The sequence below is a fragment of the Nesoenas mayeri genome (assembly GCF_963082525.1).
Source record: "Nesoenas mayeri genome assembly, chromosome: 5".
Lineage (NCBI taxonomy): Eukaryota > Metazoa > Chordata > Aves > Columbiformes > Columbidae > Nesoenas > Nesoenas mayeri.
Window position 1 is genome coordinate 8189650 of NC_137548.1, and position 288358 is coordinate 8478007.

At 43.0% G+C, this 288358-nt stretch overlaps 3 protein-coding genes across 3 annotated transcripts; 2 read left to right on the plus strand and 1 right to left on the minus strand.

The window, feature by feature from the left end:
• Positions 1-394: 394 nt before the first annotated feature.
• Positions 395-16914, plus strand: PPP1R36 (protein phosphatase 1 regulatory subunit 36; the record flags this gene model as incomplete). Its single annotated transcript, XM_080344611.1, has 11 exons — positions 395-403; positions 1790-1854; positions 3076-3156; positions 3868-3989; positions 4108-4174; positions 4984-5082; positions 8893-9033; positions 13668-13707; positions 14989-15185; positions 15273-15461; positions 16668-16914. 11 exons carry the CDS (start codon positions 395-397, stop codon positions 16912-16914), a joined length of 1257 nt encoding a protein of 418 aa, XP_080200737.1.
• A 20866-nt stretch (positions 16915-37780) lies between these two features.
• On the plus strand, positions 37781-219608 carry BRF1 (BRF1 general transcription factor IIIB subunit). The gene is made up of 18 exons (XM_080346259.1): positions 37781-38465; positions 53269-53349; positions 84010-84183; positions 111069-111100; positions 121219-121291; positions 129518-129667; positions 131329-131422; positions 141991-142117; positions 144085-144124; positions 144209-144301; positions 145002-145280; positions 170901-170962; positions 173379-173460; positions 173552-173607; positions 175477-175733; positions 210650-210710; positions 213787-213955; positions 216016-219608. Exons 1-18 carry the CDS (start codon positions 38279-38281, stop codon positions 216051-216053), a joined length of 2055 nt encoding a protein of 684 aa, XP_080202385.1. The 5' UTR covers positions 37781-38278; the 3' UTR covers positions 216054-219608.
• Positions 123187-125828, minus strand: BTBD6 (BTB domain containing 6; the record flags this gene model as incomplete). Its single annotated transcript, XM_080346258.1, has 4 exons — positions 123187-124565; positions 124788-124906; positions 125183-125273; positions 125464-125828. 4 exons carry the CDS (start codon positions 125826-125828, stop codon positions 123533-123535), a joined length of 1608 nt encoding a protein of 535 aa, XP_080202384.1. The 3' UTR covers positions 123187-123532.
• Positions 219609-288358: the final 68750 nt, after the last annotated feature.

Here is a 288358-nt window from a genome sequence, read left to right on the forward strand (position 1 = left end):
TCAACATTCAGAGCCTGGTACACGCATCGGTAAGAGAGGGACTGGAGCAGCTGCCTTCACTGCTGCTGGTCCTGGGCCAGTAACCAGGAAAACTTCTGCAGCTCCTGACCGTCAGAGAACGCAGGAGGCTCAAATCAGTGTCTACGGAGATGTTATTGCACGGAAGGCACTTAATTTCCCCATTTGGACTCAAATGTTACTCAGGGAAGCTGCTTAGCAGAGCTGGGAAGGAGCAGAGCGCACAGACATTAGTCCCAGTCCACATGGCAGGCTGGAGGGGGTTTGTGTGCTGGGATCTTCGGTTCCCAGGGGACATCGGGCTGTCACCAGGATACGGCTATAAACAGAGCCTGCCTCAGCCCCAGGGCTCCTGGCCGTGTCCCAGGCAGGCGCCATGCTCACCGTGAGTCTCCTCACCTTTCCCAGCTCCATCTTGTTGCTGCTGGTCGCGTTTGCCTCTGCAGCAGCTCCCGGGGACCACGGGAGGGCACGTGGGGTGGGCAGGGGTGGGACCTGTCCCTGTGCCCCAGCCAGGGAGCAGGGTGCTGGGGACAGTCGTTCAGCCATTGTGTTATGAGGAATAGCTGAGATGTATTTTGAAGACGCAGGAGAGGTGTTTCTCCTTCCTGTGATGCGTTGGTAGGCCTTGCTCTGACACACTACCACCTTTTCTATTTTTTCTATTTTTTTTTTCACCTATTTTACTATTTTTCAATTTAATTTTTCTGGTTTTCTATTTTTCTTTCCTACTTCATAATCCCTTGTGTGTAACATAAAGGCATAGCATTTGCATGGCCTTTTTCTTCTGAGAGTTTTAAACCAGGATTAGAAAGCTGGAACTGAAGATTAGAACAGGCAAGTTGAAATAACCACTGTTTTGCCAAAGGATTAGAGCCATGGTTTCCTAATATTCCTCTCTTTGGTATAACCATCTCATGGGCTGCTGGCTGCTAACTGAAATTCTTCACGTGTTTTGTATCCAGCACTTTACTACCAGGTTTGATTGAGCAAGAATTTGTGAGAGCCTTGTGGCTGTCTGGCTGAGTGGTACGTGGCAAAAAGTCACAGAAAGCCTTGACATTTCACTTGATTTAAATTTGTAGGCAGAAGGATTTCAGCAGTAAGAGTCATTTTGCTTTAAAGGTGACCTGCAAATAATAGTTCACAGTTTGCAAGTCTCCCTTCTTAATTAAGGACTAATAGATCTTTTTTATTTCCAGGGGATTTTTTAAAAGGATTTAAAAAAAATATGTAGATACTGCAAAATGCTGTTACTAGAAGTTTTGTCCAGATTCCCCTGAAAGGTCTATCTGGTGTTTATTTAAAGTTGTCAGACTATCACGGAAGTGTATAACATACTCCATTTTTAAACAAAGGTTTCCTTTCTACTGATACTTAGTCTCTACAATTACGTAAATATTATTGAAAAAACAAAACAAATAAAAGCAATGTGTTGTTTAACGCTTGGCTTCATTTGATTTCTCAGTCTGTTTATTCACAGACAATGAAAGAACTGATGCTCCTTAGCAGACTTTAAATTATTTATTCATAACCTGAAATACATTTAAAAGGACAGATACATTTTTTTCTTTCTTATGCTGGCAACCTTGAATCTCAGAGAACTTCTATTCAAATAGCTCACACACAAACAACATCTGGGTGAAGAGCAGACTGAAGAAAGATATAGAAAGTGGCCCATATGCAGAGTGCTTGCATTATAAACACTTTGTTGGGCTTAGAACTTGAACGTAGATTTATGACATGTACTCTATATGCTATTTTTTTGCAGACGATAAAGCTAACTCCGGGTGTGTGGTACTGGAAAGATGATACTAACACACTTGAATTTGCAAGGTAAAATTTTGATATTTAGTTGCAAATTAGGCAGATTTAGGCCTTGATACAGCAGTTCCAAGTAAGGTAAAGTCAGAGTATAATGTTGTTTTGCCTGAACATGAAGAGCAGGACAATTTTTTAATTATTATTATTATTTATTTTTGATTGAGGCTGGAGCTCCGTAACGGTTGCTCTGTGGCATTTATCCCATCATGTTAATGGAGAAAATGAGAAATATGCATGGTTTCCACACTGCTCTCAAGCTGAACCCACTACAGAGGGACGGCTGGAAGAGCGTGTGGTTAGTCCTGCCCCGCGTCAGAAGTGTGTGCCACGCACTGGAGCAGCAGTGCTGGACATCAAGGCCAAATGCCACCCCAGGTGTCTCTTGGTGGCCATCCACTGAGTCCACAGACTGATGTTCCCTATTTCCAGTGTTACATATGACCCTGTACAATGGTGAGCGCTGGAGGACCGCAGACCTCTAGGGAAACTGCAGCTCTGCGGGAGAAAAAGTGCACGTAATCGTGCTTTGAATTTCTGCAGAAGCTGTGGATTAAGACTTTATCATTTAAACTATTGGGGCAAAAAAACCCGACACCCAAACTACATGTCCCCCACTGTCTTCTCAAGCGCAGGGCAGGGAGCGCGGTGGATCGCGGCAGCGGTGGGTCGGTCACACGCTGCCCGCTGCTGCCTGCCCGCCCTGCCGGGCATTTTCCACGCCTTTGTCACCGTGGAGTTGCTGCTCACCTCTCCCCTGGTGACACGGCTACTGCAGGTGCCTTTCATGGTCCGTGTCTCAGCAGCTCCAGCCAGCTTCTGCCTTGGGCTTGGGAACGCTGCTGACTCTGCCCAGTAGCTCTTCAGGGAATGGAACCAGTTTCCCAATGACCTCTGCCTGTCTCTGCCCTCAGCCATCTCAAAGAAAAGCTCTGGAATGGAGCACTTTACATGCAAAATCTTCCTAAAGCCACTTGAGACACTGATTGCTTGAAGGGGTTATATGGCTCAGTCTGTATCGTGGTAGGAGACGGAGCAGGAAGCCCCAGGGAAGCCCCTTTTTGCTTCTGCATTCTTGAAAGCAGTGTCTCATGTGGACATCAACCACAACCCCAAAGTTTTCTTAGTGTCAGAGGCCAGAATAGATATGCCTTTGGATCATGGGATGTTGACCTCTTTGCACTGGTTCTAATAACTTAAAGTCATGCTACTTCATGCTCATATTCTATATTTCAGCTCCAATACAGCAACTGAGGAAAACCTTAAGGACGGAAAAAATATTCACTTTCAGGAAATACATGTCAAGACATTAAAGAGGTATTGCAATTCGGCTAGCCTAGCTCAAAAAGAAACAAGATGATTTGGGTGGAAATATTTTCCTCCATTGTCTGAGGATCATGTCTGAACAAAACACATGAATGAGGAAGCCAGCTGCCATTTCAACGGGGTGGATGAGTGGTCTGAACATAAAAACAGAGCCAGACATGCCTGCTGTTGAATGCTAGCTCCGGCACTAGCCTGGTATGACATGGTAAAGTCATTCAGCATCTTTGTTGCTGTTTCCAGATCGCTCAGAATGAGGTAATCATTCTCATCTACCCTAAAGAGTATTGTGAGGTAATTAATTCATCTGTGTAAGGCACTTCAAAGATTAAAGTATTATTATTGTTATTATTATTATTATTATTAATTTTATAAATTCACAACACGGTATAGTTGACTTTCATCCATTACTGAAAACTTCTTTGATCTAAATAATATAGTCACAATTTATTATATTAGCAACTAAAAGAGCAACTTCAGACGCAACCTTACAGGTGAAATGTCCTGTTTCTCTCAACATCCCCAGCCTGTTTTGTGCTTCTAATAGTTGAATGTTAGTTCAGGACACCTGCCAAACACATTTCACTGCCTGTCCCTTTGAAACTAACTGCAATGAAGTGACTTCATACCAGGTAGATAATCTTAATATTCTCAGACTGAAATTAACACTGTGTCCTTAAATGTTATGTGTTGGTCAACCACTAGCATCTTCCAAGATGACTGCAGTGCAACACTCCCTGAAAAAAGGCTGGCTGACAGAGAAGAAAAACTGTATATGCTGTCCAAGTGGGAACCACATGAATATGTCACTTTGGATGATGTCAAATGTGAGTAATTGCTGGTGTTCCATATCAGCAAGGCGTCACCCATACGAGTGAGAAAGCTGTTCCTACTAACAGTAGCATTTTTGAGGAAACATTCTTTGTCTTCTTTGTATGTTTTCAGATGCTGCTTTGCTTTTGAATCAAGCAAATAAGTCACATCTCATGCTATCATTTGCAGTGGTTATGAGGTATGTCATTTAGAGTTTGTTTTGAGAATTATGTGTGTGTAGTTGGTAGTGGAGGGAATAGAGAAGAAGAATATGAAATATCAGAGGTTTAAAATCTCCTACGTGTGGGGTTTGGTGGGAAACAGTACCAAATGCATTTCATCTTTGATATGTGTAGAGAAAAAGTCCTATCACATATTTGAAACCCTTCCACTCTGTTACCTAAAAGAAGCCCAAAACTTGGGCCTAAATATAAAAAGGTTGTTATCTGTCTTAGCCTAAGTTAAATTCCATGTTAGCCAGTGCATCCACAACAACTGCGTGCACTGGGAGTGCTCACACACCTGGGAATCTGAGCTGCCTCCCTGTGCTGCCGCTGCTCCCCTCAGAGATACAGGGCTCATGATTTGCTGCTGTCACTCACCAGCATCACTTCTCTGTAGGCTAAAACCGAGGAGGCAGCAGGTGGAGCATTATATCTCAGAGGCGCAGCCCTGAGATCGCCAGGGCCATTTACTGGCTGCGTTGCCTTTGATTTAGCAATGTATCTGTAGATATTGTTGAGCCTTACCCATACTGGCCTTTCAGAAGAGGAGTGGTGTCCGAGTTATCCGCCTTTTCGTTTGAATGTGAATGACTCTGTTAGTAGCTCTCTAAAAGCCTTCCAAGTCTTGGTGTGGGGCAGAGTGCTTGCTATGAATAGGTCTCAGCCATAGAGCAAGTATTTGGTATAATGCAGGCCCTTGAGCAGAGACTTTGTTCTTTTTCATAGTGGTGTCCATATCTGCAAATCTGTAGACTTCATAGTGACCTTTCTACCTTCCATTTAGGAATGAGAAACTGGATGAGTTCCTCATGGCCCTACTCCTCTACCTATCTTTCTACCTGGGAAAAACTGCCATGGAAAAGAAATGCAGATCCTTGACTTCGTGAGTACAAGACTACAGGTGTCTAAATACCCAGAGCTTGCCCCAGCAAATCTGGAATTACAGGACAGTCTTTCGTGTTGGAATAATTGTGCATATGAGCAAGGACTGCTTGCTTAAGCAAAGATTGCATGTTGGCCCAATACCTGCATGGAAGGCTAAGGAGAAAAAACCCTCGATCTCACTGTTTTTGTACCCCATACTCTTGCCTTCTGTGCTCTCCGGGGTATAGGCTCCTTTGACTATGTAGAGACAGATTTTCTGGGAGGGTTTGAACCCTGCTTTGCCCCAGTCTTGCCCTGAAAGGCGTGTACTGCTGTTCATGTGGCATGGCATCACCACATCTCCCTTTCATGATGGTGGCTGGATCCAGTCCTGCTGCAATGGGGTCACCAAGTAATTTGGATCCTCAAGGTAATCCTGCAATTTGAATAAACCATTGCTACTACAACCAACGTTAAATCTATGTGAGCGCCGTGGATTGAATTACCATCCCTTAATGCCATTTCCCAGTAATAACATTAGCAACCAGTCATTTCTGCATGCAATACAGAGCACCAAATAGTCACAACTGAGTCTGCTGGGTGTGAATTTGTTCTGTGGGCCACATCGCTTTAAGACTGCATTTCTAAATACTTTGCCAAGCAGGTTCAGATGACTCTTAGGTGCTAGGAACATGTTACAACACGAGGAATATATGCTAGGAAAGCAGTTCCCAAGTAAGGGTGTGTGACCACACTTGCTGCCTTGCAGAGTTCAAGTGGATATGCCAGGGGAATAGTTTAGGAGCTGCTGTGTTAGAGGGTTATATGCCTTGAGAGAAAGCATTGCAAAGTTAAAAACCACGATTGTAAGAAACTTCAGTGATTTTCTGGAGTCTATAATAGTCTCTGAGCATTGATTCACCATGTTCTTAAAACACCTACTTAACAATTAAACACTTGCTTCACAATTCATGAATCCTCAATATAAAGAAGGGCTGATTTACCTGGATTGAAGAAAAGGCTGTTGGAGGATTGCTGGTCTTAAGGAATTGATTTGTCCTACATCCACAGATTGCCAAAAGTTTCTCTCATTGTGCAAGGAATAATTCGTAAATAAAGAAAACCATCAGTGTAGTTTCATACACCAAGGTCACAGAAGTAGTTGAGGTGCTCTGGGCTGCAAATTACAAAATGATCCCCTCGCTCTTGGCTGGTAAAGGAGAAGGAGGCCACTCCATGGGCCATGACGTATCAAAATGGCTCACATCATCTACTGGTGTGGCAAATACAGAAACAGACTAAAACAAAGAGGAGTTAGGACCTATTGCAATATAGGGTTATGTTCCCTGCATCAAAGGTGCTCTAATTAGTAGGCATCAGCTATAAGCACTGGATAAATGCTGCCAGGAGAGACTTTTCAGTGTGTTCTGGCATGCCATGCTCCCAAAGTGACTCCTGCCTTTTGGTGAGAAACGTGTACTCCACTTCTACAATACTGTTTTATTTAGATTCATTGCCTCCCCAGAAGGGAAGTGCCTTGCTTGTCAGGATTGCCTGCATGCAGTCTAACTTCAGAGAAGCTTAAAAAGGAGACACTTAACATGCAGAAGCAGGAATTCAGGATATTGATCTACTGAAGTATAAATATAAGGAAGGAAAATAAAATCACATTAGCTGACTTGGAGGAGCAGGGAGATATTAATCGTAGTGTGAAGATCTTTCTGACATTGTGACTTCTTTCCCTCTTGAAAATCTCCCATTTCCTTTGTTATCCACCTGTCCTAACTCCCAACCTGATATGTGCTATACTTCAAATCAAATGTAGCAAGGACTGTCTTTTCCCTCCTGTTGAGTAAAGTTCTGGAATTGTCTTCCACTACAAAGTAGTGGGGACAGGCAAGAAAACTACATTTTTCTGAAGGTGGTGCTCCGTGAGCTTGTGAAAGGGATTTTATAACTACATAATAGAGTCACAAAGACAAAATTACATTTGTGATAAGAACCCTTGTGATATGCTGATATGCTGATGTATTTGGGACAACGTGAAAGAAGACTGCATAGCCATTTGTTTTCCTATATCTATGCCACATAAATCCCATGCTCAGGGCTGTTGCTAGTGCCCTGCTCAAGAAGAAAACTCGCTCCCCCTTCCTCCAAGATATAATTTAGTGTCAGAGGGTTTTGGCTTTCCTGTGTAGCACTGGCTATGTGCCACAAGTAGAGACAGACTGGAGGCAAGACATGCCGGTACCACTTCATGTTTCTTGCTAGTGGCACCTATAATTTGCTCCCAGTTAAACGGGCAGACAGACTCCTTGGAGACAGGGCTTGGTGACCTGCCTAGTCCTTTATCAGCCTAATGTTCCTACATGACAGACACTTCCAATGGCTGTGCAGTCCTGAAGCTGCTCTTCTTGCAGACCCTGTGTGATAAACGCAGTAACACAGAAAACAGCGCTGGTGATTTCTGCTCTTAGTTGGCGTGTTTTGGGGTTCCTGCCATTTGGACTGTCTGTGAGCTCATCTGCTGGGAGTACTCTTGTTCAGAGGGAGACTGTCTTGAACCTAGACCATGTAGAATTATCAGTGTCCACAGTGCCTCAACAGAACATCTAAGACCATCCTGGCTTCAGCAGGCATTACTTCTGTGCATTTAACTTACTCTGAAAAATAAAGTATTGAAAGAGTTGCCATGCAAGAAAGTCAGGATGAATCTGGACATCTTTGACTTCTTGTGACTTTATATTTTGTTGATGCTTTGCTGATTCTTTGTAAATCCAAGCCTGAGGCTTTCCTGGCTGCTTCTAAGTTCAGGAAGGTTTTATAACTAACTTCACAAACAACTGACCAGTTCTCAAAAGCGGTGGCCATGAGGCATTCTGCAATATTCACCTCTGAAATATGTGATTCTAAGAACAAAAACTCAGCAGTGGTGGATGAGACATGACTGGAACAAGGGCTATTATTTCTGCCCTGCATTTTCTTTCCCCTTTAGTTTCTGTCTGTTTCTGCTTCGAACCCTTTCATGTCTTTTGACGAAAATCTGCTGAATTTTATTAGCCATTATCCTTGAGAAGCCTAGAGTAATTGTTCTAATTTATTAAAGTGGGTTGCGTAGGAAGCTTTAGAGCTGGAGGCCATCAGGGATAGGACAGATAAGAAAATACAACAGCTCTACTGAGCGTGGAAGGAGGCTGGTAACTTTCAGGCCGGCAGTGCTCCCAGGCACCGGCAGACAGTCGGGTGGATTACAGGGGAAGCAGAGGAAATAGAAAGCTCTTTGGTTCGGCATTTCCTTAGCGTTTGATCTGAAATGGTTTAAAATACAGGCTTGTGGTGTCAGCCGTTCCTGTTTAGTAGAGGCAGTCCCAACAGCACTTCGTGTGCCTTTTTGAAGAGAAGTTAAGTGCTGTCTGTGAACGAGCCAGACCCGCCGCTCCGGGCTGCTGGTGACAGAGCCTGCACATGGAGGTACCTAAATGCACCCCCAGGACTTTTATGTAGGCTGCAAAAAGGGTTCATAAGCTACGCAGGATCAAAGACAGCAACCTGACGGGTTGTGGGCATGCACCTTATAAGCTGTGTGGAGCAAGAGAGTCTGTCTGTGCCCAAGCCCCAGGCCCTGTGTTCCCAGCGGCATCCCCACACTGTGCTGGAAGCGTCGGAGCCCAGCCTTGCTGCAGAGGGGTCCCCTGGCAGTGGTGTCACACAGCCTTGGTTTATGTGTCTGAAAACCACGCTCACTTCTTGGGAACAGTCACTCTTTCTACCACCCCTTCTGTCCAGAGAACCTTCCCTGAAAACTTTTTTCCCTTTTTGTTTTAAACAGGACTATGGTGATAGGAGGGAGCAAAGAAATGAAGGATGTGTTGACGCAGTTGGCGGTGTCCAGGACTCACCTTGCTGAGGTGTACTGTAACTTTGTCCTCGGACGAGGCATGGCACAGCATCAGCACACACCTGGTGGAAAGTAAGCCAAGGAAAGCTTTCCCTTCTGGGAACCCTCACTATGCCAAGGACCACAGCAGCCCAGGGCCAAGGCCCCTGCCGAGTGACATAAGTGAATGTCCAGGGTAGCAAATGTCTTGTGAGCAAAGAGTCACAGAGGGCTAAGGGACCATGAGACACATAAGTGTCCTGATGTCCCTGCAGTGCCTGTTAACTAACTCCAAAAGAGTTTCTGGTGAGCCGTTGCCAACTGAACAGGCCACAACAAGTTGCAGCAGAGCGCTGGATACCAGACTGGAAAGATGCAGCCCTGGTATGCAGAAACCTTGCTAGATATACAGAGCAGGAAACTTTGATGGGTTCAACATGAAAGCCAACAGGGCACAAATCAGTGCCAGCCCTGAATCTTACCCCTGACACTTCCACTTACTAAATCTTGAAATCAAATGATTATGCACTTGCTGGTTGCCACTGATCCCTGCATAGATTTCCTCTTATGCCAAGTCTGAGATAGCATCCGACTAATTCAGCAAATGAAGGAGATCGTGTTCCTGAAGGGCAGCAAGTGAAGGGAGTAGAGACAAGAAGAGGTTGTGCTTGAGCATGGAAAGTGCAGGACTCCTACCTTTGAGTGGGGAAGACAACACATGGCTTTTTCAGGGCGGTGGAGATCAACTACTCTTCAGATGCAATGGTCCCAGCAATGAATGGAAAGGTATTTAGTTCCCATAGTGGGAATTGGAAAAGAAATTGAAAAAGGCAGGAGAGGATGGGAAGGTATTTGAAAAGGCAGATAAACTAGGGAATTATGAGGACAAGAAAAGAGGAGTTTTAACAGGAGATGAAGGTGTTGTGGTTTAACCTGGCCTGGCAACTGAGCACCACAAAAAATGGTTGGTGGGAGGAGAACGTAATGACAGAGACATCATACACTGCGCTAGTGTCAGGGACTCTTTCCTCAGCTATGTATGTTCCCGCACAATGTTTTCTTTCTGCAGTAGAAAGGAGCTGGCAGTCCCCACCCAGCACCCCAGTCCCATGGGATCCTCTCAGAGCAGTTTCAGGCAAATTTTTTGAGTCAGGTGATGTGAAACTGCTGCCAGTCTCCCAGAGGAGTCACAAACATTCACCTGCCTTCCTGCAACACAGCTCCAGGCAACTTTGCTCCTGGCTGGGGTGGTGGAACCTTGCTTTCCTTCTAATCAAGAGAAGGAAACCTGTGAAATGATGGAGTCAAACGGGAGCTGAAATTGCTGTCCCAACAGAGCTTTCATTTCAGTGTGCCCCATCCCACAAAGTGCTGGACCCTAAGAATTAAGAAGGTGTTCCCTCTGTGTCCTGGCACATCGGTGTTTCACTGGGAACTCCTGGGAGCAGCCGTCTGCACCAAATCCCTGTTCCCTCCCACGTTCCTGCCGAGTAAAGACATCCTCTTAACCTCCTCACTGTTTGGACAGGGAGGTTGGTGACAGCATTTCATTATTTCTGCTGCATGGCCCTAATGTCTGCATTTATGAGACTCATTTGGAGGAACTTGTCACAGAGAATGACTTGGATCCCAGAACTGGAAGCAACTGGATAAAACAGCCTGTCATATAGCTGAGTAGTGAGCTCTGCTGCCTCTTCACTCACTTGTATTTTCTGGTGGATGGAAATGTGCAGGATTAGAGACAAGCAAGAGGTCCAGTGGCAAAAAACCCAGCAACATGGGAGTGAGAGCAGAGAGCTGAAACAAGAAACTGTGTTTAATATTTCTGTCACAGTGTGGGTTAGAGGCTGGCAGTGGGTTGGGATGCTGGTGTCCAGGCTCTGAGAACACAAAGGCTGGAAAAGAGCTCTGTCTTAAAGCCTTTGTTGTGTAAGGTGCTGTATGGAGACCTCAGTGAGTTACTCATAGCAGAGTGGTGGTAGCTGACTACAGCTGACTTCAGAATTGGGCTAATGCTGAGCATGTTATAATATATGGCACTTCCCATACCATACTGCAATTATATAAATATCTTCTTTTTCAGGCTGACACAGTTTTGCCTTAAATGTTATCTGGATCCTCCCAGACCATTATATGAACTGCCAAAACCAAGAGCTTAGGGACAGAACTGATTAACACTCTCAATTATCAAAGATGGTTAGGAATTTTTTGAGCACGTGTGTTCTTGGATGGAAAAGATCCTTTGTCAAAATAGAAACTGTGGGGAGGTATACTTTTGATGAATTTTTTTAACTTGAAAAATGTTTAGATTAAAAAGATGGGAAACTATTGATAGTGTACCACCTCCAGTTTTACTATATTTTTTTAGAACCCAGCTATGGGTTACTGATGAAGTTTTTGCTTTTCACTCCAATTCACCATAGCAACATTTTAATGAAATGTTACACTATGTTGGTAAAGTGCTTTCTCTTCCAGATCTGCCAAATGTTTGTATGTGTTCATATGGAATTATTGATTCTTCATGTAAAGGTTTCCTCTGAAATCTTAAAAAGGGAGGCTTGGATAGAGAACATCTTCAACTTAACAATTTACATGATTTGTAAAATGCAGCATTAAAATCTAATCTTGATACTATCCCAGACTGGAATTTGAGAGAGTTCCTCCAGACCTGTTATTTGTGTATGTTAGCATTAGTCCTTTTGTGCCTCCAACGCTGAGGAAGGAATAGGTGTGTCTGGCTTTCTCCTTTTAAGTTGATGGAGGTTGTGCAACCTTTCTGTGGTGCCAGTTTCCTTATGGGCATTTGTCATAATGGGAAAAATACAGCATGTTCCCAAAGCTGCATGCATCAGTGGTGCAAATATAGTCGACCCAGCCGTACTGATCCTTGAAGCTGGCTTAATCCGTGGGCAACTAGAGTCATGGCTGCTGTGGAGGGAGCTGCTAAATGGCACAGGAGCCATTTCTCCCCCATGTACCCCTATGCACAACAGTAGTTCTTGTAGATGTTTGAAGCCACTCTCATTTTGCATCCAAGCCCCATACTTACTGCACTGTCTGCCCTTGGCTGTGCTCCCCTCTTTTATACGTGAACTCATCCCCCGCTTGCCCCCCAGCTCTGAAAATCAATATTACTGTATTACTAGAAGACACGATGCTTTTTGCTCACTCTTTCTTGTTTCTCACAAGTCCTGTCCTGAATCTTCTTGCAAGTTTGTTGTTTTCCTGGCCCTTTCCGTATTTTCCTAGGTAATTATCAGCTGTGCCCTAGACATGGGAGTTGCCTCCTAGTTTGACACTTATTTTAGGAAATCTTCTTTCAAGCAGGTCTCTAAGGTTAATATCTCACTAGAGGGAACAAAGCACTGGGAGAAAGAAGGGTGAAGACCCCTGGCCTTATTTCACTCTATTAGTGTTATTTTCCTTTTCTGGCCTCCACATATGTTTCTCTGCACAAGCTGTATAATGTTAAAAGGTGGGGTTTAAAAGCTAAAAGTTGGGTTTCATATTTAGGTTTAAGAAGCTGGCGTCACTTTAGACTTCTCTGCTCTAATATTCTCAAGACAGAATACTGCGCTTTACCAGAATTCATAAGGAATTAGAAAACATCAGAGTCGGTCTGGGAGTTCTACTTTGGAAAACACAGCCATGCCATGCTTGCAGAGTCAAGCTTCTTTTTCCTTGCACAATGAAGTGCCAGTTGGATTATGGCTGGTGGGAGCCAGGTAGGGAGATACATGGTCTTCTTGATAAAAAAGAAAGTCAGAAGATGGTAAACAGAGCTATAGGGCTGAAAGGTGTTATCTTCATGGCCTGCCCTGCATTGATGTTTCTGGTGTGATGGCAGCTAGGGATATCTTAGATGTGTGTAACGATATTATCAGGAAGACAAGGGACATTTCAGGAGTTGGTGAGCTGATGCAGAGACAGGCTTTCCTGTGCATTTGCGAGAACCAAGCCAGATCTGTGGAGTTCTGTAGGCTAGCAGGGAAAATTTGCTTTCATTTCCACGAGGGTGAGTTGTACTGTCTCCAGGAGAAGTGAGTGGCTGCTGAGATGTGTGCATCACCCTCTGCTTTAATGGCCATTTCCATAATGGACAGTCATTTGGCTTTGCGTGAGAATCCCTGGGCTTAAGTGGGTGGCCAGAGCATCTCTCAGGCTTCCACTGGGCAAATTGCTTCTCCTTTAACAAAGGCCCTTTGTTATTCTTGGGCATGTTTTACGTTTCTTCTTGGAGATACATCAGGCATCTCCTTCCTGGTTTTCAGATTTATTGTCTCAGCATTGGCCTGGCTTTGTGCCCTTGGTAACTCTGCTTGCTGCTCTTCCAGTGATGTCAGGAAGAGTTTTTTGTTGACTTCAGTGGGAACTGGGTTAGGTCAGTGCTGACCACTTTTGAGAGGCCCGTTCAGGGAGCTCAGTCTAGATAGCATAGCAGGGGAGCCTCGCCTGCTCATCACATCCAGCTTTGTTCTTTGTTAGATTTAATTAGCTCAGCCATACAATATTCTGCATTTTCTTCTTCTGAGGCAAAGCAGAAGTCCTGCTTTTCTCTTAGACAGTGGGTCTCCGCAAGCTAGTAATGAGGATCTACTAGCAACAACTTTATTGGGCTGGTGAAATGCCAGCTTGGCATAGCCCCATGAGTCATATTCAATGCTCTCTTCAGAGGACTGAAAGGGCAACTGCTGCTATTAATTTTGTGCTCTTGTTCACTGCCTTAGGAGAAAAACATCATGGAAGAAAGATCGGACCTTCTTTGAGGTAAGAAAGACACAAAGATAAATGGAGAGTGTGACTGAGTGTCAGCCCAGAGCATGTCCCTCCCTTGCACATCCAAATGCCCCTTTCTGTTTTGGTTCCTCCAGTAGTTTACTTGCAGGGAAGAGTACCTAGAATAAAATTTTACCTCTAGGGCCTAGATATCCCTGTAAAATACCGTCTCTTTGCCCTTCAGCCCAAGTCTTTTCCACTTAGAGCTGGGGAGTTTCAGTCCCTCTGTGGCTTTTGGACCCCAGGCAGTTCCCACCACAGCCTGAGGTCCCTCTGGGAAGTCTGGTCTATAGACTTCTTCTCATCATTGGGCTCACAGTTTCGCCTCTGTAGGTAAGAAATTTTACAGCCTTATTGTATTTCCATTGCCCTTGTTGATGTTTCTAGATGCCAAATAGCTCTTCTGGCCTGCAACACACTGCTCCACCAGCCATTTATGAAACTCACTATGTAGCAGGGCTTCAGCAAATGAATACAAACCACCTGGACCCAAATAATACTTTGTACTTCATAAACTGGGAAACCATTACTTGGAAAAGGGGAACTGTAGATTCAATTCCATGGATACACAGAAGTCCAAGAGATGCTATATTTTCAAGGACAGATTTAGAGACTTGATTTATTTGGAGTTGATCCAGCTTATGCTAAGGATCACAAATGTTAAATACGAGTGAAAAGCTAGATTATTATTTTTATAATCAGCAAGCAGACATGCGGAGGTGGGATGCGATGAGTTCATATTTGATGGTAATATTTTCTGTGATCATAATGCCATCATCAAGGGTGGAGATCATCTTGTCTACCTGCAGCTGCCCAGACAACAGCTGTCCAGTCAGACCATGCCCTTGGGCCATCTTGACAGCCATCTCAGAAAAGAGGAGCTCAGCCAGAGGGTGAATTGTTGCCTTTTGAGATAGACGTGTGTGATAGGAACCCCCACAGAATGACTCATCTCACCAGTCTATTTCCATTGATTATTGAGGGAAACTGGGTGGTGATCTGAGGTTGTCTCCTCAGTTTCCAGCAGTAAGACTAAGCCAAATTGGCCAGAGTTGAGCAAGATGAAAACCATCTGCGCTAACTCTGTTTCTAGCCTCATCTGTCTGCACACCTTTAAAAAAACAGTCCTTTCAAATCTTCACTGCTGCATGGTAAAGTTTGATACCAAATGGTTGCTGGCGTCTTAATGGAGTCACACCAGTCTGCACTCTGGGGCACAGTGGGCCTCTGGGCCTTTTCCTAGTGAAAAGGGGCTCTGTGTTTTCAATTTAGGGGTTCTACAACTTCTCCAGCTATGTGGCTTGGCTTGTGTTCAGACGGAAGCACTTCCAACTGATTCGGGAAGAAATTGGCAGGCTTCTTTTCTCTGACATGTTCAATCCCGCTTTAAAAGACCGGAACCATGTTGACTCGCAGAAGGCAGGAGATCGGACCACTGCTGAAAATACAGAGCAATTGCCATCTCCGAGGTACACATTCGACACACTGGTGAGTCCTTAGGGAACCTGCCCTGTTCTAATACACCGAGGTAACACCTTTATTTGTTTTCTTTCAAGAAAAGTCGGTGCCAAGCACCATTCCATAAGCACCATGATTAACGAGCACTCACCGATGCTCCGCACGGTGCTGCCCTTGCCGAAGGATGGTGCTCAACACCTCTTTCAGAAACACGACTCTTGGGACAAAGACCCTCAACCAGGCACCTATGATGGCCCATCAGACTTCTCTGAATTGTTCAATACCAAGTAAGAGGCTATTTCTCAGCAGAAATAGATTTGATAGTGCAATGAGGAAAGCTGTTGAACATCTAGCTCTTCCTCACTGGGAGAGGGAACACTGGACTGAGGATTTGGTCTACACGGGAGTTAGAGAGGAATAGGAGTGTAGGTCCTGGGAGACCTGAGGGACCCTGAAACTTGCAGAGGTAACACTCTTCGTTAACTGATGGCAAAGCAGCTATGGTCCATCGTAGCGCTTTGTTAAAACTCAGAAGTTTTCTGTGAAAAAATATGCTTTAACACAAATTTGAACAGAAGCAAAATAGGATTTTTCCTCTCATGATTCATTCAAATTTCTTATTTCTTCTTGACTTTTAGTTTGTAATAATGTTCTGGTCAGACATTACTGATGTACTTTATTCTGAAAAAGTAACTTTGTTGCTATATTGTACTTTAAAAATATATTTTCCATTGCAATATAAATAGAACCTTTTCTTCTGATTGATGGTAAAAATAAAATCTTTCAAGCCTGGGTATGCCATACAGAGGAATTCCATTTCCCCTCCAGTCATGATTAACAACAGTATCACTATAGTACTGCAATATCTCATAAAAAGGACCACTGTAAATCAGTTTCACTTTGTTGAAGTGCATGTAAGGTTCCCTGTATGATTTTCTCCCATTCGTCTTCTTTTTCAGCCTGGAAATTAGAATTTGATTATTGCCTTCATTTGTCTGGATCTTCCAGGGTTCTGAGAACCTAATGAATGCTACAGTACTGTACATCCAAAATGTTTGGACCTAGCTCCAACACGTGACCAGCGAGTCCAGTATTTCTTGAGAGTGCGAAATTTGCTACCAATGCACATGTAATTGTTTGGTGCATGCTGTGGAAGCTGGGCACATCCTGAGCATTTTGGCTTTGCAGCTTATGCAGAGAGTCACGTAATTCACATGTAACAGGGCCAACCTTTCCAGGGAGCGCTGAGGTTCACTTGGACATCTACAATTTATGTTGTGTGCGTGCACACTGCAGACAGAAACATGACATGATGTGCAAGGTGCTGAGGGTTTAAGCATGGTTATTTATTTTTCCCTAGGGGAGAGCCACTATTCTCTGCTAAAGGAGGCAAGGTTCCTTGCTGGTTTACCTAGAAAACATTACAAACCTCCTTTCTGCTGTTTTTCTTTTCTTCATGGTGTCAAGCAGATTAACATGATGTTTCCTAACAGGGTGGGCATCATTGGAACTCATGGTAGTGAGTTAAAATCATTAATGAGCAAGCCTGTTGGGATGACGGAGGAGGATGAGGAAGAGGAAGAGAAAGAACAAGAACAAGAAAGAAAAGACAGTGATCTCTCCAACCTGACAGGTGGCCTGAGTTTGCTGTCTCTGAGAAATCCCCGCAACAGGCTTCACAGCCGGAGCACTGTGGTGTCCAGACTGATGGAAGAAGCTGACTGTAATCAGAGCAACTAGGAGAAGTGGTATCTGTGTTGAGTGGCGTGGTTTCACATTGCTGAGTAAATCACTTTGAAATTGCAGCCTAAGAAGCCTAACTCATTTGTCCAAGTGGGGTATTTAGCACACAAGTGCCTCAACTGGGTGACCGGAGACCTGGGCTGTAATTCCTGGTTCTGTCCCTAACAATTCCCCCTTCATCTTGATACCTTCGTTGCACCATTTCTGATAAGATTATTTTACTGACTTATTTTGGGAAGTGCTTTGACACCTGAAGATGAATATGATAATAGATTTTAATGTCAACCCTCTTTTTCCAAAGGATTAGTAAAGCAACAAGGAGCCATGACTTACTCCAGTATGAAAGTTGCAGAAATTTTGCTTTTGAAGGAAGTTACTCTGGAATCTTTAATATATTGCGTTTACTTTTATGTTTGTTTTTTAATTTCCATCAGGTCTTATTTCATTCTTGGATATAGCTACTCTAAATTGTGACTCATTGTGAAATAAGTAGAGCAAAGAGAAATGCTGTTATTTAAAATATCTATCAGTTCTTAATTTCATTTTGTCTTTTTATATATATTCATTTTTATAATTGCTTTAATGTGATTGGGAAAGTAGTTCTTAGATGTGCAAACTTAAAATATACAGTTGGGATGTCAGTATCTTGAAACAAAATTAACTCATGGTAAAGAAGTGGTATCATTTTACCTATAGGACTATCTGTACATGCTAATCATTAGCATTGGGAGGAATATTTAGGATGAAATCCTGACCTTATCAGAGTCAGTAAGAATGAATGAAAAAATAATGGGTGATTAAAGAGTGGAAGAAAACCAAAACATTAATATTTTCATCCTTGCTAAGAGGAGAAATTCCACATATTAGTGCTAGTTTGGAAGGTTTTCAGCAAAATATCTTTATGCTGGATAAAAATAATACAATTTTTCCTTGAAATGCGTGGTTTAGTTTTTAAAAGAATGAAATTTTGCAGCACAATTATGAGAAATTTCCTTCTTCTGTGGTAACCAGTAGTTGAGGGACTAGATTATTTACATGTGATGGCCCTGCACCGCCTTATTGAGACAGACACTTGAACTGCAGTTTCATGGCTATTATTTAGTCTCTTCACTTAGACTGGCACGTGTTACATTAAAACCTTAGTAGCACTGTGGCCTAGGCTTGGTTTCCATGTGGATGAGTCTGTTGTGTCCTGCAGTTTGTCTCTCAAGTTTTTCATTAGGCGTTAGTACAGAACAAAAAAGATTTAAAAATAACCTCTCAGAAATGTTGTGGGTTGGAAAACACATATTTTCTCCCAAAGGAGAAGAAATAGAAAAGATTTCTATTTAGAACAGTGTGAGAGACTCTTATGTCTTTCTCATATACATGATTTGTACACTCTTTATTCAAAATGAACATATTTCTATGCTGTACATTTGCATTCATTTTGGGTGGGTGGTTTGAAAAATGATGATGGGTCCTTGAGACAGTGCATGAGCTGCAGGTTTCCTGAGAGCCTGGCTGGGCCAAAGCACATTCAACTGTCTTTCCTGGCTGCATGGGCAACATCTGGATGGTGCCGCCTAGCTGAAGATGCAATAGGCGGTGGTGGTATCACTGCCTTGCAGCAGCGTGGTCTCCCTACCCAATGATGCAGCAAGATGTTCATAAAATCATAGAATCATTTTGGTTGGAAGAGACCCTCAAAATCATCGAGCCCAACCATAACCTAACTCTAGCACTAAGCCATGTCCCTAAGAACCTCGTCTATGCACCTTTCAAACACCTCCAGGGATGGTGACTCCACCACTTCCTTGGGCAGCCTGGTCGAGTGCTTCACAACCCTTTCTGTGAAGAATTTTTTCCTAATATACAATCTGAACCTTCCCTGATGCTGCTTGAGTCCATTTCCTCTTGGTTGGCTAATACTTGGAGCTGAGGAAGGCTGCAGCCCAGCTTTGTCTCTTGGTCTTGGGAGAAGCTTTTCAGTTCCTGCACTAGGAGACCTCTATATGCCAAAGGTTGGGTCCAGCTTTGTCTCTCTAGCTGTGACACCAGCCCCCCTCTGATCTATAGATTGACATCCCACTACATTACTTCTTGCAAAAGCGTCTTTTTTTTTGTCATGGCAAGCAAACAGGCATTGTATGGGCCTTAGGAAGGGTATGAGGGAAAGGTGCAGGGCACCTGCAGGGCAATGTAGCCTGTGGCATTTGCTAATAACTGGGGTTTGGGATCAGTCCCTGCAGTGCCTGGGGCAGAGATTTCACGGAGTTGTACACTTGGCCTGTGGTGGGCCCAGGACAACAGGAGAAGACCAAAGGGTGGAGCACACACTCACATATGCAGCAAAGCTCATGGATGTGGGCAAGCCTTTTGTGCCCTGTCACTTACCTGCAAGGTCTATGTCACTGCAGAGGAAGCGCTGAGCAGCTACTGATGTTGCTAAAAAGCAGTCAACAAGCTCCTCAGACTGAGAGATGATGTTCAACATGTTATATTTGCCCCTCTCCAGATTCAAGGCAGGTTCCTCACAGTCTGCTTAAGTGGGGTGGCTCCATGGGGCTACTTTCTCACCATGAAACAGTGAGCAACAAGTGGCTGCTTTCAGCACACCATTTTCCTTGGACAAAAGGCAGCTACGGACCAGGCATGGCCTCAGCTACTTCTGTCTTCACAGAGAACATGCTGTCTGGCTCACTCTGCAGGAGTTACCTGGGTAAAATCTGACGATCCTAGTGAGCCCTGGTCTAAAACCCTGTGATCATCAGCCAAGCTCTCAGCCATGGCTTTGGGTCTAAGTTTTCTGGGGTGATTTCACAACAACCTTGAACTTTCCAGAAAGGATTGAGAAATACCTTGAAGTTCTGATCCTTTAGTCAGCATAGTCTTTTCCAGGGTTGCTTTCTCAGTGTTAAGTGTCTGCTTCTTCTGAGGTAAAGTACATCTAACACAGACAACTCATGCTTGTTTAAGCATGTAAGCAAGACCTGGCAGCCTTTCACACATGACAGTGAGTCATCCTTCCAGTGGGAAAGAGTGAGTCAGAAAGGGCAGTGGACAAGCTTTATTTATCAGTCTCCTGTTATTTGGCCCAGGAGAATTTACCCTGAAAAACCCACCCCTGTTAATGACAGGCAGAGCTCAGACTTGTATCATACAACTACTGTTTGCTCTTTGTTTTGTTTTGTTTTGTTTTCCCCATAGGTTTGCACATAGTTTTGTATCAGGAAATCACAGCAGGTTGGCCATTTCCATGAATTTTTATTTTTTAAAGGGGTTCTGAACGTGCCAGCTCTATTGGCATAAGTCGCCCGCCCTAGGGTTACCATAAAGAACACAAACTCAAATGCCTCTCAGCGATGCAAAGCGCTTGGGGGTTCTGTGCAACAGGGTTCATAGAGTTCCCATTTACTTTATTCTCTTAGGGCTGCTTTACTCAGAGCCTTAATTGAATGCTGCTAGCATGTCCTACCGTCTTGACTGGCTTTTGATTATGGTTCTGCCACTTGTAGGCTCCATATAGGGTGTGTCAGGCTTTCCAGTGTATCTATTTTCAGAAGTTATATTGCTCCGTTGTAGAAATTCACGCCAAGCAGAAAGTTGGCAAGAAACGTTGCAACTGGAAAAAGAGACAGTGAAAAAAAAATAAATCTGCCTGATAATTAATCAAGGAAGTTCTGCCCTTGGGGGTTTCAGGCATTGCAGCTGGGACAGACAGCAGTGTAGCAAGGGCAGCTGTCTAGAGGTGGGGTGACCATAATGAGTAGTTGAGTGTCTTGAGCTATGGAAAGAAGCAAAGTAAGCTCAAGCCCATTCTACTCACGTTGCAGGTGGCTTTGGAGCAGTAATCTATGAAGGCAGCAACCACGTCGTTCCAGGGGTATAGGGCTCAGCAAGTTCTCTGTGAGCTGGCATGGTAGGATCTGGAGGTCTTGCAGGTTCCTTGTCTCTGGTCTGTCTGGCTCAGTCCTGTTCTTCTTGTCCTCTTAAGGGCCAGTACCTGATATACAGAGAAAAACGAGGCAGTCTGAGCCCACCCAGTTTTCTGTGAGACAGCCCAAAAGCAGCATTTCAGCAACAAATGACAAGTTTTGTCCATTTTTGCTTGGACTTATACAGGCATTTTAGTAGTGTTAGGCTCCAGTGAGATCAGGGGACTAACATTCCAGTATTCATTCAGGAATGTGGCTGTTTTTTACCACTGGCCAAGTGGCTGGGTGCTGCAGTGGTGAAAGTTGCCACCGTGTTTCCAGATCCTGCCAGTGTCCCCTCTCTGCCTGGGGCATGGGGGAATATTTTTCAGTCCACCTTCTTTCCCCTCTCAGAGAGACTAAACACTCCATGAATCTCTGACAGATCTCTGAAGATGCTTCTTAATGCTGCTGTTTGTTCTGTGGCTCGTCTCCCTTACCCTCTCAAAGCCAAAACTGCACCTACTGACCAGCCATCCTTCCAGCCAAGGAGGACGAGCAGCAGCTCCTTGGTACAGACACATGGCACCACCACCTCACTTGCTTCTCTCCTGGGGACGGGTGTGTTGCCTGTGATGCCTTTTTACCTGCAGGTGTGCTGGGGGACAGAGCAGCAGCCAAACTGGAAATTGCACCAGGTGGTGATTTGCAGTAGGAGGAGAGGTTGTCAGCCTGAATTTCCTTAAGCAAAGGTTCCAAATATTGGTGGTCATGTGTTCCTGCTCTGATTGGGACTAAGAACTTCATCCTGCAAACAAACTGCATTGGAAGCACCATATACGAGTTACCATTCCTATGGCTTAGGCTAAATTGTAAATGTTTGCAGTGAGATTTTTACAACTTGCAGCAAAGAAACCAAACCGCAATTCACAGAATGTGAAGATGTTCTTACTCTAGTTGTTCTTCCATGTGAGAGAGAGCATTTAAAGGTTCAAAGAACAGGCTGTAAGTATACTGTCACCTGTTATAGCCTTTCCTTTTGTAATAGACTGATAACATAAATGTAGTGTATTTCTCCAGGTGTCCTTATTTATTTACAGAAGGATAAACAGTCTTTTTTCCCCTTTCCTTGAATACAGCAGAAACAAACACAAACAAGTAGTTCTGGACACACATTCTCAAGTCTGCTGATCCTGACAAGATCTGATCTTAAAAGTGTCCTCATCTATGTATATGTATTTATAAGCCAACACAAGCACATCAGCTGTGACCATGTCTGGGTAAGCAGGGAATTCTTTGACTTTTTAAAGTCCTGCCATGGCAACCAGATCCTTGGGAAGAGGGCTTTCACTGTTCATCAGTCTTTACTACATTAAAAAGGAATAGTTATTTTTTTCTGCTGAACCTGGAAGAGTGTCTGACGTATTTCTGACTCTAATGGGATGCGTGGGGATTGTGGATTAAAGACTTTGCCTAAGGCTGTTATTAGAATTTTTTTCTGCGTAATAATCATGAGATGAAGATGCAACATCTAATTTAGGTCTTCATAGAAAGTCACCTTCAGACAGTGCCCAGATCTTTTATTGGCTGGATTGGGAGACACAGTATTGCAGACCTGGATAGGCAGGGGACTGACCCACCCATTGCTCCTTTGAACTGAGAAGCTATAAGAGCTTTAAGAGCTCAAGTGATGTGATGGATGGATATGTGCTTTTCAGAAGGAGGGAGGTGAGATGTGCGAGAGCGTTATGTACAGAAAGAAGCAGCTCAGACTCACAGAATTCTGCTATGGACTGTGTGATGGGCTGGTCAGGAGCTTATGGGCTATGTGATGGGCTGATCAGGAGCTTATGGGCCAGGATCAAAGGGAAAGCCAACACAGGTAACATTGTGGTAGGCATCTGCTACAGATCACCTGGTCAAGAAGGTGAAACAGATGAAGCCTGCTCTGGACAGGTAGAAGATGCATCACTGTTTCAAGCCCCGGCTTTTGTAGGATATACTAACTGACCTGACATCCACTGGGCAGGAGACTCAGTGGGGCACAAGCAATCCAGATTTTTGGAGTGAGTCAGGGACAATTTATTGACACAGGTGCTGGACAGGCTGAATAGAGAGAAGTTTGGATTGACTTCCTGCTCACAAACAAGGAAAAAGTGATGGGGGTTGTGATGGTTAATTGCAGTCTTGGAGAGACCAAGAGGTGGTAGAATTTAAAATAATGAGAAAAGAGAAAGGTGAGTAGTAGGAGGAGAGGGTAATAGTGGTGGTACAGGGACTGCAGCTGCCAGGAAGGTCTCTAACCTCTGGTCGCAAAGATTAGCAGGGTTTAAACAGCACTCTCTTGCTGCTCCACTCTAGTCTGTCACCCTTTAGGTGTGCTGTAGGTACTTCAGGATTTCCTGTCCTGAACCTCCTAGTGCTCAAGGTGTTGGTGTCTCCAAAGACTTCATCAGACCCTAGAAGATCTTTCTCCAAGAGTCTTGAGTAGGCTGCTACCTCTCTGAGACTGTGTTACCACAAATGTGAGCAGCTGTGGCAGCTGACAGCAGATCTGTTCTTGTTCTACTGAGCTGGCAGATGTTACGACAGCAGTAGAGTACAGTGCAGGTCTTGCCAGGGGTTAGTCACCAGCAGACAAGCCCTCTGAGATCCCTGGGCATATATTCAGGTTGCTAGGGTGAGCTGGCACCTCTGCCACTGGATCCTCACAACTCCTGGTACCTATGCTGGGAGCTTGCACCATGCACGCCTCCAGTGCACAGTGCAAACATACCCCAGGAAGACCTTGGTTTTCTTGTTATGCTTTTACCTCATCCCCGAACAGCTGCCGCGTCAGATGATGTTGCACAGCTGCTGGTTCAGCATGTTCACACCCTCAGAAAGGCTACCATAAGTATTTCAGGTTTAATTTAGGTTTAATCAGTGTTTTGGACATGTTAACATTCTTTATTTCAACACTATTTCAGAAGGGCTGCCTTGGAGGTTACTTAATCCTCTGGAGACTTCTGGTTGGAAGCACGAGCAGATTTTCCAGGCCCATAGCATCAGAATGTGTATCTCTACAAATGAGACACTCTGTCCCTTGCTGACTGACCAGATGCAGCCATGAATGTCCTGGAGCACAAGTCAGAGATTTTCTGGAGCCCTTCTGTGGATGACGAAATCTTGAGGAGCAAAACCTTAAAATAACTGAGCTTAACTTTGCAGTAAGGATGTAACTTTAAACAGGACAAAGTAGCATGTACCTGTTTGCAATTAAGTAGACATTTCATATTATCTCTTTGAACAGTCTTTCCCTTTGATGTTGAGTCTGAACTATTGGCTGAAGAAAGTCCAAATGTCAGTCCCATGTATAATCTTCTAGCAGAAGTTGCGTGACTCCGGACATGAGAAACCTTGCTGAGAGCATATGTGCATTAAAATAGTAGGTTTCTGTGCAATTCTAAGTGTTCCTTTCCAAACAGGGCCTGACTGCTGTAGTAGTGTCCATTTGGCATGAGTAGAGTTATATTATTTATTTAGCTTTAGACCTTCTCTCCACAGTCAGAAACACCTTACTGTTGTGACTAGAATACCACTGAAGAGGGGACATTCTCTTCAAAGAAGCGAAAACTGATGTATGACATTGAGCAGAAGGTTGATAGCAAAGCAGGGAAGTTAGGTAAAAATCCAGAAATCTAGCTTTAATATCAAGAGTAATCTACTGCTTAGATGGGCTTACATGTAATACAATAAGCACTGCAGGATAAGAATTGTCTCTGGATTTTTTTTTAATCAAAAAGAATTGAAAGATTCCTTTCAAAATAAACATCACTGTACCCAGGAGAGTAAAAGAGTTATCAAGTGAGAACAAATGGACAAATTAGCTCTAAGTTTTGAATTTCTCCATAATGTTCTAATTTAAAACAGAATAGGCAAAGAAAAAAAGAAAGCAGTGGAATAGTAACTTAGTAGCATAAAAGAACAGATTTCAACTCTTAAGAGGACATTTACAAACACTGTTATTAATGCCAGAACATTGTTTTACCTTTCCAGTGAAGATTAGAAACTCATCTGTATACTGTATTTTGACAGAATACTTTTCCATGGTTTCACATTCTCATCTGAGGTATCATCCAAGACAAACTCGACCCTGATGAATTAATATAGAGTCACAAAGCAAGAGTGTGGCTCATTCGGTACCATTAGTCTAGGATCAAACTGGTATTTAATTGGTCTGGCCTGCAGAACTGACCTCTGGCTCTCACTCAAGACACCCAGTGCAACAAAACATGGGCATTTTGAACCTGCCACATCCTTCTCTCGCCTCCCTTTCCCAAGCATCCACCATTTTTCACCCAAATTGGTGAGATACATTCAGGCAAAACATGCAACTCAACTTAGCCCATGCTTCTGATTCTCATTGAGATCACCCATTTGTATGTTTTAGTTATTTTGTGTTGTCCATAAGCCTCTTCTGCTTCTACAGAGCACAGCACGTAGCATGGCTGAAACTCCCCAAAGTGGACCTGTGAGCTGCTAAAGAGACCTCACAGCTGCAAGGAAGGACTAGAGAGAGAGAGGAGTCCATGTGGCTGATCGTATTTTGCTCTTCCTAGCTCCGAGAGGGTCGACAGATTTTGGAGACCGAGCACTGTTACACACAGTGTACTTACAAGTGGGTCCCAGCTTCTTGGAGTCTTGGAGGGGCAGAGACGAGCCCCATGGCTTTTGAAGTCACAAAGGCATTTTGCCTTTCGGGGGAAGACAAGGACCCTGGCTGGTCACAGCAGGTACACGGCAGCCAGCGGAAGGTACTTTCAGTGCACAGCACAGGGTTATTTTGATCTCACAAAGTGCAGTACCTTTGCTATTTATCCTTGAGTGTCTTTTACTAGCACTGCGTTTATTTATACTCACACAACTATAGTACCCTCAGTAACAACATCAATAATTCTCAGTGCAATGGCATTTGTAGTGGTGAGCAAAACGCAGGAGCTGGCCAGGGCAGTGGCAGGCTGTCCAGTGACAATGGCAATTTGTGACAGAGAACTCGGGAATTCTTGGCTTGCTCTCACCTGGAAAAGGAACGGAAAGAAGGGGATGGAGTTCAGAAGGGCAAGTCGCAAAGGCATCCCCATAAAGGCTTAGTGGTTTTGCCAAGTCAATTAAAAATGTTTTATGAGGAACCCGGTAGGTTTATAGGAAACCTGGAGATCTATGAATGTCAAGAGCTTCTCATACCTACAAGGCAAAGCTGTTAGCACTGTGCTTCGTATAGTTAGTTCCTGAGGTACCCCATGCTCAGAAAATTCCTCAGCTCACTCAATTCATGCTTCAGTGATGATATTCTAGTTTGGCAAAAGGGAAATTAATTGTGTCCAATAACACGCCATCTTACTCTCTTCAGGAAAGGAGGAGTGATACAAGGGATAGAGAGCAGATCCAACATACTCATTAGTTACTATTTACATCAAAGAAATGAGCTGCTCTTTTGGCTGACCTCTGAAAAAGAAAGCTTAATTTGTTTGAGCAGGGCATTTTAAGTGTTTTTAAAAATCCTGTTTGATAACACTATGCGATAATCGAGGCACACGTATCTGGACCTGCATGCTCTGTTGGTAAGCGTGCCTGCCTGTTCAGAGGGACACAAATTTCCTGGCACTGACAACAGTGATACCTCAGGGCTTTTTGAGGATTACGCCTTGGTTCCCTGTGCTGACATTCTCCATAAAGGTCAGTTAGCCTTTCCTGTGTCCCCTGACAAACTCACTGACACTGAGCCCCTTTCCTTTGCTAAGGATGATTCAAGCCTTGGAATATGCCCTTGACTAATGAGCTATTTTGGTTTCCAAGCCAGCTGTTCCTCTGGTGCAAATCAGTGTAGCTCTGATTTGCAGTAAAAGGAGATAGCTTTGGCTTTGACAACCTTAGCTGCTTTGCCAGTATATCTGTTTTGGCAAACCCTCCAAGCAGAAACACAGCTGGTATCCACAAGAGAGTGCTTTGAGCAGTAGATTGGATTCCAGCCATCAGCATGAAGGGACGTGGAGCAGCAGAGGCTGCTTGGTTGAGGCAATGGCACTTGTATGAGGTTTAGCTCTCATCGCAATGAATGTTATTCTTTTGCAATTGTAATAGAAAAAGCTAGTGTGACAAATCCCTTGAGTGTGGGCCAAGGGTTGAGGACCTGGCTGTATATTTGGATGCCCCTTACTGTCATTTTCAGTTTCTTTGCTGGAAGCTCTGTGAGCTTCTTTGTTCATCAGTATCTTCTTGATGTGAGGTCTCTTAAAAACTTGTCCCTTATCTCCCAATGTGCCAGCCACAGTGTCACATCATTAGCCGTGGCTTTGCCTGGTACAAATTGTGCCTTCCTCCCAGGCAAGACTTTCCTCCCCACAGCGCTAATGCTCCTGACATCTCAACAATGATCCTTGTCCCACCATCCCACCAGCTCACCACTATGTCACCTGTGTGGATGAAGCCTCTCCTTTGGCTCCGAGCTTGCCAAACCTGTGCTTTGCTTGTTTCTTGGATCAGGTCCACATTAATCTTCGAGTGGATCCTTCCACCTCATCCTTCCCTTCTTTCATGGTCCAAGAAACCTCTCTCTTTGCCTGTGTCTGTATATAACACTCTAGAGGAGGCAAACAAAGAATAAAGGGCTTTAAGTATCCATAACTCCATTTCATAGCTACATAACTTGGAGCCAGCAATATCTGGTGGGTAGTCCAAGGTCAGAAAGTCTGTGTCAGAGTCTGCAATCGTGTCCAGTTTTTCTGAATCCAAGGCCCTTATCCTAGTCATTAGAGCACCCATAACAGCTCTCTTCTACACTTCTTCTTGCACATACTAATGAGTGTTTTTCCTTCCACATTTAACAATGTCTGTCATGAACTTGTTACCATGTACTCAGACACAGTCTGACAAAACCGTGCTTTCCCTTTACTACAGTGATAGAAGCATATACTTCTGATGAGATTTGGCTTCTTCAGCTAATAGACCAGCAAAGTTTTTTCTGATGCTGAATTTTCCTTAATTCTTGAACTCAGTGTTGAGACAAGTCCACTCGCATGACATTTTTCTGCTGATAAACTGTGAGATCCTGAATGTGAAATCCAGACTTCTTACATTAGTCCAAACATACCAGACATTCTCTAGGCCAGTGTTTGAAAAAAGCTATCATGGGCAGCTTATGGGGCAACAGTGGATTTTATACGTATGACCTATACTCTAGTTTTAGCATAGGAATATCTGAAGCATGTATCAGTGACTCATTTGTTAAAATATTGAATCTTGAAGCAAGGAAATCATCTTGGTGATTGTGTTTCTCTGCTTTCTAGTATGTGTCATGGAAAAAATTGGCTGTCATGCCAGACTTTGCCTCTAAGGCAGGTCATATTCCTTTAGCACCTGTTGATTAACACAATACCTGAAACTCCTTTCCCTACTTTTAATTATTAAGCGTGATTGAAACCTCTGTGGCTATTTCTAATAGTTGCTGGAATGCTGAGATAGTAGATATTTACCTGTTCTGGCCTGCTGGGCTGGAAGAACCCAGAGGTAGTCATTTGTTTATATTAAGATTCCTGTTCTGATGAAGTTTTCCCCAGAAGACTCCACAGCTGGAGGGTACTATATCTGCTAATGTCATGACACGTCCTGCGCTGCTCTTCCAAATGTCCTTCAGAGCTGGCTAGATTTCATCATTTGGGTCTCTCAGGCACCTTTTCTAGTACAGAGATAACACAAAGCCTCTTGCACCCTGGAGGAAATGTCACCTAGGTGGGATTACGTGACAGTGAAGGCGTAAAGTGGCAGCGTTGTGGACAATGGGAAGCTCTGATGGGTCATGGTCCTGTGGCAGACACTGAAAACAATGCATGAGCTACTCAGTAGAATTGCATGGAGTTAGATGGCACGTCCCTAGTCTTGCTTTCTCTCTGAGACCTGGTAGGGTCACAGTGCAGGAGAACAACCATGCAGAAGGAAAGTGGCCATGGTGTGGTATCATGGGTATGTGCACTGTGAGCTTGGCTGCAGAGGAGTTTGGTCTCACCTTCAAGTCATGGGATTTGATGGAATGGATTGGGCTGATGAAGACGTGAAAAGGTCCTTGGGTAAGGTGGACCACGGTATTGCAGCCTTGCCTTTTGACTCATCTTGTGTTTGCTGCATGTCAGCATCCCCCCATGTCAGCAATGGAAAGCAAGAGCTCTGTTGACGTGGCAAATACATATCTGAAGCTGGTTACATCAGCCCTGTCCCAGCTGCCAGGCGTGTTGTAGCAGAAACACTGGATTTCAGCAATGCTGTTCAAGGTTCACAGGCTTTTCAAAAGAACTGTCAACCCAGGCCAGTGCTGGCTGCATCCCAACTGAGTGAAAAATGGTGTGGAGGGAACCTAAATCGGCAGGTTAGGATTTTATTTCTCGGCTGGAAAAAGAACATTTTCTTGTGGTTTCCCAGCTCAAACTCTCAATGTGGACGTCTCTCATTTTTTTTTCATTATTCCTATAATTTAATTGCGGGATTTACTCTTTGGAGAATAAAAAACAAACAAAAAGACAAACAAACAAACCCAAACAAAACCAAAATACTGCAACAACCTTTCAGGTCTGTTATTCATACAAAAATTCATTAGCAGGATACAGGCACTGATTAAATTACGATGTTTATTGGTTGCTCATTTATTCCTTAAACTATGAGAGGAAGTTTTCTCTTTCTCATCTTTCCCAACCTGGTTCTGTCTGGGAAATCTGATAAAATCTGACTTTGTAACTGCCATTTCTCATCCTGTTTTTAGCAGACATAATGGTTGCAAATGAAGGTGACCGCAGAGGGAGTGACTAAATTGTCCTTGTTGTACATTGTTGTATAGGCTGGTGATTATTAGTCACGGTGTGTATTGGGAAAGGCTCTTTATAATTTTATATGCCACAAAAAATAGTTTGTTTTTGCTCTGAGCCTGCTAAATTGCTGTTTCAGCTGGATCTTTGTTGTAGCTTGTTTGATTACAAAATCTTTGGTCATCTGGATAGTATTTCTGTAGCACGGGTGAGAAGTCACGGTAGTAGCTCTAAAGCTTTATGAGGAAGAAAGTTCTACTCCTACTGTTTGGCATGGGATAGACTATGAAGGGAAGATAAGATACTTGTTAGAAATGCCAACACTATCATTTTATTATTTTCTGGCCATCCTTTCTATTCACATCATATATAAAGCCCCTTTCAGTAGGAGCTCTACATACATAACATATCACATACAAAAATGTATGGGAACATCCTCTTCTAGCTTTCCCTTCCAAAATAAATCATACAGTAGTTAAGCTTAACATTTTCTGAGATGCTGCATGCATATAGGTGTGGAATTGAATATGCTCAGAGCTCCCTGAAACGCTTCTCATGCTGCCATTAAGGTATATACTTCACTAACAATAATTATTGAGAACATTGTTAGCTACTGTACTCATTGCAGAAATAATGGTTTTGTGTAATTCTCAGCAATATGATACAAGCCTAATAAAAAATATAATAAAAATGGTTCAAAAAGGGACTGAAGACCTCATGGTTCAGTGAAACACATAATCTGCGGACCGCTCTGTTCAGTTTGGACTTCAGGCTGTAAACTCCTGGGTCAGGTTTTTTATAATGTTGGTGTGTGCTGACTGATGGAAGGGCAAGCCAAAGGCTCCAGATCTCACTGGCATATTACTATATCAGATTCCTTATTTGAATTTATTGAAAAAATATCTGTTTACCCCATGAGATGGGGAAGAAGAACTCAGAAGTGGTGCAAGTGGTAGTCTGAATATCCAGCACCTTGAAAGAGGGATCAAAGAGATGTGAACCAACTGCTCCTCCCAAGGTAGTGATAATTTCCAGACCTGTCCCTCCATCAGACCATCAGTCCCACAGCTCCTTGTTCCCATCTAAGAGGGTGCACTGTAAAATGCATAAAAGAGAGACGATCTCAGCCCTCTTTGAGTAAAGCAGAGATCATCACAGCCATGGTTACAGCATTCCTCCTTTGCACTACTGCCGTGGCCACCTTTTCTGAAGAAATTGCAAGATTTACTGCTTTGGGGATGGATCCTGTTTTGCTTCTGGAGGTGTAAAAGAGATTTGCTACTTTTGGGTAAGAATGGGGAAGGAAACATGTAGCTTGCACAGCACTAGAATTTTTCTCTTCAACTATTTTTAATTAAGAAAAATAGATGCCCTGAGACCTAAACTGGTTATAAATATCTCCTTTTGAAAATTGTGGCAGATTTTACCCTTTTGATAATTTCACATTGAAAGAAAATATTTAAATAATTCAAGTGATTTTTTTCCCTCAAATTATCAGTATGAAATAGTTTGATTTACTTCAAGTATTTTTATGGCTGCCCTCTGAAAAATGTTAGTCATCTGATTTATTCAACTAATTCAAGCGAGGAAACCTGCCAAATTCTCGAACATCCTCCAGAGACAGGAAAGGATTATACTGTGGCTTGTCTCAAGTCTAGTGTTGGTTTTGTTTAGTGTGGTCACAGCTTTAGATAGTGGACAACAACTTGTAGTATTGACTAATGGTTTCTTTAGCACTGGGCTAACTTTGGTATATTTCAGATAGTGGGACTCTCTCTACAGAAAAGCAGGCAATGACACAAAACGCATTGAAAGGGTAATTATTTGATGTCTCTTATGACCCGAACTGGAGAGAACTGGCCTTGCCCACAGGTCAACCAGTACTTATCCATGCTGCTTGCTCCTTTGTACCTTTTCATGGTGCTAACGGGCTGTGTGAAGGAGAACACTATGCTCCTTACCCTGTGTCCAGCCTTCCATCCACACTGGCAAAGGCAAAGGCTTGTATGCGACCACAGCAATGTTCTTTCTTCTCCCTGCAGGTTTCAGTCTTGAATGGGGTCTTTGATGGCCAAAGGAGTTGTGACATTATCATACGGAAATACACACTTTTAAGTCTGTGTTGACACACAGACGTTTCATGGCCTTAAATAACACTTGACTGGCATATCCTTATTTGATGCTAGCACAGGCATTCTGATTATGGCAGACTTCTGCCTATGAAATGCCAATAAAGAGAGTTTGGATTATTGATATCACCTGGTGGCAGCAGGACTTTTAATACCCTGCTCTAATGTAGATAGTGAACTCCTGTTTAAGAGGTTATCCTTTCTCCTAATCCTGTTTATGACTTGTTAGGTATAATTTGTAAATGCCCAACACTATCTTAGGTACTTCACAGACATAGTTTATAGCATTATTTTTTAACTGCACTGGATTTACCTTGATGTTAAGTGGATGATCCACTATGGTGCAACTACTTTTCCAAACTTATTCTTCAAAACTAAAGGACACTCATATTTACTTTTTGATGTACTTCTACAGCTTCCCACTCACTGGTCTGAATTTCTGGCTTGTATTTCCAAATTTGGAAATAAAATGGGAACTATCAGTAAGATATATGGTTTGTTTCTGCGTCTAAGTGTGCAGATCCATCTAGTCTAATGTCATTGGTTTTTTTCCCTTGTACACGGATATTAACATAGTAAAAGCCTCATTTTCTGTCTATATAGAAAATGTATTGGCATCAAAGTATCCACTTATCAAGTGCACACATAAAAATGGCACTTATAACAAGGCATCTCCTCATTTCAGTTCAGTTTCTAGGTACGTGGCCAGTTGCTTAAATAGGCAATTAGCTGACTCAAATGGTTCTCTGATGGTGAGTGATAAATTCATTAATGTTTGAATGAACAAGCCTCGGCACACAAGAGCTGCAGACGAGTGCAGTTGTGTTTTCACAGGAGTATGTGCTGTGCTTACATTCCCAAGTGATGGAGGCCTGTAGTTATTTAGTGCAGAATATAACAAATGCTTCCTTAAAAACGGTTTCCTCTTAAATGACTTCCCTAAACAGATTATTTTGTGTTCATGTTGTGGCTGATTAGCATTGCACTACTTATCTGGAGGAAGAGTTGCTCCTGTAGAGTGATCCTGACTGAGAGAAGCTGTAACAAATCCCAACTGATATCAAAGAGATGTGATGGGGACATCTATTCACCACACATTATAGCACTAGAACTCAGGATTACCATTTGAAATGTTTAGGCCATTTAAAAACTTTTTCACCCAATTAAACTGTGATACACACCAAACCACCGGATGTTGTGGATCTTGAAAGCACACACAGATCAAAAACTGATGAAAAGCCTGCTAGTGTGTTATGAGCCTTGAGGTGATAAAATCCTTAAGTTGCAGATGGCTAGAAACTAGGAGGGTATATCTATTTTTACCTTGCTTACGTCCTTCCTAAAAGCACTCGCTGATCAGCCGTGTATCTTCAAGTAGTGATTTGCTGATGAGAGGCTTCCTCAGCTGGTGGTTGCTTCTGCATCTTTGTACTCAATATCCTTGAACTCCCCCTCTGCTATTTTTATGGTGGATTTTCTAAGCCGTGGTATTTGTGCTTTCTGCTGTACTTACAAGTGTATAATGGCACCAGGCACAGATCCTGGGAAGGTAACTGGGAAAGCCATGGGATCTCTGCTGCTTGCTGAGGGATCAAGGCGCAGTGTCAAAGTGCTGCCTCTGCACAGCAGCGATGAGATTGCACAGAGATAAGTTCAAGGGTTTGCTAAGCTAATTTACTACTTGATTTAACAGATGCCAAAAACGTTTATCCTCAGAATTTTTTTTCCCCAAAAGCTTTAAAAATTGTCGTGTATTGATGAACGTCATGAAAACAATGTCAGGAAATAATTAGAAATAATAATAATAAATAATAAAAAAAAGAAATCAGATGGAAAACCAGTCTAACCTGGGGCAGCATTGCTGCTTCTCGCCCATTTCATTTTCCTCGGGTGCCCCCTCGTGTTCATCACTAGTGCAGCCAAATGCATTTAGACTGGCACGGACAAAAACCCAAAGAATCCACTTGCTATCACCTTATAAGGTCAATCCATTTCGAAATCCTTTGTTCCCCCCTCTAGCTAGTACCCGTACGACTTCATCGCCAAGGAATCCATGTGCAAATTTGCAGGTCGAATGCATAGTTTATGGCTTATCTTGGAGAGTCCAAAACCAAAGAAGGTATCTTCTTCTGCCTGTGTTTTGTCTCGAGTTACACGCATCATTCAAACTTCTTGAGAGACTTTGGCAACACTCTTAGGCCTGATTTTAAGAGGAGCGATTCCAGCTGAAATGCCAGGGAGCTGAGGATGCTCACAGCAGCTGATCAAATCAAGGGATTAAACTTTCTGCCTCTAGCTCAAAACATTTTGTACACAGGCTGGTGCCTTGGGAGGCTCAGTACCCAGAATGGTGAGCTACGACCAAAAAGCCAGAGAGTCTCAGGGTTTTCTATCACACGACACTTAAGCATCTGCTTCAAATAATTATATTCATAGAAGAGGATCCATCTATTGTGGAAGTACAGTAGTGTGTCGTAGGCTTGCTCTAGCATATTCCCTGCTGTGCTGCTCAGCATTTGCAGGAGCGAATGGGATTCCCTCGCACTCCAGTCTGGATTTGCACAGCCCATTCACATTCTCCCGACTATTGTATGAACAGTAGGAAAAAAATATTCAAATTTTCAAGCAAATGAGAACAGTTCCTCTCTTTGAAACCTCAACGACTGAACGTCAAACACGCACACCCACAGGTGGGTTATATTCAGGGTTCCTGCAGACACAGCAGGAAGGAAATTGGTTGGTCTGGGCTAACAGACATCCTGATCACCGCTTTTTGTCACACTTAGGAGAGAAAACAGGTGAGAAATACGAAGGTAGATGAAATGGAAAACATGTCCTTCCCTCCTCCTAACTAAAAGGGCAAAATATTGCAGGGAATGGAGTTTGGTCAATACATTTTTTTTTTAATTGATCAATTCTTGCTGTGGTTCAGGCTTCAGATAATTTACTGAATGGTTATTATTTTGTTAGCCTAAGTGAACTGAGCTATTGGTTATTCATTCGGCAGGGTGAACATTATTAGTCAAAAACATTTTGGTCACCCCTCTTGCAAGAAGAACTGACAAAGATCTTACAGAGGTGAAAAACTACTTGGGTAGAAAACGGTCCTAGAAAAATGCCTGAAATATTTAAGGAGTATTGTATAAGAAAGCTTTCATGAGGCAAAGGACTTCAGCCTTCAGGGCTGGGAACCATTTTCCTTCATCAGCATTAACCTCACCTTATAAGAAGATAAAAATTAAACCACACATTCTTCTTCACTATGGCATTAAATGGGGCTTTTTTTTTGCACAGCAGCTGTATATTACACTCTCACTAGGGCCCTCTGCTGCTCACGTTCAAAGTGAAAAACTCCAAACTTGTTTGGGACTCCCAGAAAAGGCTTAGAACACTTAAAACAATTGAAAGGGATGTAAACCCCAAGCCCTCATGGATCAGGACTACATTAGTCTCTATCTAAGTTAAGAAGAAACTGTTTAATGAAAAGGAATTTCATAACTGCTTTTTGCAGGATTTATTGTGTCCACGCTGGCCTCTCTCAGAGGCACAGTATACGACAAATAAACTGATCAATTTTGACAGCTGTTAATTAAAATATTCTGATATTCAAGGGGCTTTGCTGAGAGAAGAAAATAATTTATTTCATATTTTTTTCTCTTCCTATTATTGCTAAAAATACGTGTCTGTCAGGGATGTCATTTTCCCCTGGCATGATGTATACAGTGCATAATTTTGTGAGATTGCACTTGGCCGCTGTGGCACTTGCTACCTCACCAGCAGCAGGAGGAACTTTGGGAAGGAAACAAGCTCCAGAAGCAGAAAGAATCTGAAGAAATCAAAAGTTCTTATTTTCACAAATACATCTCCAAGTACAGATTAAGAGGACAATAAAAAAGAAGCCAAATTGTGTATACAGTGGCACAATCTCCACTAAGATATTGCTATTTTCCTTTTGCAAAAGCCCAGACCTGCACATTTTTAGGCATATAACACAATCTCATGCCTATGAGATGCTTAGCTTTTTGGATGGAACCATACAGCTTTAGTATGTGCCTCTGAATGTCCTGGAGCAGGTAATTTTGTACCATCTACCCAGTGAGTCCATAGAGATCGGTATCCGATATTTGGCTGTCTCTGTGTCATTTGGTGGAACAGAGATATTGACAGCAGTGAGTTGGTGAGAAAGTCAAAGTTTCTACTTCTGCACTAACTGTCTTGTGTATTTCAAAGCCAACAGATGAAAGTCAATACAAATATCCATCTGCAATGCCTATTCTGCTCAGTTTCTTTCCCATCTGTGTCACACCACAGCCTTTTCCTACATGTGAGTTGAGTGCTGAAGTGAGCAATAACTTCCTTGGATGCGAACTGAGTTCTTTGATTTGGGAACTAATAATCAAAGAGCACCAAATGTTAACATTATGGCACCTTTGTTACACGGAGTTCCAAGTGTTTGAGTGAAACGGATTCATTATGTCTCACAAAACTTTTATCTCTGTATGACAGAATGATCAAATCGGATTTTATTGATTAATTTATCAGTCTTTGAAGCATCATCAATACTTTTGAAATACAAACATTGTAGTCTCAGTTTTATTTTCAAGGAGCATGGGAACTGGCGTACGGAAGATAAGAACACAAGGCTCACATTTCTCACAGCGTGCAACACATTTTTGCACAACTTAATTATTTCAGGCTTTTTGGGGTGTCAAAAGAAAAAAAAAAGTACCATTCATCAGCTGCAGTGCAAATTTTGTTTGTTAGTGATACTGTTTTCCTGCAAATCAAACCACCTGAGCTGGGAGGAAGGAAAAAGACTGGCAAAAAGAAAGTGTTATCACCCTTGTTTTATTGTACAGAAACCACTGCACGAAGCTATTAACAATTTCTGTATAGTTAGGTAATAAGTCTATGGTGAAATGAGTGAATCCTGGGGAATTTTTAGGGGCCCTCATGTTCTGCCTGAAGCACAAGATGCATCACCTCATCTGAACCACCACGGGCCCTGTTCTGCAGAGCTGCAAATCACAGAATGTCAGGGATTAGAAGTGACCTCGAAAGATCATCCAGTCCAGTCCCCCCACCAGAGCAGGAACACCTAGATGAGGTTACACAGGTTTTGAATGTCTCCAGAGTAAGAGACTCCACAACGCCCCTGGGCAGCCTGTTACAGTGCTCTGTTACCCTCACTGAGAAGAAGTTTCTTCTCAAATTTAAGTGGAATCTATTGTGTTCCAGTTTGCATCTATTACCCCTTGTCCTATCATTGGTTGTCACCGAGAAGAGCCTGGCTCTGTCTTCCTGACACTCACCCTATATATATTTATAAACATGAATGAGGTCACCCCTCAGTCTCCTCTTCTCCAAGCTAAAGAGTCCCAGCTCCCTCAGCCTTTCCTCATAAGGAAGATGCTCCACTCCCTTCAGCATCTTTGTTGCTCTGTGCTGGACTCTCTCCAGCAGTTCCCTGTCCTGCTGGAACTGAGGGGCCCAGAACTGGACACAATATTCCAGATGTGGTCTTGTTCCCTGCTGCTGGCAGGTCCTCACTGCTGGCAGCAGAATATTTAAAAACTTACCTACCTGGAAGGCGGTTGTAGCATGGAAGGTGTTGGTCTCTTCTAAGTAGCAAGTGACAGGACAAGAGGAAATGGCCTCAAGTTGTGTCAAGGGAGGTTTACATTGGATATCAGCAACAAGTTCTTAATGGAAAGGATTGTCAAGCATTGGAACAGGCTGCCCAGGGCAGTCACCATGCCTGGAGGGGTTTAAAAGGCGTTTAGATGAGGTTCTTAGGGACGTGGTTTAGTGCTAGAGTTCGGTTATGGTTGGAGTCGATGTTCCTGAGGGTTTCTTCCAACTGAAATGATGTTATGAATCTAAAACCGGAGGAACACAAATACAACGCCCCTTTGGAGTGCAGGGCCCGCAGTTGCTCCTCAAGAAGCGCCTCCAGAGCCACCCCTGGTTTCCCCAGGATCGGCCTCGCAAAGCGCGTTCCCTCCACCCCAGCGAGACCGCGGGGATTCAGCGCTGCGCTGACGGGCTCCAAGAGGCCGCTCGGTAACGGGCTCCGGAGCTCCCGTGGGGCCTTCGGGCCCCGCTCCGGCGCCGGCTCTGGCCTGGTTAGCGGAGCGCTCGGGGCCAGGCGTGGCTCGGGGATGGAGAAGGGGAGGCCCGAAGTGCAGTGAGGGGACTCCGGAGCCGCGGCCGGGCGACCCACCGCAACGCACCGACACCCGCCGGTGCCGCGACCGCCGGCCGAGGCGCCGCCGCCGCCCGGCGCTGAGGGAGGGGCCGCAGCGGAGCGAGGGCAGCGGCACACGAAGCCTCGCGAGAGCGCTCGGGGGCGGCCGCCGCGCGCCTCCCCGTGCCGGTCCCGGCGAGCGAGGCCTGTGCCCAGGCCGGGTTGTGCCGGGCGGGCGGCGGTACCGGCGAGGAGGAGGAGGAGGCGGCGGTACCGGCGAGCCGGGGCCCGGCCCGGCCCAGGGCGCTGGGCAAGATGCCGGGCGGGCGAGTATGCGCTGCCTGCGGCTGCTCGGAGATCGAGGTGGACGCGGCGCGGGGGGACGCGGTGTGCACGGGCTGCGGCTCGGTGCTGGAGGACAACATCATCGTGTCCGAGGTGCAGTTCGTGGAGAACAGCGGCGGCGGCTCCTCCGCCGTGGGGCAGTTCGTGTCTCTGGACGGTGAGCGTCGCCGGGCCGGGGGTGTGCGGGGCTGGGGGGGCGCACAGGGACAGTGTGTGGGGAGAGGGTGCTGGGGGGACGGGCGACAGTGCTGGGGAGATGGTACGGGGGGAACAGGGCGTGGGGAGAGGGTCGTGGGGGACAGTGTGTGGGGAGAAGGTGCTGGGGAACAGGGACAGTGTGGGGGGAGAGGGTCCCGGGGGACAGGGGACTGTGTGGGATGAGGGCGCTGGGGGAATAAGGGGCAATGTGTGGAGAGAGGATGTTGGGGGAACAGGGGAGAGAGTGGCGGGGGGAACAGGGACATTGCACGGGGGTGAGGGTGCTGGGGGACGGGCAACAGTGCTGGGGAGGTGGTATGGGGGTGACAGGGCGTGGGGAGAAGGTCCTGGGGAACAGGGGACTGTGTGGGGTGAGGGTGCAGGGAGACAGAGGGTGCTGGGGGGAATAAGGGGCAACGTATGGAGAAAGGATGTTGGGGGAACAGGGGAGAGAGTGGCGGGGGGACCATGGACATTGTGTGTGGGTGAGGGTGTGGAGGACAAGAAGGGCAGGGGGGTGAGAGTGCTGTGCCAGGGATGGGGTTATGGGGATGGTGGATGGGGGACTGGGGGTACTGGGGGGTGAGTACAATGTATAGGGAAAAGGGTGCTGTATAAACGGGGGTACAGGATCTGTGCATGGGGGACAGCGTGCTGTGCAGAGGGGTGTGGGGGACAGAGAACATGTAAAAGAGTGTTTTGCAAAGGAGGGACAGGGATGGTGCGTGTGGGAACTTGTGCTGCCCAAAGGGGAAATTGGAGATGGTCAGTGATGTGCCAGGTGAGACAGAAATGGGGTGTGGGGAGGCTGGGATGAGTGGGAAAAACGAGCTGTGCGTGATGGGAGTAAGTGCTCGAGGGACTGGAGCTCTTTGTGGGGTGGTGTGGGTGCATGAGATAAGGTTTGGGGCTCTGTGTGGAAGGACTGGGTGCATGGGGAATGGTGAGGTATATGAAATTATTTAAGGCAGAGAACAGGAGAGTTGGGTGTTTGATGGGCAGAGGGAGTGCATGGAGGCACAGGAGCAGCGTGAAAGAGACTGGGAGTGAAGGGTCAAGAGTCTCCTTCTGTAAATAGATGGGTTGGGGTGTCTGTGTGAATGCACTGGAGGGTAAGGCCTGTGTGCCCAGAAAAGGGCAGTGTTAGGAGGACATAGTAATTGAAAAAGGAGAGAAGGAGTTATGTATAAGAGAAACAAACATAAGGAAGAAGCATGGGAAGGAGCTTAGCAATGAAACAAGTGGGGCTGCTGGATTTTATGGCTCCGAGGAAGAAAAAGGGAGTGGTGGTGGAGAGGGCAGTGCTGCATGCTGAAGTTTGGGAGTTTACTGCAGACTGGGATCTGATGCCATTACTGTCTTCCAACTCAGGGTGCTGGCATTACTTCTTTTTTTTTTTTTAATGGCTTATGAGCAGCTCTTGTATCCTTTACTTTTTCCTGTAGTGATGTGGAGACTACATTTTTAGGGGCTTGTACTGCTTTTTCACTCCCACCCAAAATGATGCAGGACAGATGGCATGCAAGCAAGAGCTCATTTTGGGATGCCTTTATCCTACAAAAAAAAAGATACACAAGGGAAAAAGAGAAGTGCACCATACTTAGGCTTTTTCTTTTGAATGAACAAACTGCACACTATTAAGTTTCCTAAGTTCCTTTAAGGACCTTTTTTCATTTTGTGCAAGTCCTGAGATGGTGTTGTTGGCCGATCTTTTTTGATGGCTGGTACATTAATTCCTCGATCTTGTTACTCTCAAAAATAATTCTAGCACCCATTGAAGACAGATAAGCACTGTGATGATCGGTGGGTGTGTAATAGTGAAAATGCAATTGGAGCACATTCTGTCTTGCTTATTGTGGCTTTATCTGGCTGACACGAGATATGGTTGCAGGGGCTTCACTGTGTGTTTATACTGTGATCTTGTAGCAGGTCCCCATGTATGTTAATGTATGTATTTTGGTGAAGTGTTGTTTGTGGAAACAATAGTACAGGACTTTCAAAACAATGCTGTTTGTAAATTTGCTAAGTTACTGCAAGCATGAGTGCAGGCCCTGTTTCACACACTAAATCTTTTAGTGAAATTTGGATGTGGATAGTTTATCTTAGTACAATTCTTTATGTTCCAAAACAGATGCACCTGTTGTGAATAATTTTCTTTTTGCTTGACTTAAACTGAGTGATGCAAACTAATCTAAAAAGATACATTGTGCAATAGTGTCTTCATGATGTGTGCTTGTCTATTATGCTTGTATGACACTGATACAAATAAATCCTTGGGAATAGGGAGAAAAAACCCTTTCCTGTGTGAGCAAGACAGAATTTGTATCTCTGAGTGTTGTGCTGACTGGAGAATTTCCAATGGAATGTGTATTTCTTTAAAGTCAGAAAACATGTACTAGCTAAAAGCAGCATATTCTAGTAAGCTATAGTTTTCGGTGACTTCTGGTTGCGTAAGCAGGTTTCCATCAAAGTTACCTGTTTTTAACACCTTTTCCTGTTGTCTTCGTAGGCTCTTTAAGTCTGTGGCTCAGAGGGATCCCCTATATATGAGGTGCATAGGGCTGATTCTCCTCAGGCTGCAGCCTGTTGTTCATGGCCAGCTCTAATGTGTTTGCAGTGTCAGAGGTGCCAGGTCTACTGTTTTTGAGACCCTTGGTGACTGGAGTCACCCTGGGCTGGGTGACTCGGAGACCCTTGCCTTGTTTTTGCAAAGTATGGGAGGTCTGTCACGTTCTCTGTTGCAGAGCTGGGAGTGGAATGGGGCTTTCAGTGTCTATGGAGTTCAGAGATCCTAGTTGTGCAACAAGATTCCTCAAACCCTTCCCAGATCCACAAGGGCTTCTGTTTGTATGCTAATATATGGCAAATAGTTGTAGATGCCTTTACTCATAATTTATTTTCATCTTCGTCACGAAGAAGCAAAAGGGAACAGAAAAGACTAAGGTACTGTTACTGACTTCTCTTTGGTACTTCCAGCAAAACATTTTATTTTGCCAAGCTGTGTGTTAAAAATTTAGAATCTTGCATTTTTGCTGGAGGAGGAAGACAGTCTTGCACTTCTCTATATTAATACAAAGTGTCCTGTCCAGATCATGCCACATACTTGCTAATATGCCCAGCAACCTCACTATAAAACCTAGGAAATCCCTTTTGTTCCCTTGGGGTTGAAAGAAGGTGTGAGATCACAGTTAAGTTTTCCCAGGCAGTATTTACATTCAGCTATTCGTGTGCTTCGTGTAGGAAGCCACAGCTTCAACACAGAAGTTTGCTATAGCCAGTGTTTTCCAAGGCAGGTGTGTGAGTCTGTTTCTTTAAATTGTTTTGAGTGTTTTAACAACTGAGCATTGCTGAGAAAGTGGGGGCTTTTGCTTTGATATGAGGGAGATTTTGCATTGCTACTGCATGAAGGTTTGGGGAAATGCAGACAAGTAAGTCTGGGCAAAAGGACAGAAGCAGTGAAGGACAGAATAGGTGGCTTTACAGGTAAATGTGAGGGAAGGATGTGTTTTTGGCCAAGTGGCATGCTTTGCACATCTTTAGGTAGGAACTTTCTAAAGAAGTCAGTAAGTGGACAAAGCAGATTGTTGGATTTGCAAAGGGAGGTCAGTGAGATCCTTCAGCAGAAGCTTTTAAAGAATCTGAGCTGTCTTGGGTACGGGAAAGTCCTTACAGAGCAGAGTAGCTGCTCAAATGATAAGAAACGTAGACTAGAAATAAATAACCCGAAGGAGGTGCCAGTGAAGTGCCACAGATTCCAGGCTGATGATCTGGAAAACAGGTGAATGGTGACTTAATGAGGCTTGCTGGCAGCATTGAATTATTTGGGGTAGTAAAGACTGTGGAAGGTTCCGTTGCTTTTAGTAGCTGGGTAGTAGGCTAGCAGGTGGGATCGAGAGTTGCAGTGAGAAGGAGGATTGTTCCTTTCTTCCACCTGTGGCATGGTAGCATTTGGACTGTCTAGTATAACTTAGGAAGGAGATCCCTAGGTCTTAGTGGGTAGCTTTGTAAAAATAGTTAGCTCAATGTCCATTTGCAGTACAAAAAAAAAAATAGATTGGAATGGGGATTGTTAGACGTTATCAGGAAAAGAATATGATCGCATATACATACACTGTTACATAACCACAGCTCTACATGCAACTTAAATACTGTGTGCAGTTCTGGTGTGTTTCTCTATTTTCTTCCACATACTGTGTGCAGTTCTGGTGTGTTTCTCTATTTTCTTCCACATCCTCAAGAAAACCTCTAAAAGAACTAGAAAAGATACAGAGAGGAGGATGGGGTGATCAAGAGGAGGGCTTCTTGAAGAGCTTCTCAGTTACAATGACTGAATAGACTCAGCCTCTTCAGACTGGAAAAGAGAAGATTGGGGACACAGCAGAGGTCTGTAAATACAGTAGCATAACACAGCAAGGATGAGCAATTGTTCAGTATCACAAATGCAAAAACCAGGGAGTGCTAAGAGATCTAGCAATGAGCTTATTTTAGAGGTGGCAAGTAGAAGGTTCAGAAGCACTAGGAGTTTGGTTTTTGTTTGTTTTCATTTTTTTTTTTTTTTCAGAAAAAAATAATTACGTCATGAATCTAAAGTTGTGGATTTTGAAAGTTTACATGAGTTAAAAAATTATTGGGCAAACAGATAAAAAAGTTTTGTAGCCATTAAAAAAGATACTGTTTCTGGCTCAGGAAATCATTGAGTCACAGATCTCTAGACTCTGCCAGTTTATATGAGAGAAGTATCTCAACAAGCTTTCCTCCCATGTTTTGATTCCACTTGCAGGCATTTGTATTAGTGGACTTTACCATTCAGAGGTGCGATACTGAATTAGTTAGTCCTTAAATCTGACTTGGCACAGCTCTTCTTTTGAGTCTTCAGTGAAAGATCATGTACTTTGAGCTCTGCAAAGATGGTTTTGAGGGTTTTGACCATTCTTTTAAAACTCGTCCTAGAACTGGTGGGTTTTGCAGCGTAAAATGTAGGTGTCCCTGGGGGTTACTGTTTTTTTTCAGCTTGTGTTTTGGGAAGTGGTGAGCACAAAGCTCCCCTGACTCTCACACTTTATGTAGATATGTTATCTCTTGAAACTCTTAGCTAATTCTTTTGATCTCCTTACAATAAGTCAATAGTAGAGATATTTACAATTGTGAGAGTCTGTGATAATGTTCAGAAATCCACACTGCAAGGCGGAGATTTATTTAAGGTTTATGAAGTTACATATGCAGGACTTTGTAACAAGGATCATGAAATCTTCCCTGGTGCATATAAAAGGAGATAGCCTGCTTATGTAAATACACAAAGGAAGAGCTAGGCCATCCCAGTCCTGATGCCCTTTGGAGATGAGCATGACCTTTCCGTCTCAGAATAATAACACCAATGCTCTTTATTGCCATGATATTGATGGAAATGGAGGATATGATTGCAGGTTAGCCTAATTCCACAATTATTAATGCTGTCTGTCTCGGGAATAGCAAGTCATCTCTTCTTGTGAGGGACTCCTCGCTTGCTGGGTCATGAGCTGGTAAATTCTTTCACTAGCAAGTGGATGCCTTCTTCATGCTCTACAGGAGGGCTACTTTGTATCTTTCTATTGATATTCTGAGAGGAATGTCCTCAGAAAGCGCAACTTAGTGAAAGTTTTGGCAGCTCCTGTACTGGTCTGATTAGTTACAATTCTTAATTCTGTTGCAGGTGGTCACAGTCAGATAAGAGTCCAGCCTCAACACTTAGCCCTGGCAATGTTGTTGTCTTGAAGCTGTGAAGGCCATGCGTTGAAATTGAGTTTCTGAGCTTGACTGGTTTGACCCTGGATAAGTCCGATACTAGTGGTAAAGGGTTGTCGTGCATGTTTGAGCTCCAGCAAACTCTGTTAATTGCACAGAAAATGTTTGCGGAATGTGCTTTTCCTATCTGAATCTAGTTTTGAAGAATAACCATCCACTTTATTGATGAGCAGTTCAGACTAGCCAAAAGAGGTTGTTCTCTGTGGCTTCTTGTCAAATTTGGGGAGCATTTGAATTAGAATTCCTCATTTGGCTAATCAGAATGAATGCTCCTCCTTGCCTCCTTTCCCTTTTTCTCTTCATACCTAAGTTCATAACAGACTCCTATTGGTCATAACAATTGCACACATCTCAGCATGAAGTACAGCAATACGGAGTCTAAGAGTGAGCTACGTTTTTCCTTCTCCATTATACTGTAATTGCACCCTGGAAAACAATGCTCCACCGAACTCTTTGCCAGTCTGCATCAATTTTATGGCAGCTGCTTTTGCAAAAAGGCAAGTTACGAGTTGTGTGCTGCGTTTGAAGGCAGCAAATTCTCTGATCACTCTCACTGTGTCTGGGTGGGAGTCCCTTGTCTTGTGGCAGTTGTTGGGAGAAACTGTTTTCACAAGTATTTTCCCTGAGGATGACAGGAGAAAAAAATCAGCTGTGAAGCTGAAGAGACTGAGAGGAGGAAAGCTCAATGTGGTGCAAAAACTGATAGTCCAGATCTCTCATCAGTTTTTTGTTTAAAGAAGCTGAGAAAGTGGAAGTCTAGGGCTTCAATCTGGCCCTAATCAAAGGAGAAGAAAACAGTCCCACCTGAGAAAGCTGATGTGCTGTCAGCGCAGCACCAAGCTGGGAGACACAACTGAGGAAATGCAGCATGAGAAAAGGGCAAGGCAAGGCGACTGTGCTTGTGATAATAAAACATACTATGTCTGGGGAAGCTCAGCTGTTTTTGTTCCAGAAATCACCTTTAAATGCTTGGTAGTGAGTTGAGAAAAATAGCATCGGATAAGCTTCTTGGACACAAACCATAAGGCAGTCTGGAAACTTGCCCTTTAGAAGTGTCGGGGATCTCTGTGTGTGTGTGGTCCGGTGGCAGGAGAGCCCGCTGCTTCACCTGGCACTGCTGGCTCTTGCTGTCCCCAACCATCTCCTCCCTCTAGCTCTGCCCATGGGCCCCATGTCAGACCCCTGGGAATATCAGGCTCTGCCCTGGCGATGCCACATCAGGGTCAGTCTCCAGCTCCCCACAGTCCCGCCCAGCCACGAGCCCCACTGAGGTGGCCCATGTCCCTATGTCCGCAGCCTGTCCCTGTGGCCATCCCGGGACTGTGCCTGACCTGGTTCCCCTCGCTGGGCCCCATCCTGACCCCACATGCAGAGTGAGGTCCCGCCTGGCTCAGCCCATCCCTGGATCTGCGGAAGTGTCCAATGCCCTGGGCTGTGACTGCCTCTGATCTGCTATAGAGTCTGGGGTCACATCTCTTGTAAAAATTTAAATCAGAATTATTTTACAGAAGCTTTTAGTTATCTCTTACTTAGCATGTGTCTTCAACCAGCTGCCTATTTTTACAAAACTGAGAGAAACCTTGTCATTTTGAGACCTCTGTCCCCATCTCAGATTTGTCTGAAGCTGAGCAGAGAGAGGAGGGGAATGGTCAGTGCTGCTGTGTGTGCTGTTTTCCCCAGGGAAACGAGGATGAAAAATGGAGGTTAACGTAATGAAATGCAGCCTTCATAGTCTGAGGTGACACAACTGTGGGATGGAGAAGGTGGTAGAGCTAGCGGCACTTACCAAGTCCAGATACAGGATACTACTTAAGAGGAGGGTTATGGAGTGGTTGTAGGCCAGCAATGTGGGTTCTTACCCCACAGGACTTATCCTGCTATTGGGGTCTGAGGTGAATGTACTTCATCCGTATGTCTGTGTGAGGCTGAACAGAGTGACTGTCTTCAGTCAGCTTTACTATTTGATGGTTGATTGCTTGGAATTTCTGTCTGTTTTAGTGACTTTTGATTAAAAATACATAACAAATGAACACATATATTGTCTTATTTAAATGATAGGTTGGAATTTGTTGTTTGATATTTACAATAATTGGTGTGAATGAAAGTCATTGAACTTACTCTAATGTAGTGACATGGACCTGTTTGGAGAGGGTCCAGAGGAGCTTGCCAAGATGATCAGAGGCTGGAACAGCTCTGCTGTGAGGACAGGCTGAGAGAGCTGGGGTTGTTCAGCCTGGAGAAGAGAAGGCTCCGGGAAGACCTTATTATGGCCTTTCCGTACTTAAAAGGGGCCTAAAAGAAAGATGGGGACAGACTTGTTAGAAGTGGGTGTTACGATAGGACAAGGGGTAATGGTTTTAAACTAAAGGAGGGGAGATTCAGGATGGACATGAGGAAGAAATTTTTTACACTGAGGCTGGTGAAACACTGTCCCAGGTTGGCCAGAGAGGTGGTGGATGCCCCATCCCTGGAGACATCCCAGGCCAGGCTGGACAAGGCTCTGAGCAACCTGATCTGGGTGAAGATGTCCCTGCTCATGGCAGGGGTTGGACTAGATGACCTTGAAAGTCCCTTCCAACCCAAACTATCATGATTCTATGACTAGGCCAGGAGGTTTTAGGATGGTGATAGCTACACTGACATAGTCATAGAAATGTGAGGCTGCAAGGGGCATTGGCAGCATTAGTCCAGTGTCAGCACCGAGGCAGGATCACGTCAGGCTCATGGCTCTCATAGAGCAAGTGTGCATTAGGACTCTTCATCATCAAATGTACATGAGTTTGCAGGATTCTAATTTGAGTCTGGTGGAAAGAATGTCGCTTGTGGAAAGGTATCTGCTCACTTTTGCTCATAGGGAGAAAGGAAATTTGTAAACCAGTAGCCTTTAACAAACCAACAAGTGTTTGTTAAAACTTCTATTGTAGGAGGCTCCACAACATTTGTAAGTGGGCTGTTTCAAATATTAGGATATCAAGTAAAAGTTTCTTCCTGATAATACTTTTTGTTGTTGTTGTTGCTGCAAGTAAATTATAAGCAACTTACTACAGTGACTCATTTGCACTGCCAGAGATGCTGAATGCGTACTCTTACTCTGCAGCGTCCCTTGACCAACTGAATGTATCTTTCTCTCTAGTAAAACTGTGGTATGCTCCATGTTTCAGCTATGCCTGTGGAAGCTTACTGGCATGTTTTGTAAATACTACTTTATCCTTAAAAACTTGTTTATGTTTTTTACATTGAGGTGTGTCAGCTACATTGACCTCAAGTGCAGAACTTTTCTGGGGTTTGCCTTGATCAAAGTATTTCAGTCTTTTGGGGTTTGTGGAAATGGAGAGTTGTCAATCTGTCAAGAAGAGAGGGACTAGATACAGGGAGGAAAAAGCTTTCATAAAATTTGAGTTAAGCTTACTAACCATTCATCTTCTATGCCTTTTTTTCCTCTAGAACTTTGTAAGATGGACGATTACTGTTGCAATAAGTGCTAGTGAGACAGTTGGTAAAGGGGATGAACTCTGTGTTTGTATCACATTCTGTGTTTTTGTCTGGCCAGTTGTTATGTACAATAAAGGAGTCTTCTGTATTTTTCAATCTTACAAAAGTAGAAGGAGCAAGGGTTTTGTTTTTAATTGCTAGTTGTTAATTGGTTTCCATGTAGGATATATTGATAGACTAAATCCTGGCATAAGATATTTTTGTACTGCAGCTTTGAACAGTCCCCAAGTAGGTCCACCAGTAATACACACACTAAACTTGAAATGAAACCCCTGGATACTGAAAAGTGAAAATAATATTAATATCAGCAAAATTCCTCTTACTTGTTGTCGAGATTTCTAGAGATTAGGCTAATTCACAGTTGATTTTAAATTATCTAAAGAGGTCATGATGTAATTTGCAACACAGAAGAAAGTGTGGGTATGCTGAGTTTGCAGACCTTTTTGGGAAATCCTGAAGAGTATTCAGGTGTTTTATTTTGTGTGAGGTTTTCTCATTACAAAACTAATTCGTGAGCCTGTTGGGAAGGAAGAGGGGAAACTTGCATCTACTTTGTATAAAAAATAATTATTTGCTATACATTTTAAGTGAGATGAACTGAATCAGTTTTTGCTTCTCTTCTGAAATCCTCTAGGTGGCAATCTTGCACCAGGGTTGAGTGTATAGTGTTTTTTCTGGCGTTAAGTCTTTTATATGCTGTCCTTGTGATGGCAACAAACACTTGTTTGAAGCGCTGCGGCATCGGTTGTGAAAATGCTGAATCTTGCACGTAACTTGGACACAGGCTGGTTTCATAGACTTGTGCAGCCCTAAACTCGGCTGTGGTGGATGCAACGGTATATTTATCTCTTTGCTTGGTAGTTGTGAAAATAAGCCCATAGATAGCTGGTTATGATGGACTAGATTAAAAGCTTTTCTATGTAGCTTTATTCGGCAGTAGCATTTTATCAGGCTATGGTGTGCACAGATCTGTTAACTTGCCTGTAAAAGTGAGAAAATAGTTATTTTTGCAACAGACTTTAGTAGTTTTTTTGTATGTTCAGAAAACTTTAAACTCATAATTTTGCTATTGTAGGCATGAATTGTAATGGGACACTGACTCTCCTTTTGACTTTTACGGTCTAACTTAAGTAGGAAGCTCATTGATTTTTATTAGATTATCGAGTCTACCCTGATTATGAAACTGTTGGTGTGATGCCATCTGTACTCTTTGCCAGACCCAGATTTTATGCTGGGTCTGTAAATACGTGGGTTGTAAACGGAAAGTTTTTCTCCAACCTTGTACTGCAGAAAGGGCTGGTGTTTTTCCAGTTTTAATTTCACAGGGAAGGATTTTGGTAGGATTCCTCCTATTGAATGTCAGATACACTTCAGTTCAAGTTGCAGGCAGCTTCATTCCCTGTCTTCACATGCTCATTTATGCAGAGGAAACACAATCTATAACACTGAGGCTGAAGCTGTTTCTTCTCTGGGTGTTGAATCTGAAACTCAGCATGTCGCAAGCTCTGAAAAATGCCCTTTAAGCTGCAGATGCTCGAGTGGCTGCTCTTGGCCTCCTCCATACAGAGGGATGTGATAAGTGCTGTTCCTGCTCTCTGTCGTCTTTCTGTTACTGTTACCACAGGTTCCAACCTTTGCTTGCTCTTTTTGCTGCTTGGGGAACATCTTTGTAGAGAAGCTGAGTGATATTCTCCTTCCTCTCTACTCCGCCCTGGTGAGACCTCATCTGGAATATTGTGTCCAGTTCTGGGCCCCTCAGTTCAAGAAGGACAGGGAACTGCTGGAGAGAGTCCAGCGCAGAGCAACAAAGATGATTAAGGGAGTGGAGCACCTCCCTTATGAAGAAAGGCTGAGGGAGCTGGGTCTCTTTAGTTTGGAGAAGAGGAGACTAAAGGGGGACCTTATTAATGTTTATAAATATATGAAGGGTGAGTGTCAGGAGGATGGAGCCAGGCTCTTCTCGGTGGCAAACAATGATAGGACAAGGGGTAATGGGATCAAGCTGGAACACAAGAGGTTCCACTTAAATTTGAGAAAAAACTTCTTCTCAGTAAGGGTGACAGACACTGGAACAGGCTGCCCAGGGGGGTTGTGGAGTCTCCTTCTCTGGAGACATTCAAGATCCGTGTGGACATGTTCCTGTGTGACCTCACCTAGGCGTTCCTGCTCCAGCAGGGGGATTGGACTAGATGATCTTTTGAGGTCCCTTCCAATCCCAAACATACTGTGATACTGTGATACTGTAATTTGAGAGTTGGTGGAGCAAAACCAGACATGGCCGGAGTGCCGGGGTCTGACCGTGCTGCCAGCAGCAGATGTGGGGACGCCTGCTCTTGGCTGCTTGTGGGACAGTCACTGTGGTCCAGCGCTTGAATAACGCGGGGACAAGGGTTGAGTTTGGACCTGTGTAAGCTTTGGCTGAGTATCATCAAGTTTCCAGGTAGATCTTCTCCTGCATCTTCAGTTCTCTTCTTCTGGTGTCTTGGTGCACTGTAGTCCACTGAGAGGACCACAAAAAAATTGAGTAGTTGTACTTTTGAGCTGTCTAACATATCTCTCTGCACCTTGTTGTCCAAAATTTCATTTAAGTGTCCAAAGCTAACTTGAAGAGGAGAGGAGGCTTCAGTTGAGCAAAGCCGAGAGTCTGAGTTAGTTTCTAAAAATGATCAGTAGATGACAACGTACCTTGGGAGGTGCTGCCTCACGAAGGAGGGTATTTGAGTTGGCTTGGGGAAACGCTAGTGTTAATGTTGAAGATTTGGCAGGCAGTACTTGCAGACACCAAATACTTCTCAGATATATTTTTGTACATCTTGAAAGCTGCATGTGAAAAGCCAAAAGCCTGTTTAATGCACTTTTGAAGTTGTAAAGGGAAAATGGAAAAGGTCAAGAAATGTAAAAGTTTCAGCTAAGCCGGGATGTTAATTTGGTTGTGCCTAGCAATTGCTGTTCCTTTTCTTTGTACTTTTTAAATTGCTAGCTTTGTAGGGATTTTTGTCTTTAAAAGAATTTGATGATTTCACAGTTCTCTTTTTTAAGAGTTTATCATTTTATTACCCAGCCGAACAGTTGCGGTAATGAGTTTGGTTTGCGTTCTGCTTGTAAAGATTAAAGCTGATGGTGAGACTTCATAGTCAATGACAACATTAGTTTGCAGTTCTGAGAGTCTAAGTGCTCAGCGGACTAGTTTTCTGTTAGTTTTCAAAGCCAAATGCTAATTAGAGCTTTACAGTGTTTCCAGTTAACTCACTGAGAAATGGGCACATAAATTCTGATAGCAGAATTTGTCTTTCAGATAGCTCTGCTAGTGTTTGCCACAGACTCTATAGCTTGGAAGGAAATGACTTTTATGTACAATGTTATATCTTGATGTCTGATGGAAAAGAATCTTAAAGAACAAAACCGCTGAAATTTCAGCTTAATCTTATTGTGTTTCTATTCTTTCTGGAATTTAGTTTCTGGGTAAGCTAATTTATTTTGTTAATAGCATTGTTTATCACCTCTCTAAGATTGTTTTTGCGTAAGCTTTTTGGTGGTAACAGGGAAACCTGTGAAAGAGTAATGAAGCTGTTTTGACAGTGACAGCCCAATAGAGTTCAGTATTTTTGTATGTTCAGAGATACAGGGGACTGAAAAGTGGAGCCTTTGTTCACAGGAGTGGGCAATGGTGCCTTTGCTGGATCCTGTCCCCCTTTGCTCCTGCTCTTGCCCTGCAGTTTGTTGTCCCCTCCACTCCACTGACGCAGAGGCAGAATTCCTCAAATTAGATTTGCTACTGAAGAAAAAGAACACAGACATATTGCTACTATTGATATATTTTTTTGCCAGGTAAACCAGACTTATTAAACGTACATCAAAAATGTGATGTGTGCTAGGGTAGTTTGGGAACCTCTCTATTTTGCCTCATTGGTTTGTTTTGGAGCACTTGTGGCAGTATGAGACTGTACCCATAAGAACTGCAAGGACACACTGCTGTCTCCAATAGTCTGGAGCAAATACAGAGTTGGGAGAGTTACTTCTATATCCAGTGAAGAGGTCACTATTGAATATTTTTCATTTCTAATGAGGATGTTGAACTGAAGTACTTAAGCTGTGGGGCGTTCACGCGAGAGCTTCTGATTGTTGTTTGTTGAAAGGATCTGTTAATGAAGTGAAAGTGAAGTTGGTTTCTGTTGTGGATAGCACTGGAAACCTAATTTAAAGGTTGTATGGAAAATTAATCTTTGAAGGCTTATAGACAATAATTCTGCAGGAATATTAGCTTTTCTGCGTGTGTGGTTATTTTCCCTCCCCCCAACATAGATGTATATTAAATGCAGCTGAGACTAGCTAGGAAGGTCTAGTAAGACTGAACAATTTAGGTCACAGTTTCTTGAATCACTTGTACCTGCTACAGAAGGAGCTTATTCAAGTGCGTAAGAGAAATGTCCTGAACTGCTTTCAAGTGACACTTCACTCCTGTGTGTGCTTCTATGCCAAAGCCATTCTAGTTTGTTCTAGAGAACTGCTGCAAGATGAGAAAACATAGCTACAATAACTTGAGGAAATACTGTAGGCAACACAGAGAACAAGGTGACTTTTTCCCTATTCTAAAGAGCGGACTACTGGAATTAAGTTGAAGACCAATTACTAACAAATTACTCATTTTCAATCCTGTGCAATTTAGCTTTTTGGTTTCACTTGCTGTTAAGCTGATAGATTCAAATATCCTGCTTGAAGTAGCCTGATTGTTTTTTTTTTTAAATCCTGCTTTAGCGGGAGACTATTTCTGTCCTTGGTAGTTTAATTCCCTGTTCTGCAAGATTGATTTGTGTGAGTAGTTCCACTGACTCCCAGAGGACTCTGCGTTCAAGCTCCTCAGCATTGGCACAGATGCATAAACCAGCCTCTAGTTTATGCTAATTTACAGCTCTGGCTTATTTTTGTCTCCAACCTTTCAGGATGTAAATGTAGCAGTTCCAGACTTGCAGTTTTTGTAGCCCAAACGTCACTGTGTGTGCCTAATGTTAAACTGAAGTTATTTTAAAGTAAGTGTTATGTCTGTAGTAGCCAACACAGTCATTACTGAATGCTAAAAGTGTTTTATAATCTGCAGTGCTGGTAATTACCTATTAAAATTCTGTATTGAATATTCTTTAGACAAAAAAATTAACTGAGCAATTGTTTAGTCATTTACTTTGAGAAATATTTTACAATATCGATTTTCATGTTCTGCCTAAAATAGGGGTTGCAGCATTTTTATACTTTCTTTGGAGCTGAGACTGGAGGGACTTTTGGAGCCGTGTATTCCTTATGATATCCCAAGGAAGAAATAAATTGCACTGGGTTTTTACTTGATGTCTTAAGCCCTTCAAGCACTTCTGTTGGCCTTCTTGATGTAATTTGGCATATTGTAAATTATACAGTCATTGGATATAATGGCAGAATAAGTTTTAAAACATTTTAATCCAGTTATTGCGTTTGACATGTCTGTTTGTTTTTCCTAATAGGTGCAGGCAAAACACCGACTTTAGGAGGAGGATTCCACGCCAATTTGGGAAAGGAGTCACGAGCACAGACTCTACAGAATGGTACTTGCAAGCTGTGATCTTGTTGATATGACCTTTTTTTTTAATTAATATGGTTGATTGCAATTAATTTTGAGTTTTGAATGTGACCTCAAAACCTTGGCAGGCCACTCATTAGTCAGTAGATAAGCGTACCTAGTGCTGATTCTACATTGTGCTCTCATTTGGTCGTTATACCTGATTTATGAGGTTGGGTAGCTGACCGAACAAAGGGTAATGGCACCTGACAATACTATCGTAGTTTAAAAGGGCTTTTTCAAGGTTGAAATGCCCATTGCACCTTTTTATTATCTGTTAACCTGTTGTGGCTTTTTATTTTATAATTTTTCAGAGTTTTTCAAAATGCTCTATGCATGTTGAAATATTAATTCTTCAAATGTTTTTACTTTTATGCATTGTGTAAGATAATGCATATATTTATGCATGCTCTGTACTGATCATGTGCTTAATATGTGACTGTGAACAGAGAGAGGAAAAATGAAAAAAAAATAACGTCCAGAGAATATTTAAATAAATGTTCTCATTACATGCTATACATTTTAATTGATATGTAGGTAATCTACGCTCTTAAAAGAGAATGGATAATAACAGTGTTAATTCCAGAAACAGAAAGGTCTTCCAGTTTCAATTGCTGTTACTCATATCGATGGACAGGAGTTGTCATTTTTTGGATAATTAATACTCTCGTCTCATGACTCTTGGAGATGACAGCTGATGGACTGTCATATCAAAGACTGAGAAGCTGACATGTCATTAACCAAGGGATGTTGATGAGTTTTACTCCTTTTGGGGGATGTTTTAAATAAAGATATTTTACTCAATTAAAGTCTTACACTTACGACTCAAGCACAGAAAATCTTGACTGATAATATTTCTGCATGGGTATACAAAGGATAAGATTGATCTGATATTATACCTGCATAGGTATAGAAAGGGTAAGATTGATCTGTTACTGAAATATAGCCAGATTGCTTTACTTGGTATTATTCAGCTGACTTGTATACGGATTGTTTTATATACAGAACGTTTCATTCAGCTGTTTGTACTGAACAGCATCGAGCCCTGCTTGTTTGGCAGAGTAAAGCTTGCACTTCATGTGGGCGAGTTACTATCTTACAAGTTTTTAAAAATGCCTATATAAAGTGTAACCTGTATGAGGAGTGTAATAAAACCATTAGAACACCTTTTATAGTTACTGAAGTTTGTCTTTAGATGAAGGCACTTTAATCAGAACTGTAATTTTGCACAGGTATTTTAAAAATAAATTGGCTTGTTGTGCATAAGGTCTTCCTGGTTCCTTGTCTTTTAGTTGTAGAGGAGTGACATGCTTTTTGGAGTGTTTTTATCCTTCAAAAGCCCTTTTGGTTATACTCAACAGTAATCACAATTAAAGACAGTGTAGGCGTTTTTCTGGAGTATAAATATGGTTTCTTTCTTGGATGAGTGTTTCCTGGGGAATATGCCTGAGCATCCTCCTTCCACACAGCTTTTGTGTGTACTGGACTCATGGGACCCCCTAATCATACACAACGGTTCTGACTTTGCTTATAGTCTATCAGCATCATATAAAATAAATTATATTTGCTTGAAATGAAATTATCCCCCCAAACAGTTCTGAAACAGGCAAATAATTTGTCTTTGTACCTATACCTGTCTGAGGCTCTTTATGGGTTTTCTTCTCCTTTTTGTGGCTATCCTTTATATGGAAAAGACTGTTTGGTCTTTGATTTCTGTAGCCAACCTGCATTTGTCATGCTGCCAATCTGTCTCTGGGAAAGTTCTTTTCAAGGAGCTAAGTGATGTTCTTGCTCAGTCCCAGGCATGACAACAGCAGCTGATATTTCAGGTAGAGCAATTGATGTTTGAAAGGCTTTTCTTTCTGCTGCTGTATAATGAACTAGTTGTCTGCTGCATTTAATCATGCTTTCAGCTTCACGTAGTTTTTAATTGCAAATTGAGATATGGCAGTGAACTTACGAGATCTCGCACTGTCACTGTGTGCCCATGATCGTGGCGCTTTTTTTTTGTGAAACTATGTTAATATCCATTGTGTTTGGACTTGAAAATGTAGACAAGTAAATGAAATTACTGTATGTATTTTAAAGAAAATTATGAGGTTGTTTATCGAGTGAAACTGAAGGGCACTGCTAGTTGACTGTATGAAAAATGAACAGTTATTCTTGGAGCGCTATGCTGTCTGATCAGAAAAAATCCTGGGCTACTTATTTATTTGCTTGGACTACTCAGTTTCCATTTCTGTAGCTCACGGAGCCACAGATGATGTGCTGGGATGAGCTCCCTCCAGGATGCTGGTGCAGTGCAGCTCCTGAGGCCTGTGCTGCGCCCCCCCCCGGCTCTTACGTCAAGGCTTCCCGCAGCCTTCGGTAGCGCCAACACGCGATTTTCTCCCGCGTGATGCTGTGAACGGGCTCTTGCCGAAAGGAACAACCAGACTGTGGGAAGCGGGGATGCGCGGCGGAGCCCGGATTGCTCTGGAGATGGTCCCCGGAGTGCGGGGGGAGCGGGTGTGTGTGTGGTCTGGGTGCGCTGGCCGCCTTCGCACAGCGCTTGCCAGCAACCTGCTGGCTTGATGTGATGCGGGGAAAAGTCCAGCCGTGGAGCAGGGACTTGCTGCTGTTTGAAAAACAACCACGTCCCCCTGCTTTCCCTTCCTTCCCCCTCGTAGTTTGGGCCAAATTCTTCCCCGCTGTAATGTCTGGCTGTTCAGGGAGGTGAGAGGGAGGTGATCTGGTCTCACTGGCTCTGGTTTAATCACTAGCAAAGCAGCCAGGGCTGGCTGAATGTAAGATGCTGCTGCTTTTTGAGGCTTGTAATGAAAGGATGTTTAGAGTTCGATGAAAAACAGTTTTTCATTAGAATACCTAAGATAATACTTTTACAATATTTTTTCCCCATCCATTCTAAAGTGAAGAAATACAGAAGTAAAATATTCCAGCTGCTCGGCAATCTGGACTCTTCTACAAAGTCATTATTTTATGCATTGGTGTTTATCTATCTCTCCGATCTAAACAAAGCTGTGAGCAAACCTTGAAGGTTTATGTAAGAATATCTAATACACAGAACTACTTTCTGTTATCTCACATGCTTTTTGCTGCACATTTCCTTGCTATTTATAATGGGGTGGTGCTTGGCAGACTCTGCCTTTCTGTGCTGAACTTGCTGATGTTTGTGGGTGTTTGTTTGGGAACTGGCTGCTTATAAAACCCGGGGTCTTGTTTACACTTCTTAAAATATTTATGCAGGAAAGACCTAATACTGTTGTATTTGTCCATAATCAGTTTGATTTTTGGTGTGCAGCGCTGTGCTAAGTGAGCATGCTAAGCTCTGCAAGTTCAGCAAGCTCAGGACCACAAAATGCTTTGTCTCTGTTTATATAGAGCTCATATTTGTAGTAAAAACCTGCACATCTGTGAGATGATGTGAAGAGCTGGTTCAACTTTGTTTTAAAGGATTTAACAAAATAGCCAAACAGTACTGTTTTTTTCAAGAAACAAGAATTATGGATAACCTACTAGTTCAAAGAGGGGACCCTTTGACAAGACTTCTGCTGTTGTCTGAGCCTCTTCAGATTGGTACAGTGTTGCCCAACTTTAATGGTTGCTTGCAGGGCTGAAATGCAGAGTTCTGTGTCTTTAAATCTCATTTTACAGCTCTGTGCTGCATTACACACTCTCTCTAAATAGCTGGTTTATTCTTGTTTCCTTGCAGGCAATCTGCTCTCACTGTATCCGTGTCATAGTTACAAGGGAGTTGTTCTTGACTTGGAGCTCTGATACTTTCAATAGTCTTCAGTGGCCAAAAAGAAAGGGGAGAGGGGAAGGAAGGTCAATGGCATGATTATAAATTTAAAGCTTCAGTTGCAGATATTCAAATGTGGTTTAAACTAAGTTTGAAGATTGCAGCTGCATCTAGCTTAATCCAATTTCTGAACGGTTGTACTGAGGTTTTAATAATTTCTTAAAATGAATGTGTGTTTTTCCCTCCGTCCTTTTAAATAACCAAACATAACTAACAGTATTTTAATTCTAAAAGGCCAGGCATTTCTGAAGATGTTCTCTAATGCATTTTTGACTGTTTACATTTAAACCATTTGCTTAATTCTTTGACCTTTGTTGTCATTACTAATTTCATAGCTGGTTTATTACAAGGGATTGTGGAGGATTCTACTTCCCGCCAGAATTGTACAGTGTGAATTAGACCAGGACAATATATGATACATGTGAACAATCGAAGTATCCAAAGAATAGGAACAGAAAACACACCTTTATTAACAAAACTAAAATGACAAGGGAGGAGAATATAGTAGAATCCTAGAATACTGAGATCGGAGGGGATCTCCGAAGGTCCACAGTCAAAGTGGTGGCTTTAAATTGCATTGAAGCTGCTCAGGGCCTAGTGCAGCTGAGCTTTGGGTATCCCTGAGGAAGGATCTGATACAGTCTCTTTGGACAGCCTGTTCCTAATGCTTGATCAACCTCACTGTGAAGATTTTTTTCCTTGTATCTAGTCAGAACTTATTTTGAAGAAATGTGACTCTTGCCTCTTGTTTTGATGCTGTATGTCTCTGTCCATTCTGCCTCCATCTTCTTTATAACCTCCCACTGAGTAGCTGAAGACACCAATGAGACCTCCCCCTCAGCTTCCAATTCTTAAAACTGAGCAGCCTCATGCCATGTGCTTGCTCCAATATGTCAATGCCTTTTCTTGTGCAGTGGAGTCCTGAACTGGACAAAATACTTTAAATAGAACCTTGCAACTGCTGATCAGGGGATAATAATCACTTCCCTTGGCACGCTGGCTGCAGTCTGAATCACGCAGCTCTAGGATGCAGTTAAGCCTTCATCACTGCAGATAGGTGCTGCTGAGTCATGTTCATCTTTTTGTCCATGAGGAATCTGGATCCTTTTCTGCAAAGCTCCTCCCAAGCCAGACAGTCCCCAGCCTGTATTGTGCTGCAGTTCTTCCGTCCCAGGCGCGAAAAAAAAAAGCATTTAGATTAGAATAGAATAAATTCAGTTGTAAGAGACCCTCAGGATCATAGAGTCCAACTGTAACCTAACCTAACTCTGGCACTAAACCATATCCCTAAGAACCTCATCTACATGTCTTTTAAACCCCTCCAGAGATGGTGACTCCACCACTTCCCTGGGCAGCCTGTTCCAAAGAAGTGGTGGATTTGCCTTGTTGAACTTCACGAGGTTTCTGTAAGCTCATTTCTACAGCATTGTAAGATTGCTCTGAATAGCAGCTCTGGCTGTCAGTGTATGGACCACTGTCCCAATGTGGTGATGTCTGCAGGCTGGCGAAGGGTCCCTCCTGTCTCATTGTACATGTCGATGAAGGTATTAAACCATATTGACCTCAGTATCAATTCCACTCATAACTCTGATGGTTGGAGTGCTGGCCACCTTTGAATCCGGCCCTGCAGTGCAGCTGTCTAATATATATCTCCTCAGTTTGGCTGCCAGGGTACTGAGGGAGAATGATGAATTGGGCTGAAGGAAGAGCGGTGGTTACTGTTTACCCTGACTGCAGTGTGGCTTTTACTGCATTCAGGCACCATTTGCCCTCATTAAATGTGTGCTGGCAGTTCCTGGTCACCGTCTTACCTTTTGTGTGTATGGAAATGATTTCCAGATAGATTTGTTCCATAGCCTTCCAAAGGGCTGAGGGGAGGCTGACTCACCTCTTGTGTCCTACTTCCTCCTCTGGAAGAAAAGTCTGACACTTTCTGACTTCTAATCATGGAGAACCAACCCTGATTCCTACAGCTTTTTAAAGATGGCAAAAATGCCTCTTTTCCCAGTTCCCTTAGCACCCGCAGATGCATCCATCCAGTCCAATTGAATTGTATATGTAGATTTTGCTAAGTAAGCCCTTGTTTAGTCTTTCTGTGCCACCGGTAATTCTTCATTTCTTCCAAACTCATGTAAAGAGACTCGTGAGACCTGAAAACCAACCTTACCATGGAATACCAAGGAGGCTCATGAGCTGCCACACACCCCACTTGCTCAATTTACGTGCACATCCATATGGAATGTCACTGTGCTTTGGGGAGATTGTACCTGAAGACTGACCAATCCCCCTGGCTCCTTTGCCCTTCATGGAAGTACCTCAAGGGGTCCTGCTTACCACTTCTCTGAACAAACTGACGCCTGCCCTCTGAAATCTGAGGTTGTCACTGCGCTACCCATCTTCCTCACACCCATCACGATTTTACACTTTATCATTTCAGGGCTGCTGTACTTCATGTTCTCCATGACTGCTTCCTTTCTAGATAATGGTGGGTGTATCACAGTGCTTCTCCTGCTCTGTTCCTGACATGCTCTAGAAGTCCACTGTATTGCTCGTGCCCCACGATGGTTCCCTTCCAGCAGATGTTGGAGTGGTTACAGTTCACCATGAGAACCAGGACATCTTCCTGTTGTCTAAAGAAGGCTTCATCTTCAAGATCAAGTGATCTGTAGCAGGTGCTCATGACAGTGTTTCTGTTGGCCTTGCCTCTCATCCAGACCCATTAACTCTTTATTGGCCTGTCACTTGTGTTTCAGCAGACCTTCACACATTCAGGCTGTTTCTTTGTGTAAATTGAGTCCCCTGTCACCTGCCCTGTCTGTCCTGTGGAGCTTGTAACCATCCATCTCATGACTCCAGTCGTGTGAGCTGCTCCACCATGAATCTGTCACCCCCTGGTGAATTTGTAGTTTTGCAGCTCTGCATAGACTTTTAATTCTTCCAGATTGTTTCCTTTGCTGGATAAAACCTTTTATTTGTCTCCTTCCCCTGTATCAACTCCTGTCTCTGTCTTCAATTTCCATAATGAAACTTCTAGTCTAGTCCCTCCGCTATTTTCTTTTCCTTGGTTCTGTTTCTGTTGGAATAGAAGCTAATCCTACCATGTCCACCTTCAGTTAGTACCCCATCATGTTTTCTCTTGTAGTCTTTTAAACTAACCATTGCTTGTAGTTCTCCTTTTCTGGGTTTGTCTTGTATCCTCCTAATTTTTTTTACTCACTAAAGATTTGAAAGACTTTCTCTAACCCCAGAGCATTGCTTCAGTTTTACCCTCCTTGATCTGTTTACTGCCTTGTCCTTTGTGAGTCCTTTGTATCATTAACAACTTTGTCTCATTCATTTCCTTCATCTTTGCATTTGAATTGATTTTCACCTTCTGTCCTTGAAGGAGAGCAAGGGGCATCTTCCCCTTTTCTTTTGGGATGATCTGATGATCTTACATGTTTTTTGTGAGTGGGTGGTTTGGTGGGTGTTTGGTGGGTTTTTTTTGTGTGTGTGTGGTTTCTTATTATTTTATTTTGTTATTGTCTCAAGTGTAGCCTTTTCCTTTGGTAAACTTCTTCATTCTCAACATACCTCTTCCATCTAGTCCCATGTTATGACTTGAGCTAGGGTGGGATTGAGCTGGCAAGGTTTAGATGTCTGTGAGCTCATCCTGAGCTCTTTTCAGGGTCTCAGCATAGAGGCAGACAGATTTAGCGTGTGATTAATTTAATCTGAGAGGAAGTCAAATGACTCATTCTCTTAAGTGTCTGTTTCTCTTCACTCACTGAAAGGAAGTCTAGATTGACTAAACTCAGATGCTCATCTGTGAAGATAAGGTTGATGAATCCTAGGAGTTTGTGTCTGCGTTTGTGTGTCTCCTTGTTGACACAGGCTTAACATGGCCAAAACTGAACCTACTGAATTGCATCCTACTGCTCTAGCCTTTTACATGTTAACAACTTCAAGCTTCCTCTCTTTGAGGCCACTCACAGCTTTGCCTCCCCCTCTCTTGTAGATCCATCCTCTCCAGTGTCTGCTAAAACAGTATCTGCTTGAGTCTCAGTATGTATAAGCTTTCCTGGTCCTCTGCTTTGATGCAGGCTCTGGTGAGTCACAGAAGCACAGGCTGCAGCTCAGATGCTGCAGTCCTTGGTGGCTGACCTTCAGGGCATCTCAATAACTTACACATCTTTCTTGGAAATTCAGTTTTCAGGGTTTGCAGGCAACTTCATTAATCGGAAAAGATGAGACAGAAAAACCACTTAAAGAAAAACAGACAAAAATACCTCAGAGGCAGAAAACCCACTCTTTAGCCAGCGTAAGTTATTCCAGGAATTTGGATAAAAACATCAGACAAAATGTATTTCTCTGCCTGTTTCTTTATTACTCTTGGGGACCCATGGAGTTTGATTCAGAGGCATCTAAGGAAGCTGAAATCCTTCTGGTGCTTTGGTTTCTCCTCCAGCACATGGAGAATCTCTTTTCTCAGATGGCTGATGAGACCCTCTGCTTCATGATCTCCAGTCACCTTTATAAAAAGACCAGTTAAGTTCATCAGCTGATCTGGGACAACCTCTTGATTATGCATTGATTCACTAGTTCCTACTTGAGTTCAGATTTGAAAATTTTTATTGTCTTAAGCCTTGGCCATCCTTGTGTTTTCATAGGGAATGATGAATAAAGGACCTGTCTGAGAGATACTTTTGATGCATTGCTTGTCCTTACAGTGATAGTATCAGGGGAGAAGCTGCTTTGTCTCCTTTAATGAGATCTGGTATGTTTCTAATGAAGAGGGTCTGGGATCCTGTAAGTAAAGAGCAGAGGATCTGCTGGAGGTAATATACCAGTAGGATTTTGCCAGGAGGCTTTTGGACAACTTAAAGCTTTGAGCACAGTGTCCCACTTGGTTCAAGTATGTAAGTCAAGCTTTGCTAGTCTTCCATATTCTGTTCCTGTGTTTTCTTAACCAAAAGAGGGGAAAAAAATAGAAAAGGGACTTCTGATATTCCTTGGAGGCGTTGGTTCAGTTGTGGACTCAGGACGATCTCTGTTATTACTTTTAATATTGAAGATTCTTCCTGAAGTTGAAAAAAATAAAGGAAAAAATTGAAGTCCTAATCAAATGAGTTAACAGATGACTTATGTTGTCTTAACTAACAACAAAAAATATTTACGTGTTCAGCTGCTTTGAATTGCCCTGTTTGTGACTCCGGAGTTAAAAGCGTCTTTTCATGATTCCTTTGCTCTGTCTCCTCTGCTGTCTGTGCTCTGTCTCTTAGTTTATTAGTTGGCTGTGGGCAGGAAAACTGTTGTGCCAGGGAAACACAAATCTCTGCTTCGTTCTGACAAACAGAAGAAGAAATGCCTTCTAAAATCCTGCATGCTTGTGAAATTTCTTGCTTAGATATGGAAGTTTTGGCCTCTCGTATCTTAAAATTTCTCACTGTTAACTGTGAGAATTTCTATGTGACATAGAGTAGGACAATATATATCACATTTGTGGAATTCACTGACAAAGATTTATCTCCCTACAGCCTTGTGTAGGTAATTGGAACCTGTCATTTCTCTTGAGAGCAATCCTTTACTTAAAGACAGTTTACCTAGCGGGCTAATGTTTTTTAAAGCATTAGCTTTTTATAGTACCATTCACAAGGAGATGAACTTGGATATTAATAGGTCTATCTTCCTTCTCGTACAGTGTGGCAGAAAATAGGCAACTGCCTCTCTCCTCCTTCCTCCCCCTCTAGTAGTGTCTAAAATTCTGTGCTAGTAGTCTGCCTCTTTGAACAAACTACTGAATTAAACTATTTTAGCTTTGGAAGGTTGTTTTACAAAGCTTAAAATATACTTCAGGTAACACAGCCTGAGTTTAAGTTTCATGTAACTGTTGCTCCTCTCTTTTTTGATAATGAAAAATAACTATGCCACTTCTGTGGTATAGGACTGTCTTTTAAACATTCAAATGTGAGTTTTGAAGGGCTTGTGTCATTTTACAGGCACTATGGTTCAAAACCTGAGAGGGAGAATGTTGTTACTTTTTAATGCTGTGTTCTCTGATAGCACCTTGTTTCTCTTTTCATGTGCTGAAGGTGCCTTTTTGTTTTGCTCTATGAAATAAATTGAAGAGCTGGTGATGCGACAGTGCAGGGAAGCATTTCCTAAGCCTGAGGGTCTGCAAGTGTGATTTACTGGTGGAGCTATTGCAGTTTTCTTGGAAGATGGCTTTTCTCCAGTAATGGCCACAGCATTAAACTTCTGGACCCTCTATAGCAGTGTTAATTGTTAATCCTATAGAGCAGGATTGTCAAACTCATTTTCACCAGGGGCCACATCAGCCTCGCAGTTGCTATAGCAAGTGCTGAATGTAATTTTAGGACTGTATAAATGTAGGAGTGGTTAAATTTATACAGTCCTAAAATTACATTTGGCCCTTTGAAGGCAACTGCGAGGCTGATGTGGCCCCTGGTGAAAATGAGTTTGACAACCCTGCTCTATAGGATTAACAATTAACAGAGAAAATTCAGTGCCTATGTACACTGTTTCTATAGGGAAGACTGTGATTTATTTCCTTGTGCTCTTGCAGAGATGTTTGTACTCGTTTCACCTGCACTTTGCAGCTGGATACAGGTGTGATCCCAGGCTGCTTCCATCTTTCTGTGGCTGTTGGTCTTGGAGGAACCAACGTCCCTCTGGTGCTGTGGGATGCAGGTGGCACCAGCTCAAGTGTCCCTGTGAAGGGATTTGCAGGCACGTTGTATTCCTGTTGTAGGGCTGTGACACACTGCGCAGGCACATCTGGCACGGTATCTTACAGGCATCAGCGGTGGCTGAGGGAGCCGTGTTAGCGCAGTGCATGCCGTGATGCTTCTCCACAATGTTATCACCTCGTTTCTTGTGCAGAAGCTCATGTGTGGCTTTGATCATCCTCGTTGCCTTCCCAGTTGTGCAATGTGTCCTCCTAGATGGACAAGCACTGCTGTTGTGTACACTATTGGAAAGTCACTCAGGCAAAGACTTTGGCTCCTGTTCAATGCCATTGCTATGTAAGCCTTCCTCAGGTAAATACCATACACCGGTGGAAGACCCAAATGTAACTGTAGGGCTTAGATACAAATGAATAGAAACTACAGGGCTCTGTACCAGCTACAAAATGAGTGTTTAAGTGGGGAGGTCCTATGTCCAAGACAGTCCCACTGGTACATGCATCAGCAGACTGACCTATGTCAACCTCCTGTTTAAAAAAAAAAAAAAAAAAAAGAAATTAACAAAACACTCAGAAAAGCAAACCATAGTTCCAGCTTCAACCAAAACAACTCTGCACACACATCCCAGTTATTTTTGACCTGGATGATTTGCCGTGCTCCCAGTAGGTACTTGTGTCAACCCAGCAAGCTGACGTGCTGTGCTGCACTGTGCTGTGTGCGGGTGGGAGCGGGCTGTTGTCTAAAGGGTGGGGAAATTCTCCGAGTTATGTTGCCATCAGAAGCCTTTATCTTGCAGAACAGCAGCTCTGGAGTCCGGTTCTATGATCAGCATCTCTAGCAGCCAACCCAGTTTGATCCCTGACTGTCCCATCCCTCAGCTGCCCTCCCCCACTCGCCTCTTCCAAACGTGCTGAGTCTTAGCTTGGGCAATGCATCTGTTTACTGGGGCAGCAAAAAGACTTGGGTTTCACAAGCAAAATTAAAAAAGAACCAACCCTGTTTTTTATTTTCGTATTTCCCTTTGATCATCTCACTCCTCCGCACGCCAGCACAGAGTAGAGGAGGCAACGGGCGCCGTAGAGATGAGCGGGAGCCTCCTAAACCCGCTTTGCAGCAGGAGGGGCTCACGTTGTGAGCTTCTCTCTCAAGTTGTATGGTTATTTTTTAAAAGATATATTTATAACCCACTGTCCTGTTATGTTCAGTCCTGCACAGTCAGAGTGAAGGAAGGTGTTTTCTGTTCTTTTGGCTTGACTTAATACGAGTGGGAAGCTTTTTAGCGATGTTGTGTTCATTGACTGCTGCCGGCAGATGGATGCTCTCTCTGCTTGAAGTGCCTCAGGCCTTTATATCTTCCGCTTGCTCCCCCTCCCTCCGCCCAGCACACACCCTGGAGTGCGCAGGCTGTGCTAATTTAGTCGCAACTTAAAAAGGAATGATGAAGAAGAAATGCTCAACTCTAATAGAATTCTTGTCGCCTGTGATGTCTTTAGGGAGTACTTTTTCATTTCAGGATCCCTGAGGATTTTTCCAGCCATGTGTATTAGATGTTCTGCGGTGCTTCACTGGAACAGCAGTAAAATTCTTAATTCATTAGGACCAAAAAGCTAATTGTGTTTATATATTAATCAATCCAGAATATACAGCATGCATGACATCTAGGTTGATTTTTCAAGTGATTTTAATAACCTAGGCTTGACTGTTTCTAATTCTGAGGTGGCCTTTCCATTTATATGAACTATAAACCAAACCTTTAAACAAACAGTTCATTAACTTAGTGTGTTAAAACATTTGAACCAATTCATGAATTTTACTGAGCTGGCTGTTGCTATGTCAAGAGGTTTCCCCACTCACTGGTAGGAGTTGACTGATGTTAGTGGTGAGGAGTTTGATTTATTTATTATTATTTTTTTTTTAACAGAATCAGAAAATGTTATTGTTTACTGCTACAAATTGCATGTATTTTTAACTGAAAAAATTAAAAACTGTACACAACCAGAATTAAAATATGTTCTGTGCTATGCCTTAGCTTAATGGATGTCTAAAATATATTGTACAGCTAAGATCACCAGGTGGTGCTGTTACACACCGCTTAAAACACTTTTTGAAAATAAGTTTAAAATCTGCCATTGTCATAGTTACTCAACTGTAATTTCATGGGAGGAGTGGTGAGAAAGAGAATTTCTTTCTTTAAAGTACAGCTTTTCCTGAAAATTTTGGGTTTGCTCTTCTGCTGTGATACCTGCTCGGAGTGGGATTTCCCACACGTATTTTATGACCATCTCTGCTGTAAAAATGGTATATGGGCTAATTCAGGAGGTTGGATGCTGTAGCCTGTGTGATTCCTTCTTGAGTGATGGGTTCATGGAATCTTGCAGTGAGTAATGAGGGAGGATAACATGTGGGTACTGCATGTTTTAATCAAAGGTAGAAAGATGAAGAGTGATGTCTCCTTGTAAGCTGAACATGACCTGTTTGCTGAATGACATTTGATTTAACCTTGTGAGTTTTGAAGGGCAAATAAATCCAGCCTGCTGTAGGAGGATGCTCCTTACAAAAACAATCTAGCCTCCTAATACATGGCTTTTTTAATGTCTTCATTAAATGGAATGCTCTTCTTCTCACTTAAAAAGAGTCTTTAGATCACACATATAAAATGAAGTCATTTTCCACCTCTATAGTTGTACAGTAATTAGAGTGGTAAGGAAAGTTGTTTTTTTCCTAAGGCTTTGCAGAGCTGGCTGTTTATGGATAAACCATTGAATGGAAAATTATGAATTTAAAGTTGCAGACTATTCCTTTGGATGAAGGGTTTTTTTACCTTTGTATGCAAATACTTGAGTAATTTTGGAGAATAAAGACAACTAAGTACTAGTCTTAGACTAAACTTAAGCACCATCAATGATGTAGATAAAAATGAAGGAAGTTTGATTGTGGGAGGGTGGAAGAGTTATCAAATGCACAGCTCTTCTGAAGGCAATACTATTGCCATCATTTTAGACTTCCAACATCGAGAATGTAACACTTGAAAAGTGAGTTGAATTGTTTCCTACATAGTAATTTTTTAACTTGTTTTTCTAATAGAAATTATAAGCAAATGATTGAGTAGAGGCAGAAGTACGGTGTGGTCTCCTCCAACCCAGGCTTCAGCTTGGATGAGGAGTTGGGTTCAGCATGTTTAAACCTGGTTTTGAGCTGTGCTGTTCAGATCTACTCTGCACATCAGCAGGAGCTGTGTTTGCTTGGCATTACCATTTGGGATCCCAAATGTGTACCTAGAAATCTAGCTTTAATCACCTAGATTTAAAGCCTTTATGCTCTTAGAACGAAACTGTCCCAAACAAACACAGCATAAAATAACTGAAAAGGTAATTGATTGCTTAGCTGGTTTAAGTCAGTTCAGAGGATTCCTGCGTTTTCAACCCGAAGAGGCTTATCTTAAGTATGAACAATAGAAAAAGCAAACATGGATCTTTCTTCAAAGAAAGGTCATTAGCACTGAATGCAGCCAAACAAATGGCTAATTATATTCAAATATGTGATTCCCTAAGAAATTGTATTATGCTAATGAGCATATAAATTATTTTTAATAAAATCAATTAGGAATGGGACTTTTATAAGAAAGCCATATATTCTTCCTTTATGTGCTCTAAAACCACACAGTTGATTAGTAGTGCTTTTTGCCAATATATTATGAAATGCATAATACGAAGAAAGCAGTTTAGGATCATAGTTCCAGTTTCTAGGGGTATACACAGAGTTGGACTCACGTACAAGAATTAGACACACGTTTTTTCTATATGATTGTCATTCATTGGAGGGAGTGTATATAATAGTATTTACATTGTACCTTAGATATGCTGTTCAATTGAGGGAAAGCATTCCATGTACTTTTTCAGTAGGGATCATGAACTTAGTATGACTACAGAGGGAGCTGTATGAAGTTCAGTAGTTTGCACTTTGCTTTGTAGTCCATTTAGGATGAATTTCTGCAAAGGGCTTGTTCTCCAGACACTGGTCGTTAGATGTGTTCTGAGGGGGTTTTTGGTAGCAGTATAGAACATACTGAACCTGAAGGTTGCTTGTTTCCTATCCTTGCAAGGTTAATGTATAAGATGCAGCCATGTTTGATTTTCTTCCTTTTTAGAAAGCATCACATTCTCGTGCCTTAAAGTGTGATATAAACACTTCGGAGTCTCCAGGCTCACTCTCATGGGTAGCTTGGGTGCTAAAACACAGGTGTTCATCCGTAGCAGTCATCCTGGGACTCATTTTCAGGGTTTTGCAGAACCACTTGCTGCAGAAAGCCATTTCTAGTCCCTTGGGACATGTGTGCATGTACATGCAAGTTTATACAGATGCACAGGAATCCTTTTACATGGGAAAAGACACTTTTGTGTATCAGGTTGGGAGCTTGGTGTCATTGCGCATGGAATATGTATACTGCATGTTGTGATGGAGTACATGGACAGATGTGAACTCCTCCTTCCCAGCTCTTTGTAGCATCTTCAACGAACCAGAGGAGTTGCATGCTACTGATGAATTGCTCTCAAGGCTGCTGCTGTATTTCTTGCCAATGCCAGTCTCCCGTCTCTCCCTTGCTCTGGCTGATGCCTGCAGAAAACTGGCTGCTTTTTGGGTTTTTTTCCCTTGGTTTGTGGCTCAGCACAAAATCTGAAGAGCCCTGGGAGCTGGTGCATGGGGTGGTGGTGGGATGGATGGGGGATGTCAGATTTCCCCTTTCAACTGTGTCTGGCAACTTCATCCTCTGATATTTTACCTAATTTGTTATAAAAGAAGAAAGCAGATTTCTTCTAATCACTAAAAGATTAGGAAAATGCTCTTACAAAATTAAAATGATGAGAAGTACAGCCCCTGCTGCTCCAGTTGTACCTAATCTTCAGGCTGAGGTTTTTGTGCATTCTCTCCTGTTCCTTACCCTAGGTTTGCTGTAGAGAAAGGAAAGCAGACTTTATATGAAAAAGCAGTAAATCAGTAATAGCTCTTAGTTTATCATTCACTCATTTCGAACTACCAACCTCCATTTTAAATGTGAGATGAATCTTCAGTATTTGCTAATCCAAATTCATCCCCATTTCCGAAGGTGAGCGCAGCTATCTTCCTATTGTCAGCAAATTGGCCTCTGTAAATGAGGGAGATTATAGAAGGCTTGCATTATTATTCTGAGCCTCATGCGGCTTGCCAAATCCAAGCAGGTGTATGTTTGGTTACTTCCCTGGCTGTGAAAGCTCCAGGAGCTCAGGGAAATAGCTAGAAATAAAATTATTGAATGTCAGCTGAAATCTTGTAAGTGATTTCATGGCAGTAATAATGTGGGTAAATAGCTTTGCAAATACAGTCCCTTTCCACCTGAAAAAAGTATTTATTTCTATATCCTAAAGCTACTTTTTTGGGGGCCGGGTGGGAGGTGGGGAAATAATCAGAAATTTTTAGCTGCATGAGATCTTTGTTTTTAAGCTTAAATACACGGAAAACAATTTACAAGCTTGCTTAGTGATACTGTGGGAAAATGTGTATCTCGAGACAATTCAAAATCATCTCAAAGTAGATTTAGAAACTATGGTTCCTAACATGCACTAGAAAAAAAATACTGCTTTTGATGCAAGCTGAATCAGTCCTTGAGCGTGTCAAGAAAGAACACCACTTTTCAAGTGATTTTTGGAACAAATCCAGGGTGCTTGTGAGGTGACGTTTGTTGTCTGAGTGGTCTGTGTTGTTCCAGCTGGCCCTATACTCCAAGTTAACTCTTGCTTTCTGCCAGCTTCTTTCTTGAGAGCAAACGGGTGTCTGGAGCTCTGGTGAAAATACAATTGTTCGACATCCTGTGGATCATAAACATACTTCTGTCTCTTTCCATTCTTGGTCTGTGGTGAGTCTACTATATATTAATGGCTGATGGTCTCTTCAGGGATAGTTTGCAGCTTAATTTCAGATCCTGGAGAACCAGGAACAGGCATGATGTTATTTCTGAAGGATTACAGTGGTGCTCACATATTCTTTTTGCCATTGGCTAGACAGTTTTCCTACTGTAGGTGTGGGTAGTTTTGTTTTCCCCCTCTGCTCTTTACTTTTTACCTGACATATCCAATGAATTTCATTCTGAGATTGTTGCAGTGATTGGTACCAGCTTTAATAAGAAAAAGTAACTTGATGTTGATCAAGATCTTTGACACAGAGAAATGAAGCTTTGAGGTTATTTTGGATTCTGACAAACGCTGGTTTGCTGTGCCGGGAAAGTCAAGTTATGGGCTTACAGTGACACCAAGTATTAAATACCAAATATAATCCTAAGAAAACATCAGCAGGAGATAAAGATGAGCATGAGGGAGTTCAAGCGGTGGCATGGAAACAAAAATGAAGTTCTTCAAAGAGTGTGTTTGGAGTGATTCGACTGCGAGGGCCACCTGCCTCTGTGGTTCAATGCGGAGAATTGCGGGTGGTTTTCTGTATCCACTCGCTATTAAGCTAAGGAGAAGGATCCTGATGTCAGATATCCGTTCCTGATTTAGCCCGTGGAAAGCATAAAAGGGAGACAACACAGTAACAGCCACTTGGAACAAAATACTGTTGACGTTTGAGTGCTGTGATTTCAAAACGATAAGAGTCACAGTTACCAGAAGCTAAAATCACAGTTGATTTGGGGCTCTCAGAAACGTTGGATTGTGCTGAGAGCAGCTTCCCATCTATAGGAGCATGGGTTTCTATAGGAGTTGAATACTTGTGATAATTAAAACTGGATTAAACAAAGTGGCACCTATATTTCTTGTTACATGATAATGTAGTAGGATGGCGCTTGACCCTACAGAAATGCTAAGTGTGTCCTGAAGCTGTAGCTGCCATGGATATGTGCATGTAAGGTCATCTTGCATAAAGCCAAGCAGTATTTCATCTGTCTGTCTGCTTTTCCTAACATTCCAGAGTAAAATACAAGAGGTAAGAAGGAGGATGGGCCAGATTATAATTGTTTTGTGGAGGAAAAACGTGGTCCTTGAGGTTGATTGATGTAGCAGCAGAACTTCTGAGACCTTCCGTGAGGAGCAGCTTCTAGCATAAACAGGTCTGAAGCAGGCGGGTGATTGAAGTGTTTGTTTATTCTCGTGGTTCTTAAGAGGCCAGTAAATAGAATTTACTCTGTGGACTCTACCAAAGCAGTATGTATGTTAGGTTCAAGAAGATGCTGATGTTAAGCGGTTTCTTAGGGTGGCTTCCTTGATTGCAGCTCCACAAAGAGGAAAACAGTAAAAACTCATTTTGGCATTCATGGCATCTGCCTAATTGCAACTCTGATGCAGGTATGTTTTATAGCAAATTTATTTTAAAAAAGAGATTTTTCCAAACACTGTCACTTATCAGAAAACTGCTATAAAGTTGAGACCTATCTGTAGTCAGACTTAGATGTTATTAAATTCAGACAGATCATTTTCACAGCTGGTGTAAGAACCATTTCTGGGGTAGGTTGCAATCAGCTTTCTTGCCTGTGTTGAACATCAGCATCTACTGTGTAGCAGCAGTGACAGTATCAGGGGAGAAGAATTCACATCTCCTTTAATGAGATCTGTTAGGTTGCTGCATGGCAATCATCACATAAATCCACTGATTTCTGTTTAAGTCTTTAGTCAGTATGTTCTCTGGTAGCGATTTTTCACCATGCCATATTACCTAGGGGAAAATGAATTAATAATGCATCTTGTCTTGGATATGTATGTTTAATGGATGATCTCACATCCTATCTTGGAGTCATACTGCACAGAAAGAACCCTGTTGTAATTGATCTTTGAGGTTTAGCAGATAAAGAACAGAAAAATGTAATTGTGCTTACCTGAAAGTTTCTTTAGCTACTGAGGACTGGCACAGTAGAGATGAGTGGCTTTTCTAGAAGAACAAAGGAAGTCGCTATCTAAACATTTGGTTACGGACAAAATTTCCAGACTTTGTTACTTGTTCATGAACAAGTTGAGGTGCGTGTTGGTGGTTTGTTTGTGGGGTTTTTTTTTGTTTTCTTGCCCTCCTTCCCAAAGTGTTGTTAATAAAATATTTAATTTAGGAAAACTCAAATGCAGTGGTGACTGGGAACTTGAGTAGGTGGATCTTTGCTGCTTGGGAAGGAAAGGGTGGGGGGATTTTTCCCCCCTCTTTTGTACATTCAGAATGATTCTGTCATGCAAAGCAGCCTCCCTTAAGCTTTACAGTTTTGGAAAAGTGTAAGAACTTACTTTAACCTAGCCAGTCATCTTAGCCCATTTTTCTTACACATGTTCATTCCATATCATGCCTTTTTTCTTGTGTTTTGCCCTTGCTGGGTTCATGTGTTCCAAGCAGTGGGAGTTTCCACCGGTTCCCTTGGGAAACTATTAGGAGGTACAATGAGTTTTGTTCTAAGTTCCTGTTAACATAGTGCTTACATTTTCCTTCAGTTTCACATTATTAGTTCTTAGGCATGAAACCACGCTTATATCTATTTATGGCTTAAACTTCCATAGTCTTCCAGAAATCTAATGATCGTCTGCCCTTCTCTTAATAAATCATGTTCGGTAATTTGCTGAAGGCTGTAAGTTCAATGTCTAGGTCTTTAAACACCCATCCTCTGTCCTCCCGCCATGCTCTCCATCTTTAATTATAGGGTGATTTGGGTTCCTGAGGAGGGGAGCAAAGTCTAGTGAGAATTCCCGCTTCCCAGAAAAGTTGCTGATGACATCCGCTATGTAAAGAGTAGCTTCGTATAGATGGAAGAGATCACATACATACGGATAGATACTATTCAGATACGCCAAATATTTTCTAAGAGGGTCACATTGGCTCTGTAGAAATACATAGATGGCATTTTAATTTTAATTCTTTACTGGAACGGCCTGTACATTTGACTTATATAAATGTTATTGTTTAAAGAAATATAATGCTGTTCCTGAAACATGTGCATTTTTTCTTTAAACATAAATTTCCTTTCAACTCCAAGCTGAAGCAGATAGCACAAGAGACGGGCTTGATAAATAGCATCCCTGATTCGCCACATTGTTTAGCTGAGATTTGTGGCAACCTTCACTTATTTTTAGTTTATAAAGGAAGGAAATGCAAAGTTGAGGCTGAAGGGCTGTCTGTAACTTCTTCCATCATCTGTGGGAAGAATACAGATAAAATCATCAGGAGCAGTTGTAGCTCTGGTCTAAATAGGCCTTTTGTCGTGGTGAAGGAGAGGAGCCCCCTCAGATTCACCCTCCTTGCTTGTTATCTGTAGCTGATGGACTCAGCTGCCAGGGACAAACTAAGGGCAGAATTTCATTCTTTAGCTGCAGCCCGAATAAAGATTGATGCTCTCCTACCTAACTGCCAGATTTCTTATCCCTTCCATATAAAGGAAGTAGTATTTGACCGTTCTTGTCAGCTTCATATAAAAACACCTTAAATAAGTATTAACCTAATACATTCTTTCTTGCTTTTGTAATGACTGTGCCTTTCCCAGCTTGATTTTGCTTCTCTCTTTCTGCTTCCATTTTTAGATCATGTTTTATCTCTTATCCCTTTGATATCTTTAATAACTTCTTCTTTTTCTTCACCCCCCTCAGCTACTTCTCTCTGCATCCTTTTTTCCCTTTAAGCATTCTCACCGTATTGCATTTCTTTGGAGATTATTTAAGAAATTTGCCAATTAGTTAATTTTAATGAAATTTTTCTTTTTCGAATTATTGTATCTTCTTTTGACTGTCACTGGATAAGGTCTGGATGGTGACAAGGTGATTTTTGTTAGTTTTGCATGTAGAATTAGAGGGGAAAGGAAAGAAAGAGGAAAGAACAAAACACCAAACCAAAACCCCACCCAAAACTAGGACCAAAAAGTAGCTTTGGGCTTGCAGACCTTTTTCAGTCCTGGAGAAGCATCCACCGTAAGTCAAGTACAAGTCAGAGCGGGTATTTGTCTCCGTCAGGAAGGTCTTTCTTGCCTACACAGTCAGATGATGGGGACTGGAATAATTTAGCACTAGCAGTTGTATTTTGACAGAACAACTGGCGTGCAGAGGAGCAGGACTGAGCTCTAGGGGAGGAAAATTGTTGTGCACGTGTCTGATGACAAGTAAATTCTCAGCCGTGTTGTGAAAGGTGAGTGTTAAAGGTGGACAAGGAAAGTAGGGAAGGTTCAGAGAAATCCAGAGGAGCCTCTTGGCAGGAAAAGGGAAAAAGGCTGGACTGGCTTTTTTAGCAGGGAAGGTGGAATAAACAATCTTAGTATGCATGACCTTAGCTAATAGTTGCTGCAGTGCAGCTGAGAAGCGACAGTTGTTCAGCTGCGGTAACTCAATCACTTCTGCTCCTGGCCCTGTCCCCTTGGTCTCAGGGGTGTTCTGGCCAGGGGACACCTTCAGTCCTGCCATCTCCTCGTCCATGCGAAACGTCTCGGCTCCCAGGGTTCCTGCCGCTTCCATGGCGCCTGCGAGATGCTGAAAAATGGCTCCTGTCAGTTTTCACTCTTCTTTGCCTTGCAAAAGCTCTGATCTGCAGGGAAAGCGCTAGAACTTGCTGTCAGCAACCAGATAACATTGCACTGATTTATATGCTGTTCGCATCTGTAAAGTTTTCCATTGCAGCAATGGATCCTCTTGTGTTCAGTCTTCATTTTTGTTTTGTTTTAAAGATTCTGATAACTTTTACCAATAGGCAACAGATTTTTTTTTCCTATATTGTGCTGTATTCTTGAGTTTTTCTAGCTGTGTAGATTGGTGACAGTTGCTTTTTAGTTAAACATTTTTTGCATTGTAGGTATGAAACAGGTTCTGATCTCTCCAATAATGCCAGCATTATGGGTTTTTAAAAAATTTTTACAGAGTGATCTTTTCAAAACTGTCAAATTATGTCGTGAGTATTGTTTTTTTCCCCTTTTTTCCCTTTTTCTTGTGATTTAGAAGAGATTTTGGATGGCTGAAGGTGGTGCTTGGATCCGCAGTAATACTATGTGACAGTAGAAATGTTTCATTTCTTGTTGTGACAAGAGTAACAATTGATAATTGATAAGTGTGGGGAAAAAGCTTTACATGTATATACATATAGAAAAATCTCCAAGAATAACTGTCATTTAAAATGTAATTTAAAAAAAATAAATCACTGTCCAAACAAAACAGAGGAAGATTAAAGCACAGCCTAACTGATGGTGCTTTCAGAAGGAAGCCTTGCGTGCTCGAAAGCTACCACTGCCTAAAAGTTGTCGATATCTTACATTTTTCTTTCAAATTCCCTTGATGTCAGATAGGTAAGGACTATGCTACATTAATCATACATGTGCTCACAGTTCTTGCCAGCTATGCGGCCTTCCAGCTGTTCCAGCTTTGAAACAGCTGCAAATCTTACGCGAGTGAAAAATGCGGTTGACAAAACTTCTGGAATTAAAAAAAGTCCATATTTGCTTGCTTCCAAAATTAATCTGAAATGACCTGAAGCATTCTACTATACAACTAATAAACATGTTAGTGTTTGTCTAAACAGTGTTAAGTCAGACTTTTGTGTAAGCACACATATCAGAAGGGCAGTGAGGACTGGGCAATAGCAGGGAAGTGGGAAGAGGCACCAGCGTAGTTTGGACTTTTCTTTTTGACCCATTTAGGCTGCAGTCTCGCATTTGGTTTGAGCTGATCCCTGTGTACGCTGCTGCTGACAGCATTTCTCCTCACCCCAGCCACATTCTGCTGCCATTAGGGCTTGTGGGGCTGCTTGTTGAATTCTCTGGGGGAGCTGATCCAAATTAAAATTTAGCTTTTTGTTGTTTGGGCTAATTTTCAGCAGAGCAAGCTTCCTCATCTGTATCAGCATTCAGCCATGTAGATGTGATGTTGGAGGTGGGAACGCTGTCTGCAGCAAGAGCTTGGGCTTTAGCTTGTCTTAAAACAGTCCTAATCCCGTGCCTTCAGATTCTAGACTGTGGTGTTGTGTTGTTTTTTTAATGCCAGCATTGGCTGTGGTTTTCTAACTTGACACCAGAAGTGGACTTAATTAAGGACTTTATGAGCAAGAAGTTCTTTAGCTATGCTAAAAAACCAAAATTAACCAGGGGTAAGAAGCAAGCTAACTGCTGTCTAAGGACAATGGGACAAGTTTAGCAATAGGTTGAAGGGGGGGTTATAGATGGGTAATGGGAGTGGGAATGAAGTGGCAGCAGTGGAAGTGCCACCTGCGAGGGAAGCTGAATTCCAGGCACTGAATGCAAAAAGTCAGAGGAACCGCTTACAACGCCAATTTTTTCAGAGTGGGTAAGGCAAATGAATTCAAATGGCCAGTTGCTGTATATGCAAAAGAAGCTAACCACGTGGGAGCAGTATCATATAATCAGGGAATGGAAAAAGTGCTTGAGGAGGGGGGGTGGGAGAAGTTACGTGGGCGCTTTGCAGGCCTGCATTGGCATTAATGGAATACAAGGGCCAATTTTGAGGGGATGAATACTAGAAGTACAGATAAGTGCTGGGAAGCGATGGTAACAGCATATTGTCGAGGTGAAAGAAAAGTAGCTCAGTATCAAATATTTAAGAAGTGGTTGGAGTAGTGACCACTATGTGGATTTTTAAGCCATTAATCTTAAAGATGCCTGCTAGTTCTTGTTAGCTGAGTGGATGAATGAATATTTGACATGCAGTGGAAGGGCTTTACCAGGAGAGACGGGGAGCTCTACCTGGTAGTTGGGATGCTCTCATGGGAGGCAAAATGGATGGGTTGGATCGTTGTCAGCAGGCAGAGAAATTGAATACAGGCCTCTCTGCTCTGAGATAGTCTCGTTCTGGCCCTAAGAAGATAAAGTGGAGGCATCAGTTCTTCAGTAAACAGGTCTGGATTAAGTCTTTTTATTTCACAAGGTTATTTTTAACAAGGATCAGTTTACTTGTTTGGTTTTCTGGGCATCCCCACGAACAGTTGTGCTGGTGCAGCTGGTGGAATATCACAGGGAAAGGGCTGGGAACTGCTTTATTGTGCTGGGATAACAGGAGCAGAATGTTCCCATGGGCGGCTCTGCCAGGGGACACGGGGACACATCGGTCGGACGGGATCCTCAGCATGCAGGGACTCCAGGTTGCTCAGCCCTGTGACTGACACGTCCCGTGGAGATGCTGGGGAGTTCTGGTGTGGAAGAGCATGGACCCGGGGCTATGGGGTGCACCCACAATCAGATGGTGGCAAAGTGTGGATCGGGGGCCAGGCTGAAGTTAGGCAGAGCGGGGGAACGAGGCCAGCATGTTCATCACTTTCCTCACAGGCAATTAAGTGTTACTGGGAATAACTCTTGGCTTTAATAACATTATTGTGCTGCGTCAGCACTGCTGTAATGCCCGACTGTGCTGCTACTTTTACTGTTCACTGGCCTTTTTCATTACAGGCTGGTGGAGATAAAGCTCCTTCTCGCTCCTGGGGTTGTATGTGTTGCTGGAAAAGCTCCGTGTGGTCGCTGCAGCCATCGCCTCCATTTCCTCCTGGCCTCCCCCCATTGTTTGGGCTTGAAATGTTTTCTTGGCTTTGATCTTGGGACTCTACCCTTGATTAGACTTCTGGGACCAGCCTTCATAAGAGTAGCCCTAGTTCCTGGACTTTCCCTGTTGTGGCTTTGTTTGTTTATTTTACTTATTTGTAATACAAATAACATAGAAGCCTGGCATGGAGCAAAGAGCAGGAAATTCATTCAGGCTCTGGGCTGGAACTTGCCGAAGTTGAAATATATGACAAAGCATGCAGGGATGCCCACACATAAAAACTGCTCTTTTTCCCTTTTTGGGTGCTCTTTTGGGGAGCTTTTTTCAAATAAAGAAAATAAAAGGAGTGAAAAACCAAATGCAGAATAAAATCTGCACATAACATTCAGTCAGTAAAGTAATTCAAAATTTGGATATGAAAACTCAAGCAAAAACCATCCAAAATGTTTCCTTGAATAGAATCTTGTGGCTGTTACCATAACAATCCTTTTTGCAAAAAAAAGGATTAGCGCTGTTAACATGACTCCATTGCCTAATTCAGGTACTGCTGGTTTCCAGGGCCCCTCGAGCAAATTGCAGAAAGGGGGAGAAAATCTGTACGCCTGGATTTTGATGGTGCAGTTTAGTGTCGTCATAACAATTCATTTAAGCTCTGGCTGTGTACTGCTTGTTATTTCCCTGGAAACTTATGCTTCGTACTGAAAAGTAGCACTTTGAAATAGCAGCGTTACCGTCAGTCTGAGGGGAAGGTTGCAGATGAGCAGGCAGAAACCAGATGAGAGCGATATATAGCGGTAGCTGCTTGACATTACTGACTTTTAAGGGATCCAAAAAAAGGTATGATTCCTCTTGAATAGGGGAAGAGAACAAGATGTTTCTGTCGTAACGAGATCATAAAAGAAAGAAAATTGCTTCTAAAGAATGGGTCTGATTTTCCCCCTTTTTCTATGTTTCTCCTGTTATAACTTAAGCTGCAGTTTTACTATCAACTGCCTCTCGTGTGAGCATTTAATATTACCAAGGTTTTCTGCAAATATATATTTTTTGTAACAGCAATTTCTAGCCTACACACGTTGTTTTGTAATAACCACTCTTTCCTCCAGCAAAAGAATAGAAATTTTCTGAAATAAAAGGACAGTAGCATTCAGTGGTCCTATCTCAACTTGTTAACTCAGGTCTTATGTGCCTGTTCAAAGCGTTGAGGTTGGCATCAGTTGAGAAGATGATGGTGTTTCTTTCAGCATGCTGGGAGTAAATGGGTAGAAACCCTTTTTTTAGCAGGCTTGGGACTTAAAAAATGAAAAGGGTCTTTTGTTTTTAGGTGCAGATTCAGGAGCGTGATAAACTTTACTACTTGGTAGCCTGGGAACTTGATGTTGTGTGTTGCTTACAGAAGTGCCAGCTTTTATCTCTCTCTCTTTTCGCCTCCCCCGATGGCATGATGAGCCTTTTAGAAATAAATGGGGGCTGCCTGATATGTGTCTCATGTGTCACAAAAATTCTGTAGTTTCTAGACTGTTTTTTTCTTTTGCTCTTTAAAGGAGAATAATTTTACTGTTTTACTGATGAGGGAAGGGGAGGATTTTTGTAACCTTGCTGATGAGCTTGTCCTGCCTATAAAAAGACACTGTTCCTTGTCCTTTTCTCAAGGATACTTAGACACCACTTTAATTCCCTCACTAAATTGCAAGGGCAGCATGAAGTGTAAGCTTTGACCTTAAAAGCTCTGTTTAATTTGATTTAAACAAAAAAATGCCAGGATCTGTCAAAAAACTGTAAGGCCCCAAAGAGGCAACTCTTACTGCAAGTTACTAATAAAAGAGGCACATATTAGACGGCTTGTTTTACCTCTGTGTATTTTGTCTTATATATTGTACACTCACCCAGCAATTTAGAAAAAATGCGGTACATCTTTCTGACTCTTCCACATGATGATATTCCTGTATAAAACTGAGACAGTAGTCACGAGTTTTTATAATGTTCCACTCTAAAAAAATATTGTTCTACTGGATAAAATGGATAAGAAAGTCAGGAGGCTGTTGTCTCGAGTTTTGTTTTATAACCCAGAGCACGGCAGGCTTTAAAGGTGTTGCAGTTCTTTTCTTTTCCATCCAATAGAGCAGTTCAGCTTATTTGATGAGTTTCTAATGCCGCCGTGTAATCTGGTGAATACCGAGTTGAGCAGATTGCTAATAAATTGCATTGTAATGTTGGACATTCCCACTGTTTTGGCTGAGGTGGTGAGGCTTATTGCATTCTTGCAGATAGTTGGACCAGCTCACTCCACACTGGGACCATATGTGGAAAGGGCATTAACCAGCCTTTAGGGCTGACTGCAGCCGTGCTGGTAGTCTAGAGCAAACCATAGAGACAACCAGGAGATAAAACAGCAAACGGAAGGTTATAAAATGCCACCCAGCTAGCGAGGAGCAGTGGGAGCAAGAGCACGTTCCAGGGCTGATAGACATTAACGCAATGTGGTTGGTTTGCTGGAGGGAATTGCTCGTCTTCCCAGACTTGGGGAAGCTCCTCCTGGCACTGACCATGTTGCTGGGGAGCAGTCACTTGCGTCAGGAGGGATCTCAGTGCTTAGCAGAGACTTGCAGCTGCCATCTCACAGGTACAAGGCGTTTTCATGTTGGGGACTGCGTCCAGTTCTGGGCTCCCCAGTTTAAGAAGGGCAAGGAATTACTGGAGGGAGTCTAGCAGCAGGCTGCGAAGATGATGGGGGTCTGGAACATTTTCTTATGAGGAGACACTGAGAGAGCTGGGGCTGTTGAGCCTGGAGAAGAGAAGCTGAGAGTGCATCTCATCAATGTTTATAATTATCTCAAGGGTGGGTGTCAAGAGGATGGACCAGACTCCTTTCAGTGGTGCCCAGTGACAGGATGAGGGGCAATGGCCACAGACTGAAGCACAGGAGGTTCCATCAGGAGAAATTTCTTTACTTGGAGGTGCCAGAGCCCTGGAACAGGCTGCCCAGAGAGGCTGTGGAGTCTCCTTCTCTGGAGACATTCAAACCCACCTGGACACATTCCTGTGCGATCTGCTCTGGTGAACCTGCTTTAGCAGGTGGGTTGGACTGGATGATCTCCAGAGGGCCCTTCCAACCCCAGCCATTCTGTGATTCTGTATGAATGGGTATCTGTCTCTGTTCATGTTTACCAACAGTAACTGGAGCATTGGATACAGAATTTATTTTGATGAGTTATTTTCTTGTGCCTAGTTTCTCTAAGTATTATTAATAATATCTTCTCCTCAGATACCAACAGGTTAAATCACTGTATTTATAGTTAAGTAAAATATTAGAGAGACACATTTTTCAGCTCTGGAAATGTCATATTGGTGAGATTGACAGGACAGGTTGTAAATCACAAAATTACATACTTTCGGTTGTCATCTGACTGGGATGAGGGCACAGTACAACAGTTCGGTGCTGCACTGCAGGACTGGGGCAATAGCCGTTTAGCTGATACCTGCCTTTTCTTGGAGTTACCTTTTGAACCGAGATGCTTCTTGGTTCTGTGAAGGACCAGAAGGAGCACAAGGGATCTTGTGTTCCCTCTGTAGAAATCTAGCAGCACGATTGCCAATGCTAACTTTTCCAGCTATTTTTTTTTTCTTTTTTCTTTGTTAGTGTTACATAAGATGCCAGAAAAATAGAGTTTTGTTGTCATGTTACATTCAAGGGGCTGGGGTGGTGAGGGAGCAACAAAGCTTTTGATCTTTCTTTAGTAAATAGGAGACTGGTTACAGAATGTAAATATCTTAGATGATGCTATAAGCAGTAGCATTTTTTCTCTCTCATAGCAGATAAGGACAAAACCAAGTTAGGCATCAAGATGCACATAATTAGAGAGATGCTGCTTGGCCTGTGTTAAGTTGTTCATTTTAGGGATCAATGGCAGTGCAACAGTTGTCTTATTTTTTCTACAAAGCAGCTTGAGGGAATAATAGCACACAGAATTAAAGCTTTCACTGGTGTAAAACATTACATGAAATAGCATTTCTGAATTGGACAAATACCTTTCTGTGCTCTTAGATCTCTTCGGTATTTGTCAGTAGACAATGACTGGTGACCCCTAAAGTAATTGAATTGTAAAACATTGATGCTGGATGAAGAGCTCAGCTAAAAAAGTCTTTATTACTCAAACAAGCATACTGTTTACCTAGAATGGATTATGCTGATTTATATTTCAGCTTTTGAAATGAAAAAAAGGTTAAATACTCAATATTAGTGGTAACTTGGGGATGGGACAAAATAGCTTGTGAAATAAATGAATTTTAAATATATTCCCCAATGTCGTTGTTGTTTTGTTTGTTTGTTTTTTCCTTCCATTCTGGTATGTTCTTTGTTACTGAAGTGCCCTCTGAGGTGTGGAGTCCCGGATGAGGGTGGTGGTGTTGGGAGAAGGATCTTGATGGGGATGGACCAGTCAGGTGCTGTGGGAGAAGTCTCATGGACGCTTGTCCTGTTCTTACTCTGCATCTTCAGCCCCATTTGGGTTGTTCTCTGGTGTGTGCCTATGAAAACACTAGCTGCTGCCATGCTGGTGGCATGAGAAGCTTCCTGATCACCTCTTGTGTGGTGGCCTGCACTGTCCTGGTCCTTGTGGAGCCCTGATAGTTCCACCATCAGCCCAAGGAGCATTCAGGAGTGCATATACCTCTTCCTCGGTGTAGGAGCCACTGTTCTCTTTGTGTTTTTACAAAAGCTTTACCTAAACGCAAAATTCGGACAACACTTACAACGGCTGAAATTGTTTCTTGTTATCAGCTGCCTTTGTGACTTTGAGGAGATTGAACTGGACAATCTTACTTAAAGGGAACGCAGCGCACTTGCTGCTGCAGTGATCCCCGTCCCTGCAGCCGAGGGAGATGTACATGGGCATGAGCATGTCTGGGTGTTTTTTTTAATGGTTGTACATCTGCACGTCATGCCTAAGATCTCTAAAGATGACAGTTCTTTGTGCCTTCATGTCGGCAGCCATGCATGGCAAAACACCACTAGATAAAATAGGGAGTTTAGGTGACAGGACAAGGCGGCTTTCTGTAGCCTCGGTGATCCACGCTGGCCTCTGGGGCATAGAAGTCTTGTTCCTGCTTCAGCATGTAGACTGTAGACCCTCTCATAAAATTGGAGGGCAAGTGCTAGTTAGTATCTTAGTTTTGGGAAGATGTAATATTTGTATTTGAGTCTGGTGAGTGTCAGGCCAGGGCCTGCTGATGGCAGTGGAAAAACTGTTCAGTTAATGGGCTTTGGATTACTCTTGAGTAGCTTATTGTACCCACGGCTCCTGCGGAAGGTGACGTATCCTTCCTCTGCCTTTACTTCGTCATCCAAATGTGTTACACCTGGTTGACCAACGTGCCTTAAAGGAGATGTTGTTGGTGAGGGCATTAATTGCCACCTGTGCAGGAAGGAGAAGCTGTAGCTTTGTGGCAGCTCCTGTTTGGCTGGAGTCTTGCTGACCCAGGCTATGCATCTGGAGTCACTTTTTATTAAAGCTGAATTGAAGCAGCGTCTTTGGCAGAAAGTTGTTTGGAGGTTAAGCATTTTTACCACATTATTAATGATGATGGTGCAAGGATTTGCATAAAATTGAGGTGTGCATTCTGTGTGGGTGCTGGTGGTGTTCTGGTGAACATTGAGTGGTCACCATTGCTTTCTGTGAACGGTGGTGGCCAAGGTACATGCTGGGCATTGTGCCCTCCTCAGTAAAGCTGCTCATGACATCTCTGAAGGGAACAGATGAGCGTTTCCTGTAAATACACGTACTGGAAACATCTGCCCAGCACATTGAATTAAAGGATTTTTCTTGATATGCTGTCTGACCCCGTATGCTGAGGAACTCCAGTGCTCTGTTTTCCTCGTGACTTCCCCCATCTTTCTCTTAAGCTGTCTTCTCGGTGCACTCTTCCGCCGCTGGAGCTGCGAGGACGGACCAGACCTTGCTTCCCGCATCTGTCCCAGCAGCTGTGCCACTTCCTGCCATGAATCATCCAAAACACACTTTTAAAAAAAAAAAATTATTTAAGAGTAAAGGCACATTTTGTTCTCCTCTAGCCACAAACTAACCTCGGCAATCTGGCAGCCAAGCCTTAGATGAAGGCTCTGGTGCGAAAGTGTTGGGAGGAAGGAAGTGCCTCCCATCGGTGGTGGTGACGGGCGAGCCCAGAGCTCAGCTCCTTTCCTCATGGGCTTCGGTTGTGGTCAGAGGAACTGCAAACTTCATCACTTCTTGGAGAGCTGCAGCAAAACGTCTGCTCTGTTTGCACGTCAATGTCAAACGTGCCATGATCTCTGATATTCAGAAATTAATCGTTGCAGTTAACAGAGTGCTAATTGTCAGATGATGTTTGGAGCAGGGGGACGTAATCTTTTGGCCTGGGAAGTCTTGGCTATGTTTTGTCCCTGGGTGTTGATGTTTGCAGCTTCATTTTCCAGGGCTAATTGATTGCATGTATTTCAATTCTAGCAATCCAAAACAAAGCTTTTTTTTTTAATTTGTTCTGAGAAGTTGAGGATATACAGTTCCCAAAACTTCAGAGGCTATTGTATTTCACACACAGATGTAATCCAAAGTCCGCACCCTCAGTTTTGTCTTTGAAAAAACCCATGGAAAAAAAGCCCAACCCAAAAGCACATTAACAACAAAGTTGTTAAGCATTTGCCTTTTTTTCCGTGTTATTTTTTCTAGGGAAACGTCAGATTCACCACTTGGGAAACCAGCTTCAACTCAATCAACATTGTCTGGATACTGCCTTTAATTTTTTCAAGATGGCTGTGAGCAAGCACCTCACCCGAGGGAGGAAGATGACCCACGTGATTGCTGCGTGTCTCTACCTGGTGTGTAGGACAGAAGGAACTCCTCGTATCCTTTCACATCTAAAAAATAAAGCCAAATAAATAAAAGGCACACTTCTAGCAAGTCAGCTATCTCAGATAGATAGACCTTGTTTCCAAATTTGCAAAGGTAAGTGGTTAGGACTTTTGTCACTGTTGGTTTTATATAATGAAGTAAATGGGAGTTTTTCCTGCAGTTCAAGTAAAAATTTTCCCTTTCTAAATGTACAATACTCAATATTTACAAGGAGCTATAAATGTTACTCCCTCTCCCATCAGTAACTCTACATTTCTTCTTTCTCAACATTTTATTCTAGTATAAGATTGCATTTTCCTGTGATTTCACAGAATCACAGAATGTTAGGGACTGGAAGGGACCTCAAAAGATCATCCAGTCCAATCCCCCTGCCGGAGCAGGAGATTTACTAAGGATTACTTGTTTATGATGTAGTGGTTTTTGTTATTGTTTTGTTTTTATTTTTGAAAACAAATAAAAATTAACCCCAAACATCCTGTAATGTCAGCATTAAAGAACAGATTAGAGTTCCAGTAGGTTTTCTGTAAGATATTTGAATTTCATTCTTTTAATGCTTATGGGAAGGACAGCATCACTCCCATTTTTGTTTTGGGGGAAAAGGCATTTGATGAATTCTGTAATTTTCTCAAAGATCATATGGGAAATCAGTGACCGGAGGTGGGACTGCACATAGGCCAGAGTTGCAAGTGAGAACTCTGTGCCTCTCGACCATCCTGATTTTTGTCTTATAGAACTTCATTGAAGTTCATGTAATCTTTAAATACTGATGGCTATCCAAATTTGTTTGTTTGTTATATTCTTTACTATGGTCTGTTTCAGTTGCTGGAATTTGGAGTTGAGTATCAAACAATCTCTTCTGTGTTATCTTAGTTCTTTTCTAACTTAAAGAAGTATATGGATATAATCAGTATTCTAGTAGCTTTTTCTAGATTGCTGCTTTCATTCTATATTTTAGAAGTTGAACAGTGTAGCTGTCCTTTTAAGACTGAGATTTTTTTTGGGGTTTCAGAAACTACATTCGGGAGTCTAAAATTAGTTCATTCTGATAGTGTTGTGATCATTGCATTTGCATGTTTAAAAAAGAAGTGCTTTTGCAGGAATAATGGAATTGAAAGGAAGGCTTCCCTATTACACTGCTCTCTTCTAATTAAAAATCTCTGTGTGAACTTTGAACTGTACAACTCCATCATTGCCATAAAGACAGTGATGATTTAAAAGCATTGCCAGTATTTTTTATGCCCATATCACATTTTAAAAGTAATTTATTTACAGTCATTATTTGATACTAGTGAATGATAGCCTAACCATAGTGTGCAAATCCATTTTTCCCCACTGGTAGTGATAAAAAAGCATTCGAAGAGCTCTAATAGGCAAGTAGGTACATTGTAATGTAGCGGCCATCTGTGCAGCAAGTGTGGGTAACTCTTCTAGAAAAGGAAAAAAACATCCTTTTCTTGGTTGACATATCCTTCTTTAAAATATTTCAGCATGTGCAAGATGTACTGGTGTGGTTGACACTTCATAAATACCCAAATTAATTTTCCCACTTTTTTAATTAAATTGAGATAATGTCCTGTGTGATATTTCACCTGAAATCCTAGGACCCCAGGGTATGCAAAGATGGGCTTTGTCTTTCTGTATCAGTATCACAAAATATTCCACCTTCATTGCATGGTTACTGTGCCACCTGGGAATCAAGAAGTGGATGCTCATGACTGTAAGGCTCAATTTTGTTAGTGCTGATCTTTTTAAAAATCCATTAGATAAACTTAATTTTGTAGTTAATAGTAAGAATTTAACTGTGTTACTTTGGGAGAGCGAGTTCAGCTTGTGTTCTGCTGTTTGGGTTTTTGGTTTGGTTTGGTTTTTTAATATTTAAAATCCAGTTTAGTTTGAAAAACGAACCCTAATTAAGTCATGGATTCTGAACGTTGAATTATAAGTTCCTTTTTTGGTGTCTTATCCTTTCGTTAAAACCTTGAAAACCTGTGACCCACAGGTGCATATTGCTGACCTTTGAAAATAAAATACGTTCAAGCCTCTGTAGATTAATTATGATGATAATTATCAGCACATTATATTTGTTTCCAGCCTAGATCTGGCAATACAGAAATATGGTAAAGGAGCCTTTGGTCGAGACAGACCAAGAACAGGTGTAGGGGATGGTCTGGTGACGAGATGCTTTACCAAAGTTGAAGATGCTGTTTAGGGTAATAACCTTGCACTTGGCTTTGGTCTTCTGGAGAAGCCAGCAGAGGTTGGCAAGCAAAGAGGAAAATACGCTGTGTAATATACTACACAAAGGGCATACAGTATTTGTAACACTTGGAGGTTTATATACGCTGCTAAGTAGATTTACTGAGTTTGAAGTGTTCATTCTCATTATGGTGGCTACAGAACTTTTAGGAAGTAATTTGGGAGAAATTTAGAAAAGGAAGTTAAAGGCTGAGGGTTGCTGAATTGATGTATTTTAGAGGAAAGAGAGAACATGGAAGAATTAGAGACGGGCAGCAGCATCCTCAGAGCTCAGAGACGGCCCCCTAGTTTTGAGTGGCCCAAATGAATCAGTGGAATGACTCGGGAGTTGTAGAGGCAAGAGAGATTAGCTGGGAACAGATTAGTCTCTGGAATAGAAGACAGCATATTTCTTTAAAAAAATATGGTAGAAGGAACAAAGCAAGTGTGTGGCCTGGGGAGGTACAGTGGGATGCAGTCGGGGGCTGAAGTCACCAGAAATGTTGTGTCCTCTCCAGTGGCAGAACCAAAGGAGTGGGAAGTGTTTGGAGAGGGAAAACAGGGTTTAATGGTGTCTGCATTGAGTTCAGTTTGAGGGAGTGGAATGTATTTATCTGACACGGATATCTGCTTGTTCTTCTCTTTTTCATAATGTTGTCAAGGGTTTAGATTGCGGGGTGACAATAAAACCCTGGCAGATGTATTGTTAACCCCCTCTCCCCCCCCACTTCCCCCTTTTTGCCCCTCCCTCTCCCCCCTTCCACTCAGGACAGGCGATTGGGAGGAAAAAAGAAGGACAGAGAGAAGAGAGTTGGAAAAAATTAAAGATGTTTTACTAATGCTGCTAATAAGAATAGAGAAAATAATACAAAATATACAAAACCAATCTTGAAAGTCTCAGCAACTGCAGAGCCGGCACCCAAAGTCCTGGATTAGACTCCACAGCCAACCAGAGCTGGATTCAGTCTCTCACTAGGCCTCAGTTCACAGGGACGACTAGCAAGGTCCTCTCCTAATGTCGGCCATAGGGAAAAGGGAAAGAAAAGGGACGAGATCCTCGTGATCTCCCATTTTATATGAAGTATTCACGTGAATGGAATGTTATACACAGTTGGTCAGTTGTTCCTCGTCGCCCCTCTCGCGAGATGTCAATCCATGCTTATCAATAAGTTTGCATTCCATTGCTAGGTTTTACCAAAACATGTGTCTGGTTCTCCAGGAAAATGCAGTTAATATGAAGGCTTTAGCTGACAGGCAAAATTCACTGAAAGAGAAACTTGTTTTTAACAAAACCAGGACAAATGTACATGTCACCAGCCAGCCTCCGTGAAAATGGGAGGAAAACTGTAGCCAAGTCTACTGGTGCAGTCTGAATTATGCCTGAATAAACCTCAGCCTGATATAGGGAAACATAAGTTCTCCTTGTTTTTTATGCTTGCTTTAATTAATACAAAACCACAAAATACTCCAGTAACACATTTTTTTAATCTGAAGAAATAGTTCTAGAACTTAATGTGATCATAAAAGTTTATCTGAAGTGCAGCTTTTATTTACAGTTCTTTAAAAAGTTGAATATATAATTTGAGATCTGAATGGATTTTACATAATTTAATGTTTTTTATTAGCTTATGTGACACAAAAGCCCACAATTCAGCAACTGGCACAGCTTTTCAGTCACCTTGCTTATATTACTTGTCAGCGTTAATGTTTTAAAGGGAAGATGGCTTACAAGCTATTAGCTGAATTTGGGAGGTGTTTCATCCTTTTGATGAAAAACTTTAATTTATTATTCTCTTTATGAGATGTGTCTATCTCATAATTATCAGAACGAGAGGTATAATGCCAAAAATACATCTAGTGGAGATAGTGGTTCTTAAATCCTCAAGTTTGATGGAACGGGTTGTCCCCCTCGCAGGGGCTGAGCGATGCCGAGCGTTTCCAGCCACATCTGACTTTGGCCGGCACTGCCAGCGCTCCGGGCATTTCAGAATCTGGCTCTGAATTTGTTTCTTGGAATAGTAACAGTCCTCAGTTGTTTCTCTTTAATGTTTTGAACAGCTTTTCCAGCCCTACAATATGTTTGAATGGAAACAAAGGGTTTTTTTAGCTGGTCCTGCCGTTCCCAAGAGAGGGAACTCGGGAAGAGCCGGGCAGGGTGTCTGAGTGACTTACGGGCTGGGCTGTAACCCAGGGCTGCCGGGGGTCACTCAGAACAATGAGAGCCTGGCCAGGATTTTCCAGGTGGGATATCAGTTTGTTTTAATCAAGGAATGTTTGTAATGCTTTTTACTGTACGCAACTGTTAGTAAAATGTACAACTGTCCACTATTTTGTTTGTAATATTTTTCCAACGCTACCAGCTGGGATTTTTTTACAGCAACGTGGTAAATGTCTTTTGTCCCACACACATGCACCTTTTAAATTTTATTTATTTATTCTTTTCCTTTGAAGCTCTCTCCCCTAGTTGTAAACCAAATCCTGTCTTGTTAGAGCATAGTAAATAAAACCTTTTTCACATGAGAAGAGTCCTTGCAGAGTTCCCTCACTGGCTATCTTGTGTAAATATCCCACTGTTTGCCTCTGGAGGTAAATTCGGGGCAGTAAATCTCCCAGTAAATCTGGATGCTGGGGGGGCTTGCCAAGCCCTTCCCACCGCCCAGGGCTGGGGAAGCCTCCTGAGGTTGAGGTTGCCCAAGTTATTCAGGTGGTCTTCAGTGGCTTGGTGTGGTCAGAGGAAAGAGATGGGTCCTCCTGGGGTCAGCCCAAGGCAGCCAAGTGGGGCTTCTCTTCTGAGTTGTTCACGGAAGAATCTTTCTGCTAAATGTCTAAGAAAAATAACCTCTTAGATAGGAGCGTTTAGAGCAGAAGGCTGACAGGAGAAAGTTTGTTACCTTCATGTCTTATGCTGGGTGGGGAAGCGTAAGGCGCTTTTCTTTCCCTGGTTCCTCTGCCCCAGGAGCCCCCCCTTTTTGTTTGAGGGAAGATTGTGAAGGTTTGCAGGAGGCAAGAAGGATTTGGGAAAAAAATGGGCATCTCCTCCCCGAATGGGGCAGTACTTTGTTATTTCCTATTTGTCTGCAGTACTTGTACTTTATTGCCAAGCTGCTTGAATGCCTCCTGGTTTAATGTGTTTATTTTCATGTCAGAGTAAGGGAAGTCGGGAGTATTTATCTTCATTTCCAGGTGCAGAACTGAGGCTAAGTGACACATTCAAAGTTACCCAGAAAATCTGTGGTGGACCGAGGAACTGGTCTCTTTAATCCTAGATTAGGCAGCAGCTACTGAGCCTTTCTGCCTTGTTGGTCTTTGCAAGAGAAATTCAGCTAATTTCCTTTGAGCATTAGCAGGCTCCGTCAGCTTCCATACTGTCTTGGGAAGCTTTGTATAACCTTGCCATGAGAGCCTTTGATGGATATATTCTTTGTTTCCCTACTAACATGTCAAGGTCTATCTTTGCAAGGAAAAGGGCAAGACTTCCTTTTTTATTAGAAATGAAAAATTAGATCTCCAGCAATCTTTTGACCTCTACTAAAACTTCCTGGAGCCAGCAGGCCCTAGTGTTCCCAATTAAAAAGTTAACTTTTGAAATCAGACTTTCATCAACAAAATTTTAGAGCTGTAGTTAGGGAGGTTAATAAAACCGGTTTCTATTTCTCGTTGGTTAAGGACTTTCCTTTTAGCAACTGACCTTTTACTTTTGATTAAATACAGTTGCATTCAAAATGTGTTTTGTTTAAGTGTTGAGTGTGACAAGAACATAAGAGATTAAAAATGTGTTTTAAATTTCACAGTTAAAAATACGTATAATACTGACAAAAGCACATCATTTCACTAGTTCTTTGTGTGTGTGTGTGTGGTAAAGGACACCAAGATCTTTATTCAAAGAAAGTTTAATAGGACAGAATATTTTCAGTTGGAAGGGACCTACAACCTACTAGTCCAAGTGCTAGACCACTTCAGGGCTGACCAAAAGTTAAAACATGTTATTAAGGGCATTGTCCAAATGTCTCTTTAACACTGACAGGCTTGGGGCATCAACCACCTCTCGAGGAAGCCTGGTCCAGGGTTTGACCGCTCTCTTGTTAAAGAAATCCTTCCCAATTAAGCATTTGTTTGGACTTGAAGTCTTGGAAAAGCCTTGTCCATTGCAAAATGCAGTTTTAAAATTAGGATGCTTTTGAGTGGGTGGATTTTAGCTGGGAGAGTTTCACCCTATTAATGAAAAATTGCCACCTGAAATAGGGTGTGGCTTTTGTTACCCCATGTTATTCGAATCTATTTCCAAATAGTTCATGTATTTGGTAATGCTTGGCTTGTGTGATCATTCCTGTTTGGTACCACAGGAGAAAATGCTGGAGATGTAGGGAATATAGCAGCCAGGGACAGCAATAGGAATTTAATTTCTGGACCTTGATTTCTCCCCATCACCTCCTTCCTCCAGGCATGGCTGGGACTGCTGAATTTCAACAGCAGGGCTCATGACCTGCAGTCATGTATGGACTCTCCTTTTCCACCAAGTGGAGGAGAATCATATGATTCTTCTTTCCCTCGCAGTACCGCCTCACACTTTTTTTGCCATATAAAGTGAGGATGCTGCTGCGAGAATGAGATGTTTCATGTTTCCTGTTGGTGGGAAAGTAAAATTCTCCTCTCCATGCGCTCGCTGACGTTGTGTGCTCTGGTGTGTGGTCTGTTCTCTTCCCCGCTGCGTCCCCTCACTGCAGGGGCTGCTTCTGGACGGGGCAGGGGACAGGGGGAGCTGAGGCTCTGTCACTCTGGGGTGTCTTTCCTGCCCTCCAGCTGGACTGAAGAAGAGCCTGTGTTTCCCTGGGTGCTGTGTCATATCTGTCAGTCCCTATAGACGTCTGTGTAGTATCTGAAGTGATGCTGGGTATTTGAATTGTTCCACTCGTGTCTGGTGATTTGCAGTGTCTTGCTGGTTTTTTTTTTAAGAGAATTCTCTCTTGAGGAGAAGATAACCTGAAGCCTTTCAAACTGGTTGTATGGCCCCGTACCTGGGGGACAGGGCTGGGGAGATGGTATGTGGCTCTAGAGTTATAGAATGTCCTGAGTTGGAAGGGACCCACAAGGATCATCGAGTCCAACTCCTGTCCCTGCACAGGACACCCCACAGTTCACACCGTGTGTCTGAGGCTATCGTCCAGTCTCTTCTTGAACACTGTCAGGCTTGGGGCCGTGACACCTCCCTGGAGAGCCTGTTCCAGTGTCCAGCACCCTCTGGGTGCAGAACCTTTTCCTCATGTCCAACCTGAACCTCCCCTGGCACATCTTCCTGCCATTCCCTTGGGTTCTGTCACTGGTCACCAGAGAGAAGAGTTCAGCACCTTCCCTTCCTCCTCCCCTTGTGATGAAGCTGTAACCACCATGAGGTCTCCCCTCAGTCTCCTCTTCTCCAGGCTGAACAAACCAAGTGACTTTAGCCACTCCTCGTATGGCTTCTCCTCCAAACCCTTCACCAGCCTTGTGGCCTCCTCTGGACACCCTCCCTCGTGTTTTCCTCTTGTCCCTTGTAGGGGGAAAGCCATAAACCTGACTTGTGCATGACTTGGATGTGGGAGGAAAATCGTGTGATTGCTGACTGGCATTATGCTGCGGGGTGCCCTGTCTCTGAAAAGTCATCAAAGCTTTCTGCAGGGAGACTGTAATTTTAATATGGAGATTCTGTACTTGGGTGATTTTTTTTTTCCTTTGTTCTTTTAAGATTTTCAAAGTACAAAAGGGGAAGGGAACTTAACGTTGTGGTGTATGTCAACTCAACATCTTACTGTTTAAATCCTTGTGCTAAATGCCCATTGTGGATGCTGCAGGGAGGGAGGGGAAAAGCAGCTGTAAGTGCAGTAGTGATAATTGACCCACTTAAGAGAGCTGCTCTAATTTTGCATGTTACAGCATCCTGGAAATTCAGATAAGAATGTTGATCTCTCCAGCTAATAGGATTTCTAAATATATCATCCAAAAGAAGCAGGAGGACTGTAATTTTGCGCATGTGTGTGTGTGTGTGTTCAGGCTAATATTTTGTTTAAGAATTGCACACTATGAAAATCTGCTTTTCTGTTAACTTGTTATTATACTAACTCAGGATAAAATAGTATTTGACCTCTGATGCTGGCAAGGTGGGGCTGATCTTGCCACATTGAATTTACTGACGAAATTCTCACCGGCTTTTGTGTAGAGGAGTGACCACGTTTTGCCCCCTCAGGATGCTGGTACCCAGCAGGTGGCTCAAATTGTCAACTTTTCCATAATGCAGCATTAAACACAGTATCTGCAGAAACAGAGGGGGAAGGGGTCACAAGATGGCCTATCAAGATTACAGATTTTGGCTGGTTTTGATAGCTTTGTTTGTTTTCCTTATTTAAGGGAAATTTTGAACAGCGAAGGTCAAAATAATGCTCTTCTCGAATTTGACCACAGAAATCATTTCGGTTAGAAGAGACCCTCAGGATCATCGAGTCCAACCAAAACCTAACTAGCACTAAACCATGTCCCTAAAAACCTCGTCTAAACGGCTTTTAAACTTTGCAGAGCAGAGTGTTTTGAGTCTCTCTCTAGGCAGTTCTTTCTCAAAGCACATTGATCTTAGTGCCATGATCTAGTAAATGGACTGGAGTTGGACCAAGGGTTGGACTTGATGATCTCTGAGGTCTTTTCCAACCCAGTCGATTCTGTGATTCTGTGATGGGTATGACTGCTGAAAACCATGGGGTTTGTGTCAATAGAGCTGTTGCACTTGGATTGTTTTAATTTTGGAGATCCTTTGCCCTTGCCCATCATACCTTTCTGTGCTGAGACCAAACCAGTCATCATAGTCCCTCTTTGTAAGGAAGGGACAGGCTTTACTCTGTAGGATTAGGTCCACTGAAGCCTTTATTGCTGAGGGCTTGAATTACATTACGGGCAAGTAAGAGAAGTATTTATTGTTTGGTGATCCTGTGCTCTGTCACTGTGCCAGGCCTTGTGTAACACAGAAATATTACAGCAGAAGCATCTGAGCCAGATTTTTAATGCATATAATAGTGGTCTGTTGTTGCGTACATAAAAATAATAATTAATAAAGTTCATTGCATGGCCTCTTAGCAATTAGGTTGCCTTTTGGGGTTTCTGAACTGATGAGACATTTTTGTGGTAAAGGTGAAGTAAGGAAAGAAAGAGAAGCAAGGAGCAGCAGAGCTACAAAGGTGTCAGTGAAACTGGGGTAAGAATATGAGGGACACCCCTCACTTTGCAGCAGCACCGATGGGGAGCGATGCTTTGAAACGTGCTGGTGGAGACATGGGAAATAACGAGGGGACCGAGGGCAGGATGAGTTGTGGGTGATGGATGAGGGGAGGGAAATGTGATGGCAGAGAGGCCTCCCTCCGGTGAAATAAATACAAAGGAGGGACGATAAGGAAGGGGATCACACCTCTGATGTCTTTGACCTTCAGCGATCCTTGCATACTTGTGAAAATAAATGTTTAACAATCTTCTTAAAGCTTGTTTAAAAGAGGAAACGATTAGGTCGGCTCTCTGCTGAATTCAGAAGTTTATCTCCGCATCTGAATTTTGGTGCTTATGTCAGCAAAACCAGCCTTATAACTGGGTGGTGTTTTGACCCGATGGGAGCTAATATGTTACAAACACGAGTTAAACAGAAAACGGCGCGGTACCGCCGCTCATTGTGTAGCACATTCTTGCTTTTGTCAGAGGATGTGCTGGAGGTGGCGTGGGATGTGGAGGAGCCGCTTCCCCTTCCTTCCCTGCACACCCACCCCCCTTAAAAACAGAGAATAAAGAGGAGAAAAAGAAAAGTGTTACCTGATGCTTTGTTTAAATAAATGCTGGTAGCAAACACGCTCAATTATGGTCGATGTTTCTGATCCGGTCACATATTCATGGCTGTAGCCATCACTAATGTTTTCTGCGTTTTAATACTTTAGAAGTCAATTAGAAAATTAAATGCTCTCCTTCATTAAAATCATTTTGAAGATTGTATATTTGCATGTTAATGCTGTAAGAATGATTCCTTAGAAGACGAATTCATATTATTAAATAGTTTAATTAAGATCAGTAATGCAAAATCGGGTGAATAAAAGCCAGTGCGTTGAGATCTGTAAGCAATTTTGTGCTTGCTATCTGCAAATATTTTAGCTTGAAGTCTTCTAAAACTGTGTTCACTTTCATAATATTTTTAAGTCTTATGCAGCTTTTTTGTCTCGCGCTTTTTGATGTCATAAGAACAAAGGGAAGGTATATCAGAGAAACAATATTACCTTTCAAATTTGTCTTTATAAAACAGGATTCATTCTCAGACCTGGCCTGTCCTCATATTTGAAAGTAGTCTTGATGATGATTTCTTACATCATAATAAAATACATAAGCCTGCTAAAAACTGGTGAAAGTACTTCTCGAGAGCTGTCTTATTTCTTCAGAAGTTCATCACTCGGATTTTATTAGCATGACATAGTCTTCGTATGTAAACTTCATACTGGAAATGCTTCTCAGTGAAAGATTTTTAGCATTTTGTAGTCTCATGCCAAGCAAAATTGTGAGCTGAGCCTTTTCTAACCTTTTCACTGTTAGGCTGCCTTTGTGGCAAGTCCGTGTCCTTCCTCGAAGGCAAAAGAAAATGTCTTTTAAGTTTAACTGCCAGACTGGCTCAGTATTGTTGTAGATACGAATGATGTAATACTCAGTCACGTGGTGCTATGTCTGCTATTTTCCTCCTGTTGAGAGAGAGAATAATCTTTCCATCTTATCCAGTTTCAGCAGTTCGGGGAAATAGCAGCCTTAAATGAGACCCGAAACAACCAAAATCTTTATTTCTTCCAGAACTCTGCTTTTGAAGCCAAATGTTCTTCTTTATTTTGACTTGCTAATTGGAAATAAGATGTTGAAGATAATGTGTGCTTTGAAGCTTGTGTATTGTGCATTTTATTTAGATTTAATCCTTTAAACATTTGACAATAAAACATAAATTGTGGAGCTCTCATCTTTAGATCAGTTGTAAGTGAATCATTTAAGTTTTCAACAACCTTCCAGATTGGGAGAAACACAGTAGTCTGACTGATGTTTTGACTGTATGTGTTGGTAAAGTGCTATGAGATTTGCTAATCAGTATTTTTAAAAGGAGATATATAACTGTTTCTTCAATGGAGGAGCAGCTTGTCTGCCAAAAATAAAGTCTTAGCTTATGCCTCAACAGGGAGTAGAAATCAGAGTGCTCTTCAGATTCCTTTTGTATCGCTAAGCAGAGAGGAATGGTAAATGATATATTTTATGTTATCATATATGAACTATTCATGATGGAAAGCCAATTTTGAATGATGGAAAATATATAGACTGAAAAAAAAATCCTTTTGGTGTGGACTAAAACTGTATCTAACTTATAATGTGCTAGAATCTTTTTAATATGAAGAGAAAAATGTACAGTAAGAATGCGTATTCAGCAACATGACATGTACTAACTGATATGTGAAAGTCTGTATTACGTAAAAAACAGCACTCCAAACATTGCCTGTGTCCCATCGTCAAAATTTCTCACCTTATCTGTTCTACAGTATTTTTCCTTCTATAATTGGTCCTTTTAACTGTTTATTGTGCTTGTAGAGGGCCTTTTGGCCTTGCAGTTTCCAAGGGGAAACAAAGTTGTTATTGTCATTTCAGGTACTGTAATGTGTGGCACGATTCTAGGACAAACAAAGAGCTGGTGTTTCAAGTTAGACTGCAGAAAATTTGAGAGGTTACCTGAACTTTCCCATTTCAGAGAAAGCACCACAGTGTACTTACTTTACAAGGATTTTATCCCCTTCTAGCCAACTTGCATTAAAAATACACCTATTTTTCCCTCTGCCTAATGAAACCATGGCTTGAGAGTAATGAATTTCTGCCTATTCAGCTCCAAAGGTTGTCAGATTATAGATGCTTTTCTGTGACTTTTCCTCTTGGGCAAAAGAACTGGGCTGTCTGAATTGAGAATATTTCTTTTGAAATTTGCCATGGAAATCACCAGCAGCCCATCCTTGATCTCCAGGGAAATGAGGAAAGAAATGTGAAATCATTCTAAGTCATTACTGAAGAAGCCTTCTTTTAAAGAAACATCTGGAGGTTTCAGCTGCTGTGTCTCAGTTGGTACCTGAATTTAGAGAACACTTTATTCTGTACTTACCTGGAGTTGAAAGTTTGTTTTTCCCACATGAGTGCTGTTAACTTCTGCAGAATCCAAGTTGAATTTTCTACGTGAAGATTTCTGGTCCTTAAAGGATCAGTCTTCTAGAGAATGCAACAGATGGACTGCATCTGTGCTGCTGCCTCTGAGGGACTCCCAAATCACTGCATTCTTCTCACATCTGGAGGACCCAGTTCATTGCCAATAATTATTTCCAGCTCATATTCAGATTATAGTTTTTCAGTTGAAAAAGACTTTTGTCAACGTTTGGTTTAATATTTATCATCTTCCACCGAGGCTCTAAGCTCTTACTGTGGCAGAGGAAAGCAACTCAAGTATTGGTTGCTGCTGTACTCATTCCTCAGTCTTCGAACTGGTGACTTCAGTGTCTCAGCTCTTTCTTATTCAATGATGAAACAAGAGAACGCTCCAGCCCTTGTTTTTTGCTGATAATATTGGCGGCCCTCCCAGCAGAGCTGTAAACTGGTCACTTTCCTCTTGTTGCAACTGGAGCAGCTGGGAGCACGATCAGGAGCCAAGAAGGTTGGCTGAGGTACTATCCAGAACATGAGGACTGCATCAAACAAAGAAGCTGCAAAAAAAGTAGCTTGACAGAAGCTACACACAACAGCCCTTCCTGCTGACAGGTTCTAGGATGGGAGGAGAGGGAATACAGAGCATTTCCACCAGCTTTCCAGCAGTCAATGAAGGTGGGGTACGTGTAGGGCAATGTTTATATAGGCCATGGATCTGAAGGTGATGAAATATGGAGGAGACAATCCAGAAGGCCTGCGCCCTATGTAGGATTGTAGAACAATTTAGATTGGAAGTGGCCTCTGGAAGTCAGCTCTCCAGTCTCTGCTCATGTCCTCAGTAGACTGCTGAAGTCCTTCTCTGGTTTAGTGGTGGTGGTCTCTAGCAATGGACACATCATATTCTCTCTAGGCATCTGGGCAGTGCTTTAGTACCTTTATGGCAATTTTTTTTTTCCTAATATCTAATCAGATTTTCTCTTGCTGCAACTTGTGTTGATTGTCTTTCACTCTATGTGTGTCTGAGAAGAATTTGGCTCTGTATTCTCTTTGCCTCCTGATGAGGTAAAGACAGCATTAGATCTCCCTTAAAGCTTTCTCTGGGCTGAACAAGCCCAGCACTCTTAGCTTTTCATCATATATCACATGTTCCAGCCCCTCAACCATCTTGGTGGCCGTCCGTTGTAGTCACTGCAGAGTACTGTCTTTGTTCTGTTAATCACAGCCCTTCAAATTTGCCCAGTCCAGCCAATTTCACGCTTACCTTCTAGACCAGCTAGCCAAACCGTGATGTCTCAACAGTTGGTGCTTGAGACCTGAATGTGGCTCTCCAGATGCAGCCCTGTAGCTACTGAACAGAGGGGAATCACCATTTCCTGTGACTGCTGGCTGCACTTTTGCTAATACAACTCAGCACGTGTTTGGCCTTTCTTGATGCAAGATGCAGGTGTTGGAACAGGCTGCCCAGGGAAGTGGTGGAGTCACCATCCCTGGAGGTGTTTAGAAGAGGTTTAGACAAGGTTCTTAGGGACATGGTTTAGTGCTAGAGTTAGGTTAGGTTATGGTTGGACCTGATGATCCTGAGGGTCTCTTCCAACTAAAATGATTCTACGAATCTAAGAGCATACTGCTGACTTCTGCTCAATTTGCCCATGGGGACCTCCAGCTCCTTTTGTGCAAGCTGTTCCTTAGCTGGTCGCTCCCAGCCTGTACTGAAGGAGTTATTCTGTCTCTGGTGTGAGACTTGTCAAGAAGTTCAAAGACAGATGTAGCTCCTGTCAGCCTGGTTCTCCAACCTGCTCAGATCCCTCGGAATGGCAGCCCCGTCTTCTGATGTGTTGACTGCTCCCCAGCTTGGTGTCATCTTTGGACTTCCCTGGGTTGCCTTCTGCCTTGCTGGCTCATTGCTAATGAAGGCAGTGTTGCCCCTGAGGCATCCCTGTAGTACCTGTCTGCTACCTGTGTCTTTGTACTGTTAATCACAGCCCTTCAAACTTGCCCAGTCCAGCCAATTTCACGCTTACCTTCTAGACCAGCCAGCCAAACCGTGATGTCTCAACAGTTTGGCGTTAAGAACCCATGGCTGACCGTGTCTTCAGCTGTGCTGAAGTCAAGGTAAAGAGCATCCACCGCAGGGCCAGTTTCCCCAAGCCTGTGTTCTTTAGGCTGCCATGTAAAATGGACAGGTAGGTGACATGTTGCTCAGGATTACAGACGAATGTCCTTCCAGTTGGCAGTTTAGGTGTTTGCCTAGTGCTCTGTACAGAGAATTTTTCTTTGCTCAGAGTCCAGAGCAATCCATCTTCTGCTGGGTGACACAACAACAGATGCTCAGTGATTACTTTTTTCTAATTTTAATTTTATTTTTTTAAAATATTATTTTTAGGGCTGCTGACTAAAGCCCCTTCCTGAATTGCTGAAAACCCAGATTTGCTTCTGTGAGGGGAGTTAAAAGCCGAGAGGGCAGTGAGGGCCGAGCCCTACCTGTTCTCCTTTTGAAGTTGCTGTTGCTGTGCAATCTGAAACGCAGGAATTGTGGGGCCAGTAGAAGAGCAAACAAGTGGAAGCTTTTGTAGGTGAATGGCCAGGATTCGAGCGGGTGTACACCTAGCTTGGCTTCTTTCTCTCAGGTTATTTTTATGTGTTTCTTTATTTTTTTTAATATGTAAACAGTTCTGGCAGCAGGACTGTGACTCCAGTTTATTCCCTCCTAGCTGAGGGTCCTGGTGATGAAGATGTAGAGTTTATAGCATTTTATGGAGGTCAGTGTTACCATCCCCATCTTCTGGTTGGAGAAACTGAGGCACAGAAGGGAAGCAAACTGCCTTGCTCATCAGGGCAGTAATATGATGTAGATATGTTTGTGTCCCATGTGCATCTATACCTCATAGAATAGTGTGTTGCCCCTTACAGTTTTAGAAGCCCCGTTCTGCATATTACTCTCCTATTAGATTTTGTTAAGATGCTGGAATATACCATTCCAAGTATATCGGCTAAAACACGTGGAATTTTTAGCCAAAATTGTGAAGAGGAGCAAGGTCTGCAGGCTCACTAGCTCTGGTGTTCTATTGAGTTTGTTATCAGAATCCCAGGCTGAATTTGTAAGTCTCAGCAGCGGGGAAAAAAAAAAACCCAAACTTATCATTTTTCTTGAAAGCTTTGCAAATATGACACAATCAGCGAGCAGCTGTAAACACGAGACCCACAATAGCATTCTCGGTTGTTGTTCGAAGCAGAGCTGTATTTTTAGGAGCTTGCCTTCAGCGCACTGTAGATTATTATTTGAAATTACATTGCTTGGTTACAATAAAGCTACTGCAAGACTGTGTGAAAGGAGTCTCAAGGAGATCTTTCCCAGCATATCACTGGCAGTTTTTATTTTCCCAGAGGCAGATGATATGTACCTCATTACTGTGGGTTTTTTTTCCTCTTGTGAAGAACTCCAGCAGCTGAGATAAGTTTACAGCTTCTTAAAAACTGATAATGAAAGAGCAGTCTCTGTGCTGTAAAAGAGACATGAGATAAGTGCTTGCCATTGCTACAGCATGCAAAAAAAAAGATAATACAGGGATAAAAGTTTAAAATGCCACTTCAGGAAAATATTTCTCATTTTCCATCTTGATTAAAACCATTTAATGAAGGTTGTTAACTTTTAAGAAAGTGAGAAATGCCATTTGCAAGTAAATGAACTTCAGTGTGTTCACTAAGTGATGCTGTGTGATGTTGTCTTGCGATGCTTTGGGAGTTCCTGCTTAAGTGAAGTAAATATTGACAGTAATGCCAACAGAATTGCAGTACCCATGACAAGCGGAGAATCGCAGCAGATTGCGTACTGACAACCTGAGCTTTCGGTAGAACATTGGTACGTGTGTTCTGGTCCTTTCCTACCATTCTTGCCCCCCCTTTTCCCCCAGTAAAGGGTTTTCCTTTTGCTCCTTAAGGATTCTTTCGTAAAGATGAGTAACCATTAAACAAGGAGCTGACACTTGCTTTATATTTTTTAACACTGAGAACTGGTATGTGTATTTACAAAGTGATTTTAGAGCAAATTGGTGCAAAATCAAATTAAATCTTAAACTGAATAAAGGAATGCAAAGTTATTATAGGAGCTCCTTAGCTTTGTGTTTTGGGTAATAAGGCATGAAAATTCAGACTGGTGTACTTGAAAGGAGGGGTTGAATCTCAGATATGCATCACATCTATTTTCATTGTAAGGCGCTCAGGATGGCACTTAGTTCTTAAGCCGTTTTTGCACGTTTTGGACAGGTGGACACACTTCTATGTTGACTTGCGTATCATAAACCCACTAATTATATCAGGACGTTGAATTAAGACATGATGTTTCTTGGGTCTTACAAAGGTGAGGACATGGTCCGAAAACTAATTGTTGACCATAAAGTTAGTTAATGATGGGGAGATTATAGCAGAAGCACATTTGAAAGCTTGTTTCTCTGGTCCTTTGGAAAGACTTGGGAACCGCTGAGTTAAAATGTGTGTTATAATAGGAAGATAATCAGATTTCAGAGCATTTTACAAAGGAAGGGGAATCTGTTATGTTTATTATACAAACATGATGAAGAAGGATTAAATGTTTGGGGTTTTTTTTTCAGGGAAAAAGTGGAAACCCAGTGTCCTGAGGCACAGCCCAGTGTTCATTTTCTTGGGGAAAACTGATTCCAAAGGAGAGGCACTTACTTCCCACCCTTTCAGGCAGATAAAATATAAAGGGTATCAAATGCCTGCGACTGTATTTTCGCTATTCAGTAGATCATCTCAAAGATTTGTTCTTGTAATTGAACTCTGAAAATTTAGCTACCTTAAAATCTCAGATACATCATCCTTCTTCCCTGCCGTGTGAACTCTTCCCTCTACCTGCTGTATTCTACTTGTTCAAGGACCAAATTTAATCTAGGGACAACTTTTCAAGACGTTTTTTTAAAATGTAATATTCAGTGTATTATGTCCTTGAAGGGGAACGTGTCATGTTGAGAACTGTATCCATTTCAAAGTATGATGCATCACTTGTCTTTAGTGCTGAAAGGTATTTAAAATTGGTATTTGATATTTTTAAAGTTAGGAAAGCTATTGCAGTTCTTTTTCTTTCTTTAGTTCTTCCTGAGCGCTGGTCAGTTTGGCTCTTGGGAACTGAAGGTGTCTTCTCACCCTGCCAGTAACAGCTAAAGGTGATTTCTCCTTTGTGCATTGGCGTGAAGTAGAAACAAAGATAGGTTTGCATATTGTATCTTGTCCACAGGTTGGTGAATTCATTCATGCTAACTCAGTTGCTTGTGTTTGGTCTTGTATCCCAAGATACCTTGCTAACTGTCCATGGACGTAATGTGAGTTTTCTACTCCTGTACTGCTAAATAAACCTCCCTTGAATACTCTTACGGTGGTACTCCAAAGCGTTGCCTTTGCAAGATGCGTTATTTTATATTTGGTAAAATGCTTTATTAGTAACTCATTTGGGATAAGCTGCTATTTGTGAACCATAAGGCAAGCCTAGTTTAGAAAATGTACTCTCTTTACTAAAAATAAGATTCCGTATAGCTTTGTGCTGTTATGAAGGTTTCTGCTGCAGGGATTTTATATATATATATATATATATATATATATATATATATATATGTATTTAGTGTGGGCATTTCTGAAAGTGAAAGCATGGGCTTAGGATTATTCAACTCACCAATGCCGTGCATCAGTTTAGCTCCATGTTTTCATATTTATTTTATTGGAAATGACTAAACCAGCCAGTTTTGAGAAGATCAGCCAGTGCAGAAGTGGCGTGTTGTCCTGACTTCCAAGCACTGCTGATAAACTAGTTCCAAGCACCTAGTTTTCAGCTCCACGCTGCGCTTAAGTTCTGTAACAAAAACAGGTCATTGGGGAAGTTATTGTGAGTTACTGTAATGCCTTTAATCAGACTCGCTTTGATTACCGCAAGACCAGTAATTAACAGCGTGGCCGCATTTGTGGAAGTGTCTGTGAAGCCGTCATGTCTGGCGTTTTCTGAGGGAGCGTGGGGATGCAGAGAGCTCTCCTGCCTGCCCAGGTGAGGTTTTTCTGATCAACAGGCACACACACCATTAGGGAGAAAGGCATTTTTGTACTGCCCGCTTGCTGAATACAAGGGCTCCCTTTGCTGCACGGCGGCAGGTATCCAGTTCAAATAACCAAAAGAGATCTTTACAGGTATGTGCCCACGGGCATCCGATACAGAAGGGCTTATTCTCTCATTGTGTTACATGACATATGCTGATACGATTCTCTTCAAGGCTTTTGAGAATGGGAAATTTAACACATCGGATGGTTGGATTTCCCACCAAAGGCCACTAAGGAGTCAGCAGCCTCAGAGTGGCAGGGATGCAGTTCATTTTTTTGAAGTTACACTTTTTCTTAAAACAAAGGCTCTAGTATCACAAATTTTCTGCTGAGTGGCACTGTTGTACGTGTAAGATTTAAACGCTGCCTATGCACGGTTAAGTCAAGTTCAGTGATACTGGCAGGAAAGCAGCGTCTGAGTGTCTGTGCAAACTCTGCCGTGTCCCCGTGCCGGGTACAGCAGCTGCCGCGCTCCCACCCCAGCGAAGCTCTGCTGAGATAATTCTCCGAGGAGCACTTAATACCAGTGCATTAGACTCAGTATGGGCATGAAAGCAAAGATGTAACGCTTGGCTTCTAGCATGGAAAATAGAAAACATTCTGTATCAGCAGAATTTGGTTTTGTTCTGGTTTAATTGAGCACCGTGAGGCTACTTTTCAAAAAGTGTAACAGGTTTTACTCTGGGTAAACCAGAGCAGTTTTGCGACGAACTTTCACACAAGAACTGTGTGTGTACTTAAAACAAGGAAGGTGTTATCACTTTTATAAGATTTTGGTTTACTATAAAGCAGCTATTCTGCAGGCTTTTCCTCCTTATTTGTTCTAAGGTTTCTCTTTCAGATAAGGCAGGTCTTTGTTTTGGAGCAAGCCTGGGAGAGCTCTGCAAACAGTGTGACTTTAAAGAGAAACTTGAGAAGGTGGGATGAGTGAGTGACAGGCTGTCTCAGGCTCTAGTTTTGATGAAGGCTTTAAGCCAGCGTGAGCTGGCACAGCTTCAGAAAGAACTCAACTGGCTCTGCCCTTGCCTGCTCGGTCCTCCCCCAGTCCATCCCCTGCCTTCTATCAGCCCAGGTGTTTGTGCAGCTACGTGTGAACTGGGGAGTTAATCCAGCTGAAAACAGGAGAGGAAAAAGAAAATAAAAGGGGAAAAACATAATTCAGACAGTTCCTGAGGCTGGTTTGCTACATTGCTGCACAAATAGCAGCCCAGGGAAGGGGGTGGTGATGGGCCAGAATGAAGCCAGTTTGGGGCAGGCTGAGATTATTCTGTTCATTCATGTTGGAGTAAATTGCCAGGCAAACCATAGCTCTATCTATCTCTTTTTGTTTTCTTTTGTTTTATTTTTTGCATCTTTCCATGTGGAGTCTTCTGCAAAGCAGACTATCGGGCTCACAGCGGTGCTGGTTTTCCTTTGCCGCCTCTGAGCAAGCAGTGATTTTTCTCTGCTCCCAGTTTTTGCCATTTCTCTCTTTGCCCCCTGCTTTGCATTTCCAAATGCACATGGTGCTGCTGTGGTGAATACCTGATTGTCACCTCAGAATAGTTCTCCAAAATCTGCACCTCTTTTGTGCAACTTCTCTTTCACTGTCGGTACAGGAGTCGTAACCCTTACAGAGTTTGCGTACAGGGAAAAGAGAGAACTCCTTTACGTTTACCTAAATCTTTACTGTTGGTGTCCTCCTTCCCAGCTGCTTTTTTCGTGCCCACTTTATTATCAAATGATCACCCTGTACAGATTTTTGGACTGTGCAATTTCATATCTGCTTATGTTTTTGACCTCTTTTCAGACGCAGGATGTTTTCTGCAGCAATTTCACTATTTACTCTTGTTTCTTTTTCCCTTACAGCTTAAGCTTTGCTCCCATTTTTCTCTGCCAGCCCCACACTTCTTTTAAGTTCTTCCTTAAACCTCACTTCTCCTAGCAACCTCTCTTGTTTTCCCTCACCAGCACTTGCTCAATTTACTGTTCAGGGGACGGGGTCTCTCTTTCTTGTTTGGTGACTTTTTGTTGTTTGAATATAGCCAACTGTTATTTATACATGGTCACATCATCCAGCTTGAAGATTAACCTTATGTCCCTCAAAACTTTTAAATTAATATTTACATTTTCATTCTGTGCCTAAATTTTCTTTTCCCAAACTAAATACACCAACTAGATTACCTTTCAGCAGCTTAGTATGGATATTCTTTGCATATTTTATCCATCTGGTATTTTGAATAATTGAGAGTTTACTATATTTTGTGACAAGAAATATATTTTTTGGTGTTTTTGTTGTTGTGTTGGACTGTGTTATAAATTTACATACGACTATGTAAATACTTTGCAATATCCCACAAAGCAGGTTTTTCACTTAAAGTCAGTGACACTAGGAATACAGCCTGGCCCGAATCCTTTGAAGACGTTATTGTCTATGGGCAGCGTTTGCGAAAGTGCTGAATATTCATCTAGGCTGGCATGGTTTTGCAAATGTTCCTCTGAATGGAGATGGCTCTGAAGCCAATTATTAAGAAAAGCTACGGCACTAGTTTAGTAAAGCCGGAGCTGTGTGCGTGTTGGGAGTTAGCGCAGCAGGCGCTGCGTCCATCCCGTCCAGCCCAGCTGCCCTGGGTTTTGTCTGCAGCCACTGGAGATAGAGGAGGGGAGAGACCTGGTGTCGGGGGCTAATTCAGGCCTAGGGTGAGCCAGAAAGTGACACTTGTAACCCTTTCAGTGACGCCCTGAAGTGCAGCCTGAAATGCCTGTTTCCTTTCTAATCACCTGCCCCGGTGGTTGTACCAGGATGAATTACTGCCCGGACCTTTGGTTTAACCATGAAGATGGAGGTGTTGCATGTGCTAAAAGGGAACTGTGAAAGAAGCATCCCTATTTACCTGGGGAAGGAGTGCGGCACTGCTTTTTGTCCTTAAGTTGGGGATTTGAGAATACACAATGTAGAAAAATACAGTTCTATGAGGTACAGATGTGCAGCTGTGTGCGAAGAAGGAGAAAAACCCATAGACCAAAATGGTTTTTGTTTTTTTCTCATTCATTAATCTACACATAAATAAAGAGAGCATTTTATGATAATGGCATTTCTGCTTGCCGGTTTGATTTGTTAAATGCTGTTTTGTTTCTATACTCGAGTGCAGCCTGTGCTGTGTGGACTTATTTGCACAGGTAGATTGCAAACTTAAGAAACTTTGGAAACTGGCTCTGTAGGATTTCAGCCTCAATGCAAAGCTTTTATTAGAGCTGTCAGGAACGAGTTTTCTACAAAAGAATTGGTTTTGGTTGTTATTTTCTAATCACTTCAGTTCAGTGTTATTGGGAAGAGAAGTGTTTACTTTAAACAATTAGTGCTGCCAGTCAGATTTAATTAATTGCTAATTAAAATGGTGAACGTTTGTAAAGCAGCAGAGATAAAGTCGTGATAAGTCATAATCAGAAATCACTTGGTGTATGAAACTATGGAAAGGGAAGTTTGTGAAATGGGTGTTGAACTGAAAGGTGGAAAACTGGGTTCAGAGCCAGCCAAATGCTGTCACTGGTTTTTCACCCTGGTATCACGCTCCCTTTTGTTTTATCTCCATGTATTTGTTATTGTAAGTGCTTCTGGGAAGTTCCCATCTCATATGTAGCTTATACAGAACCGTAACATTGAAACTGCAAATATTTAATTTCATTTAGAACTTGAGAAAAAATTGTTTTAATATTCAGAAATGTTGTTGCTCTTCAGTCAGATTTCCTGTTAAGCTTTGCCTTTTTGTTTGCAGCCAGCTGAATCGCTCTTGATGAGTACAAGGATCGACTTTATGTTTAAATATGATATATATTTAATGGATCTGGTTTTAGTTTTTGCTAGAAAGAGAAAGCATTTTAGCTTCAACTCAAAAAAGGTAACGCTTCATTAGTGGACAGAACGGCTCTTATGGATGTGGAATCTCTGCTGAGTGGCTTGCAGTCACGATTCCTTGGCATTAGTCCTCTTGCTGTGTCATGGCCCATTTTGTAGTAAGCTTGTCAAAATAAGTAAAAAAAGTCTGAGGATAACTTAGGAAAACTAACTAACTGAATAAAATAAATATTAAGACTATTTGTCGTTATGTGCCGCTGTCTCCCACATATGACATGCTATGATGTAGTAGAAGAATTTTGATGCAACAGCATGAAATAATCTGTCTGAAGGTTTCCTGGTTATTGCAGATTGTCAGACACGAAAGTCAGGATTTTCATTTATTTGTTTTTAAGAGGGGGGACAACTATTGTGAATTATATTTGTTATTTTAAAAGCATCTTCCACAATTTGTTCTTGCATCTCTGTATATAACTTTGGCAAATGGCAGTTTTGCCTCCTGCTAAATGTTAGTATTGAAAACCACAGGGATTTTGCTGCATGTAAGTGCTTCATGATAGCTGGAATATGCAAAATGTGGGTCTGTCTGAAGGACAAATGCATGCTTGTTTCGTTTTTTTGGGTTTTAGGTTTCCGGTACTATTCATTTCATCACGAACTTTTGTTTGCTCTGGTGTTGAGAATGAGGTCATTGCTGCTGTGATTCATGGTGCTCTCACGTTATCCACAGATTACCGGATTATAAAAGCAGAAAGGGAGAGTTCTGGCTGCTCGATCTGACCTCTTGTATCACGTTGGTCAAAGGATTCCCTTGAATTAAATCTTTTGAAGTAAAGCCTTTAGACTCATCTCATGTTGATTTAAAAGTCTCTAGTGATGGGCGGTCAATTGCATACCTTGGTGAAATGAATAGCAAAGGAAAAGCAGCTGAAACTGTTAATGCTTTTAGCTTTTTCTTTCCCCCTTTTTTTTTAAAGTGGGTGCATTTGTAACCTAAGTCTCCTTGTGTTCATGTCCTGTTATTTTGTATGTATATATCTCCAATACCAGTAGCCTTCTATCCCTTTGAGGACCTTCCCATGTGCTAGCAGTCTCTGTGTGTAAAATTATCGTTGTTTTCGTTTGGCTTCAAAGAAAACATTTATCTTATGATTGTATAATTTTTGAATACATATTATGTATTATCTGCTGTTTTCAGCTGCTGTTGTACGTTCTCTTGAACTGTTCCAGCTCTGAAAAGAAGTTTGAAAACAACAGCCTGTTTTTACAACTACTTCCTGCTGATAATTGTGCTCACAATATTCACAGTAAAGGCCACCCCTTTGCTACTGCATGACTCAGATTTCCCCTTTGCTTTTGCTTGGTTGTAGCAGCTACACATCTAATCAGGGAGCAGGATTGCTGGAGGCTACCTTAAATGAAATCCAGAAATGCTGCTTTTTGACTGTGACCTTTGCTTACGATTTCAGTGGACACTTGAACTAACTTCTCTCGGGAGCAAAGCTACTGTATGTTAAAGCATCTATAGTGTAGCTCTGAATTGCTCCAGATGTGCTTGAACCCTGCAAGTGAATTTTCCTGTATCTTAGCTCTGCTTTTTTGTCATTATAAATGCATGCGATGCTCTCTATTTCTTCTTCCTTGGACCAAAGGTTTGGTTTTGTTTTCTTACAGTAATAAGGCCTGAGCACTTGTCTTGTGTCACTAAGCCTGGGTCTTCCACCAAAGTGGTTTTAACAGGAAGATGAAGATGAGGAAGATGAAAAATACTTTGTTTTCATGGCTGTTACTGAAACACCTGGCTTAGAAAAGTGTCTGTGTGGCTCACCTGGGATGTGAAAGAGCCTCGGGCACTGATGTTCTCTTTCTGTCCCCTCCGTTTTGTCCCTTCTGCTCTCACCACTGCCAGCGGACTATGGGACCACTGTGTTGCTCACTTTGGTGCCTTTTAAATTTAATTTAATTTTGTTTTATTTCTAAATTGCAACAAAATCTATCAGGTATGAATGATAACTTTAGTTTATCTCAGTGGCGAAGATATCTCAGGGTGGGCGTGGAGTAACCAGACACTTCAAGTCAGCAACACTCTAGGAACATTTTCAGACCTAGAATGTTTCTCAAGCATAGAATTGATGTAGTGATTTCTTCCTAGATCTGAGTTACTATTACATTGTTAAAGACTTTCCTTTTCTTCCTTTATCATTACATCAACCAAAAAGTTGTGTTGAATTCAGTATTGCTCTGTGTAAATTTCCGAGCTCTATCATTTACAAATTTCTTTTTGTTAGCAATTTCCATACTGTGTTAAAATTTAAGATTACTTTAATGTCTTGCATAATATTATCTATAAGGGATTTTGGATTTTTTCAGAGCCATACTGAGTTTTCAGCTAATTAAATACCCAGCTATGCTGTGTTCTTTTCAATGCTAAAATTAACTTTCACCAAATAATATTAACATAATGTATTGAATTTCGTTACAGATTTAGAGCACTAAATTAATATAATTTTGAATGCAAACTAAGGATAGAAATGCTCAAGGATAAAAATTCTTAGCAAGACAAATGTTTATGTATAAACTGATTACATTATCTGAATTATTCTCCTTTCACGGCTGATAATATTTAGGATAAACGTGCTCTATATTACTCAGGCATACTTGAAGAAAAACATACGCTAATACTTGTGTTACCATGATGTACCAAACTATACTGACATCCTTGTATTTTTTTTAATACCACATTTTTTAATGCATTGCTATATACACAAACGTACATACACCCCCGCATACATGTTTCCTTTGCCTCTCTCCCTCTCCTTCTCCCACACTTTACTTTGACACTCCTTTTAGTGGTAAAACCGGAACCCTTTTACGACGTGTAAGCCACACCTGAGTAGCTGATAGGAAATCCAGCATGTGTTCCTGCTCTGATAGCAGCAAGAACCTTTGCATCTTACACTTAATCTTACACTTTTGTTTATTGTTAGGACAATATATTTATAAGTGTGCACACTTTCAGTAAAATCTAATGGAAACTTGTAGTGGGTTTGGCTTGTTTTTAGCTATTATGAGTTCCACGTGTGCCCATAATGAGCTGTAGACAGTGACCTGGTATTTTTTTGGCAGCACAGGGCATGAGGGAGGCAGTAAGAGCTCAAAGGTAACAGCTGGTTTTCTTGGTCAGAGGAGAGAGAGTAGCCAAAGTGGCTTTCTCTTCCCAGCTCTTTGACAGGTCCTCATAGAAGAGGACAAAATAAACTTATTGCAGTTTTCTTAGTTTGCTGTTCCATGTGTTTTTCTGGGATCCTGGGCTCCTAAGCTGGCACAGGAGACTGACAATGCTTTACCTTCTGATGTTATTTTTGTTATCACTGAGTCTTTCTTAGGCTGCAATATATGGTGAGTACCGTAAGTCACACAGTGTGTTGGCTGGTTCTTTCAGACCATCACTCCACGTGGACAATTTACACAGTGAATGCCATGGGTGCCTAGACAGGCCAGAGAGTTGGGCAGGGAAAAATATAATGAAATATAACAAGGGGAAGTGTAGAGTCTTGCATCTGGGTAGGAACAACTGCAGGTTCCAGTATAAGTTGGAGAATGACCTATTAGAGACCAGTGTAGGGGAAAGGGACCTGGGGGTCCTGGTGGACAGCAGGATGACCATGAGCCAGCACTGGGCCCTTGTGGCCAGGAAGGCCCATGGTACCTGGGGTGTATTAGAAGGGGGGTGGTTAGTAGGTCAAGAGAGGTTCTCCTTCCCCTCTACTCTGCCTTGGTGAGGCCGCATCTGGAATATTGTGTCCAGTTCTGGGCCCCTCAGTTCCAGCAGGACAGGGAACTGCTGGAGAGAGTCCAGCGTAGGGCAACAAAGATGATAAAGAGAGTGGAGCATCTCCCCTGTGAGGAAAGGCTGAGGGAGCTGGGGCTCTTTACCCTGGAGAAGAGGAGACTGAGGGGTGACCTCATTAATGTTTATAAATATGTGAAGGGTGAGTGTCAGGAGGATGGAGCCAGGCTCTTCTCGGTGACAACCAATGATAAGACAAGGGGCAATGGGTACAAACTGGAACACAGGAGGTTCCACTGAAATTTGAGAAGAAACTTCTTCTCAGTGAGGGTGATAGACACTGGAACAGGCTGCCCAGGGGAGTTGTGGAGTCTCCTTCTCTGCAGACATTCAAACCCGCCTGGACACCTTCCTGTGTAACCTCATCTGGGCGTTCCTGCTCCGACAGGGGGATTGGACTGGATGAGCCTTTGAGGTCCCTTCCAATCCCTGACATTCTGTGATTCTGTGACTCTGCTGGCAGGATTTTTGGGGAGCTGAGCTCTCAGCTGGATGCTGGCTGGGGACAGAAGTGGTGCAGCCAGGTACTCAGTCATTATTTAGTTTCTTTGACAGTTAAACCTGGGTTTATTTTTTTCCTTTTGTTGAGGTTGTTAATGAAATTAAGAAACACTGTCACGTTCAACAAACGTGTATTCCTTGACTTCTTCGCAGACATGTTACTTGACCTCAGTGACCTTCTTCAGGTATTGTATCTTTTTTTATTTGAAGCTTCTGTTGAATTGTTAAAGTTTAAGATTAATTGCAAGCAAAGAGTTGTCAGTGGGGCATTTGGAATGTTTTAATTTCTATCTAAAAATTCTAAATTGGAAGATCACTGGCTTTGTAAATCTGAGTAACTGTTCAGTAAATTTAGATGTCAAGCAAATACATTTTGCTTTTACTGCTGCAAATAATATATCAAGAGCTAGTACGATCCTTTTGTCAGGATTCAGAGTCACTGCAATGGCACAGGGTCAGATGTTACACATTTTTAAAACAGCAGTTGTTAAAGACAAATAACTTTTTTGGTAGGTAATACTGTGTAAATGGATTATTGCACTACAGATATGTGTTTTATAAAATGTATTTTGAGAGAAATATGTTCTTGCTCTGTATGTGGAAACAGAAAGCTCTGCTGGCATATGCTGTCTTACCCTCATTCTCCATGTTACAACTGTTTTACATACAATGTGAGTAGGTTAGTTGCATCTATTTTTGTCCACCCAGCTGTCTTGGTAAATGGCATCCCTCTGAAGACTATTTATTGCTTGAAGCAATCTGCTGGAATTGCAATAGTCAAATGAATATTAGTTCTTCAAATTAGTAACTTTTTTTCCTCTTTACTAACCTCTTATTAAATTATTTTGATTACTTATAATGTGTAGAATGGGAGGTTTATTTTCGTCTAACACAGGTGATTTTTCATGGTGATTGCTATGAAATGGAATGATCACAGTAATATGAAGAATAGTCACACAATGTAAAGAAGAAGAGGTATTGTATCTGTAAATGAAAAAAAAAGTATTGTCTGCAGGAACAGACAAGAAAGATTGAATGATTTGTCTTTTTCCCTCTGTACATGCCAGCCAGAAAAGGTGGCGATATGGGGCATATGAGGACCAAAAGATTAAAGAGGGGTAACTGAAGAGATGGGAGAGACAGAAATGGGCTAGTAGTAGGGAAATAATCAATCCTGGAAAGATGAAAACGCAAAATTTCAGTATCTTGATACGTGTTTAGCTGTGTGAAGACTTCTGATGTGCTCTACTTAATAGCTTCTTTAAGGTGGATCTGAGCAAACAGGAGTCTTAAATGTTCTTGTTAACTGTAGCTATCCAGAAAGTTGTGTTTCAAAACGTATAAATGAGTTTTTCAGGTCCTAGCTTGATTTCTCCTCCACCCTAAGTTTTTGTTTTGTTTTGTTTATTTAAAAAAAAACAACAACCAACCAAAAAAACACAAATAAACCCCAAACCAAACAAACATGGTGGCAAAACATGTATGGCCTAGGCAGAAAACTTCAGTATATTCTGCTTTAGATGAGCCTTTGCCCACAGATTGTGTGCCTAAAAGAGAAAAGCAATTAGTTAATTAGATTGTACTATATTACCTTGAAGTGTCTCTTTTTATGAAGGGCAGCTCTGCCATCCTCATGTTGGGATGTGAAAAAGAAAGGTTGTTAGCATTGGTAGTGATAGTAGTGGTATTATCTTTCCAAAATATTTGACTTGTTCAGACTCATATACAAAATATGTCATACTGCTCCAGATAATTGATCTTCTTGGTAAAATGAGAAAGATGTCAATCTTGTATCAGAAAAAAATTGCATCTGAAAGCCTAAAAACCAAGCTACTGTTGACCTTCACCAACTCATGTTTCAATGCTAGTAGCAAATTTAGAGATTTTTCTTCAGAATTCTGTCCTTGATGCTGCGGGAGGTGAAGTGACCTGCAGGGCTGCTGATAATCCAGCCTCAGAAGTTTCTGAAGAAAGTAACCAAGTGAAACATCCTTATGGAGTGTCTTCATGGAGCCTACTGACTGAATTATCAAACCCCCTTGAAATAGGTTTCAGTGCATTTGAGTGGGGAAAAAAAGCATAACAGGTGTTGCTTCACAGAATCACACATAATCACAGAATGTCAGGGATTGGAAGGGACCTCAAAAGATCATCCAGTCCAATCCCCCCACCGGAGCAGGAACACCCAGATGAGGTTACACAGGAAGGTGTCCAAGCTGGTCTTGAATGTCTGCAGAGAAGGAGACTCCACAACCTCCCTGGGCAGCCTGTTCCAGTGTCTGTCACCCTCACTGAGAAGAAGTTTCTTCTCAAATTTAAGTGGAACCTCCTGTGTTCCAGTTTGTACCCATTGCCCCTTGTCCTATCATTGGTTGTCACCGAGAAGAGCCTGGCTCCATCTTCCTGACACTCACCCTTTATATATTATAAATATTAATGATGTCACCCCTCAGTCTCCTCTTCTCCAAACTGAAGAACCCCAGCACCCTCAGCCTTTCTTCATAAGGGTGATGCTCCACTCACTTCAGCATCTTTGTGTCTCTGCGCTGGACTCTCTCCAGCAGTTCCCTGTCCTGGAACTGAGGGGCCCAGAACTGGACACAATATTCCAGATGCGGTCTCACCAGGGCAGAGTAGAGGGGAAGGAGAACCTCTCTGACCTACTAACCACCCCCCTTCTAATACACCCCAGGTACCATTGGCCTTCCTGGCCACAAGGGCCCAGTGCTGGCTCATGGTCATCCTGCTGTCCACCAGGACCCCCAGGTCCCTTTCCCCTACACTGGTCTCTAATAGGTCATTCCCCAACTTATACTGGAACCTGCAGTTGTTCCTACCCAGATACAAGACTCTACACTTTCCCTTGTTATATTTCATTAAATTTTTCCCTGCCCAGCTCTCCAGCCTGTCCAGGTCTCTGGATGGCAGCACAGCCTTCTGGCGTGTCAGCCACTCCTCCCAGCTTGGTGTCATTAGCAAACTTCCTTATAGTACATTCTATTCCCTCATCCAAATAACTGATGAATATATTGAATAATACAGGCCCCAGTACTGACCCCTGAGGCACTGCACTAGACACAGGCCTCCAATTGGACTCCACCCCGTTGACCACGACTCTCTGGCTTCTTCCCTTCAGCCAGTTTGCAGTCCACCTCACTACCCGTGATTGTCCAGACCTCACTCCCTCAGTTTAGCTGTGAGGATGCTGTGGGAGACTGTGTCAAATGCCTTACTCAAGTCAAGGTAGACCATGTCCACCGCTCTGCCACCATCCATCCATCTTGTTATGTCCTCATGCCTCATCTAAAAGCAAACCAAAAAGTAAGCTTGAACTCCAACTACCAGAAAAAAAGATAACTGAAAGCCTGTGAAAAAGGCCATCCGTGCTTCATTTAGCTGTTTTGCAGCTGGAAACAACATCAGGTGTTTCATTCTGCGTCCAGCTTACGTCCACATCCGTGACCTTCAACTGGTGTCTTGCAAGCACTGGGAGTCCACACCTTCTGTAGCTCACAGCATAACGTGGGAGATAAAAGTAATATGAAGCATTTGAATCTGCTTTTACCTGCAGCTCCTTATTTGTTTAATGACTTATGATATTTGTGTTCTTGCTTGTTGTTCTGTTTAGCTTACTCTTAAAGAAAAAAAGGAAGGGGAAATCATAAGCATGACTTCTTAGACTCTGGTTTGTACTTGTCTTTATTGAGTTGCTTTGGGATTAGGTCCCCCATTCTCCATTTAAAAAAAAAAGATGTCCCTTATAGTGTAATATGCTTTTAGAAGAGCGTTATGCTGCTAAAACTTAGCAATCCAGGAGACTGATTTTCACTGTTAATGGCAATCTATTCAAGAAGTCATAGCAATTTTCATCTTATGCTGATGACTGAGATGTGGGAGTTTGTCTTGTTCTACTGGAGAACTGCTACATTTCACAATAGCTCTTGGAGCTTCAAAATTGCTGTCATCTTGGAAAAAGCCAAAATGTTGTTTTGGTTTTTTTTTTAAATTGGAAAAGCCAGTTTTTGTTTTTTCTCCCATTTTATCTTTAGGTGAAATACGTCCCAAGTCTTGCAAACCTCCTCTATAAAGTGCTGTCAGATTCAGTATGCTCTGGTACATTTAGACTTTAAAGCATTATCTGGAAAGAACTGCAAATGTCCAGACCACGGCTGCAAACCCAGGCAGAGCCACGATGAATGTTGATTGAGTTGGAAGGACGATCAGTCATCATCAGTCTCTGACAGGGAAAGCACTTGCTTATATTTTCAGATACGGCATTTTACTTGCAAATACAATCTTTAGAGAGGTCTGTAATCAGGCCTTTTGTTTGCTTTTTTTGTTAGTACAATCTAAGCGACAGGCCTTGCTTGTTTAGGAGAGTTGCAGAGCTTGTCTAGCCTTGGCCCAACTTTTGAACAGTTCAGCTTTGCTCATCTGTTTCAGGGCACCTTGTTCCTTGCACCTGGAGAACTAGTTGGCTGAAGTTTTGATCTCAGGATGGGGAAATGCCACTTTTTGCATCCTGCGAAATGGCAATTTCTTTTTTAGCCTCTTGTAATCTCCAGTGTCAGGGTCTTTGCAGTGTGGCCATAAAAGATTTTGGGAAGAGGTGTTGGCAGTGCTTTGATCTCCAATTTCAGCCTAGTAAAATATGATTTTTAGTGCGCCCTGTGGAGTGTCCTGCTGTTAAATAAGGCTAATGCGTACTGAAAAAGATGTTAGACAGAGCCAGGCTCTTCATAGGAGTGAGCAGCAGGATGCTTAGCAGCAGTGAACATAATTAATTAAAATGTTTTCTCTTGATAACAAAAAAAAAAAGGTTTTTCAACATGAGGACAGCCAAGGGTTGAAACAGGTTGCTCAGAGCAGTTTTGAAGTCTCTGTCCATCAAGGTTTTCAAGATCATGAGCAAGCTGGTCTGTTGTAGCTGACCTGGCTTTGAGCAGGAGGTTGGGCTTGAGACCTGCTGAAGGTGCGTTCCGACCTGAACTGTACCACGGTTCTAGATGAGGGAAGAGGGCGCACAAGAAGTGAAAATCAGTAACTAGTACTTGCTTGGTCTCATCCTCCTTTGGTCTCTTTGCCACTTCAAAACACAACTCTTATCCCCTGTTTCTTTATCTTCCATTTGTCTAGTCAAGTAAGCACGCTCTTATCCAGAAGGATTTCTATTGCAAGTTATTTTTGGACGGTTGTTTTTATTTATCTGTTCTAAAGGCAGCATTGGCCTCCCTGATTCCTCTATGCTTGTCACAAATTATTCATTGACTTTCTTGCATAGATGGTATGGTAGTGGTTTATTGTACTGCTGTGGTGTCAGAGGAAGAATTCCGGGACTAATGCATATGTGATTAGCAAAAGCAGACTCTCCCGTCCGAGTCCCCAGACTGACGGCAACGCTTTAAAGAATAGCATGAGAGGAAGCTGCTTAATTTTGATTTGTGTCTCTCTTTGAACTGCAGTCTGACAAGCTGGGTTTGGTACATACTTATAGTTTTGTGTGTTGTCTTTTGAGGTTAAATGTAATGTTCTGGTTGTAATATGGATCCAAAAACCAAGATTCAGTTTATTGTGTAGAAAAGGGTAAAACAGGGTATTTTTTTTAAAGACTATACTTGCTTAGGTTTTTAATACCCTTTGTTCATTTAAAGTTATTAACATGTTGACTGCATTTGCCTTTATAGCCCCTATGCAAATTGCTATGTTGATTGAGTTAATTTAAACAACCTGGTTGGGACCTTCAGGCATTACTATACTAGAAATGTTAATAATGAATCAAATAACCACAGGTGCCTCTTTCCCCAGCAACAAACACTCTCCTTAAAAACTCATTTGCTTTTCATGCTTGCTTAATTATTTAGGCAAGCAGCCATGGATGTTTCACAGTGTGAATTCTCATTGCGTTCCAACTGCCCGGTCTTTGTCTTTCTGAAAGGCAGAAGACCCTGAACCACTGTCACCACTTGGAATATTTGTCCAGAATGCCCCACCATAGTCTTGAAAAACCTTTTTGGAAATTGCTTGTAGTGAAAGAGTTTTGATTCATAAATTTATGGAACAAGCACAACGGTCAAGCAAAAACTTCCATTCAGTGATTGCAGCTTTATTTTTTGCTACTGTTGGGAAGTTAAAGTGACGTGGTAACTGTATGAATAGGAGATTCCCTGATTCCCAAAGAGAGTTTAAAATGATGGAAGGTGTTAGACTGATGAACAGCTGAATTCCCATGTCACTGGAAAGGAGGTATTTGTTGTTATTTCTGAAAGTGGAAGTATATTGGTATTTGTGAACACATCGGGCATGATGCGAAGGCAAGGGGAAATTATGAAAGGATTGGAGTCCCTATGGAAGTGTCCCTTTGAAATCAGCATCTGATGACTGACAGGTGTGAAGTGAAAACGCTGTGTCTCCAAAAAATACTGTGAAGGGCAAAGAGTATAAAAAGTAGAAAGATCTTTCTATAAGATGTATCTGAATAATTGGAAGCCATTCCTTCTCCAAATGCCCCTTTTAACTAATATAAAGTATTCTGCAGCAAGAGCAGAAATTAACTGTTGGTAAAGGACATAATCTTACAGAATTTTTAGTTCTGTAATAACTATGGGGTATTTTTTTCTCCAGTGCCTTGGTGAGCACATACTTTTTGTCTGAAAGATGTCTTCTTGCTGAATAATTTAATTTAAAAAAAAGCTTGTCCCTCCCAAAAAAAAACCTCAGTGGCTGGTCCAGATGTTCATAAATGTATTTCTTTAAATGTGAACTGAATGTAAAATAACATGGTAAAAACTATCAGAGTGTGCAGATCTTTTAAAATATCTCCTCGGCTAGAGGTTGACACCACTCTCTGTGTTAGGTGTTGATGTTCAAGCCTGGTAATTCCATTGAGCTTAAGAAATGTTAATATCAGATCAAAATACACAAAGAGACAGCATGAGTCTTATGAAAGTCTATAAAACAGTTGTTACACTTTGACAATTTCGATTGGGGAAATACTGGTTTTCAGTATTATCGTTTCAAATGAAGGGGGAAAAGAGGCCAGAGTTGCTGTGTTAAGCTTCATTGCTGCACCAATTCGAGTCTAAGCCAGAGACATCCTTTCAGAAGGGCATTTTTGTTTATTCACCATTTTAAGGACTTGCATGAAATTAGGTTTTATGCCTGCAAATGTCATATGGTTCTAAATTCAGAGCATTAAGCTTTTGATGGATTGGAGTATATGAATTTTTATAAGAAGTTCTTAATGAAGAAAGAACTAGAAATTGAAGTAGGCCTCCAAATTAATTTTCTTAATTTTCTAAGCTTAATAGAGTGCAAGAAAACATTAATGATAAGAGTCAAGAAAGACTCTTATCTATATGCCTATTATATATCCATCATATCTGCCACAGGATGTGTGTGCATGAGTAATAGTTGAAATTAGTGACAGTGATATAAAATTTTAGTGAAAGGGCCTTCTTCCACTAAAAACACGAGTTCCTGAATATCGTGTTTCAGCAGTTCAATGCCATTACAGATTTCTGGCTGAGCTTTATGCTATCTTGAATTTCCCACTAATGAGAAATGTCCCAGAACCTGTGAATATCTGGTAACTTTTAAAGATGTGAAGCATATTGTTTGAGAGGGCCTGAGGTCTGTTTTCCTACTGATTTGCCAGGAAAACTGGAAGCAATTAAGTATTCCTGATTATTTTTGTGACTTTACCCTGGCATTAAAAACGTGTGAGCTTCATGAGGGAAACAATATAGAGCATGTAATCCACCGTATATTACGCTTTCTTTGTAAATTGGTAGTAACCAGAAACTGCAAAGAAATGCACTTGTGATCAAAAGAAAGAAATTCCCTGATGTACCATTTCTATTTGAATTTATTATTTTGTGTAAATACGGTGCCTACACCCTGAAGTTGGTCATTAAAACACTGATGATGTGGGTGAAGTGGAAAAGCAGGTTAGTTTAAAGTACATTATTTCTCAAGGAGACCATGGATGCAGAGGCTTTTAGTTAGGCCAAGGAGAAGAAGATGATAAACAAGCATCGAGCAATTTTATTATGCATTTGTCTTTGCTTTAGGTTTAATTTGGCACCCACTTTGATGGTGAAAACCCTGCTTATTTATGCCTCTTCCAATTTATTTGTTCTTCGATTGCATTTATGGGAAGTTTACACAGCAGGGGTTTCTTAGTGACATGGTTTGATGGGGACAAACATCAAGTATTTGTATGTTGTGGCAAAAAAAGACAAAGGGAGAAATACTTGTCTGAATTTTGGGTGGTTGGTTTTTTTTTTCTAGACTAAAATGAAAGAACTAGATGAGTTTGTGAAGCCTCTGATGGAAACATCATATGTACTCGGCCCCGTTGATTTGTGCCATGAAATCATCCTTGCAGAACAAGATCTAAGTGATGAAGTTTAAGATTTATAGTAACTTGGGCGGCCAACTTAGAAGGCTGAAGCGACAGCCAAACCCCCACTCTTTATGTTAATATTTCGTAGACAAAAGGTCAAGACAAGCCATGCCAAACTTGCAGTGAATCTAGAGCATCTCAAGCCAACTGAAACACTGCAGATATTTTGCTGGAGTAATGTCTGTTCCATCTCTGTGGCTCATGGAAAGTCACACGCTCTCAAACTCGTATGAGTTGCCAGATTCCGTAGATGCTTATTTTTCTGTATAAAATTCAGTGACATGTTTCCTAAAAAATATACTTCTTATTAAAAGGGTATATTCACTTCCTTCCCGTAGAATAATATCTCTAAGGTGTCTGGGATTTCAGGAAAAAAAGGACAGTAAAATTTAAGACTATACTTTTGCATCCTCTAGGCCAGTCCAACCACTGCTCAGACAAAGCACGGAAGATACTCAACTCTTTCCACAAAATATAGAATGAATTAACTACCATAATATCATATATGCTTGAATGGGCTGTCACTTTCAGAACACGTGATTATTCTGAAGATTTCTTTCAAGTTCTTATTTTTAAAATGTTTTAAATTTGAGAAATCTTCATGTTAAGAATGTATTTGCATACAGGAAAATTTCGACATGCACGGCTAGGTGAAAATATGTCCATACTTGTTTTTGTTAAATGTATTTATTTACGCTCGCTCAGTAGAAGTATCTACACACTTGGGAGGAAAGCTTGCTTTTAAACTAATGTTGGTAAAGCTCTGCTGAGAAACTGAAAGAGAATACACTTAGTAACAGGATTTTTTTGTATTTCCATAGGCTTCTAAAATAATCAACAGCTCGGTTGTGTAATTGACTGCTTAGCAAACACCTTCATTTATCCTGGCATAGGAAATGAGAGGGGCAGTTCTGTTACATAAAAGCAATAGAGCATATACTATCCTAAAAATAATAATAATAATTAAAAAAACCTATTTGTTTGCAGCGTAGGAGGATAAAGTATATCACTCCACTAACTTTGACCATTATACGTGCCTTGGGGGGATCAAGGTGTTGGTGGAGCTTCGTGGGAACGTTTGGGGCTGATTGGGAACTGAAGTATATCCTGCCTTTCTTGCTGACCACAAAAACACATCTTAAGATAGCGAAAGAAAACTTCCTCAGACGTTAAAAATACAAATGTAGTACCTGTGCTATAAATTGCAAATCAGAGTATGAGGAGTAGCTCCTCCCCTCAGTTTACGTGAAGGAGGTGAGGAGCAGAGCTCTACCCCTGGTTTGCTGTGATTTAGGGTTTTCCTGAATTTATTTATCTTATTTTAAAGTGGGGTGCTGTGGGGCAATGTCCATATGTAAGAAATGACAAATAACCCTTGGGGTGTGAAGCACCACTCCTTGCTTTGATGGAAAAGTTTGGTGTGCGCTTGTGCAATACTTAATTATCCCACTTCACATGACCATGCAGAGCTGAAATTTGCACTAACTTGTGAGTATTTGCCAAGGTTTTATTACGTTATAGGATAAATGGCACTTTATATATACTGATATTGTATTAAAGTCTACTTAATGCTTTAAGATGCTAGGTGACAACTCAAAATTGTCCAAGTACTATAGAGCAGCCCTCAGCCCACGGAAGAGCATGATTAACAATGTTTTGTGTTTTTTTCAGTATAAACTTATGCTTTAATTTACAATGCTAATTCACGCAGCTTTTGCCAAGCACCAAGTATTACTCTATACCTATGGATATTACTTGTATTACTTCAATTTAATTTTTTCAAAGCAGGTTCTTTAAGATTTCAAAAGTGTTTGTTTTTTCCCCTTTCCATATAAATGTTCTATGAAAAACATTTGTGGTTAAGATTTAAATAATGGAATTTTTTTTATCTTTTAATAGGTGAATGTCTATGTGCTGGGAAAAACTTTCCTTCTGTTGGCCAGAGAACTCTGCATAAATGCTCCAGCCATAGGTATTTTTTTATGACTTGACTTTTTGAGTATTTGTGTGGTAGTTTTTGCATGGTTACTTGACAAGAATACATATGTATATGTCTGTATATATACATAGTATTGCATGCTGAATAGCAAAGTGGTAACTTAAAAATGAGACTGGAATCAATCCATGCAGAAGAGCATTGCTGACTATGAGAGCCTGTTCTCCGTTATTTAAGAGGTTTTTGGGAGCTAGATGCTAGTTTTTTTACAAATAATTGTGTTGCTTTTCCTGAGGGTAGTTTAGGCTATACCAAGACAACGAGCTGATGTATAATAAATTTGTGTGCCTACAAGCTCGCACAGGCCTATCACACTTCAGTTCCACAGAGATGCAACATTTGATAAATATTTGCCAAATTTACTATCTGTCCATCACACTGAGGTGTTCAGGGCTTGAAATACAAGTGGCTTGATGGAAAATGAGGAGCAACTTTTTCCAAGCATGCAAATGACTTTTTAATTAGTAAGTCATCACTGAAATGGTAACCCAGTGATGGGAAGGTGGGTTTTAACCTGTTACAGGATTAAAAAAAAGCTGTTGTCTATGGCGTAGCTTTTAAGGCAAGGGAATTCATGACAATTCTAGTTAACATAGAGAGGTCTTGTGACTGTTACCCAGCTCTGTGATGGAATTTTCTTCCTGTATCTTTACCCACTCTCACACCCACTCTCCTTAATCTGGACTGATGGAATGAGATGCCTTTGTGTTCAAGAACACGACACACAACCCCTTTCCTGTGTCCTCAGCTGGGCACGGAGTGCAGGAGACCCAGCAGCTCGCACATAGAGCATCAGCAGAACAGCCTCCAGATAGTGTGCTGGCTTCGTTAGCATAGCTGGGTGCCTGGTAAATAGTTCTTGTTTTCAATAATTCAGTTGCCTTCTTATTTTTCATTAATTTTTTTTAAGAGAGAACAGGCAGAATTTGTGTTGCATTTGTGTTTCAAGGTGAAAATTAATGCAGCTTAGGAAAAGGCAAATGGAAACCCTTCTACGTTAAATGTAAAGGTACTTGTTAAACATGATGAAATATTGGTTTAGACTGCTCTTTGAGTATTGTTTCTAAGGTCATTATGAGAAGACGGATTTATAAAACCCAAGTATTGCTAATTGGCTTATTTGTAATGGCTGTCAGATACTTGAGGAAAACACCTACTTTTATCACTCTTTCAGAAAAGTGAAGGCTACAGCTATAGAATGAAGGCTGATGGTACATGGAAAGGATTATGGTTAAAAAAATAAAGGGGGGAAAGGGAAGTTCCAGCAGCTTTGTTTAAGGGGGCTTATTTCTAATTAGTAATTTTGAGTGAACTTAAATACCATATTGCACGTATTTCTCCAATGTCTGTTCCTAAAGGAGAGGATCAGATATATATTTAGGTAGCGGCTGCTGCTATTACAGCTCTGGACTAAACCTGTGATAAAGCCTGTCCCTGCGTTAAGCTTCATCTGTATGGCTTGATTCTGGCCATTTAGGAGGGGCGCAGTTTGACAGGTGCAAGTGTCAGTGTTGCTGGAGGTTAACGCAGCTGATATGTGTGAAATGGGTATTAGAAGCTTTCAGCTATAACCACAGGATGATTTTGAACAACTTTGATTACACTTGGGGTTTGTCTCTCTTCAGCTTAGGCAACACACAGAAACCCCTGAGCTTCCACATGGGTCAGTGCCCCTTTTCCATGAAGAGAAATAAAGATTGTTGCTGGATAGTCACAGGTCCCAGGCAAGGAATGCTCTAGTTGTGGTGATAAGTGATGCACTGTGCATATGCACATAGGGGACAGACCACTATCACACCCCCCCCCCCCATTAACTGTACGTGAATTAACAGACACAAGCCATAAGATCAAGTACACAGGATTTAGGGCAAGTAAAAACATTTTATATTTCACAGATCTGTAAACTGCTCTAGTTTAGAACATTCTGTTTAAGTCAGCTGCAGTCTGCAAGTTAGTTATCTATATACAAAATAAATGCACAGTACGTGCAAAATTTAACATTTTTCTGCTTGTTGCAGTCTTAATAATTAGGTCAAATAGCTTATGAATAAATAAAATAAGATTAAATTCAAGAGCATTCCTTCACTTATTTGTATAGCCTGATGTAGCAGATAGGTAAGTAGCATAACATTCCATACTGCTGCAGTTTGTAGTAAAATTGAAAAATCCCTTAATGTGCAGCATTGCAGTACTGGAATACAATCAAGGTGAAATGCATCATGCATAGAAAATGAGCTCAGGTATTTGTCCTCCTTGTACTCCGGTTCCATTAGTACTGTCTGAGGAGCACTGGAACTGGAACGTCACTTTCCCGCACTGCACCTCAGTCATTCCCTCTTGCCCAAAGTAGCTGAGTTCATTACCATCGAGAATAGCACTTACATTGTAAAAAGTGTCTTGCTCAACCTGCACAGGGTGTTCAAACCACACAGAGAAAGTGTTACTGGAACCGTCGGAGGTAAACTTTGTCAGGTTTTGAGCAAGGACAACTCCTAAGCGTTTCAGTTCGATTTTGACGCTGTATTCAGCTTTGCCGCAGCTTGACCCATACAATCCCAGTCCTGCTATAAATATCCGTTTATCTACGGCAAACTGAATACTGTCACACCGCCCTCGGTACCTCCACTGATTGCTGCGGTACGCAGACGACTGAAACCGGTGGCATCGCTGAGGTACAAGTCCTTTTCTTTTTGTCAGTGGAAATTCTAGTTTGGGTTTATTTGCAGCTGTGTACCATAGGAATATGTTGTGAGTTTCCTCGAGGGTGAGGATGTCAGATTGGGCAGCTCCGTTGGCAAACTCTTCCAAAGTCATGGTGGGAATCCGCACCAAGTACAAAGCTTTTCCTAACACAGTCCTCTTATTGCGCGGCGTAACCGGTAGCCCTTGCCTTTTGCATTCAGCCTCTGCCCAGTTGAGAACAGCCTCGAAAACTACCACTTCCTTGGTGTTGAGTGCCTCCCGGGTTACAATGATCTCTAGTGTTTGTTGATCTATCTCGCAGAAGCCCTCTGACTTCAGTGCCATTTCTGCTTGAGCATCAATCACTTCCCAGCAGCGCTGCGTCAGCTCTGGCTCCTCGAAGAGCCTGCTCTGAGACAGCAGGACACAGGCGTTCTTCGCTTCTAAACTGGTCTCCAGAAAATTGACGCAAGCCTTTGCTAGGGCCGGCACGATGTACTTCTTGGCAGCATACAGCGTAGCCAAAACTGTGTCAGCTTCCAGGTCTATTTCATCACTATACATGTATCTAGACAGGGAAAAATAAAATAGTTTCTTAGGGAAAAAAATACAGGCCATGAAAGATTGATCTACGGTCATCATCACTGGCAGTGAATCTGACACTCTATCTTTCAGCACATTAAGTAAACAGTAATAAGTGCATATTGCACAATGCCAATTAGGAGATGTATATTTTATAAGCTACTTTGATTCTGTCCACGTAATTAGTAGACTTGTAGTGGCCACTTACTTTAATAGGATTAGAAAGGCTGCAGGTTCCACATCTGGTATATGGATTTCAGATTTGACCTCTGCAAGATCGCCATAAAACATAGCATAGAAGACAGAGCTACCAACTGCCAAAACATACTGGAAAATAAAGAGAGAGAAGCCTCAGTAATACGCATTGGTAAGAGCTGAGCGTGCTGGCTTTCGATAAGAGCTACACTTAGGGAAAGTTAAAAGCAGCAGTGGAGGCAGAAGACTGCCTTAGACTGTTCCCTTTAATTGCAGTGTTATGTGAATTACTTTTGGGATTAGACAAGAGCTGTAATTAGGGAAAAAAAAAAAAAATCTAGTTGTAAGGCGGGGGGAGAAGGCGAGACAGGCAGTGGCGTTAAAAAGCCAAAAATTATCTGCACAAACCTTATGGGCAGGAACTTTTTTGGATGCCCCCGGCGGGCCCACGATGAAGTGAACGTCGGCCATGAGTTCGTTATTGAACATCAGCGCGTTCCTGCAAGCGAGGGAAGGGGGGAGAAGCCCCGTTAGCCGCGGGCAGCCCCTCACCGGCGGCCCTAGCCCCGGGCCTCCCGCCGGCGGCCCCCGCGGCTCCATCCCGGCCCTCGGTTGCAGGTGCAGGGCGGGGGGGGGCCGGGGCACCTCTCCCGCCCGCCGGGGAGGGTCCGGCGGGGCCTGGCCCTTACCTCTCCCGCAGGGTGGGGTGGAAGGATTGCCAGTTGGCGCTCTCCAAGTTGTTGTTGTTGAGGTTTTGGAGCTGGGGCGGCGGGGGCGGCTGGGCGCTCTGCTGCAGCTGCAGGGCGTTCTTCTTGCTGTTGGCAGCGGTGGCGACGGCGGAGTTACTGTTTGCAATATTGGTGTTGGTGCTGGCAGGGTAAAGTTCTGCAGCCATCTTCTTCTTCAGGGACAGGGGTACTATCTCATAGCATCCTGGCACCTTGCCGTTTGACCTCACACTCTTTTTGGACTTCTTTAAGGTCTCTGGAAGCAGAAGAAAAAAAGTCAAACACTTCATGATCCTGCCATTGAGGCAACCATGGGGCAGTGGCATGAGCAAGAGAACTAACAAATCCCAAATGCGAGTCCCACTATCTGGATATTTTGTATGCTTCTAGATGCAGGGTGGCTTTTGGTATGGTTTTTTTTTGGAGTGTACGCGCTCTTTGGTTACAAGCCCGACGCACCTTTCCGGGGGGAAAGGGATGATGCTGTATCGGATCGGTGCCAGCGCTCACCTTGGCTCGAAGAAGGGGGTCCCAGCCTCCACAGCACTGCCACGACTGCAGTGGGGAATCCAAGCGGGGCTGGCAGGCAGTTCCTTCCCCCGAGGAACGACGAGACAAAAATAAAACAGAAAAAAGACAGCCAAAATCCAGCAATGAAACCCCACAAATCCAGCCGAGGCGGTGGGTCAGGACCGAGAGTCAATCCACAAATCCTCCGAGTGCAGCAGCCCAGCGAGGGTGAAGCGCAGCCAGCCGCCCGATCCCCGCCGCCAGCGACCGGGCTCCGCTCCGTCTTTCCCCTCCCGGCGGGGGCACATCCGCGGCGGCCGGGCCGAGGCGGCGGCTCTCTGCAGTCCCGCTCTCGGGCGGCCCCGTCGCCGCTGCTGCTCCCACCAACTTTCCTGCTCTCCCCGCGGCGGCCGCCGCCACACGGTGCTGCTCCTCCGCGCTGCTCCCGCCCGCGTCGGGGGCGTTGCTGGCCGTGGGGCGCCCGGCTCCTCGGCGGCGGGCGGGCGGCGCTGCCCTGGGCACTGGGCTGGCGGCGGCGAGACGCGGCTCTGCCGGGCCTGCCTCCGCCGCCCGCTCTAATAGGCAGCGGCCGCGCCGCGCGTCACCGCGGCCCTGGCCAATGGGGAGCGCCGGGGCGCGGCGGGGGAACCGCCCCCCGCCCCGCCGGGTGTCAGTCTTCCGCGCGCGCGCGCCGCTGCGCCCCCTCCCGCGCCCGCCCGGGGGCGCTCGGCGCTGGGCACCGTGTCCGTGCGCGCTCCCGAGCGCTGCCCAGGCCGGCCACGGGAGGAGCCCCCGGGGCAGCTTTAACCGCAGCGGGGGGACACGCGGGGGAACGGGCCGGGGGCTCCCGTGGTGGAGCGGGGCTGGCGGCCCCGGGCGCGCACCGCCCTTCCCGGCCGGCCCGGGCGGGGGCGCCGCCGCGCCGCGCAGCTCGGCGGGGGGAGCGGGGCCGCCGCGCTGCCCCGCCGAGACCGGCGGCTGCGGAGCTCGGGGCACGGCCGGGGCGGAATTATTGAATTCAGGGCAAGCTGCGGGGCTTGTTCCTGCCCATTTTTTTCCGCAGTCCCGCAGCCGCCGCGCCCCGGTGTGGGGGTGCTCCCGGCCGGGGTCCCCGGCCAGCGCCCGGGGTGTTTCGGCGGGCAGCGGCCCCTCTCGGCCGCGCTCCCGTGGGCCGGGCTGGCGGCGGGGCCGATTACCCGTGCTGCTGCTGGGAAAGTCACTTTTTTCAGCAGTTTCCGAGGAATTTTTGTATATTTCTGTGAATAACGATGTACCATGTAGGTACTTCCAGAAGTCCCAAGTCCTGAATAGGATAAGGAAAGAAGGGAAAGTCTTAAAACCAAATTCTCCTTTATTAAAAAATAAATTATTTCCCATGCCATCGCCCTCACGACCCCTCTACCCCTGTTAAGGAAAACGAACAAGTTTTGCCTCACTTGAACTTGCTCACTTGTGTGCAAGGTTTGCAGTTCCAGGGGTCTCCTCGAAGACAAAGGGGACTTGGTGGGGAGCAGGACACCCTCCGTGCATCACTGGTTGTTTAGTACACTGGAAAGGTTTGAAGGTGCTGGGGTTTTACAACTTTATTTATTATTTATTTTTAATGTTTGCATCCATGCGGGACATGTTTATTTTAACCTTGACCCTGCATTTAATTTAAATACCGGTAGTATTACTTCGTAGCCATTTAAGGCCACTTTCACTTCAAACTGATCTGTGTGTTCATTTTCTGACTGTTTGGTAGCTTCAGGATTTAAATTAACGATGTGTAGCGCTTTGTCAAACGACCTGTGGGCATGAATGCCGGCAGAAATGTCTGAACCGCTACAGTGCAAATGTGTAAGTGCTCCCGAAACTCAGCTGGGCAGGGAAAGCTGTGAACTGCCTCGCTCTGCTCCGCTCCAGCAGCCCCAGGAGCTTAAGTTGGACCCTGTCGGGATAAGAAGAGATAGGGGAGCAAACCGGGTATTGCTTTTAATTTCTGGTGCATTTCTTTAGTGCGAAGTCGAAAGTTTAAATGTCTGATGAACCAGCGCATCACTTCTGAAAGGGTATTTTTTGTTGTTGTATTTTGGAATCGGTCGTTTCTGTTGAGTACGGTTTTACAGAATCATGCTTTTCCAAAAACTGCAGTTGTATTTATACGTTGTTTTTTTTTTTTACAAGCAAGTGTTTGAAGGTGCATTTTCCTAAACATTCTAGATAAGACAAATGATTTGTCACAGGCACCTTAACGTGTGTCTGCCAGGTGAGTATCTGCTATTGCCAGACATAGATAATTGGAGACTACTACCCCTAAGAAACATGTGGATTGGTTAATCCTTCCTAAACCTTTGGTCTTTAGGGTCAGGTTTAGGAGGTGACAGCACTCTGGTGTTTCTTAGGTCTGGAGGGAGATGTGTTTGGAAGTTCTTGCTTGATAAATGCTTTCATTTAAATGCTTCTGCAGGGTTGACAGCCGTAATCACATACGGCGTGATCTTGATAATTATGGATAGCAACAGGGCATCATTGTTAGAACTTGGTGCTAAATGAAACTGCTTTGATTAATTTTCAATCCCTAAGATTGTTCCAGTGTTTTGAGTTGAATTTTCATCTTTATCAGTTTAAGTGCCTACATAGGGGATCAGCTAAGGAAATTGAGTTGAGACTAATAGTTAACAATTTACTGTACATCATGGATTTTCGGTCAAGTGATAAAAGGCTGGCAGGAAATGAGAAATTGATACCTCAGAAAAGAGTAAACATGTGTTAAGCGTAGCTTTTACAAGATTATTTGATAAATTATAAATTGGTTTAGGCAAAGCACAATCCGTGCTGACATATTTCGGTTAGTTTGAAGCTGATAGCACCAACACTTGAAATAAGTTTATACATCTGGAGGCAGATCCGTGGCCGATGTAAATTGTCACAGCGCTGTTGACGTTAATTGGGTTCCGGCGGTTTATGCTGGTGGAGAGTGTGTCTCAGTATCTGTAACAAACAATGTTTTGTGCTGTCGGAACATGAGTCTGAGAGGGAGCTGGATTTAGCTTTGAAGGTGTAAGCAGACTTTTGTTAGGGACATGGGATTTTAAGCAAATGAATTTTTTTTCAAAGCTTAGTTTGTGGTTAAGTGTGAAATGAGACATGCAAGTTACCTTATTTGTTACTTTGCAGGAGATGTTAAACATTTTGGGTCTAAGTCATGCCCTCATTCTGCAAAATGCTTTTGCAAATGCTTCGCTTTGCGCATAATGTCACCGATACCAGCAACAGTGCTCACGTGTCTGAGGCAGCATGTGCAGCCTTGGACCCTGAAAAGCATGTCAGAAAAACTTTGTGCAGTGCTTTAAAGGTCTCTCATTTATAAAGCGAGAAAGGATTTTGTTTTAGCTTAACTAAAAAGGTGCTTCTAAACCTTAGCGATCAGAAGATGTGGCTGGTTGTTCGCTGAGATGCGAAGCGCCGCATTTCCGGAATTAAAGGTGAGGATGAGAACTAATTGTTTCACTTTCTCTTGCAGATCCGTGTTTGTATATTCCTCGCTTTGCACACATGCTGGAGTTCGGGGATAAGAACCACGAGGTGTCCATGACGGCTCTCAGGCTGCTGCAGAGGATGAAGCGGGACTGGATGCACACCGGCCGCCGGCCCTCGGGGCTCTGCGGAGCAGGTTCGTCGGGCAGTGGGGGTGTCGCTTGCCCCGCAGTGGGTTGGACGGGAGAGTCTGGGAGTCAGGGACAGATGAAGACTTTCCCATTTCCTTGGTGATTCTCTGGGGTTTGCGCTGTCGGGCACCTACAGATTATTTAGGTCTTCATCAAAATAGTTTCTGAACCTCCAACTTCATTTTCGTCCTTGCTCCTACATTGCTCGCTCATACCATTTGTATCTTACATTTTGGATTTTTTAACCTACTTCCTGGCACTCCTCTCGCCCCTACTCTGCTCAAGCTCTGGATACTAAAAGGTTTTTTTGTCAGCTAAAATGACACCGTTAGTGCAAGCACTTTGATTTGTGTCTTTACACAGAGTGTTATGCAAGAAATGCCCTCTTTGACCTGCTCTGTGAAATTATTTTTCTCTTCTTCTTCATCTTTTTCTCATGATCCATTGCTGTCACAATGCTCACAAAAGATCTCCTGGTTTGGGAGGGCTAGGTTAAAAGGTAGTCGGTACCAGCTAGTGAGGTCAGAGTAACAAAGACTGTAGATAGTCACAGAGTTCACATATGCACTTTATTTTACGTGAAAGGTCTTATATTTGCATACTGGAATGAGAAATAGTGCTCAGACCTTAGAGAACCCAGGACCATACAATCTTCTTGAAGTTTCTAGCCTCTTTTTGTTATTACTTGCTTATTGCACATTGCTAAAAAATTGAATATATACTCTATGGGAGAACAGCCTGGTCTTTGATTCACTACATTGGCTATATCCACATGAGCAAGTAATTCAATTCAGCAGACACGGATCAATAGAATGAAGCAGGTGATGCTGAGTCCCCATCCGCACAATATGCAGTTCATGTGGTTTGCTGTGGACTGGATTTAGTCTGGTTCCCTGGCCCACATGTCTAGACATGGCACACATTGTCTGAGGGACCGGTTGTTAGTTCAGCCCCTGGTGTTCCCACAGAATCATGGAATAGTTTGGGTTGCAAGGGACCTTCAAAAGCCATCTAGTCCAACCCCCTGCAATGAGCAGGGACATCTTCAACCAGATCGAGTTGCTCAGACCCATTTACACGCTTAAAATTGGTTTTGAGTGCTGAGCTGCTGCATGGTAAGTGGGGGTGATGCTTCAAAATGGAATTAATGCACTGAATCAACACACTAATGTAAACACAGCCAGTGCTTGTTATCTGGCTATGTGGAGGGTCTTGCACGAGAGCCCTTGGGCACTTGGGACATTGATAGTGGTGACAGCAAAGAGGATAACAGCTGAAGTGGGTTCAGTTCTGGCTTCTGGAAGAGTTCACTAGAGATCTTTTTATTCAGGACTAGTAAATTCTGCTAAAAAACAGTTGAGAACTTTGAAAATATGTGACCAATGAGATGTTCTTGTGCTGTTTTCAGGCAGCTGACCTTGGTTTCCCCAATGCTAAAGCATGGAACCTTTCAGGGTGCAGTTTGCAATCAGCTTAATTTTATTGGGTAGGAAGCAAAGATTGTAAAGTGAAGTCAATCACTTGGATTCAGGGACACAGCTGAACATAAGCACTTACAGTTCCTTAGCTGAAGGCTGGGCAAAGAGAGGGTGTAGTTATCTGTTTTCTGCTTTTCTTCAGTAATTTTTCCTCTTTCTGACATTGACTTTCCCTGCTTATTCTCTAGCTCTGCTAGTGGCAGCAAGAATGCATGATTTCCGACGTACTGTTAAAGAGGTCATCAGGGTGGTCAAGGTTTGTGAGTCTACATTAAGGAAAAGGTCAGTGTGGTTTTATTGCTTTTATCTTTCGTTTGTAGTACTGAAAAGTGTAGTCTAAAATGAATGTATATCAGAGAAAACCAGGTTCTTTTTATTGTCAGAAGTGCCAAGAATAAAATAAGTACAACATGTTTTAGCTGGTCATTTTTAAGTACTAACACCTGCCTCTTATGTAAGGCCTCAAATGCTCAGCAAAGATGGTAAAGAGCATTGTGCCCATTTAACAGGTGAAGAATTGAAGGCAAAAAACATTGGGTCAGAATTGTTAACGGTTGTCATGTCCTCAGAAGAAATAATTGACTGACTCTCAGAGCTGAGGATGTATTGGAGGATTTTTTTCATTGATCCAGAATACAGTGCCTAAAAGTCTCGTCCTTTAGCTGATATTGAACAGAACTTTTCAAAATATTTTGCTGAAGTGTTCATTTTTGATACAGTGGCACTGCTAATAAATAGAAGACAGCACAGTGAGTCTAATGGTAAGTACACTGAAAGGGGCCGAAGTGGAATTATCAGCAGAATGTGAGGCTGAAAATAGGAAATTCCCAAGTAACTTTGCATTTGTTTGGGTTTTTTTTAAGCATCTAGTCGTGTTTTCCATATTTTGATGAATTAAGCAGTCACCCAGTTTCCCTCATTCTAGTTTTGAAAAGTTGTAGCATTTTCTTTCCTGTGGGTTCAGTAAATAATGACCAGCGCTTTCTGTTGCCCCAGTTGGAAATTGTACCACCAATATATTCTGAAGTTAGTTCTGCTAAGGTTTCTCTTTAGAAAGCTCCCTTGGTGTCTCTCTTTTCTTTCTACCTCAATCAGACCAGCTTAAGCACACCCAGCTGGGTCTAATACTCGTTAATCATATTCACTTCTTAATTATGAAAAATGTTTTTGCCCCAGATCTTAATTTGTGGAACAGGAATAATACTATTTCCCTACAATGCATGGGTGATATAGGGGTAAATTTAAAGTGTTTGAAGTGCTTTAAGGTACTACAACAATAAGGATGGAGCAGTACAAATGCCACTTTTTTTCACCTGGTCGATAGGTCGTGTTTTATAATGTGCATTTTGTATGATTAATGATTTATGCATCCACAATCTACTTCAAGATGCCTTGGTTAAATAGTTAAAGAGGTCGCTCTTACTAAGAAAATAAGCATAATAAATTAGAGTTGGAAGGAAAATTAATTTGAGCAATTGTTTCAAGCGGAGAAATCTTACTTCAAAATTCATGCTTTGAAATGTTTACTCAAGTCACACACATCAACTAAAATGACAGCGTTATTTACTCTGACAGGGTAAATGTGACAGCTGAATTATTTTCAGGCAGCTATAATTACAACTGTATTTATCACGAATCTATAAATTTGATTGATGTTTTTCAAATAAGAGCATGTTATATAGCATTTAATGAAGGCAAATTAAAAAAATACCTTCGAATATCTCTTTCTGCACTCCATTTTTTTTCCCTCTTCTCTCAAGAATTCCTCTCAAAAAGCCATCGGGTAGAAGTTGTCTAAATTAATAAGCACTTTTTCCACATTCTTAAAAATTTCTTTGCTTCTCAGTTTGATGTACAGTTTTATTTCCTTTTAATTATTGCTATAGTTACCGAGGTTTGTAAAGAGCTACTGGTGCTTTGTGCGTTGTGAAGGTGTTGAGCGTTGCTGGGTGAGCACTTGGCAACGGGCATTGGATGCTGCAACTACTGTGGATGTGTTTGCTCTTGAAGGCAAACCAAACCAAACCAAACCAAACCAGGGTTCAGATAATGCTGAAACGTCCAACCTGCAGGTTCTGCTGGGTGGTTTGATTTAGCTCCCAATTGGCTTACATGGCTCTTGGGGAGCCGTGTAGCTGGATTTGCTTTTGGTGCTGAAGGATTTCTGCGGCAGGAATCTGTAAGGCTGTGTTGGCCTTTGGCTTGGCTGAGGATATGGGAGTGATGCTTTTTAAGAAAGCCTGCTTGGCTGCTTCTTTTGGGAAGAATCTCAACAAGAGCCACGGAGAGGATGGAGTGGAGCATCTCCCGTATGAGGAAAGGCTGAGGGAGCTGAGGCTCTTCAGCTTGGAGGAGACTGAGGGGTGACCTCATTAATGTTTATAAATACGTAAAGGGTCAGTGTCAGGAGGATGGAGCCAGGCTCTTCTCGGTGACAACCAATGATAGGACAAGGGGTAATGGGTTCAAACTGGAACACAGGAGGTTCCACTTAAACATGAGAAGAAACTTCTTCAGAATGAAGGTGACAGACACTGGACCAGGCTGCCCAGGGAGGTTGTGGAGTCTCCTTCTCTGCAGACATCCAAGACCTGCTTGGACACCTTCCTGTGTAACCTCATCTGGGTGTTCCTGCTCCAGTGGGGTGATTGGACTGGATGAGCTTTTGAGGTCTCTTCCAATCGCTGACGTTCTGTGATTCCCCGAGAACGGGGCTATTTCTAATCCCAGGCAATGCAGCTGATGCGACTGTGTTAAAAGGGGATTAGCTCACCCTGTTGTCCATCCAGCCCTGCATGCCCGTAGTTGATCGCCTCTTTCACTGCCATGTACCAGAGGAGCAGCTCTTGGGAGGAGGTTCATAAAAATGTGTCATGCCTTCAGGTCATTAAAGTCATAGAATCATTTTGTTTGGAAGAGACCCTCAAGATCATCAAGTCCAACCATTAACCTAATTCTGGCACTAAACCATGTTCACAAGAGCCTCATCTGTGCATGAATGACGTGATCATAAAGGGACAATTTTAGAAAGTAAAACCAACAAACCATGGACCCTGTCACCCATCTTTGAATCAAGAGTTCATAATTTCACCATCTGGCTAAAAACTAGTGTGTGTTTATTTTTTATGTGCATGTTTTTTTGGTAGGATCTTGGTAAGAAAACTTGGTAGTTACTTCACAGGGCCTTCTAGCTTTATGTTCTGAAGCACACAATTAAAATGTAAAGCTTGTTGCTGTTGTCGAAAGCGAACATATTAAATATTAATACATGCACTGATAAGTCTATCTTATTTCCAGTCTAATTGAAATGATATTAACTTATATATCACTTTATATATTCAAAGTACCGTACAAATATTAACTAATTAGTCAAATTGTTATTTTCTGTGTAATCATCTGTGGAGACAGCAGAAATTAACTTTTAATAACCGCAACCCTTTTGTTTAGTTTAATCCGCACGTTTGTGCCTGTGTTGAATGCACCTGTCTTCACTGCTGCCTTTTTAACCTTTACATACTCTGCCCCTTCATCTATTTATTCACCTATTACATAACTTCTCTGCATATTAAATTCTGTCTTATCTGCAGTGAGAATAATTTTTGTGATATTTGTCCATTATCTAACACTGCGTGGCCCATTTGAAGATCTTAGGCACTTCTTCAATAGAAATTTTTTAAAAAATCAGCTTATCTTTGTTAACACTTGGATTTTACTTCTTTGGCTTGCTCTCTTTATCTTTAAATTGAGCTGCTTTTTACATAAAAAGTATTTCTTCTCAGTTCCATTAAATACTATCTGTTAAAAAACCTATTTGTGATGAACTTAGAAGTAAAGCTTCATTTTAGAAGGAATTGGAATGAAAGGGTAGAATGGGTTTAAAGGGCTCGGTTTTGAGGCGAATGTTTTTTCTTACAACCAAATAGCATTTTTGGGGAAGGAAGATGGGACTTCTTACAAAGGAATGGCATTAGCCAGGCTGGCTGGAGATACCGCAGGTCCTTTGCTCACATCTTGGCGACTCAGCTACAGCTCTTTCAATCACTGCATTGGTAATTTTCTGGAAAAAATTAAATATTCATGCATAGAGATAAATGTATCGCCTGCAGCTTTTCTTATTTTCGTTGCTGCAATATGTAGCTCACATAAACTTCATGCCCAAGCTCCCAACGCGGTCTCAAGCCGCGCAGGCGCTGTGACGAGCAGGTCTGTGTGCGTGTCCGGAGTTGGGACGGGAGGAGAAGGTAACGGGGACCTGTGTAGCTGCGACGTGGCTGCAAGGTGCCATTTTCCAAAACACCAAAGCTGTATCGAGGGCAGGACTGAAGGGAAAGGCACCAAGAAGTCTGTGTTCAGCTGTGATCCAAGCTGTGCTAAACCCTATGTCTGATGGGTTGGGTGAGAGCTGTTTCCTGAAGGTGTTTGAGCACAGAGAGGGGTAGAGGATGCTCGGAACATCGGAGGTGCCAAAGTGCTCTTGGTTGAAGTGCGGTGTGGAAACAAACTCTCGGAAAACTGGGCAAGTGCCTTCATGTGAAGGAGCTTGTGGTGGTGTCTGGTCTCGGGTCAGCAGCCCTGCAGCTCCTTCGCTGGCTGCGGTTGTGACAAGCTGGGAAAGTAAATTAAGTCATTTCAAGTGACTTATAGGTGATTGCTGGAAATCTTTCCGATATGGTGAGTAAAACACAGCTTGATCCCTGCAGGTTGGTTTTGCATACCTTTGTAAGTTGGATTGTCTGTTTTAATGAAAAAAGGTTTTATTTTTGTGGAATCCAGTTTTACAGGCAGCATTCCTCTTTATAAATCTGGCTTCTGTACAGCTAGTAAACTAATACATTAATTAGATTCCTAATATATTTTAGTACTTCATGCTTATTTAAAAAATGTAATTTCAAAATTATTTGGTGTGCGTTACTTTTGATACTATAATTAACTTATTAGCACTAACTCAGATTTTGTAAACAGTTTTCTCCATGTCTGACTTTCCTCATCTGAGTGGCTGGTAAGAAATGAAGCAGCACGCTATTTTTCTTTTCCAGGAGATCATAGAGGGTTTTTGACAGACCATGGCGGAGGAACCACGCTAATGAAACAAAATATGAAGGAATGCTAAAGCGTTTTGTTCTGTTAGCATGGTGGGAACACTTGTATCGGGGAAAAAAACTAAACAAAACATAAACAAGAACAAAAAATTGCAGGTTGTTTATGCTGACAGGCGCTGGGATGCCCAGGGAGACCTGTCGGTGGGATTATTGGTGGGCCAGCCGTGTGTGCACAGGTTGACCTGAGTTAACTGCATGTGTGAGTGTTTGTAGAATCAGGGCTTTAAAATTTACACTAACAAATTAGTGATAATTTTAAATCTCTGTTTTAGTGTGAGGAACTAAAAGCAGCTAATTCGAAAGGGTGCTTTTATTTAGCACAATAAATCTTTCGAGGTACCTGTTCTTTAATACTTAGAAAAACGACAGAGCAAATGAGCACCATAAATTATCAGACACCAATTAATTAGCAGTTAATGACTCTGTGTGTGTATGCTCTTACTCATTTGCAAAAAGAGGTGAAATGTATTAATGTAGTAACGTAGCAGAAGTTGTTTAAGTGAAAATGTTTCTCTTTACAGTTGCATTGGGCTGGAAACATAGACAGACTAATATAGCACAGCTCAGGTGATAAGTTGTAAGTTGAAAAACCACAGTGACTGGATCGCCTCTAATTTTGTCCCTAACTTCATTAATGAGATACTCATTCCTATATGCTTTAAAAACACCTTATTTTATATTGCTGCAAGTACATGTAAAATTATATATATGTAAAATGATTACATATAAGGAGATTACACTTCTGTTTATTTGCATACTGATGAATACTGGGAAACTTTTTATGTAATGTATTAAGTATCACTGTATTAACTATCACTTTTAGGGTATGTGTTTACATGCTTCCATAAATAGTTCATGCATAAACATTGTATGGCTTGGAAATAAATGGCGGAGAGAAGGATGATGCAACAGAATGTTGACTTTGTAGTATAAAAACTAGCGATGGTTTTCCACATCAGTGTGAATTTTGAACTCTTTCCTGTGAGTGAGTGCACAGGTTTAGCGTGGTAGGCAGCACTGATGAATGTTATATTAAAACAGTGGGGGCATGCTGCAATATTTTGGTCCTTCACTAAGATACAAAAATAAATCACTTTTCCGGAGTTTGCAAATGTTGGAGTTGTCAAATCAGTTGATCTATTAATAGAATATTTGTAATTGGTATGACAGTTAGGATTATGTATATAGCATGTAGGTTATTACTTAGGGGTTTAATTATATTGTTAGTTTGGGAAAAAACAGGGGAATTTAATTACCACCACTAGCTTACCTTGCAATAAAGTTTGTTTGGTTGGTTGGTTTGGGTTTGTTTGTTTGTTTGTTTGTTTTGTATTTCTGCTAACAATATGCCAATATTCTGCTTAGTACTTTTAAAAATCCATTAATAAAGTATTTCAAGTACTTTAAAAAGGCTCATTGCTACTTGAAGGCTGACCACTCGGGCTATATTTCATGTTCACTCTTTTAAAAAACCAATTGTGTCTGAAGTTATAGTGAGTTTGCCCTTCTGTACAGAGGCCCAGCACAAGAGACCTCTGCTCGGTGCTGCCTATTTCTAGAGGCAGGTGCTGGCTGTGCACACGTAGGACGATGCCGGCACTTTTCCTAAGTCATCTCTGCTAAGAAATCCCTCTTGGACTTTGAACTTGGACTCCTGAAGCATTTATGAGTTGCACTCCAGAAAACCGTGTTCTTTTACGTGCTTTGTCACACCCCGTTGCTGCAGAATTTCAATTAAACATTAAAACCGAGCAGCTAGCTGCACACAGGAGCTTTTATTTCTTGCCTTAGCTGTCGACTGGTTTCATAAGTCTTCACTGGATGGGATCCCCGAAACAAAACAAAGTGAAAAAAACACGTTGCTCCTAACTTCAAAATGACTGACCCATTTTCCCCTATTGGGAGCTAAATTAAGTGTGAACAGAATTGGTTTGCTGTTTTGTGCACCAAAGTGCTTCATCAGAAGACGAGGTGTGGTTTTGTCTATAAACAGATGACTCAAAAGCCGTGGAAATTTTTCTTTGGAAAAAAGGGCTGGGGTTAGGGGCAGATGACACCAAGCTCTGGAAAAACTTTCCTCCCAAGGGAATTTGCTTGAAGGAGTTTGCTGTGAGAAACTGGAAGAGGAGGGTTTATACTGGAAGTTGAATCTTAGCTTGAGCTGTAGTGGTTGCCTCTGCTTTGACTATAAATAGAAAATACTTATCTGCCCAATTGCAATTTTTAGAGCCCTTTTGAATTCATGCCAAGGAAATAATGTCTTAATTTGTATATCTGTTTATTTTCCTCCTTCTGTGCATAACTTGAAATGGCAACTCGTATTAGTTGGGTGTTTTTTTTTAAATAAACGAAAGTGCAACATGAAAGTGGATATCATATTTATGTGGAAGGTAAAAAATAGCCTGTAGCTATTTTTTTCATGAGGGCACTCCCTTGCCCCTGAAATTATTGTGCTTATAATTAGGGTTGCATCAGTTTTTCTTAGCTGCCAAACTCATGTTACCTTGTTTCACGCGGTGCAGACTGCTGCATGCATCAGTGTATTGCCTTGGTGGCATGTGTCCAAACACTGGATAAAATTAAAGAAATGTTTAAAAATATGTAGACAGGATATCAGCCAATGTAAAATGTTGAGGCAGGCAAGTGGTTGGCAAATGCAGGTATTTATTTATATCAAGTTAAAGGAGAAAGTGTTGAGCGAGCAGCTCGCTCTCCCACAGAGGTGATGCTCAAGCTGTGTTCCCCACCTTCAGGGATGGTTCTTCATTTCAGGAGGAAGGCTGGAGCCTCGTGCTTAAGGCCGGCAAGAAGTGATGAAATAATGTGCTGGTCTAAATTTGGGGTTGCCGTGGGGCTGTGCTGACACCGCCAGGTGCTGAGCCCTTGCCCTGTATGGCTTTGATCAGGGCTGAGGAAGAGGAGGGCATGGGTGCTGGTTGGATGGCAAACTGTGCTCTAGGATTGAGCTCCTTGGTAGCACCACCACAGGGCAGCTCAGCCCTGTCCTAGCCAGATGTACTGAAGGGCTTAGGAGAGGCCCATGCTGGTGTGTCATAGAATCATTTTGGTTGGAAGAGACCCTCAGGATCATCAAGTCCAACCATAAGGTAACTCCAGCATGGAGGGCTGAAGCCGGTTCTGGTGCTAAAGCTGGTGCCGCAGCTGCCGGCATGTCTGCTCCTTCATGGGGGACGATGTGAGTACGTGACGTGAGTCACACAACACTGTGGGCAAGGAGAGGGACAGATGGAACCTCAGGTGTCCACAGAGAGATGTGCATGGGGTTAAGTGTTGAAACCCAAGCATGGTCATCCTATCCCCAGTCTTGCTTCATGAGTGACTGGTTTTGCTGCTGGTATTTTCTGCGTTGCTCTGCACGCCTGGAGGTGTTGCTACTTTGGCTCAGGGTCTGCCTGCTCATCTCAAACTCGGAGCAAGTGTGGGGTAAACAAACCAGGAGCCTTTGCCAAAGTGCATGTTGGTTTTTTGCAGTGGGAAGAGAATCACATTTTAATGAGGCAAGGCTGTTTGGGAGGGAAAGTCTTGCTGAAGTGGGGCTACCTGTGACTGCATGATTCATATGTGGAGAGGTGGATGATGATAATTTAATGATGGTGGCTGGGAAGAGCCTTGCTCCTAAAGTGATGCATGGATCTGACATTAAATGAATCCTGAATTAAAATAACAATAACAATGCCTGGCCAGGTTTTTCCTCTAGCCTGGTGATGAGGCTCCCTCCTGGAAGGTGGGTAGTGCATACTGGAAGCCTGTTTTCACTGAGCAAGATTTCTAGTCTGTTAATTAAAAGCTGGGTGCTGCTGCTGCCAACAGCATCCTCCTCGCCTTTCCAATTTGATCTGAAAGGGAGGAGGAGGGAGCTGGTCCCTGGTACTCCGAGCTATGGTTTTCGGTTGTCAGTCACTCTCAAATACACAGCTAATTTGGGGCTTCATGGAGATGCCTGCACTCCAAAAGCAAGACTAGGTTTCAGAGGCTTTCTTCTCGCTGACAGCACTAATTGTGGCGGGTAGAGCTGTGCCTGGGCTCAGCGTGCTCCTTGCTCTTGGTTTTACATGGAGGTGCCCTGTTCTCCCTGCACTTTTCATGGCATGAGATGCTGCTTGCGGCCTGTGGACTCTGCTCTGGGACCAGAGTATCTATAGGCAAAGTGTCCTCAGGTTACATCCCTTTGTATGGGCTGTCTTGTCTTCCTCCTCAGTTTATAAAAAGAAAAAATACAGGTACTGATGAGGATATTGAGGGGGAGTGTGGCCCTGTGCTTTTGGCTTTGACCCTGGAGTTGGTTGGAAACAGAGTTGGTTGCAGCATGGAGGGTGTTGGTCTCTTGTCCCAAGCAGCAAGTGACAGGATGAGAGGAAATGGCCTCAAGTTGTGCCGGGGAAGGTTTAGATTGGATATTAGGAAGCATTTATTCATGGAAAGGCTTAGCAAGCACAGCAACAGGCTGCCCAGGGCAGTGGTGGAGTCACCATCCCTGGAGGGGTTTAAAAGGTGTTTAGAAGAGGTTCTTAGGGACATGGTTCAGTGCTAGAGTTAGGTTATGGTCAGACATAATGATCTTGAGGGTCTCTTCCAACCAAAATGATTCTATGAAACTGAATTTCTGTCCTAGAGAAAACTCCCTCTTTGGAAGGAGTTCTATTGCAGTCGGAGGCAAAAGAGAAAACCACGACTGCATTTTGAGGGGGAAAAATGCTGAAGGGTCCTGTGCTGGGAGTACCGAATCACTGTTTTTAGTTTCCTAGCTTTGCAGATGGAAGCTGTCGTCAGCTGTGCTTCCTCTGGAAGATGGGAATATTCCAGTGAAGCAGCTGCAGACCCATCATTGCCGTTTTCCCATGGAAAATGTTGATATTATTAAAAGGGCACTTTCTGTCAGAAGAGCATTCTGCCAGACATTTCCTGACCTGGCTTTGTACTTAACCTTTTGTCTCACTTTCTCCATCTGTGAAATGGATGTGCTCATTCTCAACCACCTGTATAAAATGCTGAAATTCGTGGATGAAGTTATGACAACGTGGTCTCATTTTAGATTCAGTTGCTTTGAAAGATTCAGCTGCTTTCATGGCAATTCCCCATGGATCTAGTCCTACCTCTCACATAGGTCGGAGCTTTTAAAATGTGAACATTACACAGATACAAGGTATATTATTGTGAAATTACACGCATTCATCTATTCCATCTGTGCAGTGAGCGGACAAGCTCTTTATTTTACTACTGCTTCTGTGCGTCCTGAGGAGATTACTTCTTGTCCTTCTTCCAGTCTCATGAAGATACGTTACTTTAACATTTGCTTTGCATAAATTAATCATGCTGACTATCAGGAATATTTTTTATCGTACTCTTAAACATTGTAGTTTGGGAATCTGTTTTATTGCTGTTGTTGATAACAAAAGCAATGAGACAGGAGGAATGGGCTGCGTTTCTCGTCTCAGTTTTCTCAGTCTATATTTAATTGACCTTAGTGGCTGTGGTGTTTCTGTTGAGACTTTGTTCATCGAAGAAAGCGTGTGTTACATACTCTAATAAACCAAAAGCTAATTTGCGATATGAAAATATACTTTCTTCACAGCAGATGAAACAATTAGTATCAGTTCTAATGTATTCTGCATCGGAGCCAAATTTTCTAAGGGTGGTGTGTTTATTCTGTAACATAGCAGTTTGATAAGTTTTGTTACTTTTAAAGAAGTTCTTACAGTTGTTATGGTAATGTGCTGTATGCTTTGGTAGGTTGACAGAGTTTGAAGACACACCGACAAGTCAGCTAACCATAGATGAGTTTATGAAGATTGACTTGGAAGAAGAATGTGACCCTCCTTCATTTACAGCTGGTCAAAGAAAACTGAAGATACAGCAGGTGAATTCTGAATCAAATGTTCTCTGTATTTCACTCCTCCCTCTGGATATTCCTTTTTTAATTGGTTAATAGTTAGTACTAAATCCAAACTGACCAGCCTTTGATAAGGTTTAGTTACATTTCTTTTGAGGTTCCTAAGAAAAGGGTGATTAGTGCTTATGATACCCGTTAACTAAAGGATATTTTCTTATTTTACTGTCAAAGGGATAGCTTCCCAATTAAACAAAAATATATAGAAGTTTTTCTCCTATAGAGTATTTGCTCTCTGCCCTTTCAGATATTTAGCTTCTAATGTAGCTTTAAACATCCCCTGATGAGGGATGGAAGGATGTCAACTGGCTTAGCCACCCGCTGTGGGACGTACAGACTCGCTGCTCCCATTAGCACAGATCAGGACAACTGGGTGGCCAAGCACAGAATCACAGAATGTCAGGGATTGGAAGGGACCTCAAAAGCTCATCCAGTCCAATCCCCCTGCTGGAGCAGGAACACCCAGATGAGGTTACATAGGAAGGTGTCCAGGTGGGTTTGAATGTCTCCAGAGTAGGAGACTCCACAACCTCCCTAGGCAGCCTGTTCCAGTGTCTGTTACCCTCAGTGAGAAGTTTCTTCTCAAATTTAAGTGGAACCTATTGTGTTCCAATTTGAACCCATTACCCGTTGTCCTACCATTGGCTGTCACTGAGAAGAGCCTGGCTCCATCCTCCTGACACTCACCCTTTATATGTTGATAAACATTAATGAGGTCACCCCTCAGTCTCATCTTCTCCAAGCTGAAGAGCCCCAGCTCCCTCAGCTTTTCCTCAGACGGGAGATGCTCCACTCCCTTCATCATCTTAGTTGCCCTGTGCTGGACTCTCTCCAGCAGTTCCCTGTCTTGCAAATAAGCACCAGCTGAGCTTCTGTGTTTGCAGGCAACTGGTGTTTGGTGCTCAGCCCACGATGGCTGTATCATCAGTGGGGGCTCAGCACACTCCGCCTGGGTGCCCCCCCATTTACAGGCTGCTGCAGTTACACTCAGCACTGTTATCTCCTTTACGCTTGCTTTCCTGCTCTGTGTGCCTTTCCCTTCTTGCACCCTGACCTTTTACCAAAACATCAAATCTTTTTTGTCCTTACAAAACAAGAGGCTCTCATGTGGCAAGTTAAGCTGAGCTTGTGGCATGGAGGTCTTGAGTAGCTGTCCTAAAGTCTGTACTTCTCTTTTCTATACTGTATGTGCTCTTCCAGCCTGGTCAGCAAGGATCAGGGGTGCAAAGGTGTTTTTAAGGTGATAGCTGTGGTCAGGGGAAGTGCCATGACATGTAACTTTTTAAAAAACACATATGAAAACAATAACCCAATTACTTTAATGAGGCTGCTGGGGTTTTTTTTGAGTGGTGCAACACCTGCTTCCACAGAGATGAGTTCTCATGTGGCTTAATTTCTTGACAAACCATGAGCGAAAGCTGGCACCAGAGGAGAAGATTTGACTTTGTCGTAGCCAGTTCTGACATTATTAGTTTTTTGGGGCTTTTATTTTTTTACTGTTCTAAATATGCTGTCATTTAAAGGTCTATAGGCGTGTTTGTGATGTTCTCAAGAGCCTGCTGGGTGTTTAAGTCAGTCCTTCTCTTTGCCATCGCTCTGTCTGGCCCGGGCACTGCGATCTCAGCGCTGTCCTTGCACTTTCTCCCATCTACAGTCACCGAGTCTGACTGCTGAAGGATGAGGCCTTTTATTTACAGCTTGTCAGAGTGAAGGGTCCTTTTGAAGTACAGAGATGGGTGAGATAACATTTGAAATCAGTCAGTATTTTGGAACTTGTCTGTCTTACTTGTCTGGCACTGCAGAGTAGTTTGAGTTGGGATTCAAAACCTGTTTATTGCTTTTAAAATACTCTATGATTCTGTGTCTCTCTCACAAACAGTACAAAGTTGGGTGTTTTTTTAGTAATCTCATGTTTATTTTGTTTCTTTTCATTTCAGCTTGAGAAGGCGCTATCAAAAAAGCTGGAGGATTTTGAAGGTATAAGTTTAGTGTGTCGTATCACTCATTTGTTCAAGATTACATCAATGATTGCTGAGTTTTATTTTTATTTCAACACTACAGGTGAAATATCGAGCTATCAAGATGAAATAGAGATTGAATTAGAAAACAGTAGACCAAAAGCAAAAGGTGTATTTGCAAATTTCACTAAAGATGGTAAGTGTGTAAAGTCTCGTGTCTACTGACATAATAATGGGTTCAGATCTTGCAGGCAGTCTTAAGTGTGTGAACTTTATTGTGATAAATGTGATGATATATATGTTTTTGTAGCATAAGATATATATTGCGTTGGGGTTCTCCTTGCCAATTAGTTGGTTCAGGTATCAATCTTCAAAACAACTACACTGTTCATTACAATGACAGTTCATTAATGACTTCAGTTATTTTTCATTCCTGGTTCAGTATAAGCTCGGCACTGGCACCTGAGAATGTTCCTTCTCATCACTGAAAATGCAGTGGACAGATATGTAGACGCTTTTGTCAACTAATCTCCCAGTTGACTAATTGATAAGGAAGGGCTTTGTATAGGTTGAACTGGCTATTTTTGATTTATAATTATACCAGTAAGTAACTGACTTGTCTTGCAAAGCCCTTTTGCCTGCCGTAATTTGATAACACAATACTTTTGTTTTAAATGGGGACTGTATTCACAAAAATACATTTTAATAGCCAAGGTAATGAATCTGAAGAGCAGCTGCAGACTCCATGTATTCATACATTGTGCTAAAATATTATGTATTTTTTTCTACAGATTTTCTCTAAAGATTTTTATTCTTTAAGTGAATGCCTCTCTATTTATTTCATTTCTGCAACAGATGGTATGCAATGATCTGTTGGGGTTTCCTTTCCTTTACAGATTCTATAGAAGATAATACCTCTAGCGTACTTGGAGAGGAGGAGGCAGAGGATGAAGAACTGGAAGCAGCTGCTAATCACTTAAACAAGGACTTTTGTAATGAACTTCATGAGAAGGATGGAGTTAAAAGAAATGAAGACGGGGGATGCAAAAATGGAAATCAAGCTTTTGTAAGACCTCCTGCCCTGGAATCCTTGCTTGGCCCGCTCCCTACCGCAGCTAGTCTTGGCATAACAGAGTCCATAAAGGAATGTATCTCCACTAAGGACCAGGAGCCTGGTGAGTAGATCGGTTCAGCTCAGAATGGAAACTGGACACATGCAGCCAATTGTGGGTTTATTGTGTCATTTCCATGTATCTTGATGGTTCTTGTGGTAGCGGTTCCACGAATCAACGTAACGTTGAGGTGCAGGAGCTGTGGGGCTGGATGGGACCAGTGGTCGTGGTCACTGGTGTTGGTTGTTGGCATCTGCTCCTCAGGAGGCTGCAGGAAAATCTGGAGTGCCAAATTATTTTCTGAAGCCTGAGAATGTGTTTCTCTTAGTTGAGTAGATTTGCAGTCATATGAGAGCTGATGGGCATATTTCAAGCCATGCAGTCTCAATTAGGAAACTGGGGGGAGCAGATTCCTGTAAATATGGCAGGGAATTAAAACCCAAGTGTGAGAATTTTAGATCAATGCAGACGTTCTCAGGAGACATGTTACCGCATGATGCAGGCTGTCTCTCTGATTGAGGATCTTTGCAAATAGTTAATAATTTTGTATGAGGAAATTACTGGTTATATGCTTTTTAATCTGATACCAACTTTGGTGTGTGTTTCGGTGGTTTTGCTCCATTTTTCTTAAAACTCCCAGATCTATCTGTAACCTATGGCTCTGTATAGTACAGTGGGAGCAGGACAGATCAGCTAAGGCAGGCAATTTTGCCAGAGCCCTTAAAGCAGATAACACTGCAACCAGCCAGTCATCCAGGCAGGTTTGTTTGCTTTTCCTTATGTGCGCTTGAGCTTTATGGAGATGGCATTTTTAAAAATTCCTTTTGCATCTTAATGACACTGAGAATGGCACCTATCTAAAGGGCATTTTATTCTTTTCTTTGTTGCGGTTGATTTTTCCATCATGAGACACAACTGTCCAAATCTCTTTTGTCAGCTTACCTGGGGGCTGATGTGGCAGAACATTTTGTTATCCAAACTGTTCTGATGCTAATTTCTGTTCAACAGCACCTACTTACCATAAGTTCATACAATGAACTGAATGCGTTCAGTTTCTTATTATGTTAGTGTTCGCATCCCAGAAACATAGCAGGGTGATTGCACATTTGTATTTTGTACAGACGAAAGCATATAGAAACAACTGAGTGGTTTTGGGTTTGTTTTAATTACAATTAAGAAAATGGATGGCTCGTGGCTTGTCTTTCTCCTGGAAATCAGCAGTTCATGTCGACGAGAGGTCAGCAATGGCTAGGAGCTGTTGTTGTCTGGCTAACCGGTGACCTGTAAAAATGAGTTGCCAGCGCTGGACGTTTCTCAGCTGGCGTTGCTATTGACCGTTTTAATAGCCAGGCCGAGGACTGAGGTTAGAGATGAAATGAAGCTGCTGTAGCCAGGTGTGTTCCTCTGAATCGACCTTCAGGCGGGTGGGCAGGAGAAGGCACGGCTGCTCATGCCACGGCTTGTCTGCATTTGCTGTTTGTTTTCTTTCAAAAGTGGAGCATTGTGCCAAATGAACTGAGTTTCAAAACCAAAGAGGTTTCAGTATGTTCATTCTCTTAATGTATCTGAGAAATCACTGCGGGTGTTCGAACAAGTACTTATTTTCTTAATGTTCTGTGAAGCTCATATGCTGAATTAATGTTTTGGTTGTATTTTGATTGCACATCCTGCTCCAAACTTCTTATTTTTTTTTCAGTGGCTGCTAATTTATTTTAATAATTTAAAAGTTTCACGTTAAGTCAGACTAACTTTGTGTCTGTACTGCGGAATAGTCATGCTGGGGTGCAGTTCCCAGTCTCCAAGCCCTTGCCATGTGATGCCAACATACTGTGGGTGCATCACGGTGTGTGTGCGTCAACCCCCTGAGGACCTGGTTTCCTCCAAGTCATCTGGGTTCAGGAGTAGCAGCAGAACCTCCATGTGTTTTGGATGATTGGGAGCTGGCAGACAGACTGGGAGGTACACCTGGCTTGCAGTTGTCATGTTATTGTGTAGAATAAAGAAAACATCTTGTTAAGATGCCTCCCAGTTGGTCACCTGTGCTTCTTAGCTCTGAGCCCCAGTGAAGATGTTTCTGTCACGCCAAGCAATGATGTCTTGAGTTCTGGGAAATCTAGGAAAGATTTGTATCTGGAGGTAGTACTTTCTATCAGGCCACCTGGTATAGTTGTAAAAAATTAGACAATTTCCAGGTTTTCGGGCCCTTCTTTAAGTCTGAAAAGGAAGCAGTAGTTTTTAAATCAAAAATAGGATGAGAGCAGTTGCTGAGAGTTTAATTTGAGATGGCACAAGTATAGATCATCTCAAAACAAAAGTAGTTGGTACATGTGGAGGGAGGAAGAAAAGATCAAAAATCTTCCTCTGTTTATCCTGTGTATTTGAATTTAGTTGAGTGTAATTTATATGATGACTCTCAGCTGGCCGTAGGTTTGCTGTGATATTTCATATTCCAACACCAAAGTCCATTGGAGAGGGGAGAGAGTCATCATAATATTGCATCCTTAAGGTGATGTTTTGGTCCTTTTCCACAGCTGTGTAAGTCATAACCCAGGAGCCTTTCCCTCCCCTCATCCATCTCCAGCCCTGAGTCACCTTCCACTACCTGGACCATCTGGGTCAGGTTGGGCTGGAGACCTTAGCTGGGATGAATTTGTATCTCCCGCTGGGCTCCACGTGTTGTTGGATGGGTGTATCGTGTCTGGTCAGTGCAGTGGTTGGGAATGTCATGTCTGGTGCTACGTGGGGAGGATAATACACGGTGAGACGCTGCGTGCTTGGGCAAGTGGCTGCTAAACAGGAGCTCGGCAAGCAGGTGCAGTGTGTGCAATGTTTGGCCCCCTTAAATGCAGGGTATCTCCTCTCTGTAATGAGCGCTCTTCCTCAAAATAAACCTCTGCTGTAGGTACCTTCTACAAAGTCTTTTCTTTGGCTTGTGCATGTGATAATTCAGTTTATAATTACCTACATCAGCTGCTTTGGGAAATCTTCCACCTTTGTGCTACGATGGCTGCAGCAACAGCAGAAGGTTTCATACAAACTGCTTATGCAGATAAGACTTGGGTGCAGAGCTCAAGTATTAAGAAGAAACTACTGTGTTTTTGCTCTACTTAATATTGGTATTTGAGCAGTGTAAGCTTGTCTATATGAATGTTTTATGGAAAGCATAGTATTTTAGCAAATTTGCATTACAAAGAGAGCATGTAAGGTACCGGGTTAATGAGTCTGAGGCAGTAAAGTGCTTAGAATAAACACTACATTTGACTGGTTTTTTTTTTCTACAAAGTATATTAATTTTCAGGGACACGTCAGCTGAAATCTTTTTGAGTCTTTGCAGAGAACTTCTTTCTTATTCTTCATTATGGAAGTGCTTTATTGCGAGAACTCAAAGTTGGAGATGAGGCGGATCAGTCTGTCCGTGTTTCTGGCTGTGCAGCATCCCAGCATCCCCTCCATGTTCTATGGGTTCTTTCTGGTTCTGCAGTTCCTCCAAACAGGGCACTGTTTCCTTTAGGAGGCTGCCACAGTCAAATGCCATGGACTCTGTTCTCAACAAATACACTCTTTGGTGTAAAATTTCCCATTGCAATTTATTTTTATGTCCCATTTATACCACTTCAAAGAATTTATTGTCTTGCTATTTCTGTCCTTCTGATGTTTGCTGGCTGTCACCCTGTCCTTCCCATGTCACGCTGCTGGCTGTGCACCAGCAGTTCATCTCCTCTTGCCACATAAATCAAAAGCCATAAACTTAATTTTGTCGAGGGCTAAAGGTGAGGAAGGTCTGACAAAAACAGAAACAAAGGTAAAATACAGAGTATAAGTTACCAATTGACTTTATATACCCTCTCCTTCATAACCTAGGTAGCGTTTGAGACCTGATTTAGTTTTTGTTTTGAATTAAAATTCACACGCAGTCATTGAGGGCAGTAGTTTTAAATAATGTATGTGAAGTGGGTGGGAACGTGCTCCTGCACGTCCTCATGAAAGTAAGCGGCTTTTGCAGTGAGAAATCACCATGCATGTACCATCTTGTGCTTGGTTAGGCACCTGGCTAACCACATTCGCTGCTAATTTCACAAAGAATACATGAGAAAGATTTTGTACTTGTTCATAATTAATAGTTTGTTCATTTATTGCTCCTTGTATTTATGCCTCCATTAGTGCTGCAGGCATAATCTGACACGGGCTGAGGTCGAAAGATGTTGCCATTGATTTCTGTGGGTGTTAAAGACCCCATGCAGACAGCGTTCATTGATCGAATAGTTGTCCCTGTGTACCAGCACGTTCCAACTTCTTACTCAAAGGAGAACATGAAAAGTGGCTAAAGAGGAAGTTATATGAGACAAGGATGGGCTCATCCTCCAGGAATTGAATGAATTTATAGCATTCCTATCCTTTAACGAAATGCTAAGATCTAATGCTAATTGTGTTACATATGCAAAGTACACTTGGTCATCAGCACAAACTCTTGCTCTTGTCCTCTGGATTTCATCCCCCCCAGCTGCCAGCTCCCACTTTTTACTTTGTTTTGGTCCTGGTGCTTCCTGGATCCCTCCATGAGCAGACTCAGCTCTCTCACCCAGTGAGGAAAATACATGTGTGCATGAGGAGACTGAGGGGTGACCTCATTAATGTTCATAAATATATAAAGGGTGAGTGTCATGAGGATGGAGCCAGGCTCTTCTCGGTGACAGCCAATGATAAGGGGCAATGGGTGCAAACTGGAACACAGGAGGTTTCATTTAAATTTGAGAAGAAACTTCTTCTCAGTAAGGGTAACAGAGCACTGGAACAGGCTGCCCAGGGGGGTTGTGGAGTCTCCTTCTCTGCAAACATTCAAAACCCACCTGGACACCTTCCTGTGTAACCTCATCTAGGTGTTCCTGCTCCGTCGAGGGGATTGGACTGGATGAGCTTTCAAGGTCCCTTCCAATCCCTGACGTCCTGTGATTCTGTGAGCCCCCTTCGGCAGCAGCAGACGACCAGTGCCAGCTGGTGTGGAAGGATGCTTAAGGGCCTGCAGGCTGCAAATGGCTGGAGAATGGTGGTCACGTCTGCCAAGGAGGGTTGCTCGTCCCATCCAGATCCCAGCTCGGATTCCTGCATGGCGGGGACAGGCCCCCTGCTCTTGCCATTGCTGCTCCGTCAGCGGGTGGTGTTGACCCCCTCGCTGTCCTGGTTTCTTCCTCCAGCATCCTCCTTTCTTCCTCAGATTTTGTCTGTGTACATCAGCGCCAACTGTTTGAAAATTTATAAATGTATATGTGCATATAAAAGTATACGAAAGGATATAATCAGTAATTAGGGAGAACATTATGAAGCCCTATTAAATCATAATTACTGCATACACCAGAAATAAAGCTGCTGAGTTTAGTACTAATTGTGTTACATATGCAAAGTACACTTGGTCATCAGCACAAGCATGCGTGTCCCCATCCTGATTGCTCTTCTTCTGGCTCTGACTTCAACGCTGCAGTTGCTTTTCTGGTTTTAAGCCCCACCTGTGGCAATGAGCAGTGTGTGTGACCTGCTCGGTGCCACCTTCCTCGTGCGATGCTTTGGGAGCGCTTTGAGGGTTTGCTCTTTGTCTCTGTGTACCACTCGCTCATTGGAAAATATTTTCCGTGGCAAGACCAGCTCTTTCCCAATTTTGAGATCTAAGCAATAAAAACCTTGGTGCAAGCTCATCTTTCTAATCTAGCCTCTATATGCCCATGTTTGCCAGTCCTGATAGACTGTATCCCTGATTGAGCCTTCATTATGCTGTTAATGAGATGTGAAGAGCTTGCTGCAGCCAGCATGGTAATAGGAGACCACCAGCTGCTTTGACTGCAATTTTTTGATACCTGAAGCCTTGAGTATGAATTACAGATAGCATGATTTTCTTACTTGACTGTGTATGTCACTCACACACAAGTATTGCATGTGCATGTGTTACTCCAGTATCTGTGTACACATTTCTTCATGCATGATCATATAATTTTGTTAAAGGATAGGAATGCTATAAATTCATTCCATATTCATGCTGCGAGTAACTAGGAAGGTTAAGGGATGAAAACTAATCATGTAGTTTGGCTGAAAGATTTCCAAGCAAATCTAGAGAGGAGTTTTGGAGAGAAACCTGCAGTTTGTTAGAGCCATCAGGGAGATAAATCTGAGTGAAAGCGTAAGCTGAAGCATGTGAATACATTTTTAGAACATTTGTGGATGTTTTAGGAATTTTCCAAAGGATTGATTTATGAATACAGACATTCTTTATAGGAAAATGTGTGTCATGTTTGTCAGAAGGCTTGGTCAGGAAGAACTACCCCAGGGTAATGGATGTTGTGGCCAGGAGAAGGGGATGGAGAGTGGGGTTCAGGTTCCTGAGCTGAACAGTCCAAACCCATCTCCTAAACCTTAACTGGCCACATCCCATGTGAATGAATTCTCTGACCAGCCTGGCTGCCCTGTTAGCCTGATTGTTGTTTGGTTTTGGTTTTTTTTGAGGTGTGGGGAGTGTGTTTTTCGCCTTCCTCTCTCCTTCCTTCCTTTCTCCTTCCTTCCTTTCTCCTTCCTTCCTCTCTCCTTCCTTTCTCTCTCCTTCCTCTCTCATAAAATTCTGGTCTGGAATTGGAAATGTTTCATAATCTTTAAAAGCTTTTCCGTGTTTGGATTTTATTTTGCCTGACTCCTGCCTCATCTCAACTGCTGAGTGGGCAGTGGGCAACACGTCCTTTCTGTCTGGAATTCCTCTGATAAAAGCATGATGGAAAAATCAGCTTTATTTTCAATTTGAATAGCATAAAAGCCTTACGTTGGCCTTTGATGAGGCTAACCAGCCATGTAAGGCCTCATCTTCCCTTGCTTGAGGAAAAAAAAAGGCAAAAAAGCGGTTTTCCCTCACCATAAGGGAAAGCCCAGGTCTGCTGTTGTCTGCTCTACCTGGGCTGAGCCTTAAGGAGGTGGAAATGTCCAGGAGCAGAGAGCTGGGCAAGCAGGGAGAAGAGCAGAAGCTCAGCTTGAGCTTTAGAAATGGTCCTTTTCCCATACCTAAGTAAGAGAATTACCAAAACAGTTGTTCCCCAAATGCCAAGGGAGGATTGTGTTTCATGGCTGACTTAGATGCCTTGGCATTTGTAGGTGCCCATCTAAGGTTTTCATTCTGTTGGGGCTTCTTTTCAAGGTTTTCGTCTACCAGCACTGCCTGTCATCTAAAAAGATGCTGGTTCTCAGTGTGGGAGATACTTTCAGGGGCATTTATAATTGCTCCTGTCCTTCCATGCACCGATTCTCAAGGAACCTGTGGAAACATAACCATCTCAGGGATCACTGTCCCGCTCCTAAATCTTGGTTGAAATAGGTTGCAGATTAAAACAAGATGGGGGGTCGTGGTGTTGTGGGGTGACGACACAGATGCCTACAGGCACACAGGAAACCTGGTTGGAATAACTCCCTGCTAGAATGTGAATTTTATTATGTTTCCTTTTTCTGCACCTGTCGGAATGTGAGCCCGTTAATGCTCACAGGTATTTGGTTAGGTGGCCAGTTTGAAGAAGAAACGGACATTCCTACCCCGCCCCTTCTGCCAAAAAGGAAGAAAAGGCTTTCACCAAAAAACCCAACTGAAAGCTGAAATTGTTCCTAAGAGAGCTGCGGAAAGTGAAATGCATGGAGGCTACAGAGAGGACGTTAAATTTGCACAGAAAGCTGCCTGTTCAGGAGGATGTTATTTGAGCAATTCATCACGCTATCTGAAATGTCAGGAGTGGAGGCCTGGGTTCAGTTCAGGGAGGCTTCCTGGTCTCAGTTGTTATTGAGAATAAAGACTTATTAACTGAGGTCAAGGAGCCACAAAACCTGCCCTTGGAAGGAGGAGGTACAGCGCAGAGAGATTTGCAAGGCTTAGCTACTTTGGGTTTAATATGATGAGTAATAAATCCATGTGCAGTGCTGTGGTGGATCCTGACCACTTCACATTTGTCTTGCATCTTCTGAAAAAGCGAAAATAATCCTCCATTTCGTACTTTATTTTCTTGTGGTACAGGTTCAGCTGGTAAAGGCAATACCTGCCAACTGAAAATCCACCCCAGTGAAGCCTTCAAATGGAGTTCTGTTTCTGCGAGGCTTTAATATTTCTGTGTAGCGGTTTGTTGTTTTGCTTTTGTTTGGTAGCTTTGAGTTTAGTTTGAAAAATTAATTCCTATATCCTCTTAAGGATTAACTTCATCACACCCCTACACACTTGAGCTGGTTTTTTTGTTGGTCTGAAATCCACAGGACTGTCATAGCAGTCAAGATAAACATGTGTATGCGTGGGTTGGATCGCGACTTACGTAGATGACCCTTGTAATTAGGGATTTCAGATATGGCCCTACAGACTGCTGATCAACACAGTCAGGAGTTCAGCCTTGTATAATTGTAGTTTGACATTTTTGGTTTGCTAAATGCTTTCGTAACTAAAATGGATGTATTATCCAATAGAGGAATAATATTAGTGTTGACACTGTTGGCAATTAAAAACCATTTTGGAAACTGAATTTGACTACTCCTGATTGCTTTTGAAATAATTTGTTTTTCAATGTTACTTTAGGATTGGTTCATTTATTAGGTCTTTTTTTTTTCCTGTGTGACAATGAGATAATTGCTATTTATTTTTTAACCTGTAAGCTATTATAATCAAATCAGCCAAATATAGACTCTGCTTTGACCTGGAACCAGACTGACCTGTCAACATGAGGCTACTGTACTTTTCAGCTTTTCAATTTTATTTTCATATGGACTCACCCGAATGCATTCAGTAGGGCTGAAAAAATTGCGTTTAGAGTTTTTGGTGTTCGCTAATTACAGTGGTGCGAAGCCATAGAAGACCAGCTTTGGATTGGTTATTAATAACAAAAATAATGAGCTTTTATCTAGGATGGTGTGGGCTGTGTTGGGTCAGGAGTGCCTGGAGTGGTCGGATGAGAAGATGCTGACGGGCTGCATGGGGATGGGAGTTGCAAATTCGGGGGAAAATTGCAAAGACTTGACTCCAGGGATTTCTCACATCCAAGTTTTGCTAAAAGGAAGCAGAAAATACTTTCTTTTACTTTTAAAGTCAGCAGTTTAAGGTAAAGCTGAGCTTTCATATGGAAACGTGTACACTTAAGATTGTTGTTTTCTGTGACGAAAGAACCAGACCTTTACAACGGTGTAGCAGAAATAAGGGAATAAATATGAAATGAGAGAGTAAATAATCACAGAATCACAGAATGTTAGGGATTGGAAGGGACCTCAAAAGATCATCTAGTCCAATTCCCCTGCTGGAGCAGGAACACCCAGATGAGGCTACACGAGAATCAGAGAATCGACTGGGTTGGAAAAGACCTCAGAGATCATCAAGTCCAACCCTTGGTCCAACTCCAGTCCATTTACTAGATCATGGCACTAAGGGCCATGTCCAATCTCAGTTTAAAAACCTCCTGGGACGGTGAGTCCAGCACCTCCCTGGGCAGCCGTTCCAATGCCTGACCACTCTCTCTGTAAAGAATTTCTTTCTAATATCCAGCCTAAATTTCCCCTGGCAGAGTTGAAGCCCATGCCCCCTTGTCCTATTGTTGACTGCCTGGGAGAAGAAACCAATCACCACCTGGCTAGAACTGCCCTTCAGGTAGTTCTAGAGAGTGCTGAGCTCACCTCTAAGCCTCCTCTTCTCCAGACTAAACAACCCCAGCTCCCTCAGCCTCTCCCCACAGGTCTTGTGTTCAAGTCCCTTCACCAGTCTTTTTGCTCTTCTCTGGACCCGCTCCAGCACTTCAATCTCTTTCCTGAACTGAGGGTCCCAGAACTGAACACAGTACTCCAGGTGTGGCCTCACCAATGCAGAGTACAGGGGAAGGATCACTGCCCTTGTCCTGCTGACCATGCTATTTTTGGTACAGGACAGGATACCATTGGCCTTCTTGGCCACCTGGGCACACTATTGGCTCATGTTGAGCTTCCTGTCAATTAGTACCCCCAGGTCCCTTTCTATCTGACTGCTCTCCAGCCACTCTGTGCCGTAGTACCAGGGAAGGAATTCAGAGCAAGAAACAAGGTTCTTGAGATGAGTAGTATCACAGAATCATTTCAGTTGGAAGAGACCCTCAGGATCATCGAGTCCAACCAGTATGAACGCAGCAGACAGAAGTAAACAGCTGTGCAGTGGGTGGAAGGATACAATTTTTCACAAAATTCACTGCTTAAATGTGGTGTTTAGTTACAGTGGGGAAGCCGCCGTGTGCTCACAGATGGGAAGAAAGCAAAACAGTGCTCTGTGACCAAGTCGTTAACACTTACACAGGAACAAGGCAAATGACTGATTTTTGGAAGTTATGCTTAATGGTCCTTACTAATTTCCTGCTAAGGGTAAAAAATGCAGCTCCACATGACCATAGAAGTCACGTATTGAAATGCAGCAGCATCCATATCAACATGAAATTGTGTTGCCGGTGGTCTTATAGTATTCTGGCAGTGGTTTCCGTTAAATAAAACATACTTCAGTGAGAAGCTGCTTTTCTGTAAAGTCTCTCTTTGCACATCGAGCCAGGGTGTTTGGTGGGGGCACTGCTTTCCATGCTGCCCCCATGTCCCATGGCTCAGCAGCTGCTGCAGAACCCACATGGTGCTCCCGTGCTGAGTTCTTCCCCAGGAGCAAAGATAAGATCCCTGTTTTATGCTGCACTGTTTGAATTTGTATCAGGAATGGTGTGGCTAGCAGGACTAGAAAAGTGATTGTGCTGCTGTACTCGGTGCTGGTGAGGCCACACCTTGAATCCTGGGTTGTTTTGGGCTCCTCACTATGGGAAAGACACTGAGGTGCTGCAGAGAGTTCAGAGGAGGGTGATGAAGCTGGTGAGGGGCCTGGAGCACAAGTCTGATGAGGAGCAATTGAGGGAACTGGGGCTGTTCAGCCTGGAGAAAAGGAGGCTGAGGGGAGACCTTATCACTGTCTGCAACTACCTGAAGGGAGGTTGTAGCATGGAGGGGGTTGGTCTCTTCTCCCAAGCAGCAAGTGATAAGACAAGAGGAAATGGCCTCAAGTTGTGCCAGGGGAGGTTTAAATTGGATATAAGGAAAAAATTCTTCACAGAAAGGGTTGTCAGGCACTGGAACAGGCTGCCCAGGGCAGTGGTGGAGTCACCATCCCTGGAGGTGTTTGAAACGTGTTTAGATGAGGTTCTTAGGGACATGATTTAGTGCTAAAGTTAGGTTATGGTTGGACTTGGTATTCCTGAGGGTCTCTTCCAGTTGAAATGATTCTATGATTCTAATTTGACCTCCAGTTTAATGCGGAGCGGGTGTGTGGGATGTGGTGTGGGATGTGATGTGGGTGTTGCTGGTTTAAAAGTGTCTTACTGGCTCATCCCCCTCATCTCTGCTGGAGCTTGTAAACATACAGCTGCCTCACTCACCTGGGTCTGTCAAAAGTGTCATGGGCACGTGCAGATGTTTTTAAGAATAGGGTTATTTTGAGAGATGTGTGTCAGGGCATGATGCCTTGGCCAGGACAGCAGCAGGTGGGATGGAGCTGGTACCTGCTGCAGAGGAACGGAGCACGGAGCTGAAACCAGCTCCCCTAGTTTAACTTTGGACCATGTCTTTACAGCGGCAAAGAACGTGTGTTTTGGAGACTGAGAGTGGCATTTGGTGCTGGAGAGATTTTACAATCCGTCAGTGAATGGGAACGGGCAGTTTCAGATGTGCTGTTGCCCAAGAGCATTTTATATGTGGGGTCTTTGTACAGGGAGTAAGGTTGATGCTTGAAGTTTAGCTCCAGAAATGCAACACTTCAGAAATCTGGGAGCAATGAAGAAGTTTGGTTTAACAAGGTGGGGAGGGAATTCAAAAATGGTATGCTGAATTCCTGAAAAAAGCCTTCTTTTAAATTTAAAGTTCATTGCTTTATCTTGACTTTTAGAAAGCTCACTTGAAACTTTCTTGCCTTTGAAAGCGTGATAAAAACTCTCAAAGTACTTTGACTGAAACAGAAAATTTAATAGTCAGGCATTTTGAACGTGGAACGATGTTTGTGGGTGAGTAATTTAAACAGGTACTAATATGAAACGGTGTTGTACTTGAAAGGCCACAATCAGTGTACACACACGAACAGGGTAGAATATCACTGGGAGCAATAAAATGTAGGAATTCTTCATACTGCTTTCATTGCAAACATTTTTTATGATACGGTCTCTGAAGCGATTGAAATGCAGAGAGCTGGCACATCACTAGATTGATAATTCCTCCTGCTACTTAACAACTTATTCTTGGTACAGATGTCCCCAATTCTTTCTTTCTATCATATTACAGTTTCCTGTCTGCTTCAATTTCATGCCTATATCAAACAATTTCTGAAATTGTCCATTTTTTTTTTCTCTTTAAAAGTTTCTATCAGATGAAATCTAACCGCTGGTTTTTATCCTAAGGTTTACACTTAAACTTTTAACAAGCTTGTTTTTGAGAACAGTCTTCCTTGAGAGAGCACTTGGCTGATCCATCAATAATTATGTAGTAATAAAGAGACTGTGGAAAAATGGTACCTATGTGCCGAACAGATTGGTTTGCAGAGCCACTGACAAAGATGAATGTTTATTACATTTTACTACTTTTGGTTCTGCAGATGCAATACAGCTATTTTCTTTTTGGCATCATGAAAAGTAATTTCCACTTATGGAATGCTTATGATAATAAGGATGTATAACTAGGGAGAACCCAGACTGACTTTCAAATACGACCATGAGTTTGCTATGCTGGTAATTTAGAAAAAAAAATCAAAGAATATTTTTTATTTTATTTCTTTGCTTAACAAATTTTTTAAACAATCACTGGGACAGAACAGACAGGGAACCCTGCTGTGTCATGTAGTTACTCTTCTGAATTAATTGCTACTATATTAATTGTTGATTACCCCAAATTTGGCAAGCTTCCTCATTCTCTTTGCTGCATCCGAAGATTTCTACCTTTAATTTTACTGCAATATTGAGAAAAATGTATTTTCTAAAAATAACATGAAAGCCTGAAATTGTTGATCTTGTGTCCTTTATTTTTTTTAAATGCCAGTATAATTAAGGCTATGATTTAGATCACTTTGTATTGCTCAAATCTATCCTTTTCTTTTGGGCAAAATATGGAATAACGTAGCCTGTAAGTTTTTATGGCCAGGAGATACACAGTCAGTTCGGTCAGTCAAGCTGACTGACTGCGGTGTCACCGCAGAGATGAAATCGCCTCTCAGTAGCAGTTGAGAAACACCTTGAGAATTAAACTTTTGTGGATGCAGATGCTTGGATTTCTTCCTCGGCACAGCCTGCTGGTTCTTCTTCGCTGGCTGTCTCTGTGGTGATGCCAGTGGGCACGAGTGCCTCAACACGGCTGCTCTGACTGCCTGGCCGCGGTGTCCCCACTATAAGGTGCTTCCATCTACTTGCAAACCTCTTCCGAGTGAAGGCCAAAATCACAGGTTCTCTGCTGTCGCTGCCTGATATAGTGACTTGACCTTATCTTGAGTTTGTTATGCCTGGTTTAGAGTGAAGGGTGCAGTTGGTCCTGCTCCCAGAAGGCCCTCAGTCCTTGCAGTGGTGGCAGGGTTGAGCTCCACATGCCTGGTTCTTCTCTGAAGAGCTATTCCTGGGGGTGGTGGAAGCGTTGAGGTCCATGTGCCTGGTTCATCTCAGCAGGAGCTGATTCCACAGACCAGTTTGCTTCCACAGCCCTGAAGTCCTTGTGGTGACTTGTAGCTACGTCAGCAAACACACTCAACCCAGGTCATTCATTTCAGTTGGCAGTCACTGATGATAATGTTCCTTTGCTTGGCTTTAATTTAGCACTTTAAGATTTTTATGTTGATTTTGATGGCATGAAGGGAATTGCATGGGAGTGTTTTGTCTGGATTTTAGTATTCTCAGCTTTATCTTGCTTGTAAGATTCAAAATCTTGCACTTTCAGGAGATGGAGCTTTTGCCTGTGCACCTTGCTGTCGCTTCCCTCATCCATCCCGTCTGTCAGCCCATTATCCCGGGCTTATTTCACTGCACAGTTAATGATGCTGAAGTCTGCTGTGGAAAGAGTTTACCTAGTTAAAACTAACATAAGGAACAATCGATCCTAGTCTTACCTAAAGAAGTAAAAGAAATACAAGATGAAAAAACCATCTATTCCATAGAAGAGGATAGTGGATCTGGATTTGAAATGGTGACCTGGCGATTTGGGTTTCATTTTTTAATGAAATAGTAGAAAGTTATCCAAAGCTTATTTTCAGAAGATTACTTTGTTTTAGTTAATTCAAAATAAACTTTGCTCATTTCAAAGAAATCAATATTGCATTTAATGCTGAATGTGTTTAAATGAGTCTGGACATAAAATGCGCATCACTTTCTCCAAATGGGCTGTGGACACGTAGTTGTGTTTCTGAGAATTGGTTCCATAATACAATATGTTATAGTGAACTTAGATTAAGCCTCATGGGAAAGCATCGTTATTCAGTTAATTAAAGAAGAACAGCTTTGATACTGTGCCATATGCTGTAAAATAAAATGAGTGCATGGCAGAAGAACCATGAATCCTTTTAGTGTATGTGAGACTGAGCCATGATTTGTGACTTTCTTCTTGCCTCTGCAATACCATGTGAAGAAGAGGCCTAATATATTGAAATGCAGAATTAATTACATGTGGTGGGATGTGGGACCTTATCTTTTCCAGTGCTCTCTTTTCAATGTGTTACCAGTCTACCTGGTTTTTGAGACTTACTAAAATCTTTCCAAACTCATCACTTTTCTCTGCATCTAATCAGCATTTAAACAGGGTCTTTGGGGTGTCTGTACCCTGGAGAATGGCAGATTGGTGAGAAACTGTAAAATCAGCAATATGTAACCTAGTGAAAATGACGTCTTAAACAGAGTTCTGTTTCTATATAAGTTTTATATACAAAGTCAGATGTTGAGATTAATCAGAATGACAGGTTGTACAAGCATATGGCTGGCCTTTCTGATAGCCATTAGCTTGAAAGGCCGGCTTTGAAACCGGCTCCATTCTTTATAGGTGAATCATGCTGCTGGGCTTTGTCGGGAAAAGGTTATTTCTCCAGCTCCACTGAAACCCCCTGTGCACCGAAGTGCCTTTTTCCACCATTCCTGGAGAATAAGACAAATTATTCTCCGGGAACTTCTCCACAACTTTCTTCTTTTGGAAAGTTGTGGTGTCGGAGGGCATTCCAGCACTGTAATGATGGATCTCAAGCATATGGAGTACACATGCTAATTACACTGTGCTGATGGTTCAGCCTCTCCAAATGCCAAGGCATCGGGACCTCAGAGCTACTGCAGGCAAAATGTTAAAATTCTTCACCACTGTCTACTGCGCATCTGGGAGAATGTTTGCTGCAGTCCCCAAAACATCTGGGGAGAGGAGGAGGAACAAATGCACGTCCTCTGGAGGAATTTGCTGCACTATGTGTGCTGTCTGCAGCAGGACCGTGCTGCAGTTTGGCTGCATGACCAAGTGAGCTTTCCATGCTCCATGCATACCCAGAGCCACTCATGCAATGTGGAGGTCCTTATATGCTTCATAGACTGGCCCAAATGGATGCAAAAATGCCTTGGTCCTTGGGGCAGGGCTCCTGTGCAAGCTTCGGGTTCAGAGCAAGACAGAGAAGTACTGTACCACCCACCTACTTCTCAGCCTTAGGCATGACCAGAGACAAAAAGATAAGAGCTTCATCTAACATGAAATGGCACAACCTCCATGATTTTTATTTTAAAGCATGTTCTGTGCTGTCTGCAGCCATCTGCTGCATAATGAACTGATGCTCTTAACAGAGTGGTTGGGGTAGGAAGGGACCTCTGGGGATCATCTAGTCCAACCCCCCTGCTAAAACAGGTTCACCAGAGCAGATCACACAGGAATGTGTCTAGGTGGGTTTGAATGTCTCCAGAGAAGGAGACTCCACAACCTCTCTGGGCAGCCTGTTCCAGGGCTCTGGCACCCTCAAAATAAAGAAGTTTCTCCTTATATTCAAATGGAACCTCCTGTGCTTCATTTTGTGCCTCTTAGCCCCATTAACACAGATCTTAATTTCCGCAGCTGCCACCTTTTAAGAATTCAAAACCATCTCTCCTATTTGCAGGTTTGTAAATCCCAACTGGTGGTCCTGGTCACTGAAGCAGAGTCGGGATCTTATGTGTGGTCTCTCTCTGCTCCGTGTCCCCAGGAGTCCTGGTGGCCCAAACCACTGCCTCGTAGCTGCTCTGAGCCCTGTCCCCATCCACCGCAGAGCCTTTCTCCTTTGGGCCAGGTTCCCACCTAACTGCTTCTTTTACAAAGCTTTTGCTTTTTCTGCAGGGGAGTTTCTGTTCTTGTTATTCTACAGTAGTAATAATAAATAATATGAATAATAAACAACCTTTACCTTCTCTTTCCTCTCCCCTTCTCTGTAGTTCCCTGCTTGCTATTTCTCATTAGCAATGAAGGAAGAAGCTGGGTACCAAAATGAGAAATTTCTTACCTGATAATTTTCTTTCAGTTAACAGCTTCTCACCATTCAGCCTGACTGGATAGTGCAGTAAATAGCCAGGATACAAATTGATTTTTTTCTCTAAATAAAGACTCAGGTATATAATTTTGCACACTATATTGTGGTGTTGTCTTAATACTAATAATTACCTGCTGAAGTATTTCTATCGTCTGGGTGGCTTCTGGTGGCTGGCACTGAACTTCTCACCAGATCTACCATAGATCTAAACCTCAAAGGACAGGGTAGAAATTAGCCCACCTTTGCTAATGGAAGGTAAGAGTGATTAGAAGAAAATTATAAGTGGAAAGTTCAACTCCGGTCTTCTATCTCTCTCATCTGGGCTATTTTTAACCTGGAGCACTTCTTTGGTCCAGACCACAGTGCTGGGAGCAAGAAGAAGGCTGCGTCTTCAATGGGAGAGCTGACACAGGCCAGGTTGGCGTAGATGTGAGTACATGGCCTTTGGATGCCCAGCACTGGCCCGTGTTCCTGTCCTGGGGAGCTGTGAGGTGGGAGTGTGAGGGTAAGTTTGGACTCTCTGACCTGCAAGAGATGTGTTGAGGTCAGGCTGGGTGCTGGTTTGCACCTCCTTGTGACAGTTCAACCTTTTCTACTTCTACTAAAAGAAAAATCACTCTGATTTTTGGGCGATCATCTGAGCCAACTGTGACTTTTCTGTGATGCCGTAGGAAGATGTTAGCTTTGCTCTGGAGTACAAGTCACTCAAATTAGCCTGTAAAATATTGTGAGTGTTCTCACATTTTTCCCGTGTCTTTGTAGCTTGAAAACTGTGTGTATATATGGCTGTATACATTTAAAATTTCTCCCTGCTGGAACAGAAATTGATTGATGATTAAAAAAAAATCTAGTCAAAAATAATCCAAGCAAAATTCCCGGATTTGTTTTCAAGTTCTCTGTAATGCAGAGCTCCCCATCTTGTTTTATTTGGTATGGAGAGGGCAGCACGTTAGAGGAGTAGATTTATTTCTCCATAAAACATATGTCCTTCTGCTGAGGGGGCCGAGTGCTGGCCAGGAAAGGATTCTGGGCTTGCAGGTGGGGACAGCTGAGCATTTAGCACCCACAGCAAGACCTGGCCGCTTCACCGGCGAGCTGCAGTTGCCGAAACGATGCTTCAGCACTTAACCATTAAACCAGCTGTTCCCTTTACGGCCGGCTCGAGTGTAAAGCGCCCTTGCTGATCTTTACCCAGTGGTCTGGCAGCACAGATAAGTGGAGCTGGAGGCTGATCTGTCGGCTCTCCGGGGCGTTGTACGGCCCTTGCCCTCCACAAGAGATACGGCGACGCTTTGCACTCGTGGGGTTTGGAGAAGGGAACTGATTAAGATGCCGGTCAGTTCTTCTCCCCGGCCGCTCCCTTTATATAAACTGTTACTGTTGGATACCCCTGCAGAGATTAAAAAAAAAATAAATGATAAATGCAGAAAATACAGGCCAGAAGGCACCAAATAGAAGGAAGGGTGGGGGAAGGGAAAGGAGAGAAAAGATGCCAAGAACAGCATAAAAGGCAAAAAGGAAAATACAGGGGGGAATTGGTGATCGGATGGAAAACAGCAATAAGTAGGGGAAATCTGTCTTTATAGTCTCTCTTTATAGCTACTCAGGCAGGAGAGAGCAAATGTGTGGAGAAACGCTGAGATGCGACTATTGTACGTTCAGCAGGAATGCTGTGATCAACCTTGGCGTCGTTAGACACAGAAATCACGAGTTGGAGAAGACTTGTGTCTTTGCATGGGTGCTTGTACCATTTCTGGGCTTTGGGGCTGAAAAATATCATTTGTGGTAGCTAATTTTTGTGTTTCCAGGTGAATTATTTGTCAAGTTGATCATTGATGGTTATTGGTTTCATCAGCAAAAAATAGCTTTTGCCATAATGTTGAGAAGAGCTGTCCTCTGAGAACTTGGTCATGGCAACAGGGTTGGGAGCTTGAAAAAGAACAACGAGTTGCATCAAGTAGGTTCATAAAGGATGGTCTTTTTCACTATTTTTTAAAGGTGTTCTGGGCGACACAAATGTTATTCCAGCAGAGGAACATCTGCTTCTAGTTTTGAGGACAGTGTCAAGATGTTCTTCGGTTCAAAAGCCTAGCTTTCTGCTGTATTTATTTTGGGAGGTTGAAAGAATTTTTTCTTAAGGGCTTTTTATATTGCTATGTAGTTCAATAAGCACAAGCTTAGCTTTTCACAGAAAAATCTTCAGAATCAGAATGGCATTGCTTATTACTGGACTATTTTTGTACTACCTGCTTTAAAAAACATATATTGCAGGGGGATTTCTGGAAGCAATGGAGTGATTAACTGTTTTTCTGATGAATTAATGTTTAAGATAACAACTTCCCATGCCTGTTAGACTAGTGGCATAGCCTTTAACTGCATAAAAATGCATGGTTGAGGTTTGGTTAGATTCTCTGTGGACTGTGAGGTGAAACAATAGCATTTGTTTCAGTTCAGATGTGCTGCCAGAAAAGCAGCAGGGTTGGTGGATTGGTTTGGGGTGCTTTTTGTCTTTTTTTTATTTTGAAAATGAAATTTAATTTATAAAAAATGTGTTGGGTATCTAAGAAAAATTCTGTGAAAAATGACTGATATAGGAAAAGCTTTTCTTATAATTCATTCCCATATGTCATTGAGCACACAAGTTTGGAATTCTGTACCTGCCATGGGGTAATGGTTCTGTGCCCGCTGTAGGAAGGCGGCTGAGGCTGTCAGGTGTCAGTGAGCTGCCGCAGGACAAACCTGACACCCACAGCTCGAGTCTCGGTGTGAGGACATAGAGATGCAGGCGCTTGGTAAAGATGGGTTTGGAGTTCTGCGCCAAGTTAAGGTGGAATCATGTAGGGAAACCTCCTTCTGCCTCCAACAACGTGGGGGACCAGTGACTGCAAACCAGGGGCTAATCCTGGCTCCTGTCCCACTTTGCTCTCTGAGAGGGTCTTATTTTCAGCAGAGGGGAGTAGGGAAGGAGCTAAAGAGCTTGTACATCCCTGCTTTTGGACAGGCTTACCTTGCACAGCTGCTCACTCACACTTGCCATAGCAGGGTGTGGAACAGACGTGGAATTGCTTTGGTTTTATTCAAGTCTTTTCATAGAATCGTAGAACACTTTGGGTTGGAAGGGACCTTCAAAACTCATCCAGTGCCACCCCTGCCATGAGCAGGGACATCGTCACCAGCTCAGGTTGCTCAGAGCCCCGTCCAGCCTGGCCTGGGATGTCTCCAGGGATGGGGCATCCACCACCTCACTGGGCAACCTGGGCCAGTGTTTCTTCCTCATGTCTGGCCTGAATCTCTCCTCTTCTAATTTAAAACCATCACCCCTTGCCCTCTCTTTGCTTTTCATTTGCACCTCTTTGGGCTTTGCCCAAGCAGAGGCCCCGGCCGGCGGGCACCGCGCGGTGCCAGGGCTGCGTGTCCCGGTGCTGCCGGGCAGGCCGGCGCCGGCCGCCATTGCCGGGAGCCAAAGTCTCTGGGAAGAAGGGGCCTGGCTCTGCATGGCGCTGCGTGTTGGCTTCCTCTGAAGGAGCTCACAGGCTGGAAACTTGGCTTCGGCTGAGGAGGACCCCGTAACCTTGCCTTGGCAGAAGGAAATAATAAAGTGACAGACTTCATTTATCTTTGTGCTGTATGCATGGCCTCCTGTGCTCCGTATGCCGTCAGACTGAAATCCTGGTGTCGAACTGGCACTTTTAAGGAGTAGGCTGTAATTTTCAAGGTGGCTTCAGGTACAGTAAAATAAAACGCATTTTCAGTTAAATATGAAGATGTCATGCCTTTTTGTGACCTTATTTTGTCAGTAAGTGCAATTAATTTTGCTCTGTCCTTATGTCTTGTTTTTTTTGGTGTACTTCTGTTATAACAGCACACGATGACGTTGCCAAACGTGACTGGGGGTACCCGAGCCCTTGGCAGCTGCGGGGTGCATGCGGTGGGATGGGGACATGGCGGGGTCGGCTGGAATTGCACAGAGGTGCTTTATTAATGACATGGGCAACACGCTTAAAAGTGCTGAGATAAACTCCCAGCTTGCTCCGGGGGCTCCTAGAATCATAGAATAAAACTATAGTTTATAGTTTTATTAATGTTTATAGTTTATATAATAAAACTATAGCCCCATAGTAATAAAACTCACAGCCTACTCCACTCATACAGCCTCATGGACCCTTAGCACACCTGGATGTGCAACAGGTTCATTTGCACACCCGTTGATCCTCGTGCTCCGTGTTTCATCCCGTGCTGCTGTTGCTGCAGCATTTTCACACCCGTTTCTCTTCTCTACCTGATCATATGGCACTTTTTATCTGCCCTGCACCGCTGCCGCTCCCCTCCCCTTTCCCAGGCTTAATGACTATTCTCTTCATGCCCCTCAGTAAATTGGTTATCTTCCCCTCCAGAAGGGTTCTTGTCCCCTCTGATCAGCTAATCAATTAGATTCTGGCGCGGTTGTGAGGTGCCTTTTTTGACGCTAAGCTGCCGCCTTCCCTTCGCGCTCCTTCCAACTCCTGAAGTGGCACCGGCCCCGCTCATCAGATTGAGCTGCACAAGCGTTTCTGCTCTATCGTGTTCCTCCGACGATCTGCAGGAGCTTTCTGTGGCTCCCGTTGGTTTTAATCCCTCCCTGGAGAGCAGCAATCAATCCTGCTCAGGTCATTTTTTTTCTTAAGGATTTTTGTTAGTGAAAAAGCCTCTGCCAACTATTTTCAGACTTTGTTCTGCACTAGCCCCGAAGTGTTTCTTAAATGCTGGGGGTGCTTAGCATCTGGTGCTGTGCTGAATAGGTGGAAGGGCTCTTTGTTTAAACTCTTTCGGCTCTTTGGCTGCTGTGAAATGGTGTGACAGAGGATATCTTTGCTGCATGGGACCAGAGCACCGAGCGCCTTCTGTTCTATCTGCTCCGGAGGATTTCCTGGGAAGTGTTCAGCCTCCATTTCTGTCTGTGAGGAAATCCTCTTATCTGGGCAGAGCAATAAATAGTGCTGCCTCCTGTAATAGAAACAGAAAAACACATTCTTCACATGGCTCTTTTTAAAAATGCGGGGTTTAAAATATATCAGTTGGAATGATTCTTCTGTAATAAATCCCCATAATAGTGTGCTATGTGTACATTTAACTAGCTGCACAGAGGCAGGGAGAGGGGGAGATGGCGTGTTAAAAGAGGGCTTAGCGTGCATTTAGTAATGACAAGAACAGTAAATAATCCTACAGGTTTACAAACCTAATCCCCTGTGTCTGATTGTAGCCTACTAGCGTCTACTAGAGCTGGTTGGAAAGATGTTAAAAGGCTGTAAAGAAAAGGCTTTTTGGGGTTTTTATTTTTAAACGTTGGGGGAGCTGGCTGGCTGGTGATTTTAAGTGCTATGAAGGTAGCTGATTCGGGGCCTTGATGGAAAGTTCTAGATGTGCCCATCCTCCTTCGCTTGCTACAGAAACGTTAGATGAGGATGAAGGAGGCTGCTCCTTGCTGCCTCACTCTATGCTCTTCCCAACAGTACTTTAAGAACTGGATTGGGGGCGGGGGAGGGATGTTTTTAATGCCCAACTTATTTTTCGCCTGTGCTCTGCAGTAAAGTGGTTGTTTTTCCTAACAGGAGAAATCCACAATGTCTAAGAGCCGTGCCACGTGATGCCATTGCTTTTAAATAAGCTTTTAAGAGGTTGGACCAGATGTTGGCCACATCTGTGTTTTTATTTTGTCGAATGTTTCATTTCGACCCTTTTATTACAGAAGAAAATGATCATTTGGAAATTGTTTTGAAAAGTTTAGCAGCTGGGAAGATCTTTCTGGTATACAGAAAAGCAAGGGGTTTCCTTTCTCTGTGGTGGAGTGAGCGTATAAGATCGAGCAGCCAGATATTTATGGCTGGTAGGGTCTACTCATGTTGGAAATGGTTGCCGTGAAAATCTTCAGATCAAAAAGGATGTATTCTCTTTTGAACTGGCATTCTGTAACAAAACAGTGAAAGCATTAAACTAGGGATGTGAAGGCACCTTCTCTTGTGAAAAGCCCCTTGTGTTTAGTGATCGCTTATCGCCTTGGCAGGAAAAAGGACGACTTGCCCGCAGAGGGATATCCTGAAATTACATCTTTTGCTGCTGTTATGGGGTCTAAGAAATGCTTATTATGTATAGCTTGCTTCTGGATTCTTCTCTGCAATATACCAGTTGGAGAATGAGTTTTCTGTCCCCCTTACTAATTGATCCAGTGAGAAAAACTGGCACCTAATCCAGTAACAAGTTGTATTTAAAATGACATGTGAAATTGTTCATGGTGCCTGAAATTACATCATTTTCAGTCTGGCTTATTAGGACTGTGTAAAGGAACAGACACTTACTGTACTGTGACATATTAAATTTTAAACCTCCGATCCAAAAATACAGCAAGGTATAGGAGGAGCGAGGTGTTTAATGATGAATAAAAGCAATGGCAGCTTGATTTCAGTGGGTATTTTTATTGTTCTTAAGGTACTGTGGCAGTTTTTACAACAAATAATTTTAGGATGCAGTTTTATGTAAAGTTGAGCGGTGACTCAAGTAGCTCTGTCACCACTTCCAAATTTTGATTTTCTAGCCTGCAACTTTCAAAACTTACCAGTGATTTTTGAAGTTGGCTCCCTTTATCCCAAATTTGAAGTCTGTGTGGATAGTTGACCTTTTAGTTTACCTAGTGCAATGAATATTGGGGAAAAAAAACCCTTTATTCGTTCAGATAAACCAAGTTGAAAGTTGCCTTTATTTTTTTGCCCCCAAACCCTTGAGGAAACAAAATCTAGATAACACAAAGACAGGGGAGGCCACCCCCCTTCTGTCCTACAACATGGTGGTTGAAGCTTTTACCCAGAATATGGCAGACCCAGTTTGATTCTTATTTTTGCACAAACTCCTTCCAAGCCAGGACACAGGTTATTCTGGCCCGGGCACACTCTTACACTCTGTTGTCCAGCTATTTTATTTTGTGTAATGAAACATTTCTTGGACCCCTGTGGACAGTCTCCTGGGAAGATGTCTCAGACACTAGACTACAGTATTTACTCTTTTTCTTGGCGAATCTGGCGCTTGGCACTAAAGTACAGTTAATTTCTAAATGCAATGGCAGTGAAAAATGTTCCTTAAGGCCTTTTCAGTCACATTAGCATCAGATTATCTGAATTGGTAAATTCGATCTTACATTTACAAGGCAATCTCAGAAAAAAAATTAGAGCGCAGTGTTATGTCATTCCTTGTGACAAGGCGTTTTTGTCAGGTTGAAACCTGTTTTGTGTATGACTTGATAGGGAAGGAGTTTAAAACTTTCTGCTGGTTGTTTAAGGTGGATTTTGAAAAGGCGTTTGTAAGTGCTCAGTGTCTGATACCAATAAATGTCTGTTGAGCCGAGCAGCCAGACCCTTTACACCCCCTCGAGAAGTGCAGCCTTTATTCCTAACCAGGTGTTAGGATTGAATTCCCAACCCTGTGATTTCACATACTTCAGGCAACTGGTTTAAATGCCTGAGTTTTGCCAAGCAGAGCATCATTTGCATCTTCTGGGAATGCTTATAATTCCTATCTTTGCTTGTCTTCACCATTTGGTGCTCCTCAAGCCTTGAGACTCCACGTTGGCTCAAAGAGCTGCAGCTGCCTCCCCCCATCACTAGTCCAGCACTGTGATGCTCTGCTCCAAGAGAATCATAGAATAGTTTGGGTTGGAAGGGACCTTCAAAGCTCATCCAGTCCAACCCCTGCCATGAGCAGGGACATCTTCACCAGCTCAGGTTGCTCAGAGCCCCGTCCAGCCTGGCCTGGGATGTCTCCAGGGATGGGGCATCCACCACCTCTCTGGGCAACCTGGGACAGTGTTTCACCAGCCTCATTGTAAAAAATTTCTTCCTCATGTCCAGCCTGAATCTCCCCTCCTTTAGTTCAAAACCACCACCCTTGTCCTACTCTAACAGACCCTGCTAAAAAGTCTGTCCCCATCCTTCTTATGGGCCCCTTTTAAATACAGAAAGGCCACAATAAGGTCTCTCTGGAGCCTTCTCTTCTCCAGGCTGAACAACCCCAGAAAGCACCAGGCTGGGAAATCCAACCATTCAAAGTTCTCAGTTTGTGGGGAGACACATCCCCAGGACCAGGGAGCAGGAACCATGAAGATGCCAGGCTGTTCTGCGGCATTTCACTTTTAATTTGTTATTACGGATTGTTGAAACTTCATTTGTTTATTTTTTTGCAAGTAAACTGGTTAGGTCATCTCTTGTCTGGTCTTGGTTAGATCTAATGGAGATGACCAAAAAGATTCCTTCATTCCCCTGCGTAAGTCTTTGTTGAATAATTTGTTTTCTTCTCTACCTGAGCTGTGATGTGGAAAATCAGGTTTTGCTGCTGTACACTGTGCCAATCCCAAATTAGGCCTCAGTTCTGTGCTGTTATGCTTTTAAATGGATAGAATATTAAAAAAAAAAAAGTTTTCAGAAGAAATTTAATAAATACAACATTAGAAAAATTACAGCAAAACTGTAATTACAGAAACTCATTTTTATTTAACATTTATCTAGACCCTTCCATCGCTTTTTAAAGTTATGTTAAAATTTGGAAATGTTTTAATAACTCCCATTTTACAGAGAGAAAAACTAATACACATCATTTTACAGAAGTGGTATGAGGTGTTTCAAATAATGATAGATCAGAGTCAAGAATAAAGCCGTGGTGTGACTGTCAGCGTGATGTGGTCCCTGCTGCTTCCCTGAAAACAGAAAATATTTGCTATGTCATAACTATGGATGAATCGCTGACCTACCGGCTTTGACAGGGAAATTCATGTTATGATGAAAGAAAAATGGTCATCTTCCTAAAATGGATTATCTAGCTTCCTGCTGAATGTTCATAGCTCTAAATTAAAATGGAGAAAGAAAGGCAACTGGAAGTGTCCCACAGATTTTTAATACTGTAGAAGATTCCTGAATTTTAAATGAATTCAATATGGTAAATTTGTGCATGTGTGTACCCCCGTATTGAAAATACTCAGCAACATGTTAAATCTCCTGGAGGAACGCGAAAGGATGCAAATCTCTGAAGGACAATCGTTAAGTGTTACTGTGCTGTAGAACTTCAATTGCGATTGATTTTGAACAAATATCTGCCTAATTAAAATGTGTTTGGGTTTGTTGTGGGTTTTTTTTCTGCAGATGAAAATACAGGAGATGGTGAATTAGATCTGAGTGGGATCGACGACAGTGAAATCGATCGGGTAAGGTGCCCTCGTATCCCAGCCCTCTCTGCATTTGGATATCTGGGAGTGAAAAATGGTTCTTATCTAGTTTCTGCTCTCCCCTCGATACCTCTTCACTCTGATCTATAGAGAGGGTCAAGTGATGTCAGTAATCTGAGATCAAAACTTAGGTTCACACACACCCGTAAATTTGTTTTTTCTCGCCCATTTTATCACAGAATCAGAGAATCGACTGGGTTGGAAAAGACCTCAGAGATCATCAAGTCCAACCCTTGGTCCAACTCCAGTCCATTTACTAGATCATGGCACTAAGTGCCATGTCCAATCTCAGTTTAAAAACCTCCGGGGACGGTGAGTCCAGCACCTCCCTGGGCAGCCATTCCAATGCCTGACCACTCTCTCTGCAAAGAATTTCTTGTGTGTCTATGGGAATGCTGCTGTTGCTCACTCTCACCATGCTGGAGTAATTATGTTTTAGAAAGCCTTTTATTCTGAAGAAGGACTTTTTAAAGTTTGGTGGAGCTCTAAATTCATTATTTAATTAAGATACATTCAACATAGAAGGCTGCCATGGAAACTAAACTGTAAAACCAGCATGTACAACTTCTGCGTTCTTTCAAATATTTCTGTAATGTTTTCTGGATTTACTATTATTTGTGTGACAACGAAAGATACCCTTTACCGTATAGCCTGGGTATGATAGACAGCTGTGCCGAATGGCTTGTTGAAGGCCACACAGAAGGTCAGCGCTTGAGTGTGCAACAGAGTCCAGCTCACCTGACTCTGAGCCTAATGCCCTCTGCAGCCACCATGCTGGTTTAAACCGTAATTTGAACACATAATACCAGTGCTAAAAACTCCCTTTGGGGTACAAAATCATTGAGAGCAATGAGATTGCATAGGGGTTACTGATCTGCAGAACATTGTTGGTGATGGATGAAGGAGCAGGAAAATGCTCAGCTTGACTTTGTCTGTGAAGCCGGGTTTTGCTAGACTGGGTGTTAGGAGGAGTCTTGTGAATCAAGCAGATGTGATATGGAGGGAGTAGGGAGGCTGAAGGTTTCCAATATAGCAATTCCATAATTTAAACAATCGCAAGGGAAGAACAGGCACATTTTCTCCTCCTCCAAGGCTCTGTGATGAGCTCATAACTCTGCTTTTATGATCTCATGTTCATTTCCGTCGCAATAGCTTGTAATATTGTAAGCCCAAGATTATGAACACCCTGAAAGCATAAGAAGGATGAATAAGTGAGCTGGGAGGGAGTTTTACTATTATGGCTCACCTTTAATAGAAGCAGATGAAAGAGTGAAAATACTGGTCTGATAAAGCAGCACTTGCACAGCCGTCTGCGAGCCTCGTTTGCCCTGAGAGTAGAAGCTCCTCCCTACATTAGTTTCATTTGACTCAAGTAATTTTTCTCTCAAAATCCTGTATGTACATTTTACTTCAGAGAAAAACCTGCAGTTCTCACACCCCTGAGGTGGAGAAATCTCAGCTTGTTTTTCTTGCACTTAAGCTTCGGTTTACAAGTCTTAATTCCGCTACTTAAAAATAAAGTGTCTTGTTCGTGAAGGATGCCCCAATTTGTCTTCTCTATTCTGCTGAAGTTCTTCACTCCCAAACAGCATCGACTGTAGAGAACTTCTGTTTCATGGAAAGTTGTGCTAAATGCTGGGTTTACTTTTACATTTAAGTAGTAGAAGAGGAGATCTACCAACCTGCCAGCCTGCCTGCTACCTACCTGTTTATTTCTGTAATTCATATTGATAGTTCTAGGTGTGTTTTACAGCTCCACACCTAGTTATGATGTTACCGAGACTACGTGGAGTTAACTGAAAGAAGCTTGTGTGTGGTTACTGAAACTAGCTCTCTAGTTTAGTCTAGAGGACTAAAACTCTGGCATCCTAAGCTGGTTTCATTCACACAGATGTGGCCAATGAACTAATAAGCTCAGTAACTGCGCCCAAACCTCCACAGAAACCTACCCAGCAGGCACATGTTTCTGTTTTGGTGGCACAGGACAATGGTTCCCCAACTGTTCTGAATTACAGACCACCATCAACATGCAGAATTACTTGCAGACGACCGTGTTGTCATGATACCGTCTCACATCATCTGAAAAAGATCATAAACCCAGGATCATTTTAGGTTAATTACAGAGCATGTACAATGAGTCCTGGATGGGTTTTGGTCACCCCATCATAGTCTGGAAACCAAGCACTGTTTTTTGAAAACATGCTGTTTTTTGCCAGCTTTAGAAGTTACTAGAAATGCTTTCTGGTTGTCACATCTTAGTCATGTTTTCTTTTTATTAACATATTTTTTTAAAAAGAGAATGTGAATTGACCTTGCCAGTGGTTTTTCAATTCAGTTTTGCTCTATGGTTTTCAAGTTGATTTCTGAAAGTAGATAAACTTGTTTTGTCTTTTAGTATATACTCAACGAAACAGAAGCTCAGATAAAAGCAGAGCTGTGGATGAAAGAAAATGCAGATTATTTGAAGGAACAGAAAGGTAAGTGGCTGGGATTCTCCTTTTGGCTGGTGTTTCTGAAATCTGCAGTCTGTGTAATCTTCATGCTGGTTACCCTTTTGTCATCTTTCAGAAAAGGAAGCAAGAATAGCAAAAGAGAAAGAACTTGGGATTTATAAGGAACACAAGGTATTAAACTGTGTGCTAATTGTGTCTATTTGAAAATGTCCTGGAAATTCATTACATTTGCTGATCAGCTCCATGATGTATGGGCATAATGGTACAGGTCATCACTAAACAAGCAAAAGCTTTTGTATCTCTACCTGTTACTGAATTACAAGGCTATAATTTTTCAGGTGGTGAGTAAAACACTTTGTTGCCCAAACTTTTCTTTTAAATTGCTATTATGAGAAAACTGTGCATGGCAAAGTCAGAGCTAGCTTTTTGCATTTATGATTGCTGTCCTAATTGCTTGCTTATTTAAATACAGGTCTTAAGACATGCCTAATATTTTTTCTAACATGTGCATGGGTAATTTGTTTGTACTTGCCATAACTTCAGTAGCTTTCTTTGCTCTTACAATAATGATTTCTTTATGAAGAACTGAACAGATCCTTGTTACAGTCACTTGAAAGAATATTTTGTTCTACCTTTCATAAAGAATGCAACAGTTATGTTAACAAATGGCATGTCCTGTCTCCATCTTTAGCAGTTTAAAGCAGCCTAATTGGCTGTACATTCCCGATTTATGGCATAAGTATTTTGTGTAATTGAGCAAGTGACAAGTCAAATCTTCCACATGCAACTAAAATCCATGTTAGATTTTAGTGCTTATATCCTCTATCTTTTTTTCTGGCTAATGCGAAAGACAGAGTTTCCTACTTCCCCTAGGTATTTCAATAATAAAAACAAAACCAGACAATGAAACACTGTTTCATACATCAGAGTTTCTCATTCATGCTGCACTTACACAGACATGGCAGTCTACCAGCATTTTTTAAAATTGTATAACTTTCTGGCACCGCCAAGTAACCCAAACACCCACCTTTTTGTTCGAACAACACAGGAGTTTTTCTCTGACTCCGTATTGTTTCTGACAGCTCGAGTAGAACTTGATTAATATAGTGCTTTCCAATTTCAAGGTAGCACTTGACCCATGTAGGTAAACAGAGGGCCTATTATCCATTAAAAATAAATCTCCTGCAGAGCTTGGTGTTAAAACCTTCCTTTGAAAAGGAAAATGCTGAGTGAGAAACAGAGGTTCTTGTATTTTTTTCTGTATGTAGCCAGGCCTGGGGCACGGCTGGAAACGATCTCGGGTGTCGTTTCTCTTTGGCTCTGCACTGCATCAGCCTCGCTGTGTGACGCCGGGCTTGGGCTGGGCAGCTGCAGGTGACGTTGTCACTGCCGGTGACATTGCTGCTGCAGGTGACATTGTCACTGCACTTGTGTGTCTGCAGCCTCCTGCTTCCCATCATCGGCATTGGTGCCAGTCCACACTTAGAAAGCTGCTGTGATTTAAATATTGTCGGCCTTTCGCAGTGTGGAGGAGTTGGGTAGATGCTCTCCCACGCCGCATTTGGACTTGATATAAAATACCCTTGCAGTTTCGTTATGGAGTTGTCGGTGCTTAGGAGAGTCGTGGCCCAGCTCGACTCTTACTTTAAAGGCAATTTTAGCAGGAGAATTTCTTTATTTACATGCTGGGTGATGCTATCAGGGTCCCTGTTCCTGTAGCAGGAGTTCATTCCATTATTTTTTTTTTCATGCGTGAGAAATGGCCCGCGTTCCTTCTCTGGCAGCATTACAAATACTAAGTAAAGAATTGGTAATAAACTGCGTGGGCATTTTGCAAAAAGCAAACACTTATCTCTTGGAGAAAACAGACCTCTCGGTCCCAGTGAGTGGCAGGAGAGGGAGCGCTGGCTTAGCCCCACCGCGTCGCCCGCATCCCTGCATCAGCAGCACCTGAGCCGGGGCTGCTGACCCGCAGCTCGCCCTTCTGCTTCACGGAAACTTTGTTTGTATCTACAGCACTAATTTTATATTTTAATTAAGCCAAAGAAATCTGCAAAGAAGCGGGAGCCAATTCAAGCCAGCACAGCAGGAGAGGCAATTGAAAAGATGTTAGAACAGAAGAAAATCTCGAGTAAAATTAATTATAATGTGCTAAGGGACCTGAACAGCAAAGGAAGTAACACACCAAAGAAAGAGGATGACAGCACTGATGACAGCACCAACACCAAGAAGCTGTCAAGAAGAAAATCTATTGCCAGTAGGAGTATAGCCAACCCTGTAAACAGTGTGGGAAAAAGGTACTGCAATTGTTCATTTATATTTCTGTCTGTGAGACTGTCTATGTATCTTTCTGAGCCAGACAATGTAGGGACTGAAACATTTGTTTGAGGCTAAAATAATGTCGGGGCTCTGATTTTATTTATTTTGCCTGCAGTGTCACAGCAGCACCTTATTTATAGTTCACATATCAGAAGGCTGCTTTGGTGTGAGTTAATCATCCTGAAGCCAAAAAAAAAAGTCAATGGAAATTCATAAATGTGAATCTTTCAGCTGGGGACACCTTTTCTTCATATACTCCTGCTGTCCTTCCTTTCTAAATTGTCTGTATCAGCTGACTTGACACTAAATGTTCAAAAGCTTTGTTTTTTCGCTTGATTTGAAAAATATAGTTCCCATCTGTTTTGACAGCTATTTGGTTTGATTCGCTTTTATTTTAGTTTTATTCCAAACTTTTGTTGTTAATTGATGACACAAATGTAAAGCTTTACAGTAAATACGCATGTTGGTTTTCTGGTCTGCATTTGCAAATGTTTTATAGCGTGATGAAAGCTACTATTTTAATGAGTAAAATATTTGACTTGCCGAGCAGATTTGTAGCGTGCTGTAAAGTGTCTAAGGAGGTTGATGTGTCCTATCTGAAATAGTCAAGTATTTTCGTCATCTTCAGTTTATGAAATCATGTTGGCTCATCGTTTGCATCATGCCTATGTGTAGTAATTTCTTGCTTAGATGTTATTTGTTTATTTGTTTGCTTAGTTGCTGCCTAAAATACACAGCTATTGGTGTCTAATTCTGAAATGTAAAATGATGTCTTTGCACCGTAGTTCAGATTTAGATGTGTATGGCAACCAAATGAAGGACCAGGGAGGGAGGGAGCCCCAAAATGTGAGAAATCATCTATTTGTACAAGAAGGGGAGGCGTAGGATACCTGAAAATGTGAAGCTGGGAGGGACAGTCAGTGGACGTCTGTCAGAAACTGAGCAAAATACGAATGACTAGATGCAAACCTCTTATTTTGACTTCATTTGACAGTGAGGCCGGCAGCATGGTCTTCGATTTTGGGCTGAGAAGCCGAGTGCCCACGCCAAAGCTTCGCTTTGGCGTGGGCACTCGGCTTCTCAGCCCAAAATCGATGGCCGCCCCACTGTCACCTGGATACAGGTTTTTGCAATGCACCAAGCATCTTTTCCTTCTTTATTCTGTATTTTTACCAAGATGGCTTCATCCTCCTTCAGCTTCTCACCCTTAGCATCAACAGCTTTGCTTTCCAATTCTGTGCTCCCTGTGGGTTTTAGTCTCTTGTATAAGTTACTACTTAAGATCATGACCCAAGCACAGACGTTTTCCACTAGTGAAAGCGAAGATGCATTGCGGATTACCTAACAGCGCTTAGCCTATGCTTTATTTGGATTGAATAGTTATTAATGAGCCATGTTTCTGGTATTTCTAGTAAACACGGCTGATTTGGTTGTCTGAAATGAAACGCCGCGGTGGGACGAAGGGGCAGGTCAGGATCCTTGTTGCATTTCAGGGCTCAGCAGTAACACCCACACTCGAGCTGCTTCACCACGGCCAAACCTTATCACTTCTGATATTTGCAGAAATGCTGGGCACTCGAAGCCCCCGTTGAAGTCAGCGTGTTAAACTCTTTAGCAGGTGTTAAACTCTTTGGAAAATCACGCCATAAATATTTAATTTAACAGTGGTGCAACTTGAAAAGGTTTCTAAATAAATACGAATCACTATTTTCCAAAAGCAGCTAATAAAACATGTTTATTTTTCCTCTTGAGAGCATAAAGTACGTCCTTAAGATGCATAACAGAGTTTCCTGATGATGATTAGCAGATCTCAGTTACAATGAATTTTGCAGCAGAACACTTCAGATGAGGTTGGGGAATCAAACAGACACATGAGTTCAGGAGATTTTACACTCCAGAAGCAGGCAGTGTTCTTGCTTAAATAATATCAAGGACTTGGCAAAACATTAGTTGGACTTTTTTTTTCTTTCTCACAATTAAAGATTTATGACATACTTGTGATTTTTTTGCTGGTAGTCGAAATGCCGTGCCTTTTAAATGGCATGCATAAATTTCTGTGCTCTGCATTGTTCTTATATGCCATGCATTCATTGCCTGTGTTCAGCTTTGTTCCTCTGAGAGGTGAATGGCTAAATACTTTCACAGTGATACAAAAATCACGGTAATTTATATGCAATTAATAATAATAAAAACCCTGAACATTGCTCATTAGAAAATGAATGAAGCACGTAATGTATCTTTATCCAGGAGGTGTTTGCAGAGATCTGGGTAACCGTTTTGATTTGTAGTGATTTAGAGTCCTGCGTGTTTGTCTTCCTATGTCTTAAATATTTAGTAAGCTGTATTTGACTGCAATAGCACTTTGCATAACCATGCTTTGATCCAGTCCTTTAGTTCTTCTGAGTTATAGTCAGATATTAAAGAGCTCCTGATTTAGCCCTGATCTCAACTAGAAGGCAGGAAAGTAGTGGGGTTTGTTTCATTGTTTTGCTTCCTTTTTTTCTAATTAAAAAAAAAAAAATCTTTATTGCTTTTTTGCAAGCCAAGATTTTGCATACCTCACCAGGCTTGGACTGATGATGGAACCAAGTTTGTCATGTGTCTAAGGAATCATCTTAATATACAGCATGTAGCACCCTGGAAATAGGAAGCTGATCTTCATCTCTCTAGTTGTCACTTGCTATAATATACTCTGCACTGTTATTTCTGCATCAAGAGCTTCAGATGATCTCAAAAAAATGGTTACCCCAGCCAGACATGGTACAATACAACAAGACTGGTGAAGGGACTTGAACACAAGACCTATGGGGAGAGGCTGAGGGAGCTGGGGTTGTTTAGTCTGGAGAAGAGGAGGCTTAGAGGTGACCTCATCACTCTCTGGAACTACCTGAAGGGCAGTTCTAGCCAGGTGGGGATTGGTCTCTTCTCCCAGGCAGTCAGCAACAGGACAAGGGGGCACAGGCTTAAACTCTGCCAGGGGAAATTTAGGCTGGATATTAGAAAGAAATTCTTTACGGAGAGAGTGGTCAGGCATTGGAACGGCTGCCCAGGGAGGTGGTGGACTCCCCGTCCCTGGAGGTTTTTAAACTGAGATTGGACATGGCACTTAGTGCCATGATCTAGTAAATGGACTGGGGTTGGACCAAGAGTTGGACTTGATGATCTCTGAGGTCTTTTCCAACCCAGTCGATTCTGTGATTCTGTAAGCTCTGGGTGGTTTTTATTTTTTTTAATATGGTGTAAAATAATAGTTATAATGTTAATCCTTTAAAATATTGGGAAAGCTTTTGTTTACTGATGTGATAATGATAAGCAAATTTTACAGTCTTGTAAAAAAGTTGTTGATTTACGAGAAATTTAAAAAGAGCTGGAATGCTCAACATGGTCCCGGGAGCATACTTAAACTGGATATTCTTTCAGTTGGTGGCTCTTTTAATATGGCTTTATTGACATTATATTCACTCTTAATAGTTATTTGGATTCCAAAGATGATAGAGTTTATCTACATGTTATTTCATTTACAAAATCCTGATTTTGAAGTCTCAGAATTGCTTCATATTTCTGAAATTTTGTTAGGAAGGTACTTTGAAATAATTCTTCCAAAGATCATGCAGATTGCTCCCGTGGAGAGGAATGGGCATTATATACATCAATATGTTGAGAAGCAACCTGGATTTTTGAACAGGTTTCTTTACCGTGAGTGCTATTCAAGTTTTTCAGTTTTAGAAAAAAGCGTACTTTTCTCAGACACATCTCCCAGAATTATACTGGGGTTTTATTTGTATCTCTCAAGATGGTGGAGGATTGGTCATGACAATGTGAGCAATTTTAGGAATGTTATGTTGCGTAGATATATTTCATTGTATTTCTTAATGCATTTTTGTTCCAGTGGGTATCACGATTGTTGCTTCATACACAAAAGCCATTTCGTTCTCTGTGTGTTAGAGATGTGGCAGGGTGGATGTTACCGTAATAGATGCTGCAACTTTAAATTCAATTACCAGTTGCACAGTTTATTTTCATTAATGTCTTCAGTGCATATGAAGTATAAGAATAATATGTTGAACTCTTAGAAAAAAACAATTGCCACTTTGAGCTACTTGAAACCTGAACTCCAGTTAGAGCTGTGCTCTGCTCTGCAGCTCTTAAAGTCCAGTAAAGAGGGTTTTTGGGACTAGAAGCTTTTGCTTAGAAGCTTAATAATTTATTTTATATTTACTGAGGCTGAATCTTACAACATTACTTGTGAAGTGAAATGTGTTGTACCAAGAAAATGTGGGAACAAGAAAGCTTTCAAGTCACTACTTTTAGAAAAATTTAAGCCTATTTATTGCTGTGTGCTTGAAATTGGTAATGATATCAGAAAAGACAGGATATATTATCATGGGAATAAATGTGTCAGGTTAATCTCCTGAAGAATTTGCCTTGGAAGAAATGAAGCAGGACTACGAAGCACAGCTGAATCCGTTGTAATGAAACAACGTTGTTCTGAATGGAAGTGTATGAATATATAATAGAAAACCAAACCATGCCTGCTCTGAAATGACAAAAGCCCTTGGTAGAGATCTCAGATTTTATTAGCTTTGGAAATTCGCCTCCAAATTCTCTTCATGGTGTGACTCATATTTACCGACTATCCATTTTACTGGTACATGTTGGCACATGGTTCCACCTGTGCTTTGGAGCCATGGGACCTGGGTATTATCTGCTCTGGTTACATTTTGGTTGGCTCATCATTGGCATCATGATTCCAGAAAAATCTCCCTTATTATGTCTATAACGCTTTTCCACAGCCTAGGATTTGGCATCTCATTTAACCTGATAAATTACATGGTACTTTCTTGGCTCTGGTCGGAATCACATTCCCCCAGGGTGTAAAATGGGCAGAAGCCTCATTTAGGTGCTTTGGAGGAGGGAGCCTGGGGAGCACAGCCCCAGCTCCCACCTCTGTTGCAGTTGGCCCCAGCTGGTGTCCAGGATGGGAATGTTAACCCATAAAGTAGAAGTTTGTTTCCATCTCCTTGGCTTTGCCAGATTATTTTGGGTAACTTTATGGAAGAGAGAGGGACAGGATGCTGTTTATCACACCCAGCCTGAAAACTTCCTCTTCACTTGTTGAAACTGCCCCTGTCCAGCAGAATCCATCTTTCTTTCTCCTGGGGAATAAGGAGGGAAGATGCCCCAAACCAGCCATTTCCCTCACATCCAGGATCACCGATAACCATAAACACATTATTTGTAGTTTTACTGCTTATGTGAGTGGAGATGTTGTGCTTAGCTCCCCGCCACGTCCTGGTTGGGTGCTCATAACTAAGATCCTGAATGCTTATTCCACATTGGCTGTGCCTTATAGTTTATTTTTATAAACTCAAAGCAAATTGGTTTTTTAATGTACAATATTTTTAGTTTATTTTACATTATGAGACTGGTATTTGTGGTGGGGAGGAGCATCAGCTCATGTTTTCCAGATGACTTAGATTGATCCAAACCATCTTGAAACAAAGCTCAGCTTGAACAACCCAAGGGGTTCCTGGGTGTCTGAAAAACCTTTATATCTGTTAGACCGAGGTGATTATAAAGGTTAAAGAACTCTTGATTCACTGTGTCAAGAAGAGAGTTGTTATCACAGTATCACAGGATGTTTGGGATTGGAAGGGACCTCAAAAGATCATCTAGTCCAATCTCCCTGCTGGAGCAGGAACGCCTAGGTGAGGTCGCACAGGAACATGTCCAGGCAGGTTTTGAATGTCTCCAGAGAAGGAGACTCCACAACCCCCCTGGGCAGCCTGTTCCAGTGTCTGTCACCCTCACTGAGAAGAAGATTTATCTCAAATTTAAGTGGAACCTCTTGTGTTCCAGCTTGATCCCATTACCCCTTGTCCTATCATTGTTTGCCACTGAGAAGAGCCGGGCTCCATCCTCGTGGCACTCACCCTATATATATTTATAAACATTAATGAGGTCACCCCTCAGTCTCCTCTTCTCCAAACTAAAGAGCCCCAGCTCCCTCAGCCTTTCTTCATAAGGGAGATGTTCCACTGCCTTCATCATCTTTGCTGCCCTACGCTGGACTCTCTCCAGCAGTTCCTTGTCCTTCTTGAACTGAGGGGGTTATTTCAGAACCTTTTTCATTAGGAAAAATGACATTGCAGTAATGGCTTAAAAATTTGGGAATGGGTATTTTAGACGGTCATTGACTGCAGCTGATGCAGTGGAGCCTGGTGGGCTGATGGGCACCTACAGGGAGCGATTGTTAGAGCAGTTTAGCAATGGGTGATGGAGCAGATCTTCTGAAGAGGGACAAGTCTCCATGTTAGGAAGCTTGTGAGAGAGAGTCTTTTCCGTGCCGATTCCGGTGGCATGCATTCCCTGTACAAATTGGTCCTTTGAGGTGGGATCTTAATGGGGTTTTTATGCGCTTTAATATTTCCACCATATATTTTTATTTTTCAGAATTGCCTTCAGTTCTTTGTCTAATTTACCTTTGATATCTTGTTTTTCTCTCTCTGCTTTGATGTCTATTACAAGACTTGGAATTCATGTGTATTTACTCAAAGTGGGAAATTTTATTTCTTGTCTTGTTGTGCCTCAGGCCTTGTTTTTATATGTGACTAGTGCGCTAGCACCTATTTCCCACCTGGAATAAAATTCCTTACAGAAGATGCTGGTAGTACTTGTGGAGATGGCACTTAGGATTTTCCTCTATAGCTTAATTATAATTTGCTTGGTATTTTTGGACTTTCCTGTGGAAGCAGACTCCTGTTGGCTACAGGATTAACCAGACTGTGATTTCTGGGTATGAATGTACATATGGGAGCCTTCCCATTGAGAGTGTGGAGTCAGCTTTTGGTTTGAATTTTATGTACGTGGTGAATAAATTCTCTAACCACTTTGACATAACTGTTTTCTTACGTGATCCGCGCTTTGAGAGTTTCTTTGGAGTGTAATTTTATGTATGTTTGTGCTTTGCTGTGGTATATAATCATTTAAATCAAAGGTTAATCAAAATGATTAGTCATTTTGAACAGGAAAACGGTGACATTTGGTAAGTACCTCCACTTAAAATAAATCTTACCAGTATTTTCCAGTCTTGTAATTGCTTGTCTTGTAAAGGGACAAGCTTGCACAAATTATGTTTAGTATTTTATTTACAAAAAGCAAAGCCAAGAAAAAAAATGAATTCAAGACTTCCAAGGTTCTGCTTTTCAAGCCATGCATCTGCCTTATTAAAGTTAGCTGTGCGGGGGAGAGCTTTCCGAGTGACCTTGAAAGGAGCTGACACGTGCATTTACTTGTTCACAGTTGATTTGAGGAGTTGATCTAGTAAAGCCTGTAGCAATGTTGTAACCTGGCTAATGCTGCAGGTTACTGCTGTTCACGTGAGCTAAGCAGCCTTTGGTAATAAGGAGATAATCGGAGACAAGAACTGGGAAAAAACATATCTGACCCAACATGTTTTAAAATGAGCGTGTGTTTTTAACTCCCGAAGGCTAAAATGTGACGACCGGTAGCCTTTCCCTCTTTATGAGGTGAGGACACAGGAGGAAAAATGCATTTCTTCTGGGTGTAGCACCACGGTCCTGAGCGGACACGGAGTGAAGCGGATGCCACCGCGAGACTGGGGAGGCAAGAACAGGCAGACTGGCTGGGGAATGGTGCTGCAGGTGATCCCGTTACCCTCAAATTCATTTCTCTTGACACTGAGATAGGACAGAAGGATGGAGAACTTTTCTTTTTTTCCCCCCAGTAAAAAGGGAAAGAAATAAAACCAGTTCCCCAACCCCATCCTTCCAGAAGCTGGCTCATGTTTGTCAGGATTTGATGCTTATTCTCATTACTCAGGCTACTTTGAAGACTGATTCTTGTGATACCGATAATAGCCTTTTTCTTTCTTGTCTGACGAGCCTGATACCCCTAAAAATACAGCTGCATTAAACTCTGAAGCACGTATGGATGGTGTTTCGCGTGGCTGTGCTCCGTACCACCGAGAAAGGAGCTTTTTTCCAGCCGTCACTCGGCCCCGCTTGTGTCCCCAGCCCACAGGGTCTGGCTGCATTTGGGCTCCTGCTGCAGGAGCCGCTTCAGCCACCGACTCCCAGCTCATCTCAGCAGTTTCTCCTGCAACTCTGCACTTTTCTGCCGTGCGGCATCGGTTCGTTAGGGTGAGATTACCAAAAAGCTCATTCCTTCATCCTTCATCCCTCAGTCCTTTCCGTCCTCTTGCAGGAGGTGAGTTACAGAATCGTTTTGCTCTTTCACGCGTGTTCTGACAGTGAGCTAAGAGAAATGAAGTTAAAGGATTTCTAGCTTGTTATATTATTAAAATAGAGTGTTTTTCCTGAGAGCCCCACTTTTGGAGTCATTCAGTTTTGAGCACTGGAATAAAATACCAATATTTCAGCAGGGCAGCAAACCCACCTGTATTTTCACTCTGTAACATATAATTGGAGAGAAATGTCCCTGGAACAGCTTAATAATATGAGAAATAATGTAAAAAGAAAAAAAAAGGCACTTTCTCGATGTGAACTGTACCAATTTCTATAGGTTCAGTGATGCTGCAAATCTAGTTGTACATCATTCATTAAGAGCATTCAAATTTTATAGTACAGACGTTTAATGTTGTCAAGATTCGGTTTAGTGTAAGGATAAGGGAGCATGGTCTGCTGGGACTGCAGAGGAGTGTTCCTGAGCTGTCACTTATTTGGACTTACCAGAACCTTTCATAAATATAAATCTAAATAAACCCGTCAAGATTGGGTGAGGACACATCAAGGCTTGTGCGAGTGTTTCAGCAATAACAAGCGTCTGCCAAATCCAGTGCTCAGTTCCATTTACCCCAAATGATTAGAATGCCTTCAATTTAAAACTAAAAAGGCATTGATCTGCTTCGACCTCATGGCCCAGGCCTGGGTCAAGACTCCTTATTTTTATAGCAGCCTTCTTGTTTGTTTAATATAAATTGGATATTGCTTTTTCGCCTCCCACTCAAGAAAATCGTCTCCTTGCCGGATTCCAGGGGAGGCTGACTGGGCAGTGCAAAAATGCAGAGGGGATTTTTGCGACTGTCTGAAATAATTTTGCCTTGCGTTTTAAGACCAAATAGTAGCAATTTTAGCCCAGAAGATAATTTTGTGTGACAGTTGGATTGCGAACGCCTTGTTTTTCTATGTTCTCATTTTCAGGTTGGTTATAAGAAAATGCTCTGCGAGCTTTTTTCTTCTTCCAAATTACACTCAGTAGGTCTAATGGGAGACTTAATATAAATATGTATGCGCAGTCTCTTGAACTTTAATAGTGTGTTAACAAAAATAGTTATATGTGCTGTGGGGGGTGAGGAGAGTGGGAAGAAACAAAGAAATAGAGAGTGTTATAGCTCTTGGTATCAAACCCTGGAGGTGCATGTCCTGCTGTCATGGCTGAGAGCGCCTCAGTGCTGTGAAATGCTCCTTCTCAGGCTGTAGATTTTTCCAATTTATTTCTTTGTATTTTCACGGGTGGAAAATGGTTGGTTTGTGAATTGATTTTCCTTTGACCCTGCTCCAGCAGAGTCTGCTTGTTGATCTTTACAGTATATATATATGCTCATTTTTTTAGTATAAACCAAGGGGTGTGTATGTCTGCTACATTTTAGATTCGCAAATGAAGTTGAGTCTTCAGCGAATATTTCTAAATGTTGAAGGAAATGGAACAAAACACAGACAAAATGAACTGTTTCTCACTGCAATATGGCATACGTTATTTTACGAAGACTAATACCCAAACTAGGAGAGCCGTCACATGAAGCATTTTGTTTCTTGGTGTTTGCACTCATTGCCAGACCGCGTAGCTGGCAATCGTTATGTGGTTGTGACTGCAGTTCTTTCACCATGGCTGGGTAAAGTATTGGAAAGTTATAGCAGTTTGTTGCAGAACTTGAAGTACTATTTGTTCACATAATATTTAACAGCATCTACGTAATTAGTTCTAAATTGGCCAATGTACTGCAACTTAGCCATTTATGTAAGTGCTGTTCCATTACCCAGGGATGTTGCTGGTGTGCTGGCTGATTTCAGTTTTACCTTGCTGCAGTTGTTACTAAATATAGGATGAAACATACTGAGATAACTTCTAAATGCCGTCTTGGAAGATACATGCAGCAAATTTAACATTTTCTTCTGTTGTTGAATTTCCAATTTATTGAGAGTGAGACATTTCTGCTCAGCGTTTTCCCCTTCCTCCAGTGCAACACAACGATAGACTGAACGAACCCATCGCCGTGCTCAGGACAGGCAGGAACCAACCGGTTCTAGAACCACCCATCTCCTCCTCTTCTCTCACACAGGCCCCTTCCTTGTAACCCAGAAAGAAATAAGGGAGGAAACCACCGATTTGACATATATTTTCATATATAGATTTGAAATCTGTATTGATACTTCGAGTAGGGTGCAACCTTGCTGAATTGGAGCACTGAAAGACGCTTGGACAGCGAGAGCGCTCAGGTCCCATACAGAAGTGTTTGGCATCTATAATATTTAATGATCTGTCGTCTCTTTATTCAGAAACAGTTTTAGATGTGGTGTTTATGTGAAAGAAATATATGCTACATTGCAGCATAACATTCTTTTAAGAAGTTATCAACATATTTAATCTGAGTGTTTTGAGGTCTGAAGTGTGAAGGACACGCATACAATTTTGGAAGCGGAATAAACTGGCATATTTATTTTGTAGGGTTATCTTTGCCTGTCTAGAGTGGTGACATGGTAGTTTTAATAGAAAAATGGCTTTATATGCTTCTGCATGGATTTTATCATGCAGTAATAAAAAAACAAAATAATTTGGAATCCAAACTAAAACTATCATTGCTGAAGTTGAGTGAGCCGGTCGTCAGGTTAAAGCTGTAGTTGAATCAATCAGTCATCTGATGAATTAGTAATGGAGGTTAAAGTCAACAGTGAATCAAATGATTAGATGAAGAGAAGCAAGACAGAAATCAGGGTGGTTTAAAACTTATGACTGGTTATTACAAGGCAGAAAGCCCAGATACCCAGTGAGCGTCACCTGCTGCCCGGCTCCGGGTGGCAGGGGCAGACCCTTCCAGTTTGTGTTATAGTAAGTCAATTTAAGGGTTAATTCCAGGCCTGAATGTGCTACTTAGATGAAGGTGCTTTAGAGACTCGCTCCTTTTCTATTCCTGCCAAACGAACCGTGTGCAAGCAATATTGGCTTAAAATACTGATATGCAAATATAGCACTAAAATATAGCATTAAACATGTTTGCACGTTATTCAGACCTTTTCGACTATTACAGAACAAAATTGATGGGAACAGAGTAGAAGAAAGGTGAACCCCTCTGTGTCGGTTGTTTGTGGAACAAGGTGGGTGGGAGAGCAGTTCGGGTTACGCTGTTGCTGATGGGTGATGCCTCCTGTGGGGGATTCATCTGGGTATTCCTACATCAGGCTGCACCTTCTGTGGCCTCTCCTCTTCCTTCTCCTCCTCTTCCTCCTCCTCTGGGCAGTGTGCAGGAGATTAGAATCACTAATGGCTCTCAGTGATGTGGCGGTGCAAAAAAACCTACCTTTTGCTGACATGTTCATTTGTGATATCGCCTCTGCCGCACCTCTTCAAATCTGCTGAACGCGTTGCTGAAATAAGAGCTTGCTTTGCATACAGCCTACTCTGGGCCAAATGGGATTTTGACCTTTGGGCAATCTGGGATATAAAAAATTGTTGGGCCTTACTGTCAGATTTTATATAATTCATTTTTATTTTTCAAGTTAGAACATACATACTACAAAAGTGCAAGACAGGAGCTCGCTGGAAAAGCTTCAGTCTCATCATGGAAAAAGTTCAGAGTATATAAACCTTAAATTTCCTTAAATCCCTGTAGGAATAGAACTACTTTTAATCCACGCATCCATATTTTCATTTTCCTATTATTTCTTAAGATATTCTTGTTTCTTTTCACCAGCAAAGCATTTGGGGTAATGAAATAATTTGAATTAATTGGATTATGTACATTGATCTTATATGGCTCAGATAGACTGTCTTTTCTTCAAAATAAACCTAAATACCGATTCATCAACTCTAAAAGCATGAAATGACGATACTTAGTTTTATTCTCTTGAAAAAAAAACACGGAGGGGATGCATAAAGGGAAGACAAAGAAAGGACTAATTAAGGATTTAAAACCACTGGGGTTTGGGGTTTTTTGCAACTAGTGAACTGAGTCCAATGTGAAGTGTGGTGTGTGTAAGCCATAAGAAATCATAAATTCTGTATAATGCGAAGTAAGTAAGTAATAACTGACTGACTAGCTAGGGAGGCCTTGCTTGGAAGGGGAAGGTTTCTGTAAAAATTAACCTCATCTCGCTGACCTTTTCTGACCCCGTCTGCCTGTCTTTTAATCTGACCTGAAGAGATTAGAAAAACCCTTCACATCAAAAAGAACCACGGACACTTGTCTCCCGGAGCCCCATTGTGTTCAGCAGTGATTTATCGGAGCCCCATTGTGTTCAGCAGTGATTTATCGGAGGCAGCCGCCCCCTTGCTCCAGACACTGCGCCCACTGGCACCAGCCCTGCAGCCCCGGCTGGCCAGCAAAATCCTGCTTTGGGCAAACAACCTGATGGATGGGAAACCCGGCCCCGGGATTCGCTTGCCCAAACTTGTTTGGAAGGTTTGCTGGTTTTACTGAATCAATATTTTTCAGGTGCTTCCTGTATTGTATTCGGGAGTGGAGAGTTAACTCATATTTTATTCAGCTACACAAAATACAAATATAATTAAATCACATCAAAAGTTCGTCTTTCAGCACATGGTAATCTTGAGGTTCTATATTTTTTATTTATATATATATATATATATATATATATATATATCTCCATGCCTGGAGGTGTTGAAAAGACACGTAGATGAAGTTCTTAGAGACGTGGTTTAGAGGTGGACTTGATGGTGTTAAATTAATTATTGTACTCTATGGTCTTAAAGGTCTTTTCCAACCAAAATGATTCTATGATTCTATGTATGTGCCCATATGTGTCTGTATATAAACCCACAAGTTTTAAAGAAAAAGTTCTTTAAATAGCTGTTGGAGGAAAATGCAGGTTTTATGCATTTATTTCTATGTCATTGGGAGGATTTGTGACAGAGAACATTTCTAAGATCCGATGATTACTAGGCTGCAGTTTTCTATTAGCTTTGGGTTGCAATTTAAAATTACTCCTTAAAACATAAGGAGGTCTTAAATTACAAAGCAGTAGGAAATCCTGAGATCCAAGGCCTTGAGTGGGCTTGCAGTATTCATTATTTTGTTGCTACTTCAGTAGCTCACAGGTATTAAACACAGCATTATAGTAACTTTTGGGTGAAAACCAGACACTAGAAAACTCAAGTTTATGGTTCAGCATTTGCTGATAGGATTTGCAACTCAGGGAAGTCCAGATTTAAGATGGGTTTTGCAGAGGAGCCAGCCACAGTAACAGATTCATTTTTGTCTAAATTACTTTCCCTCTCTTTTCAATTTCAATATCTGCTCTTTTCGTTTTAAATCCCATTTTAAAGCAAATGAAATAGCCAAGACTTTTTTCGAGCTCAGTAATCAAGACCCTTAATACCCTCCCTCTCTCCAGGCCAGTTCTAAGAGCAGATGTTTGTGGTGCTGTTGCCTGTGCTGGGCATACACTGAGGGACACATAGTGGAGCTGAGGGCATCCATATTAGGATCTAATTTTGAAGTAATTTTAAATCTTGATTTTCAGGCTTTTATTGGATGCCTTATCTCTTAGTAAAGCACTCTCAACAGCAGAGCTTCTCTCGCCCATGCGCCATGCTCCACGTGGCAGCTCCAGAGATATCTGGCCATCGTCCAGTTTAAATTCACTTAACAGGGTAATCTGAAATGATTTAAACACTCTCAGTTTATCACCATAACCAGAGGGTCAAAGCCAGGAGCTGTGCAAGCACTAATGTTCAAGAGAGTTTTTAAAGAGGAATTTAGATGTAGCTGCTTTAAATATGTCATTAAGATGAGATGGGGAGTGCTTTAGGTATGTGATTTCAGTCACCCAAGTCTTCTATTAATGACTCACCTCAAGATTTTCTGTACTGTAACATATCTAGAGCTGGAATTTTGTCCTACTGACCTTGGTGGACATTTGTTCATGCTGTCAAATGGTGGAGCAATGTATATTTTGGTTCATATGCAGCATGCAAAGAATTGTGAGACTTGGTTACTACCAAGGCAGGTAGTAGACTGAATGGGTGTTCTCAGGCTTTGTGCAAGGTTTTGGAAGGAAATGGTAAAACAATCTACTTAAAAACATCTAAATTTTTGCTAATTTGTGCTACAGCTTTCACTGATATTATTGTGTGCTATTTTTTAGGATGGGAATCACACTTGTGTTTAATGATCTTGCTTTTCTTTGGCTCTTATCAAGTTTATCTCAGTGTTATTTACTGTCTTTCTGTCTAACTTAGGCTCTTAGGTAGTTTTGACTGCAGTCTTTCTCCAAATCTAGAAAAAGAATGTTTCATTTTAAAAGAAAAGCAAAAAAATAGCTGTGTTTTTCTTTCCTTTGAACTTCAAAAGCACAAAAAAGGATTAAATAGGAAAATGGACTAAAAATAGTTTAGAAACACTGAAAAGTGCTCACTGATTAAACTGTAGGGAACATTCACATATCTGCCATTTGGTCTCCTGAAGATCAATACTGTAAGACTAATCTATAATGCTGGAGCAGTCTATAATAACTCTAACGTATTATCTTTCAGAGTATTATTACTGGAATAAAAATTGCTGGGTTTAAATTGTGAAGATATTGGGATACTCATCCTGGCATTCATTATTTCATAAAATGGATCAACAGTGTTCTCTGTGTGCACACACACAGTTCAATATTCTTTCAAAATGATATTGAAAGGCGATCGTGCTGTTCCAGTGATCCTGTCCAGAACAGTTACACTTGGATGCTAAAAATAACAAGCAAAAAAGCAGGGAAAAAAACCCAAGCAAAATGTAGCTGCTTTGTATGTGATGCTCAGTGTTACAAAGGTATCATCCCATTCGGCTGATGAAGGGAAGGCAAAGGAGTGTCCATGTCAGCATGATTTTGCCCAACGAGAGTTGCAAAACCAGCTTGAAAGTTTTTTGTATTGACTTTCAGCCTTTATTAGTTAGGTACTGGCAGTCTGTAATTTGGCGAGGATGGAGAAGCATCTTTAGTAATGTATTTATTGCTGGACCGATAGACAAGTTATGAAGTTTGGGCTAATTATGATTTCCTGTGTCTCCATAAGTGGATTCAAAATGACTCGTTTGCTCTTGTGCTGTACTAACTTTTGTCATTTGCTGTTTTTTCTTTCAAGCAACTGAATGCCATATTGCCTCTAAATTGGGAAAATATTAGATTTCCTTAGCCTAATCGTAGAGCCTTGTTTTGCAATTATGTTTTGAAACACAGATGGGCAATAGTTGGTGAAAGCAAAATGGCAGAATTCTTACTGAGGCCAGATTTGGAAGCCTCTGTTAAAAATATGGTTATAAAGCAACCTGTGCCATGAGCAGTGGAAATAGTGAAGTGTCGTTTTCTACCAATTGTCATCTTCTTTCATTTGGTCATTCCCTTCTCCCCCCAGAGCAAGAGACTCGGCTCTTGGGTGTTCTGATGCAAGGCACGTTGGTGTTGGCCAACTGGTACCTGCATGGGATGCGGTCACACAGAATCACAGAATGTCAGGGGTTGGAAGGGACCTCGAAAGATCATCCAGTCCAATCCCCCTGCCGGAGCAGATCAACTCTTTCCCCTTGGTAGGGGAACTCTTGGGTCTCCTCTTCCTACTTTAGATTTTCACAAAGGATGCAGGAACTTGGTTATTTTTGTGACTTTTACCTCAGATTTTTTGGCCCCTGGGTGTTTGAAGGGGTTGGAGTAGAGTGAAAGAGAGATGGATGGGCTGTCAGCCTGTCACATAGTTATGCTTTTATAATTATATTTTCCATACAGTGGAAAATATACACACAACTTGTGTGTGTAGGCAGACTTGTTCTTTGGAGCAATTTTCAGGGTGAATCAAAAATCACAGCATTGCTAGTGAAAGAATAATCTTTCACCCGCAAAAATGCCCATGTTAAAGTCGCCCAGTATCGGCAGTAAATACGTAGGTGTGATGCATTTTATCAACTTTGCTTGTAGCGAACCAAAGGGAGTTTGTCATAACACGAGTCGCTTATTGATGACACTGTTGTCTGTGATTGATTAAAAGTGGCAGATTTATTTCAGCTTCAACTCTTTCCATTAGCATTCCTATCGACCATCTGGCAGTAGAAAACCTCACTTGCGAGATAGACTGGGATCTTGTTAAAAAAATTACAAGATTTCTTGGGTCCTTTTTATTTGCCAGTGTCCTGATGAGCCAGAAATTTGTCACTTTTAGTGACAGTTCTTATTGCCTCAAAGGGTTGAGACTGATGCTAGGTCAGCCTGTAACTTGTTTTTAATGGTTTTTAATTATTGGCTTGATCGCAGCGAACATTTAGTTAATGGTTATGCAAGTATCATTTTGTGGGCTTTGTAGCTCTTTCATAGCATTCAGTTGTTGGTTAGAATGAGAAGGAACATGTTGCTGTTTAAGTGGGAGGAACAGAGCAAACAACTTTTCAAAATGGTAACTACTGAAAACTATAACTTTCCCTGAATTACTCGATTATGAAAATGTCATATCATAATCAAAATCATTTGACTGTGCTTAAGATGCCCTAATCAAAGTCATTTGAAGATCATGTACCAAGCAGGGATACTTAAGGAGCAAAAACCAAATTCTAAATGCATTGTGATGTTCCAAAATGTGGAGCTGCCTGTATGTCCATTAAATGGTAGATCCATGCATTGATAGGAGAGAAATATGGAGCTGTCGTGTGATGGGTGATGAAACCTCAGGACATTTAGTGGAGCTCCTGCAACAGTACATTGAATTACATCACGATCTGAAGTGCAGCAGCTGCTCTGGCCCTCCCGTCCCCTGATGAGTAATGGTGCATCAGGGCTATCGTGGGTAAACAGCTTTATGGAGCTTTTCTGCTGCAGTGTTTGGCACTTGGAATTGTAATGCTGTCTCTGGCTTCCCACCTGCAGCATCCCCTGCTCCCTAGAAATACAGTAATTCAAAACAAAGGCATGAAATCTTGTGGTTAGGACCCCTTACATCTAGTTTTTATAGGGGACGTTGTGAAGATTTATGTTATCTGTATGTTGCGGAGAGGTAAGTTACGGACAGAGAAAACATATTCTGTATAAGTTTCCTGTATCTGCAGGGTTTACATAAAACAATGCTTTGAAGTCTTTGTTAAACATACTTTTTTGAAAGAAATATTTCCATTTCTCAGAGCATGACAGATTTCTGTCCAGAATCTCCAGGACTTGACCTTGGTGGCCATAAATATTTTAAACAGTTCCATGGATATTTCAAGCTTGTGGCTTCTTCAGGCGTAATGCACAAGGGACTTCTTCCTAAATGGGCTCCTCATTGCACTTAGACTCACACAAAAGTTGCAGCAAGGGAAGGTGTTTGAAAGAAAATGCATGAAGGTCAAAGTGACAGGTCCTATTAGGAGATTACTGGCAGTAGTTCTCTCGAAGAGTAATCTCCTAACAATTTATTCTCAATTTTGTATTTGATTTTGGTAATTGTGTTGAGGCAGCATCAAGATTACATAGATGGTAGTTACTTGTGCAGTATTTAGCATTAGAAAAGAGATGAATCCTTTCTGGTCTTATTTTGCATCATTAGTAATGTTTATGCTGGAGGAGTAGCAATTTCTGAAAATGAAATGTTTTTGGACAGTTAGCAGGGATTATCCGAAACACATACATAATGTATAGTGTAATTCATTTGAAGGTCTCCTATGTTATCCTTTTCGGTCTTAAGTAGGATAATATTGAAGTAAAATTTGGAGGAAATTTATTCGGCCACTTGAAGGCATTTTGTGGAGGATTAAGATTTGTTTGTTTTTCAGTGTTTCACAAAAAGTGCTTCTGTGCTTCTCTTGTCCTCTATTTCAGTTGTGCCATCACATTTGTGAAAGATCGTTATCATATGCTTTTGTACGGGCATTACTCCCTTCCAACCATCCGTAGACTGTTTGATACAAATGCCTCAAAAATGGAGCTAATAGCCAAGGCACCATCCTTGTGTCAGAAAGTTACTTGAATTTCCTCACCTACAGGTTTATTTGTCCTACTTACTGCATTTTCTTTCAGAAGCAATGCCTTTTGGCAGCTCCTGTTGTATTCATACTGGTTCTTGGATAACTGGCCAGACTTACGCACACCAGCATCTCAGTGCACTCTTCTAGATCCCTTGCCAGTTGTCTGCTTGAACTCCATCTGTTCCTGGCAGGAGTTACCTTCAAATACCTAACAAAACAGGTCATGGGAAAAACCAAAAATCTTCCAGGAGCTAATGGTGTTAACATTCCCTGTTTCTCTAATGCCATCAGTGTTTTCCTCGTAGCACTTCAGGAAACTTGGTCTTTTTAGGCAGATTTTCTTACCCCAAGATCCTTCATTTTGAGGAGCACCATGTCTGCCCTAGCAAACAGTGAGGACAGTGCTAACTTGCGAGAAGATGTTTTGTGGAAAGCTCGAACAATGTGTGAAATCCAGTCCTACTTCATAATGAGATGGAGAACTGTGCTAATGAAATCTGCAGGAGACAATAAAGTGAGTCATACAGCAAAGACAACTGAAAATGGCCGTGCAGAGCAGTGCCACTAAGAAAAAAACTATAACTGAGCGCAGGAAATAAAAAAGAGCATCTTGGAAAATATCCAGGCTAATGCATCCAAAGAAATATAATCTGAAATGCAGACATACATGGGAGCAGAAGCTGTAAAAGCCATAAGGCTGAAAGAGATAGAGAGATAGTGGGCTGCAAATTAGATATGAGGCTCTACAAAAGGACCAATTTGGGCCACGCATTGGAGAAGCAGCACGTGACAGATTAGGGAAGGCATTAGGCCTGTCTTGGAGAACCGTTCTCTTCTGTGGATGAGAGAATTGGAGTCATTAGGGTGATTTTAGCAAGAAACAAAAATAGTGATGGCCTGGAAGAAACGCTATCACTGGTGTGATGAGAGGAGCCTACACGTGTGTGAGTGTGCGAGGGTTGTAGGTGAGGGAAACAGCAACGCATGGCATGGCAGAACTAGACTGCAGTGAGGAAAAAGGCGCTTTCAGAGGGATGGCAGAAGGAAAGTCTCGGTGATGGTAAGGTTGAAGACAGCCTAGTCAAAATACAGGTTGAGGGCCAAATACTGAAGAAGATCCTTGTCTCTTTTTGGAGCTGTATCTGATTAGATTAAGTCTGAAGTTGTTCCTTAAGTCACTCATAGGCTTAAACAAAGAGATAAATGGTGATGGTGAAGTATTTGCTCTCTCCCATGGGTCCACTGTAGCTGGAGGTGAACTTGTACCACATCAACGCAGAGGGTGCCGCATGTCCCCATCACTAATGGGTGCAAGAGGTGGACACTGAGCTGGCCCTGTGTCATCTCCCTCCCCGGGAGTCAGCACCCTAAGGCTTTTTTTCAACTAATCACCTAAGGAAAAGTGTGGAAAGGCTTGAAAACATCTTAAAATAAGTTTGTAAATCCCTGGGGCCAGTTTGTTTCTCCTGCAGGAGTTCAGCTGTCTCAGGCTCCTTGTGGTGGAGGCATCTGAAAGCTCCTGCCTGTGACCGAAGGGAAACACCTGGGAACAGCAGCAGCCACCCAGTATGAAGGGGACATGAAGGGGACCTCTCTGCACTGTTGCTTCTGTTGACCTAGTTAAAGTGGGTTTAGTCTTAAAGAAACAAACCTTCAGCTGATTTTTTCCCCAGTCCAGTTGCCATTGTCACAGACATTCTGCCATTTTAGGTCGGAACAGTTACTTCGACAGAAGGAGAGACTAAAATCAGATTTACTGTGATCCTGGATGCAGGTCAGTTGTTCATGTCAAAAAGGTTATATGAAAACAGGTTACTTGGTAATTTTGAAGGTGGTCCAGCTTGCTGCTTAGTAGGACTGCATTTTGCAGAGCCTGATTATTCAAACTCCTTTTTCTAATATTAGCATTCATTTTCTTATAGCGGTTTTATCAAGTTGCTTATTTCTCAGTCCTTTTCGATGTGGGAGCCTGTCTGTAAGCACAGCAGAAAGCTTATCAGCTCAGCAGCCGCTGGTCCTTGCCAATACCGTATGTTTGGTAAATGCTTCCAGTCAACCTTGAGAGTTTACGGACATTGGCTTGTGTTTCTTTCTCTCCGTATTTCTGTTTAAATCAAGAGTACTAAAAATCCTGCTAAATTTAGAGAGAAGAAGGAATCTGTGAATATACCAGCCCTCCCACAAAAAATGCATCTCCTGGCCAGCAAGAGCTGGAGGCAGCTGGGGGGCTCGGGGGCTTAGGGGGCTCTGCAGACCCACCCCCAACAGCAGTTCGGGGGATGCAAAGCAAGCTTGAAGGGTAATTTGTGGCTTTGTCAGAGGAATGAAGAGAGACTAAAAGTGCCTCCAAAACAGCACTTTTAGTAGCTCAGAGTATTTTTTTTCTCCTTTCAAATGTTTTTGTTTTATTATATCTGACACCAGTCAAGGAGAGAGGGAGCTCTTTAACCTTAATGCAAATAAAACAGTAGTGCTTTAGAAAAAAAAAACGTGTTCACTTTATACCTCTAGGCCGATGGTTCTGACAGATCGGAGAATTTAAAAATAAAATTACTTGTTAGTTGTTTTCCGTTCTTTTTTTTCTTAATCTGTTTAGCTGTATCAGTCCATTTGAAGCCTGATTTTTGCTTAAGAGGAGTAAAAAATTACCTATAGCAATAAATCCATCTGTCTGTCATGCTGTTTATCTGTCTATCTCTCTGTCCCCTAAAGACTTTAGAATGTTGTTTTTTATTTCTGTACCGGTACTGAAAATCAATTGTGACATTTTCTGTTTAGCCTGCTAAAGGTTTTGGCAGATAGAACATGGATTTTGTCTTTTGATGGTGAATTCAATTCAGCATTTATTGCAAAGTCCTCAAGTGTTTAAACGTGTGGTGATAGACAACTGAAACTCCCGCTATGTTAAATTCCCCCAGGTCTCTTCAGTAGTTCTGCTATTCAAAAATAATTGGGACTTGTTTCATCTGTTTTTAATAAATGTGAGGCTTGCACACTGTTTATATCAGAAATGAAGCCAGCTTTGCGTTGCAGTTTGACATGTAGAGTCTTAACTTTTTAGCTCTTGCTCCTGAAGATACCTGCTCAACTTATGATATTGTTACCCTGCTAAAAAAGTGAGGGGCTTGCGCATCACCTTATCTAAACTGTGATGTTGAAGTGTGTACATGAAAGGAAAGCAAAAGCTGGGCTCTAAAAATGATGGTTGTGTAAGAGAGTACAGACCTCTAAGTGCTTTCCAGCTGAGGTGGTAACCAGTGTTTGGGAGCACTCAGCTTTGGTTGGGTCTGTCATGCTGTTGCTAAAGCTGGGGAGAGTCTAATGGAGTCCTCTCCTGAAAACTTGAAAATGAGAGGACAGAGCTCGGTTTGGTGGTTTGGGCATCAGCCTGGCTGCTCCTGCATCATCTTGGACAAATTGTTTAGGTCGGGACTGTCAAACTCATTTTCACTGGGGGCCGCATCAGCCTCGCAGTTGCCTTCAAAGGGCCAGTTGTAATTTTAGGACTGTATAAATGTAGTTGCAGTTACAGTGCTAAAATTACATTTGGCTCTTTGAAGGTAACCACGAGGCTGATGCGGCCCCCGGTGAAAATGAGTTTGACACCCTTGGTTTAGGTGATGCTGACAGGAAAGGGTTTGATGATCCCCAGCTCGAGCTTCCTGGGACCTGTAACACCCTGTAGGCATAATTTTATGTCTGAGCTCGTGTACATTAATTGCTGTCAGCTGTTAATAGGGGCATCGAGGTTTTGCAGGGGTCGACGTATGGCAGATGAGGAAGGGCTGTTCTAAAGTGGTTTTGCCAAATGCCAGGAGCCCAGGCTGCGACTGCTGGGACAGCGCTCGCCCAAGGGCTTCCCCATGTTTCATTTGTCAAGAGATGAGAGAAATCTGCTCCAGGGATCTCTGCATGGTGCTGCCATTTGGTAAAAATACCACATCACTCGTATGCTGTTTCTGAAGTGTATTTTTTTACTTTTGTTCTATGAGATGGATGGGGAATTTGCATGTCTGGATTACTTGCACGGACATCATAATTCAGTGGGAAGACGCAGAGGCAATAAATAAGTTCAGTATTGGATGGATAAACTTTTGTCATCATTGGCAATTGTTTTTACCGCCTCTGTGTAAAGCAGATTCGTGGTAGAAACGTGTGTTTTGTTTATGAGGTTTATGCTGCTTCCTTGTTAATCTTTTAAGATTTTCAAATAAGTTATTAATACTCAGAAATGTAGAGGTAACAAGAACCTGAGAGGAGCTTCACCTCTAATTTCCCCATTGAGGCCAGGCAAAACATAACACTTCTGAACTAATAAATTCTTGCTCTGAGAATGACTGTGAAAGTTCCCTTCAAAGTGTTGCTAATTGCTACCAAACGAACTTCCAAATGGAAGTCTATCGTGCATGTGTTTAAATTTTTTTCAGTTCCTTTAAAACTGTTTACTCTGAAAAGCTTTTTCCATAAAAATATGCACAGTGAAAAGTGTTTACATTACAATATGGTACTTACATTGCATTAAAAAAAACCCCAAACTTTATACATCTGTTTATTTGCTGTAACATTTTACTAACCAACTGAGCAAAGTAACATGGGGATCTGTGGTGTCATGTTAAAAACCTAACTGTTAGGTTGCCAAGTATTGATGTTCCCACGATACTTTGTGGACACAAAAAAACTAAAGCAAACTGGAATGATGCTGTAGTGCTGATAAAGGAAATACAGTATATGGAGATTAAACAGCTGAAAGGCAGACATGTATTACGAGTGAGTCTGTGCAGTGCTGTCTCGCTGGGGCCAAGCACTTCTTAGGCATTTACTGCATGTTTTGGCCAAGTACAGAATGTAGGAAATCTAAACTTCATGCATTCAAGGCTAATGTTTCTTAAAAAAAAGGAGGAGGGTGTCCCTGTTTGGTTTTTTTTTCCTATTAGAGGAGGTTTTTTAAACTGATGTTTCAGAAGCACCTTTAGAGCATGGCGATGAAAAAGAACAGCAGCAAACTTGCTCATTAGGCTTCGTTAAAGCTAAGTTGATCTTCAATACAAATTTGCATTATTTTCCCGGCGTGGCATTCTGTACCAGCTTTCCTCGGTGTGCTTTTGTTTCTGTTGACATTTGCGCGAATGGCCAAGCGAGCTGGCAAATTTTGTGCTGCTGGTCTTTGAAGTTGTGACTTCAGCCCCAACAGCCTCTCTTTGTGTGCAGCGGGAGCCCCTTCCCTGTGCCAAGTGGTGCGTGCAGCACAAAGCTCCGAAGGGTCCGTATACACCACATCTCACAATGCTTCTCAGCGCTTAACTTTAAGTAGCTCAGGTCTTGCAGTTATATTGGCTTACTTTCTGCGAATTTTTAATGCAAAGAGTTAAAGGTTTTTCTTTTTTTTTTTTTTTTTTTGGAAAAGGTAGAAGATTAACCTGAAAGTATGTTTTTTATTGATCTTCAAACATAGGTTAGTATTTAGAAGGGTTTAAACTACAGTGGGAATTTACTGTCTTCTCTGTTCAATACAATTGTTATTTCACGATGCGGTTTGAGGGCAAGCTCTCCTCAGTACAAAGAAAGAAGTAGGGATTTTCTTGAGGTGGATGGTGTTTGTTTCATGTTTTACTCATTCTCACTCGAGCTGTACTAAAATCTGCTGTATGTCAAAAATTGGCTGAAAAGCTCGACAGAATACAGTGACAAAAGAAGAATGATAGAATGGGAAGGAGGAATTTTATATAAATAAGACAGCGTGTAAGTATCTATTTATTGTAGTATTTGCACATTTCACGGTCAGTTGAACTCCTTTTACTGTTCACAGCCCATATCTTAATAATTGTGGTAGGAATGTAGCTTGCACAGCGTGTCTGTGACTCTTCAGATGGCCTGGTGTCATCCATGGCTGTACATGTCCCAGGGAGCAGCGCTGGGCTGAAAGGCGACCGCAGCATCAGAGCTTTTCAGTATTGCTGTGTACACAAAGTTGAGGATGCGCATGAGCAGTTTTCGGATAGAGCCTTGTAGCTGCAGTAATTTCCTTTTTAATGCATCTTCTGTAGCTACGGTGAAGCGGAGGGAAGGACGTTGTTCAGCAACAGGAGTCGCTTGCCTGGCTTTTACTCCGACCTTTCTCAGAAGGTGGATATTTGATAACTGTAGAACTAAGCACCAGGGACCACAGTTACTTGGAAGGGATGGGTAAAACAATGAGGTGGAGTAAGGTTTTTTTTAAGCAGATCTTGTCACATGTATTCTGCTGTGTTTTGCCTTGATGAGGAGTGACTAGTTCCCAGTTACAGAACTTTCAGCCATCTGAATGTTTAAGAGTGGGGTCAGCCTTCCACCCATCCCGGTGAGGGCTCGGTGGGGAGGAGACGTTGGGAGCCAGCTGGGTGGGCTGGAAGCCAAGGTCAGGGAAACATCTTCCCAGCTGAACTCAGCTGCTTCTTCCCGTCGCTCAGATCTGCCGGCTGACCTGCTTTTGCAAGCGCCCTTTCACCGATTTCGTAAACACCAGCAATTTCAAAGGGTAATACTTAGCAAAGGTCTCCTTAGGCTGACCTGGCTTGTTTTGACTGAGCCAAATTAGGGACTGGTGGCCCGAGCAGAGCTGCCCCGCTCACCGACCCCATGCAGCCAACTGCGGGCAGTGCGGGTTTCACCTGGAGAGGTTTTCTAATTGATCCAGTTAAACCAGCACAAGAGGCTGTGAGAGGCATCTCCCCTACAGCTTGAATGAGGTTTCTGTTGGTTAATTTGTATTTGTTAACACTAGTATTAAGCTGTATTAAAGCAAACCACTATTAAATATGTCTGCTTTACATGTAGGAGCCCCTACAATAGCTAACCTCACTTAATTATAGGCATGCAATGTGGAACTTACACAAGACATCAGAGAAGATGGTGCTGGGTGCTGTCTGCTCCCCGTATCACAAGCAGTGTCCTCTTTTCTTGAAAGGAGTTGTACATATTGTACACAGATTTTAAACCAGCAATTAATTTTGTTTTCCTTCCTAACATTTCCATTTGGAATTTTCTTTCCATAAGAAAATGTGGCTGTATTTTTACACTCATCTATTTATCTGTACCAAATGGATTGCAAAGGAGACAGGACTTTTATAACACTAAGAGCTTGTGTGACTTGGTTCGGTGATTTATTGGTATGTGTCAGTACGTGTGAGCAAGCGCCCGTAGTGTGCAGCAATGCATCTTTTAAACTTGTGATGTATTCGATGGTAAATAGCCATTTTCCCAGTGATTTGTACTCTTTTTGCACTTCATTATCCTTGCATGCTTATGCCACAGTAGAGATTGCCATGAAAGCAGCTTCCAAGGTTGGAATAAAAGGGTACAGTTCACTTTCTGGACCTTTCTTATGTCAGTAGAGGTTGGATCCCCTGCTTGGCAGGGCTGGGAGGAACACCTGACAGACCGGTCCTACAGGCCTCATTAGGGAGCCCAGTTTACACAAGACAGAAAGTACCCAGGTGGTTAATACGGCAATCACATGCCAGCCTGACTTCAGCCATCAACAGAGCATCACTATGGTTATTAGCTAAGTATTTCCATAATGTGTGTCTCCACAAGTTATAATTAGAGCCAAGCCTGCCCCTAGCTAATTACAAGCTTGCTTAGAAGTATAGTTTATATAAAACTCTTAAAACTTTATATGGGGAAGATCTACATCCACAGGCATCATAGGAGTGACGCCTTATTTTCAAAATGAAATTTATAGGCTTTAGTGTGTGTTTCTATCTCTCTTTACAGTTTTGTATGGGCTTTTTTGTTGCATCCTCATCCAAAGTCTATGCCAGAAATATTACCCAAGTTTCACCAACACTAAGCCAGTGATTTTTGAATTTTCTTCTGAGTGTTTAGTTCTCGCTGCTGAGAGAGTAAACCAGATGTTAAGATGTCTTTGAGCTTTGTGTTTGGAGAAGATTAATAAATAATACTTAGACCTCTGATAGAAAGAATGTGAATCTTGAAAGTGGCAAAACTTTTTGTTGAACATATCAGCACAAGGTCTATATAAATAACGATCCATCTGCGGAGAGTTGCTGTGTGTTTGTGTAGATGGTGCTGCACCTGCACATCTTTAGTTCAGTCTCTTAGGAGTAAAGCGAAGCTGCTGCGTTACCCCATTAGACCCCAAAGCAGAAGTACTGGTGACGAGACGGGTCGTGAGTAGGACACATGGTTGTGAGGTGGGTTTCATAGCTGTGGATCTACCACAGCATTGCCCACACCCCGGTGGTCACTCCCTGGCATGACTTTGGGTAACTACAGCACAGGCAAGGCCAGATGGTGCAGACATGGTCGCTGCTCTCCTTCCGTGATGTTCTCTTTGAATTTGCTCTTTTACTTGCTATCTTCCATTCCACGCCTCCAAGTGCTGCTCTCTCAGCAATGAATGGTGTCCAAAAAGGAAAGGGGAATACAGGGGAGCCTGCAACACTTGTGCACTTGGCTTTTGACACCTTTGGTACAAGCAGATGCTCACATAACTTCCATCACCACTGCTCTTGGGGAAGAAAAGCAGAGCGGGGTGCCTAACCCGCATGTGTGGCTGAGGAAGCGAGACTCATGAGATAACTCCTGCAGCTGATGAATTCCCTCTCCTCGCTTCTGTCTAGCCATTTTTGAATTTGGAATTAGTTTGATTATTCAGGTCAGATCAAATTTAGGTCAGTTGTGATGGACTTTTTCCAAATCCAGTTCCCTTGATTCCTACTGTAAACGCTTACCAGATGACACGATGTGGAGCTGGAACAGACTTGAGCTGTGTGATGACTGAATAAAATCTCAGTGGGAACCACTTCCACGTTCCTGAGATCAGTTTCTCATGTAATAAATTCTGTATCCAAAATTGTATCAAATACTTTTCTGACAAGAGAGAGTTTTTTTCCCTCCTAACGGACAAATCCCAGCAGAGATATTTATAAGAAGCCTCTCTCTCTTGTGTTTGCACTCACATGCCTGTTACTCAGACCTACAATGAAGAACAAACATAAGTAAAAAACTTTTCCATGTGCTTTTGGACCCACCCTGTTTGGTCTCTTCTTACATTTTCCCCTACATTTCTTTGATATTCTTCTGTTGGTAATAGTTGCTATAGGAAACCACTGCTAAAGACTTCTCCCCAAAGGAACAAGCTGGATTTATTTGGTGACACCTTTTCTTTGCAGATGGTTTCACCACTTCGTTCTGCCTAATCTTCTCCTGGCCATGAGGGATGGGGAGGAGCGATGCCAGGGAGTGCCGTGCCGGTGCCAAGCACCACGGTGTAGGTCAATACCTGCAAAACCTCGCACGACAGAGCAGCTGAGAGCGCCGGGGCGGTGCGAGGTGGTGTCCTTTGGCGTGGGAGAAGGAGGACGGTCCATTTCTCAAATGCAAATCAATGCGCGGGAAAAGCTGCTTGTTTTTTTTATTACGTTTTAAATTTAGAGCTGCATTCTTTCACCGTTAGCTCCTAAAACGAAATTAGAAAACATCCAGAACGGCTTACCAGACCAACCTACAGCTACTTCTCCTGTTTCAGCCTCTTTATTCATTTCCTGTTGCGGTAAAGGGAAGCCTTGACACCAGACCTCCCTGAGTTGTGTCCTGGCTCACGTATACCTACCTGTCAATCTCTTCTGCATTAAATCAGACAGATGAGACCTGTGCCTTCAGCTTTGAAAAGTCCTGGTGTACCTGGGCGCAGGGGAGAGCGGGTTCTTCCACGTCTGTCTCCTCGGTGGTGGCAAAAGGCATGTTAAATCATCGTTCTGCCATTCAGCTGCTTGATTAGGTGTTCTGTGCATACCTCAAAATATGTGATGTTTTAAAGCTAGATTTGCTATTCAAATGAGAGGTTTGCCTTAATTGGCTGTTATAAATTACAAGCAAGAAGGAATGATTTATTGCTTATAATTAGAAATGAGTTACGAAGGGGAATGTTGGTAATCATAAAATAAAGCTTGGAATACATTGATTTCCAGATGGCTGGCAGTGAAATTGCTCTTTAATATATAATAGGCCAGACAGAAGGAAAAAAAAAATCTGTCATCCATCTTTATTCCTTGATGGATTACTTGTATCAATCTATAGTTACCTGAATTTTGATATATTAGTTTTGGCTGCATAATCGGATGAGAGAAACTTAATTTGCACAGTGGTATATGCTGTCAGAGGTGGTGGAAAAGGTGAGTTAGTATTATGCCTAGCATGATTTTTGTCCTTGTAAAGTCAGTGGGGAAGATCTAACGAAAAATCTGGCATCACCTTTGGGTATAACAATCTCAGTGGATTGTTCTCAGAGACTGCAGGTTACAGAGATGTTTTTCTTTTCAGCTTTTGCCTCATTAGCTGTTTTTATGAGGTTGAGATTGATCAAAACACCTGTCCAAAAGCAAATATCTCTAATCCTCTTTATTTGAGTGTAGAAAAATGTATTTGCACCAGAAACAGAGACGGCAGTGCTACTGCTGAGAACTTTTCAATAGCATAATATTTCTGTTTAGAGGATAATGTGTTCATTTAACTTTTTAAATTTCATTTCTATTACTGTAGTTCCAAGTGTGATTTAAAAATGATTTATATTTGCCTTGTCTGCTAGTAATGGTGCTTTCTGCCATAACAGATGCATTCTGCACTGTTGGCATTTGAAAGACAGTGGTACAAGATAGTTAGACCTATTTGGATTGGCACCACATGAGTTATCTCACACTCATGTTTTACAAGTGACACTGTCATTAGACTTACTTAACTGAGACCATCATGATTACTCATTTACCTTCATTAAAATGCTTCATAGCTTCCTTATTTTAAGTAGCTTTTCCCAGCAAGGTGCAGATTTGCCTTGCTGCCATCATTTCATCTGGAAAAATTTCCATGGTGAAAGGAATAGCATATTTTCAACTAATATTTTCCTGACCTGTGGAGAGATGAGCTCATCACTGTCTTTATTGACAAACCCAGGAAGAAGGTGTGTCAACCAGAAATACTACATCAGTCAACCTTTCTTGTCCTGAAGCAATTGTAATTTCCCATGGTCTGCAGCAATTTCCTTTAGAAGCAGATATGTGCGGAGATTGTTTTGAATCTGCTGCAGTAGCATAATTCATTTGGGCCCAATAAAGTGGCCTTAGATTTCATTCTTTTCATTTTTGCTATTGAAATTCTTTTGCTTTAGTCAGTGGAAAGAACAGCAAGTTGCCATTTTGCAGCATCTAATTGCACCTATGCAGAAAAATATTGCCCGCTGTGAGTTGGGTTATTGAAGACATTTCATGGCCTCTGCCTCTCTCTGAAAAACCTGAAAGAGGTGCATGATTCTTGATACATTAGCAAAGTTTCTGCCTTTAAATAGTGTATTGGTGACTGATGTAGATGCTTGGTTCCTCACTGATAAATAGATCCTTTAGTGAATGATACAGATTCTTATTTTTTGCCAGTTTACTCCTGTGCATTTTGGTGCCCAGATACTTAAGCCTGGGCATTTGCTAGAAGAGGCCAGTCTCATTAGCGCTGAAGATGTTCTCAGCCCTGCGTTGTCTGATGGTGCCCTGATGAAAGCAAAGCTCCTCTGATCCAGCATGAAAGATGACTGAGTGGGAATCTGAAGTGGGAACAATTTCTCGTTTCACTCTAGTTTTTGTTGCCACTTCAGCTTTGCCTTTTTTTCTATTTGAAATGGCACTTTCTGCTGCATTGCCTGCTTGGAAACAGGAGGAGGAGGTTGGCTGTGTGGGTGTAGTTGTTGGAGTTAACTCAGGTGTGCTGGAGCAGCCTCAGGTGCTGCTCAGCGCGTCCTGATCTCACTGCCCATGTATCTGGTAACGTCTATCAGGGCTCAGACCCTGTTTGCTGCTCCAGCAGTCACATTTGTGGAGCTGGCAGCACCGGTGTTAGCCAGCTCCAAGGGACCTCACTGTGCGTGAGCTGAGCTCATCGCAATGTGAACGTGCCCTTCAGCTGGTGTCTTTTGGTCACTGGTTGGATTCTCTGCAACCCTATCACTGGGGAGAGTTATTCAGAGAAACCTCCAGGGGCTTTCACACTGATGGTGAGGGTGAAGGGCTGGTGTTCTCTGTTGTTGTATCTGGACTTCTGGCATGCCGTGGTGCACCCTGACACCTCAGCCCCCTCCTCAAGGCATCAGGCAGCCACTGGTTGGTGTGACAACCAGCTGGGGCCTTGGCTTCAGTTTCCTCTATAGGGGTGGGAATGGCTCCTGTGAGCACCCGGCTGTGAGCCAGAACCAGATGTAGAAGACGGTGGTGTCCAGAGCTAGATGTGCAAACCTCAAAGCGCTCTGGGGTTGCGGTTGTGATTGCAGTCTCTGTTTCTCCGTCTGGAAAAGTGCAGTGGTCCAAGTCTGGGAGGTCACTCCTTTGTCCTGACCTGATGGCAGAACAGTGGGTCGGTATCTCCTGATGCTGTCGTGTTTCCAACAAGAGCATTAAATCCTCACAGAGACGTAAATCCCAGCTTTCCGGTAAGGATAACATTGACGGTACCTAATTAAAGGGCACTTTTAGCTGGGTAAACATTTATATTGATTTCCTTCTCACGCAGATGTCTGGTAAACTGACCTCCTGAGGCACAACCATCTGGCCTCAGGTGGGAGGAGGATCTCAGCCCGTGGAGAACCTCACCAGGCTCTTGCTGAATTGTTGCTCAATAGCTTTTTTCTGTCACCGAGGTGGCATACGTCTCAAAGGCCTATGGTATGGATATATAGGTTTTATGGGCTTTTGTCTTAGCTGACCTGCATAATTATACTGCGAGCTCGTGGCTGCGGGCTCTATTTTATCTCTACTTTCCATCGTATGTTCTGGGATCATCCACGTATAAAATTAGCGTGGGCGGTAAACAGCAATAAGATGTTCCCTACTTGGATGGATTAAATTAAAATTCAGTAAGAAACAGAGCTTTGGGTGAGTTTCCAAATTACTTGCAGGATTGAACTGAGGAGATTGTTATGGTATTGTAAACCTTTTGGGTGGGTGAACAGCCTGATGCCAGTTAGGTGGCTTTATTGCCTTGCAGTGTTCTTTCAATTTTATGTACTGTGCTGTGTAATCTTTTGTTATTAAATAATAAGCAAAATAAAAACAGTTGTTTGTCACAGCCAGCTTGTTTTTCAGAGAATTTGCTCACTTTGAAAGTTCAGTCTGTGTGATCTCCAGCCCTGTCAGGAGCTATTATATTGAATCTTCTTTTAAATTGTTAAGCTGGAGGACAAACCTAGATGTTATCGTGCACATCTCAGCTGAGAGCGGAGCAGATTCGGCAGGGAGCAGCCTCTGATGCCATGTACTGTGCCGTTACTTTTTGTCACAAACATGTCAAGATTATCTGCTTCCAGTGTTACGTGTGTTGGCTGACATGAGCATTTGTAGATCTGCATAATTTCTGAAGTTGTTTGAAATGTGGATATAACACTTGGGCTTTGTGAAATGTGGGTTTTTTTCTCTTTTACGGATCACATTGCTGTTCAGAAAGTTGCTTGTTTTGTTATTCCCTCCCACAAGGTACTGTATGAATTTGTAAAGTTCATAACATAAGTGCCCCAAACTAGAAATCATCGTAAGTAGTGAAAAACTTCTGAAACACTTGGGAAGACCAAGAGCCCCATTACTTTCCCCTTGCAGCATAAACAGAGGCTCTTGTTGCTTTAGCATATATAGGATTGTATCTTAATGCAAGATATTATTGTTATTTGTGGAACTTGGCAACCCTGAATTCAGTCTGGACTTTGATGGATAGGATTCTTCGCCTGTAGTGTATATGTGCATGTGTGTACCTTGGTAGCCTTTTGCAGATGAGGTTGAGTCACGCACGTTAAAAGTTGGGTAAGATACTTCAGCCACTTGCTTTTTTCAAGCTGCTTTTTGATCATCAATACTCAAACCTATCCCAGCCCTGAAAGCGGTCGTGCTCTTCCACGAAGACACTTTTTTCCACCTTCTGTGGTGCAGCCAGACAGCAGAAGGAGCCCGTATCTGTAACCATGGCAGCCAGTAATTTATTGCTCCATATGGCTGGTGTGGCAGCAGCTGCTCTGGTTTAAGGAGGTCAGGGCATCAGGGCATTTAAGAAACAAAACCAAACCCCAGTTTAAAACCTTCCTAAATGGTTTTGTACAGTAATAGTAGAGTTCCCCATAGAGAGCCAAGGGGATAAAATAACTTTTATTTTTATACATTTATGACTTTTATAACTTCTGTATGATTTTAATCAAATATGTTATTTCAGGGGGGTAATAAGTTTTTGTCTCTTTTTGTGATGGTTTTAGCTTTTTTCAGAGTGACCCCTTCAGGTCCGCACACCAGCCAGAGCAGGAGCAGGATCCGACCCACTGCTTTGGGATGCATTAGATACTGTGCCAAGAGGGAAACTGTATTGCCCAAATTGAACACCAGCCCTATATTTCTAGTAATGAAGTGAAGATGTATGCTCTGTGAGCAGTTATCAGGGAAAGGAAATACAGGTCTAATTTTGGTTGGGGTGTGAGAATCACTTGCTGCCGAAGAATAGTATAGAAGGGCTCTTGGATTTAGCACTAGTTTGCAAATACGCTTTTCATAAGCGTGAATCTTTTTATTTTCATTAAGGGACCATTCTAATTAAAATGAAACTGAAATGTTTACTCTTTGCTTCCTATAGCTGTGATTGTTATTTTCACTGTATGAGCACATGTATAATTTGCTCTAAAAGAAATGTCAGCAGTTTCTGATTACCTTGCAAGTCTTACTCAACAGCTTGATTTTAATTGGGGAGAAGAAAGATTTCAGGGTGCTCCAGGGAGGTCTGATGTCTTTTGGTAGCAGGAGGAAATAGGTGCTATCTTTGGTACAGTGTTAATTGCAATAATCACTAGTACTGGTTTAAAATAAAGGTCCTTCATTTCTTACCCTTGTTGGTTTTTTCCAGTCATGTGAATGAAATACAACCTGTTTGGTAATTAGCATCCTTCAGCTACATAACCTTTTGACATTGCTGCATTTGTGTGTTTGTAAGCATCTAAACAGGGTGACTTTTGGAAAACAGTGATTGACACTAAGTAGATAGTCTCAAATTTTAGGAAATAAGGAATTTTTTTTATGATGAAGGTGATGAAACACTGGCCCATGTTGCCTAGAGAGGTGGTATATGCCCCATCCCTGGAGATGCTCTGAGCAACCTGATCTGGTTGTGCATGTACGTGCTCATTGCATGGGGGATGGACCAAACCATTCTATGAGTCTGTGAAAACTCTACAATTCAGGTTAAGTAAAGAAAAGAGAAAGCTAGTCACATGAGGAGGAGTGTGTCCATACCTTCAGGTACATTCTCTCTAAGCCTAGAAGTCCATCAGGATTTGTAAGTAATAGATAGTGTATGTGGGTCAAAAGTATCTCTTTCCTGAATTTTTTTATAATTATGAAATATGACAAGAAGTATCAGTAACAGAATAATGTGTTCTAGATTCTTCAGTGGTACAACCCCTGAAGCATTCCCATGGCTTCTTTCTGTTTAGATCTACTGTAAGGAGATACCTTAGACTACTTTGGTTGCTGAAATGCCTCAGGGTCTTGCAAAGCATTTCAGAGATGACCAGTTTCTGAACCTTTTTGGAGCTTAGCCAATATAATGTATTTTAATATTGTCTTCTCCATCAGAGATAATGATCTGAGTCTCCTCTGCTCATTCTCTGGGGTTTTGTTCCCTCCTGCTGATTATTTGAAATATATAAATAAGCAGGAAAACAACCAGTATCTGTGTGTTAACAGGGAGGAATGACTAACAGAAAAATGAGAAGAAAGATACTGCTTATCATAAAAGACTGTATCTCTGGAGACATAAATTGGTATTCATTAAGTTGTTTGCCCAGACTTAGTTAAAAGACAAACTTGAGGAGCTGTCTGAGCAGTGTTTCAGTAGGAAGCAAGTCATCATCTTCGTGACTAGATACATCTAGATGAGGAGGAGAGACCAGAAAGCAGCAGTAAATGATGGATTGAGAACAGCCTTCATGGCAGTGAGGAGACAACAGGCTATGAAATGCTCTTCAGAAAGAACAATATTTAACACTTAGCTGTGGAGTAATACTAATCCATCTTTTCTCCCAAAATATGGAGATCTTTCTTTTGTATTTGATGCAGAATTATTAGAAACATTTATGTTCCATTTCTGTCACTTTTCATGCAAAGTATGCAGGGTCCTTTTGTTTTTGATGACGATTTCTGTAGCTGGAGATTGGAATTTCACCTGTAATGATTATGATATACTGTGCGTATAATCCTACTAGTCTCTTCAGCATATCATCAGATACAGGGAAGTGGTTGCAGAGCGATGCTGGCTAATTCAGAGTGTGGCTCATTTTTTGCCATGCCTGCATTCTTCAAAAAAAAACAGTTGAGGCTTTTGACTTCTGCAATATGTGACAAAACCACCTGATTCAAAGACCTTTGGGCTGAGCTGGGGCTGCAGATTGAGATGAGGCTTTGTCATTGTGCATGTTGACAGACGTCTTTTCTTGTTATCCTGAACTGGGGCAGACGCTTACAAGAGAATGTGTATATTAATTATTGTGGAGTCTGTGGCTCTCCACTCTTTATCTTACATCTTTAAAAAAGTAATTGCACAATTTAACACTAACAAAGTGCTTTCACTGTTTGGAGAGTGAATACTCTGTGTCAAACTCTCATGCGTGGTGTAACTTTTCTGATGCTCACCATTCCTTCTTTGCAGATTAAGACCCTTGATTTCAACACAGCTCGCCAAAAAGGCTAAAAAGGCTGCCACTGAAGAGGTATGTAAAGTCCAGCACTTCTCCTCATGCAACAGTTTGAGTTTGGAAATTCCCATAAGCCTTTCTCAGCCCAGTTCTGGTTATGTGGTAGATATGGGCAAAAGAATTGAGATGTCTATCTGATCAGACCACATTACTGCAAACACTGCAAAGCCAAGGTTGCCTGTTTTCTAATCAAGACTTGCCCTTACTTATCTGTGAGAAACATTGGCACAGCCTCATAGCGCCTGGTTAGACAGCCAAAAAGAGAAAACCCTGCAAGCATCTATTATAAAAAGGTACATACCAAATAAGTAGGTAGGGGGAATAGGAGTGGACAGAGCTCGTGCCTGTTTCTCAGCACTTGGACTGTCACCATGGGGAAGGGGGAAACGCAGAACACCACGTCTATGCAGCCAGGACCGGCCCAAGGGACGGCTGGACTTCTGCTTGAGATGAGTGATGGAACACAAACCAACGGCTTACCCTGTAGAGCATGGCTTACTGTGGGGCTGGTTGGCTGGTTGATTGGTTCAAAAACATAATAGTACCATGGAAAAGTTAGCGCTAGTAACCACCCACCAACAGAAACCCTCCGTGGGTGGCTTTGTGCACCTGCATTTTCTACTGAAGGGATCATGATTATTATCATAGAGCAATAACTGCTTTCTTTCACTATTATTTTCATGCTATACAGTGCAGATGTATGCATTTTGTGTACAATAAAATAACTGTCTACTGTGTATCGAAAAATTCGGTTCCTAATAGACCAAAGGTATTTGTCCTTCTTCATTTTCCCATGAACGTGTGACACTGGCACCCTTTTGAAAGTGAACCAGTTAATTGGGTAGTTTAACATGCTTTGCCAATTGCCCATCCATACATAAAGCTATATGCCAAAATAAAGTCCAGGATGTCTGGAAGTGGATTCAGGAAGTTCTATTTAAAGGTGTTGTTTGACTGCCTTATTTTTAAAATTAGTAAAACCCATTGATTTTCAGAAACAGTTTGATATCCTGCCTGGGGAAATACATTTTCACTTCTTATGCTATGCTCATTAGAAAACTCTGCACATTTTTAGAAGTATAGCAGTCTGGAAGTGGACATGGTAATTAGAAAAAGGTCACATTTTAATTAGCATGGTGCAATTTTAAAAAATAATGACTCAATTGTAGCTCCTTTATATTCACCCACTTTTCAGAGCAGATGGATACTTTTAAGCATATAAATTGATATATATTATGGTGCTGATTCTTCTCAAACTGTTGTGTCTATTTCTGCTTATACCAAAACTCTAAATGGACTCAATTTGATCAGTCTAGAGCCAAAAGCAGTAGTAGAAAATATAAACTAAACTGGAGGGAAATTCCTCTAAATAATATGTTTAATTCGAGCATTAAAAAATCATGAAAACCTGTCTTTGAGAGATCCGAATACCTAAATACTTGATTTTCGATTAAAATTAATGGGTGTCTTTTGCCCTATTAATGAGCTATTGGAGCGAACCCTTAGGTGACTTTGAAAAATCTCAGGCAGATTCTTTAGCTTGACTGGCACGGTATATGACAAGTTAAGGAATAGCTTTGATGTTTGAATAATTAGATCATCAACTTTCTGGTACAGGGACTTTCTCTTATGGTGTGTCTCTCAAGTGCCTGGAGTTACAGTGATTCTGGGAGTTACTGCATCCTAAGTAAATACATTTATAAATAAATAAAAATAAATTACAATTCTGAATCAGAACTTACTAACAATGGAGTTGGAGAAGATGTAGCAGAACATATTTCTGTGCTGTAATTTAAAACATAAAGCACTGTAAGAGTTTTCTTCTACTAGGCCCAGAGGATTTGGGGTTTGATGGTCTCCTTTGGACCATCCATTGTTAGGAGCACCTTAGCACTGTCCTTCCAAAGGAAGCGCTCGTGGTCTTTTCCAGTCTCTCCTAGCAGAGGAGATGATGACTCAGTGCTGATAACTGCTGACTAGTGACAGGCACTGCTCAGTGTCCCCGTTTCTCACCACTGCTTGCATGACAAAGCAGCGTTAATGGTTAATGTTCTTCAAGTTTCCACTAGTGGGATGTCTTTTTGAGTCACAGGCTCTAGTGTACAGACCCCAAATAGTCCAAGTACAGAACACAGGTGAAAAGTGCCCTGTTGCAAAACTGGTGGAGATGAAGCCCCTGTGATGGTTCTTCCCTGGATGAGGGAGGGAATTGGAGCCCTACACTGAGCACACCATGGAAACGGGAGCTCCAGAGAGACCAGATCCCAGGCTGTGGTGGGACAGACCACCTTGCTGGTTCCTGCCCCATTCCTGGATCAGTCATTAGTGAACTGAAGACAGTATTACCTTCCCCTCCAAATTCACCTGTCCCAGTGGTGTTGCCCTTTCTCTCCCTCCCTGCTGTGTCCTGCCTAACCTTGGAGCAGCTGGGGAGGTGCACGTGTGGAACGGGTCCTATCAGTGATCCAATTCCCAAGTTAGTGTTCAGGGATCATTATTTTGATGAATTTCATAGGTAATGTTACAGGTGCTGGGGTATATTATCAACCTAGTGCTCTGCCATCACATTAAGTGCTGTCTTAAGAGTGCTATTTGTTCCACAGCTCGTTGTGCCTCCAAATAAATCCAGCCAGAGCTGTCAAAACTAATACATGTTGAGTTTTCTTCTGATTTGAAGGGTACATTTTTGCTATTATTAAAGTGTCAATAACATTGTTAATGTGTAATAGGCCTGGTGTGAGTTAAACACAAGGAGGAAAAGGTGGTAAGTGTTCCCACAGAGCACTGCTGAAGAGCCTTCACTCCCAAATTTCTCATTATCTTGTGCTTGTGAGGTCTTGTTACCGTCTCTGGATATTTCAGTTACCTTGCTCTGCATTATGTTAAAACTGTGGATATTTGTTGCTGACTTTCATTTAGGCAGGGTTTAACTGGGCAGCTAAGAGCTAAGCCTGGAAGAGCTAAGCCTCTAGCACTGGGTGTGCACTTTCCCGCTCCCCTGTCCCTCTCATTTGGAAGCTGTTAACATTTTGTACAGATATTGAACAAAAGGAATGGGGTGCTTTACTGTCCCTTCTTCCTTTTTTTGCAGATGACCTTCCCAAATGCACAGGCAGAAGCCCCTGACGTAGAAAAAACAGCAGCTGTGCTAGTGGAGAGTGGCCCAGTAGCTTACAACGCTGATGAGGAGGTGGAAGAGGAAGAAATAGAAGAGGATGATGATCACTGCATGAGCGCCTTGCAGTTAATGGGAGGAAATGGTAAGTGCAATGCTGTCTGAATTACCGTCTCATAGTGCTGTGGGGCTCCTGGCCTGGAGTCACCCTTGGCCAAAACCTGACCTTCTTAGAGACTCCTCCTGAGAAAACTTCACATCTCTAGCTTTAGGCTAAGAGGGCTTCTCAGAAATAAACTGAAGTTATGTCTTCTCTACAATTAGGTTTATTAATGTGCATCTGAGGAATTACAGGGTCCGTAACCCCTCCATTAGCAGAGCTTGGGGCTCATTGCTCCAGCAACATCCAGGTTGTCTGTGAGCCTGTGGACGTGGCGGTCCAGCTCAAAACAAAACAAATTTCACGCTGCATTTCTGGGGAAAGTGTTAGGAGGAAAGAGTTCTTCACAAAGTACAGAAATTGCATTGAATGCATATGGTGTGCTGTATGGTACACAGATGTGGGGCTAATTTCTTTGGGTTACCCAGCAAAGCCACTCAATTAATTAGGCTTCTTTGCTGGCAGGAAAAGGCAGTATCCTTTCCGCTGTGGTTTTTCCTAGCTGGACACATCCACATTTATCCTTTATTAAAAACTTCCCCATAGAAGTTAAGCTTTGAAAATACACCAAAATATTTTTTAAATGAGAGCTGCTAATTATGGGAAGTAAGATGGGAATAAGTTTCCTACTGGAATGTTATTTACTGCAACAATCTTTCCACTACTATTAATTCAGCTTTCGTGGACAATATGTATACATTTCACAAAAATGTGCGTTGCTTTTAAATTGATTTCTCCACTGGAAAATGATTGCTGAACCGTAGGAAAAACAGTTTGTTGCCTGCGTTTATTATTAGAATAATGTTCCCAAGAAAAGGCACCCATGTGGGGGAGGGTGGGTCTATGTTTATTAATAACCCCCCCACAAAAATAGAATAAAGGTCACTGAGATTTTTTTCTTTGTTAATGTTACTATTTTTAAACCATTCTGAGAACATTCTGCTACTCCCTGTCTGGTCTGGACGACAGCTGAAAAATCAGAGTTAAAAAAAAACAGAGGAGGAAAAGAGTATTCCCAGAATTCAAATGCAGGTGTGCAGAGCTGCTCAGCAAAACAAATAACTCCTTGCGAGCTGCTCTCTTCGTGGGTTTTAGACCTGTCTGCCCGGAATAACTGCAGGTATTACAGATGGTGAACTTCACCCATTCTGCACAAATTATTATTGATTACACTTAATTCTGCTTCTGAGCATTTGCTTGACTCCTTGGATGAAATGTTGCACTGTATTGAATTTGGAATATAAAGGTTAATTTTACTGAATGCTCATTTGTAACAGTTATCCTTAGGTTCAACTTTGCAACAGAAAATATCTTCCACTGCATTCAGAAGCACGCAAGAGAAATGGGTGCATTAGAAACACACAGATGTACCTTCTGACACACACGCATCGCACAGTCTTTGCATTTGGTGTTGTTTCAGAAAACAAAACTGAGTGAATAAATGGAGCAAAATTTGAAGTTGTTCCTCTAGGAGAAAGTAGACACGGGAGATCTGAGTCAGATGCGTTGGTCAGGACTCGCTGCACCGACTCCTTTGATGTTGATGGGAACCCTGAGCTATCTCCGAACCCTTGCAGTTGCAGCTTATAAATCCAGGAATAACATAAACAAGGCAGCTGTTTTTGTGGTGGCTCTGTCTAGTGAGAACTGTGCCTACTTGTAAACGTGTGCTGCTGCTTATCAGCCACCTTGTTCCAAATTGCTTGTGACAATCAGGCTTGATCACCCTAACCTCTAAATTAAACCAAGTATTTCACATATCCACGTGCCAAGTATTCCTAAATGAGGGGCCAGTGACAAGTGAGAAGAGACAGCTACACACACATGCTTACAGATAATTTTATTTCATTGAGGAAAGTACCTGCAAGAACTTTTTGCTTAGCCCTAAGAAAATATATGATTTTTTTTAAATGGTTGTTTAAGGCAAAGCTTTCCATCTAGTTATACAGCAGGAAAACAACCTGAAAGTAGCAATACTTGTGTTGTATCTTCCACCTGCCTGGAATATTTGCATTTTTATATGCCTTTGTCTTTATGTGTTTCAGATTATGGCTGTGATATGGAGGATGATGATGGCTACTAGTTCCATTTACTTCCAAAGGACATGGACTGTGTCTTTTTCCCAGCAAATCTTCAGTCTTCAAACTGTATGAATAGTGAAAGAAGCTGTCTATGGTCAGCAAGTGTAATTGAACAATCCTTACTTTTGTAAAGCGAATTTTAGGTTGGTATTGACTCTAGTCAGTTTACATTGACCCATAACCCAGCAATAAAGTTTGGGTTTGTACTTGAATTTTTTTTTTTATTTTGGTGGGTCATAATTTGAGGATGAAAATGGGAGTAATGCTTCCAGAGAACTAAAGAAAAGAGACAAAATAGGCTGTGTCTGTGTGGCTGAAAGCAACACGTCTTATTTATGTGACTCTGCTTTTAGGCATGCTGTTGAAAGGGAGCAGATAGAAGGACAGGTAGAAGGACAGGGAAAAATGAGAAGTGTGCCTGTTGGTTATTTGAATACAGTAGTATTAGTTGTCCCACGATGCTACAACCGAATGAAAGAAAACATTTCCAACCTGTATTGTAAACATGACCCAGTTATTGTATACAGGCTTCTTTACCCAAGGCTATCAAAAATTAATGACAAGTTATGTATTTTCAGGGCAGTATCTATTTCTCTGAAATGAAATAGTTCTTTATATTAATCAATTCATAGATTTCTTAAAAGGTATGACAATAGAAGGCCACGTTAGCAGTGAAGAATCATCTTCCACTGCCAGTCTGGTGTGGTTTACATGAAGGGAGGGAGAACACCTGGGTGAGGCAAGAAGTGTAGAGAGCAAGGAGGTGATGATGCTGAGCTCCTGTGCCTTTGCTGGGTCAGCCAGGTCTTGCTTTGGCTGGTGTTGCTGCAGGAGGGTCCCTCCGGCCATGGCCACGGCGCTGCTCTTGTCCGGCTGAGTCACAGTGCCGGTCTGCTCCCGAGAGCTGCCCTTCCAAAGCAGTTGGAAGGGAAAGCTGAGCTTTTTAATAAATAAGCTAGCATCTGCTTTGGCTGAATTTAATTGAATGTAACTTATTTAACATTCTCTGGGTAAATTAAAGGTCGCCACGCAGCAGTCTTGACTTGTCATGGCTCAAATCTCGCCCTCCAACAGTCACTGCTATGTGGATAATGGTGGAGCTCCAACCCTGTGTGCCCCGCGAAGCCAATAAATGGATCCTTCTCATCCAGTTCCATCAGCTCTCGCAGTGCCATGGGAGTGAGGGTCAGGGATGGAGCCCCCTTTGCCATATTCCAATGCCAGTTGCCATCCCCTGTTGCCTTGACCTGCCTTTCCCTGGCTCCGAGGCGCTCGGCTCAGCGGCAAATGCATTGCGCTCCGGATCATGGTCTGGCTGACCGCAGCTGCAGGAGATAAGGTGTTTTCAGCTCTCTCCCATGCCTGGTGACAATCATGAAAGCTGTATCCCTGTAGGCTTGTCTTACACCAGGGAAAGACGGGTGTTTTTCTTACCAGCCAGTGATGATGCTGCTCATGCCTGTGGTCATCACTAAAGAGGAGAAGGGCCAGGTGACCTTCCATATCTCTTCTTTCCCTGTGTAAGATGGATCATGTAAAGAGGACAAGAGCGAGTGCTTTTTTTCAGGAGCAGACTTGATATTATTTGGCTGGTAAATGTAGTTTGCTGGGTAGATTGTATCTGCTGGATATTTTTGAGCCCTGTGCAAGGTATTTCTGCAATGAATTCTTGAAAGCAGAACTTAGTAACAAAAATGAAGTAGCGAGGCTAATGGGAAGAAGAGCTCTTCTGAACCAGATTTCAGTTACTTAGCTTGCAGCATGTCAGTGGAAAGGTTCCGTATAATTCATAGGGGAAAAGCTGGCGTTTTCGCTGAAAATCCCTAGATTGTTATCTGATACTTTTTAAATACTGCACAGAAAATGATACTGAGGGGATAAACCTTTCTACCTCTCTTTTATCTACACCATAAATTCAAAATCATGCTATAAGCAGACAATTTTTTAAAAAGTAGTTTGTTTTATCGAAGTTCATGCTCTGCAAGTCTTTGAGACAGTTGAGTTTGAGCTTTTGGGTTTAAATTACTCTGCCGATAGGGTTTGAATTAATCTGCCAATAGCACTGTCACACATACCCAGAATACTCTCAATATATTCTCAAACCTCGGGTTTTATTCCAAGGTACACATTAATCTCTATGCAGGAAATAAACAGGCGTAAATAAACATCTGTATGACTCACGTAGGTCGAGCGCTTTTCTCAAATGCATGATGTTGGCTCTTAAAGAAACCTCTAAGATGAATTCTTTATTGCTAAGGGTCTTTCCTCCCGTCTTCGTGTAGATTTTCATTGGTTTGTTCCTCCGAAGGATACTAAACCTACCGCCATGTACTGATGTTATGAGCAGGAGCTGAGAATCCGCCCAAATAACTACTGCTAGTAAATTCAGATTTCAGTAGCATATTGTGTTTCTGAGAACATTGTTTCCTGCACTGGGAGCAGAGGATTGCAGTTTTTGAATGCTCTCATATGATTTGGTTAGGAAAGGCTATCGCATAGTCTGCTAGAAGGGCACTTGGAGAGCGAAAAAAATAAAGACCTACAATTCCATAGCATCTCAGTGTTGCTGGTGAAGTTAATGACGTGGTTTCTGTACAGGAGTCCTAAAGGACAGGCCATGGTAGGGGATAGTCAGACTTCACTTGGAGTGTTGTAAGGTTTCTTAAGCTATAGTGGTTATGTGCATTTTTAATTTATTGGTGGCTTACCAGGATTTTTATAATATTCATTCCTTCTTGATTTAACTAAGCTCAGGAAATGTAAACAGATTAGAACATGCTAGTTTCTGTTTTTATAGCTAGTCATTAAAACGTAAAAAGATTAACACTGCATTAACTCTGTTTACTGCTGTTGATGTATCTGGACGATTTTGTTGTATATAAGCGAGCCTAAATTCACTTGGAGTAATTTGGAACCTGCTTTTCTCAGGATTCTGATTATAATAAAGAGAGCTTGTCAGGCCTCAACATTTGTTGTTCTTAGGTCTTCATATTTGAACCCACACAAGCTATGTATCATCGGTTTTGTTGCATAAAGCATGTCTCTTGCTGCAAGTCACTTTGCTTGACAGGCAAAACCCTCCAGCTGTCGCATCCAGCTTGTCTGCCATGCAGCCTTTTAACACTTTTACATTGTGAGAGTAAAAAAAATGAAAGAAATAAGGAAAATAATGTGATTCTTCACTAATGTGAGTGCATTTTCAGTGTCTTAATCATCTATGACATTTATTTTAAATCACTGTGTTCAGTACAGCAACTTTTAAATGGTGCCAGACAGCCTTGTCTTGAGGCTTGAACATGTTTGTCGAAAAAGTTCTTGCCATCCTGATGGCTTGTTTGTATTCTTTGGATTGCATTGAAACTCCAGTCACAGATGTGTACAGTCAATGTAGAGTTTGCCTAATAAACATTCTGTTTCTTATTTTTGTGTTTAGTTCAGCTAGTGCCAAGGAAATGAAACCTGTTTGATGTAAGCGTACGTATCATCCTTACACAACCACAATATGAGCCATGTTAAGCTTTTTTACTGTAATATATTTGCTGTAAATAAAAAGTAAAACCCTTGCATAGCCCATCTTTTATGGTGCTGTCCTGCTAATTTCTCATTTCTCTGTCTTCTTCTTTTGAACATTCATTTTTGATTGCTGCATGATTGGTTGGTAGTGGCCAAAATCTGTAATTCAGAGCTTTCTTTCATCTCTAAATGGGACGACACATCTAATCAGAGAAGTGTTTTTACAAGGTATTGTTCCAGTGATAAATGTAGATACTTTCTATAAACTGCTTAACCTTAGTGAGGTTTTTCCACTAAGCTATATAATTAACTAACTGTGGGAACAATATAGAGTGTGTGTGTTTGGTGGAATTGTTCCAGTGCTTGTTTCTGAAAGTTGTATCTTGATAAATAAGGTGTGTGCTGAGTAAAAAATCATATTATTTTTTCAACATCCGATTGCCACAGTTTGGAAGCCAGAATCCACATCTACCCTTTGTACACACGAGTATTTGCTACTTTTCTTTATTTCTGGAAGTGGAGCTACTACTGGATCCTGAGGAAAGTTTACTGCCAAGTTTTAGCATATCGTTGGACAATTAACAGGAGTTTTGCTGAGCCAGTAAGTGGGTGTCATTCCAGCCTTTCCCTGGCTCCCCATCCTCTCATGTAGGTGCGCTTCTGCTCTCATGGACGTCAGGATGCTTTTAACTTTGTCATTTTTCAGCCGTTCCAACCCCTTCCACTAACAGTTGGGAACTTCTCCAGTGATGCCCATCACTGATTCTCTCACTCATAACATCTACTCCAGGGGTGGCAAACTCATTTTCACCGGGGACCTCATCAGCCTTGCAGTTGCCTTCAAAGGGCTGAATGTAATTTTAGGACTGTATAAAGTACATTTTATAGTGTAAAGTTACATTTAAGCTAAGCTGATCTAAGCTGTTAAAAAGTACTGGCCACCTTGGCCTTGTATTTTCTATTGTACAGTTATTGGCTTTATCCTATATTTTTTCTCTTCCTTACTATACAAGGCTTTCATAACCAAAACCATTTAGTTCACCCAGCTGTCTTCATCAAATATGCCTCCCTTAAGGGCCTGAGGAGTTAAATAATGTTAATAAAGCTGAAATCTTGCAAAGCTTTATATTAGCTTCATTTGTCACCAGTAGATCGTAGCACACTTGTTCTTAGGTTCATGTTTTGTAATGCAGAAGAGGCTGTTGTAATTTTTACTCATATCACATGTGTAGGAAGAGTTACAGCATATTATTGAGTATTTCTTATGATCGCCCTGGTACCTGGCAGTGGTCTTGGTGAGTGATGTTTTTTTAAAGGAGTTAAGCACACAAGAAAGGAGTCTGGGTAAAAATTCATGACTTACAGTATAACAAATTTACTTGGCGTGATTTACTTAATCGTAATTGTTTTTTTCTTATGGGACTGTTGTGCATTTTCATGGAAATGAGGGAGACGCACACATTTCATAAAAATGGAAAATGAAATTCCTATCCTGCCATGTGACTCTAGGAGCACAGGATTTAATGACTTTTAGCATGAAACTTATATTTGTTGTTGTATGGGTCGGCAGTAAGTGACATTGCACTGGACATTGGGATGGCAGTCGTCGTATTAGGTGTCTCTACTGCAAAATTGCAACAAGAATGTCTTCTTATTGCTCTGAATGTTCTTAGTAAAGTTCCTCAGTTCTTCCAAACCAGAAGAATACAGCGAATTAAAGGAATTTGAACAATACAATGAAAAGAAACAGCACCAACACGTGCTTACCAGGTAATTTTTCTACAGTGCTCTTCTGTGGGAAAGGTAAAAGGTATTTACACACAGAGACTCGGAGGGGAAAAAGCTGAATATTGGCAAGAGCAGAGGTGAGGCAGCATTGCCTTTTTTCCCCACAAGAATTCCTGGCTCCTCCTGTTTATATCCAGCACCATCTTCATCATTTGTAGACCTGCCAGTCCAACGGAGCATATTAAAAGGATTAGTACACATAGCCAGGTAAGGAAGAGGACATGGCCGCGTGTCTTTGTTTCACTTGCGTAAAAACAAAGGAGCTTGGTTATTTAGGGTGGTTTTAAGGGCTGAAGTTTGATGTTAAGGACAAAGCTGTGTTTAAAAACATCGGAAAGAGAAGGAGATATTTCATTGCGATGAGGTAGCCACAGCAGCAAGCATAGGAACAGACTGTGGACAATATTCATGTCTATGGAAACCCAACTGGTCTCCCTCCTACATTAAAAAAATTGAAGTTTTTGACCGTGCTGCTGTTGCTGACATGCGTCAGCTGTTGTCAGGTGTGTTTCCTAACTGCCCCCGTGCTGGTTAATGGACGGACATGTTCCCCACCCATGGCCAATCAGTCCTAAAGAAGAATCTGTGAGGTTTTGGGGAGGAAAAAAAAAAAACCACGCATGCTCATTTCTCAATTCTACTTTTTTGTCACCGTGACAAAAACCAGGCTAAACTGATGACTGCACAGCCCAAGCTGGACTTGTGTCCCACCTTGCCGTGGAGCAGCAGCGCATGTTTGAGGGCAGCTCATGGCTGGTGGGGCTCTACGTCCTCGAGTGGCTTGGCTGGGGTGTGACTGGCAAGTGCTCCCCTATTCCTGCCCTTTTTGATGAGGGTCTCCTAAGTCTGCTGTTCTTGCAGAAGTGCTAATCCTGGGCTTTGTTAAATACGCCTGAACATGTAAAGATTTTGGAGCAACCATTTTAGAGTAGAAGTCCCATGCAAAGAGCGTGATTTTTGCCCTAAGCAGGTGTCTGTTGGCAGTAAGGGATTTCCAGTTCATAAAAATGCAAATGACTGATTGGAAGGTGTTGTGAAATCATCCATGATAGATACAGTTGCTGTAAATTGGTGCAGTCCCTGCAACATCAGGTAATCAGAACTATTCCGGTTGACATCGGTTGAGGATCTGTGCCACTAGCAACAGTCCCTAGAGGTGGTGGCAGTAGTGAAGGAAGAAACTGAAGTGCTCTGGGGTGAAAACAGTTTGTGATATTGTGGCATGTTGCCCAAAGCCACTTCTTACTCCATTTGTCAAGCACAACCTACTGCTTTGCCTAATTAACCAGTGAAGGCAAGTTACCAGTTCTGCTGATTTGAAAATAAATGAGAAAATGGAACTTCAGCAATGATAGTAGGGCAGGGCAGGTAATGCATCCCTCTTCAGCTCTGCCTGGGAATGGCTGTGGCTGTCAAAACTTTCTCCAGGTGATCATAGGCTACTCTGACGTGGATCTTTAATGGAATAATGATTCTTCAGAGCAGCATCATGTCTGGGAAACAGCCTGAATCCTTGTATCTGCTTTGATTCTTGCCTATACTCTGAGACTTCACCAAAGGAGCGTCCACACACACCTACAAGCACAACTCAAGTGAGATTCATGGCTTGACACAGGCTAAAATACAGCTAAAGCAAATGGTTTCAAAACTAGTCACTGTTTTCAAACAAACTCTTACACAAGGCCACTGGGAAATTATTTGATAGTGCTGCAGGATGCATTAAATCAGTAGGACCTACCATAAGGTCTAGGTTCTCCAACAGCAAATCAGTGTCCTGTGAATCATCGTGTTTTCTTTCTGGACCATCAGGCACCGCAAGGAAGAGTCTGAGTGGATTTTGCTGCCTCCAGTGAGATGAAGGATCTTTCATCTTGTTGATCTTCTCTGTATATTTTATATTGCTTCAGAGGAGCTGGCTGCACTGCATTAATAAAATGCCATCTCAGACACTGTTGGTCAGCGTTCTTGGCACACTTGCAAGTGTAGACTGCCTGATCTCCTCTTCCACTTGTTTAGCAAAAGGTCTCTATCAACAGGGGTATTGCAAACCATTGTAAAGCTGCCCAGCATAGACCTCAAGTATTGTTGCTGCTTGTGGGATAATACCGGTGTGAAAGGAGCTGCATCTCATGTGAGAGACAATGGTACATCTTTTAGATCGTGTTTGTCCCAGTCTGCTGCATACGTGAGCGAGGAGAAGCAGTTGTACTAATACTACTGTGCAGAGATGTGGTTTGTGGGCCCTAAGGGCTGTGCTCAGCCCACAGATCAGTCCCATCCATTAATTCACCTTGAGAACTGCAGCACGTGTGATGCTCAGGAGGAGATAAGCAATTGAGGCACACATGGCACCTCCAGTGAAGAACAGCAGTAGGCAGGATGAAGACACAGCTGTTAGCTGAGGTTTGTAAGGAAGGCTGTGGCTCTTCCAGTGTAATTTCAAGCCTACTTTCCCAGCCAAGCTTAACTATCATTAAATTCTTAGGTAGATCTTATGTTGATTGGGGCATAAAGTGGCTTGCCGTCCAAGAAAGTGCTTTTGTGAGGTGCGTCTGTGTGTTACAGTTACTCCCTCTATTGCCATACGTTGCAAGGACCTTGCTGGGGATTGTAGCTTTCCTTCAGAGACTGAGGCATACGAGGTTCCATCTGAATATGAGGAGAGACTACTTTGAGGTGCCAGAGCCTGGAACAGGCTGCCCAGAGAGGTTGTGGAGTCTCCTTCTCTGGAGACAATCAAGACCTGCCTGGACACATTCCTGTGTGATCTGCTCTGGTGAACCTGCTTTAGCAGGTGGGTTGAACTGAATGGTGTCCAGAGGTCCCTTCCAACACCAACCATTCTGTGATTCTAAGCAGAATCCTCAGTGCCCAGCACGAGTAAGCGATCACTACTGAAGATCATCTATGTTAAATTATACAAAAAAAGGGGGGAAAAGCAGAATTGTGGTGAAATTGGAGCATGAAAACATCAGTTCCTCAGGTGTTGGAGCCAGGCATGTTCCACATCGGAGGTGGAGGAGCGCTGCAAGAACAGTGGAGGTAATCTAGTCTGGTAAGCTGTGACCTGAAATTCCTCCTCAATCCATCTCTGAGACATGCTCTGTGTTTCCTAATTTTGCAAAGGGGGGTGGTGAAACTATTTCAGATGGCTCCCTATAACATCCCTTGTTCTTCACCATTAACTGCTCACATGGGCATGGTGCCCAACGTGGTCTCCTCTGAGCAGTGACTGTCACACGCTCACTGCCAAATCCCACCCAGATCCACATCTCAGCAGGTGAAGACTCTGGGGCATCACTGCAACAGCTCCTTTTCCTGGAAGGGGAGCAGGGCTGTCACTCGGGGCTCTCACCCAGCTCTGAGTCTGGCTGCTTTTCTGTTTGGTGTATTTTACCTAGACAATATCTTGGGGTTTTGTATCATTTCTTGTGGGTAGCTTAAGGAAATGAACGTGGGAGCTGAGGGAATCTAGAACCACCAAGGGCTTTTGGCAAATTGTCAGAGGACTGCTAAGTCCTTTTTACACATAGACACATAGCCTCTGTGTTATCTGCTCTTCTTTGTAACATACCAATTGCTGGTATTTCTAGAAGAGGATATAAAATAATTTCTGGAGGTGGTGCTTTCATTTGCTGTGTTAGGCAGTGTGGCAAATAGTGTGAGATCAGCGCAGCAGCAGCAACATCCCAGCCACAGCACCATCCAGAAGTGCCAAAGCAAAGAGCTGTGAAGAAGAAAACAGTCCTTGTGTCTGAGGGTGCAACATGGGAGAAAGGGCTGAGCTGGGAGAACGGCACAGACAATCTGGTTTAACTGGAAATCAAGAGTGACAGCTGCTTCCCAACTGATGCTAGAGGAGAGCTCTAGGGGTAGGAGTGGGTTCTGCTTCTGGATGGCAGCTCATCAAAGCCTTGGGCTGCATCCTCGGCTGGTGCAGCCACTGGTGCAATTCCTACCTCATGGTCACCCCATCTACCAGCAAAAAGGGAAGATGTCTCTAGAGGAAGCAAAATTACCCACTGGAATCCATGCAATCCGTAATAAATATTTGAGGTGTAAAATGCTAACAAAACAGAATGGAGTCAGACATGAAAGTGAAATCTGCCTTTTTAAACTTGAAAACACTGTGATATCAGCAATGCCGCAGTGTCTGGGAGCAGTCTGAGTGAAAATGTGGATGCATTTAGGAATTATGGTATTTGTACAAGAAATGTTCAAAGGGCTGAAGTCTTCAGTCTCTTTAATTAGTCATGGGAGCCAACAACATTGGCTTTCTGTGAAAGAACAGCAGATTGTTGCTGTTCTGTCTTTCTAAATACATGTCCTGTTTCCCCCTTAGTATATTTCATTATAAAATACAATATTAAAGCTTTAAAAAGTCTTTATTAGCTAGCAGATGGTTTTGCAAGTCATTTTAATGAGATGAAGAAAACTTTAATGGCAGACATTTAAAATTGTGCTTAGACAGACTATTGCCTTTGGAAAAATCTCGGGAATGTTTTCTCCTTGTTTTTGGCAGAGCTTGACACCAGATTATGTACAAGGAAATAGAAGGGGAAGATTTATGGTGACTGATTCCACCCCAAGGGTGGTTTTATATCAGTGTGACATTGTTGAGTTCCACAGTCACACCATGATTTAGAGGTGCAAAGGGAGAGGGAAACGTCATTAACTCGATGTGGTTCAAGAGAAATATTACATTTCTCATATACTTACCTCATTCCATCGCCACGGTCAAGAGATTTTTTTGGGAAGCTCATAGGCAGCGCGCTTGAAGGCAGTGCAGCAGTTTGCCAACCACTTCTGTCATCTCTTTCTGGTTATCAGCATTGGCTGCATGTGGCGGGGTAAAAAAGGAGGAGGTGGAGCACTGAGACCCTGCCCATGTGGGCCAGCCTTGAAAGCCTAAATTTCCTGAGATGTTTGTGTTGAAAGCAGGTAGGAACATGGTGGTTATCTAAGAAACCTTTCAAGGACTTGGTGGTTATTCCAGGCCTGTATTTTTTGCTTGAGCAACCAATGCCATGTTCTTTGGAGGTGCAAGCTGTCTCATAATCTGGATTCACATCTGGAAACAGCCAGTTCACAAGGATGGTCTACATACATTTAAATATGCAAGTTCTTCTCTCTCTCTCTTCTCTTCTCTCTCTTCTCTTCTCTTCTCTTCTCTTCTCTTCTCTTCTCTTCTCTTCTCTTCTCTTCTCTTCTCTCTTCTCTTCTTCTCTCTCTTCTCTCCTCTCCTCTCCTCTCCTCTCCTCCTTCTCCTCTCCCTCTCCCTCTCCTCTCCCTCTCCTCTCCTCTCCTCTCCTCTCCCTCCTCTCTCCTCTCTCTTCTCTTCTCCCCTCCCCTCCCCTCCCCTCCCCTCCCCTCCCCTCCCCTCCCCTCCCCTCCCCTCCCCTCCCCTCCCTCCTCTCCTCTCCTCTCCTCTCCTCTCCTCTCCTCTCCTCTCCTCTCCTCTCCTCTTCTCTCTCCTCTCCTCTCTCTTCTCTTCTCTTCTCTTCTCTTCTCTTCTCTTCTCTTTCTCTTCTCTTCTCTTCTCTTCTCTTCTCTTCTCTTCTCTTCTCTTCTCTTCTCTTCCTCTTCTCTTCTCTTCCCCCTCCCCTCCCTCCCTCCCCTCCCCTCCCCCTCCCCTCCCCTCCCCTCCCCTCCCCTCCCCTCCCCTCCTCTCCTCTCCTCTCCTCTCCTCTCTCCTCTCCTCTCCTCTCCTCTCCTCTCCTCTCCTCTCCTCTCCTCTCCTCTCCTCTCCTCTCCTCTCCCTTTTTTTTTCCTTTAAAGTGAATGGTTGCTGACTTTCAGACCTGCTTCCTCCAAGGATTTGTTTTGGCTGTGCAGGGTCTTGGCCTCATGGGAGCAGGGAATAGTGAGCGTGGTGATTCATTTGCTCAGTCAGAGGATTCACTATCCCTGCACATATTAAGAGATGATTCATGCTTCACAAAAGCAATAAAAAATGCCTGCTAAATGAGTAATTGCCTGGCTGCCTTCTTAGTCTGCCCAATCCTTTGTTCCTCCCCTGGACTGCTGACCCTGTTACACCTGGCCAAGCTTCACGGTCAGCTTTTTACACTGTTGGAGACCTTTGTTCTTCTAGTTTTTCTAGATCTGGCTCATCTAATCTCAAAAGCCATTTTTCAGATTTGGAAGAGCGTTGCAGCTTGCAGGTCACTAAGGAAAGCCTTGTCCTTTTTCTCCAAATAGAGTGTGTAGGATCGCCCACACACCGGCAAGAAATAACATGCTGTGATGTATCTAGTAACTATAGTGATGGACTTGTTAGAAATGTATAGAAGGGAAAACAAGAAAGTTTGTTGGGACATTAACATTCAGCAGAGGATAATTTCTCTCCTTGTGAACCCCAAGGACCCTAAGAGTAGCTCTGAAGAGCCATGTGATCTCCAAAGATTTGGCGTGAAGAAGGTTCCTTCCTCTATCGGCGATGTGTTTCCCTGCCCTGCTGCTCCGGAGTTGTTCGGGAAGGAGGTTGGGGTGAACTGCCCTTTGAGATCTGAATATCACAGGTGCTTCTGTATCAAGGGATGGACCAGCTCTTCATCTTCTCCCATTTTGCAATACTAATATTAAGCAGCAAATAGGGGGGATCTGTTGCCATTTTGTCACCGTCCCTACAGTTACCTCCATTAGCTCCAGGGCTACTCTTTGGTAATAAAGACCCTTGCCAGTCTGCTGTTTTCTCTGTCCAACAGTGGGTATTTCTGTGGAAGCCTGTCCTGAATGAATGAGTGCTTGCCAAGAGAAAAATGATTCATCTGTTTGCCAGGGATGGATGAGAAGCATCTGTGCCCCCAGTGGCAGATGAACTGTAGGATGGGAACATCTCCTCAGCACTGGCACATGCCTTTCTTGTGGTCACAGGGCTGTTGAGCAGCAAATTGCCATCCACACTGTTATGACTCTTGCAGAACAAAAGTCAGACCACTCGTGCTGGCTCTGCTTCTCTCAAATTACAGCGTTGACTTGCGTGGTGGCCAAGATGACAAATGAGCAGTACGGTCCTCTGCTGTTTCAGGTGGGTGAAGAAAGGCCATCGCAGTTGGGCATGTTTCCAGGTCAGGTCATTCTGGGAACAAACAGACCCACCTTTCCACAGTCATGCAAAAATATACAGGGTCTCACCTTCTTGCTCTGTTTTGACAACACACCTTTCCCGTGGCCTATTTATCCCACTGACTCCCAGATTCACCATTCTAGGCTTTGAGGTGCAGCAGTGCCAGGCATGCCTGTATAAATACATGTGAGTATCTACTCTGTAGAGCTCTGAACTCTCTAGGAACATTTCGCTGCATTTAAAGCCATCATCTTTGCTTGATGACTCCCTGGGCTGCCTGTTTCTCTCCACTGACTATAAAGGAGCTGCTGGTGAGTTGTTGGGACAGAGCCGTTTGCCTTGTAGGCACCAGGAGTGACGTGGGATGCCGAAATCCCATTCCCATCTCTCTCAGCCTTTGTTTAAAGTCATAATTGTTCTAAAGAGCAATAGGCTTGAGTTCCTCCCTTCTGCTATTAACTAGACATAATGTGCCACAAAACAAAAGAGCTTTTAATATATAGCTAGGCTGACTAGGCATTGTAAAATGTTGCACCATAAATATCTTAGATTAATAATTTGTTTATTTGCCACTGCACAATAGGCAGCGGGAGCATTTGTGAGGCTGCTAAACGATGCTCATTGCAGCTAAATTTGGCATTTAAAATATGCTCATGCGACAGGCATCACAAAAAGTTTGTGAGGAATGAAGGCAATTTAAAATGTCTGAAGAACATGCAGAATAAACTGCAGCTGGCCTATTTGCCCCACATGCTAATTACTGCTGCTAGCTTCTTTCTGTGGCATTTCCCACACTGCAGATCTATTACTGAAGTTGTGTCATGTCTTGCTGTGTGTGCGTGGTTAATTTGGGCTCCATCAATGAAATCTGAAGCTCACATGAGCCGAGTTAAGCCACATCCTGAATGCTGCGAATCTCCTGTTCCTGGCTCATGGCTGCAGTGCCTGCGTCCTTGTGCTGTGACTTAGACTCATCAGAAACCTTCCAAGAACAATTCCAGTGTGCTCCGATCCTTCCAAAAGCATGTTTTCTAACCGCTTCTTGAGCTCTTTTGACCCAGAGTCACAGTGACCATGAACTTTCTCCACTCTCTAAAACTAAAGTATGTTTTGGATCAAGTTGCTTCCCAAGAGAGCACATGGGTTACACTGTCATATGGAGCTGGAGATGAAACTCCTGCCCACTACTGTCCCTGAAAGCTGCTTGTGCTGCGCAGCACTGACATCCATCATGAGGCATCCCCAGCAGCAGAGGCGCCTGGTGTGTCACCAAGGATGGGGACTTGAAGGGTGGAGATGGGAAGGCAAGAGCTCGTTAGGGCCCGGCACCAGGTGCCTCACATCTGGGCTCAGCAGCTACACATGTACATCCATGTAGAGCAGTAGATCACTGTGTAAATGCCTTGCAGTTGCCTTCAAAGGGCCGAATGTAATTTAGGACTGTGTAAATAGAGGAGTAGTTACATTTATACAGTCCTAAAATTACATTCGTCCCTTTGAAGGCAACCACGAGGATGATGTGCCCCCCGGTAAAAGGAGTTTGACACCCCTGATGTAGAGGTTTGTGCCAACCATATGTATTGGAGAAATGATGCATGGTGGAGGTTGTGTAAATGAAGTTTCATCTGAATGATCTTCTTGTTTTCAGGTATGCCAGTGTGCTGGAGATTGGAAAGGTGAATTATTGTCCTCCCCTGAGGCAGGGAGTCATTAAGGAGCCTGGCAGATGTGTGAGGCTCTACGAGACTCATCCCACAAACGGCAAGCTCCTCTTGTTTCAGTTGAACAAAACTGGCAGGCCATCTCGTATACAGTAGGAATGGGCTGAGTTTCTGCAAAAATGATACAATTTGCCAGGTCTCCTGGAAGGCTTCAAAGGTGGGCTGTGGGCACAGGTGGTCCTTCTTGCCAGTGAGGTGTGCCACGGGGCCAACTGGCAGGGCTGGCTCGAGGCTCAGGACAGCTGCGTGGCTGGGGCAAGGAATGTGGTCCCCATGCCACCCTAGGAACACTAGATGCAAATATTTTTCTAATTTAATTTCTCCTTGGCTTTTACAAACAGTTGTGATTGTTATACCTGTTTCACAGGGGCTGAGTAAATAAGTGCTGCTATTGACATTTTACCTTCACCTGGCTTGTGTCAGCCAAATGTGATTTAAAGCACCTGTTTAGCCCTGTTGCTGTTCTCTATCAGGGGCTGGGCAAGCTTGTGAGCAGGGTACTGGGACATAAATCCCAGTGTAATATGTTCCCAGTGCCTTGTGCTGGGGTCAGTGAGAAACCCTGTGGGTCAGGTCAGAGCTCTCACTGCAGGCTTGGGAGAGGCCATTGGCACAGCCAAGAAAACCAAATGAAAATAGCTCGATTCCTCCCAAAACAACTGTTTGGAAGAGCTTTATGTGTGACGGTGAGTTTGATCTGCTGCATGTCCATGGATTGCAGAAATGGGTGTGAGCTGCCCTGGAATGTAGAGGTGGGTGCACCTGGGGAGCTGCAACCACAGCTGGATGGGCAGCATCCAGATTAACTAAGGGCAGTGTCCCTGCCCTGCCAGCCCATCATGGAAATCTGAGGGGTGGGGGGACATCTCAGACCTTTGAGTCACATGGGAGGTATCATCATCTTGTGCTTTGTTTTTCGCAAGTCTGTTGGGGTTTGAGATGTTTCGTTGTTGTTTATGACTGCTCAGTAATGCTCATTTTTGCAGGGGCAAACAGGATTCTATTCTCTCAGGAAAGAGAAGCAGCCCCATCCAAGTTGTACAGCGTGTTAATAGTTCATTTAAAATTCATGTGTGCATTTGTTTATGAAGTGAAGCGAACATATTAGAGCCTTGTCAAGACTGTCATCTGGGTCTCCCTTGATATGCAGCCCTGTATTTTGCCCCTGCAACCAATGACCATCTTTCCAGTATCTCCTCTCCTCCCCACCCCTCCACATGGGGACCATTTCTGCCTTTGTTTCCCTCTGGTTATTAAAAATCCAATATGCAGCGTGCCAGGATTGACTCTGGCGCTCATCACTGATGCCGCAAACCTGGGGCTGCGGATGTGCCACCATGGGAGAAGACCCCAATTTACCAATGCAGCTCTTGCCCCCGGAGAGCTGGGCTGGGGAGAGGAGCAGAATTGTGCGGACGTTGCCTGCTGCTGGGTATGAGGCTGTGCAGAAGCAGCTGGTGTGTTTGCTGCTTCCCAGCTGAACTTGTTTGGATAGATATGGGCTGCATTTCTAAACGGGCGGTTTTAATCCATTTTTTAACGCTAAACTCAGGCCCAGGGTGAAGCTGGGGTACAAATTCCCGTGGGAATTAGTGCAGAGCCAGAATGGGAGAGTCTTAAGGCTCTTTTCACTGTTTTTCCAGAGCAGCACTAGAAGAAGATGGTATGTCAGCATTAAACTGGAATTTCCTGTAATTTGTCAGTTTTCACAATTTTACAATTATTAAAATGAGATTTTTTTTTATTTATTTTAAATTTGCATTTGCTGGATGCCGTGAATCAGAAAGTGGCTGGAACAGTTATCTTGCTCCAATGTAATTTGATTCTCTCTCCCCTCTCTTAGTATTTGATGAGAAACCTTTGTATTTTCATGCTCTAATACAATCTGGCACATAATTACAAATGACTCATAGATAATCTTGGTCATGGAGCTCTCTGAAATTAGATGATAATTTAGCCTGGAATTTCTGTAGAAAGAACGAAGGAAAAGACAATTATAATTATTCTAATCAAGATATCTTTTTCTTTGCCTGGGGTATTGCTCTGTGAGCTGCCAGAGGCCTGAAAGTATTTAGACCGTTTCTGCCGCTCGCTGTTTCCCAGGCAAACACCACTGATCATCGTGTAGCTTCAGCACCGTGAAATTCCCCTAAGTGCTGCTGACAGAGAGGAGAAGATGAAAGGCACGGGGGCAGAACCACGGAGCTGTGGGCTGGTGGGGTGGGAGCAGAGCAGCCACCAAAAAGCGATGGGTCCAGGAGCTTTGTGCAAACCTTGAGGCTTCACACCTTGAGGCACCAAATCCTGCACCAATTGCCACACAGCAGACTGAGGCATTGCAGCTGGCAGAAAGGGGGGCTGTGTGCTCCCATTCACATCATGGGATCTTGTGCATTTTCCCTTCCTCAGCTTTGATGTTGGTTTAGGTGCTTCAAGTCAAGTGCTGGGCTGTGGGGACAGAAATCACGTCCTCGTCCTCGCTGTCAGACCTGGTGCTTGGGGCACATTTTCAGAAGACATGTCTGGCCCATGGGACACTGAGCAAGAGAGAAGTCACCATGAGATGCGGCCCAAAAGGAGAAGGAGTTGGTTGTGTGAGGCTGTCCCTGGCCTGGTGTGTGTAGCTACTACACCTCATATCTTGGTCACTCCTATAACGTGGATGGGCATGCAAACAGATTGGTAGGAAAAGAGACTCAGAAGTGTGTGGCTTGTCTCACCCAGCAAAGAGGGTATCCGAGTTCAATCTATAAATACTTCAAAGGGGCAAGCACTAGGGATGGGAAAAAGCAAAGAAAACAAGGTTGCATAAGAATAAATAAGAGTAAATTAACTGTAAAGTAATCTAGGCTGAAAACTGGAAGATTTGTTGGTATTCTGGGGAGCCTGTCCTTGTTTTATGTTCTGTTTATTTGGGGGAGGAAGATAAAGGTTGTTCCCTTCATCCTAGAGAATGAATCTGAAATGTAATGACTGACGAGGTCCATGACAACATCACTGACCATCCTGCTGCTGATTGCTTCTGGCAGCAGCATAAAATTAATATGCTTATGAATGATCCAGAGCTCTGCCCTGCACCCGCTTATGGGCAGCACCCTCCTTCCTGTCCCCCCTGCTCCTGGCGGTGTCTCAGACAGGGTCAAGCACTGGTGATGTAAAACCTCTGGTTAGAAACCAAGAGATGTTAGGCCAATAGAAAGTCAAACCGAACAGATGTCACGGGAAGAGAGGAGGGATGAGATCATGCTGATTTGCGTGATCACTTTCGGCATTTAATGAAATAAACTATAGTTTTCGATCTGTGATGTGTGCAGGTTTCTCGGCCAGCTGCCCCCTCATGCAGCAGTGTCCGTACTTCACAGGACGCAGCTCACCAGGTGAGTGGGACCTAAGATGTCTCCAGCACCCTGGAAGATGAAGGTTTCTGGCACACAGGACCCTTGCAGCGACCCTCCTGTGGGTTATACGTGAGCGTTACCTTGGTTGCCTGCCTGATGGAGTGGCAAGGGCTGGTGAGGTGACCTGCAAACACAACAAGGACAGCTCCTTCCCCTCGTGTGGTGGGTGACAAGTGTCGCTTGTCAGATGAAGCTGTGTGTTAACAGCTGAAATCTCACCTCAGGGTTGTTTTTTTCTCCTGAACCTTTATAGCTCCTGGCTTTTCCCTTGCCAGCTGTTTCCCCCGTTCCTATTACTTCCTGGCACACATCATATTGCAGCGTTACACCAATCACTTGGTGAATAGACCGACTGACAGAGGCGTTGTGCAAAACTCTCCTTAAACTAAATTTGAGCAGTTTTGCCTTTATTTCTTTCCTAAGTAAAAACTCTCCCTTGCTTCCCAAGCCATGGCTGCATTTCCAGTGTGGTGCATGCCGGGATGTCATCTCAGCTGAGGTGGCAAACAAAGGCAAAGTGAAATGTTGCGGCCAGGTAAGGATAAAAGTCAGGAGTGCTAATGTGCTGCGAAAGGCACTCTAAGGCTGAGGAAGGTGACAACATTTAGTTAATTCTGTTTACCAAGCCACCACTCGGTTTTGCAGATGTGCCCTCAGCTTCAGTTCAAACCCTGCTGACAGCTACATCCCGGCCAGTGCTCCATCCCTGCACTGCCACAGGCTCTGCAAGGGATGAGGGTAGAGGGGGTTTGCTACAATGAGTGAAACTGGAGTTTCCCAACTTGTGTTAAAGGCCTTCATCCAAAACTGTGTTATCTGCCTTTCCCAGGAGTTCACGTCTGCAGGTTCTTGGGGATGACCTTCCCATCCCCAGTCTTGCTGCACCGCGGTAGCATCTTCCCACTGTGCTGGCTAAATTCATGCTTTCAAAACAGTTAAGCATGAATTGCGTGTTGCTGCAGGATTATGCAGGCAGCACTGTTATCCTGATAGAGCTCATCCCTTCACCCACAGGAAAGCAGCCAGCAGAAGCTCAGATGGCTGAGGATTTGTTTTATCCTTATTTTGCTATGATGCTGTGCTGCCAGCAAGTGGGACGTGCTGGCCTCAGGCCAGGCCAGCACAGAGGCTCAAGGAAGCTAAAAAAGTGGCAGGTTTCATGTTTCCCTCTTGTATTTATTAATAGCACATGCAGTGCAGGCTGTGAGGACGGAGGGCGGTTGTCTCCACCACATGAATGAGCTGCAGCCCCGGGGCTGTGAATGAGCTCGGCTTCCCATAGGATACTGCTCTGCTGTGAGGTGGTTTGTAGAGCACCTGAGAGCACAGCGAGGCTGCCAGGCAATGCTGCCACGTAATGCTGCCACGTACACAACGCAAAATAAACACCTTTTCCATCTGTGATGCAAAATAAACACCTTCTTGTAGGAGGAGCAAAATGCAACCATGCTGGGGGACTCCCTGGGGCTGTAGATCCAGGTTCATAGGATCACAGAATAGTTTGGGTTGGAAGGGACCTTCAAAGGTCACCTAGTGCAACCCCTTTGCAATGAGCAGGAACATCTTCAACTAGATCTGGTTGCTCAGAGCCCCGTCCAGCCTGGCCTGGGATGTCTCCAGAGATGGGGCATCCACCACCTCTCTGGGCAACCTGGGACGGTGTTTTACCACCCTCATTGTAGAAAATGTCTTCCTCATGTCCAGCCTGAATCTCTCTTCTTTTAGTTTAAAACCATCACCCCTTGTCCTATCACAACAAGCCCTGCTAAAAAGCCTGTCCTCATATCTTTTGAGTACGGAAAGGCCGCAACAAGGTCTCCCTGGAACCTTTTCTTCTCCAGGCTGAACAATTCCAACTCTCTCAGCCTGTGTTAATAGGAGAGCTGTTCCAGCCTCTGATCATTTCTGTGGCTCCCTCTCCAATAGGTCCATGTCTGTCCTGTGCTGAGGGCTCCAGAGCTGGATGCAGAACTCCAGGTGGGGTCTCACCAGAGCAGAGCAGAGGGGCAGAATCACCTCCTTTGACCTGGCATCCATGCTGCTTTTGATGCAACCCAGGATACGATTGGCTTCTGGCCTGTGAGGTTCCCATCCTGTAGCCCCACAAAGCACAAGGAACCGCGTTTTTTTTTTTTTTGTGCAGTTTTCAACAGAAACAGGTGAGACCACCCTGTTTCCCCATTGCCCGAGCCCTAGACAGCAGTATAGCTGGGGTGCCGCTGCTGCCACGTCAGTTTTTGAGCCTCAGGTGTGCATGGAGGGCTGCTGACCCTGTGCAGGACAGGCAGGGCTGGAAACCTCGGTCTCTGTCTTACCCACCTGAACTGTGCTGGAGCAGATATGTTAGCAAACCCTGGTGGTTCCTGCTTTCAGAGAGATGTTGTACCTTTTTTTACGTGCCTGCAAACCCTCATTATTTCAGCAACAGCACAATCTGCTTTGCTGGAAAGCAGCTTGTGAGAGGAGGGCCTGCTCTGCTAGGGGTTTCCATGGGCTGCCCTGCTTCCCAAAGCCTGTCAGAGTTGGTTTTTAAGATGCTGTAGAAGTAGCAGGAGAGTAAAGTCTCTGATAGATGCAAAAATAGCAAGATCAGAGAGAAATGAGATTCGATTCAGAGCAGCTGCTGGGAAACAGGCTCTTCGTAATAAACTGAAATGCTCTTAGCACTTGATGTTTGTGCACTACAATGAAAACATCTCTGGTACAGTAGGTTTATTTTAACTACAGAGGACAGAACCTGTCAAATGAATGCACAGGCCCTGATTTGATCTAGTTCATTTTCATGTGTGTGTTTTTTCTGCTCTTTGGCAGCTATTGTAGGACTTGTTGAGGCTGATTTACTTGTGCTGTTTGGAAGGTGGGCTTTATGGGAAGCCACTGCCTCTGATCCTCATGTGGAGATGCATTATCCGTGAACTCAGACCAGACAGAATAATTAGCAGGATGATGACGGATGCTTAGATTTGCTAGCTGAGCCAAAACACTGAAGGGAGAAAGCCCACCGTCCTAAACATTTTGCTTGATCTAAATCCAGATCTCTTATTTCACTTCAGATAAACTTTGCATTTTGTAGTATTTATTCCCCCTACACACTTAAATGTAAGTTACATCTAGATGTACGTTTGCTCTAACATTTATAGTAAGGGGCAGTATGTAAACTTTTGGAACACTTCTTCAAAAAGACAAGATGATTTAAATAAAAAGCCACATTGTAGTAAAACTTTCCTGCTAGACAATCCTTTAGGCTCCCTTTTGTTTTAACTAGTCTGAGACAGATCTGTGAGCTCTTTGCGTCCACCTGAATCTGCATTTTCAATTGTAAAAACTCTGAACAAAGATGTTTCCTCATTGCTTTGGAGAAAGCTGATCTGTTTCCTCTGTCCCCAATGCATTCACCTGCCCCTGCTCATGTCCTGCCTTTTGTTCTCGACTGGGAAGAGTTCACATTGCTCCTTTGCTACAACAGCAATTTCAGATCTTAAAATAGGAAAGTGATGCTCTGTATTGACACACTTGGCATTTTCAGGGGGCCTCACCGTGCTCCCCACTCCTGGTTGTGCTCTTGTCTCTGTGGGGATAGTTTCTGCCTGTCCTCCTGCTGATTTCTGAAGGAGAAAATTAATAGGCAGGGAACCAACAGCTTTTCAGAGGCGAATCTTCACGACAGAGAGGGACTTTGGTGGTGCTGTGAAAGGAAAATTATTTCTATACAATTTAACATGAATGAATGTCTCTTGAAGATCAAAAAAAAAAAAAACCAAAACCCAAAACACCACCTGAGGAACAAAAAAGAAACCACGTTTGCTTTTAGCACCACGGTGGTTGTGCTGCTCGGTACTAGATGCTGGAGAATGGTGTCTTCTTTGCCCAGGCAGCATGGACAGCAGGGTTGGAAGCAGCTCTCATCTTGGCTGGTGGAGTCTCAGCAGGAACAAGGCTGGCAGGACTTCTGGAGACATGGCTGAGGTAGGTGTAAGGCCCACTTGGACCCAGAGTTGCTGCCCCGTACTTGTGTCATTTGGTTTGAGATTCTTTCTAGAGCACTAATTGCCACGGAGGTGTGGAAAAGGGGGGTAGGCAGTAATCTGCTTCCTCTTTGTGTGAAGGCAGCACCAGCTCTTCCTCAGATGCCCCGAGAAACCTTGTCCTATGTGTAACTCTTCCCACTGTGGCACCTCAGAGAAAAGTAGAGATGTGCATCTAGTCAGCTCACCACATGGCATGGATTTGGGAGTGACCTTCAGAAGCTTGTTGGCAGGGAAAAAGTTTTGCAGTGCTGTGGACCCACATCTATAACGTGCAGCAGGCAAATCCACCAGGTGTCCATCTTGCTTCCTGACATTACCCTCAGATTCCTGTAATTAATCAGCTTTTCTTATGAAAAGCCTACCCAGAACATTGCAAGCCAGCAACGAGAAAGTGGTTGCTCATAGATATGTATCTAAATTGCTGAACTGGTACCAAACAAATAACAAATGTGATTTTGACAAACGTTCCTACCACAGGCAGAAGCTACAACACTTTGAGGCACAGAATAACTCAGCCAGCAGGTACTTGACTGCAAAATTAATGTTTGATTCTAGATTCTATATTTATTTTGAGGCATCACCTTCATTTTACTTTCCCCTGTACCCACCTGCGTAGGGATGATTGAGTGCGGAGGAGCTGATTTACACTCAGTGCACAAATCCGTAACAGCCTCTTGCAGCATCACCCATGGACCTCAGGAAACATCATGGTGGCACACGGTCCTTGGACCCCAGGACCAGCTACTGAGGGATGAATTTCAGAGGGAAGAGATGACTGCTGGGCAGATACAGTATGCTCATAGATGAGAAAGGTTTTATATTTGATTTATGATAAGTGGAGTAAGGACGGGACTTCCCAAAGCAGCTAAGGGAATTAGGTGCCTGATTCCCATTGATTTCCCTCTGACAGAGATTAATGTACTGTTTTCCACTTTGCGATGTGCCCAGATGCGTTGGCAGGGAGGATAATATATCAATCAGTGAGTAATATGTCTGCCTGCTAACTTCAATGAACGGTAGAAGGATATTTTACATTAGGCTCTGGATTTTGGCTGCTTATCATATTTTGTGTTGCGTTAGGGTGTTTTTTTGAGTTTTTGTTTTGTTTTGTTTTGGTTTTTTTTTTTTTTTTTTGGTGATTACAAGATGCATTTGCAGGGTTTATGGGATACTGCACCAACTGTGGGTGAGGCTGAACCATGGAGTGGTTTTTTCCATGGGGTGAGGCAGCAGCAGGTTTTAGAGAGGGGAAAATCTCTGGCTCGTTTTCATTTCCCCAAATTCACAAACAAACACAGGAAGAATAATTTGACTAAATGATATTTTCCAACCACCTTAGGCGTTCTACTGAGGCTGCATTTGCATGACAGAGCTTTTTATTTTCCACCTTCTGATACTCAGCAGGAGAGAGACATTATTGTCACTAGAATATTCCCGATTCAGTGAAATTTGAGTGGGCTAATTAAATAATGTAAAAACCTTGCCAAAGCCCAACAGTTCTGTGTGAAAGGAAATGGCACGCCATCCCCTCTTTATTTAAATGGGAGGAGAGGAAATATGTGAGTCTAATGAACTCTATAAGTTCCTGTGGCTTATTCTGAGCAAAGCAACCTTTTGCACTATTTGAATTATTAATATCCCAGATGGGCAAACTGGCTGACACTTGACACCAAATAAAAATCACATGGAAAAACTTTATTAACTTCTTCCTGCTGTCTTCTTGGGATTCCTCCTCAATCTCCGGGAGCGAAGGCCACTTCTTGGAAATGTGCAGGAAATCATGAGCCCTTTCTGTCTGCTTTCTGTATTCATTTCATATACTCTTTATTTAAGGACTGTAAGTTTCCACCTTGGAAATCAACACCAGGGTCCCATTTGTGACAGCTGACTTTAGATGAGGCATATGTTGCTCCAGGTTTTTTCAAGAGGGATGTGATCTTCCATCTTGGCAGAAGGAAGCAGCCAGACCACTGGAGGGCCATGCAATTTTCGTTTTAGGGAAACTCAAAGCATTTGCACGCTCCTCAATATCTCTATCACTCTGCAAACCGTTAGAATTATAGAATCATTTCAGTTAGAAGAGACCCTCAGGATCATCAAGTCCAACCATAACCTAACTCTAGCACTAAACCCTGTCCCTAAGAACCTCGTCTGAACGCCTTTTAAACCCCTCCAGGGATAGTGACTCCACCACTGCCCTGGGCAGCCTGTCTCAATGCCTGATAACCTTTTCTGTGAAAAAAATTTTCCTAATATCCAATCTAAACTTCCCCTGGCACAACTTGAGGCCGTTTCCTCTTGTCCTATCACTTGCTCCAGTGCCATAGTGGGAATGATGGTCTGACCAGGGTCCCTGGGGGCTCAGCGGCACTGCTGGGGTCACATCTCTATGTGATAGGAACACAGATGTGTCAATGAGAGACCACTATACCCTTCCTTGCCCCGATGATAGCTGAGGGCATTTTTGAATCCCTGAATATCAAACCTCTGAAATTATCCAGGTTAAAGAGACCCTTCTTTAATACTTGTCCCCACCTAAAAACCAAACCAAACCCAGCATGATTTCAATGTCCATTTGCAATGGGGGCTGCATAGTCAACTAGAGAGGAGGAACTTCAGAAACAGGATTTATCACCAAACCTGGGGGCTTCTAAATCGTCACCCCCTCAGCTGTAGCGGAGCTGCCTCCTTGGCAGAGCAAGCAGGGGAGGCCAGAAACGCACCTTGTTCAGGAGCTACACTTCAGTCTGTAGCCTGAGGATGCTGCTGTTCCTATTGCCCATCCTTCATCTCTCTAAGTGACCAAGATGGTAAATCCAGGGGATCAGGCAGCATTTTTGGTCTGTTGTACCACATGAGGTGCCTACAGACTTGTGTGGAGCACCTAGGAACACTGTGTTGTGGCCAGGCAGGAACTGTAGGAGAAACCTCAAGCAAAAGCTTGCAAATATTAATAGCTAAAAGGGATCCCAGACATTTCAGGAGGGGCAGTGTGGGAGGATCCCACCTCCTTATGTGTCGGGTAAGTCTATGGAGAAATTATGTCTCTTGCTCTCCAAAGCTTTGGATTAGGAGCCTGGCAGGTTAGGTTTACACTGGGAAGATGTCTCATGGTTGCTTTTCCCCGCTCCGTATAACATCTGGGATATAGTGAGAAGAAATGCTCAAATTGTTTTGTGCCCAGATTTCTGTTACAAGTGAGAGCCTAAGGCTAAACGTTTCTGAATGATTTCACTCTACAGTCAGGACTGTTGACTCTGCTCCATCAGGAGCAATGTGTTAAGAATTGCTGGGTTTTAAAAGGCCTTTAATGTATAGCCTACCTTTGTCAGTGCTCTGAGAAACTTTGCAAGGTTCCCAAAAGGTCAAGCAGACCTTGGAAATGTCTCAAAATACTTGTCACAAAATGTTTGCTGGAATAAGAGCTGCTCTTCTGGTTTCACTGTCCTGTATGAGCAGGCAATGCACCCAACTGCCAGCCCCTCTAGAAACTGCAAAGTGCGCGAGTGTGGGCTTGCTTTTAAACAAATGAATATTATTGTTAAAGCAAATAAGGCCATTCATGGGCCTGGTATTTGGTTTGCGTTACACACTGCTGTCAGTTAGGGTTTGATGTTTTAACATCCTCCCTTGTGCATTTGCAATCTCACCCCTGCTCTTGTGTATGCTTTGAGCCCCTGTCCTCTGCATTGCTGTCCCCTGGCCAGCTGTACGTCCCTCCCTGTGTCACTCCCTCACTCTGGCACTGACATGGTCCCTGTCCACTTGTCTTGCCACAGTAGTATTTTATCCCTGTTGCTGCCCAGCTCCAGCCAGTGGCCACACAATTCAGAGGCCAAAGAATGGATGGTTCTGCAAGCACAATTGGTCAGGAGGCTGTGAACTGAAGAAAAGCATTATCAAAACTGCAGCAGCTGCAGGTTGAGCTGCGCATAAAAGTTTGCTGCAGTTTCCAGCCTTCTCCTGAAATGGGCAACAGCCCTGTGGCTTGTGTGCAAATGAACCGCGGATGATACTTGGTCATTGTCATCATTGTTGTCCCCTCCTTGGTGCCCACCAGGGAATTCGGAAGGAACTTTTCTGCTCTGTGGTTGGGCCAGGAGTGGTGTGAAACCACATCGGTATTTCTTCTACTTAAAAGGCCTATCTGCTTGTGTGTTGGTTCAAAGACCTACTGAGACACAGCTCTGCTGGGCCTCTTCCTCTCTTCTGGGAGGAAGAAGAGCACGTGGCCTGTGCTGTGTGTCCCTGGGGTTGTGTTCATCACGCACATGCATTGCTGTCTCTATCCCAGGCTCTCTGCCCAATCTGAAATCTGCAGACCTTGAGAGCCCCTGATGCCTTTGCAGGACATAAGCCAGTGCTGTGGGATGGGGTGGGAAGAGGTCCCCATATTGGGCTGCATGGGGATGTGTGTCCCTGGGCAAGTGCAGAGCAGCAGCTCCTTGTGCACTGAGGATGTCCGTCAGCTTCAGAGCAGGGCATGCGAGCCAGCCGTGAGCATTTCATGCTGGAAAGATGAGACTTCACAGGGCTGAGTCTGGTTCTTGGGCACCACTAAGTCATACCAAGGCATGTGGGATGTCAGAGACCACCATGACTCTGGAGATGAGCTCCTGCGGTCATGAATGAGAGGAGTTTATAAATATCTCAAGGATGGGTGTCAAGAGGATGGACCAGACTCCTTTCAGCGGTGCCCAATGTTAGGATGAGTGGCAGTGGGCACAGACTGAAACACAGGAGGTTCCATTTGAATATGAGGAGAAACTTCTTTACGTGGAGGTGCCATAACGCTGGAACAAGCTGCCCAGAGAGGTTGTGGAGTCTCCTTCTCTGGGGACATTCAAAACCCACCTGGACACAATCCTGTGTGATCTGCTCTGGTGAACCTGCTTTAGCAGGTGGGCTGGACTGGATGATCTCCAGAGGTCCATGCCAACCCAAACCATTCTGTGATTCTACGATACTGTCACGTTGAGGAGGAGTCATGTAATGTCCTTCCATAGGTTACAGATGCTTTTTGGCATCCTGTAGCACCCCAGACATTTTTTCCTTTTCCTTTTTCTCCTGAGAAAGAAAAAAAAAACCTCAAATTTCAGCACAAAAGGTGCAGAAGAGGCCGAGAGATCAGCAATGCCTAAATCTCTGCAATGACAGTTTCTCGCATAACTGCCCCAGGAATCTCCTGTGCTACAGAGGGTGCAAATAAGTCCTCACAGTCCTTGCCAGTCTGATCACTTGGCTGGTGACAGGTTTAAATCCAACATACTTAGAGGCTGAAAGAGAAGTTTGTGTCCTTAAGCTGTTTTCTCTGCTGGGTCAGTTCTTGTCCTCTCATTTTATGTGCTTTCTGCTTTCTAATTTTATCCAGTGCACAGGTATGCTGAGCAAGAGTGCCCTCAGTCATTCCTAATCAGCTGCCTCCCCAATCACATCTGGATAAAGAGAAGTGTAACATATGCCCCAAATGGCAGAAGAACTGAAAAACTTCAGTGACTAATCACTGTGAAAGGGTGCATCACAGCTGCCAGAGCCTTTCTGCTAAGCGCTGGCTAAAAAGTCCCAGGGCAGATACTATTTGTGTCGCACAGCACTTCAGAGGCAGCACTGCAAGAAAGCAGATAGACAGAAATGAAGGTCAGTCCAGGCCTTTCAAACACTACATTACTTAAATGGCTTTTGCTGCCTCAGCTGTCTTGCCCTGAGATTAGCCCAACTCCGAATGAGGAGGGGTTTTTCCCTGCTGCAGTAAATCACATGCATATTTCTGTACTAGTTCTGAGGCTGGAACATACAGAGAAATCCTACACATTTGCAAACCATTGCTCAAACTGAATGCCTGGCTGGGAGATCCCTTCTAAAATAGCTAAGAACTACCACATATCCCCAGATTGCATGAAACCTTTGATCTGCTGGGTGTTTAAAAACCCCAGCAACTCATTTTCTAAATTGCTGTCGAGCCTTTAATTTTTTAGATACATAAAGCGGACATATGAACACATCCATGTCTATAGCATAACCTTGGCTTCTCTGAATTTATAAGAAGCTTGGCAAAATCTAAATTATTAAGTTACTATAATAACTTTCAATGTAATTAACATGCATTGCCTTTTCAGGTACCAGGGAAATTGGATAATTGAAGTTCAGGTGACAGAGGTTGTGGGGCTCTTTGTAAAACTGCAGAGTGTCCGCTGTAGCTCTTTGAAGCAACCTCATTAGCATCAGTAGAGCAGCATACTAAAACACTGAGCAGATTATGTTTTGGGAATAGTTTCTGCTACTCTATCATCAAATTGTTTTCTCTGATAGACTGGCTGGAAAACTGGCGAGGTGCTCATGACAGAGGGTTGGGTCTTGGAAGATGCTGCATTCAGGGAGGTCCAGAGATGCTGCAATGACTGAAGGGTTCGCACGTTCTGACACTTTGTAGGGGCAAAGCCCAGGCTCTGCATTTTCAGAGCAAGTGTAAATCCAGATTTAGCACCCTATGGGTTAGAGATTTAATCTTGTATAACAGAGAGCAGCATGTGGCCCATACTTCAGAGCTATCAGTGGTTCTCGAGTAATAAAGCAGTGGCACAGATCTGAATGCCTCAGAAACCATCTTTCCTGACCATGACCCCACCCTGACAACTGCGTGCTGCAGGAATGCCTGTGCCCTGGCTTAAAATCACATTTACCAGCATAGAAGTTAACTGAGCACTTCTGTACTGTTTGTAATTTGAGTGGCTTGTAAAGGCCCCTGTGTACCAAAATGAGTATGCCCTTGACCTATTGCTATTTAGGTAGATTACCAGATTATAAATTTAGGGTTTTTTTTCCTATGTTGCCTTGAACACCTGTAAACAAGCACAGATGCCCATCAAGTCGTCTCTCAATCAGCTGAGCCAAGCACCCTGGAGACCTTTGTTCCAGGCTCTCAGTAAACTCAGGAAAATCTCTCTGCATCAGCTGCATTTCTTCTGCACTTTGTAACTTTTCTTTGGAAATAGAATTTCTAGTACTTTTCGAGACACGTGAGACACTTGTCTATGCCCAGCTTCCATATCCTGAGAGGAACTGGGCAAGACAGGAGGTATCAGTGTTCCTCCTTACTGGGTATCAGAGGAGCAAAAGACCTTTTTAGGGTCATAACAAAACAACATCCACTTGAACACAAGGGAATTTTGCAAATGCTGCATTTCTCTTTTTGTTCATTGACCAAGCTGAAAATGAAGCTCAAGTTGAATCAGTTAAAACTAGATTGTTTTTAAAGTATTTTTGCAAGGTGAAATATTAAGCAAGATGTCTTATTTTACTGAGAACATAAAATTTAACTGTTCCGATACTTAACTTTGTTATTGTTTCATTATTAAATTTGAAACAAAGCCATGTGTTTCATGCCTAAATTTCCAAGAATTCCACTCTCCTTTTTTTTTTCTTTCCTGTTTGGAACATACCCAAGAAGTTCAGCCCAACGTAACAAAATCTGACCATCTAGAAAACTTCATTTTTTAGTGAATTCTTGTTTCACCTTAGTACTTCTGGCTGACTTTTCTACATGGAGCACCCAATCTGATGCCCTCAAGCCTTGCCTCTGGCATCACGCCCCGTGTGAAAGCTCTGGGTGAACTGACATTTGTGTTGTCAAGTGTGACTTTGGCTTGAAGAGCAGCCGGTCCTTCAGGATGGTCTCCAGTGACAACTCAGGGCAGCTTCCCAGAGACCAGAAGTTTTCTGAGCAGCAGAAGGACTAAAAAATGTTAGGAGAGACAAACTTTTAGGCTCGGTTCTATGCAACCGTCACAGTGAAAAGTCTGCCTGTTGCATGGCATCCACACTGTGCATCTTATTTTGGTAGCTGAGTGTGATATCATATCCAATTTAAAATAAAAAAAAAAAAAAAAAAAAAGAACTTAAGCCCTGACTCAGAAAATAGTTATGAAGGACAGCAATTAAATGCATTCCCAGCCTTAAGTGTCTACTTAAGCTTGCTTAAATTGGACCTAAGAATGCACCTGAAGGTGCCCATGTGCTTTCCAGAGCTCAGTTAGTTCACTGCTGTCCAAAAGGTTCCTGTGGAAGCTGTTGCCTTCTTGGGTAAAGAGAATGTGCCTAGTGTACAGTTTCCAGAAGTCTAGAAACTGTAATTAAGTGAAGTGGCAGTAATTGGATTTATCTCATCTAAATATTACTTAGTGTGAAATCTCCCATCTGTATGTGGATAAAAGGATTTCTTTCATCTTTGCGTAAAAACCAAGAAGTTAAAAAAGTGAGAAGGTATAAACATATTCTTCAGCTGCAAGTGTTGTATGTCTTGGCAATTCTTCTGCAGCTGAAGTGAAAAGATGTTGAATATTACTATATTGTAGTGTACACATTAGTAGAATATTATACAAAAACAATGTTCACTGTTCTCCATTAAATAGAGGTATATATGCATTTAAATAGGCACATTATGACTTGGGTTTATTGCACTAATATTTTATTTATTTATCGCAAGCTTATTTTTACTGCTGACAAATATTTTCTGTGTAGTTTGAAATTCAAAAGAAATAGTCACAAACAGTCATTAATGTTTAAAGTCACAGGTTATTATTTAGTGTAGTGCTAGTTATATTATACATTATGCATTAAATACTTTTCGGTGGTATGCTTATTAAATACAAATTGAGGCAAACCAATCCCTCAGTGGGAACAGACCTGCCAAATAACTATTTTCTTTTTACTTTCAGTCTGACATACAAGCGGAGATCTTCTGGATTTCAAAGCTGCTGCTGTTTCGCCCCCACCTCTGCTTTCAGTGTGGATTTCCAGGGCTATGGGGACTTGTTAAGGAAAGATCAAACATCATATATATATGTATTAATGCATGAAACAGATATATTTACCTCACAGGGGCATTGAGAATTAATTAGTTGCTGATTAGAAAGTGGTGGAAAATGAAAACCACTATCTAAGCACTCAATACTATTTTTCCTTTGAATACGCAGCTGAAAATGAAGAGGGTCAGAGATGGTGTTGTGGGACGTGTCTGCAGCACTGATGGTCTGGGCTCAGCTGCGGCGCAGCCTTGGCACAGGTTGCCTGCGTGGGCATGCTCCGTGCAGCTTATCTGAGTGAATTTGTGAAATAGCTTGTTTGAAATGCTTAGGTGTGAACGTGTTTAATGAAGTCGGTCTGTGCTTTGACCCTCTGGCTGTGTGGCAGGTGTCCCCAGATGAGCTTGCTGGTGGAGTGGCTTCTCCAGGTTATGTCTGTGGGGTTGCTGGGTCTGGCTGAGCACAGGGACAGCCCAGGGACCCCAAGGCTGCTTGTGTGCCAGGATCCCGACCACACAGGGGAGAAGGTAAGAGCAGAGCAAACATGAGCTAAAGGTTCGCCTCAACAACCCGCAGCCCCTACCAGTGTTTGGCTCAGGGACTTCCCAAGCCTGATGTGGTGTCTGTATGCTTAACCACCCCCAACAAGATTTATTTTCTGTGGACGTGTTCATTTTCCCATAGAAGACAACTAAACCCTGAACGTCCCTGGGGCAATGCTGCAAGCATCTTTGTTTGTTTTTAACCTGCTATCTGGTAGTTTGATCCCACCTTATTCTTGGGTCTTGGAAGGCAGTGAGACACCATTCCCTACTCCCTCTGTATTACTCCTGAGTTTGTAGACCTTTACCACATACCCCTCAGTCATTTCTCTCCCAGTGTGAGAAGCAAGCCAAAGCCTGTTTCTTTGTTTCTTGTGTAGGTTATTTTTCCTGAACCCTTCTCTAAGGACAAGACCCATTAAGCCAGTGCTGAGGGATGGAGAGCTTGGTAAAAATGAAGTTTCAAACCATGTGTCTTCTGGCAACACCTTTGGGAAGAGGAGAGCTCTCATCACACTGGGAGGGGAAGGGGTGGCACCAGGAGATGGGCTTAGAAAGGAGATTTTTGTGTCTAGCTCAGTGTGTTGAATTACTGCTCCTGTGTGAATTTTTGGTTCTGAATGCTATGGCAGTTATCAGGGTATTTGGATTGCCTTTCATTATTTAAATCCTCTACACACAGTCAAAGCAAGGTCCCAAGCTCTCTGGCTGTCCAGCTCAAACCTAACGCAGTGAAACCCATTTAAATCATGGAGACCGAGCCAGATGTCCCTGCTGTCACAGCTCCCTCCTAAAACAGAGGAGGATAAAAAGTCTCCCACCTCTAGGGCTGGGTTCAGTGAACATAGTCTGGGTTTTCATGTGGGTCAGAGGATGGGGCGTGATGGGTGGAGGGCCATGGTGTTCAGCGCAGCCCCCGCACATGCAAACAGCGTGTCTCAGACCATCTCTGGAGAGCACCAGAATACCGCAAAAGCTGAAAAAAAAATCAAAGAAATGAAGAAAAATACTTAGAAAAATAATGGACTGTGATGGTTTAGTGGGATTAGAAAAACACTTTTTAGGCAGCCTTTAACCCTTTAATTCACTGTCAGTGCCCTTAGACATTACAAGAGCCAAAAGCAGGGCTTTAGGGGGCACAGCGTGAGGGGGTGTGTTGTGATCTCCTCCTACCCACAGGACTTGAGCTGAAACCAGAGATGTTGCACCATTCATTAGCCCCTCGGCCCAGCAGTAGCTGAACACAGTTTTTGTCCTGTGCAGAAGCAGCCGTGCACTGTGGTGGTGGCCAGTGCTGGCCACAGCCTGCTTTCTTCTTGCCTATGTGCTGAAAACACAAAACACTAAAAAGAAATGTTACGGAGCTGTGTTGAGGCTCTGGACTCCACTGGAGTTCCGGGACATGACATTTTTCCTTCCGTTGGGGATGTATAGGAACATCCATTCTCTCCTGCCGTGTGGGGTGAGGATGGCCGTGGGACAGCGGGTACACGTGTGCGCGGCTCCAGGCCCGGGCTGTCAGGGTACTCACAGGCTGTCATTTGCATGGGACTTGACAAATTTTAGCCAGGAGTCTTTGGGTACATATCTTGCAACATCTCCCAGTATTGGTCTCTCTGCTTTGGCATTAGATGGATTGAGCAGCAACTGATTTTTTTTTCCTGAAAGCAGACCAAGTCGCTGCACCTCAATCCCTCATTAAACAAGCAGCACTATTGCCTTCTACTTTCTTATAGATTTGGCTTTATCCTATTATGCACTGCACCTTCCACCCAGTCCAGCTCCATATTTGAGTGACAAATAGCACTGTGATTTATTGGGCACGATGCCTGCTGCTTGCCAGGCCAGCACACTCATGTGCCACTTGCCACCGACCACTGACTTTGACAATAAGTATGGGGCCAAGCCATAGCAACCTTTTTCTCACTGCAAAGACATACTTTTATGTCTTAGGCTTGTTTTACCCACATCTTTTAGGGACTTAATGTCTTTGTCTGCATCTAATTAAAAAGCCACGAGAAAGGATAGGCAAGTAAGTGGATAGGCAGCAGCAGAGACCAACAGGGAGACTGCTGAGACAACTGAGATGAAAATAGCAAAAATAGGAAACAATGCTAAAAATAGCTCTGATTTTTTGGTCCACTGGTTCCTCTGCAGGCTCTGGAGAAACTGAAGGACATTATATCCCTGCAGGGTGGGGTGTAAATCCATTCCAAGTACTCCCATCTGTATGGAAACTGGGGCAAAAAGGCATTATAATGCTTTTACCCAACACGTCAGGCCCCCTTCAAGAGGAAATGGTTGAACGGCATTTGCCACACAGTGGGATGAGGTGCTGAAAGGGAGCCTGAGAGAGGTGGGTTTGCTGGATGGGCTCCCAAATAAAACATTGCCGCTGATCACTCCAGCATCATTAGGAGCAGCAGCACACCCGGCTGCCCACGACGAGCTGGGTGGTGGGACAGCCAAGGCAGCGAGGGCTGGTGCTGGCTTCTGTCCCAGGAGAGGTCTTGGCAGGATATGGATGGGGTGGTGGCTCCTCCTTGCTGGCCTGGCTGCTGCCTCCTCTGCCTGTGGCCCCGTTTGACCCAGCTGGGAGAGCCGAAATCCACTCTGGTTGTCCGTCAGGAAGAAACCATGAGAAAACAGCGATGTCATGAGTCAGAAAAGAGCCTGTTTACTTCTTTGGTAGAGTGGACGAAAACATCCAACCGCCCCTGCTTATTTTAGCAAAATCGTCAGGAATTTTCATTAAAGGCTTATTTTAAATTTTTTTTCTCATCCTTCTGAGTCAGGGGAGAGTGCAAAGCCAAGGAAATCCTCCCAAGACGTAGTGCGGAGTGCCTGACAGAGTAATTAATTGATGTTCTCTAAGAAACTCTCCTTCAAGTCTCACAACTTCAAAGAAAAAACCCACAGTAGCTCTGGCTGCAGGGTGTCTGTGTCTTGTTGTCTGACATTTGATGCAAAGGGGATTCATTCTCCCACATCGAAGCCAAAATTCCCCAGGTACTAATCAGCAATTTCACATTTTCAGCTTGAAACAATTTGTGCCATTAGATGCTGGGAAGCGGGATATATGAGAGGTGCTCTCGCTCAGTCTTTACAAGGAGGAAGTCATTTTTTATTTGCCTTCCTTGACTGGTGACATTTAAGATGTTTGCCCCCAAATTTTAAGCTGTAGAAGGAATGGGACCACCCTGTGCCTTGGCATATTGAGGGGAACAAAATCTGGGTGTTGAGTATTTGTGTGTTGTCTTAAACCTGAGCTTCCTTGCTGCAATATCTTCTTTAGTGGAAATTAAATAACATACAGTTGCCCCTGTCTACAAGGCTCATTACTGTCTGTCAGTTCTGACCATTATATCCACTTAAAATACCACAGGGATAGCTTATTGGGATTCTTCTGATATACTATTCCTCCAAAAGTCAATCAAAAACCAATCTAGTGCACTTAAGGCTTTTACTGCTTTGCTGAAGACAATCTCCCAGTATCGGCTAATCTGCACAGCCTCCTCCGATAGCACAATGATTTTTAAGGGCATGCGAGAAGAGATTACCTACTTGTTTGTAAATGAGAATAATGGCTCACTTTCAGTGGGTTGTGGGTGTATGATCAGAGGTGACAAATGCAATTACTCCTCCTTCTCCAACTAGAGGGGGAAAAAAATCCAAGCACAACATGCTTGTTTGGACTGTGTCATAAAATCAGTGGAGAATTGCTTGGTGGGAGGAAATCATCAGTGGGATTGTTGGTCGGGGAGGTGAATGGCAGGCAATGGAGCTGAGTTATTTCCCCAAGGTGCTGGTATGTGAAGCAGACTCCAGCGTGGGAGGGGAAAAGGTTTGTTTTCAGAGCAGCTAATAGTCCCAAAGGGTCCCAAGGCCCTGTGTATCACTTTGCTCTGTGGTATAGACAGGGCAGTGGGGAAGCAGAGGCGCAGCTGTGCTTGCAGGGTTTATGGAGAGTTACAGCCTGCAAGGGCCAGTAGGCAGGGATAAGATCCCTGAGTAGACTGTGTGCAATGCTTCCTGAAGATGGAGGGATGGATGGACAGATGGACAGGCACAGTACTGTCCAGTTAGAGTGCCAGAGGTGTTAAGAAAAAATTGTGTCCATAGCGAGGGCCTGTGTACTCTTAAAATACTTCTCAGAGGTGGACCAGCATCCTCCCCATCAAAAAGAAAGGGAAACTGAGGCACATTTCAGCAATTAGCACAGATAGTTTACAGTAAACTAAAGAACAGAGGAGAGGTAACCTTGCTCCCTGTCCTGCTTTCATGTAAATGGTGTCTCTTTGCTCCCTCAATTTAGTTTCATTTCTACATTTTTTAACACCTACAGTGTCTCTTAGGGTTGTTGTGCTAGAAGTTAGTGTCAGTCTGGCTTCCAGATGACACATGAAGCCTCCACGTCTCCTCGCACCATCCGTAACCCAGGTACTCACTGCATGGCTGGTGTTCACTTGCCCTGATGGGTCTCTTTCCTTTGAGGAAAGGCAGTTCATGCTCTGTGCCCTTTCCCTTCTTACCCTCTTGTAAAGCCAGGGCCTTCCTTCTGTGCCAAAACTCCCAAATCAAGTGTCAATTCATGCATATTTCATGCATAATTGAGGTATCTTCTGCTCAGTTGTACTGGGCATCTGAACAGAAGGCAGATTTCCCCAAGTACAGCTGATAGTGAGACAGAGAAGTGCTGTGGTGGGGCATAGGACAACCTAAGCATTGGTCTTCTATGGGTGCAGCAGTAGTGTGTTGCCTTTTGGCATTAGAAATGGCCAGTGGCCTTCACAAACTCCCTGGGGCTCCTTCATGTTCAGATGTGCTCCTCTCTGCTGTACTCCATGCCAGACAATTTTCCAGATCAGGATGAACAATGAGAGACCCTTCTTCCTTTCCTGAACCTCGTTACAGTGATTTTCATGCCATGTTGTGCATTTACTGTGTTAGCACATTGGTGCTATTTGAATGGCCTAGGGGTTGTGTGTTAGGGAGCTGGACACTTGCTGTGATGTCCAGGACCCCATTTTTAATAACCAGGGCTTAATCTCCCAGTTTTTGTTTCAGTTTCCCTTAGGTGAATTTGGAATCTAACTCAAGCTGGAGTTTCCTTGCCTGAAGGGTTTACCTAGGGGAGAGGAAGGTACAGAACAAATGCAATCCCATCTGAAGTTAAAATGCTCCAGACCTTCCAGACCTGCCTGTGCTCCCCTTCAGAGTCCTTTGTTGCCTGCAGAGATGAGGTGCATGAGACCAGAGGATACTCCGGGACCAGAGAGGGATGGACTCACCTTACCTGCTCCTTGCTTTCCCCAGAGGTTTGTTGAGTAATACTTCTTTTTGATGCTTTAACTATCAGTCTGAACATTAGGCTACTTGTTTCTTTAATTCAGTTCTCAACATACTCTTGTAAAACCTCATACACCGTATTATGAAGATATTAAACACACAGTCTTTTGTGATATTTATTTGTAATATTACTCTGGAAGCACACCAAAGAGGTCATTGTCTCACAGATGGTTAAATGAGGGCTGTGGTTACTAATTTGAATAACATCTCTCAGCCCTTGTAGAGGTTTGCACTTACAGGCGTGTGCTCAGGGATGCACCATCACAGCAGTCCTGCCAGATGCAGATGCAGCCCAGTTTGCACTTGCAGTTAGTTCATCGCTGGGGCTCTATTGCCTTCAGTGGAGAAAATAGAGCAATGGTGGTTCTTCCCTCCCTCCCCAGCCTGGAGGAAAGAGTCTGTTTCCGAAGCTAGCACAGGGGGAGACAGAATCTCTCCTGTCCTGCTGATTACTCAAAAGCAGAGGATGCCTTTCTAAGCTTGTGATTTTGCATGTCCCTGCACAGACACAGCATCTGACAGCATGGCAGAGCTTGACGTGTTTATCCTCGGCTCCCTGGGATTCAGAAGAGTGTGTTCTCCTCTTGTCCTTCTGTTTTATGGATGAGGAGTGGAGCAGAGACGCTAAAGCTCAGCTTGACTGTCTTGCCCACAGTCATCAAAGAAATCCACAGTAGAGAAAGGAGCCTGTCACCAGGTATTTCTCCTACTTGAAGAGGAAGTCAGTGGCATTGGCCAACAGGTCCACTGCAAGCACCAGAGAGGCCCAGCTGGGTCTGGGCAGCACCTCCCAGCCCCGCACTCCGGAGGTGGGTGGAACCCCCAGCCCAAGCCTGGTCCACATCCATGCTCTCAGGTCACCTGCCTGTGGTTCATGTCCCCATCACTCCCATCCTCATCCCTCCATCTGAGACAGATAATTACCTCATTACCTCCTTTCCACCATCCTAAGCACATCCTGCAGAGGAAAGCAATCTCACTGCTCTGTGCATGATGTAGCCAAGCCCAGATTCTGTAAATGCTTAACTAGGCTTAACTGGGTGGTTACATGTCGAGTTTGAACTGCTGAAGCCTGCATTTGCAGTTAAAATCTCAAATAGTGTAAAAATTGTACAGTGACTTATAAAATGACTAACGTGACATCTATATAGACTCCAGGAGGCATTTTCTAGCCTTTTCATACCAAATCACAGATTAATTCATCAGTTTGATAAAATAAAAAGTAATTAATATATTTCTGTCATGTATCTTCTTGCAGTCAGAATGATAAAATATTCACAGGAGAGGTGTCTTGGAAACATGAATTTGATGAAGATGATTTAAAAAGAAAGAAACTTTAATTAAAGTCTAGAAAGGTCGTTGAGTCCTACCATCAGATAATGGTGAAATTATAAAACAGATGGCAAATGTCCCCAAGAAGAAGAGAAGCAGTGGTCTGGAAAAAAGAAAGAGATACTGTTGACAAAGTAAAACTCCACTTAGCACAGGCATAGCTTTAACAGCCAGGCAGAAGTGGTCAGACAATTTGGACTTGCATAACTAGACATTTTGGCTGCTATTAAAAAAACCAAAAACCAAACCAAAACAGCACCTTAAGGAGAGGAACATTGTATTTACGTTTGTGTTAGTCATTTCACTGATTTCTCTTTTCAGGTGTATTGTGGTAGAGGAAGAACCTGTGGTGTCTCCAGAGGGAATAAAGCTGAGTTGATTTGAAACCTTGTTCCTGCAGGAAGCTAAAGGTGAGGGCCAACTGACCCTGCTATTCCTGAATAACTGTTCAGAGCTGAAAGTTGGAGTCAAAATGTCCTGCTGGCAAGAGGCATCCGTGTGTCTTAATCCCACTGGCTGAATGAGCTGTGTGCGCTTGGGAAGGGCTGTGGACTGCTTTGTGGTACAATCATCCCAGTGTCATCCTCATTCTATTGGAAGCTGTAAACACACATAGAACACTTCTGCACTCCTGCTATGACCATCTAATCTGACTACAGCTGGAAATGCAAACAGTAGAGATGCAGCGGCAGAAGTTTTAAATCAAGCTGACAATCTGGCTGTGTATTTTGTTCGACCTGCACTGTTTCCAGGCCCAGTCTGCCATATCATTGCCAATAGGAAAGATAAAAACCAGCAGCATCCTTCTGCAATGGTATTAATGTGTGCAGCTATGACTGAACCCACCTCAAAATACAGATCTAGAAACACTGCAGAGATGAGGGGAGGTTTGGAGTGGCTTCCTTGTGATGTGTCCCTGGCTAGAGAGAGGTCTTCAGCTTGCATGAGGGTCTGGAAGTCAGAGGCCATCAGCTGTCCTCCAAGGATGGGAAAGAGTACTTACAACATCAGGAGCAGATGAATAAGGAATAACCCATCATTCAGCCACTTTTTTTCTCTCTAATTCTGTAGAAAATACTATGGGACTTCACTAGATGGGTGCAGGTTCAAAGTAAACCACAGGAGGTGGTTTGTCACATGGCTCATAACTTCATTGGAACTCATCACTAGGCATTTCTAAAAGGGGTGGAGAAAGAGTTGGAAGAGAGTCCATTGCAGTTTGTTAACATCAAAGTCACTGGTTTTGACTCAGGAAGTTTTCAAATTGTGAACTCTGGGAGCTAGGAGAGCTTTCTGAGGAGGTATTACCATAGACTTGCCCCATCCTCTGGCTCCTCCCTAGGTGTCTGCTGTTGGATGACTGATTTTGAAGACAGGACATCAGGTGAGATACACTCATGGAATAAACCAATCAGGCTACTCTTATCATCTTATTGTTGTGTTTTCAGCAAGGTTAAAGCTACCCTTGTCCTCACTTCTGTGAATCCTCTCTGACCCCAAGGCCTTAATTGTGGCCACAAATCACAGGAACAAAGGCTAGAAGGAGTGTCAGGAGCTCGTCTGTCCACTCTCTTGCCCTTGGCAGGCTCAACTCAGCCTGACTTGTTCCTGGCAGGTGTATTTTTCTATCCTGAGAAATCAGGACCATATCTCCAAGGGTTCTCATTAGTGCTTTGTTGTCCTGAGCATTAGTAAGTGTTTCATACTGTCAGGTCTAAACTCATCATACTACAGGCTTAGTCTATTCTCTTTATTCTGTCCTCAGGGAGCATGAAGACCAGTGCATGACACTTCCAAATAAACTTCACCTATAACCAGAAACGGTTACTTTCTTGGGAGACCATGATCAGAGAGAAGAATAGGAAAATCAACAGATGAGGAAGCCATGAGACCATAGGGAATGTACAATTTTTGGTCCAAGAAGTAGAGATGTCCAGCTTGCCCCATGGCTTGGCTGTTATCTTCTATATTGTAGGACTATGTGACCTGTTGTCATGCAATATTTGTGGGGAGGAATTGTGTAGCATTTGCGGGAACACAGTGCTCTGAAGGTCCTATATCCTTTCTGTCTCTTTTTTGAGGAAAACAGGGTTTCAAAAAACCTCTGAAAATCTGGAATATTTTTAGTTGCCTTATCCACATCACTGTGATTACTGCCCTGTTCAGTGTGGGGTGTTACATGCTGCTTCCCCAGAAATCCCACTGCTGCTTGCAGAGCATTGTTCAGGTCTCAGTGCTAGGGAAGGCCAGGCTCAGTCAGGGTTGCTCATGCAACCCTAATTCACCATGATCTCATCTTCACTTACCCTGCCACAGACTATTTTTTCCACTGAAGCCTGTCTCAGTTAATGCAGTGAAGTGTTGGTGCTCACTTACCGAGCAGCTATTGGAGACGCTTTGCTCCTTATTGTTCGATGCACAGCCCTAGGCATGAGCTATTGTCCTGGCTTTAAGCTCTCCTGGGTTTTTCTTGCGCCTAATGCTACTGGGTGAGTGAGTGGAAGGCTGAAGAGATATTAAGAGCAAGGGTTTGCAAGGAGGCTGAGGACCTACCTGCAGTGTACCTGATCGGTTAGGGGTTGACCTGCTGGAAAGCAGCATTGTGGAGAAAGATTTGGGAGTTCTGATGGACAACAGGTTGACCATGAGTCAACAATGAGCCCTTGTGGCCAAGAAGGCCAATGGTATCCTGGAGTGCATTAAGAAGAGTGTGACCAGCAAGTGGAGGGAGGTTTTTCCTCCCCCTCTGCTCTTGCCTAGTGCGGCCGCATCTGGAGTATCTGTGCCCAGTTACGGGCTCCCCAGTTTAAGAAGGGCAAGGAACTACTAGATGGAGTCCAGTGGCAGACTACAAAGATAATTAGGGGTCTGGAACATCTTTCTTACGAGGAAAGACTGAGAGAGCTGGGTCTGTTTATCCTGGAGAAGAGAAGCTGAGAGGGGATCTCATCAGTGTTTATAAATATGTCAAGGGCGGGTGTCAAGAGGGTGGACGAGACTCTTTGCAACAGTGCCCAATGACAGAATGAGGGGTAATAGGCACAGACTGAAGCACAGGAGGTTCCATCTGAATATGAGGAGAAACTTATTTACTTGGAGGTGCCAGAGCCCTGGAACAGGCTGCCCAGAGAGGCTGTGGAGTCTCCTTCTCTGGGGACATTCAAACCCACCTGGACACATTCCTGTGTGATCTGCTCTGGTGAACCTGCTTTAGCAGGTGGGTTGGACTGGATAATCTCCAGAGGTCACTTCCAACCCCAACCATTCTGTGATTCTGTGTTTTGTCAGAGTACCTCACCTATTGCAGCACCGACATATCCTGTGGCACCCAGGAGGGTTCACCCCTCATCACCAGCAGAACTCTGAGGACCGAGCCATGCTAAGCATATCATAAGTGGCAGGAGAGGGAAGTGGGAATCACACTGTGTTTTCCATCTCAAACAAATAGATTTATCTTCTCTTCCCAGCCTTTATGCACCTTTCTAACCTTGCAGAAGAGAAGGCAGTAAATGATCTTTTTTGCTGCCCGGCATTGAATCATACCTCAAGCACATTCATTATGGTAAGGAGTGACATAATGGAAGAAATGTCAAGTGGCTACGTCATTAAACTGGCCAAGAAGATATATATATATATACTAAATGACTTCCCAGGGTCTCATGGTTCACAAACCAAACAGTGGGGCACTTTGCAAAGGAATCTCACTGATTTCAGCAGAGGATCGGTTTCTCTCATAATGTGAATCAGCCTTGATGTTGCTGACTATCAGACAACATCCTTGGCATCTGTCTCAGGCTCCCAGCAGGGATATGTGTGATTTGAAGTGACGGTCTCAGACATTTAAATCACAGATCCTTGCCCCACGTTGTAGATAAAAGCAGATGAAGACAGGCAAAACTAAGCTGTGACACATGCTGCTGTCAGGGTGGGCTGAGGGAGACAAACCAGGTTCTGTTCAGTTGTTCACACTGTTCCTCTGCCCTGTGTGACCCTTCCTGGAGCAGGGACGGCTGAATAGGCTGCCAGTCCCTGAGCAAACATATTTCTCAGGGTTTACTTTAATACTCAAAAGCATTAACAAAGATAACCAGCAATTTTCAAGGATATAATGGACCATAAATTGGCACATAAGCCCTACACCCCATGCAAGAGTCCTGCTAACCGTGGCTGGGTGGGCAGCATGAGTTGGTAGGTGTTCCTCCACCACCATGGTGAAATTGGTCTGTGAACCTCAGCTGGGGTCTGCTTCATAAAATGGTCTTCAAATGTCACTAGTTGAGCTCTGCATCCTCTGACCCAGCACCCGCTTTCCTTTTCAGTCATCTCCATGCTTCAACAGGGCCTCTTTATCCTTGTAAGCTCAAAGACCAAACCAATTTTCATGTGCAATGTTTTATTTGTATAGCTTGCTTATGAAAGATCAAAGGTGGGCTATCAGGGCTGCTCTTTTCCCTAACATCTTCAGCATCCCTTTGGCTAACTGAGATATTAAAGACAGATGACAGCACAGAACAAACTCTCTTGGTTATCTTTTGGGCACATGTTGAGTGGACTAAGGCAGACAGAAACCAGATCTACATTCTGAAGGAAAATCCAGCACCCAGGGAAAAGAGATCTAACACACCACACTTTTGACTATTTTCTTTGTTTTCTACAGCAATTAGCTGCGTTTCTTTGGTTTGTCTTTTATCTGCTATTGCACGTCTACGATGCTTTCTGGAAAGTTTCTTTGATTTACAGTGCATTACAGATTCTAAAGGAAAAAATTCTCCTTCCTGTTGCCTATTGCAATTGGTTAATGTGTTTAAACATTTTCTCCTCCCGCCAAAGGCAGTATAGAAGGGCTTTTGCAGTGGCATCCTTGGGGCAACTTACTGCTTTCATGCACATATCCAAGTTTACACAGTTTCACTCATTCAGTCATCAGAAATGGGGTGATTCGGGTATACATCCTTGCAAAAAGAAAATTTGAAGGCCGTTGCCCAAGGGATCTTTTTGTCATTTTAACCCATGGTTAATGCTCTGAAAACAAAATTAAACAAAACAAAGCAAAACAAAACTTACTATTATATTATTGAAATCTGAAATCAAACTCTTATTTCAGAATTAGACCTAAGGAGGATGTGCCTGAAGTTTTGAGATTTTGAGGAGGAAAAAGTTGAAAAAGCTTGAAAATTATTTCAAATTGAGCCCCTTCATCTGACTGAAGGAGTGCAAACATTAAAATTTGATTATTTCAGAACACTTCGGGTGGACTTTATCTTGTAAAAATTTTAAAACAATTTTTTCGCTGTAAATGAACGACAAATGCTATTTATGATAGATACCCAAAGAAAATATAGGGGAACACCCTCCTGTAGGTGTTCACACGTGCAGCACGTTTCTCAGTGATGTTTCAGGTGCTTCATCTCCAGCAGAGCAGGAGAATGTGACAGTATTTCTTCCAGATAGAAGTGTGGGGGGTCAATTCCTCCAAAGGCCATTTGCATCCTAAAGTGACTGTTTTCAGTTGGGTCTCAAGAAGCATTTGTGAGCACCATGGATTAGCATACGTGCATGCTTGGAGACAGAGTTGAACCGATAATTTGCATGTCCATGAGGCAAAGTATGCAGAAAGGCTTCATACTGAAGGCTGAGAAGCACCTGCCCAGGTAGTAAAGATCAGCTTATCCTTCAGTAGTTGAATGACTTGCTAATGGCTTTCAAGCACAGGAGATGACTGCACCTGGCCACCCAATTGTACATTTGCATTTCCAAAAGGAGGAATGCTCTCCCTGGCCCAAAGGGAAAATTGGTTCAAATTGCCTCCTGTTGGAGGGGGGTCAGTGCATCCTTGATGCAATGATTACAGGGAGCTTTGATTTTAAGGAGGAGAAACGGATTGCACCAACCCTATTTTTTTTTTTTTTTCCTGTGAATGCAAACTGAGAATGCAGAAAGAGCATCCTAAGAGCAAGGCCCCAATGAGTTAAGTGTCTCCAGACTGTTGATTCATAACAGTGGAGGAAGTTTCTTGTTGATTTTTTGCCTTGCAACAACCATATGAAATGCCCTCTTCTTTCCTTTATGTCTTTACAAACATTTGACATCTATTGTCCAGTTTGGAATTTTTCTTGTTAAGCCTTAGCTTAACCTGGTTTGTGTTAAGTGTGATTTCGAAGCGATGGCCTAAAACCAGGGTATTCACTTCTGTGGTGTGGTGTTCCTTCTTGCTTTGCACCACTCTAGTTTGGCAGTGCTCTGAACCCAACGTATTTAGAGAGAAACATGCAGGTGAGCTTTTAAGCAGCAGGAGCAGTGTATGTTTGAATAAGTCTGTAAGAGGGGTACAAACACATGTGTACAAACACACATGTTTGAGAGAAAAGTGGATTAAATGTAATCACAGTCACACACACACATAGTGTATGCCAAATAAATAACATGTAAATACACTTGTGTCCAGAAACAGGACAGTGTATTGCCAAAAGAAGCAATGCATTTATATCTGGATATACATGGGATGTATAGCTGTGTCATTACAATGTACTTATTACCAGCTGGATGTGATAGATAGCCATATAAGCACATCTTGTTTATTAACTCATACTTACGGTATAAGGCCATATAAACACAATGTATTCATAGCCACATAAAATCTCTCCTACTTATCAGCTCATCATCTCACTTCCTATCTCAGCAGAAAATGTCTTCTCTCTTAGTGAATCTTCTTGGCTCTCGCTTCTTATTTAGATGAATGATTCTGCCCTTTAGCTTCCCAGAAGCAATGTGGGGATAGAGCTTGTACGAAAATGCTTGGTGTAAAACAGATCACAGAAAACAAGGCCGGGAGAGTGTTTTTGAAGTCACGATGTTCATTCCTTGGCCATGAGCAAGGACTGGCAACATTTGTGTCATACTTCTGGGGATTTCTTTACTACCCTGACCACTGCCCTAAAACAGCAGAGCAGAGGTAGCCCAGCTCCATCCCACCACCCACAGTGAGGGACCAGGGCAGGCTGGGGGAGCAACCCCAAACCCAGGGCATCATGCACCTCTGTGCCCACACCTGCAAGACAAGAGTGGTAAAGTGTGGACAGCAGCCTATATTTTTCTCTTTATTTTGATCTCTCCTTGATTCTGGTAACGTCTAAAGGACAGCTTGTCTACACCTGTACGTGGAGATGTACTGAAGTGTTACTTTTTTATTGCAATAGCAAGTCGAGAAAGCGCTAATGCTGAAGGCTATGTGACAGCAGGAGATTTTATGTAGTTTACAGTAACCTTTTAATATCCGTTTCTGTTTTGAGGTCCTTTCTGGAGGGTTTAGGCTAATGTCTCCATTTTGTAGGGGGGAAACTGAGGCACAAGACCTCATTAAGGTCTCAGACCAGGTCCAATAACAGAATTAGAATTAAGTTTTCTGAGTCACTGTACTACCAGCATCAGATTAGCTGATTCAGATGGAAGATGCTTGCCTATTTTATTGATTTACATAATTATCTGTGACCCTGGTGCTGTAGGACAGATGATGCTATTACTACCTCATAGTAAGGAGATATTACAAAGGCTTTGTCAAGCTCATTTTCATTTGATCCCTTACTCAGTGGCATCCAAGCCAGAAGTAATTTATAACTTGTTCCTCTTAGGCAAATTACCATTAAAATCTTTTCATCTTGTTCTTTCCCATGAGGAGTTGTGGATATGCAGTATATTTCTTAGAAAAGCTGCTCTGAAGTATTTTCAGATAATTTAATCCCTTCCAGCTCATATTTAACCTGCTTTCCTAAAAGAACAAGGCACATACAAACGAAGGAGTGACCTGGCAGTCTCTCCATCTTCCTCTTGACCTTTAATAAGGGTGAGCCCCTCAGATGATTCCAACTATAGTTGACAGAGGGACAGAGATCTCAATGATACTCCATTCTGGGGGGTTTTGTGAAACTGGCAGCAGGAGGAAGCCCTGGGGCAGCCACCACCAGAGACTCCAGCATGACCTTCCCAGGTATGGGCAGAGTTGGGTGGTAGATAGAGCAGCACCTGAAGTATCGTGGGTGTGGAGGGCAATGTGCACTGTTCAAAGGGATACACCAAAATCCAGGGCACACAAGAAAACTAACCAGCAGTAGCTCTCCTCTCTTGGACTATCATAGAATGTCCTGAGTTGGAAGAGACCCACAAGGATCACTGAGTCCAACATATATCCCTACATAGGACAACCCCACAGTTCACACCATGTGTCTGAGAGCATTGTTTAGTCTCTTATTGAGCACTGCCAGACTTGGAGCCGTGACACCTCCCTGGGGAGCCTGTTCCAGTGCTTCACCACCCTTTGGGAATTTATTGTGGTACCTCTCTGGGAATCATGAAATCCAGTTGTCTGAGGAAAGGGGTGGGGAATGCCAGACAAACCAGGAACCTGCTCTAAGTTGCTTGACGTCCTGTTGAGACTCTGCTGTGCCACATTAGCGGGGCATGAATCAAAAACCACATGCTCTGGGAACTCAGGATTTTCCTTCCTGGTAATGTCATGTCTCTTTCATGTTGGAAGTTATTGGGACTTTGTTTGGTTCAACAGAGCCATGCCAGCTCCCTCTGGGTGAGGAAGCCTTCCATCTTCAGCCCAGAGGGCTGGTGTGGTACTGGCTGTTAATTCTCTGGTCCAGGACTGATTTCAGCTCCTGGGAAGGGGCCACTTGGAGAAGTGAGATAACATGATATACACCCCAGCTACAGAGAGGCATGGTCCCAAACAAAATACTTTGGTATGCAAATATCTATCTTGTCCCACTTCATGTTCATCACCATGTTTTCCTGTGAGATGCTGAAGTGCAGCTAACCCTTGACACATACAGCTTATTCACTCCTGGATGGAAGTTGTTGGTTGCTTGGGGGTCACACAGTCACTTGGTTGTGTTTTAAAAACAGGAGCAGCAGCAAGAAAAGAGGCTTGGTCAAATACTCAGTCCTATGCTGTTCCTCAAGCAGTGTAAGAAGGCAGATGCCTTTTACTAATGAAAGCCCTAGTTAAATCTGGAAAGAGCACAGTGCAGCTGAGATGACCTGGGCTTATAAGAAAAGTTGGTGGGGCTTTCAACTGACCCCATGATCACTACAGCATGTGTGGGGTGCATTACTCAGGGTTGAGAAGATAATGCCCTAGGGAGAAGCTGATACATCTGCTGAGCAAACTACAGTGCTCTTAGGTGACTGATAAAGCAGTGAGGTGCCGCTTGAATTACACTGACCCGGCCTCCCAATTTTCCCATTTTCTCTTCTTTTTTTTTCTTTCGCCCAGTGCACTTCGATGACATGAAAGCCGAGTAAGTGACACTCAGCTGCTATCAACTCTGTTTTAACATGGACTTTTGTGGGAGAACAAAAAAAAAAGAAAAAAGAGCTTCTTCCAAGGTCATTAGCTGACAATTGCAGCCTGTTTGAAAATTGCTTGCACTCTCTGCTAATTGGTCTACCAGACCTGTTCATTTGTTAATTTGATGCCATTAGGTAACCGGCACATCTCTGCTGCAGACAGAATAAGGCAAGGACTGAGGATGCTGCTCTGGTCTTTTTCTTTGGATGCTTTGAGAGGACCTGACACAGAGTAAGGCTGCTCTGTCCCTGCCAGCGGGGACTGTCCTCAGGGGTGGTAGGGCACTGTACAGACACCCTGGGCTGGGTGTCACCCCTGCTGGGTGGTAAAAAACCTGGGCTCTGGGGTGAAGGGGGTAGGCTGAATGAAGAAATTGCTTAAGGTTGACTGAATAGCTCAACCTAAAAGCAATTATTGCAATTATTTAGATTGGCCCCAAATTAACTGCTTTCGCATTTGCAAAGTGAAAAGAAAAGAGATGTTCCAGGGTTAAATGAATGCTTTATTTGACCAAAAATGAGCCCTATAACAAAGAGTGAAAGGTTGCACCCACAGAACAGGTACCAATACCTGCCATGACCCTGCTCTCCTCTCTTACAGCCCTCCAGGAGGCTGCCTTGGGTATGGACAACCACCCATCTCCACTGCTGTTTGTGTGAAACATGAGTGGGCAGCGGGGAGAAGAGGCAGATCGACTGGCTCCGCTCTCAGGTTTGTGAGGCCAAGCTCAGGATGCAAACACAGATCTTGGTATGTGGGGATACCCTGCTGTGCCCACCCCTCGATGTGCCTTGTACTTGGATGCTTGGGATGATTTTGGAGTAGAAAGACCTTGAATTCAACAGGGATGGGATTTGCACTGAGATTAATGCCTGAGGTGTTGCAACAGAAGAGACATCAGCTGTGTCTTTCAATCTGTGAAAGGTGCTAAATACCCTGAAACTATTTATACATTGAAGAGTACTCAGTGAGTGCAACCCAAACTGTTCGAGTTTGGCCAAAACAGGATCTTTTAGCAGCTTCACTACATGCGTTAAAAAATTGCTCTTCCCTGTATCAGGTTTTCCTCCTCCAGCCTGTTGCTCCACTGTGCCAAGCAGAAATGCAGCCCATCTGCAAACTGGTGTTACTGGTTGGTGGTATCTCTGTGTTAAGGACTTGCTTTTTTTTTTTTTTTTTTTTTTTGGCAGCCCTAATTTCATCAGCATGGAGAAGGAAAATGAATTAGCTCATCCGGTGTATAGCTGTTGGGTCCTGCCAGAAAAGAGCTCAACTTCAGCTCTTCGTGCTGTCCCGAGCGTAGCAGAAACTTGTGTCATGGTCAGAGCCAGAGGTCAGCCAGGACTTTGTTTCCCGGTGTCCAGTGACTCTGCCTCACTCCGATACTGACCCCTTACCTCTGTGCCTTAAAACCAGCCCTAGGACTAAGCCCCATGTTGCTCACTCCATGGGGACACCCATCAGCCACCTTCTATGCTGTGCTTGTATCCTTCATCTTCCCTTGTGTCCTTCATCCCAAAGAGACCAGGAACATCTCAGACTCAAAGCTGATTGCCTCAAAAGCACCTCCTGTTTTCCAAAGAGAGTGTTTGAACCCTTCAGTTTACCACCACACACGTGAATTGTTGCTGCCTGTGCCCCATTGCAATGACAACACAGTATGAGACGAAAGTTTGCATCCAAATGTGGGAGTGCAAACCTCTCCTCCTTCATTGCCATGAAGGACCTTAGTGATGGCAGCATAAGCAGAAAAGGGTGTCATGTCAGCAAAAGCAATGGTAACAACTCAAAAATCCAACTTCAGAGCACTTTTGCTGGTTTTAAATTAAGTAGAAAAATTATCCCTGTTGTTACAGATCATTCTCAGTTCCTGGCTATTTGTGGCTGAATTTTGCTACCTAACATTGGTGCTTTTTTTACCGCATGCACCTAAGAAAACACTTTTTGTGTGCAACTTAGGTGTCGGGCACAGTGATTGAAGCAGATCCCAGGAACACCACGCCAGGGTGGGAACTGAAAGGGACAGTTGATTCTACATCAGACATTCCCTTGTGTCAGGGCTAAGCCTGGGTCCATGTTCAGAAACCTGGCAGTGGGAAATTGGTTGAGCACACCTGGGGAGCACCTGGTTTTGAGTGGGTAACCTGTGTTTCAGTGATGTTGGGGGAAAACAAGGAAAAGCCCATGCAGTTCTCCCTGAACTAGGGCTTTTTCCAGCTCAGCTACGTTAGTCACAAATCACACCTCATCACACCTGACAGTCACAGCTAGGCTGGAAAAAGCTTGTCATCTTGACCAGGCGTCAGGAGCTGGACGATTTAGAGGGCTCTTCCTTGCTGTGTTTTGAGAATTTCTTAAGAAAACACTTTCCTTCCATGGGTGATTTCACAAGTTGGGAGAAAAGCAGCTGCTGGTGGTTCACAGCTCAGATTTCCCTGAGAAGTGTAAAGTCTCAGCTGGACACCACGATGATAGATTTTATAGATTTCCCCCCTCCCCTCCACATCCACCAGGCAGCTAAATCCAACAGTAAGCTACAGTGCATTTCTCTGTGTTTAACTTCTCCTTGAGATAATCCATTTGCCTCTGTTCTTTGAAAACTTACTGAATAAGCCACTTGTTTCACACTGGAGGGGAAATAACACTTTGGGGGCCCCTTTTGTGCCTGTCTTATGTCTAACAGAAGCACAGAGTTTTATAAAGTCTAATAAATACCCAGCTCTGCCAGATGTTAGCTTTCCTTTTTTATTTTTTTCTTCATTTTCCTTACTAGAAAGGAGGTCAGAATTTGAGTTCCAGGCTTTAGCTGACTGGAAATAAAATGGGACTGTTTCTAAGAGACATGTTGTGACAGTGTAAATTATCACATTTTAGATGGTGTTAAATATAGAAACGCCACTTAAGAGGGGATGCATTTTTTTTCTGCATCTCGTATTTGTCTCGTCAAAACATCTTTGTGAGATGGTGTCTGTTTATTATCTTCCCATCTTTTTACTCTATTATTCCGCTCTGTCTGCTGACAACGGTTAATGAAGAAGTTACAGCCTTTTCTGTGTTTCATGGTGCTTGAGAGAAGGGGGCAGGTAATTGCATTGCCCGTGGGGGCTGACTCCAAATTAGAGTTCAATGGAGAAATTCCCCACTTGCAAGATCTGCCCCTTCCTTCCCAGGGGAAACCTCTGGGTTAAATGTAGGGAATGGAGGCAGGCGACAGATGCCAAAAGGCTGTATTAATACACAGCCCCATGGCTACAAGCAAGGCAGAGGGACTGGAGGGTCTGCAGGAAGCAGGTGGAGGGGCTGGAGAGATGGACTCAGCCAGGAGATGTGATACAGCCCAAGTCAGGGTGAAGAAGAAAGACATTTCCCTTACGCTTGAATAGGCAAAATTCACTGGAGTGGATGGTTTTGAAGTTTGTTCGGTTATTTTGGCTAAACCTAGCTCATTGATGACTCTATTTGCTTCTCTCATTGGAAAAGCATGTGTCTGGTCTCATTTAAAAAATTAAAAAGTGCCGGTTTTTTACAGTTTATGCTCTCTCCTGCTTCTCAAGAGTGGTAATTGCATGGAAACTTGCATGGTTTATACCTAAAGGAATCTTAATTTTAATACATACAAAATTACACCTATTTGAGCCTCATTTAGTTAGAAGAAGTGCAGTTTTCCATCAAACACCTCTCCAAACAGGAGCTGGTTTTGCACTTAGAGTGGTTTCTCAATTGTAACTTTATCTTCTCCACATTTGTCTCAGCTCCATTAAACTTAATCACCATCATATACTATTACCTGTTCAGTTAATGAAAAATAGTTTTCTCCAAAGGTAAAGTGTTATAATTAAGGGCGCTGTATAGCCACAATAGCTTCTGTGACTTCAACCTGTTTTAATTTTTAAAATTGGCTCATTTTTTGCAGAGCAAAAGGCCAGAAATGCTTACAAGACAAAATTCTGCTCAGACAATGAGAAAAATAATCATGGAGGATTACATGGCCACAGATAAAATTTTGCAACAGATTCTTGTCCCTGCCGTGGATCACCAGACTGATCTGATAAAGCTCATAAGTAGGCCAGTGTTGCCCAATAAGTTAATAGTAGCTTTGTTTTTATTCAGAATTATACCAGGTTGCTTCTAAAGCAGTAATGAGACTTATGCATGATGGGGCATGTGGTCTGGCCAGGGAGCCCAGCTTGTGGAGGAGAACAGGTCCATCCATCCACAGCACCCATGGGCATGCCAGAGGTTCAAAGAGGTGATGGTTCAGGCCCAACTGAGCTAAAGTGAAATAATTTGTTTGAATATTCATATTATCAAATTGTTTTGTCAAAGTTACTTTTGTGTGTGTGTGTGTGTGTGTGTGTCTATGCACTGAATTAATTTTGTATTCTCTTCCTCACCCTCTAAACTGAAAAAATTCTGCATGGAAAATTCCTGATCTGTGCTACTAAAAATATGTTTTGTGTATGTTCTTATGATGCACATCCAGCTATATAAATATAGATGATTTGTAGCTATACACAAATAAAGCGGGATTTTCAAAAGCAGTCTAACTACTCCCAGCCTAAACTACTTGGAGTAAAAGCAGGGAGATTTTATAATTAAATTCACTGGGAGCTGTGCTAGTCCCCTGCTGAGTGCTTTTAAACATTCCTATCCTCAGACTCTACCAAGAGAGAAATATACTGTATTTATAGCCATCTTGTTTCAATATAAACATGTCAAACTGTAAATCTTAGACACAGAGACGGGCTCAAGCTGAAGAATTCAAATCCAGATTTCTGATGTTCTCTATTTCAGATTAGCTCTGTTGAGGGTTCAGGTTTGAGGATCTGGAACTGGTTTATCATTTAGGTTGAGCTACTTCCCTCGCATTCGGAGACGGTTGGTTCTCAACCCCATGTCCCACTGAGCTCCAGTTATAGTACGTGTTCTGAATTAGTTCCTGCTTTCTTGACTCCAAGGTGCTTTCCCAGAGCAAAACACCCTTTGTGTTTCAGCATGTATGTCCCCGATAACCTTGCTCCTGCTCAGAAGATGATTACGCATTCCCTCTATAATGGGAGCAACGTGTACCTGTCTTTAGTTTCACATTTTTGTTCCACGTGTCCCTGTGTCTTTCCTTCCATGCCCTGTGCTGTAAAGAGCCTAATAATACAACGGCAACAATAAAAATAGCATCGTGGTTATTATTAGTGTCGAACAGGTTCCTTGCTGGGAACCCATCAGTCTGTGCAGTGGTCCATGTGCTGCAGGACAGGGCACTTCTGCATCCTCGGGCTCCTCTGCTGGGAGGTGGAGGTTGGAGAAACACAAAGCAAAAACCCAATGAACTTTGGCAAATTTGGGAAATGACAGCAGCGATGGGTGTGTGATAATCTCAAGCTTAGTTTAGGAAGGAGATCCGAGGGAGAAAGGGGGGGAAAAGAAAATGTTTCCATAACAACTGACACGTGAATGTTGTTAACACTCCCGTGAAGGTGCTGGTGTGTTTTCACGGCACACGCATCTCCCGAAAAGGTGTGTATGCTCTGCAGATGTTTTCTTGGAGCGGGAGATGTCCTAATAAGCAGGTACATTGTTTCACATGTTTAATCATGAACGGCAGTGAATAGCTGCTTCAATTCTCCTGACCCTTTTTTCTTCCCTCTTGACCTTTTCCTTTCTTAGACTGTCAAATGAAGAATGATTTTTAACAGAAATTATAATAATAAAAAATAATCTTACTTTCTTTTTATGTTTTTCTTTTTTGTTTGTTTGTTTGTTTGGGTTTTTTTATGCTTGAGGGAGAAGGGAGACTTGGGAACATAAAGGAGAGTAGAATTGTGTTATGTAGCCTTTGTTTTCTCTGCTGCCATTTTATTGCTTTTCTGGGATCCCTGCCAGAAAAATGGCAAGTAGCACTTTAATTAAAGAAGGCTCTGTGTGCACTCCAGCTGTTCCTCATGTGACCGGCCTGTCTACGGGTACAGCTAAGGATGCTCCCACCCAAATCAATGCTAACCTAATTCCCGACCACACACTGCCGAGCGTTCATGCAAACCTGCAGCGTTTCGGGCACTGCCTGCGAGCCAGATGTTCTGCGCCCCGTCCTGGTCCTGGTATCCTCACGTATCTGACGGCAGAATCTGGCAGCCAGATCGCTGGGGGGTGCACGAGCGCATGGAGAGAGGTGGGGGTTCGCTTAAAACATTTCTCTGCCCACGGCAATATTTGTTACCCATAACAGACCACGCTGACTGGAAGGAAGAGAATTTTGGGGTTGGTGGTGGAAGACTGGGCCCACACTGAAGTTTCTGGGAAAGCTGAATTTGGCTATGAATGAGTATGGCTAATTTTTCAATAGTAACCTAGACCTGAAATGCCCTAGGCTCGGGGAAGATAATTTTTTACTCCCGGCTGTGAAGAATAACAAATTCAGGTGGAAAAAAAGAATGCCGATACACCTACGCTGAAAATCCAGCTGTGCATCAGGAAGGTGCTGTATGGACTCACCATCAATGTTAAGAAAACACTAATAAAGCTGTATAACAGAATATAAATTTTTGTGATGATCCTATGAGAAAACTTGATATAGGGTCTTATAGCTTATACACATTAAAATTGTGTTTCTTGTAAAACTGTCACCTGAACCTAGTTTCTTGTAGTAGAAGATGTTTACTGTGCTGATGTAGGCTATATAGTCCCTTAAAACAATAGGTTGGACCAAGTTCTTGTTTATGCTACAGGTCCCCTCTGCAGCCCTCTGCCAGGGTGAAGGGCACAAAGATGAATGGAATCTTGTTTGTACCCACTGGAAGGTCATTCTGCAGTGCCAGACAGATGTAAAGGGGCCTCTCTGTAAGTGAGAGTGTCACTAATAAAACCCTGCGCTGTTGTTGCAGCAGCTCAGTGGCATTACTGCCACCGCCAATGTCACTTGTGACATACTAATTCAAGTGCCACGTGAAACGTCCAAGTGTAACCTAAAGTGTCCCACAGCTGAAGCGTTTTATTGTACTTTCACACACCTCGCCCACCAGTAACATGAAGCTGCTTCCTCCCACAGTGGCACACAGCTGAGCCTCCTGTGTTCACGTGTGTGAGACCTTTTTTGGGAGCTTTCCAACCCTTTTCCTTTCATAACCTCAGAATTGTTCCTTCTGTGTTTGTCTGTCTCCCTGCACACCTAGATCTATTCACACAGTTTATGGCAGTGAGGATGAAATGATGTAATACAGTAAGGAGATTCAAGACTGAGCTACTGTATTTCTGACAGTCAGCTTTAGAGTAGTGGGGACAAGCTGGAATTCCTCCCCTTTCCAGCAAAAAGTAGAAACAGAGGCAAAATCTGATAAAGGGGAGATATTATCTGGATGTGGCAGGAGCTCAGAGGTTTGGATGGGGTCTTGGTGTGAAGGCGGGAGCTGTGGATAGTTTCTGAGCAATAGTTTGAGGCTTTTGTGTGATATTTCCATTGTGCATTTACTGTGAAACCCAAGTGAGGCTCTGGGCTCTGTCTCTGCATACCCGTCAAGTTGTCATTGTCACATTTTGGGTTCTATCAAATATAGAAATGTGTTTTCCTCAGATATGGAAATAAGTGTGCATTCTGCCTGTGTGCAGGCCCTGTTGTCAGTGGCATAGTGTGGCCAGGGTCATCTCTGCTTGTGAGCTGGATGCACCCTCTCTTCTCCACTGGAAATCCGAGGACTGCAGGGCCTTTTTCTTTTACGCTTAAATGCCGATCTCCTTTCCGTGACACCATCTGTCAATTTGCACCCCAGCTCTTTCCTCTGACATGATTTATATGTTTTCTACAGTCCAGTTTCTCTTGAGGTGACATCATTATGGGAGTTTTTATTTTTGCTGGTGCTGCTTTTCAGCTCAATACTGGATTGCTTCCTCCATCCATGCAAGTTTCTTTTGCACGAAAACTCATAAATTATTTTCCTTTCCTTAGACTTTATTTTTTTACTAGATAGGCAGTTTACCTTCTCTTCACGTACATCTGAGTGATCTCTCTTTGTCCTGGGTGCTTTGAAGTACAGGCTCAGAAGTGGCAACGACTTCATGAACTAAAAATGATCTGGGCAGAGCTGGTACTTACATAGGAGTCCCTTTGCTGTTCTGTGCATCAGTTGCTGGGGGATTAGAAAAAGACTTTCTTCTTGTACAATGACAGAGGTTCCTTATTAAGAGAATTATTTCCCAAATATACCTGGAGATGGCATTTCTATTGCCCTGGCTTACTTCTGATGCTTCTCAGAAGTCATTTTTTTTTCCCTTCTACAGCTTGGATGTCTTTCTTCCAGTTACAGGCATGCTACCACGTCTTTTGGTGACATGTATTTATTTAATTATTTTTCATGCAAGTGTTTATCGATTTGCTGGAACTAGTGGTTGACAGTATGCTGGCCACCCTAATGTCACAGCTTTTACTGTCATTCTGTCATGGCCTAGCAGGCGTCTTTTGTCCTCCGGGGTGCTGGGCTTTGAACTAGTGTTGTGGCATCTTTGTATAATCGATATTGGCAGGGATCTGCCTCGGGTGTCTGACTGCCTTTGTTGGGTTAGGTTGTCTCTTGATGGTCTTCCTTGGCCACTTCTTCATAGGGCATTTGATGACCAGATGCAGATGTGCCCATCTAAGCACAGCAGTCTCTGGCCTGTGGCATTTATTGTAGCTGGCTGTTTGGCTTGCGCTCAACTCTTTGTCCTTAATCTTCTGTTGAGCTAAGGCAAACTACACTGCATAGGAAACAGAAACAAACTTGTTTTTCAGACTTATAAATCATTTTTCCATGCAGGATGTTTTTATGGTGGAAACATGGGTGTTGTAGGAAGTTGGATAAATAAGTTTCGTTCCAACACAAGGTCAGGATTTAGCCAAGGTACGAACCCAGCCTGTCAGCTCCGGGAGTCTCTGTCCTGCTCAAAGAACTGTTGTTTCTCTACTTTGTATCTCTACAGGGTGACTGTGGCCACCATGTTTCACGTGCCTTATGAAGAATGACAGTGTGAAAGGCTCCTGGTCTGTAAACCTAGATTAGTTCAGTATTGATGAACCTAGAAATGCTGCAGCCTAGGATGATGTTCCAATAGTGTGCAAACAGACCTGGAGCTGAAACAGTCTCTGTCCTTGGCAAGTACATCAAGGGAAAGGCTAGTGGGGGAATAAGTGGTCTACAGTACAGTCACACATCTTGGAGGCATCAGGCTGGGACACAGAGGACCTCTCATGAGTGGGTAAAAGGGTGATATGTGGTGAACTACACATCACAGGCAAAGGGAGAGGGACAGTCTTTGGGGTTGAGAGAGGGCATTTGGGGTGGGGAAAAAAAACAAGTAGTCAGAGGTGAACCAAATTCAACTCTGCTTGTCTGGCTGATGCCATTAAAGCCCTTCCAGGCAGGATCATGGCTGTAGCTGGCCAAGGGCTTGTCATCATATGAACAGAGCTCACCAGGTGCCTCTGAGCAGGACGGCATGGCTGTTCAGCACAGGGCTGTACAGCAACACTAGCCTGGTCCTAGAATGGGATAGCTGGGTCACTCTGAGTGCCAGGACCTGGTCAGCAGGCAAAATGTTCTGCCCAGGCCAGCTCTAGCTCTGCATTGCTGCTCCTGCTGGCTTGTTCCCCCAGTGAGTGGGTATCTCAGAATGGGGCTGTGCTCCACTGCACAGCGTAGCCCTAGCACCCACCCCACCGATCCTCCAGAGCAGTTCCTACCACTGTGGGCCCTACGGAGACCAAACTGAAAATGTCTGATGATGAGTGTATGGAGCAGGAACCAGCTGGGCTGACGATGTAAAACAGAATGAGCAGCTACATCTGGTCTTTCTGAGTCCAAAATGAGATACAGTCACTGGCCAACCATAGGTTTGAACAGCTTGGCAAAATCAAAAATGGATCTAGTGCCAGCACTAAACAAGATCAGTTTAGAGCTTGGTCTCTGCTCAATTCTGTGCTCATTGAAACAAACCTGATGTTATGGTACTAATGCACCATGCATCATAAATATTAGTAGCACTATTTTGGACACAGCCTGAAGTAGCTGCTGAATTATTTCCTGCTCAAGAATGGTGCTGGTATAAGCATGGTGGAGTGGCTTATAAAACCCCATGCACAGCACACTCCCTCAAAGCCTGTAAAATGTTACTTCAGCTCTAGGACATTAATACCTTTCTCAAGCAGGATAAGGCTGCTGGCTGAGTTCCTATGTAGAAACCATCTTGGATACTTGGGAAGTGCTAATGGGATACAGGATCTTTGCCTGTCAGTGCTCTGAGCTCAGTGCAAATGGATATGACCACAGTTTTTGCTGTGGTGCCAATGCTGGTGGACTTGCAGAAGTTGCACTTGGACAAAAGCAATGGAAAAGAGTGGCATATTCAAGCTGAAGTGCTTTAAGAAGTGAATGGAGCTGATAAATATGAGATGCCTTAAAGTTTTTTCAAAAACTTAATTAAGTCCACTAGTCTGGATAGATGTATTATGATTATTACCATCACCAGTTGTTTTACTTAATGTAGTCGGGACTTAGGGGTGCCAGGTGCTGTACTAACAAAGAGCAAAACCCAAGCCCTGCCCTAAAGAGTATGCAGTCTAAATATAAGATCAACAACAGCAGGCAGGTACAGAGAGATGGGGCTGCACAAGGAGGTTATGCTGTGATGCCAGCCAGCAGAGTAGGCTGTGGTGGCTCTTTAGCAGAAGCTTATGAAGGGTCCAAGTTTTTGGAGGTGTCGTGGCAAAGGGGAATCTGAAGCATCAGCTCAGCTCGCAGAGCAAGACGTGGAACATATCAAGTGGCTATCTGGAAGCGTGGCTGTGGAAAATTGCATCATAGGCTGGGCTTATTGAGGTGTCCTCCTGGCCCAGATATAATAAGTAGTGAGAAGAGAGGGTGGAAAAGAAAAAGAAGTGGCCTGTGCTGGAGTCAGTGCAAACTGCGAGTGGTGGGTCTCTGCAGCAGCAGTCAGAGCAGCTCTGAAGGGGTGAGGATTGTATTTGTGAGTGGCAGGAGAGATGGTGCTGCTGTAACTGAGAAGCTGAGAACTTGGCCAGGCTTTTGTTTGTGCAGAATGACAGGAAAGGCCACTTCTGAGTGGTGGTATTTGGACTGAACCTGGAAGGTTAGCTTGGAGGTGCTGTTCCTGGGGAAGAGCATAGCTGGAAATGGTCCCTGGAAAGGTGATCTTGCTGGGTTCTGGCATGGAAAGAAGAGGGAGGGCAGAGTCTGTCTCAGAGACTTGGTCTAGGCTGACAATTGAGGGACAGTGCAAGGCTTTGTTTGGGCAGGTCTGGAGTCAGGATTGAACCAGGAGCCACCCACATGGAAAGGATGGCTGAACTTGTGTCTGGGATGCGGGTGGTCTTGCAGGCAGTGGGAGAAGTAAGCAATGAGGGCAGAACCCAGCAGGGTCCTCTTATCATGGGAAAAGGGGGGTGAGAAGGATATCTAGAGAGATGGTGAAATAGGTGTGTGTAGAAACAGGACAGCAGTGTATTGTGGAAGCCAAAGTAAAATCAATCCTCAGGAAGGTGAGATGACTAGCTGAAGGCTGGAGTGAGTGCAGGGAGGCTGGAGGTGGAAAGCTGGATCTGAGATCATGAAGACAGTTGTCTGGAAACCAGTCAGTCTATTTGGCCAGAAATTTTGAGTTCTGCATGTCTGCTTTCGATCTCACTATGAACTTAAGTAAAATATTTCCAGTTTTCTGGCAAAGCAGATGTCCCTGGATCATGCAGCTGCCAGGTGAAAGCAGCTTTGTTATCAGGATGGTGGCCAGCATTGCAATGACATTATACAGCTGTTTGGGGCCCTGTGGTCTTGCCTGCATTCATCACCTGCCTTCGAACTGGTCCCAGCTCTCGTTGCTGACCCACTGGAAACCCCTGCCTTACACCGAGCTAATGTTTATCAAACTTGAGAGGCTTTGAATAAAACAATTCCTGCTCCAGGGATGTTTTGACAAAACTTTAGTCTCATCACGAAATCTCCAAGCAGCTCAAGCCATTGATGACTTTGACATCTGTGATCTGAGCTGAGCACAAGGAGAAGATGCAATATTTCTTTAGTTGGTGCCAGGTTATTGTGATGGCTGATGCAATGTTTTGGCAGCTAAGCTGTAGCTATGAAGGTTTATGTTGTAGGACCCTGTTCTAACAGGAGTTTTAAGACCTTAATCTTAAGGAAAAAAAAAAAAGCCTCACTGAATTGGCAAACAGCCAAACCATAGTACATAACCTCTGAGCACTCCAAGACTTTTTCCATAGCAGCTGGATGAGGAATGAGTTGATAGAGCAGAGGGAGTTCAAAGCACAGCCCTTCTGGTGATTTTTCACTGTGCTGGATTGTCCCTACAGTCCCTTGGCAAGAAACCCAAACTGTGCTGCATCCCCTTTCCTTGGGCACCTCCACGGTGGAGCTGCCAGTCTCCATGTGCCAGGGTGCAGCATGCAAGGGAGGGATGTTTGTGCTTTTCATCCAGCGGGGAAGCAGCGAGAGAGAGCACAGACACTTCAGGCTGTAATATGGTTACAGGTTTGTCCCCGTCACTCACTTCTACTGCTACTAATAGAGCAAGAGTTGGAAATTCCTCAAGCATGTGGGATCTCTCAGCTGTGGAAGAAACCACAGTCCTGGTCTTCCCCACTTCTTTGTCCAAGTCAGTGGCTGAACTGCTGCTTCTAATACAGACTAATACCATGAAGCTAACATAGAAAACAGGGAGTCTACTGGCCTCCTACTTTCCTGTAAGTCAAGAAGCTTAAATTGATGGTTTTCAGATCTGGCTTTGGGAAGACAGGTAGTGCTACTGTGGTTTGGCAGAAGATGGGCTGTGTGATGGGGCTGGATGACATGATTGTGTGGTACCTTCCTCCTCACTAAACCCACTGGCAGATGGATTTCCCCAACAAGTAAATTGATGTGAGCACTCGTCCTTACAAGTGGCACAATTGTTTTTTTGTTCCAGTGAGGCCTGAAGGCCCTAGCTGAGGTCAGGCCCAGCTTCCAGAAAGGCGCTGTACTCACACAGCCCTTCTACATCATGCTGGGTTGGAGGAGGTTGGAAAAAGGGGTGACTTTTCACAAGTCGTTTGGTACATCAGTGGTGGAGCCATGGCAGGACACAGTTGTCCCCAGGTGCCTCTGTGTCTTCTGTTCGCCCATGCTGCCTCCTGTACCTGACTTTGACAGATGCAGATGTTCTAGCTATGTTCCAGTTTGTTATCCAAAAGCTTTGAGATTTTCTTGCTCCTCTGATGTCAGCAGACATGCATGGCAGTCAAAGGCTATCCTTTCCCTGCCCATTTTGGACATATGAAGTTACTTGGGAGGGCATCTTCTTGCTGTTGAAATATCCTCATGATTTCCCCTTGTCCTTTGCTAGGCTTTTGATCTCATTGACGCATCCAAAAGACCGCTTTAGTGGGCTAGGGAGATGTTACTGTGCTGGGGTAGCGAAGCAGGAGACGTGGTCCGACATGGAGAGACCGCTCCTTTTGATGAGCCCTACTTTCCTGCGTGCTTAGGGGTCCACGAGGCTCCCCAAACCGGCCTATTTGAGTGGAGGGGACACACTGGGAGGGGGAAGGCGGCACCTCAAGGAGCAATGCTGAATAAACATGCATGTCTGCATGTGCTTCTACTGTAATCACTTTGAAAATACACATCTCCCTTACTTTCCAGAACAGCATTGCAAGAGGGTGCTCCCAATACCCCCTCTCTGTAGGCTCCCGAGAAACTGGCTCATAACCCTCCCTTGTGCCTGAGAAACTACTGCAGGAGAGTCTTCCCTTCTCTCACTCCCTTTTTCACTTTGTAATGAGAAGAACAATCTCTCATTGTTAGATTTTTAAATAACCCGTTTCTGTCAGAGGCCAAGCCCTACATCTAGCAGGGCTGGCTGGTCTGTACCAGAAAACTGTGTTAAGGAGGTGATGCGTGTCCGACCGCCTATTGCTTTTCCTCTCAGTTTCCCAGGAACTTCTGTAGGGCCGTTCTCTACCCCTGTGGTCAGCGGGGTGATGTAAAGGAAGGGGCTGGCTCGAAGGTCACCGAATGGTGTGCAGTCCCCGAAGTATGGAGGGTTTTGGACAAAGTATTAAAGGAAAAGACTCAGGAGGGGTTTTTAAGGAAGAGTTTGCTGCCAAGGGGAGCGGCAGCAGCCCGAAGCCGGGGCTGTCCCCTAGCCCTTTGTTCATCCGGGTGGTCGGCTTCCTCTGCCCAATGCGGCACAAAGAGGCTTTTGGAGCTGGCCCAAAACCGAGGAGTGGCAAAACGCAGTTTAGTTCCCCTGCTTTTGTGCGAGGCATGTCTGGCTGCCAAGGGAAGTTTCCGTATCCTGCTGCCTTCTGTTCTGTGGGGCTCGGTTGGGACCCGCTGTGCTCCCGAGTCCTCGGGCTGTGACCAGAGTCTGGGAGCTTTGCTCCTTCCTTTGTACACGAGTGGAGAAAAGAGTCAAGTGTTTTCAGCTTTTCTGACTGATTCGTGCTTATTACAAAGCCTTATTACTAGCCTGGGCTGGTTTCCTGACGTGGGTTTGGTGTCCTGGAGACATTTGCTTTGCTTCTGCTGGGGCTGAGTTGTTCTGGGGACAGAGGGCCTGGTTGGGAACTTGGGGAAGATGCTGAAAAGATGGATATGGGCTTGAGGGTGCCCTCCAAAAAAGACTCAGCCCTGGGCAGGGGGTGTGTGAGCTGCCTTGCTCAGAAAGCAAATGTAGTGAGGGGAAACCACCAACTCCTAAAGATGCCTGTAACAACTGTCTCCCTCCGTGCAGTCCAGCTTGAATAAATAGTGAAGGTCAGGTGAGATGGGTTCTTGTGGTTAATCTTCTTGTGAAGAGGGAGTTTTGCCAACGTGCAAGGCACAGTATTGGGACGAACTATAGGCTTGGTAAAAGTGAAGTAAAGAAAAAGACTTGAGACACATGAGACCAAATGACAGTGTTTGTTGGGAATTACTGTCATATGGAGAATATTTGCACTGATTGGTGGAGTTAGCTGATATCAAGATGGTGTTTAAGCTCTAAAAAGCATCCATAATGGTGCAATGGGCAGAGGATTGTGAGGATGGAAGCAAGCTGTCATTAAAATGAAGATGCAATTACAGGAGCTATTTTAATTTGAGTTTATACAGTATGACAATTTGGAGAGAAAAGGTTTCCTACTTTGGGAAAATCTGGGGTTTTTGCTTTTGTTACTTTTCTGATAAGAGAGGGTTTCTGGTGTGAGTACATGTACTGGAGCACTATAGCCTCAGGGCTGTCTTGTACAAACACACCTTTCAGGCCATACAGATGGGGCTTGGGTCCATTAGACTGGAGCAGTTGTAGGTAGCTATCAGGCTGCATAAGCCAAAGATAGCACAAGCATACTTAATCTTGCATGCATGCATAATATGAAAATAGGAATAAGTGAAAATCTGCCATTTGTTTGACAAGAGCATCCCCCAGCCTGGGGAGCTCAACAGCCACGTTTCCTGCAGAAGACGAGCCAGCGCACACAGAGAAACTCTGAAATGTGTTATGTGTTTGATATGAAAAACATGCAAGACTTTTTTTCCATTTTCTGGGGGGAATTAATATAATAGAGCTGTCACCTTTCATCAGTCAAATTTGGTGGCAGCTGAGCTCAGGGATGGTAGCAGAGAGGAGGGCACGTGAAGGGTGCGGATAGAGCTGGAATTTGCATCTTGGAGAAGAAGGGATTTTTCTCTGCATCCTGAGGAGAAGTGAAGGGCTGTTCTTTGGGGTTTGCTTCTAACGAAGATCCTGACAGATTTTGGACTGGGCTGAGCCTGCTGGGGTGGGCACAGAAAGCATCTGGGTATGAAGTATAAGTTGCTGCCAAAGGAAACCTCTTTTTGGAGAGACTGTCAGGGTTATTTAGAGGTAGGTTTACAATGCGCTGCTGTTTTCCCTGCAGTGAGGAATACCTCTCTCTGAACTCTTCCCAGAGGACAAGCAACACTGCTGAGTAAGGAGGGAAATATCCCTGCCTGAGCTCCCATCTGAGTATGTCCAAAATGCAGTGGAGCTGACACAATTTCGAAATCTAAGGGGCACTCTAGTGCGGAATTTGGTATTCTATATATTTCACAACCTATATAAAATTTTACAACCTATATATTCAGAATTTTGTATTAAATATGTAGGTTACAGTGTCTAGCACGCTAACATTTGCTCTTACTACAATAATAATCTTTCTAGATACAGTGTGCTCGTGGTCCTGCTAGCCCAAGTCTTGACCTTACCGCTATATGAGCACCTCCTGGGCAGAGATGAATATCATGAAGTCTCACAAGGGGCCATACAGGTAAGAGACTCTCAGCATCTCACCAGAGATTACGTGTTACTGGGGCCTGTCCATGGCACTGCTTGGCAGTCCCAGTGGAGCATTTGGAGGGGTCATGCAGGGGATTTTGGACTTGATTCCTGCCCTACTTGCCCCTGTGGAGCTCATAGTGCCAGAGCTACTGCCCTGAGATATATTTCTCTTGGGCAGATTTTATATTGGCTCCATCTTGGCATCTCTGAGGCTCCTGGGGTGGAACTGCCACAGCTTGCCACAGGTGTAAACCTGTAGTCCTTCTACTCACTGCCCTCAAGGTTTTCAGCTGTGCTTGGCAGTGTGGAAACTGCCTGCAGTTCTCAGGATATGTCAAGAATTTTTTTGTCCCTTTACAAGAGCCTCTCCTACCCATGCAGCAGCAGAGCTGAGCAACCTCAAAAGAGCCTGTAACTGATTTGAATTAACAAGAAGGTGGAGAGAGCAAGTGTGCTGTTCTCTCCTTGAAATTTTTTTGGAGACGCCTGAAGCATTGGGATATTCTTCCAGTGAATGAAATAATTAACAAAAGGTGAGCTCAGCTCCCATTATCAGTGTCTGCCTTGAGAAGAAAGAGCTGTGAACAATAATATTAAGGCTGTACAACCGCAGGTAGGACTTAATGCAGAGAACTAGATCTGCTCATCTGTAGGTGCCACAGGTTTCTATCATCGGACACATTCTGAGATCTCTGTGTGTTTTTTATTTGTTTGTTTTTCTTCTAGGAATCATTTTATTAGGTCAAGTCTTGAGTGTTTTCCAAAGGAAGTTACGCAGGGAGAATCAGACTGAAATTTGGGTGCAGACCTGGGAATCTTTTTTTTCTCTCCCAAGCACTTTGAGTGACGTGATATGATGGGAGAGAGTCTCTGTGTCAGCCTTAGGCAGCTTAACTGCTTTTACCCAGCACATGGGGCTGAAAAAGGGAGAGAGGTAGAAGATAAAGGTGTTGTTGTGGGGGTGGCTGGATGGGGTGGTCCTACTCCAGAGAGGAAACCTGAAGATACTGACCTGTCTTTGTTCTTTCCCCTTTTCCCCTTCTTGCTTTACTTAGTGATAGTATCTTAAACACTCTGTAAGTTACTTGGGCCATGGACTGGTTTTATGTGTGTGATGTGTATATACAACCGCACAGTGCCCCGTGCAGAAAGGCTCTGATCTCAGCTGAAGCCCTTGGCCCCAAGGATGCATATCTGACATGTCCACATTTGGTGCATGGGCTGTCATAGCAGCACCAACTGCTTGTATCAGACAGAAAGCGCTACCTGTTTTGTTGCTCTTGAAACCCTTGGCCCTGCATTTTCGGTTGTTCACTTGCTTGGAAAGTATAAAACAAGAAGAGGCTCCTGTTCCCCACTTCCTGCAGCAAGGCATCATCTGCAAAGCAGAGAGCACTGCAACAGCCTAACTTCACACCTCTAAAACAACCACTTTTGACTATTTGCTTGGCACTTACACACTGAGCAACAAAATGCCGTGGTTTGGAAGCTGCTTGTTTGAGTAAACCACCTTGTAAGCAAGGGGCAGACGCTGGGTCTGAGACTGCATCTCGGAATTCTCCTGGTAGAAAATCTCCTTGGTTTAGTGAAAACTATAAAATATGGGGATCTTCTTATTTGAAGCATATCACCATCTCATCCTTCCACTCCCTGCAATCTTCAGCTAAGATAACTGAAGTCTCTGGAGTGTATTGTGTTCAGAGTGACCTTCAGTAAACTCACATTGTGACCTTAGTGTCGTATCCGAAACAGATCTCTCTGCGCCTGCCAATATAACCAGGAGTCTGTTGTGCAGAGCAGAAGGTGTTTGTTCTTGGTGGACCTGACAATTGGCTTGAAACCTCCTGTTCGGTTTGAATTTCAATCTGGCATTGAATGTGGGGCTTTTTTGTGTGGTTTCTGAATGGATAATGTGCTTCAGTTTCTTATTTTGTCTGGTAGGCATTGTTATACAGCATACATTTGCGAAGACTGTCTTTCTGATAGATTTGCCTTATCCTGCTATCTCATCACCACAGTTACTGCTGGCCTAATTGGTATTTTTTCCTGGCGATTAAATAAAAAAAGTATGTTTTTCAGGATAGGACACTGGCAGAACTTGTGACGTGATTTGTAAGGTTAGGCTAAAGCATTTGATGATCTAGTTATTTAACCTGAAGAAGGTGTCAAGCCTGTCCTCCCACCACTGCATATGACGTCAATGAAAAATCGGGGAAAAAACCAGCTATAGATCCACTCTTCTGCAGATGGCTAATGTACATAAAAAGGATTTTGTATTATGTATTTGCATAAATAAAGACAGCATCACTGGTAGGTAGTACCTGGCTGGCATTTACATCTGTCAAGCCTAAATGAGAGCAGGGTGTTTATGAAGTGGAATGATTTAACATGCCAGTCTTCTCTCAGCTGTCATCTATTTCAGGAATTTCAAATCTTTCTAAATTAAGCTTATTTCTCCTTCTTGCCTGGCTCTAGAGTGTGGAAAATTTACTGGAATAAACAAATAATTCGTTTTAGCTAAATCACACTGGTGGCGGGGGGAAAGGTGAAGGCAGAGAAGAGTAACTACTTTAACTCAATAAAATATTTACATGGGTAAGTGAAAGAGGAAATAAAATGGAAGGAGAACATGTCATTATCCAACATCCCAAATGTGCAGTGTAAAGAAAAGTTTTGTGGTGAGGGATGGCTAGTGATCAGCTCGGCATATCAGGATGAAGAGCAACTACTCAGCCTGCTGGGAAGCCTCATTGCTCAGGTGATGGAGTGAGTATTCTGTATTTATTCAACAGCCTTGCTGTGAGCCAGGGAAATTGGGTCCTGGTGTCAGGCTTGGACAGGGAGGCTGGCAAGTTATCCCTCCTAATCTTGAAAGAGAGTTTCTTTTAGCAGGTGATCCTGCATGGTGGGAGCCAGGGTGAGAGCTGCCCTTACACACAGTTACTTTATCATATGCTCCTCAGGAGGGAATTGCAACTCCCAGCCAGTTGGAAGAATCATTTTGTGACTATTCCAGATTTTTCCCTCTCACATCTAGCTCTCATCTGTTCCCACTACTCCTCACTTGTTTGCTCCTTGCCTTCCCTCTCTTTACTGCCTTGTCCAGGATTAAATATTCTTCCATGTCGCACCTGACAGGTGCTGGCACAGGTTCTTTCTCCAGGGAAACTGGATGCACCTGGTAAGATAAATCCTGCCACTAAAAGCTGTGGACACTGAACATTAAGCAGCAATTAGTGTGACCTGAGCTCTTCGCGGTGGCGCGATACCAGGAAACTGGATAGTGTGTAATTCCCGTCGGTGTATTTACTGCAATCACTTGGTGTGGGCGAAATGAGGATGAGAGCGAGCTGCTGGTGAATAATTGTACTTTCTCAAGGGCTGGGATTTTTCTTGGAGGTCTTTCTCAATGCTAGACTTCTCCGAGGAACTCCTGATAGTTTCTTATCTGCTCACCTGTCTGGTTTCTTATCAGCCTGCTGAGCTATGAATCCCAGATGGGCGCTTAAGCACCCCAGGGACCCAATAAGGGCTGGCCGACTGCATCAAAGTTTGTGATTCACACTTGCAGATTGTGATGTGCTTTTTGGTGGTGGAGGCCTTTGGAACAGCAGCAACAATTGATTTTAAACTTATTTCAAGCAATAGGTGAGAGAGAAACCGTGCCAGTTTTAATCTGAAGCAGCTATGGTTGCGTTACTGTGTGCCAGACTAGCAGCTGGAGAATGCTGGGGAGCACGTTGTGCTTTGATGTTTCCAAAACGGGGTCCCGGGAGATTTCAGTGTAACCAAAAAATGTTTGAAGTGCTGGCCTCTTGCCACAGTTTGGGATGAAGAATGTTTCTGAAAACCTTTGCAGTTCTGTAAGGAACTGGAGCGTGTTTTTTCCATGCAGCCCCAGGGAGGACTGAGATGGATATACTGTGGAATTGTCTTACTGTCTTATGGCACCTCTAATTCATAACCCCAGGGCAACAGCAAAATGCTAAGGACCAGATTTTCAGTGCTTAACTCTAACTGAAGATCTCATTCTTATTATATTGGAAAAAAGGAATATCCAGTAGTTCACATTCCTTAAAAGCAATGTGTTTTCTGATCCCTAGGTTTTTATAAAATGGAAGAGTGAAGAGTGTAAGTTTGGTTTGTGCATATACATCTCCACTTAAATACATGCAAAAAGCCCCGTGAAAAGCAGTGCAATCGCATTTTTTCCCCCCTATGTTTGTTTTTTGTTTGTTTGGTTGTTTTTTTTTTTTTGGTTGGTTTTTGTTTTTGTTTGCTTGTTTTAATAAGGCAGTAATGTGTCTCCTCAGTTGATGTGGGTGTAAAAGGTAAGACACAGAAGCCATTAGATTAATTGTATTTAGCATGTTTCTAATTCTGGCTTGAAATGAATTAGTGTCACAGCCAAGGGGAAAATAACTGTGGTGTTTTGTTATTCTTCAGTGAAGATTCAAATATAAATTACCTATCCATTAGAAAAATGGATATTAGCAGAGAAGAGACTTTGTCATCCATTGATTGCTATTAGTGTGTCTTTAATTGGCAAGGCTCAGTGGGACCTTGTCCATGTGCTTTATAAAGAAGTTCTATGAATGTAGGGTTTTTTTCTCTCTCTCTTCACAGCCCCTTACTGTGCTTTTCCTCTCACATAGATCTCCTTCTAGATCTATGCATGCATTTGGCTTGCTGACCTCTCACACAAGCCACTGAGAAGCTTTCAGCCAAGAAACTAGTTAAAGAGTCGTCCTTGCAATAGAAAATGAGCCTCTCCTGGCAATATCCTAATTAATCCTATTATTAAGCTTTGCCACTAATTGCTATAGGTGGGGTCCAATCCTAATAAAAGCCACCTCCTTTGGCGTGTTGCCTCCACCGTGCCACGACCTGGGTGACAGAGCGGCAGATGCTCTGGATGGAGTTATGTGTGCAGGAATTCGCCTTTGCACCACTTGAGCAGCCACCGCCGCAGATGGAGCCTGCAAGGAGTAATGTAGCATGAAGTCTCCTTCCTGGATGTCTGGGCAATTTGATTCAGGGGCTGATACCACGTTTGTCCAGTGGGGCATCCCAGTCTTGAGGTGCACAATGTGCCACCGCAGTCTGCTATTGATAGAAGGCTTTAGATAAAAAGCCTTGATCACCTCCTGTTAATGCTTCACACCAATGGTGCTTTTAAAAGATTGTCTCAGTGATAAAATGGGTGACCTTCACATCCAAGAGTTTCAAAAGTGCCAACTATGCCCTCCCATTAGATTATTATTACCGCTTATAATGTCATGCTATAAATTGTAATAAGACTAGAGGCAGCACTGAGAGAGATCTATCCCTTCTCCCCAGTCTCCATCACCGTGGGAACATGTTTCTCTTTGTGCTCATTCAACAGCAGTTCACACCTTCACAGTTTCCTGCACTTCACCCTGAATTTTGCTCCTCAGCATTTTTTAAGCTGTCTAGAGTGCTTCATCCTCCAAAGCAGCTTCAATTTTCCTGACAAAAGCAACTGCTAGCCTCATGTAGGTGGTGTCAGGTGCTTCTGGCCCATCAGCCAGATGTCGAGTGTTTTCCCTGATGCTGCAAAATATGGGAGAGAATTCACTGAACAAGGGTGGGTGAAGGGAAGAGGATAAACTCGAAATAAGTGACTGTAACAGTGCTTTTGTATTTCAAAGGGCCCTTGCATGCCAAACAGGAACCTCTTGTTTTTCAGGCACTGCATACGCTTGAATTGGCTGATGCTTGTGTCTTTTGCTGAGTTCTTAAAGCTGCTTCCTGCTGAATCACGCATCCTCAACTCGCTGTACCTGTGCGCATAACGCAGCAGGGACCGGCAGTGCTGGGTTCAAGAGAGGCTCCGAAACTTCTATGAAATGCCCCTGAACTAAGCAGGGTTTGTGCACCAGGCATGTTTGAAAAGCCCATTTGTTGCTTATGTTATGGTTTGAAAGAACCACCAGTATTTCTGGGTTATTAATTCTTCCTTCCCTGGCTGTTCTCTACAGTCTTTGGACTATTTTTGCTGCCATCTGCCAGAGCCTGCTACTGCAGCCCTTCCTTGGATAGGTATGTCTGACTCGGTGAGTGCTGCAACAAGCAATGGTGACCGCTGGCAGCAGTTGTGTTCAGGTTACTCATCTGAATCACTATGTATGAAGCCCTTCATGATTTTTTGTGGTCCATATGTCAGACTCTACTCTGCTGGGTGGCTTTGAAGCAATCACAAGCTGTAGGTTTTCAGCAGACTTGGAGGGTGTTCAGTATCTCTCCAAAAGGTCTCTGTACCATGCAGTGTTGGGCTATCTCTTTAATCCTCTTCTGCCTCCAGTGTTAGATTGAAATCAGTAAGGCTTCCCCCTTACGTTCAGGAACAGCATTCCAAATGGCTGTACCAGGAATAAAACCCTGTGCTAGGTCCATTTGGCAGTTTATATCCCAGGATTTGCCTTGGACGTGGTATTTTCAGCAGAGGCTTAATCCTGTGGTCTTTATTCCATGCCAATTGAACCATTGGGTGTGATACAAAATAACAGAAACCTACAAGTCATCTTCTTACCTCTCCAGAAATGTGCTTCTTTACACACAAGAAAGGTGAGTGAGGACACTACAAGAATTGATACACAGAGTGTGAAAATCCTCCCAGAAATGGCTTTTCTGTCCAATCACCTTACTTTTCCACTTCTACTCACTGGATTTACAGCATGTTTGTTGGGGATGCTACAGACCAGGGGAGAGAAACCTGCTGTGGGATTATGCATGGGATAAGGCTGTCAGGGTTCGGTCCAGCTTCTGTATCACATCTCTCCACTGGCCTTTGCAAGCTCTCCTTTCTGGGCACGTTTATGACTCAGCTTTATGGGTTTTCAGAATGACTTCTGAAGCTCTTCCTGATCAATACGCAGTAGTGATCTCTCTCTGGAGGGCATGTTCTGACATGATATTATGCTGCCATCCATACTCTTCTCGGTTTATAGGTCTCCTTAATATTTAAATGGGTTTCTTGCTGCAGTGCTTGTGCCCCGTTTACCCAAATAATCTATATCTCAATGACTTCTAAATCCACTTCACAAGTTGTTATATTCATTATAAATGAGTTGTAGTGCAACCTGCATCACAAGTAGATATTCTCATCTGGAGGTCTGTGCTGAGATCCAGCATGAGCAGCGAATATATTAAACCCATAAAACCCTGAAGACATACCATACCATACAAAATGAGCTCTAACTACATGCTTTATTCCTCCTTATCACTTATATTCACCAGCCATTCAGTGAAAATGTACTACACGTGCACCAGGCAGCTGTTCACGCAGCCACAGCACCTCATGCAGCTCCTCCAGAGGTTTTGCAAGCATCTGGCACTTGTAGCAAGGCTGTTTGGAGGTGGCTGGGACAGCCAGGTCTCTGTCATTACCCTGCTTATGCAGGAAGGACTCAATCCAGCAGTGTCCTGCGCCCTGCAGCACAGGAGGAACCAACATCCCGTGCTGGGTTTCCAGCCTGTGACTGGTCTCACTGGTTTCAGTGGCACCAGACTCACTGGCTGCTTTTTTGAACTCAAAGATGCAGCTTGGTGTTAAATGGCCAAAGATTCAGACAGGGCTCTGTGTCTTTGGGGGCTTTATTACTGGTGCAGTCAGCTTCATCTGCCCAAGGGCTTTGTCTGATAGGATTTTAGATACTTTTTAATCTCAAATCCTGGCTGATTACTGTGTTAAAGCCAGATTCACAACTGCTTCACTCCCCAAACACTTTGTATCTGAGAATCTTGTAGAGATGTTGCTCTTGAGATTTAAGTTCCTTTTATTTTATTTTTCTTTCCCCAATCACCATGGAGTAGTAGCTTTGAAAGAGATTCGAATAAAGGAAATCTGGAATTTGGAAGAGACTCCCCCATTCTGACAATGAGACAATGAATGCAGGAGAAATATTAGAACTTGGCAATATTCCTTTGCTTGTAAATTTTGATAGACTTAGATTTGACTGGTTTGCCTTGGATTTAGTAGGAATGTTATTAGTGCATGAAATTCAATGAGCTCTAATGCTATTTAAAAAGCCCTAATGAGAAGGGTGCTTTTGTGTCAAATTCTATTGTTTTTTTTCTTCCTTTTCTGCTTTCCATATTTGAAGAGCTCTAAAAATATTTTTAACAGCTAGGGAGGGAAATAGACTTTTGTCTGAAGGATCTGGGGGAGGAGAGGAGTCTGGGGGAAGGAGAGTGAATTGATTTGGTTGGTAGCTTTTACTGTATGTATGTGTTCTCCTGTGAACCATTAAATTGGGGAGTTCACTCGGGTTACAGCTGGTGCTAATTGTGATCTGAGTTTACTGACTGGCCTCCTTGTCTTTCCAATCAAGATTCATTGTCTTTCCTTGTCTGTTGAGATTTTTTGTGTGACTTACGGGAAAGTATCAGCTTAAAGGACAAAGAACTGAGATGATCGGTTTTTGCAGTTGTGCTGGTTTTGGTTAGGATGGAGTCAATTTTCTTCATAGTAGCTAGTATAAGGTTATGTTTTGGATTTATGCTGGAAACAGTGTTGGTAAAGCAGGGATGTTTTTGTTATTGCTGAGCAGCTCTTACATACAGTCAAGGCCTTTTCAGCTTCTCACACCAGTGAGTGGATTGGGGATGGACAAGAGGTTGGGAGATGACACAGCTGGGACAGGAGACCCCAAAGGGATAGTCCATACCCCAAAGAGATGTTACATGCCATAATGACAACATGCTCAGCATGTAAAGCTGGGGTAAGGAAGGGGGGGACATTTGGAGTGATGGCTTTTGCCTTCCAAAGCAACTGTTACATGTTATAGAGCATTGCTGTCCTGGAGATGGCTGAGCACCTGCCTGACCATGGGAAGTGGTGAGTGAATTCCTTGTTTAGCTTTGCTTGTGTGCACAGCTTTTGCTTTACCTATTAAACTGCCTTTATCTCAACCCACAAATGTTTTCATTTTTACCCTTCTGATTCTCTCCCTCATCCCAATTGGAGGGGGGATAAGTGAGCAGTTGTGTGGTGCTTAGTTGCTATCTGGGCTTAAACCACAAGAATAGTGACTTTTTTTTTTAAACCATCTTTATATTAAATGAAATATTCCTGTCC

What these genes read in the sequence shown, in the direction of transcription:
- BRF1 (XM_080346259.1), top strand. Translation starts at nt 38,279, where the DNA reads ATGCCGGGCGGGCGAGTATGCGCTGCCTGCGGCTGCTCGGAGATCGAG. An exon ending in GAGTCTACATTAAGGAAAAG is followed by an intron (nt 131,423 to 141,990) that starts GTCAGTGTGGTT and finishes ATGCTTTGGTAG; the next exon opens with GTTGACAGAGTTTGAAGACA. An exon ending in GCAGTTAATGGGAGGAAATG is followed by an intron (nt 213,956 to 216,015) that starts GTAAGTGCAATG and finishes TATGTGTTTCAG; the next exon opens with ATTATGGCTGTGATATGGAG.